Here is a 288,358-nt window from a genome sequence, read left to right on the forward strand (position 1 = left end):
GAAAAGTTTCATGCTCAACCCTTTCGCTTATGTTTTCAGAAATGATTTTATACCTTTGATGAGTAGAATGATGTTTGCACATTTTTCTTCGACTGAACCATGGTGATATTTGTCACATAGGAATGTTCTTTGACCTAGGGATTGCTAGAAATTTATAAGAGGAATCTGGATATGCATTGACATAATTTCTAAATCTCTTAACACATCCACTCTTTTTTTTTCATTTCCTCTAGTTGGTAAATTTTGGAGCAATGAACTCAAATATTCAATGGAATTTTGAAAGTTTTCATTTGAAGCATTAGACATGTCATCTGGATTAGAAATAAATATGAGTAAGTAATTTTTTAAAAAAGAATAAACATTTCATTTTAAAATGGTTATAGTAAAATTTACCTATCATTTGGTCTTCGCTAATGGTAAGTCCAAGAACATGTTGATATTCAACTTGAGCACAACTATCTATATTAGTAAAAAAGAATGAATTTTGAGAAACATAAAATTATTTAATGTTTAATTGTAAAGAGAATGTAGACATTACCAATAGCGATTTTTTCAAGATTACGACTCCCTCTGTCATTGTGGTCACCAACAAACAATAGAGAAACATTTTCTATAACTCAATGGAATTTAGTTAATCACTTTTGAGAATAAATATTATAATCATTAAGAGTTTTTAAGTTTTCAAATAAAACTTACCTATAGTTTGATCTTTTTCATTTATTTTGTTTCTCATTAGAAGATCTAAAATCTTCAATACGTGTTTGCATGTGTTTCCTTTTTCTACCCATTGACAATCACACACATGCAAATCAGGTTCAATTTTTCAGACAACATACCATTTTGATGGAATCATTTGAATTCTTACCTTATACATATTATGGAGGTGATCATACGGATAATAATCTTCATCTGGTATTGTTTTTGACATTTCTAGTGTAGTTGTGTAATATTGTTCCTTTTTAAGTTTGTTAGAACCCAGATAACTACAAAAATATTTTACTTTTATAGAATGACTCTACCCTATGAAGAAGTACATGGATAAGCCAATCCATTGTCCTTGTGCATTTCTTAGAATAGTCACTTAAATAGTGACTCTTGATGTAACAATGGTATGATTCTATTGAAGCATTGGTCTCTTAATTTGAATGAGGAAAGTTTATGAAGTTCTTGGCCCACATTTATATACAAAAAAAATACAATGATGTCACACAAAAATAGCTAAAATTATGTAAACGCATAGAAAGTCTAGTGAATTATAATATTATCTTACCAATACAACACTCATTATGACACAAGGTTTTTTGAAAATATTCAATAAATCTCTTCTCATCTTTGAATTCCTCCATGATTTTTTTAACATTTGAGAAGTCATGTCTTCCTCATCACTCAATGCATATATAATCTGACCCAATCTATTGAAAATATTTGTTCCAATGTCCTTATTGCTCACAAACCTAAATTATAAAGCATAATATCAAGTTATGATGTTCAAATAAGTAATATTGATGTAATGTAATTAAAAGTTTACTTACCTGCAAAAATTCTTCAACCATGCCCTATGCACGTGCCAAATACATAAAATAATTTGGCAATCAAAAGCTAATATACAATTTATATTATAAAATTTCATTAGTGGTTTTCAAAGAAAATTAATTTAGCTAAAACAAAAAAAAGATTGTACATTTATAAACTATATATTAAGAAAGCTACTACCTGATTGCCTTTATTTCAGCACCAACATCATTTCTAATGAATGTGTTGACATGCTAGTCTTGTTTAGACTATTTCCATATTTTATAAACTTCACTTAGCCATTTATTTATATCTTCAACTTTATTTCTTGAGGATATTGTCCGTGCAACAGGTTCACCAACCTCTTGCTCATCAAATACAAGCAAGGTATATAACTCATACTACACATGAATAAACCATATCAATAAATAAAAATAAATTTATGAAGAAGCATATAGATAAGAAGTATAATCATAAATTTATGAGCCATATATATGGGTAGCACTATTTACTTAGAACATATTTTATGTGAATGTTTCACCATCATATCTTGCATCCATGTTGTTTGGATGCCTACAATAAATGAAACATCTTTCATTTTTTTTAGCCTCTTATAGGCAAAAAAAATATCTTTCTCCTCTGAATACCAAAAACTTACACCTTTTGCATTATCTTCATTTTTTGAGATCACAGAGATCACACTCCCTTCCATGCATTCAATACATCTTTTCTCAACAAATATGTGTCCCTTTTATTCATTCACTTAGTTAGACCATGATCTAAATAGTGTTATTCACATATTGTACCAATTTCCACACCCATTAGTAACCAAGATTCAATGTATGATTTGCATTCACTTGATAATCTTGGTGCAAAATTGCTCCTTGGATCACTATAAGGGTCATCTTTTCCATGACAAAACTCACCATTACTATTACAATGGGTAAAATAACTATATATAATTATAGCTACATATGGTCTACCATACATAACCCTAACTAGAAAATGAGCTTGACATCCCCTTTTTTGGAAAAAAAAAAAAAAAAAATCACTTCTTATCCTTGGTCTTGTTCACAGATTTTCCTCTATTGTCCTCAAGGCCAAAAGTACACCAATAACTATGTATACATGCACAATAAAATATATTAATTGACATAATATAAACAATTCTAATATTAATTTAAATAGATAAATCATGAGTATATCTTGGTAGTGTGTCTGTTAGGGTTTTTTGAGTTGGATTCTATATGCTTCTTGTGTACAAAGCCCTCTCCTATAAAAAAGTGACAGAGCCTTTCAAAAGGGAGTGTAACACATAAGTGCATTTCACTACCATCTCCAGCAGGAGTCTATTCAAGATTATCACTTGAAAAATGACCTTCTTGGTTTGAAATGTCTTCTACACCTAGTTCAATGAGTGATTCCATTTATTCTTTTTACCCATTCTGAATAATATTGAAATAGTTAGTGAACCTTAATTTATTCAAATATGTAAGAATAAATTCTTCTATTGACTTCCAAAAGAATATTAGAATATAATTCCAAGACATGTTGCACAAAAGCTATTGAAATGAAGAAAATAAAAACTAATTTAATAATTTAAAATTGTAAAAATATTATGCATCTAGGAACGGAGGAACTATTTTAGTAGAAATAAATCACACCATCCTTACTCTTATCCCCAAGAAAAATAGGACTGAAGGACTTGGAGATTTCATACCTATTACAGTATGCAATACTATCTATAAAATTCTCTCAAATCATTAGCTAACCATCTCAAAATACTTCTCCCTAAATTAATATCAGAAGAACAAATAAGATTTGTACCTAGGAGATCTATTCTAGTTGGCATTTCTACCATTCAAGAAACAGTTCACTCAGCATCCAAAAATAAAGAAGCATGCATGTTATTAAAACTAGATATACAAAAAGCTTATGATAAAGTAGACTAAAGATTCCTATCTAAAACACTCAAAGCTTTCAAATTCTCGAAACAATGAATAAACATCATTTTTCAATGCATCTCTACCCCAAAAATCTCACTTCTTATTAGTGGAACTCTAGAAGGATTTTTTAGTATATCTAGAGGGCTATGACAAGGCGGCCCTATATCCCCCTTTCTTTTCATCATCATGGTAGAATTCTTTGAAAGAGCAATTAAAACAACACAAGTTCAAAATAAAATTAAGGGGATAAAGGTCACCAAAAATGTGGATAATACCACACATCAACAATTTGTTAATGATACAATACTAGCTAGAACAAGCACTAAGAAAGAGACATACTATTTCAAAACAATTCTAAACAACTATATGAAAGCCTTAGGTCAAAAAAATCAATGCAGAAAAATCCAAATTTTTGTCTTAAACACAATAGTAGATAGAGAAGAATATATATGCAATAATCTAGGATTCAAAAAGGGCACCTTTCCATTTAAATATCTGGAATATATCTGGAAAAAGGATATAAAAATAATCAAGGATGGGAACAAAAATTGGAAAAAAATAGACAACCAAACAGAAGCCTAGAAAGGGAAATGATTGACTAAGGCCAGGAGAGCAACAAAAATCAAAGTTGTTCTATTAGCCATACCTACTTATCAACTCTTGTGTTCACAACTACCTAAGAATATAAATCAAAAAATTAAAAAAATAAAATAAAGAGACTTCTTTTGGAATGGCTTAAAAGACAAGAAGGAGGCAACATTAATTAGATGGGAAAATATATGTAGGCCTAAAGAAGCAGAGGGACTAGGAATAAAAAATCTATACTAGCAGAATGAAGCACTAGGAGCAAAACAAGCATGGAGAATGTACCAAGAAAGAGACAAAAAATGGGCTAAAATTTTGTATAATAAATATCTCAATGCATCAAATAGTATATCACTATTTAGAACCAGGAACCCTCCCAAAGGTTCAACAACATGGAATTTCTTAATGAAGTGTCATCCCCTTATAACCAAATATATGACATGGGATGTTGATAAAGGTGATAAGGCTCTATTCTAGGAAGACTCTTGGAATGGGTATCCCCCCCTTGACCACTTTGAGGTAATCTGTGATGCTAAAATTCACTTACAAACAATTTGGGGTACTAAGGTAGAAGATTATATTCAATTGATCTAATCCAACGAAGAAACTAACTTAGAATGGAAATCCTTAGTTAATAGTGGTCTCAATTAGGTAGATCAGGAGACTCTAGAAAATATCCTTTAAAAAGTTTGATTACTATTAATAATAAGGAGGATAGACTTATCTAGGTAGCTTCTAAAGATGGAATCTATAAATTAAAAGAAGGATATAACCAAATTATAAGTTCGCAAAGATGGGATGCAATAAACATCCTGATGAAACTCTGTTGGGATCCAACAGGGCTTCCTAAAGCAGGTATCTTCCTATGGTCAGCCATCCAAAAAAGAATTATGGACAGAATTAAGAAAATGGGATTTGAAGGCCCATTAAGATGTACTTTCTGTAAAGAAGAATAAGAAACAACATAGCATCTTCTTTATCAATGCAAATTTGTGAAGGAATGTTGGATATGGCTCAAAACAAAACTAAATTGGATTGCCCCTCTACCAGAAAAATGGCAAGACCATTTGATAAGGTGGCCAAAAAAAGTAGATAATAAAGTATATGGGAAACTCTAGAGCATTACTCCAACAATTCTAGTTTGGGAGATATGGAAAGAAAGAAACAGAAGAATCTTTCAAAATGAAGAACTCAACACACTATCTCTCTACAAAAAACTTGAGGCTAACATTGTGGAAGTCATAAATTTTGATCTAAGAAAAACTTCAAAAGGAGAAAGATCCTTCTCAGAGTGGGACACTAAAATTAAAAAGAACTGGAAACATCTAATCAATCCACCCCTCACATATAAGAAAGATAACAATGCAGCTAGAAAAGAATACAAATGGGAACCTCCATTGAAAGGCTTGATGAAAGTGAATTTTGATGGAGCTTCTAAAGGCAACCCAGAAAAGTAGGAATAGGGTGTATAATCAGAGAAGAATCTAGAAATTGGCTAGCAAAAAGAGCAAAGCCACTAGGATTAGTCTCTAATAATATGGCAGAACTAGAAGTAGTTAAAGGACTAAAAATTTGTATTAATCTAAAAATCAAAAGAATTATAATCAAAGGAGACTCACAAATAGTTATAAATGCACCGAGGAAAGGAAAAATTGCAAACTAGAAATTAAATTCTAGACTAGAAAAAACCATAAGACTATTGGAAGAATTTGAAGAAATTAGATTTTCACATATATTTAGAGAAGGAAATGCTAAAGTAGATAGTTTAGGAAATAAAGGTACAGATGGAGAAAAAATTTCAACATTTAATCATAGCTAGTAAAGGATAATTATCATAAGTTACTATCCCTCATTGCTATCCCCCTCAACACAGGGTGTTATGATTATCCCTATTGGGGAAAATATTGGCACATGAATCTCTGCATATTTGAATCCTCTCCTCAAAGATATCATGACTACAAGCATCATATCAGTTATGATCTCGAGTGGAGGAAAATCATTCAGTGGAATGGAGATGGCATCACCACCCATCTTTCTAGATGCTTCCCTTCTGCTATTTTATAAATGTAGGCTGGATTTACTAAATCTTCATATTCACTCCAACTCGTCTAAATTAGGTTTTGTGTTGCCCCCAATTAAATGGATACCAACATTTTCTTGTATCATGCTTCTAAAAATAGAACCTTGGCCTTTTGTGGTTAAGTTAAACCCAAAAGATGGAATTGGTTACTTCCACCCATAGATGATATGAGTAGAGCTGCGGTCAATAGGGCTTTGTGGGAAGATGTTTTCAACTATAACTTTTCATGGCGTACGAATAGTGATATCTTGGGATTATGGTTTGGATGCCTAGCTAGGGCTAGAGTAGAAAAATGGGATACTATTAGACTCAGCTACAATTTATTTGACCCTAGATGGTTAGTAGGTATAGAGGAAGTGGTTTTTAACATTGATGCAAATCTCAAAATCTTGCTGCCAAAAGCATACATGGCTCAGCAACCGGGTAGCCTTGAACTCGCTAATGTCCCTAAGTGCCCTTGCTTGGTAGTCAGAGATAATATTCTCTTCTTCCGAGAATGGTCAAGGATGGAGGCCAGTATGCAATTCCTACTGTGATGGAGAGGCATAAAAGAGGACCTTGCAAGGGAGTGGCTCACGACTTATCTGCAGGCCTTCGACACGTATATTCATCCAAATGTGGATTTTTTTGACCTAGAAGTTGTTGAGTTCTGCCTCTCCAACTTTGAGAAATCAAGTAGAATGAGGAATACCTATGAGTTCCCATCTGGTTCTAGGGTTAAAAACCTCTAGGAAGCCTCAAAGATCATTATGGTCTTCAGGAAGTAGACTGAAGAATATTAGCCAGGACTACGGGCATGCCTTATGTTTTCTTCTCTATTGTAGATATTTCTCCATCTCTCTATATAGTATTGGGCTTGAATCCTAGTTTATAAGTTTAGGGTTATATTTGGTTATGTCCTGCTACATTTTTCCTAGGCACCTAGTAGAATATTCATAGTCTAAGCTTATAGTTAGTTGACTTGCTACATTTTACCTAGGGAGCTAGTAGAATATATGTAGTCTAGGGATTTTTTCAGAATGCAACAAAGTATGACTTGCTTAATTATGTAAAATTCTGTTCATATTAATACTAAACCATTATTTTATGTAAACTCGTTTTGAATTTGATGGGACTAGGATCAGTCCTTTATATGGAATCGTCTGTTTTGTCTACATTTGGTCTTCAAATCTATTTAAACTTCCAGATCAAATCATGCTCCTAATTTATTTATATACTTAAAGATTCATTTTGTCACTCACTTGTAATAGATTCATTTATATTCTTAGCACTACATATGAGAGGGATAAATTCGGCTCTGGCATTCTCATCTATCTCCTATTATTGACAATCAATTCGTAAATCTCAAAGGATTGTCGAGCCTATTAAGTATTTTCTATAAAAATCATATTAAAATAGCTATTAACAACAAAATTATTAATAAAATTAAATATCAAAATCAATAAAAAATAAAAATAGGTATAATTACATCAATACAAATCTTAAATAGGACAAAACCTTAATTCATATAGGGGTCACTAATAATTTAATTTAGAACTATACACTAACCCATTGACATTAGGTTCTTCTCATTTTTTAGACTGATATTTTGGATGTCTTTATCTCCTAACAAGATTATCCTAATCAAGTTTATGCTTCTATCCTTTTATTTGATAAGTTTAACCCTTTTGGCTGTTAGTTTTTGTTGTTCTTCTTCTCCTTCTCAGCAGGTCTCTTACTCATCACCAAGGAATGTATATTATCTGGTGATCGTGGATCCCTACTTCTCAAGGATAATCACCACCCTACTCTTCACCTGAATATTATTATGATATTTTGATCTTTTCTCTCACTGGGGTATGACCCTTTTATTATATGTATAATAAAGGACTTCGGTCCTGGGCTAGACTAGAGGTTTTCTTACTTTGTTCTTTCTTACCAGTGCCCATTAGAATAGAGAATCTTGTAATCTTTTTACTTATCTAATATAATACAAGGCTTCGGCCATTTACCAATCAAAAAAAAATTTGTAAAAATATTATCATATATTTGACATTATAAAATGATAGATACAAATGTTCAAAGATTTTTTGATGTATTATTATAAGTGAGTGTACGATATTTTGTTCCATGTTTTTTTATGTGATTTGATAATAGATAACATGAACTATAGTAATGACTTCGAAAAAATAAAATATTTTTCACATTTTCTAATTTTGAGAAAATGACTAAATCATAAATGCATGACATAGCTCTATGATTGAACTAAAGTAGCTATATATGATAGGACCCAAAAAAATTGATAACAAAAGAATATTTATTTATAATATTAATAATATTTAATATTAGATGATTGTAAGCTTCTTTAAAAAAATTAATTCTTCTTAAGCCAAGATTAATATTGAAGTTGGAAAATAAATTATTTTTTTAAATTCTCAGTCAATAATAGTTTCATTGAAGAATACAAATTGATTAAAAAATCTAATTCTACTATAACATTATTTTCACTAATTATTTGTACCAATGCTAAAAGATCGGAACTGGTAAATGATAGGAAAAAAATCATCAATTTTAAAAACTCATTAAATTTTTTAGATGTAAGATATTTTGTTTATGTCTTTTTCTATAGATATGCAAGACTAAAAATATTTCACTATAGTAATGGATTAGGGAAAAATTATACTTTTAAGACTTTCTAAATTTGGGGAAATGACTCAAATTATCAAGTCTTAAAAGAAAATAAATTTTTGGAATGACTTTTTTTCAGCAATGTCAATAACAATTTATTTCAGTGTCCAATTTTAGATATCTTAGATATAAAAATATATATTTGACATTAGAGCATCATATATATTATCAACATCAAAATAATAAAATAGTAATATTCAATTCTATAGGCAATGATCATAATCTAACTAGTGATTAAACTTTAGAATTTTAATCAATCACACTTCACTAATTATTTTTACAATATTATATTTTAGTATCTAATAAAATTAGACCCAAAATATTTAACTTTCCTAATTTACTCTTTAAAAAAATAATTCATACAAAATATATTATATTTCAAAATTTAATATTTGTATTAAATGTGAAAGTTGTCCAAGGGGTTTAGCTTGGTTGAAGCAATGAGTTCTCATTGTGGAGACCCTGGTTCAAATCCCAAGAGGGACATCTTTGTGGAATTCTAAGTTGTGACTCTTGGTCTTCCAAATGTTGGTTGTATTTGTCTCATTATAAAAGGTGGATTCTAAGTTGTGACTCTTGGTCTTCCAAATGTTGTTTCTAGTGTGGTTGCTCGAAAAGAGCTTGAATAAGTTTGTAATTATCATGTTGTTGCTTGAATAAGCACAAGATTTGTAAATGATTTCAATGTAAAATTAAATGTGAAAGTTCATAATTATTTTTTAAATTATATAATTGTGGTACCTCCTTTAAATCAAAATAAATTAAACATTGTTTTCAATACATGGAAAATTGAAATTTCTTTTTCACAAAATATATTCTTGTTAAAATTTAAATAATTTTTATTTTCACGAGAAAATATTTATTTGCACAAGATGAAAAATTATATAAAATTTAATTTAATAATATATTTATATATGATGTAATATTTTTTAGAAGTAAATATAAAATTTCTTTTATAATTTTTTAAATTAATAATCAATTCTAAATTATTCCTTAAATTTCAAAGTCGTATGATATGAACTTCCTTTCTATGCTTGCTTTAATTGAAAATCTAGTTCACCCATTTTTCTGAAGTGCCTAAAACAAAGATAAAAATGATTTAATAACTACGATGTGTGTAGAATGCTTGTTACCAGTTCTCCATTTGTTTTGAAAATAATTTTATTTATAGAGTATGTTTTATCTATTTTTCTGAAGTGCCTAAAACAAAGATAAAAAATGATTAAATTGTTGAAAACAATTGTGTATTGTGTATTGTCATTAATGTTACCCAAAATATCATATATTTGCTAGTCAGTGTAAGTCGAGCTCACTCGGGTGATGAAGACAATTTCCTATATCTATCGAGCAGTCCAGAGTTTGCCAAGTTCAGAAGACAGTGTCTACCGAGTTCACTCTGGTGACAAAAAGAAGTTTGTAGAAGATTGAGTGTTAACTGAGTGCTCACTTAGTTAATGAAGGAAAAATTAGATGAAACCGGTGTTAAGTCAGGTCACTCAGTTACCAAAGGAACTTTGTGAAGATGCAGTGTTAACCTAGTTTACTTGGTTAGCACAAGAAAATCATTTCTGAGTTAGTGTCTATCAAGCAGGGTCGGTTAATGAAGGATTTTCTTGTTTTGATATATTGAGTTAAATAGATTTGTTTGTTGGTCCTAGCCAACTAAGGAGATGAATATTAATTATTCTAAGTTGTATTCAAGCTAACTTGACAATGTGTATGATATAAATATAAGGTCAAGTTGAGGATTGAATGTGTGTAAGTGAATAGAAGAATTGATGATGCTTAGAGGAAGCAAATTAGATGGATAAGAAAAATATCCTTGTGGAGATGCAAAGATACATTCAATCAGGAAGGATCAAGTATATAAGCCAAAATTGAGATCTATAATCTGCAATTCAGTTGCATTAGAAATCAGGTCGTCTCATTGTTACTCTCTAACCATTGTAGCAATGATCTAAGTCCCTTAACAGAGTTGGCTTAACAACTATTTATAAATCCTCTAACAAGGTGGCATTTCTAGATTGAAGTGTCTAAAGACCTCTAACAAGGCCACTCCTAACAGGTTGATTAAATCCTCTAATAGGGTCACACCTAACAATGTGTTTTGTAACCTCTTACAAGGGTGGCTCCTAACAGGGCTCACTTCAGAAAAGTGAAAATTAGTAATTAGTTGCAGTTGGTGGTTTTTTCCAAATTGGATTTCCATGTTAAATCTTGGTGTCACTTGTGTTCATGTTATTTCTTTTATGTGTGAGCAACTAAGTTTGGTCAGGTTAATCATAGTTAATTATCATAAGATTTTCATTTCAATGCTTACCGAATTACAACATTTACTAGTGTAAACCAAGTGCCTGTGTGTTTACCGAGCATCAATATTTTTCAATGAAGTTTGTGTTTTGTGTTGACATCCAAGGGATTTGGGATTTATTTTAGTGGCAATTAATTCACCCCTCCCCTCTTAGTTACTCTTATTTTTCCAACATAAATGACTACAATGTGTCTAGAATTCTTGTTATCGATTCTCTATCTATTTTGAAAGCAATTTTTTTAATAGAATCCGGTTCATCCATTTTTCCAAAGTGCCTAAAACAAAGATACAAAAAGATTAAATGACTACAATTTGTCTACAATGCTTGTTATTAGTTCTCTATTTATTTTGAAAGTAATATTTTTATAGAATCTGATTCATCTTTTTTTCTTAAGTGCTTAAAACAAAAATAAAAGATGACTACAATGTGTCTAGAATGCTTGTTATTAGTTCTCTATTTGATTTGGAAGCAATTTTTGTTATAGTTTGCTGATAACTAGAAAATAATATGAATACATTCTTATAATTTACTAATAACTAGTAAGAGTTTTTGTAGTTTTCTAATTATAGTAAATTTGAATACAATTTTCTTAATGTTGGATATCATTCAAATTATAAAGTATACTCCATGCCTATTTCCATGAAATATCAAACATCCAAAAATCAGAAGAACCTAATTGCAGTATACCAACCTGGTCTGCCTTCTTGGGTTAATAACACCCCTATTTGAATAGTCTTCTCCACATACCAATTATAACTATGAAATTTAATAAATCTTATTAGAATGGTTGCATCCTATAGGTTTTTATTTTACAAAGAGAAAAAGAAGAAATATATTTACCTTTTTCAGATGGCATGGATTATGAACCGCTTGTTTGTAAACAACGACAAAACAATCTAAACAACAACAAAATAAATGATTTTTATGAAAAGAATGTGAGGTTTTTGGTGCTGGATGAACCAATGTAGACATACAATATAATAAATGACTAAATCCAATATATTAGTTAGCTCCGTTTGATTTGGGGAATGAAACATGCACTGAACTTTGTGCAAATGAAATGGCATCAGAAATGAAACCGCGCTAGACTTTGTGCAAATAAAAATGCATAAAATTGTAGTACACCAACATGGATGGTATACCATCGACTCCATGGATGGACGGTGGGAGCTAAAGAAAATAGTTTGTTGTGTAGCTTGTGCTGGAAACATATCCCAAAGTGGGGCTTCAATTTGACCCACAAAAATACCTAAGTTGCCAATGGTGGGAACAAAAAACCACTACTGACACCCTAAGAGCATGATTATGTCACTACTATGTATTTAAGGAAGTTCATAGATAAATATGGAGAGAATATTTAATGTAATTAATTCTTCATGTGATCATTATTCAAGATAAATATATAAGACATTAGCATCAATAAGTATGAAAAGGAATTAATAATAATATTTCATTATAATCTATTTGAAATATTCTTCATCTTATTAGTTCCTGCCATAGGCAGGAATACTTATGCATTCATGTCATCCTAATATCACATTAATACTAACCAATCAAATCAAAGAATTTAAAAGATTATAAGAAACTTCAAATGTTTATATCTTTTTCTAATTTTTCATTATTTTATAAATCACATTTTTCATTCATTCTATTGGTCCATACTATTTTTGGTGGGAAAGAAAATTAATTTTCTTCAACAAAAATACAAATATTTTCTAACAACTTCATCTTGCATTAATGAATGCATTAATTACAACTTTATCTTTGTGACAAGTTGATAAGATTTTATTTTTTATATCATTTTAACTTCCACCTCACATAGCATCTCTAATCATTATTAATTCTCAATAGCAATATAATTTCAATATGTTATATCTTTGTATTTGAATTTATAATTTTTTTTAAACTTCGATTTTTTAATAAAATTAGTTAAATTATTACTATTATTTTATTTTTGTAAAAATAAATTAAACAATATTATTTTTTAATTATATTTTATAATAGTGTTTATAATATGTATAATTGATAAGTGTTACAATTAGTAAATTATATCATTTACTATTATTAATATTTTATATTTAAACAATTTATCATTTAGTTTAAATATATTTAAAACTTAAATATATACTTTAATATTAAATTAATAATTATATTTTACAATAAAATAGCATACTAAAGGAAATAACCACAAAAAAGAAATAATTCAATTCTAAAAGATATGTAAATTATTATTAAGTTTTAATAAACTATGTATTCAAATTAAATAGTTATATTCTATTTCTTATTTATTACATCATATTTATTCATCAACATCAAATTTATATGCATTACATATATTTATTATTTACAAATGTACATATTAAATTATATAGATATTATTTTATAATTAAAAATTACTTAATTTTATGAAAAAATTGGAAATACAAAACATTAAATAGTAAGCCTTCTCTAACAGTGTAAAATTAAACAAATAGTTTTATTTATAAAATATTTTTATATTTCAATACATTTCATTTTTTCTTATACAAGTGTGAGTTTTAATATAAAAATTAAATTCTTAGTTTCATTAATTAAAATATACTATATTTTAATTTTTCAATATAACCATGATTTTATTTTGACTATTTGTCTTATTAAAAAAAAAAATTATACTTAATTATCTCTCTCTCTCTCTCTCTCTCACACACACACACACACAACTTATGTTGGTATCGCTCTATCTTACTATTTTATCTCTCTTCCTCTTCCTCCTATATATCATCTATCATTTTTTCCTCTACATATATGTTTATGTTGTTATTGTTCTATACTGCTATTTATCTCTATATAATGATTAAAAATAGTGTGACTTCCATTTGATAATCAAGATGAGAATAATACATAGTTGGAGACTTTGGCCTCTTATTATTGGGCTTAAATGCCCAAACATATAATAATATAACACGAAAACTTAACAACAAAATATGAGTCATCCTTTCAGATCACAACTACATTTCTAGGACAAAATTTTAACAACAAAATATGAGCCATCCTATCAAATCACAAGTGCATTTCTAGGCAAAAATTAATGCATTCACAATGTTAATTTAGAACTATGTAACCTTATTCTGACTCATCTACACCTCTACAACCATTATGCGTTAGGCAGGAACTATGACGCAGTGCGTCTCTTGTTATGAATAGGATTGATATAATATATTCTTATTATTGAATAGTGACATTATATTAAGACTTAATCTTCAAATTGTCAAAATATGATTATTTTCAATATTATCATTGTTCAATTTGTGATCAAAAGGATAACATGTTATCAAGGAGGAGCTTGTATAAACCCAATCTAAGGTCTACCCACTATAGGGTGGGGGTTGATGATCAATATATCTTCGTGAGATAGGCTTGGACCTATAAACTTTGAGGTAGTCCTTAGATGGTATCTAGGCAACTTGTTCAACATCTATACCCTTCGATTCTAAATACAAATACTAACATCATTTGATAACTAAAATGACTATTATGAATATTAAAATTTATGTAAAGGCAATAATTATGATGGACCCAATAAGGAGACATTACACTTAGTATGTTGATGCTCTACTGGGTTGTGGGAAATGTATATGATACTCTAATTACCATACCAAAGAACATTAGGACTATAAGGAGGAAACGTAAACTATAGCATCAACCATTGAAACCATAGATTCCCCTAACTAGCTAAAACTATTTCTCAGCACTCAACCTCTATAGATGATAATGCAATAGTAGTCCACTTCTTGTAAGACTATGTGATAAGACCAGAAGCAAGACAAAACACGAAACCAAAAGTAGACTGTTGATCACCAATATCACTAGCCCAATCTAAGTCAATTAAGCTAACAATGTGAGGGGATTTTGATGTATAGTGAATTCTAGAATGTGTAGTGCCCTAGATGTACCTCAAAATATGTTTGGCCACTTGCCAATGACTCTCACAAGGATCATTCAAGAATCTAGAGACAAGTCAAACTACAAAGGAAAGAATAGGATGAGTATGTCTCACGTACAACAAACTACCAACCAACTATTTGTATTATGTGGGATCTACTGAAGGGGTAGTGCATGTGGTAGACAAAACAATACATGAATAAAATGGTGCAGGAAAGGCTTGCAATCAAGTATACCAAACACTAGAGCATATCAAGAGCATAATTTTGCTAGAGTATGGGAATCCCATCTAAAGACTAAATAATTTATAGGCCCAAAAAGTAATGTACAAGACAAAGATTTGTCATCTAAAATTATTCCATCAAAGCTCTTTGAACACCCTAAATCTTAGAGGATGAGCTACCTATAATAATGAGATCATCAACAATACAACACTAGTAACAAAAGATCAACCTTGTGATGTTAAATTTATATATTATGATCACAATGACAACAAATGAAATGTAAAAAAAGCATAAAGGAGTTCATCTTCTCATACCAAGCTCGAGGGACCTATTTGAGACTATATAATGACCACTAAAGTTTGAAAACTGTAGATATATCCTACACAAAACTCAGAGGCTACTCCAAATAGATCTCCTCATGTAGTTCTCCATGTAGGAAGGCACTCTTTACCTCCATCTAAAACATTGTCCATCCCTGAGAAGCTACAAGGGAGAGTACAATGCAATTAGAGTTAATCTTGGTGATAGGAGAAAATGTCTCTAAGTAATCAATACCCTCCAATTGCAAGAACCACTTTGTAACAAGATGTTACTTGTAGAATACATGATACAATACATCCACTTGAACCAATCCAACTTTCTTCCTTTGAGAAGAGTAGAAAATCCCATGCATGGTTCTTAATCAAAGAAAAATACTCCACATCTATGGCCCTATCCCACTCGAGGTGTTTAGTTGCCTCTAAAAAAATTCCAAGGATTAGTCAAAATGGATTGAGATAAAAGACCAGTACTAGATGTTTGAGAAGAAGTAAAATGAGTATCTAAAGGATCATCTACCAAAGTACCAAATTCCTCAATAATAACACGGGCCCACATGGGAAAATGTGGAGGATTTGTTGGTGGTGGAAAAGGAGGTCCATTATCTATATCATCCTTAGAATATATGGAATCCTCAATGAAGAAGAAGTAGTAGGAAATGAGGAAGAAGTCAGTTCTGGAGAATCTGTCTGAGGAAAGCACTCATCAAATTGGACATCTTGCTTAAAGAAGGCCTCTTAGGAATCAAGATTAAAGAACTTGTATGCCTTCATATCCTCACGATAGCCAACAAACAATAGTGGTCGACTCTTCCTCTCCATGACGTTCCTTTGAGCATTGTGTCATGCCCAAAATTTACAGAGAAGAACACAACTTTAAAAAATAAATTATAATTGGATATTATTAGTATTTACTTATTTATTTAATTGGGGGAGAATAGTTTATTTCTCGCAAGTCAAGTTGCGGTTAAAATTTAAGGATTAAGAAGATTCATCTACTCAAGGTCTTATTAGTTTAATGTTTTGGTCTATCTCAACCCACTTAATTTCATTATCTAGATTGAAGGTAGTACCTTAAGGTTTAGACCATAATTATTAACATCATATCAAGTGGATAAGCTAACACATGCCTTACTTGTCACAATGTTGCTAAAACTAACATTCTTAGTATTAAATTTTGATTTGACCCTATCTCAGACATAGATGTTACTCCAAGGCTAACCATTCTTTAGCCAAGTTCAATTTAGGGCACACCAAGCTAAGTTGAAAAGATATTGTAAATGTATTTACATTCAATAATGGTGATAATTTCTACGACTTGTAGAATTGTGGAAGTTGTTTCCATTAGTTTTTGAGTTTCTTGTCACATTATTTGTAGGACCTAATTATTGCTATTCCAACCATATAGGTGGGATAATAGATGACCTATTAGAAAAAAAGTGCACATTCGATAGATAACTTTGAGGTGGTCTAAAGACATAGAGACAATACCTGATGGATATTCAATTAAAGAGGGAAAAAATGTTGAATTCCATATTGTTTGGTATCACCATAGGGTTTCTTGCACTCTTTGAAGTGAAAAGTCCTTAATGTGGAAACATATTATGATTTTCATAAATGAATAGTATGTACAACCCACAATAACATTTGAGCATTTGAGCACATTCATGTACGTATATCCTCTTATACATGCCCTATTATATTCTAAGTACATTGGTTATAGATTACCTGATGCATTAGTTATATGATATATCATCAATAATTATTATCTAATATATATGTCATAATTTCAATCCTTTTATGAAATAACTATAATTTATAGAATAGATTTAATTATATAAAAGAAATAAGATATATATATATATATATAATGAACATACAACTCATTTTCCTAATAAAACCAACTTGTATTATTACTAACCACGACATACATTCAACATCATTTATTATGAACACTAACATTTTTTTAATAGACCTTGACCAATCTATATTGTATGTCCCTTTTGAAACCCCAACTTTATAACTCTCTCTCCCCTTTGTTTTATTAATTTATTCCTAACTCCAACCCCCATGCTCCCATCTATCACTTTATTATTTATCTAACTAAAAAAAGATTTTATGTTTTCAACCTTTCTACTAACTTCCCCCCCTTCCCAATGCATAGTCCCTCCTCCAAACTCATGTGGGACATGAGAGGAGGTGCCTTTTGCCATGTGGCCTACCCTAGGCACTTACCCCCATATCTCAAGACAAAGGTGGTCCCTATTTAATTTGGTTAGCCTTTTTCCCCCAAAACACTTTGTACCATGATTACACTCCCTAGGTCATGCACTTAGGAGGAAATGGGAAAATTCCCAAGAGGCAAAAGCCTTGACACTTGTGGGGAAGAGGCTGATAGGTATTGTGGTCTAGGGTGGTCGGCTAGGTAAGTTTTTTTTGTTTAAGTGTTGAATGTATAGTGTTATAGCATAAGGTCTTTTTCCTAGGGTGGGTCATATCCCATCACACTTTATCTTATCTTATATTAATAAATGTATGTATATTTCTTTATTATTATTTTTTATGTGACTCGTGTACCAAACTTGGGTCAGGTTCATTATAGACTATTCTTTTCTTTTATTTATTTATTGTTGCCTTTGACCAATACTTTTTAGCTTATTATTTATCTATATTCACAAAATTCCAAGGGATATTCTTTTGATTTTTTTAATGGTCTATAATAGAAGATAGGATTATTTTTTGTTCTCCATACAAATTCCAAAGAGCAAAAGTGCATATGCAACATACTCTTTCATATGGATTTTTTAACCTATGTCATATGAGGAGTTATTTTCTCCATTTACCAATGTGAAGTTAAGATAATTTGTTGATGGTAAATTGATGTTATTCTTTGTTTATGTAGTCTTAGAGATTTAATGGTACAAGAGAACTCAAATTTTAACACTCCAATGTACAAGGCCCATTTAAAAAGTCTCCAAGGATGAATAAAGTCACATATGAAACCAGTTCTCATTGAAAACAAATGAAATTATTTCCATGCATGTTTATGAACAAATACAATACTGGAACTTTTATTCCTATTTCACAATCACATAACAAGAAAACTTTACAATAAACTCACTCATCCTACTTTGAGAATAAAATGTTAACACTAACTTTCTCACATGAAATTTCCACTAGTTTTAACCATGGATTGAATACATAAATCTACACGCATACAATATATCAATCCCCTATCTGCAACATGAGTTCTAGAACAATGGATATTTCTTCATATAATAAATTCCCCTCTCTTACCTATATTGCAATTAAAGAAAATACCATCTTCTCTTACAATACTAACTATATACATATCATCCAATCTCATTTTGCACATTTACAATAATATATAATAGTAGGTGAATCCCTCTCACATTACAAAGAACAACAATGGAATTTGATATCACAACACATTACGAAATGTGTAACGCTCCGCCAAAGGATACAAAAGAATTAACCTAAAGTTTTACTAAGTTTGCCAAACATTTTTTTTCAACTAGAAAGAATAACATACACATAACATAAGGTAGCAAAAGTAACAACATACAATTCATCTATAAGCATACATAATAGGTTACATTCCTTAAGGATCCCATGATGTTGAATCACATTTAAATTTAATTAATTCTAAGTCCATCAAACACCACATCCCTATGAAAGAATAATTAAAAAATTCAATGTCCATTTAAATAATATACATTTGTTTTGAATACCACTTGGCAATAAAATTTAGAATGCTCAGTCATCCACTGTACGTGTCACAGGTTATGAAAGGCTAAAAGAATAAACATTTATAAGATAAAATTACATTATCCTCCTTGGATCCATGATATAAAGTAAAATACAATAAATGAAACCATCCACCATAAAAGATGTAAACATCCATCGTAAGATATGACCATCCTTCATAATGATACAAAGATAGAATAAAAAGGAAATGCACACAAGGAAGCTCTAGCAACGGTGATCACAGATGGATCTCAATGATAAGAGTAGAAAGCACTACCACCCGACTTTGTGGAACCTAAATGGCCCACTCCTACTGTGCTAAGGAGATAATCTCAAGTCCTAAACATGATATCAATCCCAAAGTTAAAAGTACTCCTTAAGTCCAAGGAATCCTAAAAGTAATCTAACTCAAAGGTTCCAAGATAAAATGACATCTATACCCAGAGGCACACAAAGAAACGTAAGAAATCTACTATGTAAGTGGGCAAGTGCCATCACACGAATCATGCTAGAGTTACCCTGACAGTCTCTCAGGACCCCGACCCCCTAGTGATCACTATGTGGCCACTAGTATCCTCTCGTACTAACAAGGCATACTATGGATGCAAGGTCACAACCAAGCATTCTCTCTACTCCCATCCTAGTCTATACTAGCACTTGATGCATGGGTGAGAACATACAAAGAATCTTATTAAGTTCATATTATTCCCATTTAGTGTAGTGTTTTCACTTATTAGACAACTTATGATGGGTTACCCTGGTAGCCACTTAGGGCCCTTTTCCCCATTGCAAGCCACTTCTTGACATTACATATAGATAACCTACCCTAGGTTCATAAAAGTATAATTCAAAGAATCATATAAAATCACCTCAATCTTATGCAAGTGACTGGAAAGCATCATAAATAATTCACAATAACACATCAGTTCTCTATGAGTAACTAGAAAGCATTCTGATAATACTGATTGAAGACTCTAAAATGGTTAAGTCAAATATGTCATAGCATGACATCACCAAGAAAAAATCATACAAACACCTCAGTGTCACACAAGAACACTGGAAAGCAAAAACAATCAATAGATTAACACACATCATAAAGCATACCAGACACATTACCATGGTTGGGTTTAAAGAATCAAGACCAAGCATCATAACATCATAATCGCATAACCCCCAAGCCTCTAGTAACATCTTAAGACTGGTCAAGGCTAGGTCAAAACCTGAAACCCGAAAGCACAAACAAAACATAGAACACAAAATAGTCTCATAGTTTGGTTTGATTTTGGAACACACATAGTTTCAGCTTACAATAAGGTTTCAATTCTTGTTTCAGTAAAAGTTTTCAAGTAGTTAGGGTTTACAGTTCTACCCTTGCAATTAAACCCATTCTCATTTTCGAAACAAATATAGAATTACCCCCATTATATTTTAAGTCAATTTTAAAAAAATAATCAAAGGATAACTATTTATTTATTCAAGATGTTTAATTCCATTGATTTAGAATAAAACAATTAGCAATTTTATTAAAAATCAAGATTATTAATAATTAAATAAATCTCCATTTCTATTTAAATAACTTCCATTATTAAATAAATTAATTAAATTAAATTAAATTAGATTAATTAATTATATAAGATAATTATATATTTAAATAATTATTAAAACACACAATAATAAATACTATTAATTAATAATAAAATCATATTAAAATTTATTAATAAATAAAATTAATAATAATTAAAAAAATAAAATATCTTGTGTATCTTTTAAAAGCCTGTTGGCTTTAAAGGCAGGTCGTGTGGCCCCTTCCTATTGTCGCAGGGCTTGTGACGACTGTCACAGTACCTAGGGTAGCAGGTACAGCTACCACCGGCCATGGGTAGTGGGAGGTGGGGGTGTGGTGACCCTGCTTCCCCCCATATATATATATATATATATATAATTTTATTTTTTAATTTTTTTTTTTTAATAAAAAGTTCCAATGGTATTTTGATAGAAGAAAATCAGCCATCCCGTTAAATTCATTTGCTAAAATTTTGATTTCATAACAACCCTTCCTTGTTTAATATTCAAATTTTAAAATCTATTGAAAGAATGATTATATTGATAATTTAAACCTTTCCATGTACAGAGGATTTAACAAACATACTAGAAACTCATAATATGAAACATTCGTCACAAGAATTATTCATAAATCATTCAACAGTCGCGATGAAGATAGGAAAGAAAGAGCATATTAAATTGAGCAAATAGTCACAAGTGTCTACCTAGACTCTAATGCTATTCACTATGCCCAAGATGATTGTAGAGAAATTCCTCCTCTCAGAACCTTCTCTCTTCTGAAATTCCTTCCTCTTCCCAAATTTGTGGTCTTCCGAAAATGAACCCTCAATTTGGTGATAAGGAGTTCTCCTAAAATCGGGGCACTAATGTGCGATCACCTAAGAGAACTCTCTACTCACTAGACTTCAACTCTTTATTAACTTTTCTTAATCTTTTTCATGCATGTTAATTGAATTATAAAATAACTTTATTTTATTTTCACTTGACTTCTCTTTTCAATTAATTTATTAAATTTTAATCTCATGCACGCATTATGCAATTTTAAAACTTTTAATAAATTAATATCTTTTCACTTTTTAATTAATTTGTTATATTTTAATCTCATGCATACTTTATGCAATTTTAAAAATCCCAATGAATTAATATCTTTTCATACTTTAATTTAGTTTCGAAATGTTAATTGATAAAATATTTATTAACTTAAATGATAATAATATTTATCATTTATTTAAAAATGGACTCTAAATATATTATTATTAAATTAAATAAATATTATCATGTTCTAAAATTAAACTTATAACTTTTATCTTTTAAATTTAATTCTTTTTATTTAATTAATTCTCCAAATTAATTAAATATAATTAAATATTAAAAAACCATAATAAATTTCTATTAAATTAACTCATTAATTTAATCATTTAATTTGACTTAATTAATAAGAAAAACACCCAAAGACTCATAAAACAAAATACGAAAACCCATCATAGAAAACCACATACAAGATTAAACTAAAGGGTTATAATCATGAATTAACGTCATCTAACGGATTCAAAGGGTAAACAACTCAAATACTTGTCCTAATTTTCTAAGACAAATGGTTTAAAGGCTTAGGATTTGGACTTAAGAATTTATCTCCCCTCTCTTACCATTGAGATAATGTGATAGGGTACGCTCATAATGGCAATTTAGGGAAGTCGATACCTGGTACCTGCAATTTGCATAAAATTTATGCATGTACAAACACAATATTCTAAACTAAATAGACAATGGCAGGAAGTGGTGCATCGTGTAGATCCTGACTAGTGGATGACTACAACTCCCTTCCTTAATCACATTAGAAATGCCATACATAAAGAAAGCATACACAAACACCATACACATGCGGTATGGGATAAGTATCCATAAGAAAACACATGACAATCCATCTAGCTAATCATCATCAATTATTGAAAACATTGTAATAATCATCATGCATATATGAAGTATAGAGTACCAAGTAATCTCACCATAAATCAACTGAATATGAAATAATATCTTATAATCTCAAAACAATGCTACTAATCATCAAGCATAAATCTGGCCTAAAAGAGTTTGGTAATGATAACAAAAATGTAAACTAGGGGCAGGCACTACATCCACCACCCCTAGACTTAGGCTTACTCTTGGAAGCCTACAAGAAAGGTAAAACTAAAGAACTCACTGTGTGTGTCCCATTGGACCCTTTCCCCCTGTAGGAGGATATGACTCCACTGAGAACACTCTCTGAGATCTACCCATGTCTCTAATTGTAGGTTCTGAAATTGCAAGTCTTTGGCCTAAGAATTGTGATTTCCCTTAAGGGCAATGGGATGACTTGTGTCCACATTGTCCGCATGAGAAACACTCTTTGTCAAAATTCATCTGCACCCTAGTGCACTAGACTGTTGAACACTACCCCCACTAGGATAAGATTGAAGACTCTAAGATGGTTGATCATACTGGTTGTGCTTATTACACTGCGCATTGCAGTAGTTCTTAGAGATAGAACCGTCGTCATCACCCTGAGTTGGAGGATAAGATCCTCCTTGTTGCTGATTACTCCTAGAAGGAGGTTTCCTATTACCACTAGCTCCCTAATTACCCTTAGGTCCTGATGCCGAAGGTGCTCCCATAAAACCCCCATGACCTAAGTTAACACTTTTCTCTACAAGAACAGCTCGATGTATCACATCCTTGAGGGTTTTAGGTTCAAAGATCTTAACACCCCCAACTAGATGATTGTTTTAAGCCTCTGATGAAATATTGTGCCAACTGTGTTGGGTTGTCACTAATTCTCAAAAAGGGCATGAGCTCATAGAACTTGCACTCATACTCTACTATGGTCATAGTGAATTGTCTCAGGTTGTGGAACTCATCTGCTCTATGTTGCTTCCATTCCTCTGTTAGGAATCGCTCACGAAAGTTTTCCAGGAATAACTCCCATGTGACACTATTCATGTCTATGCCCAGCTTTTTTTCCTCAATAGTCCACCAATTGGCTCCAAAGTTTTCTAGGTTGGTGATTAAAAACCTTGCTTTGACATATTGTCAAAGTCTTGAATAGAAAAAACCTTGTCAAGAGCAATAAGCCACTACTTGACTACATAACCTAAACCCAACCCACTAAAGGGTTTGACCTTGGACCTCTAAAGGTCCTTCATCTGAGTAGATACAATCGATCTCTATTAATCCCTCTTAGGGCTCCTAGACCTAGGTCTATGCTCATGTCCTGCCAAATAAGCCCCATCTTAACCAACACCCTGAAGAGGAGGTAGATGATCAATCATGGTCTTCATCATTTGCCTCAAGTCAACTTCCTTTGAGTTGGCCTGCTACTCTCTATCGTTCTCTTCCTGATGCAAACTAACATGCTCTTCCCTACCCTCTTCCCAATTAAGGTCTTCGTGGACAGACTCGTGAACACTGATGTTTTTTCCTCATCCACAACCTCTACCATGGCCTAGGCTACGACCTCTAACTGAAGATCTTGTCCTAGATACCATCCTACAATAATATCCAAGGTACAAGATGCTATAATAACCAGAAAACATACTACCGTAAGCATATATAAAAGACACATGGTTTTGAAAATAGAATACGTTTCAATTTTCAATTTGTCTATATTTAGGTTTACATATAATTTCAGTTTCAAAGTCTAAGTGTTCAAGTTTTGAAAGTATATAACTAAAAAGTTTAAGTTTTGTTTCAGTTTGGAAAAAAGATATCCATAACAATTTTTCAGTTTTTTTTTTGTTCTACTAGTTAACAACTACTGGCGTTCCAATATACCCAGAGCTCCCAATGTAGAAACTCGAGCTCTAATACCAAATGTAATGTCCAACCAAGGGATCCAAAAGAATTAACCTAAAGTTTTACTAAGTTTGCCAAACATTTTTTTTTAACAAGAAAGAATAACATACACATCAAACATAAGGTAGCAGAAGCGACAACATACGATTCATCTATAAGCATACATAATAGGTTACATTCCTTAAGGATCCCATGACATTGAATTACATTTTAATTTAATTAATTCTAAGTCCATCAAACACCACATCCCTATGAAAGAATAATTAAAAAGTCCAATGTCCATTTAAATAATATACATTTGTTTCGAATACCACTTGGCAATGAAATTTGAAATGCTCAACCATCCACTGTACATGTCACAGGGTATGAAAGGCTAAAATAATATACATTTATAAGATAAAATTACATTATCCTCCTCGGATCCATGATAAAAAGTATAATACAATAAATGAAAGCATCCACCATAAAAGATATAAACATCCATCATAAGATATGACCATCCATCATAAGATACAAAGATAGAATAAAAAGAAAATGCAGATAAGGAAGCTCCAACCACGGTGACCACAAACAAATCTCGATGATAAGAGTAAAAAGCACTACCACCAAACCATGTGGAACCTAAATGGCCCACTCCCACCGCGCTGAGGAGATAGTTTCAAGTCTCAAACAAGATATCAATCTAAACATGAAAAGTACACTCTAAGTCTAGGGAATCCTAAAAGTAATCTAACTCAAAGGTTCCAAGATAAAATGACATCTGTACCTAGAGGAACACAAAGACACATAAGAAATCTACTCTATAAGCAGGCAAGTGTCATTGCACGAATCACTCTAGAGTTACCCTGGCAGTCTCTCAGGACCTCTCCCCCCTAGTGATCCCTATGCGGCCACTAGTATCCTTTCGTATTTACAAGGCATACTACAGATGCAAGGTCGCAATGAAGTGTTCTCTTGACTCCCATCCTAGTTTGTACTAGCACTCGAGGCATGGGTGAGAACATACAAAGACTCTTATTAGGTTCATTTTATTCTCATTTAGTGTAGCATTTTCACTCATTAAACAACTTACAATGGGTTACCCTGGCAGTCACTTAGGGCCCCGACCCCCATTGCAAGCCACTTCCCGACATTACATATAGATAAGCTACCCTAGGCTCATAAAAGTATAAATCAAAGAATCATATAAAATCACTTTAGTCCTATGCAAGTGATTGGAAAGCATCATAAATAATTCACAATAATACATGAGTTCTCTAAGAGTAACTAGAAAACATCCCAATAATATTGATCAAAGACTCTAAAATGGTTAAGTCAAATATGTCATAGCATGACATCACCAAGAACAAATCATACATATAGCTCAGCATCACACAAGAACATTGGAAAGCAAAAACAATCAATAGATCAACACACATCATAGAGCATACTAGACACATTACCATGGTTGGGTTTAAAGAATCGAGATCAAACATCATAACATCACAATCACATAACCCCCAAGCCTCTGGTAATATCCTAAGACTAGTCAAGGCTAGGTCAAAACCCGAAACCTGAAAGCATAAACAAAACATAGAACACAAAATAGTCTCATAGTTTGATTTAATTTTGGAACATAGTTTCAGCTTACAATAAGATTTCAATTCTTGTTTCAGTATAAGTTTTCAAGTAGTTAGGGATTACAGTTCTACCCTTGCAATTAAAGCCATTCTCGTTTTTGAAGCAAATATAGAATTACCCCCATTATATTTTAAGTCAATTTTTAAAAAAAAATCAAAGGATAACTATTTATTTATTCAAGATGTTAAAATAATTCCATTGATTTAGAATAAAATAATTTGCAATTTTATTAAAAATTAGGATTAATAATAATTAAATAAATCTCCATAACTTCCATTATTAAATAAATAAATTAAATTAAATTAGATTAGATTAATTAATTATATAAGATAATTATATATTTTAAATAATTATTAAATACTAAAACAGTTCATAAAATTTATTTAAATAATAATTAAAAGTAATAACAATTAATAATAAACTTTATTAATAATCATTATTAAATAATAAAAACACAATAATAAATATTATTAATTAATAATAAAATTAATATTAAAATTTATTAATAAATAAAATTAATAAAATTTAAAAAAAAAAAATCCTGCGAATATTTTAAAAACCCATTGGCTTTAAAGGCAGGTTGTGCAGCCCCTCCTTGCTGTCGTAGGGCCTACGATGGCTGTCTTTGTATGGCTGCCACCGACCGTAGGTAGTGGGAGGTGTGGGTGTGGTGGCCCCGCTTCCACCCCCCCCCCCCCCCCCCCCCATAATTTACTTTTTAAAAAGTAATCCCCTCCCTAACATGTTTTCAAATAAAATACATTTATTTTTATTTTTTTATTTTTTATTATTATAAAAAGTTCTAATGGTATTCTAATAGAAGAAAAACGACCATCCTGTCAAATTCATTTGCTAAAGTTTTGATTTCATAACAACCCTTCCTTGTTTAATATTCAAATTTTAAAATCTATTGAAAGAAGGATTATATTGATAATTTAAACCTTTCCATGTACAAAGGATTTAACAAACATACTAGAAACTCATAATATGAAACATTCATCACAAGAATTATTCGAAAATCATTCAATAGATATGATGAAGACAGGAAAGAAAGAATGTATTAAATTGAGCGAATAATCACAAGTGTCTACCTAGACTCTGATGCTATTCACTATGCCCAAGATGATTGTAGAGAAATTCCTCCTCTTAGAACCTTCTCTCTTCCGAAATTCCTTCCTCTTCCCAAATTTGCGGTCCTTTGAAAATGAACCCTCAATTTGGTGATAAGGAGTTTTCTCCTAAAATCGGGGCACTAATTGTGTGATCGCACGAGAGAACTCTCTGTTCACTAGACTTTAACTCTTTATTAACTTTTCTTAATCTTTTTCATGCGCGTTAATTGAATTATAGAATTATTTTATTTTATTTTCACTTGACTTCTCTTTTCAATTAATTTATTAAATTTTAATCTCATGCATGCATTATGCAATTTTAAAACTTTTAATAAATTAATATCTTTTCACTTTTAAATTAATTTCTTATATTTTAATCTCATGCATAATTTATGGAATTTTAAAACTCTTAATAAATTAATATCTTTTCATGCTTTAATTTATTTTCAAAATGTTAATTGATAAAATATTTATTGACTTAAATAATAATAATATTTAACATTTATTTAAAAATGAACTATAAATATATTATTATTAAATTAAATAAATATTATCATCTTCTAAAATTAAACTTATAACTTTTATCTTTTAAATTTTATTTATTTATTTAATTAATTTTCCAAATTAATTAAATATTAAAATACCATAATAAATTTCTATTAAATTAACTCATTAGTTCGAATAATTTAATTTGACTTAATTAATAGAAAAACACCTAAAGACTCATAAAACAAAATACAAAAACCCATCATAGAAAACCACATACAAAATTAAACTAAAGGGTTATAATCATGAATTAGTGTCATCCAACACATTCAGAGGGTAAACAATTTAGATACTTGTCCTAATTTTCTAGGACAAATGGCTTAAAGGTTTAGGATTTGGACTAAGAATTTATCTCCCCTCTCTTACCATTGAGATAATGCGATAGGGTACATTCATCCTAGCAATTCAAGGAAGTTGATACCTGGTACTTGCAATTTGCATAAAATCCACACATGTACAAACACAATATTCTAAACTAAACAAGCAATGGTAGGAAGTGGTGCATCATGTAGATCCCAACTAGCAAGTGACTACAACTCCTTTCCTTAACCACATTAGAAATGCCATACGTAAAGAAAGCATACATGCACACCATACACATGTAGTATGGGGTAAGTATCCATAAGAAAACACACGACAATCCATCTAACTAATCATCATCAATTACTGAAAACACTGTAATAATCATCATGCATATATGAAGTATAGAGTACCATGTAATCTCATCATAAATCAACTGAATATGAAACAATATTTGATAATCTTAAAACAATGCTACTAATCATCAAGCATAAATTTGGCCTAAAAGAGTTTGACAATGATAACAGAAATGTAAACTAGGGGCATGCACTACAAAATGACATGGGAAAATTTGGTCTCTTCACAACCCTTGATTCTTCAACATTGCCAAGGGGAAAACCCTAATCTCCTCATAGGATATTTTCTCACAAAACTTGCAAAACAACACAAAACTAGGAACCATGGAGGCTCACCTCCCATTCTAAGCTTCCAAAGAGGCCACCCACTGAGCTAGGGAAATAAGGTTCAAACAAAGTTTCATTCCAACCTTACAAATGCATATACATCACATTACAACACTTGAACAATCTCATCCCAATGGTATTTTACATTTGTTCACCAATAGAACCTTGAGCGTAGGGTGAAGGTGTGCTTTTCAAATGTTGACTTGCCATATCAAATAATATCTGCAATAAACATATTTCATGCCCTTTCAGGGCTTTCACAAATTGTAATGTCCCCTCTTTAGTTCGACATGGCATTGATCATGGATTTGCATATTCCAGACTCTCGTAGGCAAATGGTGTGGAGAGAGAGTCAATTCTGTGGATCAGATGGTCATATCTTGCTCTTGAAGAAGTGTTAAGAGGTTATATTTTATTATTATGTGTTATTGGGGCCTACATGTTATAATTTTAAGTTGAGTTGCACTTTTTATTTTATAAAATTACTTTATTATAAAAAGTGCATTATAATGAGATTTTATAAAGGATGTTTCTAGAAGTTCTAGCAACTTCTTAGAAAAGTGAATAAATAGAGGGCTGGGCCTCTCATTTGGACATGCTTGGATTTGAGATTTCTTCTACTTCTTCCATTGTGGAGCAAATTTGTAGTCTCTTGGGTCTGCAAATTATTTGATCTTTGGGAACGAATCACTCCCTTGGATTGGCGACTTTGAGGGTGTGAAATATCACCTGAATTGTTGCATTTGAGGAGTTGGTAATTCAGCCATCTCATTTGGACTTCATTGAGATTCAGTTATAAGGGTTTACTTTGGTTGGAATAAGGGTTTCAGTTGTGCCCTAGCATTTGTGGATTGATTAACATGGTTTGTAGACACAGTTGTGCATTATTTTCAGACTGCCAGTCCAAGGTTTGGACCCACGTTTTTGCTCATAACTCCTAATTGGCTTGACAGATGAATTTCATATTTTAGGGGGTTATTTAGCAACCCTAGGCACCCAGATTTATTGCCTTTGGAGTGACAAAAAAAATGCTGCAATATTTTTATCTAGCAGCCGTACCAGGTCGTACCTGTATGGCCCTATCAGTTGGGCAGCAACAACAATTTTGTGAGTCGGTTTGGGGCAGATTGTGAGGTCTTCGTGTGGCATTAATTCAGCATTCATATCCGGAAAAATTGGAGCTATTCCAGCTGCACAAACTGAAGTTTTGATTGCCAAAATATTGCATGTTATGGATTAGAACAGTCAGCACTGTCATTGCATAAATAGTTATTTCCAGTCATTATAACTGTTGTAAAAGTTTCATCATTTGCATTCCAAATCTGAACTAGGTTATTGTTCATGTCATAACATTGCATTGTCAAGAGCTTGATGTATTAGAAGTGCATAGTTGTGACTGTCTCTCATTGTAATCAGTTCTATTTGCTGTCATAAAATCAGAATTGCATTGGACTTCATATTTGAGTTTCATATTGTCATCTATCTCTTAGATTGGTAGTGTTATAATCTGGAATTGTTGTTCATACATTATTGGCATCATATATTAAGGTTTCGTTGTACAACAATTAGTAATATTGCAGCCTTATTTGGTTACATGCCAATTGTTTGACAAAATTCCTAAGTCCAGTTTGAGGCTTTCAGTGGCCTTTATAGTAAAGGTCATTACACAAATTAGCAAGTTACATGCCCTTTCAGGGCTTTCACAATCATCCTCCAAACACACTACCACCAATTGTAGCTTTCTTGGAGCCCATATTCCATAAACTTCCTTTCTACACTAGACTTCCCTTATCACCCCCAACAAGATATGAATGATTGTGGCATGCAATGAAGCCCATACTCCAAGGTTCTCAAATACATTTTCAAGCCCAACTAACCCCTTTACCTTGGACTTCTCTTCCCTTCCCAAAGGGTGAGTGAAGCCCTCACACCCATAACAACACTCATGCACAAAATCATGGAAAATCAAAAGCAAGAAAACAATGAAAATCCAAACTTCATGCTCATCACAACACAACACAACATGATACAAGATGATACCAAACATTTTCCTTACAATGACATTCTCACTACCTACATTCACATGAATACAATGCCAAGATTCAACTTCAAAATGGAAGAAATTAACTACATGGCAAGAACACCAACCTTGAATTCCTTTGCAAAATAGAAATGAAAGGTTGTAGAAGAGCTCCCTCCAAGCTTCCAAACCCTAAGTGTCTCTAAAGTTAGAGAGTGGGTGAACACCTCACTAGTTAGTTCAAGACCACTAGAAAAAACTCTCCCACCACCTCCTTTTGGCAAAAATATCAAGCCACTATCTCTTACAACTTTGTCCCTACCAAATTCGTTACTTTTGACTAAGAGCAAAGATGGGGTTGAATTGATGGGACAACTCAATTTTCGAATTGGTGGAAGAATGCATTGTTTAACGGGTCCCCTAGGCTAGCTAAGCAATAAAATTGTCAAATTTAGGCCCCTAACATGTTATGCTAACATATGTGTAGCTTATTTTCACAAAAATGGCACTTTGGAACCACCTATTGACCCTCTAAAATCCTTGTCAAGTTTGAATTCGAATTTCCCTTGATGGTGACCCATCCTATCCTTTCTCCAAGTGGAATTTACTTAATCGTATGAAAGGTAATTAGTTTAAGATTAAGTATAACTATGACTAGAACCCTAGGTGAGATGTCATCAACACATAAACAACTACAAGTGTCAAGTGACACATTACAACACATTACACATCACAATGACATGTCCCTATTTACTCATGAATTTAAATTCACCACACACATGCAAGCTTACATTTATGAAATAAAACACATCACAACGAGGCTTTAAATCTTCCAAGATTTGCCTTGGCTAAATAGTGTTCACATAAATTTGGACCTTGTTTCCTCCAAATAATTCCATGGTTCAATTGCCTACACACTAATTTGAACATCAGTAGCCCAATGAAAAAAAATCATATAAAATGCATGTATATAAGTGCATGAAAAATTTATTTTAAATAATTCACCTTAACATCATAATCAATTTTCATTTTCTAATCATTTCCATATAAAGCATTTAAAGCATTAAAATATTAGAATCTACATATTGACATTAGTATCTAATCAAATGATCAACTAACATTCCAAACCACATCGTAATCCATTTCCTATCATAATGATGAAATGTTGAATCTATACTGTTAAGTCATTCAACATGAAAATTAGTTCTGAACACATATTTTAGGTCAAAATAGTCAAAATGTAAACATCACAACTAATATCCTTTGTTTCACTTAAATATAGTTTGATTGCTAATAGTATCCCATTATCATTATGAGATAGTACATTATAAGGTGTATCAATTTTGTCAGGTAAACAAGATGTTTGCATAGTAATGTCTCATAGTTTCAAAATCTATCATAGAATAAATCCATTACATTTTATTGGGCCGTAAAATCTATCATTATCAATATCAACATATCCACCTAATACTACTTACATAATAATTGGATTATTGCATTACATCATACTGAGTTCTACCGTGTAGGCCGTTATTAAATTTTAATAACAATTTTCATTTGTGATTATTAGAAATGTTCACAAGAGTGCATGTTGATTTATCTTTCTAGAATTCAATTATCCTAATAGCCCACACTATATCATGAAACCATCAACATAGTTTCCAGGTCATGACATCTTGAGCCTTTATTCCATAGGTCTTAGCTTATCAACCCAATGTAATTCTAAATACGATACTTAACACAAAAAAGACTAAAACGTATATCAATCCTAATAAGATCTTAGGTTCAATATTAATAATTAGAATGCCAATCATGGCATACCAAAATTTTAGAACCTACTTATCATCATTTATCATAAGGCATACAATAACACTGTATAGTTCACATTCTATACGTGAGAGACAAAAACATGACATCTCATCTCCTTACTCTTCCTGTATCTAATCATATTCATAATATTAAGATTTATAATAGGATATTAGGGAAGGGGCCTTACCCATTGAGAATAAATCCCTGAGCCTCACTACCAAAAACTTAGAATGTAGAAACATCAAGCTTGGCATGAGATCGAGCCTCCTCAAAAGTCATATGTCGTAATACCTTATGAGGCATCTGATTCTGAATATAGTTGGCACAATTCACTACCTCATCCCAGAAAGAAGACTACATATCTTGAGATTGTATCATACAATTGGTCATATCCTATAAGGTTATGTTCTTTCTCTGGACAACACTAATATGTTGACCTGAGTGTATGCTATTGTAAATTAATGCAAATAACTATGCTTGGTGAAGAAATATCTAAAAGATTATTTACATACCCCCCATTATCTGTGTGTATCCTCCTAATGGAAAGTCCAGACTACTTCTGAATAGATGACTTAAAGATTCAGATGAATCAAAGACATTAAACTCATACTTAAGAGTACACCCATGTACAATTGGTGAGGTCATCAATGAATGTGAGTACTATCAAGTCCCTGAAAAAAGAAGGATTTAAAAAGGACACGAGTTCATTGCAAACTAACTCCAAGGGCGCCTTGGCACATGTAGCTCTACTTGTAGGAAAGAGATCTCAATGATGCTTGCCAATAACACATCCATGACAAACACCATCTATACAATAAATTTGTGGTGATCTAATCAAAACTGTCTGAGTACTCATCTGATGTAAATATTTGTAGTTGACATGCCCAAAATGCTCATGCTAAAATATGCTCATTAAGTCTGCATGTGCAACAAGAGAAACACTTGAACTGTATAAACTCTCAAAGCCATTGAACCAGTACAAGTGAGACTCAATATCAACACTCCCACTAGCAACAATTAAATCAGGATTATGAAGGTCTCAAATAAACACATCATGTGGGGATAACTAAACTATTTTAATAGAGCCATAATGGAAAATTTGGTAAGCTAAAAGGAGACTCATAGAAATATCAGGAACCAAAAGAACATCCTAAAGAGAATCAACATCCAAAGAAATAAAAATAGAACTCGTAAGTAAAAATAGTGCAAGTGAGGTGACCGATTTTTTTTTGAAAGCACTGGAGTTAGTGATCCAAGAGGCATTAGTAAAAAGAGCTTGTGTAGAAAGAGAATGTCCATTTATTGTGGAAAGTGATAGCTTCAGAGAAGTAATGTGTTGTTGTTGCATGGCCTTGTGTAAAACCTCAAACATTTCCAACACCTAGAAATTGGATGTCCTTTCTTTCCACAAAACCTATATTTATCACCTATATACTTATTAGTCCTGGAGGAAGACTCACTAGACTTATAAGATTTTCCTTTTAGAATGGGTTTTCTCGAATATGATTTTGAAGGTGGCTTGGAGGAACTTTCACTCCTAACTAAGTTTATTACCATGTAGAAGTTGTCAATCCAATTTCATGCTTGCACCACTACAACAACCTTTGATACCATGTAGAAGTTGTCAATCCAACTTCATGAAGCTAAGATCACCTGCATGCAAAGATAACATGTCACTGAGAATAATGAAATAACAAAACAAGGGTTTGAGCTTTGAAAATATTGAAGATTATATGATTAGATCAAAAAATTAAATAAAAGATACAATGATCAATACATACACAGGAGATGAAGAGTCTAAAATAAGAAACTCTAAAAAATGAAGACATTCAATAATTAATATAATTATTAAAATTATTAAATATCAATTATCCACAAGGTAAAGTCTTAAGAGAGAATAAAGGTAACTTAATGATCAAGTTAATATGACTTAATAATTAAGTTATTGCTTTATTCTAACAATACATGCATCAACAATAATTCAGTGCTCAAAATTTTCGTAAAAGAAATGCAAACATAGCAAGGACATGCATTGACAAAATTTCAAGAAGAATTGAAGGATGTAAGATAATTCTTAATTGATGAGATGAGCTTCAAAGGACCAAAGCTACTGTTACAAATAGATAGCAAATTAAGGTAGACATTTCCTTATAGTCAAAACAAGTACTTTAGAGGCATTTGTGTAATCCTTGTTGGCGATCTCACACAATTTCCACTTGTTATAGATAAGCCTATCTACACATCACACTTGATTGCTATAATATTATGAGAACAATTCATGATAGTGGTCACAAGATAATGTATTGACTAAAAGGTGAAAGTGCAAGTCATGTGCAATTTTGTCACATATTATAGAACATACGAGAAGCAAAGCTAGAACAAGATAACTGACAACTCTTGATGACACAAACATATTAACAAATAACACCAGAGAAAAAGGAAGAATTTGACAACTCAATGGACCTATTTGCTATTAATCATACAATCAAACTCCATAATAGATGGATGTTAGAATTGTTGAATTACCTAGTTGCAATAAGCATTGTGATAAGTACAAGGAGCACGATAGAGAACATAGCGAGAAAAGAACAACTTGAAAAACATGTCCTACTTTCTATAGGCCAACACATAATGCTAACGTGACATTTTGATGTATATTGCGTAGGTTATAATGATACAAAAATCCCAAAGTCTGACATTATAGAAAGTAAGAATCAACATTGGTAGGACAATGAGGGAGAGCTTAACATTTACAATCATGTCAAGAATCAAGTCACTAAGCAACCTTCAGATTTAATTGTTGTTTTCCTTTGAGAGACACTAAAAAATGCAAAACAGTTTAACCCATATAGAATTCTATGAAAAAGAAGAAGAAGCCCACTTATGAAAACTTTCCGTACAAATGTTTTAGATATGGAAAATCAAAGCAATTGTCTCCTTCATATACTTTTTAATACACATTTACACAATAGAAAAAAGATAAATAAATAAATACATAACTAAATGCTAACTTGCTTTAGTATTTCATATTAATAAAATGAAATGTCAATTGTATATATCTCTATAAACATAACTATTGCACCTTCTTTAACTAAATCATAATAATCAAATGGAATGACAATTGCGTATATCTCTATAAACATTACTATTGCACCTCTTTGACGCAAATGCTAATGTGTAGTGTGAAAACAACTTGACAGTGGTTGAAAAACAAAGACCTAGTGAAAATGTTTCTTCAATTATTTCCGTTTTAAACCAAAGGTTTAGGCTTCTCAATTTTAAAATTTGTCTATTCAATAGTCATACAAAACAAACAAAAACGAACCCAAACTACTTTTCATCCAAATGAATTGACAAAAATCCCTTAAATCTCTGAAAAACAAGCAACAATGGAGGTGCAAGTTAACCAGACAGATGAGGAAGAAGAGGGGGTTTTATTGTACTATCAGTACGTGGATATACCAGATACAGAGTCTCTCCTCCACTGGTTTCGTGACAACTGTAGTGCTTTGGGCCTTGTTGGTAGAGTTCGCATCGCCCCAGACGGCGTCAATGTTACTGTAAGTGGAGTCTTCCAGAGCTTCTTTAAAAGAACTTTATCAAAGCTCCAATGTCTTACAACTACTGCGTTGTAGCCCTAATTATGCCTAGCTCTAAACACGGCCTAGTTAGGTTAAATGATAATAAGTCTAGCAATGACGGGACTACGAAATGCGCTGCAGCTGATTAATACCACGCATTGGAGCTACTACTTGATTTTAGATATGCTTAAAGTTGTTGATGGATTGGCAAGGCCTGGCTTACTCCCAAGCTTTTCCTAAATGCATGGATATCGGCACAACATTACTTGCTGTCAAAATTATCTCAATTTTTAACCAATTTGAATTTTAGTGTCGTGGTTAACATTCGAGTTCTTTTCGTTGATAACGATTTTATGTTTTGTTAGTATGTAATTGAATACGTGCTAATTACTTAACCAATTGCATAGTTGCTAGTTATTAGTTTGAGTGGCTACCAGTGGTTGCATTCGAATTGACAACTGGTAGTAAATACACTTCTCGTAGTTAGGGAAGGCGGCCGATTTTATCCACGTTCCTGTCTGGTCCATATTTTCATTGTACAAGCACTGCCCTGGAATAAGCAATAACTGTTCTTCATCTCAAATTACCTAGTATGTTATTAATATTGCAATTGGCAGTGTAAGAGTTTAGCAGTGAACACTGACCTAAAGCCAACAGTCTTTAGCCTGAACGAATGCAATGAAGGGTGCCTATTATAACTGAATTCACAATATCAGTTTGTATCAACACAATAGTCAACAATCAACAAAATACTTATCAAAGCATTAATCATGACCCGGTTTACTATAACCAGCCTAGTCTGCAGCATTAGCAGGAGAAAAAGGATTTAAGACACATTCTGCTCTCTTCATTACAACATAGTAGGATGGTAATAAATCTGTCCCCCACTCTGTAAATCTCAGTTTTAAAAGACACGCTTGAGGGCAGACCTAGCAGGCTGATGCATTCATACATGGCGTATACATGACAAATTTTAAAAGCCATGAAATAATATAAAGGTTTGATAATGATTTAAATCTTATACCTTCATTAAATAAATTTTCATCTATCACATAGACATAGATTTTAGTTGAAGGAAACAATGCTTTTAAATATATAAATATCATGATATTGCTATCAGGATTTAAGTGTGTAGTTTTTGAGTCAAACTCATTGACTCATGTTTCATAAGTAGTGATTTACACGAATCCATCTCTCATGACAATAAATGGAATACTTAGCACTTATTGGATCTAGGTGATGCTCACAGAAGTGAAGCACCAGGACTTCCCGGGAGGTCACCCATCCCAGTACTACTCCGGTTCGAGTGCACTTAACTACAGAGTTTTCTCCATGGTTAAATCCAGTTTGCTTGCAACCCCATTTGCAAAACCTTCACCAAGTGTTGTGCCTTATGAACCATTCATCGGAAAGCCCCTTAAGCTTATCAATTAAGTAAGAGATATTTTTTCACAGCAAGTCAAATTATGATATTGCTATCAGGATTTAACTGTTTAGTTTTTGACTCAAACTCCTTGACTCATGTTTCATGAGTAGTGATTTACACGAATCCATCTCTGATGACAATAAATGGAACACTTAGCACTCGTCGGATCTAGGTGATGCTCATAGAGGTGAAGCACCGAGTCAATGAGTTTGACTCAAAAACTACACAGTAAATCCTCATAGCAATATCATAATTTGACTTGCTGTGGAAAAATTCTCATACTTATCTATATAAATCTTGTCAAGATTTCTAGGTGTACAAATCATAGATACAAGACTCTGCAAGTCCTGAGCCAAGCCAGGCCTTCAGAGTCTTTTTGCCTTTGGACACAGATTCGTTGGGGTAAGGCCAAGTCTGGGCTGACTCGTGAAGTCCAGAAGCCTGGACTCTGCAATGGCACTCAGGTGGTCAAAAGCAAAATTTAAAAAAAAAAAAAAAGTTTTCTTCATTATCAATTTTAAGTGTCTGAGATGGACAAAATGTCTAAAACAAAAGGAAAAAAATGGAACAGTAAATTGCTCTTCTTTTGCAGGTTTGAGAGGCAAGAAGAAGAGCTTCTTAGCAATTGAGCAATTTTCTTAGGAATTAATACATTTGCTCATTGATTCCTATGTTATTTTTTTCTCAAAAGCAAATTGGTAGTATTACCATAACACAGACCAATTTAGAACCTATATTTGGACATTTTATTAAATACATGTCTTCCAAATTGGCTTTCCTTATTGCAATATGGAGATTTGAAATTGAGTCACATTATTTGCAAATATACCGGGTGATGAGGATGCCACTAAGGTTAAGCCTCAGACACAGAGAGAAGATGGCTGCAGAATCTTCCGTGACCTATCTTAGACATACATGTAGCAAGGTTACAGGGTCAACTGGTCACTGATATAGGCTACTTTGAGCCTTAGTCTTCTACACTTCAGATTTTATTTTGATACATGTTTTGAACTTTTGATTGCATGGAGAATATTGTAGACATTTGATAGTGACACTATTTATATTTTTAATGTGTTATTTAGTTAACTTATTTCCTTCAGAATTCACATTTATAGAATGTACTTATGTGATCATTGTAAACTTGTGTATGTGTGCAAAGGAGCTTCTATTTATCTCAATTATTGTGTCTTTGATGTTAATTGATTAAATGATGCATGAAGAAAGTTTTAAAACCTTAAATCTTTGAATTTCTTGGGTTTTTGCTGAGTTTTAGCAATGTTTGGACGCTGAGTTTGAGTCCAAGTAAAAAATCAGCTTTTCGAGTCTGAGTAAAAAATCAGCTCTACTCATTGCCAATTTTATTTGGTGTCATGCGTTTGCTTCATTAACAAATCTACAAATGCTGCCACAGTCATATGAGCATTTCATAGGATATGGATTGATTTGACAAAACATAAAGTATAAATATAATTCAATTACTTTAAGTTTTTTAACTGTGAAGAAGTTGAACGAATTAAACATTGTTAATTTTCCATCCAGCATGGCCCATAATGGTTTTTAATATATGCTTTTAAAACTATACTGTGGGTTTGGGGGCAGAAGCCTTAGTAAGGTCAAGGGGTTTTGGAGCAGCAGCCTTAATAAAGTCAAGGGGTTTGAGGGCAGCATTGTTGGTGCATTCCTTGTTGCAATGTAGGGTAGGGTCAAGGGATAAATACCCTGCTACCAAGCCCAAATTATAGCCTTTGACACCACACACCCCCCCATGGGACATGGCAGTTTTCATAATTTTATTGCTTTTAAACAACATTCAAGACTTCCAAATCCTTCAAAAAAACATTTGACTTGTTATATTTGAGTGTTTTAATTGTTTATTCTTTTCTTTTTCTAGTGAATTGGCAGTCTTCTTGGTGGGACTTGCCATGTACTATTAGTTTGTCAAAATCGGCAAGTCTAACTAGACCTGCTAGGTACTTGAGGGATGAGTCCACAAGCAATTGTTTATTTAGATTTCCTCAGGACTCATCGAGTCTAGGTGAGTCTGATAAATTGTAATGTCCCCATTTTCACAATATTGTTCAATGAGCTTTTCAATAGTTTTGAAGTTTTCTTGTAAGCTTCCAGGTGGGTTGAAGAGAACTCCAAATTTCTTCAAGTGTATTGTTGAATTTTAGGAGGATCCTTGCAAATGTACTAAGCACTGCCTTTGTATTTGTTATGTGTTTTCCAAATGGCAGCGACCTCTTATTCAAATTGAGAATAAGCCATGAAGAGACATGTCTATTCGTTAATTAGATAATTAATATAATAAAAATTTAATCATTATTATACATATACATACATACATACATACATACATATATTATTATATTAATTTCTCTCATACAATAACCTTATATCTCATATATAATCATATGTAGCCATAGTTTTATCTGATTGAAGCTAGCAAACATCAACACTCCCTCTTACCTAGGGAGGATAAACATACGACAGAGATTACACCACTAGCAATCTTTAGGAATGACACATTAAGGAAATCTTTGTCAGAAGATTTCCACTATTTTGATGTCACATTTGAGATTGGCCTTCTGAATATTAACATATGATATTCACCGAATACTCTAAGTAATAGTCTCCAGAATATCAACACTTGATATTCACCATGTATTCAATAAGGTAATGGTGTGCAGAATATAAACATAGGATATTCCTATTTTGATATCACATTTGAGTATTGGTCTATAGAAGATTAACATATGATATTTACTCTTTGAGTAATGACCTCCTGAATTAGATGCAAGATATTCACCAAGTACTATGAGTAATGGCCTCTAGAACATCAAGTCGTATGATATCACCATGTACTCTGTGAAATGGCCTCCAAACATTCACTATGTACTCAAAAAATGTTTGTAAGGTATGTGCATGCACATTCTCATAATGCTTTGCATATAAACATCCTCCATGCAAAGTATAATCTATCATGATCTGCAAAGATATCAAAAGATATTCATTGTAATAGAAAATTTTGTTATTGTAAGATTGTCACCTTTCAATAACTTCTGTAGATACAAGTAACATCATTTGGAAGTCATCACTTCCTCATGATGTATATAGGGGGTAGGCCCATTAAAATCACATAGTCACGAGGTATATTCATGAATCATAGTCCTCTTGACTGCTACAATTTAATGATCACTGGAGAATCCATCTCAACATGGTTTACTCACTCTGAGTCAATGTGTTTGAGATCACCAAACGCTGACTGAATCATATCCTCTATCTGCTCCCTCTCTTTCAAGGTTGCTAGAAATGTCAGCCTCCCTCTAAATCTCAATCTCCCTCATTTTCCTTAGCTCACAAGAACTATGTATTTGGTTTACATCCCTTGCCATCGGTCAAATCCATCCTGTTACTCCTGACCCCCTTAATATTATGGTTTGAACTATATTTAATAACCCCTTGGGCCTACCAAGCTATGTGACCTCTAAGATGGCTTGCAAGAAAAAGATGTAAAAAATAAGTCCTCTATCCAAGTACTCTTTATGTGCCTGCTTAACTTGCAACTCTTTCCACGTTTGTGATCTTTATTCTCTGACTAACTTCTAATTCAAACTTGTTCACTATTTTACTTATCGATCTTAACTATGGTCTCAACAGCTCCAACCCAACATTCTACCATGTCGCCATCTGCAATGTCCTCCATCTTCGTTGACAGTCATGAACATTCCTACAACAACCCATGGTCTATTTCAATCTTTGAACCACGACTTCCACTTAATTGCCGAACTTTTTACTAATATCAGGTTCTCTAATCTTGCGCACTAGCTATCGGCATTCATAGTTTGATCGCCTCGGCAAATTTTTGGCTTGTCCAAAATTTTTGAGTTTTGAAAATTTCACGCCTTGGACACCTTCAGGCCAGTGGGAGAGACTTAGCTTATTTTCACCTGGCTTTGCTTGATTTTCCAGAGCCACCAATTTCATCCTTAGGCCGGACAAAATTTTAAGGAGCAATATTTGGCAAGATAAAATTGTAAATTTGTACTTAGACGTTTTCTTTTGAAAATCTGGAGATAAATGTGTAAATTTGAATAATCTTTCAAAAGGAAAATTTTGTTAGACTTAAGTTTTGGAAAATCTCAAATTTTTCTTTGGTGAAAATTTTAATTTTGTTGAAATGAGGCTAAATTGCAAAAATCGATTTTTGGCTCTAAAAGAAAATTTTATTTTATTCAAAATTTTTTTTGGCATAGCAAAATCGATTTGGGTAAAAATTGCAAAAAATTGGCTTTAATAGATTAAAATTGTCTTAAAAACTTTTTGCCTTTAATGAAATTGGTAATTTAATATTGAAAAATGGCTCTTGGTTAGCCAAAATCCAATTTTAATGACGTATTTATTACTAAATCCTCATTAAATGGAAATATTTAACATCTCCAAGGCACCATTTAATTTCCTTTTGCAATTTAGAACTAATTGGCAATTTTAAAAGGCAATTTTCAATTTAGCAAAATTAATATTTAGCAATTATTTAATTGTGGGTCATAGTTTTTGCATTAATTATTGTTTTTCTTGCTCCTAGGGTCCAAGTCGGCTAGCTTGGGGGGAGTAAGAAAGTTGGGTATAAGAGGAGGCCTCTCTCCCATTTCTTCCTCACTTCTCACTTCTCCTTCTCAAGGTGTTGCCGATTTTGCAAGAGTAGATCTGCACTCTTCTTGCTTAGCGAATTTTGTGGAGGGCGAAATTTTTGGGAGCCAAAATTTGTGGAAGATAAAATTCTGTATTCTGATTTTTGCAAGAGGCTGCAATTTTTGCCCTAGGTAATTTTATTTGGAGGTGAATTGCATGATAAATTTCTGATTTGCAAGGGATTTGAAGTTTTTAAGGTCAAGTCCTAATTCTGAAAAATTGTTGTAAGATTATTGGTTAAGGTGAATATTCATCATCTAGAGTTGCAAGGGGTCCTTAAGCTGACATCCTTCTTTCGTTCTAGTCTTAGGATTGCTTCCCTTGGTTCTACTTGCCTTCTGGTCCACCACTCTACCATCTCGTAATAGGGCGATGAGCATGGAGGATGTTAGTGCAAGTAAGAATCTCAAGCGGACAAGACTAAGAAAGACAAAGAGGATATGATGCCCAAAATGCCCTTCTTCTCGAAAATGAAGAGAATAACCGACACCAATATCGGTACAATGGACATGATATGGATGAAGGAAAAATTGAAGGAAGGACAATCCCCCTTGGCAAAGAGGATGTCAAAGAGACAGATTTTGGATTGAAGTTTGATGAGTTAGGAAAGGTTGCTATCAAGAAAAAGCATTTGGGTACCCTTTTCTCTCTCAATGCTTTTATTGGATTTGTGAAGGAATATGAGAAGGATCACGAAAAGATACTACAAGCAGCAAGCAGCGTGGCGAAGTCAGTGGAACTCAGGTCGAAGCACACACCTTGTCCTCTTATGGAAGAAGTTAATGAAAGGCTAGCTAAGTTCATTGCCTTAGCTAAGAAAATGAAAGAAAAGGGAAGATTTATATTAGAAGATCATTTGATGTAAGCCCAAGTGGCAATTTCCCTTTCTTCTAGAATAGGACAAGTGTCTATTTTTGATTGGCCACCATTTTGGTGCCTTCTCATTGGTTGCTACTTTTTGCACTTTTTTCATTGGTCAATTGATGAGGTGGCAGCTTCTCATTGGCCGATGGGGTGGCAACCCTAATTAGGGTTTTTGGGATCCAATCTGGATTGTTGATCTTGTTTTGATCTCCACCGTCCATTTTATTTTTGGCCCCTATAAAAGGCCATTTGCTCTCATTTGTAAAGTGGTTGGAGAAATTGTTGCGAAAATAATACGAAAATTGCTCTCTTTTTCATTGTTATGATTTGCACGTTGATTAAGAACATTAGGTATTATTGCATGTTTTCTACTTCCACTTAGTTAGATTTCCTTTCAAGTTGTTGAAGTAAATTGCATTTGAAGTAGTTTTAAAGTAGATGAATAGTTGTATGGTTGCATTGGTAAATGTTTGATAGGGATCAATACTAGACCACTAGCATTCTAGCGGCTGGTTGGGAAGCCTTGTGTGGTAAACTAGTTTATTATTCCTTTGAATCATTGCACCTGTGGAAGTGAGGCCGTTGGTCAGCTCTCATTAGGTTCGATTCCCGTCCATTTGCTAACCTTCCATTCATAGGAGTAGGAGTAGAATAGTGAGTAGCTGGGTAGTCGAAGTTTAGGGAAAGAAGTTAGAGGAGTAGGTCTAGTACTAGAACACATCCATTCACCTTCAACCACCATCGCTTTCCCATCAACATCACCATTGGCAGACACATCCTCCATCATCGCCACCATCAACATTATCTGCCTTGGCACATTTCACAAATCGAGCCACCATTGCCTTCATCCCACCAAAGTCCAAGTCATCCTCAACAATTTGTGTAAGGCCGCCTACGTGATTACCAGTGAATCACATCGATAAAATTGAGCGAGCATCCAACGGTGTAAGGAACATTGGAGTTATACTCATGTCTCATGAGCATTAACTTTTCAAGAGAGGAGCTGCATGTTTGATATCCCATATTGAATATTCAAATCGTAATATGTTATTTAAGTGATACAAAACTCGCATCAACACACCTTCCTATAATAGTAACTCTAATTCCCCAAGCTTCGCACCCGACCGATCTTCATCTCTGGCGAATTTAAACACTCGATCCTCTAACATTGCTGGCCACTCAACTCTTTGCAACCGCTGCCTCTTGTTATTGCTTGATGCCCCACTTTGCTATCCCATACTTGGCATAGCGTCTTGCAGATTCATTGACTCATCATGTATATCAAGCCTCATTATCTTAGCAAATTCAGGCATTGATAGATATAAAACTCCCTTGTGACTTGTAATGACAACCGCTCGAACCAAAAGAGGAGAACATGTGATGCACACAGTTATTTCTGCAATTATAGAATTGAGTTGCTCAAATTTACATAACAATTGATTATCCCTCAACTTCATACATTGATTACAATTAATCTTAGAATTAGAACATAGTTTCAAATGCAAAAATATAAGCTTTTATCATTCTCCCTAATATCCTCATACATGATCAGGGGAATATAAAAGAAATCGCAGAAACTTACTAATTTCAGCTGTAAACTTTGCTATGGTAACAGACATGAATTGGACACGAGAATCCATCCATTAATTTACTGTTCCATGAACATAAACTGAATATTGCAACAGGACCATTAATCTACATTGGTTGTGATTGCAGTCACATACCTGACTGTCCAATTCTCAACCACAGTACTATCATACCTGATTAATGACTTTCGGGCTCCTACATTCCATTCCTCCCTAATCAAATGTTTTTGAAGACTCCACTTGGGTGTGTGCAAAGTCAGATTGAAATTTCATGTATAGAAATATTATCTCCCATGTTAATGTTGGCACTCAATCGTAGCAGTCAATAACACTTCGTAGGTAATGGAAAATAATCGGCTTGTAGGATCTTCCTTTAAGCAACAAGGCTTTCTTCAAAGGAAACTTGGCTCTGATACCATGCTGAAGTTTTAGGAGGATCGTTGCAGATGTACTAAGCACTGCCTTTGTATTTGGTATGTGTTTTCCAAATGACAGTGGCCTCTTATTTAAATTGAGAATAAGCCATGAAGAGACATGCACATGTCCCATGAATGGGACATGTCTATTCGTTAATAAGATAATTAATATAATAAAATTTTAATTATTGTTATATATAATATTATATTAATTTCTCTCATATAATAACCTTATATCCCATATATAATTATATATAGCCATAGTTTTATCCGACTGAAGCTACCAAACATCAACACTCCCATGTTGAATTTTAGGAGGATCGTTGCAGATGTACTAAACATTGCCTTATTTAAATTGAGAATAAGCCATGAAAAGACATGTCCATGGGACATGTATTTTTGTTAATTAGATAATTAATATAATAAAAATTTAATCATTGTTATACACACACACACACACACACACACACACATAGTATTATATATATTATTATATTAATTTCTCTCATACAATAACCTTATATCTTACATGTAATTATATCTCATATATAATTATATATAGCCATAGTTTTATCCGACTGAGGCTCCCAAACATCAACACTCCCTCTTAGCTAGGGAGGATAAGCATATGAAAAAGATTACACCATTGGCAATCTATAGGAATGACACATTAAGAAAATCTTTGATCAGAAGATTTTCACTATTTTGATATCACATTTGATATCATGAGTATTGGCCTTCAGAATATTAACATATGACATTCACTGAATACTCTAAGTAATAATCTCCAAAATATCAACACTTGATATTTACCATGTATTCAATAAGGTAATGGTCTGCAAAATATCAACATATGATATTCACCATTTTGATATCACATTTGAGTAGTGGTCTACAGAAGATCAACATATGATATTCACCCAATACTCTTTGAGTAATGGCCTCCAGAATGAGGTGCAAGATTACCAATTACTGTGAGTAATGGCCTCCAGAATATCAACTCGTATGATATTCACCACGTACTCTGTGTAATGGCCTCTAAAACATCAATTTGCATAACATTCACCATGTCCTCAAAAAATGTTTATAAGGTATGTGCACACACATCTTCATAATGCTTACCATATAAACATCTACAATGCAAAGTGTAATCTATCATTACAAGTCACAAGGGAGTTTTATATCTATCAATGCCTGAATTCGCGAAGATGATGGGGCTTAGTATACATGATGAGTCTATTGATCTGCAGGACGCTATGCCAAGTATGGGATAGCGAAGTGGGGCATTGAGCAATAACAAGAGGCGGTGTTTGCAAAGAGTTGAGTGGCCGGCAATGTTGAGGATCGGGTGTTTGAATTCGCAGGAGATGAAGATTGGTCGGGTGCGAAGCTTGGGGAATTAGAGTTACTATTATAGGAAGGTGGAAGACACTATGAATGCCTATAGCTAGTGTGAAAGATTAGAGAGCCCGATATTGGCAATAAGTTAGGCAATTAAGTGGAAGCCACAGAGGTTCCTGAATAAACAATGATGATTCCTGAATAAACAATGACAATTCCTGAATAAAACCACTCCAGCCACCTAGAAATTGTCTTTTGATACAGCAATCAGTTGCATCTAATGAGGGCTTTCATCCTCACAAGATCCAAGGAAGAATGTGTGGGTTGACTTCTGACAATATTTTGTTATATTTACCCTTCTGCATATGGAATAAGAGCCAAAATCCTCCTTTTATAGCTTTTTGAAGAAGAGAGCAAATATATATATATTTTAAATAATTTACTTCCCCCTCGAACATCATAACAACTCAAGGAACTTTAGGTGCAAATACCCTACACAATTCCCTAGGCATCCACTTTTGCGAGGGACATTAAATTAATTTTATATCATTACAAGTTTCAATAGTTTCAAAGTTTTCTTGTAAGCTTCTAGGTGTGTTGAAGAAAACTCCAAATTTCTTCAAGTGTATTGCCTTGTTTTTTTGATTTTTTGATTTTCATTGCTGGACCTAACCTCAGTTGGCAATATGAATCAGTATGATGATTCAGAAGTGTTTTTGGCCGCTTTGTGTGTTCTCCAAACTTCTTGGACAATGTCTATTTTTAGTAAGTTCCTGAGTGGATACCTGTCATCATCCCTCAACTTTAATTACTAAATGACATGATCAAAATTTTGCTTTCCATTGCCTTAAAGGTGTTTTCTGCAACTGAGATGGAGCAATCGAATTATACACTCAAGTCACTAAATTTCAAATTATTCACAAAAGTATTAAGTTCTATAAATTAATTTAATGTCCCTCGCAAAAGTGGATGCCTAGGGAATTTTGTAGGGTATTTGCACCTAAAGTTGTCAGAAATGATGTTCGAGGGGAAAATAAATTATTTAAAAAATATAAAATTGCTCTCTTCTTTCAAAAAGCTGTAAAAGTAGGATTTTGGCTCTCATTCCATATGCAGAAGGGTACATATAACAAAATATTGTCGGAATTGAACCCACACATTCTTCCTTGGATCTTGTGAGGATGAACGCCCTCATTAGATGCAACTGATTGCTGTATCAAAAGACAATTTCTAGGTGGTTGGAGAGGTTTTATTTAGCAATCATCATTGTTTATTCTGAGATTTGCTGATTTTGGGTTACAGAAAGGTGAGATTTTCAAAGTATTTTCATTGCAGATTTTTGGTTTTGTATTTGGTGATTATTTCTGATATTTTTGGTGTGTTTAAATGTGTTTCTAGATAGGGTTATCTGGCTGCTCAGTTTTGTGGGTATTGATGATCCTCTTGTTGGTTGTACCATCTATATGTTTCATTGGAGAGTGAATCAAAGGATAAGAAACATTTGAAATCATGAGCAAAGTTATCTCCCTAGCTGGATGACTCCATTGAATGGGATTTTGAGGCTTTTAACAGTTTTTTTTGATTGGTTCACAGGTTGTTTGTTATTTTTATGAAGGGTATACATATTTGCAGGTATTTTGGATGCATGGCGCTAGAAGTCTAGGGTAAGGTGCTACACTCTTGAGTGATTTCTGATGCTGGATGAAGGTGCCTAGGGTATATACTCCATTTTCAGGTCCTTAGGTGATGAACAAACTGAGATATAATAAGTTTGAATTTACTATTTTCTGGTTGCCCCTATTCCAGTGCCATATTCATATTGGATATGACTGAAATACATAGCAGGCCTGAAACTTTCCATTTTTTCATCATTTTGGGGTTGAATAAAAGCGCTGAGTTTGATTTTAGTGTTCGGTGACCTTTTGGAGGTGTTATTGGCGAGGTTAGAGGGCATCATTGAAGGTTTCTTCTTATGGTTTGAACTTGCTGCCTCTCAAATAATCATTTTAGAGTTAGACCTGTTTGCCACCTTTTTGGGGAGTTTGGAGTGTGTCTGGGATGTAGTGTTTGGTGTTAATTCATCACAGGCACTTCAGAATCTATTGCATTCAAGTTTCAAGGCTTGCAGGTCAATATATGTTGCTGCCTGCTTGCCGATAAGAGGGAGACATTTGTCAACATTCAGACCTGCAACAGTCATCTCCAACTCTGTTTTGGATGTATTTGGTGTGGGGTTTCCTACTTGTGTCCATTTCTTGTTTTGGTGTCTCGTCATGAGTGATTACTCACTCAAAACTTTGTAGCAGCAGTATTAAGAACAATGAAAAAGTATATCATAATTTATGACAGTAAACTACCATCATTTAAATGTTCATGTTGTGATTTCCACTGGCAAAAAAGTAAATCTTTTTAGGTGTTGCTATTACAAAAACCATTAAGATCTCTCATATAAGGTTTTATTCCATTTTTGGATTATTGGAAGCACTTGTGGTAACCGAAGATGGCAATTTGCATGGGCCCTTTTAGGTTGTTTTTTAGGTCCATGGTTTTATCTTTATGCTTGTATTGTAATATTGCCTTGCGATTTCCCTTATTTGATCTAGGTTGTAAAACTAAATGTCAATACTTCTGCCTAGGTCAAGGCTAGGAAAAGTGAAAAACATTGTACAATGAGTGGGTTGCTTTTGCTAGATTTTTCCCAAATGAGATTCTTAGAATAAACTGGCTTTTTTATTGCGAGTGTGCCATTATCTGATACTTATCTCATTTAATATGTTGTCGATCTTGCTTCTATATTATGGGTTTATTTGTATTTTTCTCTTATATTATTTTTACAGCGGTGAAATGATCGAGGGATGCAAAATGGAACTTCCCTCTTGTCTACCTTAATATTGGACCATGCTTTTTAGTCATGTTAAGAGCTTTGGTTGTTTAATGGCCTTTGTTATTGGGCCTAACTATGGACTCTTTAACTAGATTTGTCTATTAACCAAATAGAAATAAAAAAATGTGTTCTTTTAAAAACTCAAGGCAAAAGCACCTGCATTTGGGGACTTGGGGACATTGTCCCCATGTTTTTGGGATGTCCTTGTTCGGGAAGGCTTAGGTTTAGGGGAATGCATCCTTTTTATTAAAATTCGCAAAAAGAAAAGGGTCTAAACTTTTTTTTTAAGTGCCTAGGTGCGGGTACCTTGTGGATTCACCTTAGGTACATTAGGTGTGCTCAAGATATACCCTAGATATATTGTGGATACATGGGCATGGCCCATAATGTCATTGGTGTGCTTGGGTATCCCCTAGGTGCACTTGGTATCCATAATAGGGCAAACCTAGTGTGCATGTGGCAAAAACCTTGCAACTAAGATTTTGTTTTATTGAAAAAGGTGATCATTAAATGAATAAAAATGAACCCTTTTAATGAAAAATACTTTTAAAGTTTTTGTGAGTTCACATGAGCATTATAAAGGGGAATTTTGTATGGGAAACTGGGTATCTTTGGTAATTTTTTGTTTCACATTGTTAATGTGTCTAGCTACATCTTTGTTTGCACTGCTCTAGGTGTTGGAGTTATTACGTCAATAACTTAGTAAATAAGATAGTTTAGATAATAAATAAATAAATGTTAGTTTGGGTTGAAGGGGGGGTGTGATAAGCTAAATTTTCTAACTAATATAATGAATTAAAAATAACAAAATAAAACTTTTTTTCAAAGTCACATGAAAGATAATTATAACGACCATAGTATCATCTATGCATGATTATTGTTTTATTTCAATTTATATACATTCAAGTAAAGGAATAACTAATCTAATTGCTTCTTAATCCAATGCAAGAGAAAGAAATCTTAACTATAATATCTATTTACAATACATTATTTAAAAAACGGAAAAATAAATATAAAAGTAGAATACCTGAATTTTGGTTGTCTTGCATATAGACCTTATCCTTGAGTTGTGCAAACCTTGGCTTCCAAAGGAGAGGAAAAGCATTGCGAAGGGCTTAACCTCCCAATCGTGCACCCTTCAATATCCTCACACAATCTCTACTGGGAAAGGTTCTCTCTAGCTTCTATTAGGCTTGGGACACCATTGTCCAACCTCTAAACATCTTGGTGTTAGAGTGTCGACCAAACAACGAACAAGGCTTAGGATACCTTCCATACACCTATCTGCCAAATGCTAGCAACCCTGACCTCTAGTGATCACAACATCAAACTTACCACTAACCTATCTTGGCCAAGGATTTGTGTGGGCACTATGTACCCGATCACCCACTGCTCAACTTGATAACAAGACTTATACAATGGACTAGCATGAGTTGACATGGATTTTAAACATCTTTTATTACTTGCTTATGTTACTGATTGTTCTTTTCTTTATCATACAGGAATAAACCATAGTTCCATGATTGGCATTTCACACCCTTCATCTCGACCATGCTGGTCTTCCTTGATGAATCAGTGGGTGGATGTATAAGCATTTATGATCACAGCCATTGCATCTGCCTGACCTCGGCCATGACATTACAAAAGATAAATAATTCTTGAAATTAATTCTTAATTCATAATGGTGCAATCTCTTATCTTAGAGAATATATGCATATATCTTTGTATAAGCTTGCACTTTGGACATTACTTCAGTTATATATGTTTTTGAAAAGAAATTGCTTACATGTAAAATGCCACAATCTTTCTCGATCTGGAGCAATGTTACTATTCTCATATAATGAAAGAAAACATTAGATCATATGCGATTAAGCTCAAACAATATTAATATTTCTTTCCAATCCAGGCTACAACTACGACCTCATTATATCAAATTAAAAGAATAATATTTTGTAGAAGTATTTTCATCACCTGATTGTAGGTCGCCCCTTGATGTGCTCGATTTGTTCTTGAGCAATGCTGGTAATCACGATCACTGGTTGCTATGTGTAATGCAAAGAAAGTAGCACTCGAATTACTAACACTTGATGCAGGAAGCTCGGCACCGAAATAATAAGTATGAACAAAAACAACGCTTGATTAAGGTTGAAGGACTAGCTACTGCAATGTGGAGATAGCAGTTAGTATGCGTTTGTTGAGAGATATGTGAGACTCGTAGAGTAAAAGAATGTGAAGCAAAATGGAAAGGAAGTATTGCAAGTCGTAAGAGATGGTATTCGCTTTGCCGATGATAAGAATGCTGTTCCAAATGAGCTATGGCACCATAAATCTATGCCTTCTTAGCTGCATGCTCAGTTACGAGCAAGAAAATGTCAAGGTGGTGAGGAGTTACAATACAAGAGGCTATCGACACAAGTATGTGGTAATATTATTAAATTGGCCATCGATTATCATAAGGTCCGATGAAAAATATAATAGAGATATGACCACATAAAGAGATATGACCACATAAAATAAAATAATGAAACTATAGCCAAGGAATAAAAAAACTCAATTAATGTCTCAATATAATATTATCATGCTATACCCACCTATACTTGTGTAATTACGTACACACGCATATACATATGCATGATATTCCAACAACGTATCCAGGTATATGCCATATATATTAAGTGGGAGTATATGTACGTCTTGTTCGAATTTACACATATACATATGCAAGTATATGTAGGTATTATGGCATTATTATTTTAAGACATAACATCATAGGAAGCTCTGGGATCATCCAATTATTAAAGGTAACACATTTTGATTTAATGCTTGGTATTCTTTTTAATAATGCATATTTATTGACCGGGTAGCTCATGGTAATCCATAGTATACTCTTGCTTGCCTAGCCATTTACCCCTTAGCCTTGGTGGTTAGAATTCATACTTGTCAATCCATAGGCTTATTGGTGTCCCTCGCCCAATTCCTCTTTGACAATGCTTCCCCTCCTTTGACGCGCTCCTGCAAAAAAAGAATTCTCCAAGATAATAACATATTCCTCAAAACAAATCTAAATTTCTATTGCAAGTTATCATATTTTTTGAAAAAATGTCATGACTGCTAACCACCATTTCACTTCCCATGATTTTAAGATAACAATATCATAATAACATCACAAGGATTAACTAACGTGTCATCTTCATATGAAATTATAACAAATAACCATTTCACATGATCATATTGATTAACTAATTTTACTAGTCAACAGACTTCACATGAAACCTGAATGACTATATAATTTTTTTAAAATTAGACAAAATTTGGGATGTAACATACCCTCCCCCTTGTGTTTCATTGCCCTTGGTGAATTTCCAAATACACTAGAAAAATAAATAAAATGATCCCATTTATCATTGTATCAGTTTTGAATCAAAATTTGTTCATAGTTCAAGTTTTGTGAAAAAGATGTGGAAGATTTTATTATAATCTTCCCAAGTAGCCTCCTCTTCAGTATACTAGTCCCATTGGACCCTTGAACTGGGTATTATCTCGATTTCGCTAGCGAAGCTTACTCCCCTAGAGTATTTTGAGTGGCTCTATTTTCACCACCCCTGGCTCTCGCACCTATAAGAGATTCTAGTGAATAACATGTTCATGGCTGGTTATATATTTCTTAAGATAAGAAACGTTGAATATATTATGCATTCTGGCAAGGGTTGGAGGTAGGGCGATCCTGTAGGCCACAAGTTTCACAACTTCCAACACCTCAGAGGGTTCTACATATCTTGGGGCTAATTTGGCATTCCTGCCAAACTTGATAGTACTTTTCTGTGGTTTAACTTTTAGGAGAACCTTTTCTCCCATCGAGAATTCCCTAGGAATCCTTTTTGCTCTGCATAAATTTTCTGTCGGTCATTCGCCTCCTTCAGCCTTTGATGGATCTGAACTACTTGTTCCTCCATCTCTACAAGTAGCTCAGTTTGGACAATGATTTTGTCCTCAATTTTGTTCCAACTTATAGAGGTTCTACATTTACGCTCAAAAGGTGCCTTCTTAAGTGCAGACTGATATGAGTTGTTGTAGGCAAAACCAACCAAGGGGAGATAAATCTCCCATTGATATCGTTGATTCATGAAATACACCCTTAAGAGGTCATCTAACACTTGGTTTACCTTTTCTGTCTGTCCATCGGTCTTTGGATGGTAAGCTGAGCTGATGTTTAGCTTTATTCCTAAGGCTGAAAATAAAGTTTGCCAAAATGTGGATGTTATCCTAGCATCTCTGTTAGATATGATCTTTTCTGGGACTTCATGAAGTTGGAAAAGCTCTCACAAACTTGTGAGCTATTTTTGGCACCCCATGTGTTAAATTTGCAGGGATGAAATGTGCTACTTGGTTAGTCGGTCCACAACTACTAGAATGGCATTATGCTTGTTTTGTGTCATGGGTAACCCTTGGATAAAATCCATAATGTTTATTTGCCACTTCCATTTGGGAACTTTGTTCGGTTGTACAATTCGACCGGGTATTGGTGCTCTTCTGTAACCCGTTGGCATTCGAGGCATCCTACCATATATTAACCTGTTTCCTTCTTTATGCCTCTCCAAAAGTACAAAGGTTTTGTCAGCTAGCATCTTGGTACTCCTGGGTGTCCTGAGTAAGGTGCGGCATGCGTTTCCCCCAAAATCATCTTCCGAGTCTCTAGATCCTTAGGTATATACATCCTACCTTTATATCTTAGAGTCCATCTCTTTCTAGTTGGTATCCTTCATACCGGGGATCTTGAGGATAGCTAAGGAGTGCTAGACGAACCTCATTGTAAAAGTAATCTCTTAGCAGACAGTGTAATACTTGTTCCTTGAGCCCAATATTTATTGCTATCATGGCTGGAATATGTCTTCACCGACTTAAGGCATCAACTACTTTATTCTTTTTACCCTTGATATAACTAATCTCATAATTGTAATCTACTAAGAATTCTACCCAACTCCTTTGACGAGCATTAAGGTTGGGCTGGGTGAATAGGTACTTCAATCCATGATGGTCTGCTTTGAGTTCAAATAGTTTCCCAATTAGATAATGTCTCCACATTTGTAGAGCATAGACAATGATTGCTAGCTTCAAGCCATGTGGTCCATAATTTTGTTCATAGTTTTTCAGCTTTCTAGATTCATAAGCAATGAATGACCTAGTCTTCTTGCATTATGACGCCCCTTAGTCCTTCTCCCAATGCATCTGTAATAACCACAAAATGACCCTCAGGATCTGGTACCCTAAATGTCGGTGTAGAAATCAATTTATTCTTTAAGTATTCAAACGTTGCATGACATTTTTCAGATTAGATAAACTTATTCCCTTTCCTTTGTATTGTGGTGACAGGATATGCTATCCTAGAGAAATACCTAACAAATTTCTTGCAAAAGCCTGCCAAACCCATGAAGTTTTTGACTTCTAACACATTCTTAAGCACTGACCATTCTTTGATTGCCTTGATCTTGGCGAGGTGTACTACTATACCCTTGTCTGATATAATATGCCCTCAATACTGGATTTCCTTTTGGTAAAAGGAACACTTAGATAGCTTTTCGTACAAATTATGTTTACATAATCTTTGCAATACTATCTCAAGATATTTTTGGTGCTCTTTTCATTTCAGGAATAGATGAGAATATCATCAATACAAACTAATACAAACTTGTCTAAACAGTCCTAGAATATGCTATTCACGAGATTCATAAAAGCGACTAGGGTGGTAGTTAATCTGAAGAGTAAAATTGTGAACACATAGTGCCCATAAAGGGTTTTGAAAGCGGTTTTATGAATATCCTCTTCCTTAATTTGAGGTTGGTGATAACTTGATCTTTGGTCAATTTTGGAAAATACCGCTGCTCCCCTCATTGGTTGAATTAATCATCTATTCTGGGAAGTGGATATCTGTTCTTGATGGGGACTTTGTTAAGCATTCTATAATCTATGCACATCCTCATGGTTTCATCCTTTTTCTTGACAAATAGCACTGGGGGTCCCCAAGGCGAAACACTTGGTCGGATGAGTTTCTTGTCTAACAAATCCTATAACTAAACTTGTAATTCCATTAGTTCGGTAGTGGTCATTTGTTATGGTGCTCTTGATGTGGGCTATGCCCTAGATACTAGGTCTATGGTGAAATCAAATACCCTAGAAGGGGGTAGGCTAGGAAGTTCCTTTGGAAATACGTCCTGGAAATTCTTAAGATATGGATATTTTCCTTCAAAGTATTCTTTCAGCCTTTCTCTAATCTCCCCATCTTCGAAAATGTAGTCATCGTGATAAGTCATTTCTAAGGGTTCCCTTAGGCCTTCTATCTTTACTGCAAAGATTTCACACCCCTTTCTTCTGCATCTCTTAAGTTGCATGGTTGAGATTTGACGAGGTTTCACTTCATGCATTATTCCTCGAATACTCATAGGGTTTCCTTGGTTGCCTAGACATTCTACTGTCTTTGCAAGACAATCCACCTTTGCTTTGTGCTCATTGAGCCAAGTTATCCCTATGATGATATTATAGGCCCCTAGAGGTGCTATGTACAAATTAACCTCGGTGGAGAAATTTGGGAGTCTACCTGTGCCTCAAACAAACATTGATCTACTCGAGCATTTGACTGGTTTGCATATTCAACAGTCCAGGGTTTGGCCATAAATCCTGTCCTTCTGGGAAATCTACGTGATAATTTTGGGGAGATGAAACATTCAGTGGCTCCATTATCAATTAAAATAGAGATAGGGTTTCCATAAATCTTACCAGGGGTTTCTATAGGGCCCAACTGTTGCTTTGTCTGCCAGTTATTCAAGGCTGCATGTATCTTCTGCTGAAAGACACCCTGTTGAGGAGGTAAAGGAGGTTGAGGTTGCTGGTTAGAGATGCCCTTATTAGGACATTGGTTGGCATGGTGGTCTCCACCACATGCAAAACAACCCTTAGGTGGTCCTTTCCTCTCACTTCCCTTGTTACCACTGCCACTGTTGGAGTTACTTTTAAACTCTTTATTATTGTTCCCCTTGTATTCAATTTTGTTGGGCTTAAAGTTTTTGAAACTCTTTTTATGTGTGTCAGAGTCCGAAGTTTTGGTACTCCAATTTGCCTTCCTTTTGTTATCACAGATAGAATCATCCCTTTTAACTTTGTGTTCTTGTTGGATGACACTCTCAAAAGCTTCCTCCATGGTTCGTTGGGTGAGAACATCAACTACTCCCTCGATCCTATTGTTTAACCTCATGACAATTTTTCTAACCTTCAGGTTCCTATCTTGCTGATATGGGGGAACATACTTTAGGAGATGAGTTAACTTCTCCCAGTACCGGTGTATTGCCAAATCTCCCTATTTAAGATTCCAGAAGTCCAACAACTTGTGGTCATAAAAGGTTTGGGGTAGCCATTTGTTCTTAAAAGTAGAGACAAACTTGTCCTAGGGGACATCAGTATTCTTAAAATTTAGTTCTATCTTGGTGTTTCCCCACCATGTGACCGTTTTTTCTGAGTGGGGATAAATTCCCCAAATTGATTTGGAGGTTTTAGAGAAACTTTTGATCTCGAAGTAATGTTCCATCTAAGTTAACCAAGCCTCAGTGGCTTTGCTAGATTCAGATCCGGAAAATCTAGGGGGTTTTATCTTTTTAATGTCAGTGGACAAACCAATAACTATTTCCTGTTTCTTTTGTTTTTTAGACTTTGTTTTAGGAGGTCTGGTTTCATGTGCACTATGAGCAAGTAACTCTTGCTTAGTTCTAGGAGGGGGAAAGGAGTGGGTATCCTCTTGACCTTGCCCAAGTTAAACTTCTATGGCATTCATACTTTTCTCGATGTTTTCCATCCTAGTTTGAGTTTCCCACAACACTTGGACCAACAAGTCTATGGGGTTTGGAGTAGAATTTTGGGAAACAAAAGTTTGTGGAATGAAATTATGAGGAATGGTCTGTTAGAATGATTTAGAATAACTAAGAGGGGGAGGGGTGAATCAATTATCCTCAGGTCCAGATTTACCAATTAAACTTTTTAACTTATTATACAACTTAGATCTAATATCTAATCAATTTGATCTCTATAACAACTTATCAGTAACATAAACTTGTAGTCCACTGTCCCAATAATAACTAACTTGTAGAATGTAAAACATTATTAGTAAAATATCTCAAATAACATCCACACGAGTAAGACAACATGATTCAACGTGGAAACCCAATTTGAGAAAAACCACTAGTAACATTTCAACAATTTTTCACTCTTCTAAAGTGAGCTTTGTTAGGAGCCAACTTTGTTAAGGTTTCAAAACACATTGTTAGGTGTGACCCTATTAAATGATTTAATCACCCTGTTAGGAGTGGCCTTGTTAGGGACTTAAGAACACTCCATTAGAATGTCATCTTAATTAAAGGATTTACAAATGACTGTTAGTTCAACCTTGATTAAAGGATTTCAATTGATACAATGGTTAGAAAGTAACAACAGGTTGATCTGATAAATACAACTCACTTCGCAAATACAGATCACAATTTGGTTCAACAACTGATTCATTAACTGACCTACATTGTCATCTCCATCATTGATTCACTTGGCAACCCTTCAAGCAATCACTCTTCACCTCAACTCTTCATTGTTCAACTTTCTGCTCAATTTCGTCAATCAATAGAGTCAACAATTGCTCCAACTTATTCTAGGTTAGCCCTTATGCCTCTTTAAATAAATAGCTTTGATCTTTTGCCGCTTAAACACCACCGTTGATCTTAGGTTTAGGTCAGATTCATCGAATCCTTCCATCTTTTCGGTTCCTCCTCCTAGAAACTTCTCAATGTTAAGATTTGAACCCAAGAATCAAAGAAGATAAACAACAATATAAAAGAGATAAAACTAAACCTATAAACACCAGAAATATCTTGGGAAAACCCTTTGAGGAAGGGAAAAACCCAGCCACACAATGAAAATATATCTTTATTGATAATGAAATGTTCAAGTGTACAATATCCTTTGCTTGATGTAAATATATAACAATAGGAGAGACTCTTTACATTATAATTGAAGGTCTCTTGAGATTCCCATAACTCCTATAATTAATAATAACTCTTCAATTATTCATGCTTCAACGCATGTGAATGACACATGTCATTACATTTAATATTACAATTTAAACATTAGTGTCCTTTTCAGCTGAACGTAACAATGACGGTAATAACATTCATGTTTCCAGAGATAAAGATCTCTATTGCAGTTACCATTTTCAACACTCCCTCTTAGCCAAAGAGAGATCTTTAGCTGAACAATCACACAAGACTGCAACCAAAATGTTAATGATGAAATCTCATCCCATATATCCTATAAGATTCATGAAAACCTACAACAATCAATCACATTCATGGAATCGCTCAACATAAAACACTGTAACAATTAATCACATTCATGGAATCACTCAACGTGAAATCCTATAACAATTACTCATATTCATGGGATCACTCAACATGAAACCCTATAACAATTAATCACATTTCACGGAATCACTCAACATGAAACCCTGTAACAGTGAATCAAATTCATGGAATCACTCAACATTAAACCCTGTAACAAATAATCACATTCATGGTATCACTCAACATGAAATCCAACTCCCATCACGGAATCTCTCAATATGATGACATCATGGACTCTCTCAACGTGATGACATCATGGACTCTCTCAACATGATGTTCACTATCGCATAGTGAAAGAGTTATCATAGCTGATTTTATGATCTTGTTTATTCATACAAATAGACATAACAAATAAGACTTAGTTCCATTTAAGTCTTAAAGTTTACAAATACCACAAGCATCACAAGAATATAGGAGAATGTAAGGGGATTCCACAAGTACTCCTTCTTAATTATGAAGCCTCCCTCTGAAGCTAAAATCTCCCTCTAAATATCAACATCTCCCGCTTACTTAAGTCAACCTATGGCCTTTCTTGTTAATCCTGCAATGATGAGAGATAAGAAGAAAATAATTTGTCATAGATACTAATACAGTAGCATACTCCCTATGAGACTGAACTTCTCCCTCTGGTAAATATCTACTCATGATTGTAATCAATATTATCATGTTCATTAATATCTAATCATTAAAAACACCCTGCAATCATGGCGGATAAAATAAAAATAAACATCACAATTTCCATCATATGGAATGCTTATGTCTTTGTGTCTAACAACAAGCAAGTTGATACATACACAAGAGTGCTTTTGTAACCAATGAACTACTTAGGGCATCAATGCTAAGTAAAATAAAGCGTAGCACGATAATACTTATCTCTGGATACACACAAACTTGGTTTGTGAGACCTCCTTGATCTTTTCTTAGTCTTCTTATTTACATGCCCATGCTGCCTACGAGAATGTGACACTCTGCATGTTAGTAAAGAAGCAAGGCATGCTCACATGCGGATATTATCCAGACTGCTATGAGATCCCCTTCTCCATAATCCACTATTAACTTAAATCGATTGATCATCCACAAGAGTCGCGAGACAATCTTAGATATAGATTTGCATGGATTCAATATTGTCTCCCACGATATCCCCATAAATCACTCGGAGACCTCCAAGAGTCTTAACATGGGAAAAAATAAAGGGGCGTTAGTTATAAAGGAGAAGCCGTTATGAAGTAACAAAACAAATTGACTAGAAATGATGCTGACACAAACTTGATAAGTAGAGTGGCCTTCTGACTCACCTCTGTTTTCGAAAAGATAGAAATATATTGACGTGAAATTTCATTCTATAAAAAAAATTTACTTTGGAGATGTTACCAGCATACTCTTCAATAATCAAGGATGAGAAAAATGCTTCCAACAAACAATAGTGCAAACTCGATGCTCAATAATCATGATACAAAGAAACGCTACAGATATAAAAACCAATTGGAGAGAAAATAATGCTCAACCTCACATGCAAAGAAAACCATGAGACACTATGGGTGATAAAAAGCGAGCAAAACAGAGTGATCATAAATGAAAGAGAAATGACACGACAAATATAAAGTTTGACGTTAAAACAAAAGTGACACAACAGGTGAAGCAATGACATTCCTTACTGGATCGACTTGCCCACCTTATCAAAGTCACTTGATAGGGCTCAAAATGATGGGAAACTCTACAATGATCTTAAAAAGAAGATTTCGTGCTGAAGAAGATAAAACTAATATAATTAACAAAAGATTTGATGCCCCTAATATAAGGTGCAAGCGACCCAAGCATAATATTAAAAAAATAAAAATTATATAATTCAGGTACGAAGGCTAATAGCAGAAAATTGTGAAACAAAGTCAAGTACATGCAAGCATCAAATTGACTTAGACTTCAAAAATGAAAACTTCCAAGAACTTGACAAGAGGGGCAATAAGAGAATTGAAAAAAAAAACTGAACAAAAGCAACAAACAACTTCTCATGCACAAATCATGTGAAACAGTTGTGAGACATTCCAAAGGGAAATCATGGCAAACATAAAACTTTACACATAAGTTAGAACAAATAGCCATAATAGAAAGACTCAAAATAGATATGATCATAACCATAGCTCGAACGACAATCATTAGAAGAAGACTCCCTCATGCTGATATCAAACCATGCTCTAATACCATGTTAAGATTTGAACCTAGGAATTATAGAAGATAAACAACATAATGAAATAGATAAAACTAAACCTATAAACACTAGAAATATCCTGATAAAACTAAACCTATAAACACTAGAAATATCCTGGGAAATATTATGTTTTCATACATATGCTTAGGAAGAGAGAAGATTCAGTTATTTGCTCAAAACAATTTAAATGCAAAATGCCATTTATTTTATTACAAAATAGAATATATTTTCTTGTTGCAAATGCAAGCAATCTTATTTACAAAATTTCCTCTTTTGAGGATATAATAAAATAGCTTAACATAGATCTTTTTAAGGAAATTGGACACCCTATTTCTGGGTATTATGTCTGTTTCCTTCCTTAGGCATATCCTACCCTTACAAGGTTTATGGTAAATCATGAGTGGATTTGTTTTCTTGGCATTCCATGCCTCATTGAGTTTGGCTATTTAAATTGCCTTCTTGGCAAGAGTCCATTTGACTCTCTCCTTAATTCGGAGCAAAGCATGGGCTAATGTTTTGTCATGCTTGGGTATGAAGCAGAGGGAGTAGTTGTACTTTGGCTTGTTCTTAATTAGATAGCAGAAGACAAGGTCGCGTGGTTTCTTTTGAGGAGTAATCCGAGTGTACATCCTATTTTTTCATTTAACACTGCATTTTTAGTCTTTTAGCTGGGATAGTGATAAGCCCAAGGTTCATTGCCAAACCCAGTGTTCTGATACTATATGTAACAAGCTAAATTTTCTAACTAATTTAATGAATTAAAAATAACAAAATAAGACTTTTTCAAAGTCACATGAAAGATAGTTATAATGACCATAGTATCATCTACGCATGATTATTGTTTCATTTCAATTTATATACATTCAAGTAAATGAATAACTGATCTAATTGCTTCTTAATCCAATGAAAGAGAAACAAATCTTAATTATAATATCTATCTACAATACATAATTTAAAAATGCGAAAAAATAAATATAAAAGTAAAATACCCGAATTTCAGTTGTCTTGCATATAGACCTTATCCTTGAGTTGTGCAAGCCTTGGCTTTTGGAGGAGAGGAGAAGCATTTTAAAGGGTTTAACCTCCCAACCGCAGACCCTTAATTATCCCCACACAATCTCTACAGAGAAGGATCCTCCCTACCCTAGGATTAGGCTTGGGCCACCACCATTTAGCCTTGAGCATCCTGTTGTTAGAGTGTCAGCTAATCAACCAACTAAGCTTAGCATACCTTCCATACACCTATCTGCCAACTGCTAGCAACCCTAACCTCTAGTGATCACAACAAGAAGCATGCCACTAACTTACCTTGGCCAAGTATTTGTGTGTGCACTATGTACCCATGACCTATTGCTTGACTTGACAACAAGACTTATACAATGGACTACTATGAGCTGACACTAATTTTAAACATCTTTTTTTACTTGTTTATGTTATTGATTGTTCTTTTCTTTATCGTGCAGGAATAAACCATAGTTATATGATTGCCATTTCACACCCTTCATCTTGACCATGCTGGTCTTCCTTGATGAATCACTTGGTAGATGTATAAGCATTTATGATCACAACCATTGCATCTACTCGACTTGGGCCATGGCATTACAAAAGATAAATAATTTTTGAAATTTATTCTTGATTCATAATGATGCGGTCTCTTATCTCAAAGAATATATTGCAGATACCTCTCTATAAGCTCACACGTTGGACATTACTTCAATTAACTATGATTCTAAAAAGAAATTGCTTACATGAAAAATGCCACAATCTTGCTCCATCTGGAGCAATCCTACTATTGTCATATAATGAAAGAAAATATTAGATCATATTGGATCAAGTTGTAACAATTTTAATATTTCTTTCCAATCCAGGATACAACTACGACCTCACTATATTGATTTAAAAGAATAAAATTCACCAGAGGTATTTTCTTGACTTGACTGTAGCCTGTCTCTTGATGTGCTTGATTTGTTCTTGAGCAATGTTGGTAATCACAGTCATTGGTTGCTATGTGTAATGCAAAGAAAGTAGCAATCGATTTATTGACGCCTGATGTAGGAAGATTGGTACCAAAATAATAAATATGAACTAAAACAATGCCTGATTAAGGTGGAAGCACTATCTACAACAATGTGGAGATAGCAACTAGTATGCGTTTGTTGAGAGATGTGTGGGACTCGCAAAAGAAAAAAATGTGAAGCCAAATGGTAAGAAAGTATTGTAGGTCGTAAGAGATGGTATTCGCTTTGTCGATGATAAGAATGTTGTTCCAAATGAGCTCGCACCATAAATCTTTGCCTTGCATGCTTAGTCACAAGCAAGAAAATGTGAATGTGGCGAGGAGTACAGTGCAAGTGGCCATCAGCACAAGTATTCAGTAATATTATAAAATTAGCCACCAATTATCATAAGGCTCGATGAAAAATATAATAGAGATAATGGCCGCCCAAAATTAAATAATGAAACTATGGCCAAGGAGTAAAAATAACTCAATTTGTGTTTGAATATAATATTATCATGCTATACCCACCTATACTTGTGTATGTACATACACATCTATATACATATGCGTGATAATCCAACGTATCAAGGTATATGTCATATATATTAAGTGGGCATCTAAGTACGTCTCATATCATATTTATTTATACATATATATATATATATGTGTGTGTGTGTGTGTGTGTGTGTGTGTGTGTGTGTCTATACATATGCAAGCATATGTAAATATTATGGTATTATTATATTAAGACATAACAACATCACATGAAGCTTTGAGATCATCCAATTATGTAAGTTAACACATTTTAATTTAATGTTTAGTGATCTTTTTAATAATGCATATTTATTGACCGGGTAGCTCATGGTAATCTACAGTATACTCTTGCTTGCCTAGCCGTTTACCCCTTAGCCTTGGTGGTTAGAATTCATACCCGTTGACCCGTAGGCGGATTGGTGTTCCTTGCCCAATTTCTCGCTGGCAATGCCCCCCCCTCGATGTGCTCCTACAAAAAGGGAATTCTCGACAATAGTACCATATTCGTCAAAATAAATCAAAATTACTATAATAAGTTATCATTTTTTTATTATAAAACATCATAACAGCTAACTACCATTTCACTTAACATGAATTTATAACGAATAACCAACATTGCCATGATTCCAAGATACTAATAATCATAATAACATCATAATAATTAACTAAAATGTCATTTTCACATGAAATTATAATGAATAAACTTTTCACATGATCAACTAATTTTACTAGTGATTTGACTTCACATGAAACCTCAATGACTATATGAACATTTTTAAATTAGGCAAAATTTGGGATGTAACAAGGGGGGTTGGGAGGGTGAAGGGGCAACACCCCTGTTGCTGAGATCAAATTAGAACCTTCAAATTTTCTCGATATTTTCCATTTCTCCTTTGCAAACTTTCATTCAATTATCAATTACTATCTCCCTTCTACGTCCTGCCATCTTTTTACTTCATACAATTCCCATTTGTATTACCTTGTCTTGCTTCACAATGCTATGGTTTCTATTGCGATTGCCTTCTCTAATAGTGCTTCTCATGGGGCCTGTTTTAGGGTTTCGTAGCTAGTTCTCACCATCTTCTTTTAAGCCCTTAGCTCCCTTCTACACGTGCTAACCTTTTATCTCGATTGCCAAACTCCCCTCCCAAGTGTACAAACTTCCTTTTTCACTATATGAGTGACTTCAGGTGTATTGGCCCCACATGTATCAACCTTTTTTTTGTTGGTATCGTTGTTGTTACATCAAAAACTTGAGCTATCAATGAATGTCACAATAGCGAGAGACAAGGATCAACAGGAGGTAGTTAAGCACATGTCACATCTCCATTGGTCTATGCTGAATGGTACCTTCACCTAGATGGAATGAAGGCACCAACCTCGCAACAGTTTCCACCGTATGGTCTGTGTGAAATGTATGAATGATATGGAGATTTCTGTCGTAGAGGCTGGATTATGGGTTACTATCTTAGGTTTTGTTGTATAGGTTTGGAGCCCTCTACCTTAATGGTGAACGGTTAGACGAGCTTCTGCTGCTCTTCCTTGTTGTGTATGGGTTTGAGCTTCTATATGCAGTACGAGTGTACTAGCTATTGTATGGATTGTTGTTCTTCTTTGTGCCGTACGAGAAATACCCATGCTTTGCATTACTTTTGCTCCTTTGTTTGTCTTTGTATAAAATCTCGTGTCGGCTGTACAGAGTATACGAGTTGGGTAGGAGTTGTACGACTTGGTGATAACTTTCTCTGGTATTTGGTACGAGTTGTGTAGTTTTCTATCTTGTTACTAGGATTCCATCTTTATGCTTAGTATAGACCCTTATGCGATGGTTATGTTTTTTTTCGGCCTCTAGTGTGGACCCTTTATACGCTTTTGGTGGGGTTATCTTGCTCCACATTTTAATGAGGATTGGTTCTCCTTTGGTCCTTTTTCTATTTACAAGTTTCTTTTTACATACTTTTCCCCAATTTCTCCTTTTCAATTTTAGTATTCCTAAAAAAACATTTAAATTTTTTTCCATACCTTGATTGAATACTTCGGTTTTGAGTTTCTTCGTGTGCTCGTGTTTCCTTTTTGAATCTCTCTTCTTTATCCTGAACATTTACCTTCGGGTCTTCCTTTTTTCCTAATTTCATTTGTTTTTACTTGGTTCCTTGTATTTCACTTCCTCGTCCTTCTTGAACTGATGGGCAAGAGTGTCATTCATGCTGGCTACCCCTCCTTGTACTTATAATTTGTCAAGTATATATCCCCATCTCCATATATTTCTGTAATTCCAACATGTGGCAATTAGGTTGGAATAACTCATAATCCTCCATCATGCAGTGGAATAATCCATTAAGGGAGTTGGTTTCATCTTCCGAGCAACTTCCTAATCTTAGGACACACTCGTCATTTGGCTCTATCCCTCCATTCTCGTCGTACTCCCCCTCCTCTGATTCAAAGTCAGATGCCAACTCTTGACTTATTGTTTGATTTTTGAGGTTAATGATGTATTTCTTCCCTTCGCTCTCAATGGATAGTATGTTTTCCTAGTTTCGGTTGGCTTTTGTTGATGAACCAACCTCTATCAAGGAGGGCGTTGAAGTCCTTCCTCTCGAGAGTAATGACCTTGAAGTCAAGAAAAAATTGTTGTGTTGCCATGATCACTTTCTGAGCCATGAGTGTCCTAGTGGCTTTATGCCATCTTGGTTTGCTCCTACTAAATGGAATATTGGCGACCAAAGTATTGGTTTACCAATGCCTTCCCTTGTCTCTTTCAAGAGTGCATTTACTCTCGATCCTCCATCCACAATGGTATTGGTGAGTGTGTGTCCAATGATCTCCATTTTGACTACAACAGGGGTCCTTCCTACCCCAATTGTGAGCAACATTTGTTCGGTTGGCACAAGGTCCTCTTGGGTGTTCCTCCTCTCTCCATCATTCGTGTTCTTGCCCTTCCCTTGGCTGCCATTGGTGTCTTCCACGTTGGAAACTACCACTTCCAATTATGACAATGTTTCTAGTAGGTTTGCTATCCGTACTAGTACAATGGCTTGCAACATTTGTTTTATGTTGTTAGCCTCAGATGTTGACCTAGTTGGGGTACTTGTGACCTCATGGATTTGTTTGTGTTCTTTTTCCATTACCATCTACATTTCCCTTCTAGCTTCCTTCAACCTTTCCTTCTTAGTGTGTGGATTTGCGTATGTGGCTTTCTTGGTTTGGGACTTGGTGATTGCCAAAACTTCCTCTGTTAGATTTTTTATTGCTATCAAGTTCACGACTTTGCGCTTAGGGCAATCAACATCTTCATGGTTCCCCGACCCACACCATTTGCATAACATGCTTTTCTCACTTTGATTGCTTTGCCATTCTCATGCGAAGTGTCCCCATTCATTGGATCTCCTGCATTGAAGCGTCAATCACTCCCTTGCATCGTATTTGACGTGGTTGTGTAGTGTATTGTTGTTGCTATTATTGCCTCCATGCCTATTGTTTTGATAGCCTCCCGAGGAGGCATTTGAGGTGGTGGCTCTTGGCAGTGTGATAGGCGAGGTGACTTGTTTGGCTATTAGGAGTACTTGGCTACTCCTTACTTTTAAATTGTACAGACACTCTTTCAATGGGTGTCCTAGTACTTGACAAATGTCATAGAATGATTTTTTGGGATAGTTGACTCTTGAATGCCCTTCATTCTTGCACTTAATAGACCATATTTTCTTGTTTTCTTTTATCTCTTTTTCCATCCTCATTTCCTTCATCATCCTTAACATGTCCTTATGGAGTGCCTAGATCGTTCGTGACTCACCATTATTGTCACCATCCAAGGTGTCACCATCACTTACCCTCTTTTTGCCTCGTGATGTCTTGTTCTCACTTTCAATATCCATCTTTCTATTGCATGCCTTTGTGTACGAGGATGGCGGTACTACCTTCATCTCCTTTCGGATAAATGGTGTTAAACCCTCTATAATTCATCTCTACTTTAGATCATCTGCCGATTGGCTTTCCAATTTGCTGATTAGTTCCTTCAACCTATTAGGCCTAAATTGTCTCATTCTTCCCTTGCTACATATTGCATATCTCGAGTACTATTTCGTTGTCATTGTGGAGGAGCTTGAACTTTTCTTGGAAGGCTTATTTCAAATCCTTCCACATTGTTGTATCCCTTGCTAGAAGGTCTATATACCAATCGATTGCTGTGCCCCTCAAGGTGGTGGGAAATGCTTTACAACAATAGTCCTTGTCCTCTTGTCGTCCTGCTTTCTAGATGGTCACATACGTTTTATAGTGGCATAGAGGATCTTCTGATCTATTGCCACTAAATTTAGACAACTTTTGCTTGTTCGAGGTGTTTTCCATTTGCCACATATCATAGGTATCATTATTAGACTTTAGTGAGTTGGTTCCTCCTCTGCACCCCTATGCGTCTTCGACACCTTTGACTACCGTATCTTCGAAAACGCATGGGTCTTCTACCCCTCCACCTTTGTCATTTATGTCTTGGTTGCCTTCTTCGTAGTGGTGTCTATACTCTCTTTTCCTTGGAGTCTCTGGTTTTGTTCTCCCTATCCTTATGTTCGATATAGCAAGGCTCCCTATTTTCCGTAAGGTGTTGTCGAAGAGGTCCGCCACATCCCCTTTGAATTCTTTTCGCTCTTCTCCTTCCTTTGAGTACTCAGATGGTTCTGATGGTGAGAGGTTTCTTTCCTTGCTATCTCTCCCTCCTGTCTCCATGATATACTTTGGAAGGATAATTCTTGTGTACTATCCTTCCACTTCTGATGGGTCAATGTTTGGATGTTTTGACTCTGGGTGGAAGGGCTAAAATAGTTTTCTTCCTCTTGTAGCAATTGTTGTTATCTTCGTCTCTAGTCTTGGATTCTAAGTGATCTTTGTAGGGTAATTTCTACTTCCTTCTCAATTTGCGCTTCATCTCTGGTCTTGGATTCTAAGTGATCTCTGTAGGGTAATTTCTACTTCCTTCTCCATTTGCGCTTCATCTTTAGTATGCCTTTTGTCTTTGTTTGGTAGGAGGGAGGGGCATTAGTTTTTGGAATTGCCAGGTGCACCACGCTTACTGGTGTCTTGGGGTTCCTCCTCCCTAGATTCCTCTCTTCGTATTATTTTGGTATATGCTGTCTCTATTGTTCTCCTTCTACTTCTTCTCGTTGCCTTTCGACTTCCACCAGTGTGCTTGCCAGTAGCCATAGAATGCTTCCTAGGAGATCATACATTGCGTCATTTGCCATGAGTTTGACACATAACATTTTAGTGGGAAGAGCCCTCTGCTTTTCCTCCCACTATACCTACTCATCCACTGCTATGTTCCACTCTTGAACAAGGTAATCTATCAATTGATCCTACCTGGTAACTTCCTCTTCCTCGATGTCACTATCAATTATCAGTACTTGCTTGTCGAAAGTACGACCCATTATGCTTCCATCCTTCCACTCGTCACCGTCCCAACCTCCAAGCTCGAACTTTAGGCAACGGTGCCAAAAATGTTATATGCCAAATGTGAATGAGATATTACCACAATAATCATTTACCAATATTATATAACAAGTACCTTAATAACAAAGGGACAATAGAATAGTACCACACAACACATTCAAATGGCAGAATATTATTCTCATTGATTATACAAGAGTATTATATAAAAACATAATAATTCCCTACCCTCACTTGTTCTGGATTCCATACAAATAGAATCGATAGTGTTGGTTAAGTTTCCAACTGTCTCCAACTGACAACACAACTGACACCCCTTCGGAACAATATTTTAGTAACTAACAAAAGTCTTGTTTAACTATTCATGGTATAATTGCCACCTATAAAGATGAAGAACATATAAAGTGATGTGGTAGGAGAGAATCGCTACTCTGCCTGCAACTGGGAATAGGGGAAGTTTCCTTTACAATTTTACTTGAAAGAAACTAGAGAAGATGCCTATGATACTCATCTTTACCATCTTCAGCAGCCTCTGCTTCCTTGTCTTCCATTCCCTGAACCCTTGAAATCGTAACAGCAGCTTGCAAAAATCCATCCCATACTTGTCTTGTGATTCTCTTCTTTTAGGAGTTGGATTGTTACTGGTGTGTTTCAACAGTGGATGGGATGTTCAACGCAAAAGACATCCTATTTCTCTAAAAGTTTATTCAATTAATGATTAGATCTTTTATTTATATTAGTATTTTTCTTTCATGGAGTCTCAAATATACTTTATTTTATATATTTTTGCCATTTTAGATTCCTGAACTTCAATAGTATATGCAACTTGATATGTTTCCAGTGAGGCTATGATTTAGGCATTTTGGGATGTATATTTCAGGCCATTTACTTGCAAATAATATACCTATTAATATTTGCATGATTTTGTTAAATCCTTCATTGTTTGCTCCATTACTAATTTTCTAATTTACACCTTGTTTTGTTTAGGTGGGAGGAAAAATGACATCATTGGAGAAACATATTGTGGCTGTTAGTTTGAATGCATTATTTAAAGGCTGTGACTTCAAACTTGCCTCCTGCCAAGGTCAATTAGACGAACGGATTGCGAAGGAATGTGGTTTCACCTCTCTTTCAGTACGAGCTGTAAAGGTAATAAGCAGAAGTGCATCTATTGTAGATCTACAAAGACTTTTTAAGTTGAGCAACTTTTGTATTTTGATAGGTGGGCTATGGTCACGGAGCTTTTGCTTAGCATATTAAGTATTGGCATAAGTATTCATTAAAAAGGTACTGCTATGGTTGAATACCACTGTAAATATGTATGAAATATAATACTTTTTGTTCAAATTCTGGAATTACATCTAAAAAAGGATATGGTTGGTGTTAACATTCATTAAAAAAGTACTACTATGGATGAATGCTACTATACATTTATAAGATATATATATATATATATATTTGAACACTGGAATTACAATTAAAAAAGGACAAGAAAGCTTACAAGACAATTCATCAGTCAGGCAGTATAGCAATGGTACTACTATGGATGAATGCTACTATACATTTGTAAGATATATATATATATATATATATATATATATTTGAACACTGGAATTACAATTAAAAAAGGACAAGAAAGCTTACAAGACAATTCATCAGTCAGGCGGTATAGCAATGCAGAAGAGGGAAGCTCTAATTGACAGTAGGGAAATTTTTGTAGAGCAAGGTAAAGAGAATCTGAAACAAAAATGAGGGAACATTCCAAAACCTTTTCAGTTGGAATACATAGTTTTCTGAAGACCAAAAAGAGCATACATGTTTATTCAGTTATTTTACTTGAGATGTGGGAAGAGGCAAGGGTCAATTCTTCCCAAGTAGCTCCACAAAATTCCTACAATCAGCCAGAAACCAAAGGATAGTGGGGAATGGTATAGGGGTTCGTTACTTCCACAAACAATTCTAATTTCTGGTAAAGAAGTTTCTAGAGGAAACACCTGTATAGGATCAATTGAAAGACAGAATACTAGAAATGAAAACCCCCCTAGGCGGCTCCTTAAAAGTGGAGGGTGCTATTGTATTCTGCGTAATCTTTTGGGAGACTTTTGAAAAATCTCGTATTGAAAATGATATTTGTGATAGTATTCAGAAGAAAGCACTTTACATCTTTTTAAGAAAAATACATAGCTTTGGACAGAAAGCCAACTCTAGAAGAGATAAAGAAGTTCTTTGATGTGTAGACATGGAATAAAAAATGACTCAAAATAAAAATGCAGAGAAAACCTGATTATTTTCCTAAATAGTAATAAACCATGGATTCATCCACAGATTGCAAAGCTTCATTTGTGGCTAAGTGCTAAGAAGTTGCTTGAATGACACCAACTTTTGGTTATTAAAATGATAGACGTCAATGCTAGTTGAGGACATCCTTGTAAACAGTTGAAAATTGCTGTAAAGGTGAAAAAGCAGCCATAATATCCTGACTGGGGAGTAGAGGAACCTTGTAGGATGTTGAAGACTATAGCTGGAATAGAGATCTTTACCTTTGATATTGCTATATGTTGAAATTGAGAAAATGTCTCTGTATTGAGTCAGCCGCTACAAAAGAGATTTATGATGATATTTCCAAGAGAGCACAACATGGCATCCAAGGTGTGCTAGGTGTCTGTGCTAGGTGTCTCCGTCTAAATATTTGACATTATATTATATAAAGAGACTTGCATCATTCAAAGAGACAAGCGTTTAGAAATATGAAGGAACTCCCATTTGAATTGAAGAGACTTTTAGTAATGATATAAGAGTCTATCTATCTATCTATCTATCTATCTATATATATATGATTTCTTTGTGTGATATGGTATTCAATTGAAAGCATTATACTGACATTTTATTATTTAATAATAAAGGAATTTTCTTGGTGTGGCTGGGTTTTTCCCCTCAAGTTGGAGGGTTTCCTTAGGGTAAATTGTTGTGTCTTTTTGTGCCCTTGTTCTTAATTTTGGTTATTGCTGTTTATCTTTATTTTTGAGCAAAACATTAACATGGTATCAAAGCTAGGTTAAATGACAACAAATAAGGAAATTCTCTTGTTCTCTAGTTCGTATTTGTTGCAGATTGAATAAGTATTTTGTAGGTAACATGTAAGTGTTGAATGAAATATATAGCTGTGAAAGAGATCTTGCATACTTGAGACTATGACATTTAAGCTCTCAGAAATTTCTCTGCAACTATGGTCTTTCTGCCTTAGATTTTTATCTGCACTCTTTGTGATGTTCTTTATGGCTCTGCTCATGTCTCTATTGGAGTTTTTATTGTTACGATTATCTTCATATTTTCTAGCGTTTTTCTTGGTCTTCTATGTTCATTTTATAGCTAGTATCTTCGTCAAATGCATACCTCTTCTTTGTCATGGTCTCTTCTGTCAACTCTTCTTTCGGTTCCAAGTATGACACTGACTTGGCATAAGTTATGCATGTGTTACTACACTCTAATTTTATATAACTTGAACTTGTGTCAATATTTTCCGACGACTCATGGTCGTTAGTTTTTAGCATTGCTAGCATCTTTTCATTAATCATCGTCGATTCTCTTTTTCAGCGGTTGTCTTCATCACCGAGTGTATTGTCTTCTTTGTTGCCATTAATGTTTTTATTATTCCTTCATAGTAATCATACATGATCAGAGGTGCTATGCTCGAATCTTCGAGTGTCTCCGAGTGTTACAATTCTCTGATACTGAATTGAGGAAGGTGGATTGTATATGTAGAGGGGCTTTCTCGCTGGCCCACAAGTATCCTGCCGCTCTCCACAGTCTTATACTACTTTTTTCAGGTGTGGTTATCCTATTTTGGAATGCTTTGCTTAGCTGGTGTTGAAGTGGCTTGGCTATTTTTGAAGTCACTGGATGATCTGGCCAAGTTAGGGTTTGGTTTGAGTTTTGGGCTGTGTTCAATGAGAGGCTGAAATGAGGGTTTTGGTCTTTTGAAGGAGTTGTTTGCCTTCTTGTCTAGCGTGTGGCTCTATTGATTATGTAAAAGGAAAAGAGCCGCTGGTTTAGAGTCCATTTAGAAAACATTCATTGTGCCATGGTCTTGAAATTACTGATACTTTTGAGTGCAAGGTTTTTTGGACGAGTTAACCTACAAATATTGTGTCTTGATTAGACTTTGTTTTAAACTTGTTGCAATTTCAGGGTTGTGGCCATTTTCTTGCAGGATTCTCAGTTATTAATGGAAATTTGTACATATTGGATCTTACAAAATACTTTGTCGGAGAAGAAGTCTCCTTCTCGCTAGGGAATTGACACAGGTGCTGGAGTTGAAAGCGATTGCAGCATTACAGGCTTGTTTGCGGATAGATATTCTTGGAAGGTAAACCATCTAAAGGCTAGTATTTTGTACAAATGATACACCTTAAAACAACTTTGGCGGTGTCTCTCTCTTTGTTGAGGTAGAGTTTAAGAGATAGAAACATGGGGATAGCTAAGGACAATTTGCACGAGTGATCATGAAGGCTGGGCACAACCAAATATCTTCTTGCTTGATGAAGCAACAGTTGTCACACGACACTTGGACCCAAAAAGATGGACCAAAGCTGAGAGAGAACCACAGCTGATTGCGTGAATTTAGCTGAATTAACCCTCAGAGGAGCTAAGGACAACCATTGCAGATTATGTGGAACACCTTATCCATAAGTGCTTTGAGTTCCAGGTTTTTACCTTTGGTTTAGTACCACTTAAAAACCTTTTTACCTGATGGAAACATTAATCTCACTGCATGAGCTACCATCAAGCTTTGAAGGACACATGGGCGAGTGAAGTATTTGATGTGCTTGAAAGTGAAGGAAAACAAAGTGAGCATGCAAAATTTTGTGTCAAAGAAGTGCAATGTATATTGAACGAAGTAGATATGGGATGATGAGAGATTATATGCAAAGTAATGCAAACTATAGAAATGAACATGGGGACACTGCTTGCAGTCATGAGACTGATTTGATGATACGTACCTTCTTTAAAGAGGAAGAAATGATATTCAGAGGGAGACCATTCAACTTCAGAGGGAGTTTGTGTGACAGAGGGAGAATCTCTAATTGTTTGCAAGCTTGTGTGGCAATATGACTACTAAAGCTCTATGCTTGATCAATTTGGAATTAACTCTCTTATTTTGGTAATCAAAGCAGTGAGAATGTTGCTTTTGCTGAGAGGGAGTCTTTGTTGAGAGAGAATCTCAACCATTCTTATATATGTTGCTAATGAGTTCTTCTTTATCAGAAAAGTTCAAGGGGGAACAACTTGTTCCACCCTCTACGACTAGGCATGGTGGAAATGCATTCTTCTTTGGGAGAGGTTTGAGGTGAATGCCCTCGTTCTGCCCTCTGTGAGTAGGTATGGTGGATCCACCCTCTACGAATAGGCATGGTGGAAGTCATGGGTGTGACTTTATGCCTTTTAATCTTATGCTTTTATAAAGTAGCTATGGTGAATAATGTTATGTAATGTCCCCACTATTAGGGTTATCTTGGGACAAGTAATACTTGCAAAATGATTGTTAGAATCATAACAATAACAAATCTAACTATATTATACTACCCTCTAATTTTACCCCAAGCTTAATGACGTCTCGAGATCGGGCTTCCTAACCCTTAGCTATTCTGCCGTCTTCTCAAGCAGTGCTCCCATGAAGGTTCTTGGATGGGACATTCTCTATCCAAGGCCAATCACATGCATATGTTGACATCATCAGAATATTCTGGCACATGGAGATTGACTATTAATCCTAGTCATGGTGGTCAGATGGAGATCTTAACGCTTTGCATACCCTATGCTAGAGATTCCCTTAATCTCCACGGTGTTAGTCTAATGGACTGGCACAATATTATCCATTTCTCATCTAGCCATTCATATAGTGTTACAAATCTCTGGCACTGGCATGATAACCATTTATACGAGGGTTTCACTTCCTGCACTGGCACTATGAGGTTCTATTTATTACTCATCTAGGCGTTTATACAAAGATACCCTCGATCCCTATACTAGTACTTAACCATTTATATAGAGTTGAGTATCATCCCTATACTGACACTATAGGAACTCAAGTAAGAAACATATTAATCTCTTCAATATAGATTTCTAAGTACTATTCTTAAATTAGTATAAATGTCCTCAATGCATTATTTTGAATTATATATATATTCATCTACTTTAGTAATGTAAGGAAGTAAACTTTACCTTAATTTTGTGATGCAGGAGCACCACCTCCATTCTCGAATTTAATATTTCAAGCCACTTTAGAATCTCGTTAAAATCATTGTCTAGTGTCGGGAAGTTTATTGTAATGGTTAAGTTATTCAACAATCATGTATTCTTGGGAAAACCCCAAAACATTATATTACATGTTAAATGTAATAGTCAACTGTATTACATATTAAATGTAATTAGTTGGATGGAAGTTTGATAACTACCCAAGAAACTTGTGCTTTAAATAGGCACCATTGTAATCAATAGAGAGTCAATAGGGAGAGAATAGTTGGGAAGAAAGAGGGAATAGAAAGAAATTCCAAACCATACCTTTGTAATCTGCAGATGATTTAGTAAAAGAAATATGTATTTCTATTTAATGACGTTCAATTTTCCTATTGTCTTATTCTGGAAGATCTTAATGGTTATTATTAGTGGTTATTACTATGTAGTCAATTAAGATTTTGCAGTGAAAGAACATAATAGTTATTGTTTCGGGATTCAAGCTATGGGAGAAGTCGATGCAATGATTTTGTGGGATAGAACAGGCATTACATAGTGTGTGAGTCAAGACTTGAGACGGTTTCAAAAAAAACGGTTATCATCCCTTGGCATGGCTTGAGTTTGAGAGGAAGGAACCGGATATTGCTTGGTTGGTTGTGAATGTATTTTTCACAAGTTGAAAGGTGGCAAACTGTTTGAGCATGCTGTGTGGACGTCAAGACCCGAGGAGACCTTTCTGGGATGGAGAGAGGCTCGTGGTATTCGTATGTATGCATGCCAAGCATATAGCCAGACGGTAATACATAAAGTCCTGCACTCTTGTTAATAGCAAGGTAACTAATGTAGCCCGAGTATGGATATAGGAGAAACCATGCTTTGTTAGTACTTGATAAATGACAAGTAGCATGAATATGGTAAAGATGAACTCGAGACCTGAAAGGCAGAAATTGTTACCACAAAGTGCTCATACTTGGTTGAGTTTGATATTGAAGTTGGTGTTGATATGTTTGGTGTAAAGAAGGAGCCCGATAGCTGACTACATTGTGTTTTCCATGGTTTTCGTGTAACCATCACTCGAACCTTGTTCACCCTCGAATGGTAAGGAAGATAGGGTATACAAATTTGTGATAAGTTTGATCCGGCATGTAAGACAGAGAGTGTTGGTGAGTTGTTTATCAAACATGATATCATTATATCCAGTAAACAATGTTATTGTTCAGAATGCCTCTTAATTTAAATGTCTTTTCAAGATGATATTGAAGCTATTTTGCAGATTATAAAGGATGGACCTTCTCTGTATTGCATCACTTTGGGATCGCTGCCCAATACTTCTACCACCTTGTACTTAACCAAATGGGTCCCTCTTTATTCTTCTAAATTTATTGACTAGCGCTGCAGGGTCAATCCCTACCCCTCACATTGGCATTCCCTCTTTGATAGGGCACATGTTCCATTGAAGGGAGGTGGGACATACTTCTGTGTTTTGACTTTATCTCCTACTAGTGTAATCCACGTGGGATTGTTAAGATTGTTTGCCACCTTTTATTTATTCACTTCATTTATGGGTCACTCCAATAAGGTTTTTCTTTCTCATGTGCTTGTATGGTAAACAATGCGCGGTTTGCCACATTGGATGGGTGCTGACTGGAATGTGGGCGTGTCTCCTGTTTCCTTCTTGGTTCCCTTTTTTAATTAGTGATGGGTCTTTGCTTGCATTGTGTTCTTCTTTGTCTTGTTATATTTCTTCGGTGGTGATGTTACTTGTATTTTTTGGTTCCTTCCTTTACTTATTACTTTCTTTGTGATTGGTAACCTTCTCCTTGTTGTTTGATTGGCACTGAGACTTATGTTTAATATCACCCCCTTTAAATATGATTTTTGCCTTAATATATTTTTCGATGTCCCCTTTGTGCCATAGGCAATGTAGTATATATATTACTTATATATCATTTGGTTCGTGTCTTTTTACACAACACGTGACATGGGACCCATTAGTGTATACAAAGTATGTTTTTTAACCTGGTGAACTTGTTTTAGAATTTAATTTATTTGTTTAGGTATTAGGTTATTTAGTTTTATTTTCATTTTTTGTAATTATTTATTTAATAATTAATTTGATTGTTAATTAATAGTTAATATATTTGAAATTTCATAATGAAGTAACTAATCTTATTTACCAATAATTTATAAATTAGTCAATATATAGATGGGCAATATCAATATTAATCTATAATCGATATTTTATTCTTTAATCAATTATTTAGGGATATCGACTATTGTAATTTAATATCAATTTTCATTATTGGAGGGGGATATTACAGTGCTACCCTCATGAAATTGCTTGTCCTCAAGTAATTATGATTCTCATTTGATTTGTTGGATCTTAATGAACCTTTAGATCTTGTTACATCGGTTTGTTCCATCTCCAAATTGAGTTTAAACAACCAAAGTTGAATATCCTATGAATGGTTCTACTTGATGGGTCATATTCTAATTGGGTTAGTACATACAAGATTGATCCCTTTTTTATACGGGGTGAATGATTGAACATAATTCAAGGTGATTAACTTATTAGTTTATTCACATTTGATGAAAAATAGATCTCTTAATGTCTAGGTTGGAGTAATTTCTAGGTTGGAGTAATTTGTTATTTTAAATCCAATTTAAATTATTTCATTGATGGCTTCATAATTGAAGGGTCAATGTATGATTAACCTTTAGAAGATGATTTTGTTTGAAGGCATTGTTGTTGCAATTGACAATTTTATTCAATGGAATATATTTAATGAATGACTTCTATATGTTGGCAAATGATCATTTTGAATTAATGTTCCTCCTTTTTGAATATTATTAAACTTATTTATGTATTCCCTTCCTTCGATTAGGCAGATTGATCAATTCATCTTCATTGCTTTGATACCATTGTAATGTCCCCACTATTAGGGTTATCTTGGGACAAGTAGTACCTACAAAGCAATTGTTAGAATCATAACAATAACAAATCTAAGTATACTATTCTACCCTCTAGTAAAATCCCAACCTTAATGACATCTCCAAATCAGGCTTCCTAACCTTTAGCTATTTTGCCGTCTTCTCATGTTTTGCTCCCACTAAGGTTCTTCTTGGACGAGACATCCTCTATCCAAGACCAATCACATATGCAAATGTTAACATTATCAGAATATTTCGGCATATGGAGATTGTCTATTAATCCTAGTCATGGTGGTTAGATGGAGACCTTAATGCCTCACATACCCCATGATAGAGATTCCCTTAATCTCCATGGTGTCAATCCAATTTATTGACACAATATTATCCATTTCTCATATAGCCATTCATTCAGGGTTACTCATCTCTTCGTTGACACAATAGCCATTTATACAAGGATGTTACTTCCTGCACTGGCACTATGAGGTTATATTTATTACTCATCTAGCCATTTATACAAACATACCCTCGATCCCTATACTAGTACTTAGCCATTATTATACAGTTGAGTATCATCCCTATATTGACACTATGGGAACTAAGTAAGAAAGATATTAATCTCTTTAATATAGATTTCTAAGTACCACTCTTGAATTACTATAAATGGCCTCAATGCATTATTCTGAATTATATATATAGACCACATTATAAAAGGAACTAAATATATATATATATATACTTTAATAATGTAAGGAAGTAAACTCTACCTTAACTTACCTTTGGGATCACTGCCCAATACTTTTACCGCCTTGTACTTGATCAAATGGGTCCCTCGCTATTCTTCTAATTTTACCGACTATCGCTGCACAATCAATTATGTCCCTCACATTGGCATTCCCTCTTTGATAGGGCACATGTTCTGTTGAAGGGAGGTGGGACATACTTTTGCGTGTTTGGCTTTATCTCTTGCTAGTGGAATCCATGTGGGAGTGTTAAGACTATTTGCCACCTTTTATTTATTCGCTTCATTTATGGGTCACACCAATAAGGTTCGCCTTTCTAATATGCTCATATGCTAAACAATGCGATGTTTGCCACATCGGATGGGTGCTGATTGAAATGTGGGCTCGCCTCCTGTTTCCTTCTCCATCGTGTTTCTTGGCTCCCTTTATTATTAGTGGTGGGTCCCTTGCTTGCATCATGTTCTTTCGTGTCTTGTAATATTTCTTCGCTGGTGATGTTACGTGTATTTTTTGGTTCCTTTCTTTACCTTGTTACTTTCTTTGTGACTGGTAACTTTCTACTTGTCATTCAATAGGCATTGACACTAATGTTTGATATCGTCCTCTTTAAACATGATTTTTGCCTTCATATATTTTTTGATATTCCCTTCGTGCTATCGGCGACGTAGTATATATACTCCTTATATATCGTTTGGTTCGTGTCTTTTGACACATGTGACATGAGACCCATTAGTGTTTACAAAATTTGTTTTTTAATTTGGTGAATTTGTTTTAGTTGTTAATTTATTTGTTTAGATATTAGGTTATTTAGTTATTTGTTTATTAATTGTAATTATTTATTAAATAATTAATCTGATTGTTATTAAATAGTTAATATATCTCATATTGAAGTAACTAATATTATTTAGTTAATATATTTTATAATGAAGTAACTAATGTTATTCACCAATTATTTATAAATTGGTCAATATATAGATGGGCAATATCATCATTAATCTATAATTGATATTTTATTCTTTACTTAATTATCTAGGGATATTGACTATTGTAATTTAATATCATTTTCATTATTGGAGGGGGATATTACATGTTATGCTGAGATAACAATGTTTTAATGAGAAAATCTGTGATGAGAATTTGTTTTTGACATCTTTGGTTGTAGCTATGTGCGCCTGCCATAATAAAGATCTCTCTCTTGCTAAGGGGGAGTGTTGAAGCTTATAGATGTGATAGATATTTTTACCTTTGATATTGCTATATGTTAAAACTATGAACTCTCTATTGCATCAACAACTATAGAAGAGATTTATGATGATATTTCCAAGAGAACATGACAAGGCATCCAAGGTGTGCTAGGTGTTTCGTTCTAAATACCTAACATTTTATTATATAAAGAGACTTGCATCATGCGTTTGGAAATCAGAAATCTGAAGATACTCGCATTTAAAATTGAAGAGACTTTTAATTATAATACAAAGAGTCTCTCAATATATATAAAATTGCTTTTTGTGATATCTATGGTATTTTTCATAGTTTGTGGACTCGGACTCTGAGAGTACTTGGCAAGCCCAAAATTTTTAACTTGGCAAAAACTCGCCATATACTTGACAAAAAATCGGGAAAAACTCAGCAACTCAAGAAATACTAATATTAAAAATCTCTTAAAGAAACATATATTTTTTGTAGAAGTCAATTACAAAATGTATCAAATTAGAAATTGACATCTCAACAGAGAAAATGAGATAGCATTATCATTATATGAAAAATGCATCTAATCTAATGTTTTCTCTGCATTGATGCTTTTTACCCACTTTTTTACATCTATAAATATGCGAGAGCTAAACTTGATAGTACTCGGCCAGCAAAAATAATTGAGAGTACTCGGTAACTCTGAGATTACTTGGAAAGTTTGCAAACTATGGTATTTTGGGTCCTATTAGGCCTCATATAGGCAAAAAAAGTGATTTTTGAGGAATTTTGCTTAGTTTTAGTTAAATAATCTTTTGTAAGGTCAATTTGCATCATTTAAAATCATTTTAGACCATTTCCAATCATTTTCCAAATTTACAAGTCTTTAGGCTTTAAAATGCAAAAGTTGCTCGAATTAGCATAGTGGTAAATATCGATATCTTTACAAAAAGAGGGAGAGAAACATGAAAAAGAAGTGGAAAAGTCACCTCATGAATGTGGATCAGTTTGTAATATCCCCCTCGGATGATAAAATTCAAAATTAAATAATAACTTTCATTCATATTTGTAACAAATATTTTAATGAAATAATTAAAATAATAACTGATTATTAGATAAATAATTATTAAATAAATCAATCAATATATGAAATTAATAATTAAAATAGAAGGTATCATATTTAATAAAAACATAGAAACAATGTAAGTATAAAACTAATAATTATTTCTAGACTATAAACTAATCTCCAAAATATTAAATGTAAACTCCATAGCGTCATTGGACGCGCCTAAAGTACACATCCCATAAAGGTGGGAGTATAGGGATATAAACTGCATATGGACTGAGGGATGAAAGAATAGAATAGGAAAAAAACATATTCGAACAAAGTAAGCAAAGCAATAAATAAAGGGAACCAAGTAATATGACAGGGAGATAACATGTAGTGTTAAAGACATGGTACTTACAATAAATAAAGTGGCATCCATGTAAAATATGTGAAGCAACGGAGAATAAAAAAAAGGTAAGGGAAGATCACGGGCATTACAATCAAACAAAATATTATGTATTTTCCAAGTCAGCCCGAAATTGTAGGAGGCACCACTATGTAAGGTAAAAATGACAAATTTTAATATTTTCTTCCAACATTATTTATGGGTATGATTTTATATATATAAGTTAATATTTATTTATTCAACTTATTTATGGATAAAAGGATAAATGTGTGAATATATAGAACATTAGGAAATTTTTGAAGAGTAATATGTAAATGATCATTTGTACTTAATGTGAATTATAATTTATATTTTTTATATATTTAGATATATATTATAATATGATTTTTATTTGTTGAATAATGTGAATATACTTTATTATGATAATATAGTTTCTAATGTGAGGAATATTGGATCTTGGATAATATTGTGTCAAGGTCATTGAACTGGCACCATGGAGATTAAGAGAATCTCTAGCATGGGGTATGTGAGGCATTAAGGTCTCCATCTGACCACCATGACTAGGACTAATAGAAAATCTCCATGTGCCACAATATTACGATGATGTCAACATATGCATATGTGATTGGCCTTGGATAGAGGATGTCTTGTCCAAGAAGAATCTTAAGGGTTGCCCTTCAGGGAAGACAATGGAGTCACTAAGGGTTAGGAAACCCGATCTGAAGACATCTTTAAGGTTGGGGTTTAAGAGAGAGTGTAGAATAGTGTAGTCAGATTTATTATTGTTTAAGTTCTAACATTTGTTTTACAAGTATTACTTCTCCCAAACTAACCCTAATAGTGGGGACATTACAGTGGTATCAGAGCTGTGATCTTGCCATCTTGTAGGGTAAGTGAAGTTATAAACATTTCAATCAATAAAAGATTAAACTCTTGAATATAAGTGATAAGGAAGCCTATAAACATGATTTCTCAAATGATGGATATATTTTCATAAATACAAGTTATTCTTGTCGATATGGGAGAGGAAGTGTAAATGCTCCTTAGGTAGATTTCAAGATGGGTAAGGACATGGTTTCTAATGCCTTGAAGAGTCTTCTCGTAGATGAGCATTTGGCACCTTGCGACATTCAAATTTTTATCCTCTTAAGGATGTCATGTATGAAGCAAAAGAGGTACTGAGATCAATACAACTATTAAATATAGTTCAATTCAAAATGTATATTGATGATCACCATAGAGACCATAAAACATATCATCAACTACAACAAAATGATGATCAATCAAACTATATCTTTTGATTACGGAGATGTCAATCAAATATACTTGTAATTCATTTGAGGCAACTCACCATTATCAAATCAATCAATCAATCTATGACTTGTTATTGTATGTCATTTAATCATCAAATACAATAAATCGATCACCAATTATGTTCAATCAATCACCCAATATTAAATGAGGATCGATCTTTTGTTCACTAGTCTAATTAGCACAGTAACACTCAAAGTGACTTCATTTATAACATTCAATACACTTAGATCTTTTATGTCTTGGCTATATTGTCGAATTCAAATCAAAGAGACTAAACATAGTTGTGTAACAAGAGATAAAATTTGTTATCAAACCAATCAAATAGAGTTCATAATTGCTTGAGGACAAACAATTTTGAGAGGGTAGAACTATAATATCCCCCTCTGATGATAAAATTCAAAATTAAATAATAACTTTCATTCATATTTGTAATAAATATTCTAATTAAATAATTAACATAATAACTGATTATTAGATAATTAATTATTAAATAAATCAAGGCAAGAACCTACAACACATCGGTAAATTGCGAACTTCTCATTGGGGAGGTCTTGGGTTCAAATCTATTAACACATAATAATAATTAATCTTAACAATAATAATAAATAATTTAGGCTTCGACCGATTACCTATCAATTTTTTTAAAAAAATTATTTATTAATTAAATCAATTGATATATGAAATTCATAATTAACATAAAAGGTATCATATTTAATAATAATATAAAGGCATCATATTTAACAATAACATAGAAACAATGTAAATATAAAACTAATAATTATTTATAGACTAAAACTAATCTCCAAAATATTGAGTGTATACTCCGCAGTGTCATTGGATGCACTTAAAGTACACATCCCATAAAGGTGGAAGTACGGGGATATAAATTGCATATGGTCCAAGGGATGAAAGAATAGAATAGGGAAAAAACATATTCAAAAGAAGTAATAAAGACAATAAATAAAGGGAACCAAGTAATATGATAGAGAGATAGCATTAGTGTTAAAGACATGGTACTTACAATAAATAAAGTGACATCCATGTAAAATATGTGAAGCAACGGAGAATAAAAAAAAGATTAAGTGAAGATCATGGGCATTACAATAAAACAAAATATTATATGTTTTCCAGGCCAGCCCGAAATTGTAGGAGGCACCACTGTGTAAGGTAAAAATGGTGAAAAATTCACCATTTTTACCTTACACAGTGGTGCCTCCTACAATTTCGGGCTGGCCTGGAAAACATATAATATTTTGTTTTATTGTAATGCCCATGATCTTCCCTATATATATATAAGTTTATATTTATTTATTTAAATTTTTTATGGATATAGGAATAAATGTGTGTGTATGTAGAACATACCGAAGAGTAATATGTAAATGATCATTTTATATTTTATCTATTTAGATATAATGTGATTTATATTTATTGAATATACTTTATTATGATAATCAATATAGTTCCTTATGTGAGGAATATTGGATCTTGGATAATATATTGTCGAGTCCATTGGACTAACACCATGGAGATTAAGCGAATCTCTAGCATGGGGTATGTGAGGCGTTAAGGTCTCCATTTGATTACCATGACTAGGATTAATAGAAAATCTCCATATGCCAAAATATTCTAATTATGTCAACATATGCATATGTGATTGGCCTTGGATAGAGGATGTCCTGTCGAATAAGAATCTTAAGGGTTGCGCTTCAGGGAAGATGATGAAATAACTAAGGGTTGGGAAACCCGATCTGGAGATGTCTTTAAGGTTGAGGTTTAAGATAGAGGGTAGAATAGTGTAGTTAGATTCTAAGTCACAAGGTTCGAGTTCGAGTTACAGTTCGACAACTATGAAGTTCAAAAAAAGTTCGACAAGGCAAAAAAATTGAAAAAAATTCGACATTAAATTTGCCTTATATAAATTTTTAAAAAATAATATATATATATATATATATATATATATATATATATATATATATGACCCTGATTCCTAGCTATGGGAAGGTTTGTAACTTTGTGGAGACAATTAAAGAGTATAATATTGTTTTTTACTTTTCTTTGCTAATAAAGAGATATAAAATAAAAAAATAACAATCTTTCTATTTAATCTTTTCTAATAAAATAAAACTTTAAAATTACAGAATTAAAAATAAATAAAAAACCACTGTAATAATAAGTAAATTTATAATCATTAAAAAAATAACATAAAATATACACATTATTAATGTTTTCCTAAAATAAATACATACAGATATTGATAAAGAAATAATAAACGTAAAATTATATCATAAGCTTACAAAACAGTAAAACATAATAATAAAAATAACATTTAATATTATTATCTAATTAAACTTTAAAACCTCAACAAATAAATAAAAATGTTATCAAACTGTCTATCAACAAATAAATAATAAAATTGTCATCAAATCATCAGCTAGAAATAGAAAAGCGAATGGAGCGGACGAACATATAAAGCAAACGCAAGGAACAAAGCTAAGCAAATGAAAATGGAGACGAACGGCAGGAGGCTAGAGCCAACGGGAGTCTGCAGCAGGGTATACGATTTGCCATGAGCTTCACACAAGACCCTCCAACGGCGTCATGATATTTAGATGCGATTTTTTTCCAAGGATTTTTTTGCCCTAACCGAGTTTCAAATGCACAGAAATATTTTTGCAATTTTTTTCCTTAATCGACCTTTAGAGGCGTAGACGAAGGGCATTGTTTTAGGAAAAAAGTTTGCCCAAAAATCCAAAAAACGATTTTTTACGAATTTTATGACAAACTTGGCGAATGTTTTTCATTTTTTAGAAGTTCGCTGAATTTCGAATCTGAAGCCGAAAATTCGGCGAACCCTGTGACATAGGTTAGATTTATTATTGTTTAAGTTCTAACATTTATTTTGTAGGTATTAGTTGTCCCAAACTAACCCTAGTAGTGGAGACATTACATAGTTAAAGAAATCATTCTGAACTTAAATAAGCCTTTTGGACTTCATTTGGGTGGACTGATGAAGATTTGAACTGAGTTTTTCAATGAAATTTCTTTACTTCCCTACTTTTTCTGAGTGTAAACAGTCTGAAAATGGTTCATTTTAATTTGTTTTTCTTCATCCCCATGACTTCTCAATGATTGGGGTTGATGGTACTCAAAATCTACTTTATTTTGGCATTGGTTTCAAGTTATATCATTTAGTGTTGATTGAGATATCATAAATTTGGTGTTGAAGGGTTAAAAACCCCACATGGGGTAACTTTTGAGCTTGTAAACTGTAAAACTTTCACTTGGCTTGGGAAAAATGCCCAAATCTTGTATACTGGTCTGTTTTTATATGTTTTTAATTGTTCCACAGGTGGAGGGCATGAGGACATCTACAATGGTTTTTGACTAAGTCACAAGGTTCGAACTCGAATTTGAGTTTGGCAACTATAAAATTTGAATGAAGTTCAGGAAGAGTAAAAATTCAGAAAAAAAATTCGAAATAAATCCGTCTTATGCAATTTTAATAATTTTTTGATATATATAACCTATAAATTATCAAATTAATTAAAATTGCTAAATAAATTTGAAAACTTTATAAGCATGATGACACGTTTATAAAGTATAAAACATAAGAAACATGAGAAATCACAATTGCAAAGATGTGCTTTTGTCGCAAAGGTACAATCAAAAGTCAAGACTTCATAACTTCAAAAAATCTCTAAATCGTCAAGAGCACTTGGCTTAGATGGTGTAGCATCATCATCAGTATCACTACCCAATTCCTCATCAAAAAAGCCGGGCTCATTTGGGTCTAGTACTGCTATGTCTCCTAAAGTTCGTTGTTGTGAAGAAGATGAGTCATTTGCTGATTTGTTCATGAGCAACTTAAATCTGCCGCTAACATAGACAAGATCTCCCAATATTTCAGACAATAACTTTTTCCTCCTTTTGGAATGGATGTAGTCAAAGCAACTCCAATTTCTCTCACAAGCTGATGAACTTGCTCCTTGGCTCACTATTCGAATGACAAAGCGTTGAAGTTCAAGAGTCTCTACCCATAGCTCATCCACCATCTATAACCAAGTGCCTCATTTCATGCCATATCATATTTGGTTGCTCCTATGCCAAACATCCCTTGTGCTTTCCTGTATTTCCAACACTGTTATCTAATTAGAGATGCAATTTTTGGATCTAGTTCAAATCTACTAATGGCTTCATAAAACCCGGCCATAATTTCAGCATTACCATGTCTATCAATGTGAAATAGTTTAGGCTCCAAACAACAAGTTGCTGCATGTTAAGGAATGTGCATTATTTACCATATTGAATGAACAGTCTCCCATAGCTCTATGTACTCTGCTTCCACATTGTTTAGTACCTTGTGAATAACTTCTTTGCAATGGTCCATGCTTTCATAAAGCATTCCCAGGCAAGGAGTGTTACCATCAACCATACATAGCACATCAACAATGGCTCGAATATACTTAAGACCTTTGCTCCACTTTCCCAAAAGCTACTATTTAAAACAATTTTCTTTATGATCTTCCCCTTGGCACTCTTAGAGAGTGTTGAATTTTCCCACTCATTGGAACAAATTACATATCTCAAAGCTGCTTTCTCTTCAACCACTCTTTTCAAAGTGATATAAAATGAAGCAAATCTTGTATCACAAGGCCCCAACAACTCCTTAGATGCATGTTGCATGTAAAGGCTCAATGTGAGACGATGATTTCAAGTTGCTCTTCCTCTATTAATTCCTTCATATATCCAAGGGAATTTAGCCAAGTCATGAGGCAACAAATTCAAATAATGAGTTGCACACGGACTTCAATAAATTTGTGAGTACTTCTCTACAATTAACTTTCCAGTTCTCAAACAATTTGTTGCACTATCAGTAAGCACTTGAATCACATTTGTCACCCCTACTTCAAGAATAAAAAAAATAAAGAATATGGTTGAAATCAATACCTTAAGCACTTTCGTCTGCTCTTTGGAAGGTATTTGCAATTCCACAATCAATCTCCTTAGAATACAATCACTTCACTTCAATCTTGCAAGATGGAGAGAGTAAAATGAGAGAGCAAATGTGAAATGAAATGTGTTTGGAAGCTCTTTATTAGGGTCGTTTTAAGGTTAGGAGGAAAAACTATAATAAAAAAAGTCATTTTAATGTTTTTTGGGCACACTTTGTAGCTTAATAGTCTTGGGTTCCTGTCAGTCTGTATAGGGTTCTCCCTAGTCTGCACTGGGTACCCCTGCGTATGTGGTGGGTCCGGGCAGGGTCTACATTCGGACCTGTGGGTTCGCCCAGGTCCATGGTGGTTCGAGCTGGAGGGAACCACAGGTCCAAACATGGCCCCCGCCTGGGCTTGCCATGTACCATTCTGCAAACCTGAATGTGGCTTGCTCCCGAACCTGACTCGAGGGTCCAGGGCGCAAACCTGGTAACATAGAGAATTACGCTTCAGCAAAAGAAAAACAAAGAGACGAGTATGGAGGTAGAGTCTGAGGCAGTAAGTGAAGAAATAACAATACATTCAGAATAAATTGTCTTGATAAACATAACGTTACCCAAGTTTCTGAAATAACTACTGGGATAATTGTTTTTTGAAAAAATAGTTTATTGGCCTAAATGGCTTCAATCTTAAATAATATTAGATGTGGAAAAAAGTATCAATGATAGTCAATCTGCAAACATAGCTACTATATGCATACATTTTTGATTTTTTTCATTCTTACTTATTAAATATACTTCTGTTGTTTGTGCAGGAGGTGGTATCTCTTGTTGCTTGTCCATTGGTCAGATCACCATCAATTTCAAATGCTGGAAAACATCTGTCTGCTATTGAATTTCATTCAATTCTTCAAATGGCTGGTAAGATCTGGTATCTGTAAACTAAATTATCTGGCATTCATATGGTATTTGTATGTACTATGTAGGATAACTAAAGGCCTCAAGAATTTGCAGGTGGAGTGCTTCAGGAAGATTGTGATCTCAACCGATATCATATAAATAATTCTCTTGATTTTTTGGCTTCACAATTAGAATGTGAAACTGGTGATCATCAACATCATGGGGGAATCGTTCTTTTGGATGCTAGGAATATGTATGAAACAAGAATTGGCAAGTTTTTACCTCCAGGACAGATTCAGACTTTAGATCCAAAGATTAGACAGTACAGTGATTTGCCTGCTTGGATAGATAGCCATGCAGAGCAGCTACGTGGCAACAACATTCTTATGTAATTATGGACCTTCGCACTTAATTTTGGCATTCTTTTATTTTTAGAAAACTTTGCATTTTACAAAATATTTTCTGATCTTGTTGCGTCACTTTCAAGGAGTAGTTTCTTGTCAAACATCTTTTAGCTTATGTTTTGAATATTGTTCATTGCTCTTTATAACCAGGTTCTGTAACTGTAACTATGTTGTCTTTGACCTCCAGGTCATAAGACCAGAATTAAATTAGGTTCCTTCTGTATTTCACATTTGCATTTTAACTGAAATTGATAACACGTACTTACAAGAACTGCAGTTGGCTTGCTGACCTCAACACTTTTACAATAATACGCATGATTTTCAGTTCAACAGTTCACTAATGTTGTTTACAAGTTACAGTTTTCTTTTACTTCTCGTGTTATTTCAGTTCTCTTGTATACAATGAATCGTTCTTGATATATGGGGCTTGAGCAGTGCCAATTATTATGGAGAATTGACAGTTGCATCAGTGGGTGTTGAATAACTTGGATCTTTTCTGCAAATGTACTAACATGGCCATTATAATTGATGATTTCCAAATTCAGATTTGGATCTCATATAAATATGAGAGGAGGAGACATGTCTCATGAAGAGACATGTCTCTACGATTAATCATCACTAGTTAACATATTTAATAGTAAACATATATGTAATATTAATTATATTATTATATAATAATATATAATATATAATATCTATAATATATATTATATTACATATATAATATATATTCTATATATAAGATAATTATCTCAAAGATGATTTACCATCAACAAAGTATCTCATGATAAAATCAATCTGACAGAAGCTACAACCTTAACACTCCTCTTAGCTAGGGAGGATTGATAGAACACATTATGCTCTCAAGAATAAGAAGAGATATCATCTCAGTATGAGACTAAATTTCTCACCTTTCATAACACAATATTGAAATAGTTTCCATTACTTTTAAAAAACACCACGTTAAGTGTGGTCTATAGTAGCAACTATGGTGTCTGGCAAGATCCGGCCCAAAGAACCATAACAAGTTTGCTATCATGGTGTTCGGAAAAATCTGGGCCAAAGAACCATGATAACAGGTCTACCATTTGTAAGATTGCTTCCTTACAATGGTTACCTTCTGACTGTTTGTTATCATGGTGTCTAGCAAAATCTGGCCCAAAGAACCATGATAATAGGTCTATCATTTATAAGATCGTCATCTTATAATGGTTACCTTCTGAATTTTCGTTATCATGGTGTCCTTCAAAATCCGGCCCAAAGAACCATGATAATAGGTCTACCATTTATAAGATCGTCATCTTATAATGGTTACCTTCTGACTTTTTGTTATCATGGTGTCTGGCAAAATCTGGCTCAAAGAACCATGATAACAGGTCTACCATTTATAAGATCATCATCTTATAATGGTTACCTTCTGTTTATATATGTTAATGAAAGATTGTCACCTTTCATTACATATCATACGTGAAATAGTAACCACCATGAACCAAGTCAGAGGGTGGTACAAAAGCTTTCACCTCATTTCACTCTCACATAGAAGAATGCATTACAAGGAATTTCACTTCGAACTTCTCCTCATAGAGAAGATATCATTCATAAAGGATTGCACCTCAAAATTATCCCTCTGAACAATGATCTTGGGTAGTCAAGTCCTATAGTTATTTCATTAGAAACTCTCTTCCCCCTAGGATTCTTGTTAGGCTCACCCTGAATTTGCTTTCAATCTTCCGATTTTCTAGTGATAAGTCAATACTTCCTCATGATGCACTCAAGAGTAGGCCCATCAAAATCATGTAGTCACAGACATGTATTTCTAGACTCCCTTTGAGTATTAATCTCCTAAGCTCCTGCGTTGCCTTCAAAGAAGTGTTATACTCCCTCTTAAGGTAGAAGGATACTCATAATCTCAATCATCAAAGATACTTGCTTCAAGAGCCTCACTTTATCCATCTTGATCATCAGGGTCTTTGGAACTACTATTATTAGATTGAGTCTGCACAATATTTGGTAGCACATGTAAAGTACCAACTTTCTTTCCCTGTAAGAACATTTTCAAAACATAAAGGAAAAGATCAAGACAAATAACCCTTATAGTATGTATAGAATTACATATAAGAGAGAGACTACAAAGAGTAGATAAATGTAAAAGACACAAATACTTATTTGCACATGAAGATTCAGAAATTATCCATTTAGATTATTTGAGAATGAAACATCTCCCCTCTAAATAAGGTTCAAGTGGGAATGGAACATTGACTATTATTCCCCCCCGCAATGTAAAATTTCCACTCATTTGTTTGAATTTTTTTGGTATCAAATATGACAACTCCTTTCTAAGTTCCAACTTGCTCTTTTCATCCATTTAAGCTCCAAACATTCGTTAAGCTTAATAGCAGAAGTGAAGACAAACTTGTCCACAATATGCCAATATCTTGATTGAGTATGATTGTGCCACTTGAATGATTCTACAACTCATACGTCAAGTTTCATTTATCTCATAGATAGTTTAATTAAAGTCACAACTTTTTTATGATGTACACAAGGGGTAGGCCCATTCACATAGTTGCATGAATTATAGTCCTCTTGACTCTTACAATTTATCGATCACTGAAGATTCCATCACAACATTGGTTTACTCCCTCTGAATCAATATGATCGACATCATTGACAGTTGACAAAACCATATCCACATTCTACTCCCTCTGAACATAAATCTTCTAAGCTTCTAAAATAAACTTTCCCTTAACAAAGTGTTAGACTCTCTCTAAATTTGATATTAATCCTCCTTTTTCTACAAGAACATTCTTGGAGGAAAAGATCAAGGCAAATAGCTCATACAAAATAAAATAAGAGAGAGACCATAACAATAATCAAGGATAATAAATAGTCTACTTAATGATATAAGATCATTTCACACACACACACACACACACACACACATATATATTCAATATTTTAATTTGTCTCCTATTTATTATTTTCCTATTAATAAATATATATCCTTGATGCTTTCTCAATATACCAATATTCATTAAAAGTATAATATAGTTTATATAATTTTTGTTACCACCTATAGTTTCAGTTATACTATCTCATATAATATAACTACAAAATAACTATTAATAATGTCACATATTTGCTTGGTATCCCTTTCTCCCCTTACATATTAATAATATAAATAATTTAAACAATAAAAAGAAAATCATACTACACCATATATACTTACCTTAATTTACTTTCTTATGAGTGGACCCCAATACCTGGTACCTTGCTGGCAGCCTCCACTATATGTGGTTGTGGGTCTCATTCCTACTTAATGGGGTGAGGTGGCATCTTGTGGTGGAGTAATTACAATCCTTGCTTAGTAGATGGTGAATATTTCTGCTATTCCTTATAGCAGTTTAGTTGGCCTTATCCATATTTTCGCATGGATTGACTGTCCAAAGTAATAGTCAGAGGCAATGTAATGCTTGATTTCATTAATATGATTTTTATATACAATTATAATCTTTGCTCTATATGATTACATGACCTTTCACTATCTCTCGGGAGCCAACATACAATTAGCATGATAGTTTATCCACTTCGGTGTTGATTGTGCTTACCTCAATAGAGTAAGGTAAATGATGTTGAATCCTCCAATCGTTTTAATGGTATAGCAATGTTATATTTTGTCATAGTGTATTTGACTCGACATGTATAGTGTTCCTTAATCCTTGATTGGTCTCTACTACGTGATCTATCATTGGGTCCCAAGTGAATCTACCAATGACATTGATCACTCCTTTTGCCACGTAACCTGATGTGCTAGATTTTCTTTTAAATTTTTTTTTTTTGGCAATGATATTTTTGTTAAGACGACAAACATATGATGTAATTTCCCCATTGGTTGCTAGCATCAGTATTTCAGGGATTAGCCTAATATTGGATCCTTGTAGGCTAATGAGGATGCTTAGAGGGTCTTTCGAGGATTGGTTCATCTCCAACATTCAACGATTCATGGATTTGGCCTTCGTTCGATGTCATTTAGACTCCATTTGCCATACTATGTATAGTAAGTCAAGCGTAATAGAGATGGACCCTTTCTATTTTTATAAAGTGTATTTGGTCACATGGGGAATTATGAGGATAGATTCCTATTTTAGACGGCATGGCAATCAAACAAGTATTTCAAGAGATATTAAAGTTTGAGTGACTTAAGTGATTTATTTAAATATTTAATGTTATAAAGTTATAAAGTCACTTAAGTGACTAAAAGACGAAATTGGCTTTTAATCCCACATTGCCTAGTTGTTTGTGTCTTCCCTCATATTGAGGTTATAAAACTGTGGAGCTACATTGGGATTCACACAACAAATACTTGTTATTATTCAAATCCTAATCTCATTCAGGACCCTCGTGCTATTCGTTGTTTGGTGAGGAAGATTGTAGAGACCTTAGCTACAATACTTCCCAATAGGGATTTTGTGGTTGGACTTGCTAAGATCCTGCCCAACCAATAGCTTAGAGTCAGAGATTGGAGTCATCTTCCGATTTCCAATTTGATGACAATGGGCCCTTGATAGAGATTATCGGCATTACACTGTGAGGAGCGCTTATCACTTTTATTTTGACCCACAGGTCAAGGACTTGGTTTTCTGCATTAGGGATGGTGACAGAAGGTTTGGTATTCATTACACCCAAGGAGGGCGTACTTCTTTGCCAATGGAGGGAGATTCTGAGATATAGGGTTTTGTGAAACAGTTGGATGTGCTAGTGAATGAGATGAATCAAAATCACAAACGGATGACCCGACTGATTTCGAATCCGAGATTTGAGTAGAGAATGATATCACCTTTTCTAGGATCAGAAGGTGATGATACAGTTGTGGCTTCAGATTTGTGGGACACTTCTTATGGGACACTACATGAGTTGGGCACACTTAAGGTGGAATGTGATGAGGATTTATGTCAGGTTAAGTCAAGTGATGCAGTTTTCGGCATGAGTTCCCCAGATCATGTTTCCGATGGCGATGTAGCAATAGTGGGAGTAGGAGCATGCGGGGATACTATCATATCGGTTGCCACTTTTGTGTCAGTTCAACCATGCATTGACGATTTTAGCAGTATGCATGTGGTTGTATGTGTGCTTCAATGATAGTACACTTGTTATTATTGATGAGGTGAGCGATGCAGTGATAGAGTCATGTTACACTATCGATCAATAAAGTGTTGATGTTCACTTCATGGATAATTCTACGTTTGACATGGATGCAACATTGTCTTATGACAATCCGTTGTTTGAGTTTGAGGTTGATCACTCACCTGAGTGGAGTTAGGCTCAGTTTTCACCATCTTTAAAGATTCAATTTTGTGTTGCGGAAAATAGTAATGTTCCTATGTCCACAGATTTTGACGTGGCTACACCTATGGTTGATATAGTGGGCCTGAGTACAGATGGTTCTCTTGTAGCAATGTCTCTCCAAGGGATTGTTGATCTGAATTGCAGTCTAGTTTATATTATATGGGTGAGAACTAGGATGGAGATATTTCTTGTGGCGGATTCTTATGGTGATATTCTAACCCCTACATCATTAGCACAAGTTTTGAGTGCTATACTACAAGTTATGTTGTTGGTCCTGTTGATGTTAGTAGTATGCAGTTGGTTCAGTGTTAATAGGGGTGTCACCTACTACTTCATTTGGGATCTAGGGGGAGGTTGGAGTTCACTGTTATTGTTGGATTGCTTGAGGGCAAGCAATCTCGGGAAGGGAGGACTGTAATGTTCCCATTGGTTGCCAGCATCAGTATTTTAGGGATAAGCCTAATATTGGATCCTCGTAGGCTAATGAGGATGGTTAGAGGGTCTTCCGAGGATTGGTTCATCTCCAACATTCAACGATTCATGGATTTGGCCTTCGTTCGATGTCATTTAGACTCCATTTGCCATACTTACTATGTATAGTAAGTCAAGGGTAATAGAGATGGACCCTTTCTATTTTTAGAAAGTGTATTTCGTCACATGGGGAATTATGAGGAGAGATTCTTATTTTAGACGGCATGGCAATCAGACAAGTTTTTCAAGAGATATTAAAGTTTGAGTGACTTAAGTGATTTATTTAAATATTTAATGTTATAAAGTCACTTAAGTGAATAAAAGACGAAATTGATTTTTAATCCCATATTGTCTAGTTGTTTGTGTCTTCCCTCATATTGAGGTTATATTGTGGAGCTACATTGGGATTCACACAACGAATATTTGTTATTATTCAAATCCTAATCGGTTGCTTGAATGTGACTGGGTATTTCCTAAGGACGAAACCCCTTAAGGAAAGAGTGAGACTAGATTCAAACCTAGCCTCTCACCATTTGCACTTCAGAGTTATGATTCTAGATTGATTCATTGAAGATCTTTGAGAAAGTGGGAGTTCAGCGGCAGAGAGGATACAAGTGTTTGAAGACCTCCAAGGAATTAATACATACAGGTTAGTGCTTGTGTTTTATGTTGGACAATAGGCAAGGTAGGCAAACTTTACCATAGCCAAGTAAGGAGGGTTTTTGAAGATTACAGTCTGAGCATAGTTTGAGAATCGGGCTACTCACAACAGGTCATCACACAACAGGGTTGGCAGTCGCTTATACATAAGAGGTTGGGTGTGGAAGGCAGACCACATATAGTCGGTATATCTCAGTCTGCGATCAGTTAGCAGCACCACGTAGGAGTATACAGACCGACAGAGTTAGCAAATAGGGTGGTGGTCACGACAGTTGCCAGCTTGATTGAAAACCCAAGCATTGTGGGGACTCCATTCTGAGTGTCACCTACAGGCGGAGCAGGGATATAATCCCGAGTGAAGAAAGGTACCAGTAATGTTGCTTTGGCATACGGATAACTATCTACAACACCATCATATATAGCAGGGACTCTGAAGAATCCACGAGCATTGTCACTTCAGGTGCTGCGTAACCCTTCTTGCACTTTATATATTTATTAGAACCAAATCTTTACATCAGGTGAGTGTAATATTGCTGTATGCACATTGTAATATTGATTTGTGAGTGAAATATCCATTTCTGAGGTTCAGCATTTATACTGCTGTATGAACATTGTTATGAGATAGCCTTCTATCATTTCATAATAGGTGAATTGGAATTCTCAAGCTTACTAGAATAGCTTTTTTATTTATATTGTCTACTTGACTAATATTTGTTCGAAAGAAATTGGTATTCAAGCATTTAGCTCAATTGCTTGCAAACTGTTCGTAAAATGTCCATGAAGAAACTCTGAAATTTTTTGTAAGCTAGGGAAGGGTTATTACCAAGGTTAGATTCCAACTATTGACATAATGTCAATCTACAAAATCATGATTAAAGGATAATGTGTGCTTTTTGAGGTCTAGTTAAGATTATTACATGTATCTTTCAAGAATCAAGTATTCAGTCAGTCTGAAAAGGTTACCAGTAAATTGTGAGAAGTACACCAATTGTTTGATATATTGTCTAGTGTTTGGAACTCTCAGTTTGAGAGATATTGCTCAGAATAAATAAATCAGATTGCTCACCAATTATTTGTTCAAATTCCTATGCTCTGAAATATGGGTTTCTTCGAATATAATCAGTGCTGACACATAATAATCTAGTATGGATTATTACATACGATCGGCCAATAACCTGCAACTTCTCATTCCAAAATTTTCCAAAACTTTGACAAATATCATTGTCACCTTCACGACTTGTGCTTTTCCCTCCATTGACCCCCGAACTTGGCAGAATGATGTGTCTGTACTTCAAACCTCAAATGACCTCTTAATTTTGCAAGGTCATTGGGAAACGGGGAGACTTGGAGGTCTCCGATACTAGAACTGGTATTGGTACGAGAATTTTTCAAAACTAGGAGATGGGGGTACTTGGAGAAGGCAATTTTTTTTAATAATTTAAAGAGTCTAATACTAAATACAAAATTTGAAAATAATAATATTGTAAAACTAAAAGACCAAAGTAAATAATAATAATGTCACATTAATATAGAGTCAAATATTTCAAAACTCACGTAATCATAATATTGTATCTCATTGGTCTTAATTTTTGCAATAAAAACATTAAAATGAGGGCTAAAATATATAAAATTATTTAATATTATTTTTTATCAGGAGACTTCGGGGGGACTTCACTATTTGGATTAGGAGACTGGGAGACTTTAGGAAACTTCATCATGAAGTCTCCAACCTTTTTTGAGGTCTCTGGAGATTGAGACACGACTTTTAGGGGGGAGATGGGTCTCCCCATAACCATATAATTTTCTTATGCTTTAATTGTTTAATGTTGTTTGCTTACTCGCATTCACTTTCAATCTTAGTGTGTATATTTTATTTGATTCCCAAGTTTTCTAAACATAAGTTACATAATGAATCACCTGTAGATGCTAACCAGCTATAGCTTATTCACATACTTGCCATTTTGTGTTAAAACATTGTCAATTGCATGTCCTCGTATAGAGAGTCCCTATTTTGGAATGAACAATGGTTCATTGTTGATGTTGTGACATTTTCCATTTGGTTTTCATGATTTATAAGACCCTTCCACCTCGATCCATTTGTTATTACTGTGGTAATGTATATTTTCCCGTCCATATCAGATGTTAAGAACATGCGGAATCGCTGACTCTGTTGTCTCATTTAGCGCTGAGTGTTTACTTGTTTTCATCCTTTCCCAGATTACATATAAGTTGTATTGCCGCTGGCTGTAATCTTTCTTTGTTTCTTAATGGTCTTTTATATGTGCAGAAACATTATGAGCTCACTCTGTGTTTGACTGTTCGTCGTTTACTTCTTTTTGATTAACATATTCTTCACATTTTATTTTAATTGCTCGCATACATACAAATCATTACTCAGGTCATCAACAATGAAGACTGAGTATATGTATAATTTTATTGACTATCCACGGATCCCTGTGTCATTTTTCAGACTGCGATCACTAAAGGATATGTCTTTCCCTCTTTGTGATGCTATCATACTTGGACTATGTGATTTATCAACCCGAGTATAGTTCCCATACTGAATCCGAATCTAAAGGTGGTATGGGAAGCAGTGGCAACTTCCAGTCTCTAAAAGTTTCGTACTCATCCTTCAGGTTATATGATGAATTAAGAAGTTGCTCTTCCTGTGTTGTACGCTTCCTTCAGCGGCAACAGTAATCAATAATGCATTCAATGCTATGTCAATCTAGCCCATCTACAGTGAACCACTGAGGACCATCCATTTGAATGCAAATGTTTTTCCATTATCGAGTAGTCTTTCTTTTCTACATTTGCAGCATGGCTTTGATACCATGTTGAATAACTTGGATCTTTTCTGCAAATGTACTAACATGGTCATTATAATTGATGATTTCCAAATGCAGATTTTGGATCTCATATAAATATGAGGAGACATGTCTAATGAAGAGACATGTCTCTATGATTAATTATCACTAGTTAACATATTTAATAGTAATCATATATGTAATATAAATATTGCATATATAATATATATTCTATAGATAAGATAATTATCTCAAAGATGATTTACCATCAACAAGGTATCTCATGATAAAATCAATCCGACAGAAGCTACAAACAGTGTGGTGTTTGAATATGCCATTTTTCTTTTCTTGATTGTTTCAGGGGTACAGTGTTAAAAAAAGAGGAAAGCTACATGTTGTGGAAATATCATTTGCTTCAACACCTTGGCTAATGTGATAGTAGCTTAGCCATTTATGTTTTACTTTAAACTTGACTGCAGGTACTGCACCGGAGGAGTTCGGTGTGAAATGGCATCTGCATATATCAGAACGAAAGGTTCAGGCTATGAAAATATTTACCAGGTAATTGTGAAGTTTTTCAAGTGACTTCAATTTTACACTTTTATATGAAAGTAAACTCTAAGAAATTCGTGATGTAGCATCATAATTAGCATTTATCTTTCATATATGGTATGTTAAGATAATTATTTATATCTTGCACACTAGCTGTCAGATATTTCATATTTCTAATTATAATGCTTAGGCATACTTCATGAGGAAAACAAACATACAATTTCGCTTATTATCATTGCTATTAGATGTTTACCACATAGTTTCTCAAGCTGTACTAAGTTTAAAACTTCTAATAGTATCTCTCTAAATATGACATCATGGCTTGGACATGCTTTCTAGATCTACATTCTTTCATGATTAGAAATTCATATTTATAAAAACATTAAATGAATATCTATTACTTGTATGAAGGTTTGATTTTCAGACAATAGTTTTTCCACTTCTGCTCAAGCTTTTAATACTACTTCCAGAGAATCAAAATTTTAATTGATCCAAGCACTAATTGTATTTCTTGTAGTGAATGCTTAGCTCAAACTGCTATCTAGTACTTAATTTCACATCTGTTTGCATGTTTACTCTTAAATCATTTTTTTCCTTGCAGTTATCTGGTGGTATTCAGTGTTACTTAGAGGCATATCCCAATGGGGGGTTCTTCAAAGGAAAAAACTTTGTTTTTGACCCCAGGTGTGCACATCTTTTCTTGTTCAGTGATGGTTTTAGTTTGGTGGTTTTGAGTGTATATATTTTGGGGATATTCTCCTTAGGACACTTTCCTGCAGGATTTCAGTTGGAAGCACTGATACAGGAGTTATTGGCTCATGCTTACTTTGTGGTGAATCTTTTGATGATTACTCTTCACGCAGTCGATGTTCTTATTGCCGTATGTTAGTCTTAGTCTGCAATACATGCCAGGTTTGGAATGTATTCAATGCTGTAATGCTTACATTTCTTTAGTGCATCATATGTAGCTGAGGTTTTTTACTACCCAACACTTGTTTAAGGTAGCTGAATGTCTTTTCTGAGTCAAATTAAGCTACTTTGTTTATTTTTGGACATGAATACATCACCTTTCTTTTTCTCTTTCTTGGACATTGAAGGCTGCAAAGCTAGTTTTAGTTATTTACACCATTTTCAACACTCAATTGAGAAATTATGTGCATTCTAGTTTTCATTATATGTGCATGAAATACAAACTGTTTGTGTATGCCTTTAAAGGAGCCTTTTGGCTCTAGATGTTCACAGTGTTCTGATGGAACACCCACCTGTTAATTGGTACAGCATATGAGCTGGAGATGATGTAGTCAGAAACCACAACTGAGCATGTGATTTCCTTGACAAACACAAATGGAAAGAAAATATTATGCAATGCTGAATAGAAGTATGACACGACCTACAATGCAAGATGCAGGGACCTACTCTGGTGCAATTAGGTCCTAGGTAGTGAAGGTTGTCACTTCATACCAGGAAACTTCTTGGGCTGTGGGGAGCAATTACCCACCCAACTGCACTTTAGAATATCTGTCACAAGCTGGGACCATGGTTGGTTTCACCAAGTTGAACTAACCATGAGGTTTAAACTTCTGATTAAAGGTCTTGGAGTTGCTTTCTCTGCTTCCTTGATATGTATGGGACAAGTCAACATATTGATAAATGTTGATAATTAACCATCCAAATGATGAGTAGGGCTCTATGGTGTATAAACTATATACTTAAGTTGTTCAAAAGTGAAATAAAGCACAAAGTGTGATACTTGCATGTGCTTTTTCGTGTCAAAGTAGACTCTCTCTTGAAACTTGAGTACTTGCACCACACAATTAATTCTGAACTCATGCAACAGATTGCATTAATCTAAACTGAGTAGAGCAATGTGAATATGTATTGTAATAAAAAAAAAAAGCTCCATGCCTAAGAAATTCAGGAACGACATGACATAATAGAAATGCGATTAGTGTTGATGCTCCTAAAATCTGTAGGTATTATCCAACATAAGACAAGCCCAAGAAAGAAAATTCTCATTCTAAGTCAATGTAAATGTTCGAGCAATGTCTAAAATTCCAGGAAATACTAGTGGGTTCTGGGACCATAAAAAGTTTCCAAAATTTGTAGAGAATGGCTATGTGTAGATTAAAATATATTTTATATAAACCATTACTTACACACAATCTACAAAATTAAGTAACAAATGCAGAATTCAGAACACATTATAGAACTAGTATTTGATAACAATGTCAATTGTCAAATTATAGGTTTTGTCATTTGAATTGCATAATTTTGATAAATGAAACATGGTAGCTGCTAGTGTTATTAAGTTTTAATGTTCAGTGTGTTAGTATTTTTCATTTCATTCTTCTTGGCTGAGTGTTACTTGTTCCCATAGAGTCCTCTTGTCTGCCCATGGGGAGTGGCTTGTCTTCATGGGAAAATGGTTGTCCACGGGGAAAATGGTAGTCCGCTAGTGAATGTTAGTCCACGGGGGAAATGAACTAGTTCGTGGGAGATGAGTTTGTTTGCGGATGAATGGGCTTATCCGTAGGAAATTATTCGTCCACTTAGTCCATGGGAAATGGTCCCGTGGAAGCTCGGGCTTTTGCTTCGAGTTTCCAAGTATTCCTCCTCGGCAGCCTGTTTCTTTGAGTTTGCACATTTGCCAGGTGTTTGTATCAGGTGTATTACCATTAGTGTTAATGCAACGTCAGGCGCCGAACATGATGATTATCTAGATATGCAACATTACATTCTCAGTTGCCCTGAATAGGTAGAGTCTGCACGTTAGGTGAAGCTATTCGAAGAAGTATCAATTGTTCTGGAAAATGAATGCTAGCGATTGGACATTGGTCAGATGATGAGTTCTTCTGTCCTAAATTCGTTACTGATAATCAATGATAATAATGACTTAAAAATGTAACTGTTTGAAGAAAAAATGGGATGAAGGCACCTAGAAGAGGAGTCTCAGGTGATTTGAAGTACAAATCATTATTTTTTAAATCTGTGACATGAGAATGTGGACGTAGGGAGTAGTACGAGTGCAAGTTTTGTGGACCAAAGACTTTTTTTCTTTTGAGATTTTCTTTTGAAGTGGTTCTTGCTGCTTAGGGGAGTTGAATATAGTGTGTGCTTCTGAAAACAAGGGATGACACACTTAGTGAGTTAGGTATATTTTCCATGCGGAAGGAGGTCTACTGCAACGGTGTAAAGAACACATCATTTTGTGTGGTGAGGTCTAATACAGGAAGTACATTTGCTGCACTTGTGTACTTTCATGAGAGAACTGTTGTGTTGCTGCATTTGTATTCTTGTCTACAATGTTTTATCACTTTATGATAAAACAAGATTTAAACTGGTTGTGATACTGTTGCGCTGTTCTGAACTCTCGCACTGTTTTGTACTCTCGCGCTGTTTTGTATAACAGTCTTGTTTCCAACAACCGTGTTGTCTGGTGAAAGGTCTTCAAGTGATGTTGTTCTATTCTTCGCTTGTATTCGTTCGTCCAGTGTATCAGGAATGAAGAGATCACTCCACGCTCGTGCTCCCTCCGCACTTCGAGCCGTGCGAGTTGCTTCCCTTCTGTTCGAAAATTTAGACACTCTCCCCTCAGTGTATACAGGTTAAGGAACTCTTCCCTTGTTTCCTCCACCAAATTTAAGCATTGTTGAGTCTCCTCCAGCAATTCCTTGGCACTCCTCTGTCTACTAGGTGAGTGCACTCCCTTCGTCTGTGCCCCTTCACCCCTTCGGTGCCCCACGACAATCTGCTGAAGCCTCTATTTGCGCTCTGCCTGCTATGCTAGAATTAAAACTTCTTGTGCTGTACGTAGTTCATCCTTATCTTTCACCTTGTTCCTATCCTTGTTAAGCAAATTCAACATTAATCTTCATATCATTCCTTCATTCCAGGTCCGTCTGGCAACGGTGCCAAATGTTTACCATATAGGGTAAGAAGTTCAACACATGTATAACACGATTCAACGTAGAACAAATACTTTATTCAAATATGCACTTAATGATTATAATCGAATACAATGACTACAATAATCACAACGCTTACAATGATTACAATGATGATTCCAAAGTCCCTCTCGGACGTGTACATATACCTTTCCGAAGGGGTGACTCAAGCATCACGTGCCCGTTCGGATACTATTCTACCCGTCAGCTACACCATACATTTTACTAACAACACAGTTAGCTGGAGGTTGTGGCCTTTAGAGGTAGTTGCCTTAGTCAGATCAGGTTGAGGCCTGTTTTTTGTCGAGAAGGTTGGAACCTTGGATGTATTGGGTTGGAGCCCACCTTTGTAGTGATTAGTGATATTGTGATTTTTACCCAAAAGGGTTTCCACGAGATAAATCCCTGTGTCTTTGTTTTCTTTGTGTTCATATAGTTGCGTTTACTTTTAAATTTTTGAAATACTGATTCACCCCCTCCCTCTCTCAGCATTTCTTAAGTTTTTCACAATGTACAAATAAGCTGAACATTCAAAATGCAGGTAACAAGTCACAAACATCAAAATGGTATGAGAAGGCCAAGAAAACATATTCATAGCTACTTATTGTCCGAGCAACAAGCAAAAAAATCAGACATCATCATTAATTAGATATCTTGGAAACTCCTCATCACTAGAACTATCGTAATGAACTGTATCCCCATCCAGCAAGGTGAGCCCATCTCCAATGTGCACCTCATGCTCATCATTAATGTGTTTTGGGTCGTTGGGCTAGACATTTCATTTCTGTCACTTGGCTTGGCTTGTACTAAAGTTTTGAATGGCCAAGGAGATGCAAGACACTATGTGCAATACCAAGCTTTTCCACTTTTACGGAAGTAAGTCTTTTTTTAGAGAGTTGGTAAAGCTATGTGTGGACCCGCTGCTTTAAGCAGTAGAGGAACTAAAAAACTAAAAGGGAAGATGAATAGAAAGTGTGCACAGCAATTCTGGAGTTCCATATATTTGCCTTTAAATAACCAAATTATCTCAGCTAATGTGTTTGTGTCAATCCTTTGTATGTCTTGTAGCCATCTAGTTCAGTAAACTTGAATCACTCATTTGACCAATGAAGTTTTTTCTGAACTATACAATTTATAAGGCCTTCATGAGTCCATTACTTACCTTGTTGTCATCAATGGAAAGAAATCTGCTAGGTCTAGCCAAATGTCACTTTAAATTAAGGTGGTGTACATCTGGCCAAGTACGTTATCAATGCAGTTGTAGATTTTCCCATGGCTAGAGCTTTTAGAATACCCAATCCAGTGACAGTGAAAGGCAAGTGTTTGACCAAAAACTATAACTAACTATAGTCTTCTTCCTTTTCCTCTACATTGTTTGCCTCCTTCCACCTTTTCCATTACCAATGTCCTAATCATAAGTTGCATGGTCTCTTGCAACTCATATGCGCTCTCTAGTAAAATAAAGAAGGAAGTAGTTAGGGCCACAATTAGTTTTAGGAAATCCTTCCATACAAATGTCCAAAACAATGACAATGAGGTGTGGTGTTTGTGAATGAACATTTGCAGCTCCCTTGCATTTTTAGTATCACTTTTTTAGACCCACTATTTTTCCATTCAAGTTAGAAATGTTCATAGCTGAAAAGTACGATATGGCAAATTGTTACTTAATGCAATTAGGAATATGATGCAAATGAACTAATCTGCAATAATTCAAGTAGAGTAATAACACATGAACAAAAGGCATAAGCATGATTAAAAAAATAGACAGAGTACACAATAGATTTTGGGAAAATCCTTGCAAGAGAAATGCAGATTCCAAAGCACACCAAATTGTATTAGTTTTTAAAAAATGGTTACAATAAACACGAGTTGCAATGCTTTACGAGAGATCTACACTCTGAATTTACTTTTAGAGAAAAATCAACAGCATAAACCATAGTTACAAGACTTGAACTCACTTTGGACTCGGCAAGATGATTTTTGACCCAGACTTGGACTCAGCATCCGTACTTGGCAAAAACTTGGGAAATTGAAAAACCAAGAAATTCAAAGAATTTTTAGGATTTAATTTTTTTTTCATGCATCATTTAATCAATTAACATCACAAACATGATAATTGAGATAAATCAAAGCTACTTTGCACGCATACAAAACTCTACATTGATCACATAAGAATACATTATAATGCGAATTTCTGAAGGAAATAAGTTAATAACAAATAAACTTATAAATAGTGTCACTGTCAAATGTCTGGAATAAAAGTTTAAACCATATATTAAAATAAAAGCTAGAGCCTAGAAGACTAAGGCTCAAAGTAGCCTATATCAGTGACCAGTCAAACAACCTTCCTACATGTATGCGTAAGATGGGTCATGGAGGATTCTGCAGCCATCTTCCTCTGTGTCTGAGCTCAGTGGCATCTTCATCCTCATCATCTAGTAGATTTGCAAATAATGTGACTCTTAAGTTCAAATCTACATATTGCAATAAGGAAAGCCACAATTTGGCAGACATGTATTTAATAACATGTCCAGAGGTAGGGTCTGAATTGGTCTGTGTTATGGTGATACTGCCAATTTGCTTTTAAGAAAAAAATGCTCTACTAATCAATGAGCAAATTAGAATACTTTTCATTCCTAGGAAAATTGCTCAATTGCTAAGAAGCTCTTATTGTCTTTCAAATCTATAAGAAGAGCAGTTTATGGTTCCATTTCTTGTTTTGTTTTAGACATTTTGTCCATCTTCGACACTTAGAACTAATTTATTAATGTTACCGGGTTTGGACCCTGGAGCTAGGGTCCGTTATGAGTCCGGGTAGGGTCCTTGACCCAGGCGGACCCACAGTCCTAATCAGGGACCTTGCTCGGACTCGCCGCAGACCCGAGTGAATCCGGGTGGCCCTAGGGTTCGTGAGGCCATAAAGTGGTCCAAAAAACAATAAAAAATGAGTTTTTTAAATTATTTTTCTGTTTCTAACTCTAAAGGAAGGCAAATAAGATACTTTTCATTCATCTAATCTCTCATTTGCTTTCTCATTTTGCTCTCATTTTTGGTGTGACCATTTTGCGAGTTTGAAAAGAAGGTTGTAGGGTTTGTTTGTGGAGTCTCAAATCCTTCCAATAATTAGTGCTGAGTGTTCCAGGTATGCATTTGATCCTTCCTTTTGATTCTTTCATAGTTTGTTTTTAGATTTTTTATTGTTCTAATTTTTATCAACTTTTGTATAAGTTTTGAAATTTATTTTATTTTATTTTTATTATAGATTACAAGAATCATAGAATGAGTAGTTAGAGTTCAGTGGGTGAGGAGGGATCCCAAAGATTTAAAATTGATAAAAATTCTCCTTTGTGGAAGCATACAATAAGAATTGAGCAATGTTTTGAAGGGGGAGAGTATATATGGAAATGCAATTTTTGCCAAACCCAATATAGAAGTTCATATTATAGGGTTAAACATCATTTCATAGGCTCAACAGGTCAAGGGATTAGCATGTGTGAGGGTCCCCCAGAGGGAGGTAAAAAGGGGTTGTTGACTTCTCAAATAGTAGGCATGTTAAAGGAACAACAAGAGGCTGATAGGTTAGTGTCAAAGGGGAAAAAAGATAGATCAAAGTAAAAACCACCAACACCACCCTCTCAAACAACAACTAGACAACATTCCTTCCTACCTACCCCATCTACGAATGAAGATGAAATAGAAACACCCCCATCCGGCAAGAGAGACCCATTAGGTAAGACATTTCAAAATGAATTGAGAGAAATTGCTGACATAAAGGTTGGGCGTTGCCTCATTATGAATGGTGTTCCATTCAATGTAGTGAGATCACCTTATTGGAGAGAGATGGTGCAAGCAATAAATGAAGCACCTTGTGGTTACCAAGCCCCTGGATATGAAAAATTGAGAATCACCATATTGCATGATGAAAGAAAGAATGTAGAAAATCTCCTCAAACCAATAAGAGATTCTTGGATCCAAACGGGGTTGAGCATTGTCTCTGATGGATGGATAGATTGCAAAAACCGTCCATTATTAAATGTGATTGCTGTTTGCCCTAAGGGAACAATGTTTTGGAGGGCGGTTGATTATGAAGGGGAGGCAAAGGGTGAAAATTTTATTGCCCAACTTCTCATTGAATCCATAGAGTCCATGGGAGTTAACAATATTGTCCAAGTAATAACAGACAATGCTAAGGTTTGTAAGGCTGCAGGTGCTTTGGTCAAAGCATAATATGATCATATCTTTTGGACACCATGCACCATCCACTCCTTGAACTTGGCGATGAAAGCAATTGGCACCCAAATTGAATGGGTGAAAAAAGTGTATGAGGAGGGTGAGGAAATCCAACTGTTTATGACAAACCACCATATGTCACAAGAAATTTTTAAAACTTTCTCCCGCTTGGAATTAATGAAGGTAAATTTTAAACTTTATTTAGTTTCATTTATCATTTTGTGTCATACTTTACATAATTCAATAAAATGATTTTAACTTTTTAACTTTTTTGTGTTGTTTACATATTTGATATTTGAAATGTGTTATTAACTTACAATTTGAATTAACATGGTAATAGGTTGCTGAAACAAGGTTTGCTTCACACACAATCGTCCTTAGACGACTTGTGAGGGTGAAAGAAGTATTGTTCCAAATGGTTTTTAGCAACAAATGGGGTGGATGGAAGCAAATTGATACAAAAATGGGTAAAACTGTAAAGCATATGATCTTGACTAATGATTTTTTGAATAGGGTGGAATATGTATTAGAACTCACCGAGTCCATCATGTTTATGCTTCAGTTTGCCGACATTGATGAGCCTTGTTTCGGGGACATATATGATGCCATGTGTAAGTTTTCTGCAAATTCTGAAGATATATTATTACCTTGCTACAAATCGATCTACTATAATTTTGGGCTGAATGTTATTGTTCTGGAAGTTTGCAATAAATTCTGGAGATTATATTTTATTTCTACACTAACTAGCCAAGGAGTAGATTGCTAGAAAAACAGACTTAAGATTGTATTGTGTGTCTTCTATCCACAATATTGCTCCTACTTATGTATTACCCAAGAGTCTTGCCATTTCAAATAAACACAACCCCTTCTAGGTCGGCCCTCCATGAAACAAACTACTCCTCAAAAAATCAATGCCCTTGCTCATTAACTAATAGTTAATACTTAGTTAACTACAATAGTCAATAGAAGGCATATAAATATGCCTAGCAAATCGCCGATCTATTCTAAGGGAGATGTAATTATCATGAGACCATATATAAAGGAAATGACATTCATTTAGATCAGTCTGATCTGAAAAATCAGAACATTAATATGATCAAGTTATCAAAATTTAACACTCCCTCTTAACTTGATAATATAAATGAGAGAAACATATCTAGCACCATCAGTTATGATGATTACGCATAGATTGATACTCTATATCTATCTGAATCTTTCAAGCATGCAATATCATTGTGCACATGATTCTTTGTCATATTACTAAACCTGTAACATGAATTATCACCTAGTCTTGTGATAACAGTATTGCATGGAATGCAATACATAGGATAAAATCCGAAGAGTGATTAAATTCTTCCTTTATCCAAGTTGTGACTCATAGGTACTGACAAGCCTACATCACAATATGATGGAACTTTGATTATCATATGAATGATAGTGGGATTCATGGGTTGATCAAATAATCCCACAAGTAACTTTCTAGGCCAAACTGCTTTTCGAGAAGCCGTCGCAGCTACAATGTATTGAGCTTCTTTGGAACTCTGTGCTACTGATGACTGTTTTCTGCATATCCATAATATCATTGCTGAGCCTAAACTGAAACATCCTAAAGTGCTTTTTTTATCATTAACACTTCCACCCCAATTTGAGTCTGTGAATCCATGTAAGTTTAAGTCAACTTTCTTATACTTAAGCCCAAAGTTAAGAGTGCCTTGTAAGTATCTCATAATGTGTTTGATTGCAACCAGGTGAATCTCCTTTGGCTCACACATAAACTAACTTAAGGCATTAACAACATAGCAAATATTAGGTCTTGTATTTACCAAGTACATAAGAGACCCAATCATTTGTCTATAAAGAGTAGAATCTATGGAGGGTGATTCTGTTGCTGCTTCCTTAAGTTTGTGTAGATTAGTCTCCATTGGAGAAGACACAGGTTTGCAGTTCCACATTCCAAATCTCTTCAAGATGTCTAATGTATACTTTCCTTCATTAAGTATGATGCTGTCAGAGTTTTGCCATACTTTCAGTCTTAGGAAGTAATGAAGGAGTCCTAAATCTTTCATATCAAATTCTCTGATTAGATCTTTCTTGCATTGATCTATAAGATGATTATTACTTGTTATTAGTAAATCATCAACATACAGTATCAAAATTATCATATCATCTTTATCCCTTTTATAGTAGAGATTTGGATTAGCTTCATTCTTAGAGAATCCTAAATTGGTGAGATATGTATCGATTCTTTCGTACCATGCCCTGGGAGCTTGTTTAAGCCCATAAAGAGCTTTTTTGAGTTTGCAAACAAAGATTTTAGGAATATGAGTTTCAAATCCTTTAGGTTGTTCCACATATAGCTCTTCTATAATCTTTCCATTCAGAAATGTTGTTTTCACATCCATCTGATGTACTTTCCATCACTTCGATGTTGCAATAGCTAGGGCTGCTCTTACAGAGGTGTATCTAGCAACTGGAGCAAAGGTTTCTTCATGATCAATTCCCTCCTAAGACGATCCACTGGTTACGAATTTGGCTTTGTATTTTTCAATGCTACCATCAGCAACATGCTTGATCTTAAATATCCACTTAGAAGAGACAACAAATTTCCCCTTAGGCCTTGGAACAATTTCCCAAACATCATTCTTAATCATGAATTGGTATTCTTCTGTCATGGCATCCTTCCAAGCTGTATGTTTGATAGCATTTGAAACATTTGTTAGTTTTGATTTAGATAAGTCACTCATGTTTGCTGCATAGCTAGAAAATCTTTTGGGTCTTTTGCTCTCTCTAAAGGTTCTGGATGGTGCAGCGAAGTCTTGTGCTTCCTCTATAGTCTTAATAGCCCAAAGTGGACTTTTCTTAGGATTTTGAATTTCCTCAAGATTAAGGTTTTGAATCTCACCTTCGATTTCTTCAATGTTCTCCTTTTGAAACTTAGGATCATGATTTTCTTTAGAATTAAGTATATGAGAGGGGTCTTCAAAATTTAGGCCTCTATTGAATGCACACTCTTCTTCAAAGATAACATCTCTACTAAGTTCAATGTTTCTCTAACCAAGTATGTCTATTCTATATGCTTTTGAGGTTTCACTATACCCAACAAGAATGTCTTTCCTTCCAGAAGGTTCTTACTTAGTTCTTTTTTCTTTTGGAACATGTATGTATATAGGGCACCCAAATATCCTAAGACGACTTATATTTGGTCTAACCTTAGAAAAGACTTCTTTAGGAGTTTTATCTCTAAGGTGGGAGTGAGGACTTATGTTGTGAACATAGACAATAGGACATGAGGCTTCTGCCTAAAGATAAAATTCTAAGTTTTGATCAAGTGTCATAGCTCTTGCTATTTCTATAATTGTCCTATTCTTCCTTTCTACTACCCCATTTTGTTGAGGATTATAAGGAACAATATATTCTCTCTTAATTCTTGCTTCTTTACAAAAATCTTTAAACAAATCTGAAGTATATTCTTCTCCATTATCAAACCTAAGAATTTTAATTTTATGTCCTGATAGGTTTTCAGTTAAGGTTTTGAATTCTTTAAATCTCTTAAAGATTTCTTCTGATTCTCTACATTTTAAGAAGCAAATCCATGTTTTCCTAGAGAAATCATCTATAAAAAATATATAGAACAAAAATCCTCCAAGAGAAGGAACAAACATAGGTCAGGAACAAACATAGGTCCACATAAATCTGAGTGGACTAATTCTAAAACATTGTTAGATTTTCTAGTGCTCATTTGAAATCTACTTTTGGTGTTTTTACCTAGTGCACATCCTTTGCATAAGCTAGAATGATCTTTATTCAATTTAGGTAAACTAGTAACCATCTTTTCCATAGTTGATAAAGCTTTTAAGTTTAGGTGCCCTAACCTTCTATGCCACATTTTGTTTATATCAACAACTTCATGGATTAAGGCTTGACGAGGTTCTATATTTAATTGTAGTAACCCCAATAGGTTATAACTTCTTCAAACACCAAAAATCTTTATACTTCAGTTGTTTGACATTTCGTCAAACACTTTGCAAGCAAGCTCTGATACTACTGTAATAACCCCAATAGGTTATAACTTTTTCAAACACCAAAAATCTTTATACTTCAGTTGTTTGACATTTCGTCAAACACTTTGCAAGCAAGCTCTGATACCACTGTAATGACCCTCCTCAAATCTGCTCTCAAAAAATGCTGATGAAAGCTCAAGGAATTTCATCAAACAATTCACATGCAAGGGACGTATGACTGATATAGTATTTTAGCTGGTTTTAAATGACTTTTTTTCAATTTGCATCAATGAGAATCTTGTGTTAGAAGACTCCAAATGAACTACACAATGACCTAACATGAGTGTGCTACTAATTTTGACAACATTCAGTGCATATATATGATCTAAGCATGAGAAATGAATACCTACAGCCAACTGGCATTTTTACAAACAGTTGGTATGCAAACTAACTAGCTGATAAATAATGATATCGAATTGCTTAAATGACACCAACCACTATTATCTTCTTAATTTGCAATGAAATTTCTAATACAATGCTCATGAAATATGGCCAAGACTTTTGGCATTTACATGGATTACAAAATGATAATGCTGGTATAATGCACACTTACAGCTGAAACTTATAACACCCCAAAAAAACAATACTAATAAAGGAACCTGGTTGTAGATGGTTGAAATAATTTCTTTCTATGCTGCCCCTTCTGCTTTGCTTTTTTCGAACTACTTTTTCGGCCTTCTTTTTTCGGTTGTGCTTTTTCGGACTGCTTTTTCGTATCCGCTTTTTTTAGCCTACTTTTTCGGTTCCGCTTTTTTTGGACTGCTTTTTCGTACCCGCTTTTTTCCACCTGCTTTTTCGGTTCTGCTTTTTTCGGACTGCTTTTTCGTACCCGCTTTTTTAGCCTGCTTTTTCGGTTCCGCTTTTTCGGACTGCTACTATGTTGAATCTCAAGACCATATCTTTCAATGGCATCGAGATTTTCAGCTTGAAGGGATTTCATCCTCCAAACTATTGAGACATAATCTCCAAAATTTTTTCCAATTTCTTTGATATTTCGAAGTATGCATAAAAGAAGCTCCTCCATTTCTTTTATAGTGTTCTCACAAGAGCTCCATCCTTCGTTTTCTCAATGTGGGATAAAACATAACTCTCTTTATGTAACTTATGTCTCCAATGTGTTATAAAATAAAGGGGACTCTTTTAATTTAAATATTTCCCACAAACTATAGTCTATGTATTAATAAAGTTAAATATTTAAATTTAACTTTATAAAATAGCTTTATCAATGCATAAAAAATCTTATCAATGATAAACAAGTCTTCTTGTCGATTTTAAACAATTACCATCGACATACCGTTGCCATTGGATGTTCGCCCATGTCCACGATGACTTACTATAAATAGTAAGTATGCCCAAAGTTGCCTCAAAACCCCTCAGAAAGACCTGCAACTGAAACTATCTAGGCCAAATGGCCTCTAAGCCCCTTCAATGTCCTGGTTAGCCTACGGGACCGTGGGAAAATAGGCTAACGACAACATCATGCTATGAATGCTAAAAAGGGGACATTACAGTCCGCCTTTCCCAAAATTGCTTGTCCCCAAGCAATGTTCGAACAAAAACTCAATCAATCCACTTGGATCCCAAATGTAGTCATGAACTATACTGCTGTCAGTCAACATAGGCTCCTGCAACAACCTCTGAAAATTAACCAAGAGGAATCCATAATCAAATTGGCGAATACAACTCACCCAAACTCCAAAGTTAGGAACCCATGAGAAACAAGCTCTCGAAATATCAGAACCCAAGTAGAGTAGATAACCCAAACTGCCAACATAGTAAATACCATCAACACACCCCACTAGCGTATGTGGAATGTACAATACAATTTTGCAACAACGATGAATACTCCCGCATGAAACTGCACCAAATATAGAGAATCCACACACTGCACACCTACTGCAAATAACACAACTCTGCAGATCACCGGTCACTGTCTCATAACCATAACACCCATGCACTGCTGATGGTGAATAGTCATTACACGGTAGATAGCAAAAACAAGAGCCCAGACCAAACCTTTCTACCATCAACTCCTCAACACATGGATCAAAAGAAAACCGATGAACATATCCTACAGTATAATGCCGGTAAAAAGAACCAATCCCAGTCAAAGACTCATCCTGCAGACGTGATACAACCAACTGTGACTGATCATCAGCTAAGTCAGAGGATGATATAGCCAAGAGTGCAGAATCAACAACAACATCACTAGTCTTTGTGCCCTCCAAGTCAAACATACCACAATGCTCAACTGCAGCGCCCAACTCAGCTGAACCTGCCTCCAGTGGAAACGAACCAAATATGCCAATACTAGTGTCATGTACAGATATATCCTCATCTCCACTACCTCTATCAACCTCGATCATGAACATCCTCAGATCACCAGACACCACGGTCTGTGATTGTACAAAATCTGGTAAAGATTGAAGTCGTTCCAACTCCACGGTCACCTCAACTAAATGAAACTGTGACTCTTCGAAAGCCAACTGTGTACTCTCAAGAAACTCAGAAGTCACCTCAAGCTGTTGAGTAAGCTTACTCACCTCATCTTCCTTGACCAATAATGCGTCATATGCTATACTGCCCCACTCCATAAGATAATCTCTATCGGCTACCAACTGCATATAATTCTGTCTTAGAATCCGGATAGCCTCCCATAAAGAGTGGATCTCTTTCAAGGAAAGATAACTGCCTCCCTGCTCATCACTAGCAGGAGAACCCCATCCATAAACTGCTAACAACTGACGAGCGGCATCGAAATGCTGGCAAGTGATAGCAATGTCTCGCTCACTAACTCTCAACTGATCAGACACATGATGGCACTGGCTAGACTGTCTCCTACAAACCTCCTTTGACCCACTGTCTAAAGAAATATCCTCAAAGTTATTGGTCTCTAGAGTATTACCATCCATATCTTGTGAATCAACTCCAAAGCTCATATCAACATACGGAGTATCAAAGTCTGTAGCACTGCTGTCCAACTCCTCTGTACCAAAAGAAACTACCAAGGAAACTAAGTCTTCAAAACTATCCACAACATCCCCGTGGGTGTCATCTGTAATAATCAGATCTTGGGACTCTTCTGTAAACTTTGTCATATCTGAGAGATCATCAACCCATTCCAACAAGAATGGTCGACTGGATACATGAACAATGCCCAACAAAAGTGTGTAAAAACTAATTCCAGCATCAAACAAGCTGCTGGCATGGATGAGAACTACACCTGGCAAGCTACTAATCAAGTCCATGATGGTGCAACAGATACTACTACCAAAGAATGATAAATATCTCCGGTCAAAATGATCCCAAGTACTAAGATAAGGATCCCAACATCTAATCCATGAACGGAAACCAACTGGCAATTCAAGTAAACTTCTCACCTCAGTAATGTGAACAATACCAATTGACTTCACGCACCTGTCTACAGTCTCTGAATCCGGAGTGTGAATGCTAGACGTACTCATATCATCATCAATATGTGACCTGACTGTAAAAGGAAACTGTGTCCCTGCTATATGCGCTAACTCCCGAACTGAACTCACCTCAAGACAATGCTCGTCCACATGTCTCTCAGAATCCTGGAGAGCCAACTTCATTGCCTCCATGCCTTCCTTGATCTGCTATAAGTCGTCATAAGAAGAACCTGTTGTGACTCCTTTCTGTCTCTCCTGCAGTTGAATCATCCAAATGTGATTCTCAATCAATCCATGTATCCTATCATGATGAGATAAAGCCGCGACAATATTCTTGTCCCTTGTCTTCAGCTGGCGTGCCAAACCAAGTAAAGAGCTACTAGCCTCTATCTCATGTGAAGAAGCATCCAACTGTGCCTAATACTCACTTTCTGCAAAGTCCTGAATGCTCACTTTCTGATCAACTATACTATCCTCAAACATGATAGTATCTTCAACTGCTGTAACTTCATCCAACCCAACTGTACTGGAATCACTATCTGTGTCAATCGCACAATCCGGTGTGCTTGGGATATCACCTTCTGGCTCAACCTGCACAATGTCTGTAACCCCTTCTACCTGTGAAGATGATGCAGATAAACCATTACCTGAAGATATACTAATGTCTCCCTGTATCAAATTAGCATGTCTGTTAAACTCCTCATACAAGTTTTTGCCTGTCATAGGGAAGGTACGATCCTTAGGCCTATCAAAACGTTCAATCAGTCTCTCCTTAAACTCCACATATGAGGTAATGTGTGCATGACCCATAGTGACCATACCATGATGCCACCACGCATGTGCTAACCCATCCAGGTGAATTGCTGCATACTTAATAGCTTCTTCCTCAGGCATAGGGTTCATTTGAAAGTATGTGTCAAGCCTTTGAACCCAAGCTCTTGCTGTAGACTTCCCCGAGCCATCATAATATGGTAATTGAAGTTTCCCTACTTTCTTCCGTAGCTCATAGCTTTGGTTTTTGTCACTTCCACGAGGCATATGCTTCATCCGCACATCTATATACTCCCTAAAGGTAATTGCAGCTGTAAAATCTGGACCTCCGGCTTCCCAATCTCTCCTCAGCTGGTCTTGTATATCAGTGATCTGGGGCTCTGGTACGGGCTGCTCTGGAGCTCTAGGAGAAAATGTGGGAATCATGGGCCTCGAACTCACTGTCCTAGCTTGCTGGGGTGCATGACCGAAATTGTTCCCAACTTGTTCACCTCCATTATGTGTCCCATCCTGATTATTCCCATTCTGATTGTTACCATTCTGATTATTACCATTCTGATTATTTCCTCCACCTACGTTAGCATTCAACCCCATTTGACGAGCCATCATCTGCATCATAAGCTCCAATCTCTGATTCTGTTCCTGTGCTCTCTGCTCTGCTGATCGCTATCCCTGTGCTAAGGTGTCTAATAACTGTAAAAATCTTTCCTTTCCCTGATCTGGACTGGCATTCATTTTATCAAACATTTTTCTCTCTATCTGGCTAATCCAAATTTCCAATAAGACCTCCGCAGGATGGCAGGAAACCGCTCTGATACTACTGTAGTAACCCCAATAGGTTATAACTTCTTCAAACACCAAAAATCTTTATACTTTAGTTGTTTGACATTTCGTCAAACACTTTGCAAGCAAGCTCTGATACCATTGTAATAACCCCAATAGGTTATAACTTTTTCAAACACCAAAAATCTTTATACTTCAGTTGTTTGACATTTCGTCAAACACTTTGCAAGCAAGCTCTGATACCACTGTAATGACCCTCCTCAAATCTGCTCTCAAAAAATGCTGATGAAAGCTCAAGGAATTTCATCAAACAATTCACATGCAAGGGACGTATGACTGATATAGTATTTTAGCTGGCTTTAAATGACTCTTTTTCAATTTGCATCAATGAGAATCTTGTGCTAGAAGACTTCAAATGAACTACACAATGACCTAACATGAGTGTGCTGCTAATTTTGACAATATTCAGTGCATATATATGATCTAAGCATGAGAAATGAATACCTACAGCCAACTGGCATTTTTACAAACAGTTGGTATGCAAACTAACTAGCTGATAAATAATGATATTGAATTGCTTAAATGACACCAGCAACTATTATCTTCTTAATTTGCAATGAAATTTCTAATACAATGCTCATGAAATATGGCCAAGACTTTTGGCATTTACATGGATTACAAAATGATAATGCTGGTATAATGCACACTTACAGCTGAAACTTATAACACCCCAAAAAAACAATACTAATAAAGGAACCTGGTTGTAGATGGGTGAAATAATTTCCTTCTATGCTGCCCATTCTGCTTTGCTTTTTTCGAACTACTTTTTCGGCCTGCTTTTTTCGGTTGTGCTTTTTCGGACTGCTTTTTCGTACCCGCTTTTTTCAGCCTGCTTTTTTGGTTCCGCTTTTTTCGGACTGCTTTTTCGTACCTGCTTTTTTGGTTCCACTTTTTTCGGACTGCTTTTTCGTACCCGCTTTTTTAGAATGCTTTTTCGGTTCCGCTTTTTCGGACTGCTACTATTTTGAATCTCAAGACCATATCTTTCAATGGCGTCAAGATTTTCAGCTTGAAGGGATTTCATCCTCCAGACTATTGAGACATAATCTCCAGAAAATTTTCCAATTTCTTTGATATTTCCAAGCATGCATAAAAGAAGCCCCTCCATTTCTTTTATAATGTTCTCACAAGAGCTCCATCCTTCGTTTTCTCAATGTGGGATAAAACATAACTCCCTTTATGTAACTTATGTCTCCAATGTGTTATAAAATAAAGGGGACTCTTTTAATTTAAATATTTTTCACAAACTATAGTCTATGCATCAATGATAAACAAGTCTTCTTGTTGATTTTAAACAATTACCATCGACATACCGTTGCCATTGGATGTCCACCCATGTCCACGATGACTTACTATAAATAGTAAGCATGCCTAAAGTTGCCTTAAAACTCCTCAGAAAGACTTGCAACTGAAACTATCTAGGCCAAATGGCCTCTAAGCCCCTTCAATGTCCTGGTTAGCCTACGGGACCGTTGGAAAATAGGCTAACGACAACATCATGCTATGAATGCTAAAAAGGGGACATTACAGTCTAGTACATCTTTGTATCATGTAATGTGTTGAGATGATCCACTATCAATTATCCATGCTTTGCTTGATACTTCATTTGATAGCGCTGAATACAATACACGTTTCTCAGGATCATAATTTTCTTCTTTTTTAGTAACATTTGTACAATTCACTTGCTACTTTGTATTCTCTAGGCAATTTTCTTTATAGTGTTCAAATTTCTTACATTTAAAGCATTTTACTTTGGATAAATCTCTCTTAGGTTTGTCATTTCTTTAATGAGCCTTTTTCTTTTTGAAGTGCTTCTTCTTACCTTTATAGGAATTTGTGTTGAGAACATGAAGTTCTTCATCTTCAGTTTTCAATTTCCCTCCTTTTTTGAGTTGCCTAGATTCTTCTTGAAGGCAATATCCTTTAAGTCTATTGAAGTCTGGAAGTTTGTCTCTAGCACCTACTCCTTGTGAGAATATTTCCCATGAATCTAGTAATACATCTATTGCCATTAATGTTCGTTCATTATCATCAATTATGTACCCAATGCTTGTAAGTTCATCTCTTAGACTAGCCACCCTTAGGAAGTATGAATTCATAGATTCTCCCTTTCTTATTTTATACGATTTAGTTACCTTTTTAGTGAAAGGGTTTTAGTTGCATTATTAACCTCATATGCATTTATTAATGCACTCATTATATTGAATGCTGTCTGATGTTTCATTAGCATAGGTACTGTTTCATTTTTAACTCCATCTAATATGATTTTTATGCTTTTTAGTTTCCTTTGATCCAGTTAGTTTTATAAGGATCAGCATTAAGTTGCTTGGATTCCTTATCAACAAATTGTGTTACATCATTTTCTTCAAGTGCCATCATAATTCTGAATTTCCATACAATGAAGTGGTCTTTTCCATCAAACTTGTCTTCGGGTTTGATTGCATTGGCCATTGTAGGTAGAAGGATGTTGTTTAGATATGTTTTAAATTTGTTTATCAATTTGTAGAGCCAAGGTTTGACTACCAGAGCTCTGGTACCATGAAAGTTTTCTGCAAATTTTGAAGATATAATACTGATGTAGTATTCTTACCTTGATACAAATCAATCGATCTACTTTAATTCTGGGCTGAATGTTATTGTTCGGAAAGTTTGCAATAAATTCTGGAGATTATATTTTATTTCCACACTAAATAGCCAAGGAGTAGATTGCTAAAAAAAAAGACTTAAGATTGTATTGTGTGTCTTCTATCCAGAATCTTGCTCCTGCTTATATATTACTCAAGAGTCTTGCCTTCTCAAATAGACACAACCCCTTCTAGGTTGGTCCTCCATGAAACAAACTACTCAAAAAATCGGCGCCCTTGCTCATTAACTAATAGTTAATACTTAGTTAACTACAATAGTCAATAGACCATCTGTTCTAAGGGAGATGTAATTATCATGAGACCATATATAAAGGAAATGACATGCATTTAAATTTGTCTGATCTGAAAAATCATAACATTAATATGATCAAGTTATTAGGATTTAACACCATGGACTCCATGCTAGAAAGAATGAAATCGGTAAGTTTAAATTTTTATACAATACTTTATCCTTGTTTATTGAGAGATCTTGATTTTTAATTTTAATAAACACTACATCAAGATAACTTACATGTACATAATCGGGATCTTGAGGAAACCTTGTACAATAAGGTGAAGAAAATTGTTTTTCATCGCTGGAACAAGATGACTACACCTTTACACCTCTTGACATACGCACTTACTCCCAGGTATTATAGCGGTGAGGTACTTTCTATTCCTAGTAGAGTGACACCATACAAAGATCTTGAGGTTGCTAAAGGGTATAAGAGGGCATTTAGCAAGCTCTTTAGCGATTTTGATGTGGCATAGAATGATAGGAGAGAGTTTGAAGATTTTGTCTTAGGCAAAAAATGTAGACTCTGATGCAATCAATGACCAAAGTAGAATGGATACCATTGGATGGTGGTACTTACATGGGCAAAGTTACATGTGCCTCCAACCTCTTGCTATCAAGATCTTGTCGCAAGTAAGTATTTAGGTTTTTTTTCCTTTTCTTATGGCTAGTTAGCTTGTAGAATTAGCACTCTTAAATTCCTATTATATTGTAAAATTACAATTTTTAATTTTTTAAAATTGTGTTAGTTGTCTCTCTAGATTGCGAGCTCCTCTGCTGCTGAGCGGAATTGGAGTACATACTCCTTTATCCACTCAGTGAAGTGTAATCGCTTGGGTTTGAAGAAAGTAGAGGACTTGGTATTTATTCACAGCAATTGGTGCCTTTTGTTACGCAAGGATCCAAGATTTAAGAAGGGGCTAGAGAAGTTGTAGGATGTATTACCTGAGACTTGTGACTTGGATATGACCATCCAAGATATATCTAGAATTGCCTTGCTAGATGTTGAGGAGGATGTGGTTGCATCTGGGGCTAATAGAACCGGTTTGGGTTCCAATGATGAGGAAAATAATATAGATGATGATGACGCCATTGATCCCTCATATTTTGATGACCCATTTGACCCTTGAAGGGCATTTGTGTCTTTGATACTATGAGTCTATGATCATTGATAAACTATTAAACATATGTCATTGATTCATTTATCACCATGTTGCAAACTTTATTAAATTATTATCTGTCAATTTGATGAAGTAGTCTATGTTTTGAAATTTCATTTTGCATTTTAGTAATTCAATGTATGATTTTATTGACAACATGAACATATATTAATGAGTGAGTATTTAATGTTTATCTTTGACATTTGGCATTAATCAAGTAACATTGATATATTCATAACATGAAATGACTTAGTAAGCTAGGTTTACAACTATGCAAGTTGTTTTTTTTTTTGAACACACACACACACACACACACACCCACGAACTCAAATAGGAAATTTTTTTTTCCTGAACCCACAAACCCGAACCCCAAACCTGAATCGACAACCTAGACTAATTTTGAACGCAACTTTAAAAGAATGTTATTTTTTTGCCTTTGATCGGTTGACCACCATAGTAGATGCTAGGCCATCGGACTTGGTGAGTGAGCCCAAACTTCGCTTGACTCGGTTGGGTCTAATTCCATAGGCAAAAAAACTTTGGAGGCTTGGCTTGTGTTGATGTTTGATAGCTTCTATCAGATAAACATATATACAATTATATGATATATATATATATATATATATATATATATATATATATATATATATATATATATATATATATATATATATATATGATTAAATATATTATTATATTAATTATCTGATTAACAAATAGACATGTCCTATGAAGGGACATGTCTATTCATGGCTTCTACTCAATATACATGTAAGTGATTGTTGCATTTGGAAAACACATACCAAAGATAATGGCAGTGCTTAGTACATTTGCAACAATCCTCAGAATTCCAACATGGTATCTGTTAGCCCTCATTTTCACATAGGCCTTTTATCCAAATTATGTTGTTAAATTGTTCTAAACCATTGAGTAGTTTGAATTAGTTTCAATATGTTTTAATCCCCTGGCAAAACCCTTATTTTGGAATTTATTATCTATGCTAGGCAACTAGGGTTTCTCTGAGATTTTCATGAAAATACTTTACCCTAGGAAAACCCTTGTTTTTAGGCTTGAGCCCTTCAAATTTTAAAATTTCAAATACCTTTAAGGGTGGCGTTTATGTTAAATCTTTTTATTTTTAATGAAGGCTCATATGTTCTAAATATGCGATCATGCGACTACGGTTAGTCACACGGTCGAGTCTCCTTATCAAACTGTGGCAAGAAAAGGTGTGATCTGGCAAAGCAAGTTTTTCCCTTTGATCGTTGAGTCGTATCGGGTTGGCAATTAAGTTTTTCCTTGACCGTGACCAAGCGAAGCAGTTAAGATGGCTTCAATCTCACAATCGCCTTAGTAATATGTTATGTTAAATTTTTGCAGTGACTGGGAGATTGCTTTGGTTGCAAGGTCGGGCGCTTGGATAACAAAAGTTTATAGTTGATTGTGATTATGCGATAAGGCTTAAGAGCTTGTGAACGGTCTTTAATCGTTGGTTTGCACGAGGTTTAGTCTAACCTTGGTTTTGAATTGCGAAATGACAAATTGCTTTGGATTGTAGGATTACCAGAGTTAGATCAAAACCATGGGTTAAGGTTGCGGAGCTGAGACATGTTGCCATGTGGATTGAGCCTAGTGATGTGGCAGTTCGGTTTCAAATTGATGTGGCATAAAGATAGTTTCTTATTGGTCATTAGTACTGTACTGACATGGACAACAAAATTAAGTTCTCTAGGACTGTCAGATAAAAGATAATCAAGGGTTGTCTCTTTGTCGTTATAAAATTCTGGAGGTGTTTTAATCTTGGTGAGATAGTGACAAGATGACACATGGTGATGGCCCACTTTCAGAAGGATTGTTGTTGTTCGCATGATCGCAAGGTAAGGTAAAGAATTAAAGTTTTTAACTACGACTACGCGAAAGGGTTAAAGAGATGCTGAATTGCGTAGATAGTAAACATAAAAGGAATTTTGACTGCGACCATGTAATGTAGTTTAATTCAAAGCTATATATGTTGATTGCCCGATTGCAAGAGTGAACGCTTAAAACAGATAACCGTGTGTGAGGCCACGACTTCATGAAGTTGTCGTGATTGCAGGGTCATTGTCATTAAGTTTAGATGTTAATATGAGGCGGCGACCGTGCGATCAAAGTTAAAAGAATGATCAAAACCTGTGATCGCTTGGTTGCCCGAGCAGTCGCCAACGATAGAGGATAGACCGCGAAGCGGCAAAAAGAAGTAATATGTTGTGGTCGCCGGGTCGTGAACAAGAAATGTTAAGTGAGAAATGACTGTTAGAAGCCTCATTATGACTTTAAAGGTTATGTCATGTCAAAAATGCATAAAAGAATTAAAAGATTGGCTATACATGTCGTTTCTTGGCACTTTTGCAGATTTTGAGATTTCTTACACACGATGACATTAAGAGACATAAATGCATCTCTGTTGCATTCCCTCCATTAATAAGCCGGTATAACATATTCTTGAGTTACAGTATTTTGCATAAGTTTAGAAACAAGATTTTGAGCGCCAAGAATTTGCAGAGATTTTCAGTGTTATCAGAGCCGGTACTGACAGAGATTGTTCTAAAAATTTTCAGTTGTAGTCAACATGGCACAGGAAGATGGAAAGATGATAGCTCAGGTTGATGTGGAAGAATCCTCATAGGCCACAAAATAGGCAAAGCCAAAGTTGGCAACTTTGTATGTAGAGGAGTGGGTGTATTTTCTCCCAGGGTCCTCTCATGCTCAAACTTTAAATGCCCATGTTTTCAGAGATGTATACTCCTTCTGTATGAACACCATTGTACCTGAGACTAGCGGGAATGAATTATTTCACCAATTTGTAACCCATGGATTAGAAATATGGCAAAATTGATAGTGTCAGAGGTGATAATTGATACTGATTTGGTTCAGGCATTAATCAAGTCTTATAATCCGACAACCAAGGCCTTCCACAAAAAGGATATGAGTGTCTTGTGCAGATTGGATAGGGAGACCTTTGGTGAAGTCTTTGACCTAGGAGGACCCTTCACAAAGAAAATTGAGAAAGAAAAGATAATCGAATCCTTCAAAAGTTCCAAGAGTTTCTACACTGGAACTGTCATGAGAAGGCACATTTGCAAATCAAAGAAGGGAAAGGGGGAGTTACCTAAGAAGGTAGGGGAACTAATGCCATTAGAATTCTTCTACAAATATTTCAGATATACCATTTTCGGGATTGGAAAGGTACTAGGAGTTGATGGCACCATGAATGCCCTAGGCTGTGAATTAATCATGGCATTGGATATCTAGGATCCAAATCATAATGTCTGTTATGACTTTGTGGAATACATCATTGATAGGATGCATGAAAAAATTGAGGCAACTTAGAAGGGAGACATGGGAAACTTCAGGTTTTTCCATTATTCACTGTTGAAGCACATTATCCTTTTTCAAGAATATTGGGCACATCAATCCATATTTTATTGAGGCCCCTAAAGAGAATGGAGAAACCCTAGCTGTGCAATTGTGGACTCGCTTCTGGCAAAGGTTTTATCCCTATGCTAATACTATTGCTTTCTATAATTGTTTTGTATTTCCAATCATGAATATGTTGATGAATATAAATGAGAGAATACCTAGGGGAGTAAGAATGTTAATTAGACCATTTGCTTGCCCAAATGAGGATAAGGTACTTAGCCATGATTGGGCTAGTTTGTTTTTATTTGAAAACTTTTCAATTATAAGAGTATTTGGATGTCCTCAGCCTCCCCATGTGTTACCTAGACATGTCCTTGAAAGGTCAGGCCAGTTAGAATTCTTTTGGCAATTACTAATGATGAATAGAGAGTATCTAGACCCTGCTATTAGGAAAGGCTCTTTTGTAGCCAGAAACACAAAGATAGGTGATTTTTTGATAGGGAAGGATGCCATAGAAGAAATAGATCAGTATATAGCTGAATTTAAACTTCCCTCTACCCTAGCTAGAACCTATGATCCAAATGACTTGGTGAGGAATGCTCTTAAATGAGGAAGTACACTCTTCCTAGCAGCAAGCCAATCTGGGAAGAAGATTGCATCATCAACTGTTTGCAAACAAATCTATGTAGGGGAAGGACTCAAAATTGGAGAAAGATAATGAAGATAGAAGAAGCCATGAGGGCAACAAACCCATCTTTCAAGGGTTTTCACCATGATGTACCATATCTTGATAGGTACAATAAGTGTCTTGACAATTTTGATGAATTGATGACACAAGTGCCTAGAAGAGTTTACAGATAGAGCAGAAACCCATCTCCTCAGTAGGAGGATGTTATAACGGTGGAGGTTGAGAATGATCAACTAGAGAGCTCTTCATGGGCTAAAGGAAAAAAGAAGCAAAAGATGATTCAAAACCCTGACAAAGTCAGAGGAAAGGCATTGCAAATTATGCCTCAGGGATCAACATTCTTTGATACAATTCAACACAATTTTCTAATCAAACAAGCAGGTGAGCATGAAAAGATCCTCAACAGGACTGAATTGCAGATTCAGATGTTGGATGAAAGAATAATTTAGGCTGAGAATTTCATAAAGGATGACCAATTTGTAAATTTTGATGAATTTAAGTCATTTCTTTACAAGGTAAATAGAATGAACTCACCTTACAATTGCAACCTGGGGATTCACCTGAGAGAATTGCAGAATTAGTGCAAAGGTTGTAGGATTATGATCCAAATAGTGAGAATCTCACAGTTGAGGAAGCAAGAGCATTAGTAATGAGAAGCGGAATGCTGCTTTTTCGTGGTTGGGAACTTAGTTCCTCTTTCATGTTAGACCAGATCAGAAAACAAGAAAAGTCAAGTCTCTTTTGAAGATACTAACATCTTTGGTGAGTTGCAGGGGGCTGGTTTTACCATACACAGTAAGACAATGGCAATATGGAGCATGGCTCCAGATGATAATAAACCAACTCTCATGGAGATAAAGGAGTCCCCCCAAGGAAATGTAATGTTTTGGAATGTTTCCATTGTATCTAGTGACCAAATCCACAATCCGGTGAATACAACATCATTGATGGGAAAGAGCAAAATGGATACATTGAAAGAGAAACTATATACAACTTATAGCATAACCATTGATGCTAGGCAAAAATATGAAGAAGAGTTGAAGAAGACTTATGTCTTGAAGAAGAAGATAACTGACATGGAAGATGAGATAAGGAAACTAAGGGTTGTGGCAAGACCTGTTACTGAGATGGAGGATAATGAAGCTCAAACTGAAGGTGACATTGTAGTTGTGGGAGAAGCCCAACATATGGATATTGATGAGTGGGATGGTGCTAAGGAAGTGGAAATTAAAACAATACCAAATTTCCTTATGCACAAAATTGGTGCCTTACAGGTTGTTTCATAGATTGTGCACAATAATTACATTAGCTTGCAAGGAGTTGAATACAAGTGCTCCGAGGCATTAGACCTTCTATCTCCTCTTTTCACAGCATAGGGGCCTTATGCCCAATTTTTTGATATTCTGGTCCCTTTGCTACCATAGAAAAAGGAATTACCCAAGGTGGTAATTAGTAATACTAGAAAAATGTTAAACAGGGTAAGGGAGTTACATTGATTATTCACAGGAAAGATGCAATTAATCCAAGGGAAAATGAAGATAATTGCTGTGGGGATCCCAAATTTAATTCCTGGCATTTTAGATACTAATGGAGCTTTCAAGGAATGACAAGAATGGTCTTCATCTTTTGAAGATATTTTGAGACATTCGAGGTTTGTAGCCTACTGCAACAATGAGACAGATGCAAATGCTATCTATGATTTGATTGATTTTCTTTTTAGAATAGAATCAAATATGGGAAAAGTCTGTGGAGAAGTAAAGGCTATTACCGATTCTAAGTGGAATAAATGCATAGAAGAATCCAATACAATTAAGAATGCTGTTTGGCCTGAGATTGACACAGATGTGGCCATATGGGAAGTAATAGCGGACATTAAGACTCTACCATCCCAAGAAGATGATTAGACAGAGACATCAAAGGGGTGCTAAGAGAAGACAGAAGGAGATGGAAGAGGACAAAAGAATTAAAGTAAAGACTTCTGTCATAATGTCATCTACTTTTTTCACCCACTGAAGAGGACAATAGAATTAAAGTAAAGACTTCTGTCATAATGTCATCTACTTTTTGCACCCACGTTCCTACCTACTTTCCAACTGCAAAGGAATGAATTAAATGTAATCTTTCAGAGGTTTTGCCTCCTATTTTTGACTGATTAAGTTTTGACACCTGCCCTCCCATCTGAAGCTTGTTGCAATCCTCTATATAAAGATTCCCAAGATGTGGAGTGGTGGTTGGTAGTCTATAGAATTTTTCATAGTTAATGCCTTTTTACAGTTCGTCCAAGTTTTTGGTAAATATATGAATGTAATCAGTTTTGTATAGTTGAGAATACAGTAAATACCAAGTAGCAGTTGTCAAGTTCTCAGTTGTGCTTTGAGTTTTTATCAGTATTGTATTCATTTTTCAAAGGGAAATCAATACAAAAAAGGAAATCTTGTATATCTGTGTCTTTGAGTTTTGTCTCCTTCCTTATATATTTGTGATCTTGAGACTGAAATGAACAAGTTTCTTTCAGTTTAATTCTATTTGAATGAATTGTGTATCTCTTATTGATTGCTGTTAATTCAAAGAATTAAGTAATTTCTTTTTGTAAGTGATAGGGTTTAGGGTTTATAAGAAAGATAAGGTAAGAATGAAATTTAGAGCTCGCTGTTGACAGATTTAATTACAAATTGGATAAAATAGGTCTGAGTTGCTGATTTTGACTCTATATAACAATTGATAAGGCACCGGTCACTAATTTTTAGTTGCAAGTTAATGATTCATATAGTTGCTGAACACAAAAAATTTAAACAATCAATTTACCATTTTATGTAATAAAGAACTAAATCTGCTGGTCGTTACTTGTTTGCAATATCTTCTTAGTTATTGTTAGCTACTGTGATAAGGAAGTTATTTGTAAATTATAGAAGAACATTGACCACTTTCTGCTATAAGGAATAGTTTTGAAGAGAAGAATATCATAGAAGTAGTCATATTAATCCCTGAGGTTTGCCCACCTTGGCCCTGCAAAGCCTAAAGAGAAGGGAATCATAGTGATTCTGTTGAAGTTGGTCCAGAGCTAAGATAAACCCATCTGAATATAGGTTTTGGCTATTCCTTAGGCTTGGTCTCTGTCTTGTGCACCCTAGTATTAGGTTCAAAGCAACGTAGTATTTTCCTTACCAGTAAGAACTCCAACAGTATTAGAGCCAGGTTGTTTGTTGGGAATAATTGAATACAAAAGTTGAGGGATATTTTGAAGGGGACTCATGGCTATTCTTCAAACCATTGAGCATTTTTAGTTGGTATACTACATGAGATATTTGTTCGGCAAATTAAGCCCTGCTGTGCACATGGTAATGTGAAAGTGAAAAATTTCTCTACTTTTAAGGTGAATTATCGCCTTGCATACAATGTTGTCGTCTCTTCCATTACCCTTCTCAACTAGAGCATTGTAAGTTCGCCAAAACTTGACACCATTGAAGTTGTCCTCCACTACATGAAATGCTGGGAAAACTTACAAAGTAGAGAATACGAAAATAAGAGCAGATTGTACTTGAGATACTAGGCAGCGGGATGAAAGACCTTTCAAGGCAGTGAAAGTTGTGGGTTCTGACTAAAGAATATATTGTAGAGGACGTTATATGATTGGAGAGAGATTCAATGGTAACAATTGATTGCTCACCTACTCATGTTGGTAAACGATCCTACTTTTACCAACAGTGTGATGGAGCCTTAATTTTATTATCTTCAAAGTATTCAACTGTAGATTTGATTGTTATCTTGTTTATCTTTTGAATGAGCTATGTAGAAGTATTAGAATGGTTTTCATTCATACATATGAATCTACAACAGGCCTTTCCTTGATCCTTTGTAATCTTTGACTTGATGCCAATCCTATGAGTGGTCAAATAAGTCAGCCAAAAAGAATTGGAGCTCTAAACAAGTTCAAGGCTGGGGCAACACAGAGTGATGTGTAATGACATCATCAGGTGAAGTCAGTCAGCAAATATCTGCAACAATGGTTGAAGTCTAGCTAAAATATATATTAAATATCAAGAGGATATTGATGCATGGTAGCATGAGAGGCAGGGTGCGAAGAGTCACAGAGAGTTTTAGAGCGGGTTTTACATGAGATAGAAGAGAAGGCTGAATTTATCAAGGAACTGAAAGAATTAAATTGCACTCGGAGAGAATCCTCGTTCCTGCACAAACATTCATGGTATCAACGACTTCAAGTCATTGCCAAATACATGCATTGACATCCAAACTTCATATGCAGTGACAACCTGAAGATTAAATATGCTGGATTTCTTGAAGGGTAAATTTTGAAGGACAATTTCATATGCCTTTTTACCAAGTTTTTAGAATTTCATATTTAACAAGGCAGCTGAAGATTATATAGATTGATACCAATTTGGCATAACGGGTTCTGATTATCTCTGATTGCTAGTGAGAAGGAAATCTAGAATCTGAAGTTGAACAATTGATTTGTTAGAATTCATGTGTTAGGCACTTTTTTGGATTTGACCAGTCTCATCAACATCTTGATGACTGAAAATGAAAATCAAATCTGTTATAACCATAGATGGTATTATTACCAAAGTTGCGTTACATCACTGGGACATTGATAGCTTATAAAGGTGAAAACAAATTTCTCGAAGATTAGAAGTAAATTGTGCCTGCAATTTCATCGTTTACATGTAAAATGAGTGAACAGAAAATTAGTGAAAAAGACAAGTTAGAAATTTCTGTAGAATCATGGTGCTGCCATGAACTGGACATGTCCAAGAAGAGTTCTGCTTGCTTTTTATTGAAGAAGACGATGACAGATGCAGGTCTGTGTGTTGAGCAGAGAAAAAGGAACAAAAATATGGCATACAGCAGTCATCAGATATTCAAGGATTAGTGCCAAACTATCTTTGCTAGAAGTTATAGTGCTGAAATTGATGAAGCTCTTCAGAATCATTTCCTGTATTGACAAACTCTGGAATCATGGAAGCTTCATCTAATCAATTCCACACATGCACTTTGCATATTGCATATAATGACATGGCTAGAAGGAATGTTTGCTTCAATTTTATTCACTGCACAATTAAGCATGTCTATCCTCAGTTAGGTATTCATTAACGACAGGCTTTGATATTGTGAATGGTTATTGCGGGATGATGAAGATAAACAAATAAACATGTTTTTGATGGACATCATATTTGTCGGGAGTCGATGTGATTGGGAGAACATATAACAAAGTGATGTTCAAAGCAACAAAAAGAGCCATCGGAAATTTTGGAATGCTGAAGGTCTGCGGTGGTAATGAAATGAGCATCACCGACACACACAAGAATAATAACAAAGGTTCAATTTACTATGATGTGGCTATAATATGGAGGAGATTCCAGCGATCATAGGCAGGCATTGACGGGCATCTATATAATTATAATTGAAAATTAAAGGCTCTAGTCTTATGTTAAAGAAAAATTATTTTGAAAAGATGCGATTTATTTTTAAGAAAGGAAATGACTCTTGAGTTTGAAGTCACATCTTGAAAATAATAAGATATAAGTAGTGAAAGATTATTTAAAAAAAAAACAACACATTTGAAAAAGACATTCCAAATAACAGATGTAATATATTTATTTGCAAGGAGGAATAAGGAGTTCTAAATATGACTTTGTAATATGAATTCAAATATTTTATTCTAATAATAAAACAAAAAGACTTTCGTTTGTATTTGAGGCATGGAGATTTAAACTGCTAAGTGGACGAGGTCATCTATGACATTTTAAACTTGATCATCGCAGATATTGTGAAATATTTAGTTGTTTCCGAATCTGTCCAGTTTGTCTCCTTGACCATAGGAGTTAAAGCGCAATCTGCACTAATTTAGAATTGTGTATATATATTTGACCCGTTGCATCTTGATTATTAAACTGTATATAGTTTATGTGCATAGAACATTATAAAGTTGTATGTTATAATCTTCATTGTAGTTGACTCTGTTGCCCGAATAAGCTAAAGCACTAGTCTTTTTATCATTGAACTGTTGGATTTATATTTGAGGTCAGAAAATATATAACTTCCTTTTTACAAAACTCAAATCCATTGTTAAAACCTTATACAATTCATTCAATTCAAATATTCAGCATTCAGTTTCATTTTGATTGAGTTTGAGGACCTTGCCAGCTGGAAAACTCACAAAGTTAAATTCGCTATAGAATAGCTTTGAACCAAGCAGTTAGCATTTGAGGTGAAGGTCTACCCGCTTGGGTGCAGCGAAGCCTACAGTGCAGGGGAATCAAGGTGATTCTCGTTTGTTGGCCAAAATTGACTGTGGAATCTTATTGGAAAAGTGGCAGGCTCTTGGATTTCCAATCTACGGTTTTGGGAACCAACACAATGAACGATCCTAACTCTGAATTTTATGTTATAGTCATATGGGGCTTCAAAGACTACCAAGGAAAGTGTTGAGAATGTAACTTCATTCAGATTGAAGCATGTAATATATTAATAAATTGTCATATATATATATATATATATATATATATATATATATATATATATATATATATATATGTTGAGTGAAAGCTTTAATAATATAATATATACTCAAATGCTCCAAGAGAATACCCATTATTAGGTTTCATAAGTAAGTCAGTGATGATATTGTTCCTCATTCTTTGCACAATATTAAACAATGTTAAAGACCGAATGAATTGGTGTCCTGTTAAGGGATTAGCTATGGCCACGTAGGGCCATGACTCCCCCGTGACATAAGTCACAAAGGAGTCAGGTCCCTACATGGACATAACTTGTCCACAATATATAAAAACATACAATCGATGCTTGCTGGGAATGAATCAATCACCGTGGCATTACATTTCCTTCAGCAAAGCATTTGATACAACCATTTACCTGGTATCATTCAAAACAGCACATTATCAAGTTCATCATCGGCATATATAAGGATTGTGTTATTTTCAGCAGCATATAAACTCTGATTCAGTATAAAGTTGAAATATATACTTAGTATATTACTGCATTCACAGTCAAGACTAAAATAAGGTTATCAATATATCAATATATATATATATATATATATATATATATATATATATATATATATATATATATATATATATATATATATCAGTAATATTCTGATAAAAAATTGAATTAAAAGATTGAAAATTTTCCCTATCATTGATCCATATTCTCTAACAGAAAGAACAATTTGAAATACTTTTGGGCATGTTTTCAACTGATAATTGGAATACAGAGCCGCAATTTGTATGTGCCAAATTGGGTACGGGGTCTTGAGCAAGTCCACTGGTGAATGACCAGTTAAAGCCGTGTGGGTTGTATAGCTGATTCACCACAGAAAACAAAGAAAGACTGAAAATCCATCTCGATTCTATCAACTCCACCCCAATTAACTAAGAGAGAATTTTGATTGTAGAACATGCTCTCATTGACCTAAATAGAGGCAGCATGCGTATTCTATCCATACAATGTTGTAATACATGCAATGATTTGTCACCAATTCTTTTTAAAAAAAATTTCAACCTACGTCAAGGAATATGACTGCAAGTATAGAAAATCCTAACAATTCTTTTGTTTGTCCAAAGCTGGTGATTTATATGCTTACTATTATTCAATGCGGTTGTCGGACGTGAGAAGAATTATGACACATTTAAAAAAATATACTTGACATATTATTGGACCAGCTTGATTTGAGTATTCCTAAAGATGACATCTCTATAATAGAACTCAGATCTAATAAGCAAAGAATGAGGTTGTGTGGGTTTGAATGGAGGTCAAAAATCCACTTGTTATCGTCGAATGATGTTGATCCGGATGTTGATCGCAGATTGGATAGAGGAGCCTGCTATCAACTTTACCAATGTTAATAGTGATAAGGATCAAAGGTTGGTGTCTACTGCAAGTGATTTGGTTATGACATCACGTTGAGACTAATTGTACCATCAGTTGTGGTGATCCTAAGCTGCAATAGATTGGGCAAATAGGGTCGCTCAATGTGCCTGATGTGTGCGAAAGTCCTTATATCAATCATTATTGGATGATGTGGGAGATGTGATTGTGTAACATAAGGGCATACATTCAGTAAAGTACAAAGGTAATAGAAGTATTGGGTGGTGATTCCAAAGGTAAGTATAAAACATTATTGTTTTGTATGCAAATGGAAATATTACAAATATATGAAATATATTGTGTAACATCTTTTAATCTAGTAATTTGACATTATTAAATGTAAAAAGATTAGTTGATGAGCAACAAGATCTTAGAAATATAAGTGAATACAAATTAAAGTATATCTTTAAATTAGATATTTATCTATATTGTATTGGAATGATCTCATATTATTATGCAGAATTATTAGTCTCTCTCTTATTTGTTATTTTTCAATATATGCTATAAGACCTATTTCTCTTGATCTTTTCTAAGGATGCTATTGTAGGAAGAGGGAGACTGGGATTTAGAGGGAGCCTAGCATTTCATTAGAGGCAACCTTGAAAGAGAGGGAGAAGATAGAGGATATGATTTAGTCAACCTTCAACGATCTCTATCATATTGATTCAAAGGGAGTGAACCACATTGAGATGGATTCTCCAATGATCAATAAATTATAGCAGTCAAGAGGACTGTGATTCTTGAATATACCTCATGACTATGTGATTTTGATGGGCCTACTCCCTGTGTATATATCATGAGGAAGTGACTACTTCCAAATAATGTCACTTGTATTTGTAGAAGTTACTGTAAGGTAACGATCCTACAATAACTTGTATTATTAGTTAAAATAGATTGAGTACATTTTGGGATGCCATTACTCAAAGTAATTGGTGAAGATCATTGATATTTTGGGAGGCCAATACTCTTGATATCAAATGTGATATCAAACCTTATTTTGATGGTACGTGGTGAATATCATTGATATTTTAGGAGGCCAATACTTTTGATATCAAATGTGATATCAAAATGATGGATATCTTCTGATCAAAGATATCCTTAGTCTTGCTAACTTGATATTACTTTTAGGTAATATGTGTTTATCCTTCCTAGCTAAGAGGGAGTGTTGATGTTTGATAGCTTCTATCGGATAAACATATATAGAATTATATGAGATATAAATATATGAGAGAAATTAATGTATACATACATACATACACACACATACATACATACATACATATATATATATATATATATATATATGTATATGTATATGATTGAACATATTATTATATTAATTATTTGATTAACGAATAGACATGTCCCATGAATTGACATGTCATGGGACATGTCTATTCATGGCTTCTACTCAGTATAAATGTAAGTGATTGTTGCATTTGGAAAATATATACCAAAGATAATGGCAATGCTTAGTACATTTGCAGCGATCCTCAAAATTCCAACGGCTTCACTTAGGACTCATGAAGTCTTGTATCTATGGTGTAAACCTCCATAAATTTGACCACAATCTCCATCTCAAGCCCTTAATATATAAGCCACGAAGACCCAGTAAGCCATAAATGATTTACCAAAACCATGGGGCAATATGTAGACCAATAGGTTCAAGTCCATTGTATGTATGATCCCAAGACCAAGAGGGGTTTGATTCCCAAGCACTCGATATTGGTGGGATAACTGCTATTAGCTGGACAAAGATGCTAATCCTAGTCAACTTGGTAACTTCATATTCTTTGACCTCTTACAATCCTCCAATGACCAATTGCACAATGCAAAGAGTGTCAATGATTGAGTCCCAAGATCCTATGCAAGTGGAATGTCCTTTTCCTTGTGAGTGTGCTATCTATATTATTATATAAATATTAATGATTCATCTAGATCTAGGTCTTGCAAGGTGTTCCAAAAAATCTCCCACTCGTATACTTTACAAGAATCATAAGGTATTTTATTGAGGTGATATGAATGTTAGGAGTTGATATTTCTAATAATTTCACAATATCTAAACATCTCTATGCTGGTGTGCTTTGTTAGTACCTTTGTGACATTCATAGAACCATAACCTCTTGGTGAAGTTTTAGATTTGGGCACCATATTTGGATGTATAATTTATGATGGGAGTTACGATTTGACCAAGAGAGAAGCCCTCTTTATGTTGTGCCACACTGGGAGGGAGGTGCATAAAAAGTCAAGTTTGGATTGAATAGGAATGGCTTTGCTGGCATTGTTTTGTAGGTTGAAGGTGCGGTGCAAATCTTTCATTTTGCAAGTTTTGGCAGCGGAGAGTTAGTCTATAATGTGTTGGTTATTGGTTGTGTTTTGCAAGTAATGATAGTTCTTGTAATTTGAAAAGTGAATTTTGTAAAGGGAAGCTCTGTTGAAATCTCACCAGATCTGCATATTTTTTCTCATGTTATAGAATAATAAAATCAGTAGTGTTTCATAGAGCAAATCAGGTTTGATTGCAATGTCTCTTTTCTGAAATTGGATTTACTAATAAATAACTATATCAAAATATCAAAAAGAACATCAATAAAATTTAAAGTAAAACTATAAAAAGAATTAAATGAAAATTTAAATAAAATGTAATTAAGTTAATGAGTGATCAAAAGGCATGAAATGGAAAGGCAGGGCTTCCTTAAACGTGAGATATAAAAAGGAGAGGTTGAAATGAAGAAGATTAAGGGGAAGATGATTATAAAGATGAAGGGTTTGACTCTTTCAAAGGGTGGTGATTAAGAAAGCTTGTGACTCTTTTAAAAGATGGTAGTTAAGAAAGGTTGTGATTATTTTGAAAGGTGGTAGTTATGAAAGGTTATGATTCTTTCGAAGGGAATAAAGGATGAAGGGCTGTGACTCTCTTGAAAGGTTATGACTCTCCCATTATGAAGATATAAATAGGAGGGAAGTCATTTTTTGAAGCCATTGAAGTAGGGATCATCATAAGAAAGGTAATCATAGTAAGCTTTGTTATGTGATATAAGACAATTCTGATCTGCATAGAGGGACCATTGGAATAAAGGAAGGATTTGTGGAAGAAGAATAAGGGGAAGAGAATAAGGAAGCAACTTCCTAAGGGCAGCAATTGATGAAGGGTTGTGAGCCTTTCAAAGGGTGCCAATTATGAATGGGTGTGACTATTGCAAGGGATAGATATGGTGAGGAGATGTGACTCTTCCTCACTTCAAAAGATATAAAGAGGAGAAGATTTTATTTTAGGATGACATTGAAGGGAGATAAAGTTGGGAAATAATATATTATTCTCAAATTCCACAATGGAAAGTTGTGACTCAATCCTTATGAAAGGTGGTGGCACTTCCACTCACCAATGTGTCAAATCAACACTCAATTATTACTCAATTTTTGAATACCACAGTCGTTGAATCACCATTCACAACATATGAAATCATCAAATGAAAAGGATTTGAAGTATTATTTTTTGATCAGTGATAATATCTTTTTTAGTAATATCAGATAAATTTACATAGCCACATTAAACTTGCAGATTGTTCGTCCAAGTTCCCTAAATATCATCTTCCATGTCTACTCCATATAGTATTACAATTGGCCTCTCACAAACTGTTTACTTGTCTCAGTCCTGTTCTGCTACATAGGCTGACTATACCCATTCCTAGTATCATCCTATGACACTTTTTTCCTTCATTGTTTACGATATTGTTTACAAACACAATCCCACGCCTATCAAAATTATTAGGCTAGAGATGTCTCAACCTTTTGAGTCCAAACATGCTATTTTATTTATTTATTTCAAGGTCACCGGGAGACGGGGAGACTTTGAGGTCTCTAGTACTGGTACTGGTACCGGTACGGCAATTTTTCAAATAGGAGACGGGGGTACTTGGAGACGGCAATTTTTTTTTATTTTTTATTTTTAAAATAATTTTTTAATAGTTTAAACTTAAAGAGTCTAATACTAAAAGTAAATACAAAATTTCAAAATTTCAAAATAGTAATACTGTAAGACTAAAAGACTAAAGTAAATAATAAATTAATAATACTAGTGTTGTCACATTAAAAATTAAAATAGATTCATAGAGTCAAACTGTCAAAGATTATAATAATAATAAGCGGTCAGATACAGAAGTATATTACTGAAATAGATTTTAAAACTTGACAAATTGGCATTGCTACAAAAAAATTGTGAAAATTATTGAATTATTCAACATTGATGCATGCATAGAGACACACTTAGGATTTCTATTTTCTAACTAAGAGTTAGGATTGCTTAGTTTAAAAGGGAGTAAATCATTTTGTAATAGTGTTTTTTTTCCAGTTACACAGATTCAACTAACAAAGATTCCTATATTGGTACTAGGATAATGCCAACAGTAGATAAACAGGTACGAATAACAAATACGACTTATACATCAAACTGAAACATGATATCCTCTTGAAAAAACAGAAATATGGGACCAAATACATTCATGTTAACATACATAAAACCTCTAGTCTATCACTGTTATCGCTGAGTCTTTATCAGCAAATAGATGCTTGGTTTTCATGAGGAATAATACTATTATCAAGCATTTGCATATCAGATTTCTGTAACATACGTAATACTATCTTCTAATGCACTAACAACAGTTTTTGCACCCTAATTCCTCAGCCGCATAAATTTATGTGATTTGGGATCTTTACTGCAATCCTGTACAGCTTCCAATATGTTGTCTTAGACTTGTATCGTGTTCCTGTAGGTGACGTACATCACCAAGCAGTTATTACGGAATTCATATAGTACCTTAGATTTTTGCATTAAAAACATTTAAATGAGGGCTAAAATATATAAAATTATTTAATATTATATTTTACATTTATATTTTATCAGGAGACTTCGGGGAGACTTCACTTTTTGGATTAGGAGACGGGGAGACTTCAAGAGACTTCGTCATGAAGTCTCCAATCTTTTTTGAGGTCTCCGGAGACGCGAAAAGTCTTCGAGACGCGTCTCGGTCTCCGAGACGCCACTTTTAGGGGGGAGACGGGTCTCCTGGTAATCATGATTTATTTCTTTTAACCCACAATAGAGATGCTAAAATTAAGGAGCTAGTGTTTTGCTACATTGAATCTATGTAATGATAATTGCAGTTACTAGTTCAGTGGAAGAGTCATGGAGAGTTAATGTTTGACAATTTATATTTATGGTGGAGTTCACTGTTGACAAGTGGTGTGAGGTAGGTGTTGCATATGAAATGATGAGTGTTATGGTTGAGTTATGCTTTGTTGTAGTGGAATTTTTTTATATGCAATATGTCATTGGTTTAGCATTTTGACACCACATACCTGTTTGTTATTAGAGATGGTTTTGGAAACCATGGGCTCTTTCCACTTGTGTTGAACTCTATAAATATGTGCGATGGGTCTCAAAAGATAATATTCGAAATGAAAATGATAAAGTTAAAACCTAAACCCTAAAGCCCACTAAACGTTAAAAAAAGTCAATTTAAAAATTTTGGTTTGACCGATTTCCAGCGATTTTCTATAAATTTCGGTGGTTCGTTTAAATTATCTTACTGAGGTTTTCCAAAAATTTCAGCCCCAATATATGTCGTGTTAATATCAGGGGTAGTAAGGGTCTGCGAAATATCGTGGTATTAGCGATATACTGCTGAAATTTTAAACTATGGGTTGGATATCATCGAAGGAGCATTTATATGTCGGATATTCTCTAGAATTTTTTGCTGTTGTAATTTCTCTTAATAAACATTGCTCAAGGATTATATTGTACCTATTGTTGTTGTTGATAATACAATTTAGTCTGACTTTTGGAGGTTGGGCTTTTTCTGGAAAGGGTTTTCCCATGTATATTTGGTGTTGTGAGTTTATTTACTTAAAATCATCTGATTTTGTATGTGTTTATCTAGTTAGGAATAACTTATGGGTTTGTAAGAATATTCAACATCATCTCTCCTATTAGATTTAGCATTTGGAAGCATTGTGATACACTTGGCTTCCTTTCAATTGGTATCAAAGCTTGACCAACTTTGTTATTTTAGTTTGGTAGATGGGGTTTTTATGTTGATCTAGTTTCAGTGGGAGTTTTACTGAGGAATTTTTCATAATCTTATTGTAGGTTAAATATGGAAAGCACATCCCCAACATAATAGAGATGGATAAATTAAACGACAACAATTTTGAGTTGTGAAAACTCAAAATGGAGGACATGCTTGTAGATAGAGATATATGGGTTGGGGTATCTTCAATGAAACCCCAAGCTACATTGCAGGATGATTGTGATAAGATGGATCGAAAGCCAAGGGTTTGATAACTATTTGGCTGATTTATTGCTCTTGAATGTCCATGAAGTGAAGACTGTAGATTGCTGGAAGAAGCTTGCTGATATTTATTAGGGGAAACCCTTGGTAAATAAGTTATTCTCGAGAAAGAAGTTGTATTCTCCAAGGATGGAGGATGGAGGTTCGTTGATCACTCGAATGCATCCAATATGCTAGTTGCGTAGTTAAATTTTGTTGGTGATAAGATTGATGATACAGATAAATGTATGCTTTTGTTATGTTTTCTGCTAGACTCATGGGATCACCTTGTTATGGCTATTGGAAGCACAACGACCACTTTCAAATTGGAGGATGTGGTTGGTATGTTGTTATTTGAACAAACACGAAGACAATCTTTTGAGATGGCTAAGGAGGCCCTAGTTGCTCGTGGTAGAATAATAGAGAAAAGTAAAAAGGACAAAAAGGGTAAATCCAAGTCGTTTGGGAAATCCAAATCTTCTAGCAAAAGGTCCAAGGAAAAATTATAGAATTGCGAAAAACGTGGTCATCTTCGAAAGGAGTGCAAGGAGAAGAAAAAGAAAGGTAAAAAGGATTTCTTTGATTTTGACTCTGAAAAGTCCTCTCAAGATGATGTAGATGCTTTTGTTGCAGTCTTGGCAACACATGCGTTAGATGTGTGGTTTATAGATTCAGGTGCTACTTTCCACATGACATCTCACAAAGATTGGTTTTCAAAGTTTGAAGAGTTTAATGGTGGGAAGGTGCATTTGGGTGATAATTCTCACTTGAATATTGTTGGCTGTGGTAGAGTCAAGATCAGATTTCCAAATGGTAGAGTGAAAGGGATTGGTGGTTGTTGCATATTCTTGATTTGGCACGTAACCTACTTTCAATTAGCAAGCTTGGAGATGTGGGTGTGCAGGTCGTTTTTTCGATTGGTAGATGCAAGATGACAAGAGGCTCTATGGTGCTTGCTAAGGGCATTAGAATTAGCACCTTGTATAGGCTGGATGCATGCATGATTTAGTGCAATAGTGCTTCTGTGAAGTCCAAGAAAAGGGCTTTGGATTCTTCATCCTCACCATGAGATCAAGCAAAGAATAAGACTATTGTTTCTATATCTAATGGTTGTGCTTTCTGGGTGCCTAAGGGTGTAAATGCTTTAGAGATGAAGCTCTCAGCTGAAAAGACAATGTTATGGCACCTGGTCACATTGGTGAGAAGGGTTTTAGAGCCCTGAAAAATAGAGCCTTGTTTAAGGCCTTGACATTTGTAATCAGGAGTTTGACTTTTGTGAACATTGTGTTTATGGTAAACAACACCATATTTCATTTTATTCCAGTTCAAACAAGTCTTTTGGGGTTTTGGATTATATTCATTTAGATGTGTTTGGTCCAGTCAATGTTCCTTCGATATCTATATTTGTGTACTTTTCTCATTCAGATGACTATAGTAGAAGCGCATTTGTGTATTTCCTCATAAGTAAATTTTAAGTTTTTAGTTAGTTTAAGGAATTTAAATCCTTGGTTGAAAATCAGATTACTAGAAAAAATAATTGTTTGAGGATTGATAATGGCAGTGCATTTTGTTGAATATAATTTGATAGGCTTTGTAAGGATCATGGAATTGAGAGACATAAGACAACTCCATACACCCACAACAAAATGGAGTTGTAAAGAGGATTATTAATAGAACATTGATGGAGAGGGGTAGGAGTATGTTGAGTCATGTTGGGGCTGAACAAAAGTTTTGGGCTGAAGTTGTAGCCACTGCATGTTATTTAATTAACATATCTCCTACTTCAACACTTATTGAGAAGATACCCATGGAGGCATGGTTAGGAAAGAAGCCCTCATTGGGACATGTTGATATTTGGTAGCTTCAGTCAGATAAAACTATGGTTATATATAATTATATATGAGATATAAGTTTATGATGTGAGAAATTAATATAATAATTATATATATAATCTATTAATTATCAAATTATTGAACAAAGGTGTCTCATGAAGAGACACATCTTATCTTTTTCTCATTATAAATAAGAGGTCTCCATTTGGAACACACATACCAGATACATGGCAGTGCTTAGTACATTTGCAGCGATCCTCAAAAAATCTAACATGGTATCAGAGTAGGCTGCAAATGTGAAAAATTTGACTTGGATTATTCAGTTGGAAGAATGAATCTATCTCCAGTAGCAGAATCATACATGGAGTGACCCCCTATTACTGAAAACGTGGGATTCACAAATGAGTAAAGAAAGATGTGATCTAGAACCAGATTGAATAAGGATGAGTGTAAGAAGTCAAATCACTCCAAGGGCGAAGGCAAAGTAGAGTTTGGGCGAGCAGAAATCAGTCACAATACATGTATGGCTTGTATGCGACGACAAAATTAAGATCTCGGCTGAAAGTTTATAATTGGCTGCAAGTAAGTGTTATGGCCTTTGGAGAGAAACTTCCAAATTTCTGAGATCGTGGTGGTTGTTGGTTAGTGAGATGGAAAGAGATCCTTTCTGAAAGCACTTCTAGGGTCCAAGTTTAATGTACTAAGGTCAATATGGGAACCCGCAAGCCTCTTATACTGTAAATGGTGCACGATCTTTCTGCTCTTAAGCCCCTTTGCCGCTTTCAGGATGAAGATTCTAATGGCTATGGGCCACTTTTTATGATGGCTTCTGTTACTAAGAGCGATGAATATATGGGAACTATATTGAGGAAGCAGCAAAAATAGGTCGAGTAATGGACCCGAAATGGCGAAAGGTATGGATCATCAAAAAACTTTCGAGAAAACCCTGAAGATGCAATAGTTCATTCTTGAGAGATATTATATTACATGGACATTGTGTTTGGCTTTGAATTTATAAAAGGCAATGTGACGTGGAGTACAATATAGAATAGGGGTTGTGTATTGAAGAGGTAATCGAATAAGGTACACCTCATGAAAAATAAGGTTGAGGACCAAACAGATGAAGAGACTAGGAGACTAGAAAGGAAGATATGATGTGGAAGGACTTGCAAATTACAAATATTATAAATGATTGAGAAATATAGACAACAAACCCAAAACTATAGAAAGGGTGACTAATTTTTTTGATAGGTAAAAGGGTGACTAATTAACAAGGACATATAAGGAATGAAAAATAGATGGTCCAAAAACATATTTGATTGCCCAAATTGCTAAGGGTGTGTTCAGTCCACGCAAGCACATGAGGTACAACCTCTTATCATGACTACTCTATTTAGTTAAAATATGTTAAAGGAGATTGAGAATTAGTTAAGTTTAGATTAATTAACTAATGAAATTGTTAGATGATAAACTTATAGTGATTAGTAAATATGAGTAATTAAAATATGGTGATAAATATAAGGCATGATTTTTGAAAAGTCATCACCATAATATGAAAAGTTAAAATAAAGATATTAAAAATATAAGTGAATCAAGAGGAAGTGAGAAAATGAGAGTATGTGAAGTAGAGTCCCAATGATGAGGAACTCTCTTACACTAAAACTAATCTCATATCCTAAGGGGATTCATCATTCTAGTGTCCTTCTTTGTCTACATGTGATAAGTAATTATTATTATTGAGTATTACACTTGTCTACTCATTATTTGTGTTTCTATATATGAGATCTTCTTTGAGAATGTTATTGAAGAAAAAAAAAAGGAGATTAAAAGGAAGACTGACATTACATTAGAGGCAACCTTGAAAGAGAGGGAGTGTGATAGAGAATATGATTTAGTCAACCTTCGGTGATCATGATAATATTGATTCAAGGGGAGTAAACCATGTTGAGATGGATTCTCAAATGATTAATAAATTGTAGTAGTCAAGAGTACTGTGATTCATGAACATACCTCATGACTATAATTTTTAATGGGCCTACCCCCTGTGTACGTCATGAGGAAATGACGACTTTCAAATGATGTCACTTGTAATTGCAGAAGTTATTGAAAGGTGACGATCTTACAATTACTTTATTTTCTATTATGATGGATATCTTATGATGTCTATGCAGATCATGATAGATTATAGCTTGCATGGTGGATGTTCATATGGTAAGCATTGTGAGAATGTGTGTACATATACCTTATAAACATTTTTTTGAGTATATGGTGAATATTATGCAAATTGATGCTCTGGAGGCCATTACATAGAGTACTTGGTGAATATCACACGACTTGATGTTCTTGAGGCCATCACTCACAATACTTAGTGAATATCTTACATCTCCTTCTGTAGGCCATTATTCAAAGAGTATCTGGTGAATATCATATGTTGACATTCTAAAGACCAATACTCAATTGCGATATCAAAATGGTGAATATCATATGTTGATGTTGTGCAAACCATTATCTTATTGAGTACATGGTGAATATCAAGTGTTGATATTCTGGAGACCATTACTAAAGTATTTGGTGAATATCATATATTGATATTCTGAAGGCCAGTACTCATGATATCAAATGTGATATCAAAATAGTAGAATTCTTCTGATCAAAGATTTCCTTAATGTGTCATTTGTAAAGATTGTCAGTGGTGTAATATCTGTCTTGTTTTTATCCTCCCTAGCTAAGAGGGAGTGTTGATGTTTGGTACCTTTAGGCGGATAAAACTATGGCTATAGATAATTATATATGAGATATAAGTTTATTATGTGAGAGAAATTAATATAATAATTATCTATATATGATTATATTTGTTATTGTATTAATTATCAAATTAATGAACATACACATCTTTTCTTATCTTTTTCTCATTATAAATAAGAGGGTGCTGCCATTTGGAACACATACCACATACATGGTAGTGCTTACTACATTTGCAGCGATCCTCAAAAAATTCAATAGGACATCTTAGAGTCTTTAGTTGTGAGGCATATGCTCTTTGTCGAGTGAGAAAAGATCAAAATTGGAGAACAAGGCAGTTAAGTATATGGTAATTGGCTATGATGTCGGTGTGAAAGGTTACAAGCTCTAGGATCTAGTTGCAGAGAAGGTGCTTTACAATAGAAGTGTGATAATTCAAAGCTGAAACATTCCATGGTTGATTTGCAGTCATAGAAGGAAGAGAAACTAAAAAAGGAAGTGGTTCATATTCCTTGTACTCCGAAGGAAGAAGAACTACGAGCTCTTGATGGACCTGATAATGAGGAGAGCTCAAGCAGCTTTAAAAGTTCTGAAGAAGAGCAAGAACCTCAGGCTCAAACTTTGAGGAGGTCTACTAATGATATTAAGTGATCTGATAGATATGGTTATTCACCTAAAGGATTTAGATATTCTTTGTTGGATTCTAATTATATATTTTCTTTGATTGCCAACACTAATGAGCCTAGGACTGTTAGAGAGGCTATGGGTATGAGTGATGTAGATTCCTAGATGGACGCCATGAATGAAGAGATGACAACATTGAATAAGAATGCTACACGAGACTTGGTACCTTTGGTTGAAGGACAAAAATCTGTTGGATATAAATTCCTTTTAAGAAGAATTTGGGTTGAAAAGGTATTGTTGAGAAGTATAAGGCACAATTGGTCATGAAGGGATATTCATAGGTGGAGGGAATTGATTATGGTGAAATGTTCTCTCTTGTAGTGAAGCTGACATCCATTCGATTCTTGTTATCACTTGCAACAACTTATGATTTTGAAGTTGAGCAAATAGATGTGAAGATAACATTCCTTCATGGTGATTTGGAGGAGGAAATTTTTATTGTCACAACCAAAGCATTTCGTTGAGAAAGGTAAATTAAACCTTGTTTGTAAGTTGAAGAAATTTCTACATGGTTTGAAATAGTCTTCTAGAATGTGGTATCAAAAGTTTGTCACCTATATGGTGTCCTTGGGATTTTTGAGATCTAAATTTGACCATTGTGTATAATATAAATTTGAAAATGGTCACATTCTTATCATTGTCCTCTATGTGAATGATATGTTTATTGGGAATGGTAAAGGAATGATTTCAGATTTCTAAAGTCTCAATTAGCAACACAATTTGAAATGAAAGATCTATGTGCAGCTAGATATATTCTTGGGATTGAGATCATTAGAGATAGAGCTAGCAAAAAGCTTTGGATAAGTTAGAGGAAGTATGTTAACTCTGTGTCGGAGAAATTCAACACAAGAGCTTGCAGGCAATTAGTTGTTCGAATGTTATAGGAAACGAAACTTTCTAAAGAGGATTATCCAAAATCTCCTACAAAGATAGAGGACATGTCTGGAGTACCTTATGCGAGTGTTGTTGGTAACTTGATGTATGCTATGGTCTTTACGAGGCCATACATTTCCCAACTAGTGGGAGTCCTTAGTTTGTACATGGCTAATCCTAGAAGGGTACATTGGGAAGCAGTTAAGAGATTGTTTAGATATCTAAGGATTCCTTGTGTTTTCATGGTAATCCTACTCGATCTCAACATTCAGTTTGTGTTTGTGGATATGTGGATTTAGATTGGGCAAGTGACATTGACAGAAGAAGATCCACCAGTGGATATGTTTTCACAATTTTGGTGGTGCAATTAGCTGGATGAGTAAGTGACAGTCTGTAGTTGCTTTGTCCACTATGGAAGTAGAGTATATGACAACTGCACATGCTTCTAAAGAGGCCATTTGGCTTAAGAGATTGTGTTATGATATTTTTTTTGATGCATTAAAATTACTATCTGTTGTGACAAGTAGAGTGCTATTTGTTTAGCAAAGAATGCTACTTTCCATGTAAGAACAAAGCATATTGATATACAATATCATTTTGTTTGTGTTATGGTGTAAGATGGAAAGGTGGAATTAGTTGTAGATGCATTGATGAAGCTAGCGAGCACTGAGAAGTTCAGATGGTATATTAGTTCTATGGGCCTTGGGGCCTTGAGCAGGTGACAAAGTTTGATTCTTGACAGGACTTCTACAAGTGAGAGAATGTTAGGATAAAGGTGTTGACTTGGTGGTCAGCACCTCCTTCGGGGTTTGCAATATGGCTTAACTGCCTCTTGTGGATTTGGATAAATCTGGTGTTTGTGACGTTCGTTGATAGCTCGAGATTTTGACGCAACAAAAAACATACCAACAATTGGTATTAGAGCCTTGGGTCATGAGTTTGAATCTTGGGAGGTCTCCTTCATTCTGTCGGTGCAAAACCCTTGGTGCTAAGGGGGAGATTGTTGACTTGGTGGTCAACATCTCCTTTGGGGTTCACGACATGGCTTAATGGATCTGGGTAAGTTTGGTGTTTGTGATGTTTGTTGATAGCTCGAGCTTTTGGTACAACGACAAACATACCAACAAAAGGTGTCTCAACCTTAGTCCAAGCATGATATTTTAATTATTTATTTCTTGTATCCCACTTTAGAAGTCCTAAAGTGAAGGAGCTAGTGTCATATGTTGAATTTGTGTAATGGTTATGGTAGTTACTAGTTCGGTGGAAGAGTCATGGAGATTTAGTGTTGGAAATTTATATTTATGGGAGAGTTCATTCTTGACAAGTGGTGTGAGATAGGTGTTGCATATGGAATGGTGATCATCATGGTTGAGTTATGCTTTATTGCAGTGAACATTTCAATGTGCAACGTGTCATTTGTTTAGCATGTTGACACCATATACCTCTTTGATATTAGAGACGGTTTTAGAGACCATGGGCTATTTTTACTTGTGAACTTTATATATAGTAGCTACTTAGTTCATTTTGTGTGGTTAATTTGGACATCTTCTAAGTAGCATTTATGTGCTGGATATTCTCTAGAATTCTTTACTATAATTTCTCTTGATGAGCATTGGTTGAAGGATTGTATTGTAATTGTTGTTGTTGCTGATAATACAATTGAGTCTGGCTTTTGGAGGGTGAATTCTATCCCAAAAGGGTTTTTCCACATATATTTGACGTTGTGAGTTTATTTCCATAGATCTGTTTTTGTATGTGTTATCTAGTTTGCAATAGCTTATGGGTTTGTAACAAATTTCATCATCATCTCTCCTATTTGATTTAGCATTTGGAAGCGTTATTCTATGTTTGGCTTCCTTTAAAAATTTGGGCAAGAACAAAGTATATACTTCAGATGACAAAACCAAAATTCGATAGAACCAAAACATAACTCACTTCCTCCACTTTTTCAACATTTCATCTCATGATTCATTCGGTATAAAACTACCCCTTTGGGTGTCCACTTTGCTCTTTTTAGTCTATATTTTCTACTTCATGCTAGTAACTGCTCCCTCCTTTGGCCTCAACTTTACCACTGTCTTCCTCGGTGTGGATTACATTTTCCTTTTTTGTTTTGTCTCCGACTGCTCCATTTCCTGTTCGTCTTGCATATGCACTAGCTATTCTTCCATCCCTCTCTAGCATCCTCAATTTGTTTCTCCTTTGGCTTGGATGAACACCATAGGACCCTTCCTTGACAGAATACAGACTCTTGACTCAAATCTACCTTGAAGAAGAATCACACCCCCACACACTTCAGCCTAAGACATAAGTGCATTGCCCCTAAAGCATCCTCTTGACTCCCCTACTTTAGAGCCCATGCAAAGAAGATGGACAAAATGTCCAAATTAGTCTGTGGGTAAAGATCAAGTTTTAGATTTTCTTCCCCCAACATTTTGATAATACAAGTCCAAAATTTCTCGTCGTTGCACCTAAACACGCCACACATCCTTCTTTTTGTGATTTGACCTCTAAAAGCTAGTAGTTGATTTGGTGAATTAAGCAAAAGGTTGGCCTCCATCACTATTGTTCACTCACTCAGCATAACTAACGAAAGTCGCTTTCCCTGTGACTTTCTCAAATGCAAACGAAATAGCCTTCTCGACATCTAGAATGTTTTGGGTTTTCTTGCTATCTTCCGCCACTTGCATCGCCAAGTTACCTATGCAGGATATGGTCATTATAGTTTTGACACCCTTAAGGCTTAATCAACTTGCCACCATATCATGCATTCCGCTTTACCTTATGTTCAAACAAGGTTTTACACCTGCTTTGTTCACTAACTTGAGACCCATATAATACCTTCGGTTCTATCATTCTTTTATGATTCACTATAGTTACTATCAATACACCCTTAGAATATCCAAGTCACCAACCTGAAGCCTTTATTCCTCCTCACTCTGATGTGATAAAGCCACCCCCAATTTTTAAAGCTTGTCTGCAACCTTTGTTTCCTCTTGCAATACATATGATACTTTGAATTCCTCAAAAGTTTCAAGCAATTCCTTTATTCTATGAATGTGTTTATTCAGATGCCAAGCTTCCACTTCCCTTTGATTATTCCAATGACTATAATCTGAAGGTCTCCTTCGAGATGTTGTTTCTTAACCTCTAATTTCTTTGCCATTTTGATTGCTAGCAATGCAACCTTACATTTCACTTCATTGTTTGTTCCCACTAGTACTCACTTAGCTGGGATCATCTAAATATTTCTTGCATCATCTCTTGTGATTTAACCAGCTCCTGAGCAACTTAGGTTACCCTTAGAGGCTCCGTCAAAGTTGATTTTGATCCATCCATTATTTGAAGGCATCCAAGACTCTATCTTCAATTTGTCATGAAGAGGTTGAACCATCACAGGCCCATCAACAAGCCAAATGGATGTGAATTATTAATTATGATTGATACTCATTGAAGGGATTAGAAACCCAAATACATGCAAGTCCGGAATTCTCAATTGGCATGTAAATTTCTTAGGTTACAGATTATTGCAGACATTGTTGAACTATAATGTCCCCACTTTAGCAGTCGACCAAGTGTGTGTGCATTAGCCTAGTTCTTCATGGTCTCGAGGGCTAACAAAGGGTTTAAAGGGATCTTAAGAGTGTTTTGGCCTAGTCATGTCCAGTTTGGGCCAAAATGAAGTTGATTTACTTAGTCTCAAGCATACTTACTATTTTTAGTAAGTTAGTAGGACACAGGGGAGGCTAGCTTTGGTGATTGAATTTGATACTACTCGGCGAGAGCTTTCCGACGAGCTATCACTTGTGCTGTTTGGAGTTTGATAGCTAATATATTTTTATGCCTAAAGTATTATTAAAGTAACATTTAATTTAGTTGTAAAATATTTAAGTGTTACTTTAATATTAAATTTTATGGGAATGTGTGCAAATCAAAAAGGGGCACCAAAGGGAGACATAAGTGATTATTTTAATAAGTTTTATATTGCACATCTCTTATCCCACATTGCTCATGTGAGTTGAATCGACTCTTGGAGAAAGAATAAAAGGGAACATTATTGGCTTCATTTGTTAGGTTGAATATGAGAAGAAAATTGATGTCTGAGTTGCAAATCCGTTCTTGGCATTAGAGGATGTCTATCCTCTCTTGTGACATTCTAGACGTCATTCCCTTGGGGTTTGGCCTTTGGAATTCATTGCTATTAGCTTCATTAATAGGCAGATTGGGTGCATTTCCAGCTACAGATGGATTGGGTGTTTGCTCATATCATTCCCGCTTCTTGTTCGATGCTTATGCCATTCTGAAGGGATGATTTTATTAGGGTCTTGGACTGATTGAAGGCAGAGTTTACTGTAGCAGCATTGTAGCGCAACACTATTCACATTATTGTAGCGTGACACTATTCACGTCATTGTAGCACGATACTATTCATGTTACTGTAGCAGCAAGATGGGAAGTCGTTATTGGAACATTGTGTTATAATGCTGGAGTAATTTGTGAGTTGCAAAGTCTGCTATGTATCTGATTTTATTAGTTTGAAAATCAATATTATTTCAGTAGTAGTTCAGTCTTTAGTTTGCATATTATTATAAATTCCTTCTTGTTCATCTTATGTGGTTTCAAATTTATGCAAAGACATTAAAACAAACAAACATTTTATTTTTGGAGCCATAAAGAGGGTTTAACATTTAACTGAGAAATTAAGAGTTGGATGCAAATTATTTGACTAAGTTCCTATCGGTAGTTGGTTCAATTTTTGGGCATTTCTAGGGTGCCCATTACATTGGTATCAGAGCTTTAAGTCCTGCCATCCTGTGGAGGCCTTAAAGGAATTTGGAACAGCCGGATAGAGGGAAAAGTTTTTGACGAAATGTCAAAACACTAAAATCAGAAATAAAACAGGTTGATAATGTATGTTTGAGCATGCGACAGAGGCCATTTACTTTTGGCATACCAAAGCATGACAACAAAGATTCAAACTCACAAAGCGAGTAGTCTAGTTCATCTGTGCAGGTGGACATAGAATCCAATCATATAGACATAGAGGAGATATTCTTTGAACAAGACAGTGGTATGGGTGACTGAGTTGACAGGAATACAGGACTAGGCGAAGACAGGAATTTCGGTCCAGATTAGGAGGTAATGTTTAGACAGTTACTGGGTACACTAGAGGAGGGGCAATGTATGCAACAAGAGTAGAATAGGATAATGGATATGATGTTGCAGTTTATGGCTAGAGAGATGGGCATCAATATTAATCTAGGTGATGCAAACAATGGAAATGGGGGCAATGATATAATGGAGGCCGAGGCAACAACAATGGTCCTGAAAATAACATCAATGGTAATAATAATGGACATGGCAACAATGGGAATGAGGCTGATAACTTTAGATAGGTTGCACACCCAGCTCGAACAACGAGCTCAAGACCTCTTCTACCCACCTTTCCACCCAAAGATCCGGTTCAACCAGTAAATAAACTGCAGATTACCGAGTTGCAAGATCAGTTCAGGAGGGACTAGGAGGCTAGTAGACCAGAGTTTCAGGCGTATACTTCCCTTAGAGATTATATGGACGCGAGGATGAGAGACATGCCTAGAGTAGGAGGGAGGAATCAAAACTTTGAGTTGAGAAAAAAAGTTGGAAAACTTTCTTTAGCTTATTATGATGCTTCAGAGAAGATGACTGCACAAGCTTGGGTGCAAAAGGTAGATACATCTAGCTGAATCCTATGCCTGAGGAGGAGGCTATCAAGTATGCGGCTATTCATTTGGATGGTCCAGCACATGAGTGGTGGCACCATGGCATGGTAACCTTGGGCATGATTAGATCACATCTTACAAGGAGTTCACTGAGAGACTCATAGAGAGATTTGATACCAAAGATCCCGAGTTACAGTTTATAGAGTTGGCATAGCTCAAGTAGTGGGGATCAGTTGAGACATACATTAGTGAATTTTGGAGATTAGTTGTGTTGGTTACAGATATTTCATAGAGGAGATTAGTAGTGCTATTTATGGATAGACTTTTTAGATCCCTTAAGGGGTTGGGTCAAGGGCATGACTCGACTACATTACAAGAGGCCACTAAGAAGGCTTGTGACTTAGCACCTTCTTTTAAGAGCAGATTTCAGCCTAGGGATTCACTTATGAAGAAGGATAAGGATAAGGACAAAAAGCTTTTTTACTAGGATGCACAGCCAAAAGGGGATAATAGGAAGTTGGATAATGACACCTTAAATGAGTTGAGGAGGAAGAAGTTGTGTTTTCATCGTAGAGAGCATTGGGACTTATCTCATAAGTGCCCTCTCAAGGCTAAGGCAAATCAAATGGAGTATTTTTCAGCAGAGGAGTCACAGTTAGACAGGGAGGATCAACTCTCTGATTCAGATGAGAGTAGCACTCTAGAGGAGAATATCATTCTTAAGGATGATAGGGCGTTGGCACGATTGATAGGGGCTCAAAAGGCGATCACATTTAGGGTTAGGGGTACTATCCAAGGGCAGAAAGTGATCTCTCTCATTAACACTGGGGCTACACATAACTTCATAGATGCACGACTCGTAGCCATGAGAGATTTACATACTGAGGAACATGCTGGGTTTAGAGTCATGGTAACTAATGGTGACAAATTATTATGCACTCGGAAGATATCTAAACTTCACATCAGGTTTGGAGATGGCTATGAGTTGGAGGATGAGTTCTATGTAGTGGACATGGGAGACTATGATGTCATCCTCGGCATGATGGCCTCGCTAGTTGAGTTCACACTCAACCTAGCAAAATTGGAGATGAGATTCCAGCATGAGGGAAGAACTGTTGTACTTAGAGGACTTTCGGATGGGAGTTGCAAAGTAGTTTCCCTAAGGTGAATGTGAAGACTTTTTCAGCATAACAACATAGAGTGGGCAGAAAAATGTTTCATTATGCTAGCTCCATAGGAGCCACAGGTAAAGAGTCATCCACCAAATTCAGGAGATACTTGACAAGCATTCCAAAGTATTTGGCGATATCCCACACGGGGTTCCTCCTGACAGGGGAATAGAGCATGTTATTAAGCTTGAGGAGGGAGCCAAACCAATCATGATTACCCGTTATCGTCATCCTAAGAAACACAAGGATGAGATAGAGAAGGCAATTAAGGAGCTATTGGAGATGAGGCATATTAGGTCTAGCAAAAGCCCTTTTGAATCAACAGTAGTTCTAGTGAAGAAGGATGGGACGATGCGCATGTGCATTGATTACAGGGCATTGAATAAGAAAACAATGAAAAATAGGTTATCCCATTCCTAGGATTGATGAGCTGATTGATGAGTTGCATGGTGCACACTTCTTCACCAAAATCGATTTATGATCCGGATACCACCAAATCAGGATGAGAGCAGAGGACATCAAGAAGATAGCCTTCCGATGTCACTATGGCCACTCTTAGTTTATGGTTATGCCATTTAGGCTAACCAATGCCCCTGCTACATTTTAGAGTTGTATGAACCAGGCGTTCAGGGGGCAATTGAGGAGATTTGGCTTGGTCTTCTTTGATGACGTCTTGGTCTTCAGTAAGACTTGGGAGGAGCACTTGCAGCATTTGGAGGTGTTATCTATTCTAGATAGAGAGTCATTCTATGCCAAGGAATCAAAATGCGAGTTTGGCATGATCGAGCTCCTTTACCTTGGGCATATCATTAGTGCCAATGGTGTTCGAGTTGATCTTGAAAAGATTAGAGCTATTGTGGATTGGTCTACTCCCACAAACCTCACACAACTTAAGGGGTTCTTTAGTTTATGTGGTTTTTATAGGAGGTTTGTTAGGGGATTCTCATAGTTTGCCACACCTTTGACATCGTACCAAGAAAGGAGCCTTCACATGGACAGAAGCAGCGCAAAGATGTTTTGATCACTTCAAACAGGTGATGTCATCTTGTCCGGTTCTAGCTCTACTTGATTTCACGAAGCCATTTGAGCTTCAATGTGATGCTTCAGGAGATGGGATAGGAGCAGTATAGATATAGGAGAGGCACCCCATTGCATTTGAGAGTAGGAAGTTTTGAGGAGTTGAGAGGAGTTATTCTATCTACGATAGGGAAATGTTGGCCATAATGCATGCATTGGCCAAATTCCGATCATATTTGGTAGGTGGGTGTTTTGTGATCAAAATTGATCACAATAGTATTAAATTCTTAATGAGCTAGCGTGATCTTAATGATTGGCAACAAAAATGGGTTACTAAATTGCAGGCTTATGACTTTGATATAGAGTTTGTCAAAGGTAAGAAAAATGTGTTGGTTGATGCTTTATCTTGGAGACCTCACTTATGTGCTCTGGCAGAAGTTTCAGGAGATTGGAGAGATCGAATTGCAGCAGAGTATGCAGGAGATGATTGGGCTTCTGGGATAGTGGCAGGCACCATTTAGGATGACAGGTATGTGTTGTTGGATGGGTTGATCAGATTTCAAGACAAGGTTTATTTAATCCCTATATCATAGTTTAGGGAGGAGATTTTGAGGGCATTTCATGATGCATCTACAGCTGGGCATCCAGGGGTCTTCAAGACCTATAGGCAGATCAAAGAGCGGTTCTCATGTAGAGGGCTCAAGGATGATGTTTAGAGGTGTGTAAGGGAGTGTGCAGTTTGTCAGCAGAATAAGGGAGAGCACACGTTTCCTGTAGGTTTACTATAGCCCTTGCCCATTTCGGACAGAAAATAGGAAATTATTTGTATGGACTTCATCACTAGTTTACCACAAGTGCAGGGAAGAGATTGCATTTATGCGGTGGTAGATAGATTTACAAAGTTTGTTCACTTCTTTGCTATTCCTTCTACTTATACAACAACTCAGGTGGCAGATTTATTCTTCAAAGAGGTTTTCAGATTGCATGGGGTACCGAGATTTATTGTTAGTGACAGGGATAGCAAGTTCATGAGCGCCTTTTGGCAGGGTTGTTTAGGCTGTGTGGTATAGATCTTACACCTAGTACGAGTTACCACCACCAGACAGATGAGCAGACAAAGATAGAAAATAAACGGGTGGAAGGCTATTTGCGGAACTATGTGACTGCGCAATAGAGAGCGTGGGTCAAGTGGTTATACATGTGGGAGTATTGTTATAATACCACGTATCACATGACCATCAGGATGACTCCATTTATGGCATTATATGGATATGAAGCACCCAACTTCATGGATTTAGTTTTGGGGAATAGCCAAGTGCCCAAAGCCAAAGACCTATTGCAGGATAGTTAGGATATCCTGAGAGTGCTTAAGGAGAACATATAACAGGCTCAAAATCAGCAGAAGTTGTATGCTGATCAGCATAGGGTAGAGCGTAGTTTTGAGGTAGGGGATGTGTATTTGAGGCTACAACCATATAGGTAGTCATCGCTCAAGAGGAGTGGAGCAGAGAAGCTGAAACCTAGATTTTATGGTCCCTATAGGGTGATTCGCAGAGTGGGCGAAGTCGCCTATGAGCTTGAGCTTCCAGAGGGCAATTGAATGCACAATGTATTTCATGTGTCAAGGCTTAAGAAAATCATTGGTCAAGGTGTAGTTCCTTCTACAAATTTACCCCCTTTGGATGAGGGGAAGCTCGTGTTAGTACCTGAGGCGATTCTGGACACCCGAGAGAGGAAACTTAGAACTAGGATAGTGAAGGAGTATTTGGTCAGATGGAAAGACCTGCTGGAGGAGGATGCTGCATGGGAGAGTGAGCAGGTTATTCAGCAGGCTGGATTGAGATTGCTTGAGGACAAGCAATTTCAAGGGGGGCGGACTATAATGTCCCCACTTTAGCAGTCAACCAAGTGTGTGCGTGTTAGCCTAGTCATCTCTAGTTTGGGCCAAAACGGAGTTGATTTACTTAGTCTTAGGCATACTTACTATTTTTAGTAAGTTATCAGGACACAGAGGAGGCTAGTTTTGGTGATTGAATTTGATACTACTCGGTGAGAGCTTTTTGACAAGCTACCACTATGCTATTCAATGTCCAATAGCTAATATATTTTTATGCTTGAAGTATTATTAAAGTAACGTTTAATTTAGTTGTAAAATATTAAAGTGTTACTTTAATATTAAATTTTATGGGAATGTGTGCAATTCAAAAAAGGGGCGCCTAAGGGAGACAAGTGATTATTTTGATATGTTTTATATTGCACATCTTTTATCCCACATTGCTCATGTGAGTTGAATCAACTCTTGGAGCAGGTTGAATATGAGAAGAAAATTGATGTGTGAGTTGCAGATCCGTTCTTGGCATTAGAGGACGTTTATCCTCTCTTGTGGCATTCTAGACGTCATTCCCTTGGGGTTTGGCCTTTGGAGTTCATTGCTATTAGCTTCATTAATAGGCAGATTGGGTGTTTGCTCATATCATTCCCGCTTCTTGTCCGATGCTTATGCCTGTTTACCGTATAGGGCAAGAAACTTAACACGTAGTATAACACGATTCAACGCAGAACAGATACTTTATTCATATATGCACTCAATGATGACAATCCAAATACAATGACTACAATGCTCACAATGGTGATTCCAATGTCCATCTTAGACATGTACATATACCTTTCCGAAGGGGTGATTCAAGCGTCATGCGCACGTTCGGATACTATTCTACCCATCGGCTACACTATACATTTTACCAACAACATCATCCTCCCCCCCCCCCCAAAAAAAAAAGTCATCTCCGAATGACGATACAACAAAACTCAAAATAAACAAAATACATCAATGCATAAATAGTATATAGAGGGATGTGTCCCTAGCGTAGTGGCCATCCGTATCCTCAACTTGTTCAACTCCGTCCGTAGCTTGTAGACCTGTTCTTTCCTAATCTTCAACTCTACTTTTGCTTCCATCTGAAGTTCTAGGGCTGACTGCATCATCTCTCCGACTTCTCCCAACTCCTCTGTTGCCAACTGTTCTTTTTCTGCTAACAAGGCTGCCCTCTCGGATTGCCAGGCTGCCCTCTCAGATTCCCAAGCTACCCTCTTTGACGCTAACCTAGCAGCTGACTCCTCTCGAGCTCTCTCAACTGCTACCTAATCCACTTGACTCCTCCGAAGAGTGTAGTACACCTCCCTGTATAACTTTTCTATCTCATGAATCAGAGCCTCTACCCGGTTCTCCATCTTAGGGTCTCTCATCGTGGCCCAATCCTTCCGCATCTCCACAGTCACCACATTCGGCCATCCCCTCGCCTCAAAACAAACTGTAAAGGCAGCTAGACATCCCAACCTCATAAAGGATATGATTCCCTCTAGCTCTTTCACCACTGACTCCAACACTTGAGTTTTTGTCGAATCTAACACCTGGCAAGCCCAAGTTGCTAGGACTACTACATTCGCCAGAAATATCTCTCTCATCCCTCTCTCCTGTGCTACTAGGTGTTCCTACTGTGCACCCATAGCCCTCTTCACTGCCTCCGCCATATGCTCAACAGCGCTATGCAGTACTCCCTCACTCTGTGTCTGCTCAACCTCCTGTAATGGGTTCTCCAAAACTGCTTCCCATGTGGGTGTTGGCAAGTATGTCACTCGAGGTGCCGGGGTTCGGTGGAACTTTGTACTCAGGAAAGCACTCACCTTCTAGGTTCAACTCTCTCTATCCCGCTCAGGTGATGCCAGCAGTGCCATATCTACTGTAACCATTGCATCAGAACCCACTACGTCCAATTGGACACTTGATGTCCCCAACTCCTCGCCTGCCGATACCTCCATCACCCCTATTTCTGTATTCATCTCCATATCAGGTACCAAAGTCTCTCCTGTATCTGGTAGAGTCTCATGAGCCGGCTCCCTCGGTACCTCCAGAGCTGCTATCTCCGTTGGTGACTCCTCTACAGCTCGTGTCTCTACGGTAGGCTACATCGTAGCTGAAACTGGTGTCATCACCACTGGCTACCTGAACTGTCCAAACCCTGGGATACCATGTATGCCTACAAGAACCAAGTGTGTCGTAGCCGAAAGTATAGGCCACAGAAATCTCAACGGTGTAGCAATGATCACCTCTACCTCCTCGTCTTCTTCCTCTTCTCCCTCGGTCCCACTCTCCTCTAAAAATGTTTCCTCTCAACCACTATCTGTGTTTCCATCATCTGGCCTTGGTCGCTTTTGTCCGATGGTTTTATTGCTGAGTGTATCCAAATGCCTCAACTGCATAATAGGTGGTTCGCCAGGCGCGAGTGGTCCCGGTTTTTCCTCCAATGCATCATTCGGGATCATTCGTGTCGTTGCTTCCAGGAACAGACCAATAGCATAATGTGGCATATAAAATGTTTTGTGCTGCAGTATCATAAACTCCGACATTTGTTCGGCCAATAATGCTGCCCAATCATATACCCTGCCGTGCAAGATTCCGTTCATCATGGCTACATGGGGGAAAGAGATATCCGAAGTGCGACTTGAACCTGTGAGGCGACTTTTCACTGTCCATCAAACAACACCAATGACCCTCCTGAATATTAGATTTCTTTAACCCTTTGCCCTTGGATGTGTCTAAAAGAGCCTCCTGTTCTGCTTGCGAGAGGTCTCCGCACACAAGGTGTCAACTTCAGCTTAACTTCATGGCTCAACTTTTTTGGCTTGCTTCCTATTTTTCTCCCACCTTGAGCATAACCAGGTAAGCCAAACACCCGTGTAAAATCAGCTAGTTTGAATGATACTACTAAATTGCGATCAAGATATTCAAACGTACTGGTTCAAGAGAACCTGTCATACATTTCAATCATAATGTGCAGAAACCCTTCATAGTCTCTCATGCAAATTATTGGCATTTGCACTACCCATTCTATCTGAGCTTTCTAGATACTAGCCTTCACCAAGTGGTTGTTTGGAGTTTCCTACCACCACTTTTGGCATTTTGCACCATTTAACCTTTCGAATGTAATACTTTGTATTGTAGGAATGTCTCTCGGCTACTTTGGTTGCTTTACTTTCTTCTTACTTGTGCCTGCGCTGGTCCTTGCATAGGTCCCTCTTGCTACACGAATTCTGGATGGTAGTGTCTTCGCGTTCCTGTTCACGGTAGTTTCTTTGTCTAGTTTCCTCTTCCAAGCCCTCTTTCCAGCTGACTACATATTGTCACTCTTTGTTGTTTTGTGAATAGATCTCAAACCATTAGGGCAGTTACTTCTTGTACAAAACTTGCTACAATTTCCGTACTGTACGGCTTCCTCAATCTTTGTAAGTACAGCTACCCAATTCTTCTTAGATTGGTTGTACGACTCAATGACAATCATTGTACGGTTTCTCAAACAATATCAACTCCTAAAACTTCTTACACCGTATGCCTTTTATACCTTCTCTTTCCTGTTCTGACTTACTAATGACCCGTATGAATACCTAGTATTAATAACCCCCACATACTGTACGGACACCTGCCTTGTTCTATCGTACGGCCCTCTTGTCTCTAGTATCCATTGCAACTTGCTTTAATTCCTTTCTGTTCAGTGTACGGTCTTTACTATTTGTGCTGATTCTATGAAGGTCTTTGTCTTCCTTTATAATGTGTTTTAATTTGGTCGTACAGTCTTAAATCCTCTCCGTGCTATTGACCGTATTTTTTATAAGTTCCTCCCTTCCACTTTTCTTGCTGTACGGTCTAAAACGATGATGACAAGATGCAACAATTCCCTCTACCTCCTTACATGCTTTCTATTGGCCGTTTGGTATCACCGTACAGTCTTCTAGTGTCTGTTGCTCTTGGTCGTACGGTATTCGTGTAGGGCTTTACTATCTTTGGGAATATCTCAGCTCCTCAAGTCTGTACGGCATTTGCATCTTTATTTCAACAATGTCACATGTCCGTATGGTCTTCTAGTCCCCATTCACCAAAAGGCCGTATAGTCTTCTAGTTCCCACTCGCCAAAAAGGCCGTATGGTCTTTAACTTCTATCAATAGTGAATGCTGCTTTATGAATATTGGTTGCATACTTTATCCCTTCAAGGCTGTACGGTAGGCCGTATGACATCTTTTTTAATGCTTTTTCACACTTATTACTTTATTTAGGCTGTTTTTTCTTTATGTTTGCATATACTTCTCAATTTGCATCAACATAGTTTTTTAGTCTTTTTCGATTCATGTTTTCAAAACTGTCTTTTCTTAATACTTCTCCTTTATGCCTTATTACTTTATTACTTCATACTTTTAAAACTTATAGCTTATTATTTGGCATTTTAAAACTATGTTTAACTTTAATATTTTATTCCTTACTATACATATATGCCTTATGTACAGACATTTCTTTTCTTTCCTCAGTTGTTTGCCGGCGGGGTGCCATTTCTTTCATGGTATATTTTCAACTTCGATCCATTTACTGCATCTAGTATTTCTTTTCCGTCCAGTGTCCATAATTTAATTGCGCCGTTATATCCAATTTCTCGTATCTTGTACGGTTCGACCCATTTAACTTTGAACTTTCCAGGTCTGATTTCATTTCGTCCATTATACTTTAGTACTAACTGGCCCAATTGAAACTTGTTCAATTTTAAGTGCTTGTCGTGCCATGCCTTCCTCTTGTTTTGTGTAACTTCGATGGCCCAGTGCGCCTGCAGCCGTTGCTCATCAAGTTTGTTCAGATTGTACAGTCTCTCCCTTAAGCTCTCCATGTCGCCTAATTTGTTCTCGAGTGCTATCTTTGAACTCGGTACCATGAACTCTGTCGGTACCACTACCTCCTGTCCGTACATCAGCTGGAACGGGGTATGTCCTCTAGTTACTTTATATGAAGTACAGTACACTCATAGAGCAGATGGTAACTTTTTTCCCAGTCCTCTCCCTCCACTGCACAGGATTTATAAATTACTCCAACTAGGATTTTGTTCATTGCTTCAGCCTGTCCGTTAGCTTTTGGATAGTACGGGCTTGACAATGAATGGTAAATCTTGAACTCAGTAGTGAGCACTCTGATAACATGGTTAATAAAGTGTCCTCTCCGATCACTTGTCAATTGGAGTGGGATCCTGTACCTTGTAATAATTTTCTCATATATAACTCTTGCTGTGCTTGCTGCCGAATTGTCTGGTAATGCACATGCCTCCACCCATTTAGTCAGGTACTTCGTCGCTACCACAATATATCGGCACCACCTTGTTTTACTCACCTTCAGTGGTCCAATGAAATCCAATCCCCATCTCTCAAAAAGTTCTTGCACGTGCAAGGGATTCAAGGGCATAAAATCTCTCTTCAATGGTTTCCTGCCCCGCTGGCATGTATTGCATGCGACGACCCACTCCCTGGCATCTTTGTATACGGTCGGCCACCATAGTCCTGTCAGAAGTATCTTTCGTGCAGTAGTATCCGGCCCCATGTGTCCTCCCGCTGGTCCTTCGTGTGCTTCCTTTAATACTTTTGAAATCTCCTCTTCTAGGACGCACCGCCTTAGAATCTGATCCGGTCCCATTTTGTATAATAGCCCATTGATTAACTGAAACGTTCGGCTCCTTAGTACCAGTTTTCGTCTTTCATTTGGTGGCATGTCACTTGGAAACTGCCTTGTCGATAGGTATTCTCCGATCCGTGTGTACCAAGCTGGTAGTACTATAACATGAAATAGCTGTACATTCGAAAAATCATCATTAACTCCCTCAAGTGGCTCCCTGAAACGTTCGGCTCCTTAGTACCAGTTTTCATCTTTCATTTGGTGGCATGTCACTTGGAAACTGCCTTGTCGATAGGTATTCTCCGATTCGTGTGTACCAAGCTGGTAGTACTGTAACATGAAATAGCTGTGCATCCGGAAAATCATCAGTAACTCCCTCAAGTGGCTCCCCCGATTTTATTCTCGACAGGTGATCTGCACTCACATGACTTTTTCCTGGACATACCACAATCTTAAATATGAACTCCTATAATAATAACAACCATCGACTTATTCTTCCTTGAATAATTGGCTTATTCACCAATTATAGCAGCACCTCATGATCTACGTAGAATACAAATGGAGTGGCCAACAAGTAATGTCTAAACTTTTGTACTGCATATACCATCCCCAACGCCTCTCACTCCGTGGTACTATAATTTTTCTCTGCCTTCGACAACAATCTACTTGCAAAGTACACTGGATGGTCCAACCTGCGGTCACCAGTTTGCGCTAGTGTTGCTCTGACGACATAATTTGATGCATCTACATGGACATGAAAGTCTTTATCCCAATTCGGATAGGTCGAAATCAGAGTCGTAGCCAACCTTGTCTTCAGTCCCTCAAACGCTTCATTCTGTTCAGCCTCCCATTTGTAAGGTTCACCCTTGCAGGTGAGTTTGTCCAATGGATAAGCAAATTTTGCATAGTTTTTAATAAACCTCCGATAATAACCGATGTGCCCTAAAAATGACTTCACTTCCGACACATCTGTCGACGGTGGCATCTCTAAGATCATGTAGACCTTGTTTGGATCCGTCATCAATCCTTCTTTACAAACTGTGTCCGAGCAGCTTTCCCTGTGGCACCATGAACCTACACTTCTTCGGGTTCAATGCCAATCTTGCTCGTCTGCACCTCTCCATACATTCTCCTAACGCCGTTATGTGTTTGTCCTCTATGCTAAAAATTGACCAATCATCTAGAAACACTTATAATTTCCAACAAACATTTTATCAAATATGTATAAGATAATCCTTTGGAAAGTTGCCGGGGCATTGCATAATCCGAACAACATCTTGTTGTACGCATATACCCCATCTTCTACAATGAATGTTGTTTTTAATTTATCCTCCTGAGTGATGGATATTTGATTATACCTTGAGAATCCATCCATGAATGAATAAATTTCATGCCCCGCTACTTCCTCCAAAATGCTATCTGTAAATGGTATTGGAAACGGATCTTTAATTGTTACGGCATTTAGACATCAGAAATCCGCGCATATTCTTATCTGTGCTATGTCCTTTTTCAGGGATATCACAATCGATGATACCCACTCACTTGTTTGCACTTTAAAAATGATTCCTGCCTCCAGCATCCTGTCAATTTCTTCCGTGACCCGTGCTGCATAGTTCTTATTCATTCGGTATGACTGCTTCCGCATCAGTACTGCATCTTCAATTAATGGTATCCGATGGACACATAGCTCTGGTGGTACTCCTTTTAAGTCCTTATACATCCAAGCAAAAACATCGTTGTACTCCATGAATATTCTGAATGCTGCCGCCTTCAACACTGGGTTCCAATCATCTCCTACAAGAATGTTCTTTGGATTTTCTTCATCACCCAAGTTCATTGTTTTCACCGTTGGCTCTTCATACTTTATTGGTTTATCTTTACTGAATGTATGGGTCGGTGTTTCATCCACTTGCGCTTCTCCCTCCTTCAGTTCACTGTACTCCTTCGAGAACTTATTGCCTGCTTTTTCTTCCTTGACACTCAAAATGTTGCAGCTCAGAAAAACCTCGTAATCTTCCATTTGCTAGTGTAGTAGTCCATTCAGCGAATCTAGGTCGTCATCAGTTGACCCTCCTAATCTCAGCACCCCTTCTTCATCTGGTTCCATCCTTTTTTTCCCTTCGTCATCATTCTCTCCTTTGCCTTCTAAGTCTAACAACATTGCTTCTTCTCCTACCATTTGTGTATGCAAATCGATTATGAATCTCCTACCTCCTTTCTCCATTGATAAGGTGTTCCATTTCCAATCATGTTTTACCTTAGCTTGCACCAGCCACCCCCATCCCAGGATGGTGTCGTACCCTCTTCTCTTCAGTGGGATGACCACAAAATCCAATAAAAAGGGCTGTGTCTCAATTGTTACCGCTTGTGCCATTAGAGTTCCCAACGGTTTTATCCCATGTTGATCTGCTGTAACTAGAAAGTAGGTGGCCATAGTGTTGGTTGTCCAAGTTTTTTCCAAATATCTTCTGGCAGTACATTCTCCCTCGATCCTTCGTCTACAATTGTATTCATTAGCATAGTACCCAAAATGCCCATCTCCACCACTATTGGGTGTCTACCTGTGGTAAGTGCCAGTAACATCGGTTTGTTGCTGCTGCCATTGTTTCCTTACTATCCTTTGTTTCCTCTGTCACTCTCGAGGACGGCGTCATATTTATAATAGGCGTATGCAACTGTGGCATTGTGAGAAGGTGGTCATTTAGTTTAATCGGCACTTCCGTTTGCATTATTTGTTTCACCATGTTTTGTTCCACCAAGTTTCTTTTTGATGGTTTGGCAGTGTCCTTTACTTGTGACTTCTCTGCTTTTATTTGCTTTTCTACCTCTGTTTGGGCTTTTTGTAACCTCTCCTCTTCTTCCGCATTTGGATATTTTGCTTTTCTCGCTTGTTCTCGTGTGATCACCAGTACCTTCTCATCATACGTTTCAATACTTAATAGATTTACGCCTTGCTTTGGACATTTTGAATCTTCATGGTCCCTTGGACCACACCATCTGCACAATAGCTATGACATCTCCTTCATAGTATGGTCCCTCACGAAGTGACCCCAAAGATTGCATGCCCGACACTGTATCATCGGCCACCCGCTCGCATCGTACTGTATTCTACTCCAACCTCCGTCATTGTTATTGTTTCCACCCCTTCCGCGTCTATTATTATTACGATATCCACTCGAAGTTGCATCATTGCTCATGTTATTGCTGTTGTTGGGCGCTTCCTGCGTTAGTAACACCTATTGGTGTCCTTTTGCTTTCATGTTAAATAGGCACTCTTTCAGGGAATGTCCCACTACCTGGCATATGTCACAAAACTGCTTCTTCGGGCATGAACCCTTTGTATGGCCATCCTCTTTGCAATCTGTGCACCACAGTTCTCCTTTCACTGTGTTCAGATTCTTTTTCAAATTCTTGAATTCTTTCATCATCCGAAGTATGTCTTTTTGTAAAGCTTTCACCTTCTTGTTTGCTTCCTCATCACTATTGCTGCTTTTAGAGGATGAATCATCTGAATCAGAGGATTTATGCTTTTTCTTCCTACTCGTCTTTTGTTCACTTTCTAAATCCATTGCACGAGTATGCACATCGGTGTACAACGCCGGTGGTACAATCTTCATCTTCTTTTTCAGAACCGTTTTTTCAAACCATCCGCTGGTTGACTTTCCATCTTTCCAACCAGTTCTTTCAGTCATCTGGCATAGGCCCGAACTGTTTCATTATTTCCTTGTTTAGTACTATATATCTTTGCCACTATTTCATTATCATCCCGAAGCAATCTGAATTTTGCTATAAATTCTTTTTAAACATTTTCCCATGTATTGAGTTTCTGAGGACTGGTGTCAGAAAACCAATCTAGTGCCACAACTCGTAGGGTCGCTGGGAATTGTCTGACCTAGTCGTCCTCTTCACATGTTTTACAATGTCTGATAGGGTCGGCTAAACCATCACCGTGAAACTTGGGTAATTTTTCTTTAGGAATTGCCATCGTTACTTTCTTTTGATTTTGAGGTACTTGTGTACCCATGCTGTTCTGAGCACCCGCGCTGTTCTGTACACCTGCGCTGTTCTAAATAGCAGCCTTGTTTCCGACAACCGTGTTGCTTGGTGAAAGGTCTTCTTCAAGTGAGGCTATTTTATTCTCCACCTGTATCCGTTTGTCCAGTGTATCGGGAACGAAGAGATCACTCGATGCTTGTGTGCCCTCGGCACTCCAAGCCGTGTGAGTTGCTTCCCTGCCGTTCGAACACTCTCCCCTCGGCGTATATAGGTTAAGGAACTCTTCCCTTGTTTCCTCCACCAAATTTAAATGTTGTCAAGTCTTCTCGAGCAATTCCTCGGTACTCCTCAGCCTACTAGGTGAGTGCACTCCCTCTGTCTGTGCCTCTTCACCCCTTCGGTGCCCCTCGGCAATCTACTGAAGTCTCTGCCTATGTTTTATTTGCTGCGCTAAAATTAAAATTTCTTGTGTTGTACGTAGTTCATCCTTTTCTTTTACCTTGTTCCTATCCTTGTTAAGAAAATTCGGCATTAATCTTCATATCATTCCCTCGTTCCAAGTCCGTCTGGCAATGGCACCAAATGTTTACCGTACAGTGTAAGAAACTTAACACATGTAGTATAACATGATTCAATGCAGAACAAATACTTTATTCATATATGCATTCAATGATTACAATGACTACAATGCTCACAATGATGATTCCAAAGTCCATCTTAGATGTGTACATATACCTTTCTGAAGGGGTGACTCAAGCGTCATGCATCTGTTTGGATACTATTCTACCCATCGGCTACACTATACAATTTACCGACAAGAATGCCATTTTGAAGGGATGATTTTATGAGGGTCTTGGACTGATTGAAGGCAGATTTTACTATGGCAGAACTGTAGTACAGCACTGCTCACGTTACTGTAGTGTGACACTATTCACGTCACTGTAGCATGATACTATTCATGTTACTATAGTAGCAAGACGGGAAGTCATTACTAGAACATTGTGTTATAATGCTGTAGTAATTAGCGAGTTGAAAAGTCTGCTATGTATCTGATTTTATTAGTTTGAAAATCAATATTATTACAGCAGTAGTTCAATCTGCAGTTTGCATATTATTATAAATTCCTTCTTGTTCATGTTATGTGGTTTCAAATCTATGCAATGACATTAAAACAAACAAACATTTTATTTCCGGAGCCATAAAGAGGGTTTTACATTTAACAGAGAAATTAAGAGTTGGATGCAAATTATTTGACTAAATTCCTATCAGCAGTTGGTTCAGTTTTTGGGCATTTCTAGGGTGCCCATTTAATGAACATCAGTTTGAAATAACAAGATTTACATTGGTATTTCACTTTTATATAATAATTGGCTTAATCTTATTGATTACATAATTACTCATAATCCATTTGAAGTTTGTAAAACTCCTATTGCACCTTAAGAGGATAGGTTGGTGTTGTGTATGGAGAAGTAGAGTAAATCCTGACAAGTTAGGTAAATTTCAAGATGGGATATAGACGGGGTCCTGTAGCCTTGAGGGAGTCTAATCATAGATTGGTGTCCAAATGCTCTATGACAAGAAAGTTCCCACCCTCAGGTTTGATGATTAGGAGAAGTACAGAGTTAGGAGAAGTACGAAGTCGCGGCCTAAGTTTGTTAACTATCGAATGTATGACGAATCCTTAACTGTTTCTTAGTTAATCGGATTTAAATGTATAGTGATGTATGTAAATCATTGGAAATTGGCAACCTCCTAGCAGGGGACATTATGTTGAAGCTTGAATTTATGTTTATCTCATATTGCATTGAATTTGCTTAATCTTTGGGTTCAGTTGGGGTGGGCTCCAAGGAATTTCATTCACGTGACTTCATATCATTGACTGGGAAGTCAAACAAAGAATGTAAGCAAAAAAAATATTGACAAGAAGAAGCTGATGAGAGATGAAAAATATGAACTGGGAAAATCACCCTTCCCAATATGTCTCACAATCCTATTTACCATTTTCTCTTGGCGTTTTCCCGATGAACTGTTCACAATAATGACTGTAAATCTATGTTCCCCTCTCTTCCATGCATAGAGATTATTTCTATCCTTAAATGCAATAAACATTTGAGTTTGGCATTGATGAGGCTTGAGCTCCTTAATGCTTTCAATTGCCATAAATATTTGAGTTCTTCTCTGGAGGTAGATACCTATTTAAGTCATTGACCCCCATGCTTGAGTTTTCTATGTTAGTTTTCTCTATGAAATTATGGACAGCCCATAATTGGTCACTTCCCATCCCCCCTTGTGTCTTCAATTTTCAACAGGTCCTACCAGTGATACCATAGAATGTGAGAGAAATTTTAGCTTGAATTCCTTAGATACAGCATGAGTTCACTTGCCTAACCTATGCAGACCAAATTTATTGAGGTTGTTTTCTCCACCTTTCCTCTCCTAGTTAGAAAGTTAAAAACACAACGGGATATAGATCTAGAGGAGAGAAGTAGACAGATGAGGGTGAGGTGCAGCCAGGATTAGTTGGAATTTCACCAGATGAACAGAAGATTCATACTCAAGAGCTAGTAATGATGATTAGGTATTGGCATTTAGCACATGAAATAAAATGAGTTTGAAGGACTCGAGGAGAATTGACGCTTCATGTATACTTTTTCACATTATGACATCTTGTCATCTTGTTGCATACAAACATTAATCTCATTGACTATATGATAGTATATCACTCTTTTATTATTCTTATTGATGTTTCAACTTTCATGAATAATTATAAAGGCCGCAGAATCTGGATGAAAATGATTTACAAATTTATAACCAAATGATTTTTATGACATCGTATCATTCCGAATCTTTTTTTTTCGCTGTTTTATGTGTAATGGGCTTCTACAAATTGTTGTCGTGGAAAAGTTTGTGATTTGTTCCAGGGGTAAATTTAATTAAAAAAATGTTTAAATGTGATACTTGTGTCATCAGTAAAATAAGCTTCCATCCTAGAGATTACCCTGCTGTTTCCCGGAGTCTTCCCCTTACAATGCATTCTGTCCTATGTTGTAGTTATACATACTAATTATTAAGATAACTGAAAGTAAATGAATAAACTAATTACTCAATTTTCTGATAATTTTTACATGTCAATGCTTGTATTTCAATAATTAATTTGGATTGATTTGAAGGTAACACCACTATAGTTGCAATTTGGATTGATCTGAAATTAACATAAATGGCTGCTGAGGGATGAGATATTAATTGGAGTCGTGATTGATGCAGGAACTGAGTACTCTGAATAAGGAGAACCCAACTTACCTTTGTGAGCTTTGTTGCAAAAATCATCCTTATTTGTCAAAGCGTTGTGGAGAAAGTAACATAAACTTTTTAAAGGGCAGTTACAGAACTGAAGAAGTTGAATTTGTTGCAATGAGGAAACATGTGTCCGTTGAATTAACTGATGGATTAGAGCAGAGTGTTGAACCATGTAGACCAGATGAATTTATTGGAGGCAGGATGGTAAGGTATCCTTTCTAGTTCTCCATCTTATTAAAATTCGAGATATAGGACTGATTCTGACATTTTTTTCGGTATATTGTGGCACTCTTCCATGAAAGTCTATATAATTTCTACTGTAATTCAGGATGCAGCAGTCATAAAGGGCCCATCCACAAGAAAATTGAAGATTCTTTGCTTGCACGGATTTCGCCAGAATGCGTCCAGTCTGAAGGGAAGATTGGCATCATTTGTAAAGAAATTGAAGCACCTTGCTGAATTTGTATTTGTTGATGCACCTCATGAGGTGCCTTTTATTTATCAGACTTTCAGAAATCAAACAAGAAATGGTAGAGATAATGATGAAACAATCAAGGGCAATACTGATTCAGTTAATTATTCACAAACTAAACTTTCATTGCCACACAACTGTAAGAAAAAGTATGCGTGGCTGGTGGCACCAAATTGCTATAATACCAACTTACCTTCTTGTCCTGCTAGTACTACATTTGAATCAAGAATGACTGCACAGGAAATTCTAGAACAGGATAATAGTATATCTGAAGAGACGAAGTGGATTGAAGCTACCTCACCGTTTGATCCTTTGCAGTACCAACAACAGACAGCAGGATGGCCAGAAACAGTATTGCATCTTCAAAACATATTTTCTGATATGGGTCCTTTTGATGGGGTTTTAGGATTTTCTCAAGGAGCTTCAATCGCAGCTACTCTTTGCACCCAATTGCAGGATAATGCAGGCATCTATGGTAAAATAGACTTTAAATTTGTGATTTTATGTTCCGGATTTCCTTCACCTGCTGAAGAATTTCAGCAGTTTATTTCAAACCCAGGCTTTTCATCCATAGATTGTCCTTCCCTTCATATTTTTGGTGGTAATGCTGGGCTTGACAGACAGATAATGTCTGACACAAGCATGCAACTAGCCTCTCTTTTCAGGTCTGACCATCATGTTGTTGTAAAACATCCTTCAGGACACATTGTCCCTGCGCAGTCCCCTTATATTGACAAAATCAAAGAATTTCTCATTAGATTTGTTTGATAGGTTGGCATAGGGACTCATAACACATTGACATAATCTGGCCGAAAATCATATAAAATGTTTTTGCCTGTTATAAGGAAGGCTTTTTAAGATTCTTGGATAACAGCCTGTTAGTTCCTGTTTGAATGTGGTTAATTTTGTTGATTGAAGTAAATTATTGTCAAAATCAATGATGCGATTCCCTCAAAAATGTATTTATAGCTGGAAGGTTGAAGATGCACAATGGAGTTGAGTAGATTAGAAATTGAATCGTCACTAGCAAATAATGTATATTTAGCTATTTTAGCATGCTACTAAGGATCCTTAGTGTATTCTCTTAGGTCTCTGTACATCGGCAGGTTATTGATGTCTCTACCTCTCTCTTGCCCATCTCTACCGTTGCCATTTGTTGTGGATCTCTATCCTTAACAATGCCATGTTCAAATCTCTATTAGCATGGCTTCCTTATGGAAGGTCATTAGTTCAAACCTCGCATTCACAATAAATAAAAAAACAATGCCATGTTACATAGTTGCCATCAGGAATTGGAAAAAAATGTAATTACTGATATTTACTCTTTTACTGAAACGGTTAGTTTTCCTTAGAAATGGGATTCCCGAAAAATAAATTGTCATCTTCTTTACTTTGATTTATGCGCTGATTACATAGTTGCCATCAGGAATTGGAAAAAAATGTAATTACTGATATTTACTCTTTTACTGAAACGGTTAGTTTTCCTTAGAAATGGGATTCCCGAAAAAAAAATTGTCATCTTCTTTACTTTGATTTATGCGCTGATGGAAATTGTTGTCCTCGTCATTCAGTATCATTAATACTATGTCTTAACATCTTTTAGGTTGTCTTCCAAGCCACTTCTTTCTATATTTCTCAAATTGGCTTGATAAATGACCTGTTTAATTGTTCTTCAATTTCAATACACAACAACTTTTTGTCTTTATCTTAATAATAGTCTGTTTATTCAGTTTTTGATAGTATGTTAAAAATGAAAAAAACAAATCTTAGGTGTGTTGTTCTTGATATTAAAGCAGCCAAAACAAGGAGGCTGATTATTAAAACTAAACAGTTGTTAAATTATTCACAACAGATAACCAGTAACTAAACTACCGGCATATTTACAACCCCATCCCTTAATATCAAAATCACGGTTCTCCCATAATTTGCACAACCAAAACAAGTTCTTATCTAAATATAATAGTAGAATTACTAGCAACTAGAGTATTGTTCTTCTAATTAACAGAAATATACGCATACAGTTTGTGTTATTGCTACCATTAATTACATAATCTATTTTATACAGATAAGTGAAAGAGAATTTTTTATTCGGAGGTTAGGGGTGTTGTATACACATTCTATTAAACATTTGCATGGACAAAATATTTTTATAGAATTAATGTTTTCTAGCGTGTCCTAATTGTAAAATAAATATTTATACATTCTAATTATAAAATAGTTGTTTCATTTTGTTAAATATTTTTATTTTGTATTTATGAATCTATTGATGATGACATATCTTTGTTTTTATTTATTTAATTTAGTAATATTATGTTTATAATAAAGATCAATATTTGAGGTTTAAATGATTGCTAAGTTTAATGTAATAGTTTGTGTTAGCATTAACATGTTCATGTCATTATATTCTATCCTTTGATGCCATTGTTTAATGTATATCAACATTAATAATTAATGTTATTTTTTGTTGTATATTAGTGGCATTGAATTTTTGTATTATTTTATTTTTTTGATAGATAAACAGTCTAAGTTTTATTATAGCATAAAGTGCATAGAATTATCTAGTTAATCAACCTTTAGTCCCAAATTTCATTTCTCCACCTTCCTTCTAGGACATTCCTTACTTCTTTTGCCTCCTAGCAGAAATTGTAAATAATCTAAGCACTATATTTTGCAATTATGATGAGGGTAAAGTTCTAAAAGTTCACGAAACATGAATATAGAAGGGCATGGAAACAAAATATTAAGCGATAAAAATATTTTCTTAAACAAAAATAATATATACATCTAAATCATCTGAAATAAATACTTAAAATTAGAAGTAGAAAGATTGTAAAATTGATTTTGTGAATTCTAATGTTTTTTTCTAGATGGTATGTAGGGTTTATTTATTCTTGGTATGAAAATAATGTTTATGGTTTGTAAAATGTCTTCAGATCAATTATTATTATTATTTTTGATATTTTAGCTGATTGAATCTATATGTTGTGTAAACTCATTCCTATAGCTTGTAATACCATTTTAATGAGTGAAAATAAATTGAAGTTTGTGGGATTGTCTTTGATATTGTTGGTATGTAAGGATTAGCATGATTAAAAAAGTCTTGGGAAGATTGTTGGATTGCAAAGACTATGTTCTCCTAAGTTATTTCCTTTTTGTTGGAGTTACTTTACAATCATCTAAGAATGAAAGATAAAAACCTCAAGCATGTTAAGTGTTCTAGAATGGATTTGATGTGAGCCTAGGTTTCTTTTAGTAATTCAAAATAAGTGTATCTAGATATATTCTCCTTCCCATGTATAAGATTCTTAAACATGAAATACATTCATTCTGAATTGATGCACATTGAGTACTCTCAAATGTGAAGACAACTAATAATTGCAGAAATATGTACCTAGTTGGATCATGATGGTGAGTGAAACAGAGTTCACAAAATTAATTTGATTTGCTGAAATTTGGAGGTTAATTTTACATGGTGTAGAAGCAAACTCATGCCTATAGCTAATAGGTTGTGTGATATGTATTGATGTATGTAAATGTGTGCAAAATAGATGTAATGAAAACCTAATAACAAAGAGAGTGTAGATAGATGTGTGAATAGGGACATGATAAGGCCAAATGTGTAGTGTTGAAATAAGAATGCCAAGTGATTAGGGAATAAACTTGACTTCGCAAAAGAGTGCATCAATTTGTTAATATATATTTGTATTAGTACGTTATACGATTGGAAATCAATGTATATGTCAATTTACTATTGCAATTTCCCCCCACTCTCATGGGCATGAAAATCCTAAATGAATATCTATTTTGAACTATATTAGCACTCACAAACTCACGAGTGCAAAGTAAATATTTAAGTAGGACAATAAGAGGCCCATTTGAAGTAATGGATCCATGAAAGTTTCTTCATGTGCCCTTGTTCACTAACATGCATACTTTGCAAGATCCTTCAAAAACATATTTACAATGAGTAGTTCCTTTTACCCAAGTAAAAATAAACATGGCTACATGATAAGATTATTATTTATGTAGATGTGTGAGAGATTGCAGGGTTTGAAAATTCCCCTTGGTTTAAAGTGTGTTGTGGTAAGATTCTACTTATTATAGTGGTGGTAAGATGGTGCCACATATCAAGCATTGCCATATTATAAATGTCATAAATTGATCATCTTATAAAGAGGAAAAAATCTTAAATAACTAGTAAAAAACATACCGACTATAGATAACTGCAAAGGAATATAAATTTTGCCCCAAAATAGGAAAATTCATTAGATCAGGTGTCATTGAATGATGACATAAAATTGTGTAGGTACTTTTATCAAAAGGAAAGAATAAAACCTCAATGCGACTCTAAGCATACAAGTGAATAATGGTATAGGTAAGGTATGAGGTCACCAATGGTTAGGAAAATGAGTAACGATGCCTTATAAAAGGTTAGGAAAATATAATGCGATAGTTAGAAACGAGTAATAATATAGATAGATTATAGTGAACACACAAATAAATAACTTGTGATAATGAAAAGCAAATGTAAAGCCATTATGCTCTTGAAAGAAAATGAATGAATGAATGAAAGAAGTAATTTTAATAATGTCTATTGGATCAATAGTCTAAGGAACAAAGAATCCTATCTTAAGTCATCTTTAAGTTTTTCTTGATGCCATCTTTGTAGTTATGAATCCTTATTTGGATACCAACACTTTTGTGAGCCCTTGTTTCCTCAATTTTTTTGTTCACCTAGCCCTCCAAATTGCTCTCATATTGACCACATATATCTTAGATTGTGTTATTTCATTTTAACTACCCTTGTACAGAAAGTACGTGCTCTTTCTTCCAAAACTTCTTTGGAAACCATCTATCTAGTAGTTGAGACCTTAGATGATGAGACATGATGCTTAGTTGTGCTACAAGCAATCCAACCTTACCAATAATTGTCACCTTCAAGCAATAATTTTCATCATAATCTAAAATGTTATTGAACTCTTTTTAATAATGAATTATTTTTCGCTTCATTTATTTTTTCTACATAGAAATCTTGAGTTTTTCTAATACAAGTCTTTTTATCTCATTATTAGTGTTGGGACAAATTTTATAGTTCAATCTACCATTTCCTCAACCACTTCTTATTTTATTTGATCTCTATCTTCTTTCTATGGACGAGCTTATCTTTAACAAATTGCTTAGACTAGTGATGAATATCCATATTTTAAACTTTATATAGATAACTCAATAAATGTTTTACAATCAATGCCTCCATTAGACACATATCCACTTCAACCAGTAGAATCTCATATAGGACCATTGAATTTTGGAAAAAGAGGGATAAAAATTTATTAAGACAGAAAGGAATACAACAAGGAGAGCTCAACAAGGAGCTCGATCCTGAGCAACAAGATCATCAAATTCTTGCACCATCTCAAAGGACAGTTGCCTCCTATCCCTAATATTCCAACCTGGATCATGACTAGATGCCCATTTGGCTAAACAATCAGCAGTTCTATTCCATTCACGAGGAATATATGTGAACCTAATGAACTAAAAAGAGGAAGAGAAGAAAAGAATCTGCTAAACAATAGTGGCCAGCTGCCAACTAACATCCTCAAGCTCTTGCGAAGAAAGCATGTTCACCACCACTTGGGAATTAGACTCATAAATAATCTTACTCCATCCCCGCAAGCAACACTGCTCCACAGCATATAAAATAGCCTGAGCTTCCATGAGATTGTTAGTATAATCACCCTTATGAACTGAGAAGAAAAATTTAACATCCCCATAACTACAACGAGCCACTCTGCCAATACCAGCCGGACTAGGATTCCCACGGGAAGAACCATCAGCGTTAATTTTCAGAACTCCATAGGGAGGAGGAGTCTAGTGGCCATCCCGGTTAACCCGACCCTTCCTCTGATGGTGAAGCTGCCTGGACATAGAAGGAAACCTATGAGCTGCAGCCCCATCCTGCAGATGAAAATTGACGCGATTACAGATAGCAAGAGCAACCGGATCCATACCCCCATCAAGCTCACACTTAACAAGAATAGTTTCCTGAAGAGAATGTGATATTTTCCACCAAAGATGCAAAACACCAAGCCGAACATCTTGGAATATGCGACGATTCCTCTCCAACCAGATATGCCAAAGCATGAAAGATGGCCCAGCAATCCAAGCAGCATGGAGAAAAGAAGACTTGGAGGGAGCAGTACCCAAGCAGGCCCAGAACTCAGGCAAAGAGGAAGCATGCCGACAAGAGCAACCCCAAGCGCTCCACCAAAGGTGCCATATCTAAGTAGAATAGGAGCAATGGAAGAACAGATGGGAGACAGACTCCTCTCCATTACCACACAAAACACAATAAGAGGGGCCATGAAATCCACGTTTACAAAGATTATCCCAGGTAAGAAAATTGTGAGCCACTAGCCACATGAAAAAATTGCACTTGGACCAAGAAACTTTATTCCAAACTTGCTTCCACCAAGGGACCTCAACATCCCCAAATAATTGTCTAGTTATCTCCTGATACCCAGCAGAGACATGACATTTACCAGACAAGGTACTGCCCCAAGCCAAAACATCTGGACCAAGCAAAGAAGAACACTCTCTAGAGGCCAGAATTTGAGAAAGCTCCTGACGATCCATGTCTGTACCTCCAGGAGGCCAATCAGAAGAATGCTTCCATCTGTAACCAACAACAGGTCCCAATTGATAAGGAGTCTTGTAATGAGCCACTTTATCCCATCTAGCGGCAAGAAAAGAGTCACAAAGAGGCTGAAGATGAGGGTATATGGATAAAATGGAAGGGAATCCATCCCAAGCATCAGACCAAAAAAAAGCCTGAGAACCCCCTTTACATATCCAAAATAGATCCCTCTTTACCAACATCGCACCTGTCTTCAAAGTATGCCAAACCATTGAGCCATGACCTTCAAGAGGAAGTGCAGAAACAGAGCAAGGATCAGCACCATGAAAATATTTATGAGTGATAATACGAGCCCAAAGTTGATGTTGTCCAGAGCATCATCGCCAATAAAGTTTAGCAGCCAAAGCTTGACTACTCAATAGAGCAGATCGAAGACCAAGACCACCCTCCTTTTTAGGCCTACAAATAGTTGCCCAATTAACCAAGCTCCATTTAGTACTACGCAAATTACCACTCCAAAGGAATTGTCGAGAAAGAGCATCAAACTCCTTGAGAAAGTAAATAGGTGCAGCGTGAACCATGCTTCGATAAGTAGGAAGAGCTTGGATAACAGCTTGAAGAAGAGTAACCCGGGCAGCAGTAGAAAGCCATCTATGAGTCCAATGATTTACCTTATCCTGAAGCTTGGTAATCAAAATTTTCCAGAAGAGATGTGGTTTCCTGAAAACAACAATAGGGATGCCAAGATAAGTCAAAGGAAGTGATCCTATCTGAAACCGTAGGATACCAACAATCCTGTGCTGAATAGAATCAGGAGTGTTAAAAAAGTAAATGGAAGATTTGTGCTCATTAACTTTCTGGCCTGAAGCTGCCAAATAAATGTCCAAAGCATGTCAAAAGGCTTCAGCTTCCTTGATCCTAGCAAGACCAACAAGAGCAGAATCATCAACAAATTGAAGATGGGAAAGAGAAGGTAAGCCATTACCCTACCGCCAGCCTTGAATAGAATTCTGGGACACCTGATGCTTAATGAATCTGCCCAAGCCTTCAGCCATGATGAGGAATAGATATGGGGAGAGAGGGTCACCCTGGCGGAGGCCTCTAGAAGCACCAAATAGTTGAGAAGGTTGACCATTAATAAGAACAGAAAAAGAGGCAGAAGTAACACAACTCATAATCCAACTCACCCAGTCAGAGCTAAATCCAAAAGAAAGAAGAATACTCCTTAGGAAGCTCCATTTAACTCTATCATAGGCCTTAGCCATATCCAGCTTAACAAACATGGCTCTCTCCCTTGAAGTAGCCATAGAGTGAATAGCCTTAGTAGCAATAACCACCCCATCCAAAATTTGTCTGCCAGCAACAAAACCACCTTGTTCTTCTGAGATAATAATGGGAAGCCACCTTTTCAATCTCTCAGCAATCAACTTAGTAATAACTTTGTAAACCACATTACATAAGGCAATTGGTCTAAAAAACTCCAATTGATTAGCACCCTCTCTCTTAGGAATAAGAGTCAAGAATGTAGAGTTCAAAGCTCGAAGCATCTGCTTGCTAGCATAGGATTCTTTAACCACCGCCAACAAATCATGATTAATGATGTCCCAAAATTCCTAAAAGAATTCAACTGGAAAGCCATCAGGACTAGGAGCCTTCCCCTTAGGCATCCCAAAGACCACCTCCTCCATCTCTTCCAAAGAAATAGGATGCATGAAATAATCATTCATTTCCTGAGTGATAAGAGAAGGAATACAGGACAAAATAAGATTTTCTTCATTATCAGCAGGAGGAGAGTCCTCAGAGAAGAGGGTAGAGAAGTACCAAATAGCCTCCTGGAACAAAGTTGGCAAGGAATTCAGTTGGATATCTTGAGAGTTAACCAAAGAAGAGATAGTGCTCTAATTCCGACGAGATTGCACTATTTTATGGAAAAAGGCAGTGTTACGATCACCTTCCTAGAGCCAATCAACTCTAGCCTTTTACTTCCAAAAAATTTCCTCTCGAAGTTCCCATTCTTCTAGAGCTCTAGAAGCAAGGGATTCAACCTTGCCAAGATCCTCTGAGAAACCTCGATCTCTAATCTCCCTTGTGATGACGTCAAGATCTTCTTGAGCAAGCCTCTTCATAAAGTGAAGGTTCCCAAAGCATTCCCTGTTCCATATCTTGAGCTGCCTTTTAACATATTGAAGCCTTTTAGAAAATGAGAACATTGCAGTACCATATGCAGGAGCACCATCTTTCCACCAACAGAAAACAAAATCATGAAGAGAGGAGTCCCGAAGCCACATCAACTAGAACTTAAAAGGAGGATGCTTCGGAACATAAGCCCCTATAGCAGAAAATTTGATTGGCCAATGATCTGAACCCCTCCAATCAAGGATTTCTGAAGAGATAGTAAGGGTGCCACTAACCCAGAAGCAAGAAACAAGAAATCTATCCAGATGTTCTGAGGTAGCAGCAACACCAGTCCTGCGATTATTCCAGGTATAGAGACCATTAGAAGGCTTAACATCAGAGAGATGCAAAAGAGATATATGTTTCCGAAGAAGAGCAGAAGAAGGCCCCAATCTAGCCAAACCACCATGCTTCTCGTCCAGACTTAAAACTGAATTGAAGTCCCCTGCTAACACCCAAGGATGATAAGGATGATAATTTCTAACATATTGAATATGTTCCCAAAGTTTCTCCTTTCCCACAAGATCAACAGGTGCATACACATTAGTAACCATGATTACCTCTCTTGAGTCTACAGCAGAAGCTACCATAGAGAGAGCTGAGCGAGAAGACATCCAGCCAAGAGGAGAAATTTTTTGAGGATCCCAAAATATAGCTAAACCACTCGCATTGCCTGTTGCCCCAACACACTGGCATTGGCCACGAGACCAAATGCTAGAAGCATGTTGGACCATAGACTCCACAGAGAGCTTAGTCTCTTGGATACAAAAACCATCAGGGCTATGATCAACCACCAAGTTATGAATAGCCTTTTGTCTAGGGATGCTATTCAACCCTCTTACATTCCATGAGAGAATAATCATCATTGGGTAGAATTGGGAAAATGAGAATCCAAAAGTTTCACTGAACCAGACTCAATCAATATATCTCCTGTGAGTTTAATCTTCTCTTGGTTTGTTTTGTGCCCACTCCTTAGAGGGGGAGTAGAAGAAGCCCGCTTAAAGGGTTGAGGCATCAACCCCAAGGGGAGAGGAGAACCCTTGCCCTTACCTGATGGTAGCACATCCTTAACCAAGTCAGCTTCAACAACATCATTATCCTCCAACACTACAGGAGTCACCAGAGCCTCTGTCACAGGAGCTACAGGGACCTCACAGTTCTGATATACTACAACTTGGGATGCCCCACAAGCATCATTAGGAATAGATCTCTCATCTGGGCAAACTGGATCAGAAGAGATAGGAGGAGGAATACCCTCCTCTAGAACCATACTATCCAGCACCTCAAAGCGGTTAAAACCTGAATCAGAGAGGGCGAACAGGGGTAAATCCATCCTTATCCTGCATTTGAGCCTTACCCTTACCTGTAGCATCTTGCGGATTCATCCCCTTGGTAGTATTAGCCATTTGAGATTGTCCTTTCCCTGTAGTATCTGCCAAACCACCAGTATTGCCAACTGTAGAACCATCCACTCCTTTGAAACTTGAGTTACGGGGGCACTGACACTATAAATGACCATACTCATGACAAATCCGGCAATGAAAAGGGAGAGATTCATAATCTAACTGCTGCACCCAAGAAAAATCCCCCATACAAATTTCCAAAGAATCTGGTAATGGGTTATTCAAATTAATTTCAACACAAATTCTAGCATAAGAAATAACCTTTTTATCGAGGGATTAATGTGCGATTGTAGCTAGCTTTCCCAACAAAGCAACAATTTGTCGAAGGATGTCTTCACGCCAAAATTCCAAGGGAAGACGAGGCAAGCGAACCCAAACTGGCACTGTTGAAGGGAGATCCTCAGCAGAATTAAAACCTGAATGCCAAGGTTTGACAAATAACCCCACATGGTTGTAGAAATAAGGGCTTCCTTCAAAAACATGATCCCGATCAGACATGCAAGAGAATACAACCAAAAAATAACTATTCCCCACCAACATAATCTCCATATCGCCTTCCACCTGCCATGAGCGGCGGATCCATGCCTCAAGAGCGGATAGGGAAATCCAAATTCCAAGAAATTTGCATATCAAAGCATGCTTGGTCCAATAATCAATGTCCTCCATTATAGCCGTTGGAGGAATAACCAGAATAGGGCGATCATGGCTACGTGGAAAACAACCATTAACTTTTTTCAGCTTGGAGCTCTCCCCTGAATAAAACGATTCAGATCGCAGAAGAAATCCCAGGCCTTGCCATGCAAACAATAAAACCCCAATCCAAAATTGATTGTAGAAGATTTCCAAAAACACCGACGCAAATTATGTCCAGTAGCTAGCAATCCAAACAGAACAGAAAAATAGTAAATATCAAACACCAAGAACAAGCTAGGGGAAAAACCCTAGCCCAGTCGGCAGCCAATGCTTCTCCATAGAAATCATCACCATTGAATTGATTGTTACTAATATTATGTTATTTTTGTATTCTTTCTATTATGTTCCATTTGTGTTTCAAAAGGCTTCTCGCCCAATCCTTACAACCATAAAACACAACTAATATGACTAGGAGGACAAGAAGAGTTTTCTTGGTTCTCCAATCCCATAACTTTGCAATAAGAAATAAGTTCTCCAACTCCCTTGTATCTGTTTAGTTCTACATGTTTTCCAGTTGAGCTTATGAGGAAATCAATTCACAATTATTTGTATTCCCCCACAATCTCTAACAAACTTTCTTCAAAGATGATATTAATTTTTTGTTTCTTCCTCTTTAAAAAGAAAATCACGAGCTTACTTTTGCTTGTGTTCACTTGTATCCCAACCTTCTCACAAAAATCTCTCTAGAGATTTCAAGTTGTCTTTTTGATCTTAGGAACTTTATGCAGTTAGGATGAGATCACCCACATAATGCAGTAGCTTCACCACATAACCAAAAAGTTTGACACCATCTCCAATAGTGTGGACATCCTTGTTTTACGCTGATATCACTACTAAAGCATTCCAACATACCTTATTTAGTTTTGATTTTATACTTTATGCACTGTTTCTCTAAGCTATTATGGAATCTTGAGTTCCTCTAGCCTTTATCATGCTTGTATCTAGACAAAATGTCTAAGAATTTTTTGGAATATATGAAATAAATTTATCATCTTATCTTATCCTTGGAGGTTCCAAACTATTTTAATAAGGTGCTTAAGAGTGATACACTAGTCAATGGTTGAGTGTCTCAATCTAAACCCAACCTACCCTTTCACTCTTTTTTCTTCCATACACACGCACATGCACACACGCACACACAGTCAAAATATTAAATAAAATAAATCTTTATATTAATTTTTACAATTATTCATAAATATATTTTTAAGAAAAGAAATTTACCATTACAAATTTAGATGTATATCTCATTCTCACTGTTTCGCATAACAAGTCTATTTATCATTAATTCAACTATCCTCTTTGTAATTCATGTTCAAGATGAATCCTATGTCTAGTTTAACTTCAAGTAGAACTTTTTGTTCTTAATTCATATTATTATTAAGTTTTCTTTCATTGATAAATTTTATATTTTCTTATATTCTAAGATTATAATTTTTACATTAGCACCTATTTGTTTTTAATTTCATATTATTGAAATCTTCCTTTTATAAAGCATGCAATGAAGTTTTATTTCACAGTGCAGAAATAGACTATAGAACCTAATTTAAAGGATATTACATCTATAACTGGCTTTTCTTGTACATATTGAAGGCTTTCAATTTCACCTTTTTTTCTTCAATTGTAATTAATTCTATTTCTTAATTAGATACTCATTTGTTTACCGGTATCTATTTTTTCTTTGTTCTCATCCAGTATCTAAATTTTGAATGTACATACATGGTATATATTGTTAGTTTCCGTCAAAGACAGGCAACTTATTCCTTTCACTCTAATAAAAACCAATAAAATTTCTAGATTGACCAAAAGGAGTTTAAGATTTTTTTGGAGCTCAGATCCATTTTTAATAAAGTTTGAGTATTTTATATATATATTAAAATAAAAGAAAGCTACTTATCTAAAACTTTATTGACTGTGATGAAAAATAAGAATGAGAAAAGTATTTTTTTACAATCAAAATTGATGAAGCCTAATTTTTTTTACAATCAAAACAGCAGGATTCTCTTGAATCTTGGAGAAGCCTAAATTTTTGATATTCCGAACAGAGTGGATAGACAAAAAGGAATAAGCAAAAATTCAAGTTTCCAGATTACAGACGACAACCTGCTTACAAGGGCACTGCCAAAAATTCTGCCAGAGAGCTACTCGCCCGAAACGATCAGGATCATTCTGAAATGTTTATGTTTGATTTCCACAACTGAAGATTTTTTTGTTTTCACTCATAAATTGAAGAGAGATGTGAGGTTTTCAGCCATTCTTCATCCTTGTCAGATTTAAAGCAAGTTTTTTTTGGGCACTCTTTTTAACTTCTTCGATGGAAGCAAATTTTGTTGAGTTTGGTTCAAGGATTTCCACTAGGATCTGCTCGTAACTCTATATTGTGCACACCCAGCTATGATTGTAGTCGATGATCATAGTTTTCATCGTCTCATTTTGTTAAACAATCTTTATGCTTTATGTATTCTTTCACATTCTATCATGTGCCTATCACATGGATCACAACAACATGCTCTGACTCAAATCCGCTTTCATTTATTTTTAATAGATTTTTATATACTGTTTCAAAGCTACCATTTTGGTAAAGTTGGAAGTACAATGTTGGGAAAGGTTCCTTAGTTAAATTCTTTATGACTAACAAATTAGTTAACATCAACACAATTTTACTCTTATATGAATTTATCTAGTAATTTAGTTTTAGTCTAATAATTTGTCTGACCTCTACATGGGTAAGCAAGTGCTCTCGTGGCTTCAAATCACTATAATTGTGTGCGATGCTCTAAGGTCTCTGAGGCAATAGTCTTCCCATGGCATTGAACTGAGCGTCTAGAATTGCAACCATAATACAGGCAACAAGGTACATCATGCCCAAAAATTAGGGCAAAAAAACACACCAACATTTAAAAAAAAAATACAAATGTTTATTAAATTAACTACATCTAAACTGTGTTTTCTACTAGTTTACAAAATGGAACATATATCTTAGAGTTTATTTTGGAGGGACATTATGGTTAATCATCAATTATGTCATTGTTCCACCATTGTATTTGAGTTAGTCAACCTCCCTCTAGGGTATGATTTGATCCATAAGGTATAATTCTACTAAGTTTCAAGTTAAAACAATAACCTTATTATTAGGTAAACTTAATATCCTAAATGCATTAAACATTTAATAATCATTTATCCAATAATTGACATCTAATTACATGAACTAGGTTGATATGATAAATCTAGGTTTATTAGTTGCAATAATAGTATCAATTCAAATAAATACTATAGCCAAAATTCTACTTACAATTACTAAGGTTAAATGTTTCGAAATGAAGATTTTGGGGTCACTAATAGAAACCTTAAAAGGCTAGAGATCTTGGAGCAGAGTTTTGATGAGGTCACTAGGTTTGTTGTGAGGGTGATGCATTCAATGACCTCCATCCACCCTTCACCTTCTGCATGCAGAGAAAGAGGGCTTGACTTCTACAGCGGGAATGGACACTTATACAGGTTCTTGGCGGATGACTCCAACTGCTACTAGATAAACTTGAGGGGAGGGAGAAGAACAAGGGGAATCAATTCCCCTTTTAGATTAGGTTTTTGTTATACATACTGTTACAACACCTGACCCATGAGGGTTCTATTAATAGTGCTTTTATGGACTCACGTTTACTTAATGTTTGCATTTTGATGATGTATACTGTCTTTAGTTTGCTTTATCATAGTTGGAACACTTGAGTGGGGGTTTTTGAAATTGAAAAGGGGGATTGGTTGATTCTGGACTTTTAGCTGCTTATTTAGACACCTGTTTTTGGCTGCTTTCAATTTCAGACACTTAATAAGAAATAATTTTCCCTTAAGTACAACCCCCTTATAATAATTAAATATCAAACTTCCTACTAAGGTTACATCATTAATTAATAATACTTAGTGAAATCTAATTAATTAGATTGAAACAATAAGCTACTTCTAGCACTCTTTTTAGCCTTCATATTAATATTGTCCAAGATATAACTAGGGAAATACTTGCATTTTTTATCTTGTATGTAAATGTGTAGATTAACACTTACCATGACTGACAAATAAAGAGCTTAGGTTATTTCCTATGAACCCTCTTTAGTAACTCAATCTTAAGAGTGAGGAATAATATTTAAGACCCTTAATTTCAAATAAAAATAATTGACTTATAACTTGGAAGATTATTAAATACAGTAAATAAATATATATATATAATAATTTGATTTGAAATTATCATAAATAAACACCATTTACTTAACATCCTAACTCTTAATATACTGGTTGTGACTCTTATATAAAAATATCTATTATAAAAATATTATAAACTACTTGAAATCAACTCAAGGATAACATATGCATTATTTACATACAAAGACAACATACTAGATTAGAGTTAAAGTTATACTCGATGTAATGGGAATAACTAGTCCAACCCAAATTTAGAAAACTATATGCTCATTACAAGAAAGTGCCTTATTGAAGAAGGGGTGTATTTAAAGGTTGTTCCATCAACATCATTCTGCAAGCCTAATGAAGATGTTATGAACTTAATAAATCTATTCTAGTACAAGTATTGAACGTGAATGCAACACATGCAGAGCCAACTATACATGACGCAACTACAAAATATTGATCTATACCTGACACTTGATTCTAGAAAATGTGAGTAGAATGAGATTCCTTTCTTCCATCTCTATGGCTGAAATAGACACCAAAATTAATCTCTTCTTTTAGATGAATCATTTGATTAAATTAATGAGGTATTAGGGTACTATTAACTTTTAGATACTCTAATTGTGTTAAGTACAACATGAAGAGATTTTCTAGTCAATAGTATAGAAGTAGATCCAAGTGGCCTAAATTTGGGGGAATGCATTGAAACAAAGAATGAGTGAAATATCATTACTGACAAAGTGTACCATAGAACTAGGCTTGTCTTATCGCACAACTTTTCTATAATGATAGTTCAATGCATAAGTGTACGCCTATGTAGATGAGCAATTCTAAATGCTAGGTTGTCATTGTAGCCACTTTATGAAAACAAGTGTGCAATAGTAGAGCTCGATACATACAAAGGTACATAATTGTCTTATCAATTAAAACAAAGAGACATGCCTCAAAATACATTGTAGATTAACTTAGAGCTGCAAACAACTAGAATGATGACATAATGCTGAATTCTATACATTCAAATTTAAGATGTATTTTGATCCTAGATATCTTAGCGTGCTTGGAAACCTATTAGAGAGATCTCACTTTTCTATTGCAATTGGTGTGGAAGTCATGCAATAAAAATAGAGACAGAAAAATAATTCATATAAGTTGTTTGATGACATGCCAAAATGACTGCAACCACCTTGCTCAAGGAGTTCATTATAGAGGTATCAATATTGCTATGTGCAAAGAAATGACAAAAAATAAATACCTTGGAAAAACTATTGGGTGGGATCAGATGTGTCTCTTTGTCTACAATTCCTCTCTCTTAGATAGATTATGGGCTCTTCGATCAAAAAGGAAGTTTTTCCTTTCCCTTCAAAGATATTTTTGGATGACGATCTTACTAGAGCACAGATAGCAGAGTTGAGACATTTTAGGGGGTTAGTTGCAAAGGCTAGACAAGATGGGAAGTGGGCGGTGATCGAGAACCTTAGGGCTATCATTTGGGATTCTCCCCCCACTCCCCAGCGAATGGGAATAGAGAAAAGCTCCTCTAGATGGTCACATGAGCAGTCACATGGGAGAGAACCTTCCCTCGCTTCTCTCCATGTCAATTGCTAGAATGGTAATGGTACTCTTTGGTCATTCCCTAGCCTACTCTTAGATGCAGTTGGCTCAACAGATATTTTGGTGGTTATGGAGACTCATGAGAGTATGGTCCCGCTCTCTCCTCAGGTTCTTGGGCTATTAGTGGCTATCTACTTATAGAGAGGAGGTTTAGATGTTCGGGGCTTTGGGGGTGTTACATGTCTAACTAGAGATGACCTTACTAGCATCAAGATAGTGGTCCATTTTGACACTACAACTAGGTTTATGTGGATCCACAACAACCATAGTATTGGCCACCTCTCCTTATGCCATATACAACCCGATCGATGGAGACCCCTTCTCTGATCAGCATGAGTATATCACCAAGTTTTTAGGCCTCGGTGACATCATCATCTTGGGAGACTTCAAAGCATGTGCTAGAGACCTTCAGACCCTTCTCCATGTCTATTCCTCATACTTGACTTGTACTCGAGAAATTGATCCAGCCACCATTGGTCTTTAGAGACACTCTCAAGACCCACTTGGGCTCTCTCATGCTATGGTCACCATATCCTCCAACTTTGTGAGTCAACCGATTTGCTGATCCTAAATGGCCTCTCCTACTTCCTAAACTCTAGCCTCATTGTGGGGGTGCAAGTGCGGTTGACTACGCTCTCACACTAGTTTCCCTAGTCCCCTTAATCAACAAATTTATTGTCACCTGCCTCCCTTTGGCCGACCACTCTATCCTCAGTCTCTTGGTCCACTTTGCCCCCCTACCCCACTCCCCACTTGACCCTAATCCTTATCTTTAGGCCCTCGTACCACTTTTCGCTTCTCGAATTGTGACTGTTACCTCTTCATCTTTCACCTTAGATGACTTCTCCCCTTTGACCAATTGTCAGTTATCTCCCATGCTCCTCTTTCCAACCTTATTGCCTCTTCTTTATGGAAGTCTACCTTCCTCTCCATCCCCCATCACACTTTCGCCCATCGTAGCCACTCCAAATATAAATCTTGCCCCTTGAATCAGTGGTTCGACGAGGAATGAAATTTTTCCACTACTCCCTGTGTGCTTCCTTCGTGACACACTCCCCCTCTTACACTCAATTGTGTTCTTACCACCTTCTTCTCTTCAAGAAGTGTATTTTTGTGGCCTCACAATGCAAATCTCTTTGTGACACTCTCGCCCGTGACCCAAAAACCTTCTAGTGTACCATGTTCCCCCACCACCCTCCCCTACCTTCTGCCCTCGAATGACACTCATTGATTTCCCTTACCTCCACCCTTTATGATATCCTTGGCCATCTATCCACTTACCCTCTCGTCCCCCCACACTACCATTTTTTCACCTCCTACATAGTTGGTGAGGCCATTAGACTCATGAGATGCAACAGAACTATTGATGAGGAAGGTTTTTAGGTAGAGCTCTTTAAGCTCGATACTCTAATCCTTTGTTATTATCTTCTGACACTCTTCAACATAGTGGTTTGTACTGGGTTTCGTGAATTCTGGTTGAGACACGTTATTTATCCCATCTACAAGTCTGGGATGGTTTTGAACCCTGATAACTATAGGACCATCATGATTGGGCATACCTTTGCCAAGCTCTATGCCATAGTCTTGAATACAATCTTGTCTAGATATCTTGACAAGGGGTGACACCATGCTAGAGGATAGATTGAGTTTCATACCGATTATCAAACTATGGACCATATCTTGATGTTGCGGGTTGTCATTAAGGAGGCTCGACATCGTGTTGCGAAAGTCTGTTGCTATTTCATAGACTTCCATAACGCTTTCAACTATGTTCCCGTGGAGCTCTTTTCCAAAGCCTCAGAGACATTGGTATTTCATACATTCTTTTGACAATGATCATGAGAATATTTGAGACACTGGTGGCAATATTTCAGACTCTAAGGGTTTCTCCAATTTGATTCACAATACCATTGGGTGAAGTAGGGCTGCCCTCTCTCCCCCACTTTATTTAGGATATACATTAATGAGCTTGAGACCTTCCTTAAGGAGACCTCGCTCCTTAGAGACAATTTCCACTTATACCAGGTTCTTATCTCCATTCTCCTTTTTTTTGATGATGTGGTTCTCTTTGCCTCCTCTCTTGAGGTGCTCTAGAGACTTATTGATGTATTAGCCTCTTTCTGTGTTCGTCGCTAGCTTGTTGTGAATGCAGGAAAGACTTGGGTGATGGTCTTCAATTTCTTGAAGACCTATCATCTTCACTTTACCCATCAAGATCAAGAGATAGAGATTGTCTTGTCATACACCTACCTTGGGGTTAAGTTCTCTAACCCCAGGTTTAGCATGAGGCGAACTCACCTTCCCACACTACAACATTTGGGGTCAAATTGCGATGGCGGTGTAATTTGTGGTGATTTTCATTTTTTTTTCAATTATCCCCTAGTCCATCGCAATATTGATGTTGGTGTCGTAATTGTGATTCCTACGTGAGTATAAGCAAAAAAGAAAAGAAAATATGACATAAATTATTCCCCATTTGTTTTGATCAATTGTGGAGAGCTACGCGTGAAAGATTGTGGAGAGCTCCGAACAAGGGTATAGAGAAGTTCTGAAAGAGTGTGGAGTGTGGAGATCTACAATTGCCTAGTTGTGCCCTTGCTTTGCATTTTGTTTCCCTTTCTCTACATTTTGTTGTCATGGTATTTTTCTTATAATGCATTCTCCTCATTATTTAGTCGTTCTATTGTTTCACACTAACTTTGAATATCTTCCTCCATATATGAGATTTTAAACTTAATTAAATGTTTTTTTGTTGTCCATGGCATTGAATGAGCTTGATTGTATTGTAATAATCTCTAGTCAATCTATGGTCACACACTAGCCTTGCAATTAAGTTGTTGTGCCATGCCCTTGTGATATTCATGCCCTTTCCCTTGCTTTGCCCTTGCTACATACATATTCCAGAATGGTTGGATACAAAGGGTCCATATGCTAGCCCAATAATGAAAGCAAAGGATGTAACCATGCATGTATTGGCACAATCTCCCTATGAGGATCCCAAGTATCTATACTGTTGTTAATTTGGGCATCACTATATGATCCAAAATGTTATGAAGTACTAAAGTTGGTAGTAACTTATCCCATGTCTCTAGAAAATGTAGCATAGGTTTAGGGTGTTGAAGTTGATGAAAGATCAACCCCACAATGCCACAACTCTCAAGAATCACCTGCATGCAAACACCTATCACCAAAAGAGAGAAGCAAAAGCTATGGAGGTTGGAATTCATGGATCCAAAAATGAGACATTATTGATGAGAAAAAAGATAAATTTCTATTAATAAAAAATGAATTAATAAATTACAAAGATATCGATCCTTATAAAAGGATATAAAAATCCTAACAAGTAACTAACCTAAGTTGCACGATAATAATTAATAAAAGAATTAATTATTATATGGCCAAAGTTTAGCTTAAGTTAAATTAGAGATAATAAATAACTTAATAATTAAACCAATATGATTTAATTGATAAGAAAACACTTTATTACTCTAACACCCTCCCTTAAGATAAACTCAAGGAGTAGCCAAAAACCTAGAAACTACTAATGAAAGAAGAATGGGGGCTCAATAACAAAGCCTATTGAGGTACCCAAGCACAACCAAATCTCTGAAAAGAGGAGAAATATTGAAAACCACATGGGAAAAACCCTACTCCAAAAAGATATGGAAAGAATGTTCTAGAATATAGGAACAAAAGGATGATCATGAAGAACACCATTGAAGCATGAAGCTACAAACATTGCCAACCTATTGATATGAAGAACCTCCACTATATAGAACACGACCAGGTAGAGAAGAATAATCCTGAAGAGCTGATCGATTGAAGATGGAAGGTATCTTCATGGCCTCCAAAAATAGGAATGAAAGAATGCTTATATGGTAGATGATTCATCTCAACGAAATGCATAGGTATCTAGCCACTACAATCACCTAGTACATAGGATCAAATACTGAATACATAGCTCACTCCATTGAACCAAGAAAGAAATAGAACCAACATAACCCACTTATAATGCTAAGAGGTAAGACATGAACACTGAAATTGAATGCAATATCTCCTGCAATAAGGACTAGGAACATTGAGAGTGTAAAAGAAGTACAAATATCTATAATGACAAGTGTCATCGACACATCATGAGGCTAATGTTGTGGAAGGAACACTCACTTGACAAATGAAGGTGGTGAATATGGCCAACACAAAATCCCCCAAGGAAATTTATAATGTAGTGTGAGTACAATAAAGCACGAAGATGTGCAAGATCTCGAAATGTAATAGAGTGGCACTTTATCTCACCGCATTTTAAAAAAATGCATAGAAATGATGTATAAATAGATAAGAAGAGACATAAGGCTATTACAAAAAATAGTACAATCCATGATGAATCATCTTAAGAAACAAAATCAATCCCTAGACCTGAAACAACCAAGATATACACTAGAATGAAAAAAATGCAAAAGACTGAATAGAATGTTCCTAGAGCAGAATTTGGAAAAATAATTGGCATCACTAGTAAGAGCTCAAAAAGATCTTTTCAACAATATAAAGAATTCCCAAATCGAAGATCAAATGGTCAAGGTATGTCTCCTAGAGTGAAAAATAGAACTCCTAGCTTTGACTACATAAGCTAAAAACCAAATAGCATCAAAAGTCCAAAAAACCTACACCCTCATGACGGGATCGAAAGAGATTTACATTGATATATCATCTGCATAAAATAGAGTCTAGATGAGAAAGTTATGGCCAAAAAACCACATGTATGCCAAATGCACAGAAAGTGTGCCCACTAGTAATATAAATTAACTTGGGAAGTGTACTAGTTTCATACCAAAATGGTCTCAATTTACGTGCCAAAAATTTGAATTCAAGTACAAAAAATCTCGATTTGTGTACCAAAAAAATCTCAATTTGCGTAACAAAAGCTTGATTTTTGTGTCAAAAAACATAAAATTGCCACCTCAGGAAATGTGTCCAATTTGGGAGCAATACTTTTTTGCCTCAAATTCTAACTATGTCCAAATTGGACAAATTTTATATAAAAATAAGGTTTTTTGGGCACTCTGAGCTCAATGGTGAGGTCTGTTTGTGCTCAAAGTGCACGAAAAATCAATAACCCCCAAATCTAGTACAAAAAACTTCTGAAAAATGAAACCTTAAAAAAAAATGCATAGATCTAAAAGCCAAGCCAAAACCTCTCATTAACAGAACATGGGCATGAAGATCTGGAGCTCTGATACCATGTTGAAGTTGTTGAAAGATCAACCCCACAACTCCCACAAATCACTTGCATGCAAGCACCCATCACAAAAAGAGAGAAGCAAAAACTATGGAGGCTAGAATTCATAGATCCACAAATGAGACATTCTTTATGAACAAAAAGAGAAATTACTATTAATAAAAAATGAATTAATAAATTACAAAGAGAATAATCCTTATAAAAGGATATCAAAACCCAAACAAGTAACTGACCTAGGTTACATGATAATAATTGATAAAAGAGTTAATTATTATACGCCCAAAGTCTAGGTTAAGTAAACTAGAGATAATAAGTAACTTAATAATTAAACCAACATGATTTAATTAATAATAAAATACTTTATTACTCTACATAGGATCCCTTGGCTCCCTGGAATTTGTAACAACTATTCTCACTACTAGAAGAATAACTTCAGTGAAGAGTTGAGTGTAAGAAGTTGAAGAAGCAAGTTTGCTTCTATGTAAATGCTACAATCACGAGGCTCAATCCCTTGCAGAAGCCTCTGCCATAATGACATTACCTTTAAACCGTGAAAAGGATGTTGAAGTGGTTCCCAACCTTGAAACACTCTTATAAGTAATGGATACTTGGGTTCATCGCAAGGAGACTATGCCAATACTTCAAACACTATTATAAGAAAATGCAGATGTAATACATGACAAATTTCACAACTTGTAGTCCTCCCGATATTTGGACTATAAATTCTCAAAGACACTTGCAAGTGATTCCAATGTCATAGTACCTACTGCAACACTTTCTTGGATTCTATCAAGTGTCGCTTCCATAATATCCTTTATGTTGTCTAGCTATTGTTTATGCTGTGCAGTCTCTTCCATATACATTCTTATAGAGGTGTATTTGGTGACACTTCTAAAACATGCATGATTTCTCCATTTAGAGTTGTGAATGTCTGTTGCTCATCAACCTTTAGCCCCAAAATGGATGTAGCATTTCTTTAGTAGTGGTATAAAGTGGAATCATAGGCATTCATTTTATTGTCAATCACCATTATTGTGCAGATTATATAGACCATATTTCACACGTCATTCTTGTGTAGAAGAGAGTGTTACCACAAGAATTCCAGTAGAGAAGGATGAAACAACCATCTTACCTCACTTCTTGTCTTTCATGGCCTTATTTTTATAGTACAACTCAAATTGATCCCTTTGCTAATTTTGTTTTATGTGTTTTTAGTTGTGAGTGAGATTATTGTGAGAGGTGATCTGTTATTTTGCATTTTCATTTTATAGGTAAGTTTTTCATTCATCATTTTTGGAAAAATGAGGTTTTAGGCTTGTGTTAGTTGGTGTTCCATAAAGTATGGTTGCATCTATTTATTGTGTTAATATTCTAATGATATAGAAATTTATCTAGGCTAGTTTAGTTTTCATGTGGTGTTACTATATAATTCTTTTTCTCTTCATCAATTTAGATATAAATCCTCACTCAATTAGGGGATTTCAAATCTTCCTTCATTGACAACCATTTCATTCTTATTTTAACCATGCTATGTTTCAGATCAATACTTATGACAACATTTCATTTATATTCCTTTCGTATGATCATCTTGACTATGAATTATATGATTTAATCTCAATAGGTGTTTGAAGAAAAAATAACTTACATAATTTAGTTTAAAAAATTGTTCAATAAAATATGTGTTCACCTGCCACTCATAGATTTTATGTTAGGGAAGCTAATAATTGCCAATGGAGATATTTATGAACCTCATTGCAAAATACTTAACCTATCCACAATTATCTTATTCAATCAAGCCCTAGTTAAATTTTAAAACATTCACATTATGGTTGAAAGAGAAGGTAATGTATTCATTAATGCAAATTAGCAACAAATGTCAAAGACCTTAAAATTAACAATTTCAATATATATCCAATTTTTTTATAGAGCGATAATTTTCCCTTGGGTTCATAATCATCTCACTGGCATGGCATCAATAATACATATGAATATTTGTTAAATAAATACAGTTCTTGATTTAGCTTTCTTTCTTCTAAAAAGTTATGTATAGGTTGGAATAAAAAATGGTTTAATTGAAACAAGATAAGATTCATAATAATAGTTTTGTATGCTTTTCCAAACTGTATTATTTTAAATTGGTGATTAACAATTTTTTTAAAAAAATTTACATTGAGAGTGTAGGGATTATTGCAATGTATTTCAATTTTATTTGTTAGTCCCTAGACTATAGTTTTTAGGTCAATCTAGTCTATTACTTTTTTTGGGAAAATTTCATAAGATCACCCTATTAGGAGTGACCTTGTTATCTTTAACCCATGTGATCCCACGGCTACAAATTTTCATGGGAAACTATACCTTGACAAATGATTTCTTTGTCATAGATTTGGTTGATATTGATATCATATTGGGCATCCAGTAGATGGAAACCCTTGACCAATACACCCAAAGTTTCAAGGGGATGGACTTTTCATTTGAGACAGATGGCAAGAAGGTGTTATTAGTGTTAGAATTCTTTAGAATAATTGAGAGGGGGGGGGGGGGGGGGGGGGTGAATTAGTTATTTAAGGTCCAAATGCCCTATTAATACCCTTTTCAAATGATCAAACTTAAATCAGTCATATAAGAAAATTACTGTAAATCAACATGCAAAGATAAAACATTCAAGATCAACACATGAAACAATGATTTACGTGGAAACCCAATTTGGGAAAAACCACCAGTAACATGCTACTTAATTCTCACTCTTCTGAAGTGATGCCCTGTTAAAGGCTTACAACACACTGTTAAATGTGACCTTGTTAGAGGATTTCACCAAATTGTTAGGAATGGGCCTGGTTAAAGGTCTTTAGAACATCCACTTGGAATGTCACCCTATTAAAGGATTTATCTAATGGTTGTTAAACCAACCTAAGTCCATAGGATTTATCTTACTATTACAATTGCTAGAAAGTAACTATAATGGTCTTTTGATCTGACATAACTTACAACATACTTTGCAGATTTTAGATCACTCTTTTCTATTCAATCCTTATGCTTGGCTTTAATCACTTCAGCTCTGACTGCTTGTCTCCCTCTCAAGCTTCATCTCTTTGAGTCTTCCTACTCATTCTGCCAATGCATTCATCCTTGTGGTCGTCTATCTAAACAGAGTTCTTGTGTTATCTTCTCCTTAGCTCATTCTTCAGCATTTCATGCTTTTATGCTTGACCACGGCTCTCTCTCTCTCTCACTATCCCCTCTATTCCACTCTATTTTTTTTATTAACTTATATCTTCTTATATAGAAGTTTGATTTTCCTTTTCCGCTCAAATCTTCCTCTCCAATTTTAGGGTTTCAAAATGGATTAGGTAGGATACAATGTATCTACCCCATATCTTGTTTTCTTCTTGAAACTTCGCCAGTTGTATCTTAAAAACGTTCTACATGGTGTTCTGTGCCACCAGTTCATCATTCTTATCTTCTTTTTAATTCATAGATTTCTAGATAACAACTTTGTCGGCTTAGATCTGACGAATCTTTGATTTTCTAAATCATGCAGCAACTCGGCATTATTGAGTTACTGGTGCTCGGCACCTCTGTGTTACTCGGCACCTATACCTGCTCGGCACTTGGTTCTACTCGGCACTTGATTCTGCTCGACACTTGGTTTTGCTCGGCACTTGAACTTACTCGGCACTTGGTTTTGCTCAGCACTTGAACTTGCTCGGCACTTGAACTTGCTCGGCACTTAATCTAGGAATTTGCTCGGCTCTTACTAGCCTGCTTGACACCTTCTCTCTAATAAACTTAGTTTGAGCTTTACAAAAGACTTAGCTAAAACCTTAGATCTTTGATATGTTTCAGTGTGCTCATTCTTTGTATCTTTTAGTATGTCATCCAATACATTGTTTCATTAATGGCTTGACTGATCCTTGTACTTCATTACAACATCATAACTTCAACCTTTCTCTAGGTGTTCTAGTTACATCTTATTGATTGCCTCCACCTTGACAATCAACTAATTGATAGTATTTGGATCACTAAAGCAATTGTCATCCCTGCAAGTAGCAGGTTTGACATCAATGACAAAACAATGATTGAGGACATTCTTTACCAGTTCCATATATTATTCCAACAATTGTTCCTATGATCATTTCAATCATTTCCAACAATCTCCCTCTTTGGCATTGATGGCAAACCAAACTGATCAAGTAATCAATTCAGTTACCACCAAGATTGTATTCATTTGCTGCATTTTCACTACTGATCACATATATCTCCCTCTTTCTTTTCATTCATCAGTTTTCTGCATATTTCTCCCTCTTTGACATAAATGCCAAAGATATAGCATCTTTATCATGCAAAATATAAGCTCTGGCTTCTTGTTGTCTTTCTCCCTCTGTCACCATGCTTGTGACTGATTTGGAGTTTCTGTTCCTACTGTCATCCTTTGCATCAACCTGTTAATATTTCAATGATTTATTCCTGTTGATGCAAGGCAGCTTCCTTGTTGCCTTAAACTACTTGAGTTAGGGGTATAACCCCCAACTTGCCTCTAAGATATTCATAGGCATCCTTGGGAAATGGTTTGGTGAAGATATCTGATGTCTGTTCCTTTGTGTGAATGTATTCCAACTTCACTTGTTTGTCTTCTACCAATTCTCTGACATAATGATACTTGATTGCAATATGCTTGGTTTTTTCATGCATCACTGGATTTTTGGATATGTTTATAGCACTTGTATTATCACAATACAATATCACTGGTTTTGTTACTTCTTCTTTCATTCCATTCAATAGATGTGTGAGCCATACAATGTTTTTACAATTGACTGTAGCTGCCACATATTCTGATTTTGCAGTGGACTGGGATATACATGTTTGTTTCTTGCTAGTCCAGGTAACCAGCTTTTTGCCTAAAAATAATGCACCTCCACTTGTGCTTTTTCTGTCATCAATGTTTCCTCCCCAGTCTGCATCTGTATATGCATTGAGTTCAAATTTTCCATTCTTTTTTTAGTATAGACCAAAATCATCAGTCCCTTTGAGATATCTCATTATTCTTTTTACTGCTATGAGATGATTTTCTTTAGGATTAGCAGAGAATCTAGCCACTATTCCAACTGCTAATGCTATGTTTGGTCTACTATGTACAACATATTCTAGTTTTCCAATCATGGATCTGTACATTGTTTGATTGACTTCAGCTGACTCATCATTTTTGGATAGCTTATTTCCTATGGCCATTGGTGTGCTGACTGGTTTGGATTCCTCCAATCCAAATGTTTTAAGAATTTCTTTGATGTATTTTGATTGTGTAATAAATATTCCATGTTTGAGTTGATGAACTTGCAACCCAACAAAAATTTTGATTTCTCCAAACATAGACATTTCAAATTCATGTTTCATTTTCTCAGCAAAGCCTTTGCAAAGTACTTCCTTACCACCAAATACTATGTCATCCACAAAAATTTCAGATACAATAATGTCTTTACCTTCTTAAGCTTTGATGTACATGTTGCTGTTATCATCAGTTCTTTCAAATCCAATTTGCACTAGATACTTGTGAAGTCTCTCATACCATGCTCTAGGTGCTTGTTTCAAACCATAGAGTGCTTTATGTAACTTACACACCATATCCCTATTGTTTTCATCAACAAATCCTTCTGGTTGTTCAATGTAGACTTCTTCTTCTAGTATACCATTTAAGAAGGTGGATTTTACATCCATCTAATAGACTTTGAAATCTTTGTAGGAAGCATATGCAAGTAAAGTTCTTACTCCTTCCATTCTTGCAACAGGAGTGAATGTTTCTCCATAATCTATTCCTTCTTCTTGAGCATAACCCTTGCATACTAATCTGGCTTTATTTCTGGTAATCTCACCATTCTCATCTAGTTTATTTTTGAATACCCATTTGGTTCCAATCACATTCTTGTCAGTTGGTCTGGGAACCAAACTCCAGGTTTTATTTTTTCTTATTTGATCAATTTCTTCTTCCATAGCTTTATACCAGTTGCCATCTTGTAATGCACTGTATACTGTCTCGGGTTCAAATTTGCTGATCAGACATTATTCATGTCTTAGTCTGTTCCTTGTCATTGGTCTTGCATCTTTGTCACCAATTATTTGTTCAGCAGGGTGATGTCTTTTTACATATTTGGATAATCTTGGCTCTGTCCTTGTTTCCCTGTTTGATCTTTCGGATTCAGGCTCACTATGCTCTTCATTGTCAGGTTGTTCTTCATCATGTATGCTGTCTTTAGAATTGGATTGTGCATTTTCTTCATTCTATAACTCGGCTTCTAAATGCAACTCAACATTCACTGGTTGTGAATTGGCTGAAACTGACACTTGTTTTTGACTTTCAATTTGATTGACATCATCCTCATCAGCAATTATTCCTTCATAAGAGTATACAAAGGTTCTGTATTCTTCTATTTTCTTTGGTTCTTCAACTTGAACTTCTATGTTCTCATCAAAATTTACATTTGCACTTTCCACAATTTTGTTAGTGTTAACATTCAAACACTTATATGCCTTACTTCTTGTGGAGTAACCAAGAAATATACCTTCATCACTTTTTGCATCAAATTTTCCATTTCTAACATCTTTAAGGATAAAACATTTGCAACCAAATACTTTGAAATGTTTTACATTTGGTGAGTAACCATACCATAATTCAAAAGGTGTTGTATTTGTACCTTTCTTGACTTGTACTCAATTCAATGTATGAACAACTACACTTACAACTTCTTTCCAGTATTTTAGAGCAACATTCTTTTCCATCATTAATGTTCTGGCACAGTCAATTACATATCTATTTCTTCTTTTAGCAATTCCATTCTGTGGGGGAGTTCTAGGAGCTGATGTCTGTCTTTTGATTCCATTGTCATTACAGAATATCTCGAATTCATTTGATGTAAATTCACCACCTCTATCTGATCTTAGACATTTCAAGCTTTTTCCAGTTTCCTTTTCAACTCTGGCCACATACCACTTAAACATTTGAAAAGCATCAGGTTTTTGTTTTAAGAACATAACAGTCATCATCCTGGAATAGTCATCAACAAATAACATTATGCATTTATCTCCTCTATAGCTTTGTATTTCCATTGGACCACATAAGTCAGTGTGAACTAACTCAAGTATCTCTTTAGATGTATAGTTTTTGCTTTTGAAACTTGACTTTGTCATCTTTCCTAGCTGACATTGTTTACACATGACATTATCAGGCTTCTTCAATTTTGGTAGCCCTCTGACTTTCTTCATTTTACTGATTTTGACTAGATTGTCAAAGTTGACATGACATAATCTTCTATGCCATAACCATTCATCATCAAATTTTGCAAATAAACAAGAAGCATCATCCATATCAAGGTAAAACAAATTACTCTTTGTTTGATCTTCTTTTCCTATTAGTTTACCATCATTGTCATAGATTTTTGTAGTTTTGTTTTCAAATTCCACTTTGCAACCTATATTGCCTAATTGTGAGACACTCAGTAAATTGTAGTTTAATCCTTCAACATAGTATGCATTGTCACATGAAATTTGGTCTGTGAGCTTAATGGAACCTTTTCCTCTGATTTGACATGGAACATCATTACCAAAGCTAACACTATTTCCATCATACTGAGTAAAGTTAATAAACTTACTTTTGTCTCCTGTCATGTGATGTGAGCATCCACTGTCTATGATCCATCTGTCATTCTTGTTTATACATGTCACCAATGTTGTGGCTTCTTCTTCATCAGATTGGTCCTTCATGGCTACATAAACAACTTCATCATCATTGTCATCATAATTTTCTTCAACAATATAACACTTCTTACCTTTTTCTTTGTAGTCTCTCTTGTCATCATCTCTTCTGTTCTTGTATTTGTTGCCTTCCTTGGAATCTTTTTTCTGTGGACATCTTGCAGCAATATGACCTACTTCATTGCAATTGAAACAAATGATAGGCATCTTACCTTTGAATTTTCCTTTGCCCCTATGAAATCTTCTAGCGAGCAATGCTTCCAATTGTTCCACATCTTCCTCATTAGTGCTACTGACACTAGATACATACTTCATTTTTCTTCCTTTCCTTGATTTCACCTGTTCGACATCTTTTAGTGATAACTTGGCCTTAAAAGCAGATTCAACATTTTTAGGTTTGTAGTTGTCAAAGTTAGATAACTCAAATGCAGTGAGTCTACCTATTATACCTTCAAAGCTTAGATTATTTTCTGGTATACATCTTAGCTCTTGTATTGCTGATACTCTAATAACATAGATAGGAAGCAAGGTTCTTAAGAACTTACTATTAACAATATCTTCATCCAGTTGACCATTCAAGCATCTTATTGGACTTACCACTTCCTTTATTCTTGCACCATACTGAGTAACATTCTCATTTTCTTCCATTTTCATGTCATCAAATTTTCCTCTGAGACTTTCTCTTTTTGCTCTTTGTACATTCTGATCTCCTCCATAGATGTCTAATAGGGCTTTCCACATTTTGAATGCAGTGTCACATCCTTTGATATCATCAAATTCAGCATAGCTGAGTGCAGAGGCAATTTCCAGCATTGGCTGGTTGTGTTCTTGTTTGTTTTTCATGTCTTTGGTAGTAGGAGCACCTGTTGGATCTACATGTTCAGTGACAATTGAATTTTGAGCATAATCTCCTATGGATCCAAGATGTAGCTTCATCAAACTTTTTCATGCAACAAAGTTGTCTTTGTTGAGCTTGGGAACTTCTCTCTTTGACATTTTGATCTTTTCTACTAGTAGTCCCTTTAAACTGAATTAGTAGTCAGGCTCTGATACCAATTGTTAGAATTCTTTAGAATAACTGAGAGGGGGGGGGGGGGGGTGAATCAGTTATTCAAGGTCCAAATGCCCTATTAATACCCTTTCCAAATGATCAAACTTAAATTAGTCATATAAGCAAATTACTGTAAATCAACATGCAAAGATAAAACATTCAAGATCAACACATGACACAATGATTTACGTGAAAACCCAATTTGGGAAAAACCACCAGTAAAATGCTACTTAATTCTCACTCTTCTGAAGTGATGCCCTGTTAAAAGCTTGCCCTGTTAAAGGCTTACAACACACTGTTAAATGTGACCTTGTTAGAGGATTTCACCAAACTGTTAGGAATGGGCCTGGTTAAAGGTCTTTAGAACATCCACTTGTAATGTCACCCTGTTAAAGGATTTATCTAATGGTTGTTAAACCAACCTAAGTCCATAGGATTTATCTTACTGTTACAATTGCTAGAAAGTAACTATAATGGTCTTTTGATCTGACATAACTTACAACATACTTTGCAGATTTTAGATCACTCTTTTCTGTTCAATCCTTATGCTTGGCTTTAATCACTTCAGCTCTGACTGCTTGTCTCCCTCTCAAGCTTCATCTCTTTGAGTCTTCCTACTCATTCTGCCAATGCATTCATGCTTGTGGTCGTCTATCTAAACAGAGTTCCTGTGTTATCTTCTCCTTAGCTCATTCTTCAACATTTCATGCTTTTATGCTTGACCACAGCTCTCTCTCTCACTATCCCCTCTATTCCACTCTATTTTTTTAATTAACTTATATCTTCTTATATACAAGTCCGATTTTCCTTTTTCGTTCAAATCTCCCTCTCCAATTTTAGGGTTTCAAAATGGATTAGGTAGGATACAATATATCTACCCCATATCTTGTTTTCTTCTTGAAACTTTGCCAGTTGTATCTTAAAAATGTTCTACATGGTGTTTTGTGCCACCAATTCATCATTCTTATCTTCCTTTTAATTCAAGGATTTCTAGATAACAACTTTGTTGGCTTAGATCTGACGAATCTTCGATTTTCTAAATAATGCAGCAACTCAGCATTATTGAGTTACTGGTGCTCGGCACCTCTGTGTTACTCGGCACCTATACCTGCTCGGCACTTGGTTCTGCTCGGCACTTGATTCTGCTCGGTACTTGGTTTTGCTCGGCACTTGAACTTACTTAGCACTTGATTCTGCTCGGCACTTGGTTTTGCTCGGCACTTGAACTTGCTCGGCACTTAATCTAGGAATTTGCTCAGCTCTTACTAGCTTGCTCGGCACCTTCTCTCTAATAAACTTAGTTTGAGCTTTACAAAAGACTTAGCTAAAACCTTAGATCTTTGATATGTTTCAGTGTGCTCATTCTTTGTATCTTTTAGTATGTCATCCAATACACTGTTTCATTAATGGCTTGACTGATCCTTGTACTTCATTACAACATCATAACTTTAACCTTTCTCTAGGTGTTCTAGTTACATCTTATTGATTGCCTCCACCTTGACAATCAACTAATTGATAGTATTTGGATCACTAAAGCAATTGTCATCCCTACAAGTAGCAAGTTTGACATCAATGACAAAACAATGATTGAGGACATTCTTTACCAGTTCCATATATTATTCCAACAATTGTTCTTATGATCATTTCAATCGTTTCCAACGATTAGAGGAATGTCAAATAAAGGATTGAAGGAAGTCACAATCAAGAAGATGGAGGCCATTTTTAAACATTATACGATCCCAAATGTTGTAACTAAAACATGAAAATCAACACTTTACCCCATTCCTTTTATAATTGGTGGACCCATCTATTGGCCGAGTACTCCAAGAACCATAGTTGCATGTCAATTGATGGATGACTATATAGATGATAAAAGTTACAAAATTATTGATAATATCATTTACTACGACAATAAGATCTACTTGGTACCTAACTCAAAATTGAAGAAGATGATTACAGATGGATTCCAAGAATCGAATGTGCATTTTTTTGAGGACAAGCAAATTTTGGGGTAGAAGGACTGTAATGTTCCCATCATTAAATAAATATGTAATAAAACCTTTGTTTGTTAATGGGCTAATTAATTTAATATATCTCAGATCCATTTTTATTTTTTGTTTCTGCAAGTAGTTATAGCCACCAGCTATCTTTGTACACCCTCAAAAAGGTTTTCCCGATGGACATTTAAGCACAGCTTGTAGGTAGTTGTTGATATATGATTTGGATTATTTATTTGTACTACAAATTCTCGTTGGGATTCTCTATTGTTCGTCATTTTGGAAGAGAAAGACCTTCCCTACTTGGCTATCCTAGTTTCAATAGGATTCACCCTCACCCTATTCCATTGTTGTTTACTTTGCTTCGGATCTAGCAAATCTAAAACATCATTTTTGTCTGGGATATATTTATATGTTACTATGTCAATATATTTTTGTGTCTTCTATACATTTACTTCAAATCTTAGCATTAGTGGAGAAGAAACACCATACTGCATCACATTTGTCATCGTACACCACATCCTACATCTCTAACATAGCACAACACCTTCTTTTCACCATTGTCCAGTCTCCCAAGCATTACCATATAGACTACATATTGACTATATGACCCTATAATACTCCTACCATACAACCTCTTGAGACTACCATACGAACATCATATTGTTCCCCATACCACACCGTATGATTTTCATCTTTGACCATACATCATCCTTCCTGCTCACTGTATGGTTCATGTTTGCACCATTATCTTATGGCCATTTCAACTATTGTATGGCCATTCAATAGCCACCATATTGCTTTCCCATTCCACCATACCACCCTCATTACCTAATCTCATCAGAATTTGTAAGACCCTTCTATAGTTCCTTCCATATGACCATTTAGTGCTTTGTGGCTAGCTATCAGGGACCCACGATGAACAAAACATTATAGAATGGATATTGTAATCCATAGTTATGTTTTTATTTCTTAAAATATGTTGTTGTATTGGATTTGCAAAGATATAAGAGTGCCCTATATTTTTAATCTCCAATGCCCTGTCATATTTGGGCTACACTTTGAAAGCATCATCAAGGAGATTTATTAAAATAGTGGATGGAATATTGTCAAGGGTTATATTGTGGATATCATACTTGATTCTCTTCCGTTGGTAAGACTATGTTGAAGCTAATATACAATTTTTATTGAAGACATGAATATTCTTTATTTACTGTTCAATATTTTGCATGGTTTCTACCTCTCTAGGATTAGTATTTAGAAAAATTACATATGTCTAAATATTCCAATGAAGTACAAAATAACAATGCTACGTATTTAATAAAAGATGCATTGAATTGTGTCTATATTTAGTGCTAAATGTGTGATGGGGTCAAGTAAGATGAGAAGGTTCCTAGGTGGAGTTAGAAAGTTGTGATGCAGTCAGAGGTTAATATTGACCTTCCCTTTGTTTCAAGAATAGTTTAATATTGTCTACTAAATAGGGCCAACCACATGAAGGTGAAGCTCATTTTCTCCCTCCCTCACATGACTCTAAATTCCCCCATTAACATCTAACATTGATTCATTCTTTCAACCATTAATAAAATGTAACATTCATTCATGATCACATGATAACATTCACAAATATGTTTGATTCAACATGACCATTCATCAATATCCATTACCACATATATAATTCATGAATATTAATCAATTGTAAATTAATTAAATTCATTAGAAAATAAAATTCAGTAGCCATCAAATAAGGTACATAGGTTACAATCCTTTTTTTTCTCTCTTCGTCATATAATCCCTAAGAGGAGTATCAATGCCAACACCATTTCTCCCCTAATTAGTTCTTCTAACTTCTCTTTGTGATCTCTTTGCATATCTATTGTTATGACATTGCACAAGGGAGGAACTTGCAATAAAAAATAAAAGGGTTAAATTATACACATTTTATTATAATTGTTATAATTATTTCATTCACTTAAAGAACATAACTTTAACGCTATTTACCTATTCTAGATACATCATTTCATATGGCCTCAACCTAAACATGCTCATGAACACCAACTTCTCAATCTAATGGAGTATTACAATACAAAATATCACATTAATACAAACACCAATTGCAATTGAATTTGTGTTACTACACTACAAAAAATTTAAGATTTTTACTTGTACTAATTATTACATAGAAAAATTTCAATAATAAATGTATACCTCCACCACTAGGATGCACATCTAAAACTTCATCATCAATAGATTATGTAGTAGGATTTCTTAGATTGCATTCTAATGTCATGAAAAATAAGATGACACTTTAGATGGGACAAGTAAAGGAAATGACTACTTGAGATAATAGACAAATTGGTAAAGTATTAAATTTAAAACAATAAATTTTCATTTGGCTTTCTTACCTAGACAGACACAAATCCATCATTAGAACCTTGGACAATTATCTCAATTCATATCCATCCAGCTATGACTTTAAAGCCATGTTGGAATCCAATCCTCTTGTCTTCTTCTATGAGAGCTCTATGGAAATGCATTACCTACATTTTTTATTTGTATCGTCAATTTTACTTACATTGTTTCATGAAAACAAAATTTATTGCAATTTATAAATATTTACATATGTTTTTTTCATTTTCTAATACTTACAACTCATGTGAAAAGTTTGGAATAACCACCTGAGACAAGCTTGTGTTGCCCATGTTCATCTATTCATGTCTCTGTTTCCTTTGACATGTTAAACAATCTATGAAAAGTTGGAAATATGTTAGATCATATAAATATAAATACTAATTAATACATAATTACATTCTAAATGTTATTGCATACCTTCTTTTACCCTCTATTGGTGTACTTCTAGGTTTATTCTTGCCACATTCTCCTTCCTCAGTATTAGGAATGTAGGGTGGATGATCAAACTTGGGGTTAAGCTTTAGAATTTTCATGTATTAGTCCCTAATATATTTCAAACATTGTCCAACTTTCTCTAGGAGTTTTTTTTCTTCAATGTGACAAGTGCAAAAACTTGGATCATACTCTCTATGAGATCATCCTTTAACTTTCTATCTTGGAGATTCCACCTTTTAAGTATAACACTATAAACTTGTTAGATTAATTAATTAAGTGAAGCTACCTTTAATATATTTTGAGAAATAGATCAAAGGGAAACTATTACAATAGTGAAATGAAATGAAAATAGTGGATTGTGGTTTTAGTTAGTTTGTATATGATGTTACACCATGTACAAAGTATGGGCCCAGATATCTACAAAGACTTATCACCAAGTTTTCGATAAAAAAATGTCATTTCTTGCAAAAAATCATGGCATCATTAGTCAAAGAAGATTGATCACTAAGTAAATTACTATTTTCTAATAATAAGTATTTAATAGTACCTAGATGCTTGGATATGTTTATGGGAATTTTCTCTTCCTCACTCACGAAGAATTTGTAATTCTTTACTGTTCTTGTACTAGGAATAATGGTACATCCAAGAAATGAGTCTGCATCATCATTTGTTGCATTATATACTACATGAAATGAATCAATTATCAAATGCCTCCAAAAAAGAATACTTCAAGGGAAATAAAATGGTGTAAGGGAAAGAACACATTATAAACACTTAACACTTTAACACATAACAAAATAGAGGTAAAAAGGTGGCTTTGCATACCATTAGCTAGTGCAACATCAGATGTTTTTATGTTGCATGTTGCTAACATTGTAGTCGACAATACATTTCTAGGTGTCCTTGATGGAGGAAGCATCATCATAGGATCACAAATAGGAGTTTAAGAATTAGGTTGTTAGAGCATGGAAAAGGATTTTAAAGTATTAAAAAAAAAGATTGTTCAAGTATATATTGTCAATTATTATCGTCATTCTTTTATATATTTAATAGAATACACAAGCGGGGGATAGAAGATGTGATCAACCTAAACCACCTCTAATACCCTCATCATGGCAAGATGGATCATAATTACGTAAACATCATTGTAAAAACAACACATGTGTATTTTAGTTAATAAAATAAAAGAGCATAACATTAAAACCATTAGCACTTATGTTATAAATAAGCCTTTCATTAATAATTATTCTATTTTTTAAATAATGATGCAACAATTCATCCACCCTCATTATTATCTCCAAGGTTTGAGATTGTATGTTTGATAGATGAAAACTTTCTCATCCAATTTTCTTGAAAGACCTTCTAATGGACCTAATTGGGTCATCGATCTCCACTACATCATCAAATAGTGGGTCCTAGAAAGGGGGGAGGGGGGCATGCTCAAAAGGTTCCTTTACCACTCTCCAAGAATGTGTTTGTGACAACAATATTATAATTACTCCAAAACAATGAAGAGCATAACATAAAAAAATTACATTTTGCTTCTATCAAGTTTGTAGAATTACAATGCAGTGTACCTGCTCATGGGTAGAAGAGGTTTTGATATATCACCATGCCTTCTATGTGGTTCATCAATGTAGTCCTATGACAAAGATCAAGTATAAAAAAAATAGCCAAATGTTTAAACACTTAATAACTAAGTAGTGTGTTTAAGCTACTAATTGGAGGTTGGTTTAAATGGTGCATAATATGTACCTACACCTCCATTATGGTAGCTTTTTTTGTATCTAGGTGATTAAAATTGTAATTAATACACAACTCTTCCCATGCATGTATGGATTGGCACAAATGAATACTCAATTTACCTCATGTGCCTCAGATTTGCAATTGGGTCACTTAATAGTTGACATAAGTCATGTATTATTTCTAAAACTTATGATATTCCCTGTTTCTTTTGGTCTTCCATCAATGTATATATGCATAGTTTTAGATTGATTATTGTCTCTTTGTTGTATATAATTTTCCAATATTGCATGCCTATGCATACTTTTTTTATATCCAACAATATGCATCCAACTTTGGTAATCACTATAAGCTCCAAAATACTCCATCAATTCAACAACTTTGTTGTAAGATACTTTTATGCTGTCCATGGGAAATAGGCTCAAACCATGCAATGACAATGGAGATATGTAATATATCCTCTCTCTAACCAAAATGTGAGTGTTTATTGGAGCAAGTTCCTTGGGGACCCATTATATCTCTAGATGTCGATACCTAAAAGGCACCTCCATGTCATCTTTTCTCTCATCATCATAAGACTATGACCCCCCTTGAGAAAGGAAAAATTTCATGTGTTTATTGAATTTCCTTCTTGTATTCTTACCTCTATTTGATCTCCCTATTTTAGATGTATTACATGCCTCATTTTCCTCTTCTTTTTTTGTATTTCCCTCACTTGAGAAAGACACATATGACAAATACCTATTTTCTAGTACCTAAACTCCATGAAATTGGAGCGATAGATGGTCATGAGATATCTATTTTGTAGTCAGGAGAGATATATTAGATGTCATGAATCTTATTATTGATAACTGTATTAATTCTACTATTTATACAAGGTGTATTGACTTATACCTGTCAATCCATGAGAGTGTGTGGGATGCTCCTAAAAGGGGTTCGGTCTTCTGCATATGTAATTCAATTATATTATGTTAGCTAAAATAACTCTTGAAAGTTATCCTCAAATTAACATAGTAAACAACATAAATCATATGCAATTATCATAATCAAATACATCGTAAGTTCTCATATGAATTAACAATATTAAAAGGTACATTACAAATTATTAATACAATGGCATTGGTATTCTATAAACAATGAGAAAAATTCAATGTAACCATATAAAATATATAAATTTCTATCTAGAAATCAATGTTAAATAGATTAGGAATTGATCACATACCTCTAGATTTTATCATTATCATCATCCACATCATCATCATTGTCTTCATCATCCTCATCATCATTGTCTATATCATCATCATCATCATCAATAATAACATCACCACCATCATATTATTCTCCATCATCATCTATATTATCTTCTACTTATTTAATATCTTCTTCCATTTCATTATACTTTATCAGCCTTCCTCTTTGATCATGTCTAGCGAAAATTGACCAACTCGGTTTATGTAAAACATTTGACTAAAATAGCTTCTCACATTTGTTTGGAAGAACATATGGTTCATCCCCAACTTTCTCAAATGACATTGTATTAATTATTGGAGATCCATTGTCATGTTCAATAATAGTTCTATCAGGATCATTTTGATTAAGTCATAACTAGTACCGTTTGATGATGAAGATAACTATTTTGAAGGAATTGAAGTCACGTTCAATTATATCTTCCAAAATTCCATAGTATCAATTTTGAGACTCTTGAGGATGTAATTAATTTCTAAATGAAATATTAGTCACCTAAAAAATTAAACTTATCCTAGAATCACAAGTTTTCTTCTTGTCATCCAACTTTTTAAAATACAAAGTTTAAGATCATTGTAAAATGCAACCTTGTGGTGTTTTACCTGCAATAACATGTCAAACATGTAAAAAATATTTCATCTTGCATTGATAAAGATACGTGTGATTAATAAATTGTGGGGGAGGGTGCTCAATAGGTTCCTTTCCCACTCTCCAAGCATGTGTTTGTGACAAAACTATTATTAATTTAATATCATAATTACTCCAAAACAATGAAAAAGGTAACATAAAACAATTACATTTTGCTTCTATCAAGTTTGTAAATTTACAACACAGTGTACCTTTTCATGGGTAGAAAAGTTGCTGATATCATCACCATGCCTTCTATGCGGTTCATCTAGGTGGTCCTGTGAAAAAGATCAAGTATAAAAACATTTAGCCAAAAATACATAATAACTAAGTAGTGTGTTTGATTCATTAATTGGAGGTTGGTTTATATGGTGCATAGTATGTACCAGCCCTCCATGATAGTAGCTTCATTTGTATCTAGGTGATTCAAATTGTAATCAATACACAACTCTTCCCCAACATGTATAGATTTAATGGAACATACAAATACTCAATTTCCCCTCATGTGCCTCAAATATGCAATTGGGTCACTTAATAGTTGACACAAGTTGTGTACTATTCATAAAACTTGTAATATTCCCTTTTGATTTTGGGCTTCGATCAATGTATACATCCATACTTTTAGATTCATTATTGTCTTTTTGTTGTATATAACTCTCCAATATTACATGCCTTTGCATACTTTTTTTATATCCAACGATATGCATCCAACTTTTGTAATCATTACAAGGTCCAACATACTCCATCAATTCAACAACTTTTTTGTAAGAGACCTTTATGCCATCCATGGAAAATAGGCCCAAACCATGCAATGACGATGGTGATATGCAATACATCCTCTCTCTTGAAAAACCATGAGTGTTTATTGGAGCAAATTCCTTGGGGAACCATTGTTTTTGTAGATGTCGGTACCTAAAAGGCACCTCTGTGTCTTCTTTTCTATCATCATCATAATAAGATGGCTCCCATTGAGAAAGGAAAAATTTTGTGTTTATTGAATTTCCAAGTCTTTTCTTTTGACCTCTACTTGATCTCCCTATTTTAGATGTACTATGTCTCATTTTCCTCTTCTTTTTTTGTATTTCCCTCACTTGAGGAAGAAACATATGACAAATACCTATTTTCTAGTACTTGCACTCCATGAAATAAGAGTGATAGATGGTAACGAGAGATATATTTTGTAGTCAGGAGAGATATATTAGATGATGTAAATATTACTATTAATAATTGTACTAATTAGACTATCTATACAAGGTGTATTGACTTATATGTGTCAATCCATGAGAGTGTGTGAGATGCTCCTAAAATGCGTTCAATCTTTTGCATATAAAATTTAATTATATTAATCATGATAATTCTCCTCACCTTGACATAGTAGAAATTATAATTCATATGAAATCATCATAGTCACATACATCATAAGTATCCCAAGTGAATTAAAAACATTAAAAGATACATTATGAATTATTAATGCAATGGCATTGCAATTCTATAAATAATGAGTAAACTTCAATGTAACCATATAATAAAAATATATTTCTATCTACAAATCAATGTTAAATAGATTAAGAATTAATTGTATACATCTAAATGTTATCATCATTATCGTCATCATCATCCTCATCATCATCATCATCAATAGCAGCATCATCACCGTCATCTTCTTCTCCATCATCATCTACATAATCTTCTACTTCTTCGATATCTTCTTCTTCCATTGCATTTTACTATATTAGCCTTCCTCTTGGATCATATCTAACAAAAAATGGCCAACTTGATTTATGTGGAACCTCTGACTAAAATACCTTATCACATTGGTTAAGAAGAACATACGATTCATCCTCTACTAGCTCAAATGACCTCATATTAATCATTGGAAATCCATTGTCATGTTCAATAATAGTTCTATCAGGATTATTTTGATTAAGTCCTAGATAGTACTATTTGATGATGAAGAGAACTATATTGAAGGAATTGAAGTCATATTCAATTATATCATCCAAAATGCCATAGTATCAATTTTGAGACTTTTGAGAATTGAAGTCATTTCTAGATTAAATATTAGTTACCTGAAAATTTGAACTTATCTCAGAATCACAAGTTTTCTTTTTGTCATCCAACTTTTTGATATAAAATTTATGAACATTGTAGAATACAACCTTGTGGTGTCTGACCTACAATAACATGTCAAACATGTAAGAATTATTGCATCTTGTATTGATAAACATACGTGTGATTAACAAATTGGGGGGGGGGGGAGGGAGCACTCAAAAGGTCCCTTTCCCACTCTCCAAGAATGTTTTTGTGAGAAAAATATTACTAGTAATATCACAATTACTCCAAAACAATGAAGAAAATAACATAAAACAATTACATTTTACTTCTATTAAGTTTGTAGAATTACAACACAGTGTACCTTCTCATGGGTAGAAGAGGTGTCAATATCATCACCATGCCTTCTATGTGGTTCATCCATGTGGTCCTATGAGAAAGTTCAAGTATAAAAACATAGGCCAAAATTCTAAGCACTTAATAACTAAGTAGTGTGTTTGAGTCATTAATTGGAAGTTAGTTTAAATGGTGCATAGTATGTACCTGCACCTCCATTATAGTAGCTTCATTTGTATCTAGGCTATTCAAATTATAGTTAATAGATAATTCTTACCCTACATGTATGGATTTTATGTCAAATACGAATACTCAATTTCCCTTATGTTCCTCAAATGTGCAATTGGGTCACTTAATAGTTGACACATGTCATGTACTATTATAAAAATTGCAATATTTATTGTTTCTTTTGGCCTTTCATCAATGCATATATGCATAGTTTTAGATTGATTATTGTCTTTTCAGTGTATATAATTTTCTAATATTGCATTTCTATACATACTTTTTTTATATCCAACAATATGCATCCAACTTTGGTACTCATTACAAGTTCCAACATACTCCACCAATTCAACAACTTTGTTGGAAGATAGCTTTATTTCATCCATGTAAAATAGGCCCAAACCATGCAATGACGATGATGATAAGTAATATATCCTCTCTCTAACAAAAATATGAGTGTTTATTGGAGTGAGTTCCTTGGGGACCCATTGTTTATGTAGATGTTGGTACCTAAAAGGCACCTTCATTTCATCTTTTCTTTCATCATCATAAAACACGACCCCCCTTGAGCAAGGAAAAAATTTCATGTGTTTATTGAATTTCCTTCTTGTCTTTTGACCTCTAGTTGATCTCCCTATTTTAGATGTACTACATGTCTCATTTTCCTCTTCTTTTTTTGTATTTCCCTCACTTGAGGAAGACACATATGACAAATACCTATTTTCTAGTACCCACACTCCATGAAATAGGAGCGATAGATGGTAATGAGAGATATATTAGATGATATAAATCTTACTATTGATAACTATATTAATTAGACTATCTATACAGGGTGTATTAACTTATACCTATCAATCCATGAGAGTGTGTGTGATGCTCCTGAAAGGGGTTCAGTCTTCCGCATAAGTAATTCAATTATATTATGTTAGCTAAAAAAAATCATGATAATTATCCTCAAATTGAATTAGTAGACAACATAAATTATATGAAATAATCATAACACATACATCATAAGTATCACATATGAAATAAAAACATTAAAAGCTATATTAAAAATTATTAATGAAATGACATTATAATTCTATAAATAATGAGTAAACTTTAATATAACCATATAATAAAAATATCTCCCTATCTAGAAATCACTGTTAAATAGATTAAGAATTGATCGCATACCTCTAAATATTATCATCGTTATCCACATAATCGTCATCCATCATCATTGTCTACATCATCATCATCAACAAAAACAACAATAGCATCATCATCATCATCATCATTATCATCATCATCATCATCATCATCATCTCATCATTATCATCGTCATCATCGTTGTCATCATCATCACCATCATCTTATTCTCATCATCTACATCGTCATCATCATTGTCACTATCATCATCATCATCAATAGCAACATCATCACTATCATCTTCTTGTCCATCATCATCTGCATCATCTTCTACTTCTTTGATATCTTCCTCTTCCATTGCATCATACTTTATTGACCTTCCTCTTGGATCATGTCTAACAAAAATGACCAACCCAATTTATGTTGAGCCTCTAACTAAAATACTTTCTCACATTGGTTTGGAAGAACATATGGTTCATCCCTAACTAGCTCAAATGACCTTGTATTAGTTATTGGAAATCCATTGTCATGTTTAATAATAGTTCTATTAGGATCATTTTGATTAAGTCATAGCTAGTACCATTTCACAATAAAGAGAACTATTTTGAAGGAATTGAAGTCACATTCAATTATATCATCCAAAATTCCATAGTATCAATTTTGAGACTCTTGAGGATGTGAGTCATTTCTAGATGAAATATTAGTCACCTGAAAAACTACACTTATCATAGAATCACAAGTTTTCTTCTTATTATCCAACTTTTTGATACAAAATTTATGAGTATTGTAGAATACAGCTTTGTAGTTTTTGACCTACAATAACATGTCAAACATGTAAAAATTATTGCATATTACACTAATAAACATATGTGTCATTAACAAATGGTGGGGAAGGCACTCAACAAATTCCTTTCCCACTCTCCAAGCATGTGTTTGTGACAACAGTATTATTAGTAATATCACAATTACTCCAAAAAATGAAGAACATAACATAAAACAATTACATTTTGCTTCAGACAAGTTTTTAGAATTACAACACGGTGTACCTACTCATGGGTAGAAGAGGCGTCAATATCAACACCATGCCTTTTATGTGGTTCATCCATGTGGTCCTGTGATAAAGATAAAGTATTTAAAAAATTATCCAAAAATTTAAACACTTAACTGAGTAGTGTGTTTGAGTCATTAATTGGAGGTTGGCTTAAATGGTGCATAGTATGTACTTGCACCTCCATTATAGTATCTTTTTTTGTATCTAGGCAATTCAAATTGTAATCAATGCACAAATCACTAGTAAATTTTGACCATTTTTCGATGAAACATGATCAAAATTTGAACCCATGTTGGTCAAATTTGCGACCAAGTGGTGCATCACAAATTTTCTCATCAAAATTTTGACAAAACCTCGAATTCGTCAAAATGGACCACATTTGGTATGATCATTATCGGTTGCCATTGGTCAAAATTTCAACCAATCTTGGTTGAAATGCCAACCAAGATTGGTCAAATTTTTGACCAATCTTTGGTTGAAATGGACACCATACTGACAAGGATGTCATACTCATGACCAAAGAATTGGTCAAAATTTTGACCAATCTTGGTCGAAATGCCAACCAAGATTGGTCAAAATTTCAACCAATCTTTGGTTGAAATGTACACCACAACAACAAGGATGCCATACTCATGACCAAAGAATTGGTCAAAAGTTCAACCAATCTTGGTCGAAATGCCAATTGAGATTGGTTTAAATTTTGACCAGTCTTTGGTTAAAATGGACACCACAACAACAAAGATGCCATACTCACGACCAAAGAATTGCTCGAAATGCTAGCCAAGATTGGTCAAAATTTTGACCAATCTAATTTTTTTTTTTTTTTAATATAGCAAATGATATATGGCAATGTATGTAGATGGATGGAAATAAATTGGTCCACCTTTATTTAGAATAGTAGGGGCTTTCGCCCTACCATTTTGTAGGCAGATGCACCGCTTACCTATACAATGGTTAGCTCCCCCCTACCATATCATAGATCTATCCTTTGCATGCATGCACCACTACATGGTAGGGCCCCCTCACCCTATTAGATCCTTTCACACTCCTTCCCAAGTTCTCCAGTTGGGCTTTGGGTAATTTATGCCCATGTTTGTAGCATTATTATTACATATAAATGTTTATAGGACCCCATCAATTACCCCTAGTTTCATTTTTCTACATTTTACATGCATGCAAGATAGGTGGAGAAACCTGTGTTTAGCATAGAGAAGATTTTGAGTGTATTCTTTGATGAGGCTGAAGCTCAGACAGGTAATGGAGCCGGACCATTTTTTTGTAGTCCCACTCTACATGCAGAGGAACAACTAATTTTGCATCTAGCAACAACTCACTCAAATCTCATGTTGATCTACCCTTAATGTCATGCCCAAAATATAGAGGCAAAACAGACACAATTTTTTTTATTTTAAAATAATTAGGCTAAGTTCAGATAAAAACAAAGGTACTCGAAAGATGGATACCCGACCTCCTATCGATACTTTAATATTACAATACAATTTGAAGCCCACCAAATAAGAATAGATTGTTCACTATTAAATCAATTAATCAAAATAAACAATTAATTTCATTAAATTAAAAGATCTAACAATTTATTAGTTTAATTAACTCTCTGTTAAAATATTACTTCCTTAGAACAATGATAACATAATTTGAAATCATGCTAGGACCTAGTAACTTCAATCAATAAAAATTTATTAGACGAAGAATCAAATAACAATCTAACTCGTTGGTTTGGATGTCCAACTATTATCAACTAAAAACTCAGATCATTTTAAATAACACATTATTGTAATAATATCCTTCAAATAATTACATACACTTTGTTTTGATAACAAAATTATTTGAATATATAATCTACCAATTGACTTGAATTTATACTAAATTTCAACTTAACTAACACTACATTTCTATCATCAAGATATTTAAAACTATCTCCTTAACGTATTAAATAAAATAACCAACCTTAAATCAAATATTATTCTAGCTAACCACTTAAAATAATTTCCAACATTTAACTATACTAATTATCACTAAGATTAATTTAGCTGAAATTACAAATGTTATTATAACCAAATAACTATATAACCATTACTAAAACCTTTAAAATATAAAACTTGATTACTTAACAACATATCTATGAAACCATCTAACTCAAAACATTAATTGCAAAATAAATAATTTAAACAAATTGGCATTATTAATACCTAAATTTACTAATGTTAAAATCTAAACAAACAAATTAATATATATATTTCAAAGAAAAAAACTAAAAAAAATCATAAACTACTATAACTAAAACTAACCAATATATATTTAACTGAAAGGAAAAACTGCAAACCTATAGTTTCAAATTTAATATAATAGAAGGCTAAACTAAATAATATATCCAACCCACTAAACAACTAATCTAAACCTACTCTATGCTTGCCTAGGCTAACCCCCTTACCATGTGACACATGTCAAAATTCCCCTTCCCAACACATGGGCGCCTTCCAAGGCAACTCCCACACAACCCAAGACAAAGGAGCGCAGGTTTAAAGGATTTGGGGAGGATGGTACGCCATGTCTGAAAGGAGTACATAAAGGTAAAAAGGGATGTTTAAGCCAAACATCCATAACTTGTTTCAACCCAAAGTTGCACCAATCCCAATCACTGACATGATCTTATGACAGTCTGTCCATGGGCACAAGATCCTAGGGTTACTTGGTGGAGGAAATTCACTTGGCAAGGACAAGAGGCTTCAAAAGCAAAGACAAGCTGTTGTTTCCATTAATTGGTAAGTTGACTTGATAGCCCAATTCATTAAGTTGCAAAATAAACAAGTATATTTCAACCTACCCCCACACTTGGCATTCGCAGGTACCTTAGACACAAGGGATTTGGGTATGTGGGAGGCTTGATCTACTTGAGTAAAAGCCCTAACCAAGCCTGGGTAGGATAAGTGGGATGGAGTTAAGAGCAAGGGAAAGGGTAGTGTAATAATGATTTAAAGTTTATTAGGTGAGTCTATAGCATAGGGATATTTCTAACATATAAATATTACTTCCAACCAAATTTATTTATTATTATATATGAGGAGTTTGAATAGAGATTTTTAAAAGGAGAATCAGGAGGGGAATATGCTCTATTGTCAATGGGACTTTATTTTGTCTCCCCATACAAACTCTAGAGAGAAAATTTGCTCCTGGGGGTGAACATTTTTTTTTTTTGTCATGTTTTTCTTTCTATAAGTAATCTAGTGTTTGATTGATTACCTTTAAACTTACATAAACTCTATTTGTTTTAAGGCTTGTTTTCCTAAGTCATACATTATAATGCAAGGATATATATATGTAAAAAAAAAAATCCATCATTCTTTTGAATACAATAAGATGTATACTTCTTTTATGTCTAATTCGATTAGCCTCAACATAGTTTAACAAGGGAGGTGATAACTTTGTTATCCTCAATGTAGGATTATTTACTTTCTCCTAATACATATGACATTGAATTGATAAAAAGAAACTTCAACATATCCAATTACTTTCCTTAACATATTTGCAAAATAAAGATTGTATAATTCAAAAAACATCATCATTTAAATCTAGTTTTCCACACTCATATGCATAAATTGAACAACATAAGATGCAATGCAAAGAGGTTTTCTCAATCTTTTCTCTCTATTAATTAACCTGGTTCAAGGCTCCATCGGGAAAGAACCAGTAAGAAAACCCAAAATCCTTTCCAATACATCAAAATTTAAATACATTTTGCATAATGTTACAATTCAAATGAAATCTCTTCTAGGTCCTTCACAAGAGGTTCTTGCCAATATCTTCAATGCAACTAGGGAATCATGGGAAATATGAGAATTGACCCAGAGCTAAAACAACATAATATGATGAACAATTCAAGCATGCATCCCCAACTCAATTTTGCACAATAGGTTCAACATTGAACCCGACTAGGGGGGGAGGTGGATTTTTTTAATAGGAGATGTCAATCATCATACCATAACATAGCCCTTTTGGAGCTTAAACTCAAAAACTTTCATTCTTCTACAAATGCCCTTTCGAGGCCAATACAACAAGGATTTTCATTCCTTCCCTTCTTCAAGAATTCAAATTTTCAATCATGGTATGTGATAACAAGTAGGGGCCCATACACCCTACCCTATTTCCCTCTTCTCACCATGAGAGGAGACTCTACACTATTGAGGTCTAACTAAGGCCCTTCCCTTGTACATGACCACTTCTTCCCTATCCAAAGGTGAGTAATGTAAAAAAAATCCCCATGAAATACCCTCAACATTTCAAAGCAAAGCATAAGAATGACATCCAAGAACAAGTTAAGATCCCTCCCAAACAACCTCAACACACATACAAGCAATACAAAGAACATCACAATGCCTTATGCATGAATCCAGCATGAACAATAAGAAGAAACATGATGAAAAGAGTGAAGAACCCTACCTTCACAAAAAGTTATGGTAAAATGACAAGTTGAGAAGAGCTTATCCTTCCTTTCCTTCAATCTTCAAACTTCTCTCTAAAAATAGAGATTGGGTAACAACTCCAAAACTTCTCCAAAATGCCTCTGCTACTGTCCCCTCTATGGAATCGATAAAGAGTTGTGGTCCGAGTCATATCAACTCTTTGATATCATCTCCTATATGCCTATGAGGTCTGTCAAGTGGTGGTCCTCTCTGGTGTATCAAATCACCCTCATGCTCACCCTGCCCCTCAACTTGCCTCAGTGGGGGACTCCTACTCCTCTCTTTGTCTTCAACCTTGCCTCCTCCAGGATCTTGTGCTTCCCCTTTGAGAATCTGCTGCCCTAGCTGTACTATAGGTGCTATCCTCTATTGGACTATGCCAATCAATGTCTGGAGGGCATCCAAAATGTCCTAATTTGGGTTTAGTGGTGGAGGTGGTAGTCCATCCTCCTGTCTCGCTCTACCACCTCTCACCCTACGAACTCTGCCTCGATGGTTGCATTGTGTAACAAGAGGCATCCTACACAATTAAAGTTTTAGTTAAGTTTAGAAGCATAATGCTTTTAGGTTCCTAGTGTTGAAACACGCACTCTGATACCAAAATGGCATGCCCCTATATTTTGGGCATGACACTTAACTTGACATTTCACCATTTACAACCCATAGTTATGGCTCATTTATCTTAGTTGCAACAAAAAGTTATCAAGGGAGATACCTATTAGTTTGGAGACATTTCAGAAATCGAAGCTCCTTGACTTATCTCACAATAATCCAGAGGGGATGATACATCCTAAAGTCATTGTTAGCCTTGGAAACTTGCAAATCTACCTCAATATTTCTTGGAATTCTCTGCAAGGCCCATTGCCATGGGAGGCAAGTAAAATTGTAATGTCTCAAGCCATTGATAAATCAAATGTGTTTCTTTCTATCTTAATGCATACATATGTAACAAGATCATAGAGAGGAAGAGTTAATAGCTACAAAGTATTTGAACTGCAACCGTAATGAAAAAAAAATGCATTTTGACTTAGCAATGTTGTGGATAAGGATATAAAAGTAATATTGAAAGGAAAATCTTTATAAAGAGTGACTAGAATTTTGTAATGTTGTGTGTGTTCCATGATCATGTTTGGTCATTTCTTCTAATGCCAAATATTTCAATTTTTTCCACATTAATGCACTACCAAACCATCATATTGACTATATGGGGAAATTTAACACATCAAGTAAACTTACCCACAAGTTATTTTGATTACAATGCCCACCGTCTGATCATGGAAGTAGGATTTTATACCATATTCATACTGCATCAATCATAACAAATAAATGTAAGTTTTTTGATCATATAGGAAAAATTATACAAATCCAAGCTTTAGAATCAACTGAAAGTAGATATACGAGGATATTTAGATCATGATTTTTATTTCATACCCATGCCCAAAAGAAGAAAGCTAACTAAAATGCACTCTGCAAAATGAATATTCAATGATTACAATGTGTCAAGAAGTGAAAGATAGTAATACTAAAGTCGATATCAATGAACCTAGGAAAACTCAAACCCTACACAACAAAGAGAATGTTTCACTGCATATATCAAATTACATTATTGTAAAGAAGAGAAAAAAGTAACTTGACTAGTTAGTAATTTACTGTTCATAGTTGATGGTAACTTTGGTAGCTTCAGGACAAGAAATATTAATGAAGGCATCTTCAAATAAATTGATGATGTAACAACATCTGATAGAGTAATGATCAATGGATAGATTAAAAGATCCACACCTTTTACTATAGAAATGAAACATACATAGTCCTATAGTTGCAACAGATTTCACCAAATCATGTTATTATCTTTCTTCAAAGATAGTAAAAAATAGATACAAGGATAAAATTTGTTGGTGCATGATGATAAATATAAAACACAAAATCTCACACTTCATTTCCTATTATCCTTCTATTTAACTATATTTTGTGGATTAGATAGCCACGCGTCAAAAATAAACAAAAAAATCTGATCAAGTGTTCTTCAATTTCAAATCAATGTCTCTCTCCATTTTATTTGGTTCCATTCTTTTACAGTGTGCTTTGATCAAATATAAAATACATATAATTCTTTAAAAAATCTTTACTTTTCAATTTTTACAGAGTATGATTTGAAAGGAGAAAAAATGAAATATTTTTTATGGGGACTATTTGATTGAAAATAATTGTTTATCCCAGTTCAATTCATAAAGTTGATTAATAAAAATTTGACACGATTTTTCTAGAAACATCCTACCTTTGTCTCAAAGTAGTCACCAAGATTAAATCTAGATTACCAGCAAAATCGGGAGAAGAAGGGACATAGTAGTGACCATAGATTGGCACAAGAAGAGGCACATTTTGAGATTGGCCATAGAAAGTGCAAGGGCATTCTCCATATCAAGGGACCTCTACCCCCATTGCTTGCACCAGAAGCTTTCCTTGGCCACCTCATATAATAAGCCTACAATGGGCAAGTTAAGAAGGGACTAAAAGTTTAATTAGCTATTGAAGTTTCTAATATATTTAGAAGTATATAATTTCTATTATTATAATGTCTATCATGATGTTTTTCCTATATAGAAACTCTCATTTTTAGGTTTGATGCATACATATCATTATACCAAGAAATGCCCAACACTAGATTAGACATGCTGATACAATTAACATTGTAAAGTTTCTTTTCCAACCAAATCAATACATGAGCTCTTTATGTAGAACACAATAACACCAAATGCCTTGACATGACAATTTTATTTTTTTGGGAAAGATGAAGTTCAAGGTGAAGGTTTTCATATAGAATCTAGACGCGTGGAAAGTATAATATAGTAGTGATGGCTATTAAAACTAACCAAAGGAGTTTGGAAAGTCTTCTAAAACAATGATTCACTTGTCTTTTATTGCATTTAGCTTACAACCTTAATACTTATCCCAACTTGTGAGTCATGACTATCGTTATTAATGCCTAGAGAATAATGTTACACTCAACTACTAAATCAAAAGGTCAACATGCTCCAAGATGCTTACAAGTAGCCTTGAGATATTTGTGCTTTGGATAATGGACAATATGAAACAACAATAGGAGTAGAGCATGCGACTTTCTTGGTGAGAATTATTATGAAAGGAGTTTTTTTTATGTATGGAATACTCATCACGAGGTTTAGCTAAATATGGAATTATGCTACTTAAAAGTATTTGATATAATTATGAATATGGTATGTATATTATGCAAGGTAGACTAATAGACTATACTATGATCATAAATAATAACTAGGCCTAGGCTTGTTCATGCCCATCAAATGATCAAGCAATAGGATATCCATATAATCCTTAATAGATCTTAGCTACAACCCTAAAAACTCAATTTTGTTCCCTTACCTTAATTAGGTTTGAAGACGTGTAAATGAAGGTCTAATACACACACCAAATCAACAATAGTCCTCTATTAATATTTTATTAATATTGGATGAGAATTGAGTGCCTGAAAGGTTCAAAGATTACAATTTTCTCATTAAAATTGTACAATTTATGACATGTCATACAATTATACTTATATACCTTATGGTGGTGACCACTAACAATTTTTTTTCCATCTAATTGAACCTCTTTTGCAAGGTATTAAAAAGTTGGATTAGCCCATTTTGGAATGATGGGATGGTATTAAAATTTTTTTTCCAGCTTTTGATAAATTACCTATTGCAGATTTTTGCCTAGAATGAAAAACCACATTCAAATATTCCAAGATCAATCAATTCTTTAATAAGTGTAGACCAAGATGATGTAGACCAAATGTATCAGTGCATCAGCACCAATTTCATTTGATTCAATACTGAATAATGTAGTGTAGCTATATAACCAATTTTTCAAAACCAAACCAAATGCATCAGTTAGAGATTCTTTCATTCAACAACATGCAAAAGATGGATGGTAGTGTAGCTAAATCCCCAATTTTTAGAATCATCAGCACTGAGTTTTGATTGATTCAACATTGTTAGCACCAAGTATCATCCCAAATGGTGAAAGAGACCAATTTAACATCTTCACATCTAGAATACATAAATAGATACAATCTTACAACATGAATGAATTTTTTTTTGGCATACTTGTAAAAAAAGCATGTGGTTTAAATTTGTTGTAGGAATAAATACCTTGTATGTTGCTTTTCGTGTGCTCACTACATGATTTTCATTGAAAATTGGAACCATGCACAGCTGTAGAAAAGAACCTATAGTTTCACTCAATTGTTTTTTGAACTCTGAATCCTTGAATTCATTATTAGTTACAAGAAGTTCAGCCAATGCAACATCCAATTGCATGATAGCAAGACATACTTTAATTTGTGTAATGTATTGAAATAAATTCTCTTTCCTATTTATCTCCTTAGAAAATATATTGAGCATTAGAAATATGGAAAACATAAATAAGATTAAGGCTATTGTAAACTTGACTAAACATACTATCATACAAAGCCATGAGACCACTTTTCCCAATAGTAGTACATGGTTTTCCATCAAGTTCCACCTGTGGTTTCTAGAGATTTACAAAATTGTTCAAATTTATAGACATCAATATCAATATAATAGAGTATTATCAAGTCATGGATAATAGGGATGCCAACATAACCACATTAATATGAATATGAGCATTATACAAGAAAGCAAAACATGCTGAACAAGGTCAACCATGCATTTCAACATGCGTCTAATCTTATTTGAATAAAAGAACCAAGATTTGGTTTTAAATTCTATTCAGTATGTTTTTGAGGTGATTTTAGAGCATTATAAAGGAAAATTACATTCGTACAATAAATATTTCATCTCCATAATTATCTATAGATATTAACCTTTCACATGATGAAATGATGGTAAAAGCCAAGGCTAATATGGATAACCAAAAATGAAGAGAAAAAGGTTTTAGATTGAATATTTCAAGTAGAAATGAAACATTTGGAAGGTTACTTAATAAGTCAAGATAGTGCCTACTAGGTCAGTCATATTTAAAGTGATTGGAACCTTTTGAGTTAAATACCACAGCAACACCATAAGATCTACAAGTTTCTACAATAACATGATAAGTGAAAGAATGGTCAAACCTTAACTATCAATACCTATTACCAAAGAATACTCATTGCTATAAATTATAATCATTCTTGAGAACAAGAAGGTACATTTTTTTTTCTTTTTTTAGGATGTTTTTGTATACTAATTACTGATACACAAACATCACACAACTACACATATAGAGAAACCACTATTAAGTGATACACATGCATGGCACAATTGAAAAAATAGCAAAACCAAATCAATAGGTTTGATGCATTGGAATGCCAATTCTTGTTGTGTAGGTTGTTGCTGGTAATACTGAGCACTTTGAGAATACTACAAAACAACAAAGATAGATCCATGCATGATTCTTGTCCCTAGATTAGATGCTACTCAATAGAGTTGACAACTTCTTATCTCTTAATAATGGTCAAACATAAACCTTCCCTTGCTATTGTTGTCGTGTTTGTTGTGATGGAATATAATCTTGTGTTGGTTGTGAATAATATTTTGTATATGAGTATTGAGTGTTTTGTCCAAGCTGTTGCTGAAAAAATAATTAATATATGAGAAAAAATCAAGAATAAATCACCAACAGATTACAACATTCATGAGATAATTATCCGATGCAATACATAACATAGTTTATGCCTAAAAAATATTTCTAAAAAAAAGGCTATTTGAGACTAAAAGAAAACTATATGTGGCCATAAAAGTATAAAAAGAGGGACAAATATACTCCAGAATCTTTGTATGCATGTGATGGTAGATCATAGAATATGATTGTTACAGGAGCAGTTGGAGTAACTAGATAGGCTAGTTTGGGTCTGGAGTTTCTTTATTGAATTTTTGGCTTGTCATGATGATATCCACATCTCTAGATGAATAAAAGGACCTATTAGGTCCTTGGGTGAGGATAGATAGTTTGTCAAGTTAAGTCTTGCTCCTAAGTTGCTATTATGGCTCTAAGTTGCAAAATAAGTGTTTGGTTGACCAAAATGGGTAGAAGGGTTGACCAAGGGTCAAAAAATTTTTTTTAATGTCTTATTAAACCTATTCATGCCCCTAACCAAGTTTGGTGATCCCAACTTATAAGAATTGCAAGATTTTGCAAAAATTGCTTAAAAGTTGAAAAAGTTGCAAAGTTGCAATTTTGGCAATTTTGCAATTTTTCTTGCTCAATGAGAAAATTTTCTATGGGAGTTAGTTAATAGGTTTTGAATGATAAAAAATTTTTTTTAACACCTATATAAGTCCATTCTTTATCAGTTTCAAGGGTTGGAAGAGTTTTGGTCGTATAGTGTACATATTTGGCATTGAAATGTAATTGCAGCCAGTTAGAAATAGAGCAATTTCACTATTTAAATGGATTGAGATGGAAATTTTCTTGATAAGAATAGTTATTTACATTTATTTAATTTCTTCCTAGGTGTTCAATTCATCAAGTTTGAGTTTTATTATTGTTGTACATTGATTTTTGGTTCTTTACTAGTTTTCTTGTTCATAACAGTCGGTTTTGTAAAATGAACTGAAAGTCTCTTTCCCATAGTTGAAAATACATGAAACTAAGAGGAAATATAGTTCATTAAATTTAATATAACATGCCAAAAGAATTTTTGTTGATAATAGTGCCAAAAAATTGTTTGTGCAAGTCCTAGTCAAGAAATCTAACCTTGACTTGTGGTTTTTAATAGGTAAACAACAGAAAGAAGGGGTTTGAGTGATTAGTTTCCCCAAAAAAATTATGTAAAGTGTTAGGTCATGGTATAATATTTATCCTTTTGAAATATTAAGTGTTGGAGTGACCTTGGAAACAAGTTATGCTTGTTTTATTCCAAACTGGGTTAAATTACTTGGAAACCCTCATGAAATTGGGCCTGATTGATTTGGGTTTTATGAAGGATTTGAAATATTTATACCACTTAAATAATTATTTTATTGGTAAAGAGTATCCATATCTCATTTGGTTTTATGGGATTATTAAGATTTTTAGTGTGAAAATGCTCAAAATTCTCTTTTGTAACCCTCATTTTTTATGGTATGACAACAACATTATTCATCTTGGTTGATTTTTCTTACAAGATCTCTTCATGGTGCTTGGTATTTGGGTTGGACCTATCAAATTACATCTTATAAATCTGGGAAAATTCTTCAAAGACCAAGGAATATCTTGGAAAGCAAGATGACCTTGTTCTAGCCCTGTTTGAGAAGGAATAGTAGCAACAATATGTAAGATTGGCCATAAAGTTGGAAGAAACTTTGTGAAATTTTTTATCTGATGGTAAAAAAATGTTTATGTGGTCCTAATTATGCATTTTGAAGCCTCAAAACCCTCAATAAAATCCTAGGCTTCATTAGTGCCTGGTGAACCAAGTTCTAGTGAACAACTCTATAGTGGGAAGTGTGTATATGAGCAGCAATTTTTTGTGTTTTTCTTGATCCTATTGGTGTAGAAAGGTGAAAGAAAAGAATCTTGGATTTATCCTAAGTTGGTGAGGAAGAATCACCATCAAGGTCGTAGAAGAGATCTATTAAGCACCTAGAAAGAACTAGGAAGGAAGGAAGCACACCTTGTTTTTACATCAATGATGCAAAAATTTTATACTTAAATTGTTTAGAAAGTTAAATCCAAAAATTTATTGACATATATTATCATACCTCAAGGATGTTAGTATGTGTAGTCTAAGTAATTTGAATTTGATGAGGACATTTTTATAGTAGTTAGCCTTTCTTAATGTACACTTGCTATAAGTTTTGGGCATGACCACTTATTCTGAACTAGCTAATGTTTATAGCATGTGAATGGAGTGTGACATTTTGAATCAAGTTATAGAAACATTACATTATTTTCCCTAATAGTGACTTAGAACCATCAATTGTGTTGCACTTTATATATGATGAGTATATTTGTATTATAGGTGGTGAATTCAATGCTATAATATATCCTAGAGAAAAATAGTGGAGAATCACCAAAGCATATCAATAAAAATTGATTTCAATATACTGTCTTGGCCCATATCCTCCCTCATTCTAGTTCAAACCAATTTGAAATTTAGCTAAATATCATTGAGGATTCACTCCCAAAACAATGTCCTTTCAAGTTTGAAAAAATGTGGGTGAGGGATGAAAACCTAATGAATACAATAGAACAATAATTGAAGGAAGAAAATGTATCGTGATTAAAGTATATTATATTGCTTGGTAACTAAGCTAAAGATGATCAAGAATAAATTGCTACTTTGGTAGTAGTTTTGAAGAAAAATAAACAATAGATTAGGAAATTGAGGAGCCTAAAAGGGTAGTGACTGATAAAGGAATGGACTCTAAACTCTATCTCAAAGAAAAGAAACTATTAGCTAGTTAGGAAGATATCCTTGGTATGTTAGTTTGAGCTTCACTTGGTTTCAAGAATACTTTAATATTCTCTACTTAACAAGGACAACCACATAAAGGTGGAAGTTCATCTGGCCTCACCCCCCCCGCCCTCTCACATTCCCCCTAACATTAATCTAAATTACCCATTACCATCTAACTACATATTTCATTCATTCATTCATCTATTTATGAGCTATAACATTCAATCAATGCAATCACATAACATTCAATATTATGATATAAAATTCATTAATACACAATACTAATCAAGACTTCATCAACACATAACAATATTCATTAACATGAAATTAAAATAAATATTAATACACAAAATTCATAGATAATTACTTAAAACAATGTCCTTTCATTACCCAACAAAGTTTATCAAACAAGGTTTATCAAAGAGCATTTAAAAAAAAAAATCTTCTTTTTGTTTTTCTTAGTTCTCTTGAGAAAAAGGTTGATAGGAGCATCAATATCTTCCTCATTCACCGCCTCTTATGGCACATGCAATGTCAAATTATGATGCCTCCTCCTATTTTGAGGAGTAGGAGGCTACTACACTAAAGGGGGCTCTGTTGCAAGAACAAGTAAATGGGTTAAATTGGCATACTCTTTTTCTTTTTTTAACTATTACAAGTATTTAATTAAGCAGTACAACATAACATGCATTTTTCTTACCTAACAATACCACATCATGTACATTAACATTTTGATTCACCACCATGTCAACATGTTGAACACCTGAAACATGCTCCACTCCTTCACCATGATGTTCAACATGCTCTAAAATATTCAAAAAAAGGTTACATGTCAAATTGCAATTGAAGATTTTAAATTGTATTCATAATTGCATAATTAATTTCTAATAGAAAATTAATACCTCCACCACTATGATTCACATCATGGCCTTCATCACGTGCAGGTTTTGTGATAGGATATGAAGGTTGTAGTGAAATGTTATGTAGTCAATTTATGTTCAAAACTAACACCAAAAAAGAAATTTCTCAACTATTTAATTTGATTTACTTTTCATGTGACCAACTTACATGTGTCTCATTTGGTGCACTAGATTCTTGGGTATGGCTTTCAAATTCTTGGCATAGGTGTGTAGCCATGACTTTATAGCCTTCCTTCGAGACAATTTTTTTATCTTTATCTGTGAGCTCTACATTGAATTTTGTGCCCTATACTTTTTTATTAATATCGTCAGTTTTGCATGTATGGTTTGATTAAAAAAAATTGTTTGTAATATTATATTAAAAAATTTATATGAAATTCCATTGCTACTACTTATAAGTCGAGACTCAAGATTCATAGAGCCACTAGAGCCAAGTTTGTGTTTTCCAACCTTTTCTAGTCTCCCTTTTGTAGCCACTGATGTGTCTTGAAGTCTATGAATAGTTTGAAACATGTTAGATTATATATTTACAAATATCACTAATTAGTGCATGATTAAATTATACTTAATACTATCATGACATACCTTCTTTTTCCATGTTCTGGTTCATTCCCTTTATTATCATGTAGCCTTTTCTCTTTTGCATCTTCTATTATTTCTTTCCACCCCATTGGTGGAATCATAGGAGGACACCGTACTTTGTGTTCTCCTTTAGACTCCTTCTATATTGGTCCCTCATAGTCTTTATATGTCTTCATACTCTTTTAAGCAGTAGGGTAGTGTCAAAAATGTTTTTTCCAAAAAGGTCCTCAAAAGATGTAATGAGCTAACTTTTTAATTGAGGACCCTGGTCATTCCACCTTTTTTCAAAACTAAAATTGTTAGATCAATAACTTTATTGTAATATAATAAATGGAAGAAAAGAAAAATATTTTAGCAATGATATGAAACTACATACCTTTTATGTATGGTGGGTCCAAATAGCCTCAATGTCATATCAAAAAGATGATCAAAGAAAACATTATTTTCTACAAAAACATCATGGGATTATTAGTCCAAAATGATTTATGTATAAGTAAACTATAATTAATCTACAAATAATAACAATTTTAAAGCACTTGGAAGCTTTCATAAATTTAATGGAAACATAGTTTTCTTGTTCAACAACGAAGTCCCCTTAAATGAACCAATACTAGTCACACAGACTACTCTAGGAAATGGATCACCTTCAGTAGTACTGGTCTCTATTGCTCTATCAACTAAAGGTTTATCTATTAGTGCACAAAATAGGTACATCAATATAAAATCCACCCAAAAAAAAAAACAATGCATGATTAGCACATTACAAAATATAGAAAAACAAGATTTTACCAATTGTACTTGGCATAGATGAGGATGTTTGCATGCTCCTTGTTGTTGACAATGCACTCGACAATATCAGATTGATGACCAAAGGAAGTGTCCACACTTCATCATAACATGAAAAACACAATGTTGTTAGCAAAGACATTTGCAATGGATAAAGATCAAATGGGATACTAGCTAGAAGCATCCAAAAATAAAATTTAAGTGTTATAATGTTGGTGAAAACAAACAATGTTGCACTAGTTTCACTTTCAACATTAGATGTCCTATTTCAACACTAATTAATTGCCTTAAATAAACTCAATGGTATAATAATACTATAATTTTTAGTAATTTTGTAAAGAGAAAGTGTTACTTACACGAAGGTTATGCACTATAACCCTCACCATGTTCACCACACAGTGTCACATATTGCTGTAGAAGAACACATAATATTCTAGATCATGATCCATAAGATACTATAAAGTATAAACATATATTAAACTTATATTATTTCTTGAGATTAATTACTGCTTACCTTCAAATATTTGATTCTATGGGTCAATTCTTCTTTTAGTGCCTCTTTCTCCTTGCTTGTGTCACCCTTGATTATAATGTTAACAATTTCATCACTGTATCTTTATATGAGTTTTTGGGCCATGAAAATAGGGTCCACACTAAGGGAGATGTAATCTAGAAATGACACCTATATTTTAGATTGCATTTGATCTGCTGTCATTTTAGCTTTTCCCTATCGCTTGTGACATTAATATTGGTAAAATTCTATCAAAATAACTCCAAAGCCATAAAGAAAAGAATATAATAATATGAATTTTTTTTCTATATAATTTGAAAAATTACAATAATTAAGGTTTACCTTCACTGAAGAAGCTGTGTGAGATGGTGCATCCTTGCTTGTGGGTGGTGGTCTATCCATGTCATCCTATGAAAAAGATTAGTAATTCCTAGCAATCAACAGCGAAATGAAAGTAATAGACTTCCCAAAAAAATTAATAATAATAAAGTAGATTGTATATTGGAGTCAATATTAATTAGAGGCAATTAGTTTAAATGTTATACTTGCTAGTCCCATGATAGGGAATTTTTTTGTATTTACATGATTTGAATTGTAATCTATCAGAAGCTCTTCCCTTGCACTTATTGGTTTTATCACACATACAAAAACATAATTTCCCTTGCGTGCCTAAAATATACAATTCACCAACTTATTAGTTGACATAGGTCGAGAACTATTTATAAACCCTATATTATTCCATGTTACTTTTGGCCTTCCATCAATATACATAGTGAATGTTTTACTTTGATCATTTTATTTGCATCGTATATAATTTGGTGACAATGCATACCTATGCATACTTTATTTATATTTCACAATCTACATCCAATTGTTGTAATTGTAACAAGGTCCTACATACTCCATCAATTCAAAAAATTTATTGTAATAGACCTTTATTCCATCCATAAAAAATAGGCCCAAACCATGTAATGAAGATGGAGCTATGCAATATATCCTTTTAGCAATAGAAAAATCAGTGTTAACTAGAGGTAGTTCCTTGGGTACCCATTCAATCTAAAGATGTGTGTACCTAAAGGTAACCTTCTTATTGCCTTTGCTCTCAATATCATAAGAACATGACCCTAGCCCCCCAACAAAAAAAAATTGCATTTGTGTGTTGAATTTTCTTCTAGTCTTTTGACCTCTAGTTCATCTCCCTATTTTAGACCTACTAGATGTCTCACTTTTTTCTTCTGTTCTTGCATTTTCCTCACTCAAGGAAGATAGATTAGATAAATACCTATTTGGTGATACTTGAAATCCATAAAATGAGATACATACTAGGACAAAATTTAATGTTGACAATGAAGAGAAGATATGCAAATAAAAAATTGTATCTATAGGATCTATTGACATATACCTATCAATCCATGTGACTGTGCAAGATCCTAGTCAAAGGCATTGAATAGCCTACCTATGTAAATCATGTAACTTAAGTTAGCCAAAAATTTGGTCTAATTAATGTGTATATCTAAGAAAATATTGGACATGTTGTACTTAATGTTTATATCTACATAGATAGTTTTGAAAGAAAAAGTTGGGCACCTCACTCATCAAATTCACCCATATTATAGTGAATGAAAAGTTGTCCACTTTCAATGCTATGTAAACTAAAAATTACATAGAAGACAAAAATTACATAATGAATTCATCAAAATCAAACAAATTTCTATAAATAAAAATCATGACCCATCATACTTGACATTGATCATACCTCGACAGACATTTCATTGATCATCATCTTCATCCATGTTTTCATCATCATCATCATCATCATCACACTTGTCACTTTGATCATCATCATCACCACCACCATCTTCATCACCATCATCACCATGACCATCATTATCTTCATCAACATGATCATGATTATCATCATCATCATCATCACCATTATCATTAGCATGACCAAAATCATCTTCTTGTTCTTCATCATCATCATTGTGTAATAGTCATTTATGATCATCATTTACTTTGTCTTCTGATTCTTTAGTATCTTCTTCTTCCATCATATTATACTTTACCAGCCTTCCTCTTGGATCATGTCTAACAAAAAATAACCAACCCAATTTGTGTAGAATGCCAAAGTAAAACATTTGCTTGCATTGGCTTGGAAGAACATAGGGCTCATCTCCAACTGGCTTAAATGATCGTATATTAATCATTGTAAATCCACTATCATGTTCAATAAAAATCCTATCAAGATCATTTCAATTTAGTCGTAGCATGTATCATTTGATGAAAATAGAACTAATTTGAATGAATTAAAGCCACACTCAAGTATATCATCCAAAATTCCATAGTATCAATTTTTAGATTGTTGAGGATGTATGCCATTTCTAGACAAAATACTGGTAACTACGAAGATTGCACTTATTCCATAATCACAACTTTTCTTCATTTCGTCCAACTTTTTAAGGTGAAATTTATGGCCATGGTAGTATATAGCTTTGTGGTGTTTGATTTGCAATTATTCAAACATGTCAAGATTATTTACATCAATCTGTGAGTTGATATTAAACTTATGGCTCATGATTATTAATCTTATGTGTACCTTTCTATCTCTTAAGTCATAAGCTAGATCAAGTACCATTGGCGTAACATTGGGATCTCTATTACGATGAGCTTCTTTAACCAACAATGCAACACCATCCCATGTTAATGAGCGACCATTTTCTTGAGACTATTGAATCCATACCATCATCCAATCAAAATTTTTTACAATATAAAAATGTAGTGCACCCTACTCATGACCATCTATAAAGAAAATAACTGTACCAATTAGAAACAACTTGTATTGATGATGGATAAGAATTAATTAAATACAACTTATAATTACCTCTCACCATCCTCAATCTACCTTTCCCCATTATGTACTGCCCTTTAATAGAGTTGGGATCCCAAATACGATCTACATAGATATTTGTTGCAAACTTTGAAAGATATTCACTAATGTACACCATGGTTTGGTATACCATATATCCCTCTACCATAGAACCCTTAGGATGTGCTCTTTGTTGAACCAAGCCTTTCATAAATTTCAAGTGCCTCTCAACCATCCACATTGACCTAGTTTGTATAGGTCCATACAATTCAATCTCCTCAACTTGATCTATGAGGTAGTGTTCTTGAGCATTGAAAAAAGTTGAATGTAGACACTTTTGCATTTCACACATAAGCTATGAAATTTATCTCTTTCAATATTTTATATCTTTTTTTATCAATTTCTTTATATGATAACCATCTAAAAAATATTCAACACACAAGAACATATAAACAAGATTTTAGATAAAATTGTGTTACATAAAAATGTAACTAAAGAAATAACACTAAGCAACTAATGCATATTCCTACATTATCATGCAAAACCTCAAAATATGTAAGAAGACATGTAAATGAACAACATGAAACAAACAAGAGTACTAATGACATCAAAATAGCACTATGCAAACCTCATGAAACCATCAAGTGATTGATGATTTCACATTATTGTGAGATGTGGTTGCTCACAAATCCAACAACATAAAAATGAGGTAGAAGGTGCTTCCTTGGAAATGAGGAGAGGGATATCCTTTTATAGAAAAATTGATGGCTAAGATTGAATGCAAGATGGATGGCTAGGATCTCTCAGGATCAATGAGGTGTCCATGAGGTGGAGGCCAAGTAGACTCCATGTGGATTAGGGTTTTGACCATTCAAAAGGGGGCAAGATGCTCACACATGTGTGAGCAACCTTTGATGGTGACATGTTAATGACAGGTGTAAGAGGTGTGTAAGATCATGTTTCCTCACACATGTGTGAGACACCTTTGAAAGTGATGGGTCAATGACATGTGTAAGAGGGTTGGAGGCTCAAGGTTTCTCACACATGTGTGAGACACCTTGGTTCACATGTGAAGGGGGACAAGGTTGTAAGAGACATGCAAGACATGAGGGATAAGGAAAGTGTGAACATCTCTCACACATGTGTGAGGATACACTTAGTATTAAGAGGTGATTAGCTAGGATGATTAGGAAAAGAAAGCATGATTAGGAAGTGGGTAGGTTTAGCGAGATGGGTTAGGTAGGCTAGTGAGGTTAGGTGAGGGTTAAAAGTAGGAGCCATGTGCTCAAATAGGATTAAATGCAATATTTAGTTTCTAGTGGGATTAGGAGGGAGTTAATTAAGTAAATGACATAATTAAAGTGAAAGGGGTTAAATGCAAGTGGGAATTGGTTAGGATTTAAATAAACTTTAGTTTATTTAAATCAAGGTAAGGCAAATGATTTAAATAAACCTTAGTTTATTTAAATCAAGGTAAGGCAAATGATTTAAATAAACCTTAGTTTATTTAAATCAAAGTAATGCAAATTTATTTAATTAAGGCAGGGGAATTAAATAAATAATGAATATTTATTTAATTGGCTAGGAACGAGTTTTGGACAAATTTAAGTGTCTACAAAAATTATACAATAGATTACATAAAAAGTAAAGCAAGTCATAAATATAATATATGTGCAACAAATCTAATAAATAACACTTCTAACCTCATGTACTTTACAAGATCACATATAACTTGTTTAATACTGTTGTCAAACTGGTATGGGAGGGATAGAGGTAGAACATACTGCAATCATTAAAAAATGATCATTTCAATATATTATTAAATAATACAATAGGTATTACATTCAATTTTACAAATATATTGTAAATAGAGAACATGACTTACTTTGACGAAGGTATGCCAATCATGTTTTTTCAACTCTGGCCCAAAATCACCTTTGTTTGATACAAGAGTGCTTATTTGCAGTAAATCTTGTGAGAATTTTTTTTATGACTTCTTTTAATACATCACTTTGTTGCTCTATTAATAACACTAGTACATTTGAGACCATTTGAGACCATTATTGGTCAAAATTTTGACCCAATTTTTGACCAAACTTCGACCAAATTCAACCAACCCATTGGTCAAAAAAATTTTGATCAAAAAACCTCCATAGCCATGGTGCAAGTTCTGCCAGGAATTGGTCAAAATTTTGACCAATGAAGGTAGAAAATTTCGACCAATAAAGGTAGAAATTTCAACCAATGAAGGAAAAAAAAATTTGACCAATAAAGGTAGAAATTTTGACCAATAAAGGTCAAAAATTTTGACCAATAAAGGTAGAAATTTTGACCAATGAAGGTAGAAATTTTGACCAATGAAGGTAGAAATTTCTACCAATAGGTAGGTGTAAATTGTTTTCAGGCATTCTATAAAACACTCACATGCCTTACGTATGATATGACATTTTGCATGCATCCTGCACTCTCATCCGGCTGATGATGGATTACGAAGAGTGGTCTAAAACCATGATGCTAAAAAACACACACAATCAAATCCAAAATGAACTTGCATTACAAATGGATTGTGGAAATTTGATATTGTTAATTTTGCATGCATGTCTACCAAGACAAATATATGTTTAAGTTGTGATTGTCTTGGTAGACATGCATGCAATTTTACGAATATCAAATTTCCACAATCCATTTTGTAGTGCAAGTTCATTTTGGATTTGATTGTGTGTTTTTTAGCATCATGGTTTCAGATCACTCTACGTAATCTATCATTAGCCGGATGAGAGAGAGTGCACGATGCATGCAAAATGTCATATCATACGCAAGGCATGCAAATTATTTTATAGAATGCCTAAAAAACACTGATAGTAACTAATATGAAAAATATATAATTAGTTATATGATTGAGACAAATCATGTACTAGTGAGTTGGTCAAAATTTTGACCAAAAAAAATTTGACCAATGGGTTGGTCAAATTTGGTCGAAAATTGGGTTGAAAATTTGATCGATGAAGGTCAAAAAATGAACCTAAATGCACTAGTGCAAGTATGCTTGCCAAGTTGACTCTTTGAGTTTGGTCATCAAGTCACCCCACCAAAGTGCCTCATCAAGGTTAGTCTTTAGGTCTGCTCATCGAGCTTGCTCACCAAGTCAGCTCCCCATGTCACATCTCTAAGTGGCCTCACTAAGTCAGCTCGCCAACTTGCCCCACCAAGTTGCCACTTTAAGCCCACTCACCATGTTAGATTGCTAGGATGACTCCCCAAGTTAGCTTGCCAAGCTGACAATTGAAGTATGCTCACCAAGTTGACTCTCTAAGTTCGCTCACCAAGTCCACCCCCTAGGCCAACTCTCCAGGTCAGCTCACCAAGTCACCCCCACCTAGTCACCTAAACGAGTTGACTCATTAATTCAGCTCACGAAGTCAACTCACCCAGTAGTTTTACCACCTTGCCCCAGGAAGTGGGCTCACTCAGTGTGCTTATGAAGTTGCCCCATAGAGTTGCTTCTCTAAGCTCGCTCACCATGTAAACTCACTTGGTCGGCATGCCAAGTTGACACTTTAAGTTTTCTCATCAAGTCACCAAACCAAAGTGCCTCATCAAGGTCAGTCTTTAAGTACACTTAGTAGGTTGGCTCACCAAGTCGCTTCACAAAGTCACCTCACCAAGTGGCTTCAATAAGTCAACTCACCAACTTGCACCACCAAGTTGCCACTTAAAGTCGACTCGCCATATCAGCTTGTCAGGCCGATTCCCATAGTCAGCTCACCAAGCTGACAATTCAAGTACGCTCACCAAGTCAACTCTTTAAGTTTTCTCACCAAGTCTGCCCCCTAGGTCAACTCTCCAGGTCAACCCACCAAGTCACCCCCATCGAGTCACTTCAACAAGTTGACTCTTTAAGTCAACTCACCAAGTCTACTATTCAAGTACACATTCCAAGTCATCTTGTGAAGCCCACCAAGTCATGTCACCAAGTCAATTATTTGAGTACACTCACAAAGTTGACTCTTTAAGGTTGACTCACCAAACCAGCCCACCAATTCATGTCACCAAGTCACCTCACCAAGTCAGCTTGCCCACATGTCCCACCAAGTCCCCAAGTCTACTCACCAAGCCAACAATTCAAGTGCGCTCACCAAGTCAACTCTTTAAGTTTTCTCACCAAGCCCATCCCCTAGGTCAACTCTCCAGGTCAGCTCGCCAAGTCACTCCCACCCAGTCACCTCAATGAGTTGACTCTTTTAGTCAACTCACCAAGTCTATTGTTCAAGTATGCATGCCAGGTTGGCTTGCCAAGCCAGCCCACCAAGTCATGTCACCAAGTCGATTGTTTGAGTACACTCACAAAGTTGACTCTTTAAGTTCGTTCATCAAGTCACCCCACCAAAGCACCTCATCAAGGTCAGTCTTTAAGTTTTCTCACCAAGTCAGCTCACCAAGTCATCGATGCACCAAGTTGACTCACCTCTCGCCTCACCAAGTGGACTCGCTAAGTCAGCTCACCAACTTGCCCCACCAAGTCGACTATTCAAGTATGCTCTCTAAGTTGACTCTTTGAGTTCAATCATCAAGTCACCCCACCAAAGTGCCTCATCAAGGTTAGTCTTTAGGTCCACTCATCGATCTTGCTCACCAAGTCAACTCGCCATGTCATGTCTCTAAGTGGCCTTGCTAAGTTCGCTCGCCAACTTGCCCCACCAAGTTGCCACTTTAAGCCCACTCACCATGTTAGATTGCCAGGATGGCTCCCCAAGTCAACTCGCCAAGCTGACAATTGAAGTACGCTCACCAAGTTGACTCTCTAAGTTTACTCACCAAGTCTGCCCCCTAGGCCAACTCTCCAGGTCAGCTCACCAAGTCACCCCCACTTGTCCCACCAACTCACCACTTTAAGTTGACTCGCCATGTCAGCTCGCCAGGCCGACTCCCCTAGTTAGCTCGCCATGCCGACAATTCAAGTATGCTCACCAAGTGGACTCTTTATGTTCGCTCACCAAGTCCACCCCCTAGGTTAGCTCAGCAAGTCACCCCCACCCAGTGCTTATTGTGAACAAACCAATCTAGATCATAAGAGAAGTGATTAGAGATTATTATGAAAGGGTGCAACTGAAAAGAGAGATAACTCATGTCATTTACAACATGACTAGTCATTTCTAATGAAAGCTATAAAAAGGTAGTTCTATCATTCAACTCAAGATAATTGGAAGAACTTATTATATTTTGTATCTCACAATGATCACTCTGTAAGAGAGCATATTGCCTTTGGCACCCATTTAGTGTAGGCATATAAAGTCTACCATCAGAAACGACATCATCTTTGAGTATATTTATATTGTCATATTAGACAACTTATCACAATATTTAGAGCATAAATATAAAGTTATATCAGAGATGGCCTGCATATTTGCAAATTCTTACTTGTATATCAGACACAATGAACAGTACAAGGTACTGAGAATTTCCTCAGTCATTGCATGTAATTTCCTATATATCAGAAATAGCAAATATATATCATTTTGATTGTTATGCAATCACAATTATTTTGATCTGAAGCATACTGTATATGCATTTGGAATTAAGAATCATTCAAATATTACTTTAATACAAGAAACTATTTCTATATTCATTGAATTGTGAAGAATTCAAGTAGTATCTCGTAATCAAAAACATAAGGAAATTACAACCACCAAATTATGTGACTGAGAAGTGAGTCTGCAGAGTCTGCAGTTGCTCATTTTACTATAGACAACATTTTCCTAAGAAGTTTTACCCCAGTCAAGAATTGATACTCCAATGACACATACTCACAACCACTAGTTTTCTGTCCACTAGGGTCCCTACCAATATTTGAAGGTTGCATATGATGCATGACTACTACTAGGATTTTCTCCACAAAAAGAAATTCATGTTTTCATAAAAGCTATTGTCTAGTAACATCCTAGCAAATCTCGTGCCTCTAAATTTTTAATGATGTCTGTATATGTCGGATCCCAATTGTGACAGTCACAAATAACACATTACATATCTTCCTCGAATGTTCTTGACAGGAAGAGATCCCCTGTATTAAAATAAGACAAATTAGAGTCAGTCCATTTAAAAGTCAGATATACAAATATAGGTGGCACACAGTCTATTAGAAACTTAACCTTCCACTCTACTTACCAAACATGACAGTCACAGTAGTTGTTATGGTTATCGCCCATCACAAAAACATAGCCATGAGGCACATGCTGCAAATGGATACAACATGAAATGTAGAGATTTTAGTTAACTTTATTGATCGTGTAATCAATGAATAACAAAAGGATATGTGATGTGTGAAACCTCTATCTTTATGGATATTGTAACTTTAATTCCCATATGAGTATTGTTTCCAGTGTATCAAATTATGTTAATTTATCAGGATTCAATTGCGTGGAGGGTTTGAGTCAAAACTTATACATTTAGCATATTTTGCAGTGGGACCATTGTCTTCTACACCCAATATGTTCCCAGCATTCAATGGCACAATTTCCTAAAATCTATAAAGAAAAGAAAGAAAATCAGATGTTTAATGTTTACAACTATGAACACTTCAAAGAAATATAATAACATGTCAATGCCCCTTATTTGTGAGAATTCATCTGGTAGATTAATTACCATTCTGAGCATGGATGAAAATTCTGATTTGAATGTTTATGTACACTTATTAAGTCTTAATGTAAAGACCTTATTTTAATGCTGATTTTAATGAGTTCTAGACTAAGGAAAAAGGCACTGGTACAGGGAGAGACATCTTGCACCTTCTAAGACATGTTTTGAAGATGGACACATGTCTGGTATGAGATATGTCTCCATTAATTTTTAGAAATTGAAGAATTTTGTAATACAAGTTAAAAGCAAAAAAGAGAAAATAAATAAAACAAGAATATATAATGTTTCAAGCTGATAATTTCAATGATACAGAAATCCATGTAAAGTTATAGTGATCAGGTATACACCTTTTAAGAGGGACATAAAAAATTGTATGACTGATCCTTTGTTAGAGAGAACCTTCACTATTAGCATTCTTGTATGACTAATATACTATTCTTATTTTCAAAGTTCTATACCATGGAATTTTCAAAAATTGCTTTTTTTTTTTTTAAATACCTCCAAGTCTATGGAAAAGAAATTTAAAAACAAATAAACCCTCCAAACAATATTTTTCTTTAAATTGCTTCCACCTCTAAGATTTGAATATTGATCATTAGATAAGTTCAAGAGATACTAACTAGTGTCAGATGCCAAATAGATGATCACCATAGTAACATCCCATTTTTCTCCTTCTTTATAAAGAGGTTGGTTTTTTCGAAGATCACCTAGGAATTCCTTGGGTGAAAGTATGTCCATTCTAGGAATACCTTCAATTGGATTAAAATCTTATAAAATAGTTAATTCAAATCTTAATCCAAGAAGAATATAATGATTAAAAATGAACCTTTGCAGCAGAGACATGAATTTGATACCAAAAAGTTGAGGTACTATATTGTAGCACTTAAGTTTAAAATAACACCAGCCTTTGAAGGAGGCTTTCCAATTCCACCTTCCCTCAAATACTTCAATGCTGCTTGACTCATTGTAAGTGTGCCAACAACATCAATATCTAGTACTACAACCACATGTAATTTATCTAACTTCATGCCACAGTTAGGGAGAAAAGCTAAAACATCTAAAAATAGTTGAAAAAAATTAGCACTTCCTCCATTGACATACGTCATAATGAACTAAAAAGTATGACTCATCTACACCCTTGAAAAACAAGTCCCTATGAAATTATTCTTCAACAAAGAGATCAATTTGAACATCCAAGTGACTTGGCACTATTCCGTACAACATCAAAGCAACTTCAATAAATCACTCAACCTTGTTAGGAAACCAATTTGAATTTCTTTCCCCATCATTTTCCATAGCATAGCTAATCAACAACATGTGTGCTTAGACAATGGCAAATACTCAAGTTGTAGTCTCCCTATGTGTGCTCCCACGAAGCACTCAATCATTTCTCATCCACAGGTTTCAATACCCTCATTAGATCATCCATGTTCGAGATAATAATTGTGAAAGACTATAATGCACAATAATTAATAAATATTGTATAGATTATGGAAAAACTTAATAAATTTCTTGTGCTACTCTTTATTTGAAGGAATTACATTGAGGGAGTGCTCACAAAGATGAAGCACCATGACTTGCTCAAAGGCTCAACCATTCCAGTACTACTCCAGCTCAAGAAGGCATAACTATGGAGTTTACTCCATGGTTTAAACCACTCTACTTGGAATCCCATTTGCAAAACCTACAACAAGTGTTGTGCCTTATGAACCATTCATTAGAAAGTCCCTTGAGCTCATCAATAGATAAGCCTAAGAAAGAGATTTGGATAGCCAACTCAGTTTCATAAATGCTCTTGGAGACTGCGTGTTGATGACAAATCATACACAAAAGCATTATAGTACAGACTATTGTAATATGCAGCCAACCAAAGGGCCCTATACTATGCCCCATATCCTTCAAAATGTTAAAAAAAAACTGGGTTTCATGATCATGTCAAACATACAATATCGAAGGAATGTTCTGTAAATAATCTATAAATAGTATCCTTCCAAAACCAAAGGGAGGCACATGCCTTGGAAACTGTTTGAACTTTAATTGCATATGCAAACTTGCAATTTTGCATCCAACAGCTTCCAAAAAAAACCGGTAGGCTTCAGAACTTTGGAGATTCCAATAAACTCTATCCTTAAACAAAAACTTTGAGTAATAAATGGCATATTTCTATTTGAATGTATTAAATAGGACTCTATTAATATGATCAAGGAGAAGATACACACACTAATACATTATAGTTTATGCTCTCGACATTTTCCTGATCAGAAGGCCTAGAGTTGGGACCCCAACACCTCTAATCCATTAAAAATATTGGATTTAGTTATTGTGCCAAAAAAGTAACTTTCAAGGGATATTCCAAATATATATATATATATATAGAATGAAAACACTCCAAAAGTGTAGAATTATATCCTTTATAAATCCAGTATACTTCTATTGTATAAGAAAAGTTATAGCTTGATGTCTAAAACCTACTCATAATGACCTATACTGCCATTGGAGGGTCCCATATTTCTATCCCTTTACAATACCTTAGGCTAGTAAATAGGAGTTCTTCTCAAGTGTGCAACCAATAGAGCCCAATATCTTTAGCACGTATTTAGTCTAGAGTTCATCATGAGACCTGTTGTACCTATCGATTTATCTATATAACATATATATATCTAGTGATAAGTAGATTAAATCTTGGATTTCTATATCACTAAATCAAAATGGTATCATAGAAGATGATGTCCAACAAGGATAACTACAAAATTCCAAGGTGATCTATAGAGGTCTGGTCATCAAACAGTAATAAGCCATCACAGTTGTAGATTGCACCAACTTGACCAACTTCTTGCACTAATATCAGCATAAATGAAGAAAACCCAATCTAAGGAAGAAATGTTTGCTTCTAAGAAATCCAAGATTAACTAGCTGATTGTTATGTAGATAATATTAAAAAAAAAGCATATCGATGCTCTGAACATGATAAGGGAAACAATGCCCAAGAAAAAGGACTAAAATGATGACAAAATTGAAATTTACCTATTCCAGAGAAAAATTGAATCTCCTCTTTCAATCTTAAAGTTTAGTTACATAGCTCAAAAGTTAGGAATAATTAGCAGTGCAAGTATAGGAAGCTGCCCCATGTGGGAGTACAAGTTTGAACTTCAATGAACCCTTATTAGTTTTAAGAGCCTATTGTTCTCTGAGAAATGCATGCCAAGCATTAGCAATAATCCATTATCTGTGCAAATACTTGCTTCCTTTCTTCGAACCAGAAGCCCCATCTTTGGATGACATGCCTATTATTATGAAATAAATAGAAAAACCCCTTTGTTAACAAGGTGGAAATAGACCAATTGGGCAACAAAAGACCTGAGTACATATTCACACAAACCTTCAGTTCTAGCCTTTGATTGATCATCAGGATTGATAGTTCCTCCCCATACAAATGCTTTGCCACTAGGTACATCATCTGCCTTGAAAGATTCCATAAACTCTTCATACAAGCAAGCTGCTTCTTCATCTGCTCTCTACACCACAAGAACAAATCATACAAGATAGCTTAACAAGAAGATTATATAATCAAGAAAAAAAATTTGTTCATGACTAAACCTCAAAGTCGATGATATGTACATTTTTCTTATCCTCCTCTTCTTCTCTATGCTTTTGAAATGGGGTCTTCTTTCGAATCACAGAGAATGAAGTCATCTTCTCATCAAATGGTTCCTGTTGAAAACATGGCTATTTAAGAACAAGTAGATTTCCACAATCCATGAGATATTTGCAACTTTTCGGTTGTGTAAATATTTCTGCATCAACCTTTCAGATAGCAATGACTGAAGTCTCTTCACCTCATTTTTGAGCTCCAAATCTGGCAACAAAAACATAACGGAAGGTTTTGTCACATAAGTAAATATCTACCTTACGTACAGCAATTAGATGCATCTACAATATATCATAATACCAAGACTAAGCTTAACAGTTACAAAAATAAATTAAAAGACCAAAAAATTACTCTTTGTATGTTGTGCAAGCAGATTATTTTTCCATTCTATCTTTTCCAGTTCTAATGACCTCAACCTACACAAACATGAAAATCACAAGTACACGATATTCATTTTCCAGCATCAAGAAAAAATGTAGTATTAAAAATCTTTTTAAAAGTAGTGTATACCAAGCCAACCCAAATTAAAATTATTCAAATGAACAAACCAGTCATTAGTAAGGAATATACCTGTTTAAAAAAATTGTGATTTTTTCATCATCAGCATTTAACTTCAACCAATTGTTTGCCCTTTTTGTTTGTTCAAGAAACTCCTACTGAGTTGTAGAACAATAGTGAATAAATTTGAATAACAACAAATTCAATAACAGGCATCACAAAATTGAATAAATTTGGTAGCAACATGATTCAAGTTTTCCATAAGGGGAGAACCCTTGACAATTCAATCTCCAGGAACTAGCAGTCCCATCCAAAGCACCATCAGCATTGGTACTTATGAATACCACAATCTTTGATAAAATAATTCTTCAATCATCCCAAATTTTCATTATGCATTTTTGTTTCTTGATTCATTTTTATCTAGTTTAGAATCTCCAATGAGATTTGATAAGAGATCATGATTGTTAATGATGGTCACTCAACCCTCGTATTTTCCCCTTTTGCAACCATTTGAAATAAAAGTTGAAGTGAATCATCTTCAATCAGACTTTGTGCTCCTCTGGGGCGACTAGCCAATGCCTTCATTATATGCACTATATTTCCTTCTACCTAAAAATGTTTAACCAATAACCACTATCATGCAAATCCACTTACAATTTTACATTAAAAAAACATCTACATATAGTGGATGCATGCATTTTCATAAGCAAAGGACCTCCCATATACATTGTGGTATCTATACATTTGTCCAAAAATAAATGTGGATTCTACAAGTCTAGTGGTTGTATCAAGCATTGACCGAATGATCTTTTGGTATAATGGCAACCCTATCTTGTAAGAAAGCCTTAATTCACATGAGCCCGCATGATTTCACATTCTGTAACTCGCTGGTAATGATAAGTTATAATCAATGATAACAAACCAGTATTAACATAGTCCTCCCATGGATTTGAATTACAAAATTTGATAATCCTGAGTCATAGCCAGTCAAAACCTAAACAATGTGTATAAAAATTTGGCATCTTCACACATTTACAAAACTTAACCCAACATGCCACCTCATGCATAACTTCCTGGGAGTAGTAGAAAAATCACTTTTTCCACATGTACATATCAAAACAAATTCATGTGGAATATAGCAATCACAACAATTATAATAAGATGTTCAAATATTTGAGTTTTTATAGCCATAATTTAAATTGATATTAATGATGCTACATTAAAAAGCTCTTTCATCAATGAAAAAGATGATTCAAGAGCTATATTGAAAGGTAAAATGACATATAAATACATTTGAGAAATATAAATATGTTAGATGAGGCCACCTAAGTTATAATGGTTTCTTGGTGGTCAATTTTATTAACTAGATTCCATCAAGCAATATAATGTAATTGTTGGCTGCTTGTGTAATCTCACTACTCGAGTTTGAGTGTGGTTTGGCAACCTCAATTTGTGATGGCTTAAGGTGATGTCTAAAAATTTTCATTCAACAAACAAAGCTAGGTGTGACTTGTTGTATTCAATACATTTTGTTGCTTCAGATAGACTAAAAAATTCAATTAATTCCCACCAAAAAAGTTTGGGTGTCTTGGCATTTTCAAACCTAGTTGCAGTCTCAGAGGGAGACTTGAATGGTGAATCCACACTCAAGGGTCAAGCTAAAAGTTGGTTTGAGACCATATTTAGAATTTTTTGCTTTAGGGAGGCTTTTTAGAAATCATCACATGCTTGATTAATCCTTGGAGTGCTTAAAACTTGTTATGATTCAAGGTAGATTGTTGAAAGTTTGACTGTTATTCACTATTTATGCCTACTTATGGCTTCTTGTGCTCAAGCTCTATGGCTTGAAGATGTTACAAGGTTGACTTTCAATCAAACCTAAGGTGCACTTAAGCTTTGTGGCTTGAGGTTACAATCACCTCTTTTGATATGACTTACCAAAGCCAGAGAAAATAGTTTTGCAGAAATCAATAATAACCACAACCACAATTGGGAGAAGTAAGAACTTGTACTTCCACATTACTGAAAATATCTAGAGATAATAGGACTTCTATAGAAATAGGTAAAGGTTTATCAAGAATACAAGTAGTATCAAGAAGGATATCAAAATACATAGAGTCCAGAAAATAGAAACCCCAACAAGAGTTACTATATTCAAAAATAATCTGCTTGATACATTAATTTAGGAGCAGAACCACTACTAGGAAATTCATTTCGTGACCTTGAGAGCTCGCTTATGCTACAAGCTAGTAAGGATATTGATGTAAGGTCCAGATGTCTACTTTTCCCACACGTATGTGGGCAGAAATTTTTCTTAGTAGTCATATTGTTGATCCTATTTTCCATAGTCAAATTGTGATATTGCTATCAGACTTCAATTGTGTAGCTTTTTGCGTCAAATTCATTGACCCATGTTTCAATGAACATTTATTTACATCTTTAAGTAACTGTTCAAGAAAACAACCACCTGTGGACACTCAATTTTGAGTTACAGGAGGTTTGATAATCTGAAACACACTAAAACAAAGTCATTAGATTATGAATTACATTTTAAGAACGTGTGTCTACAACACTTACCAATTGCCTTCTTGTTGTAAGAAAAATAACTGCTAGAAGAAAAATTATAGCAGGGCAAAAAGAAAAGTTACATTGCATGAACAAATTGGAGTAGCTAGAGTGAACTGTTGAGGGAAAGACGAGCAACCATAAATGTGTCAGCCAATAACCATTACAAATCCAATGTAATCCTTGTAATGTTGGAAATAATAACAGCTTTGGGAGAGATTCATGGAAGAACCACTGCCAATAGCTGGACTTGATCAATTGTAAACAAGAAGCTGAACCAACATTAATTTTAAGCACAACTGCAAAAGATTTAAGACAACAATGTAGCTCTAGAACATTGGCTTTCCACATTAACTCCAACATTGCGCCCATGCCTATCTTGGGAAAAAGTGAATCATTCAATTACATGAGAAGATTCTATAAATAAAAATTGTTGAGTAAACAATCATAACCAAGACATCTTACCAAAACAAAAAAATCATTGAAAATTCAATCTAAAACATTCAAATTTTCCATGTTAAAGTAAGTCTAAGTCTAATGACTTGAAGCTGACAGTCTTTTAACAATTCAAAACAATGTCCTAAGAAGAACACCCATCCCTTTGCAGCAAAGCAATTATCACATCCTTTCAAAAGCAAACTGATACAATTTTCACCATTTCTTAAGTCTCCATGAAATTTGTAGTCACAACTGATCTTCTCAATGTACTCATTTTTCCTTTCTAAATATTAATCTACATCTTACCTTTCCATTTCAAATGTTGCACCATTAATTCTTCACACGTCTAAATTATTTTATACCCATCAACGACTATTAATTGCATTTGAGCTTCAGATCACTATCATCTATTAAACATTTATCTAACATCACAGAAGTGTAAAGATAATTTAAAGTTGTTACTTCTTGATCCTTGACTCTTTTCATTCAGTCAATGCTGTTAGTAGTTGAATTGTACTTACATTATGTTTTATCCAATCTACAGCAAAAAATAGACATCAATCTATTTTCTCCCTTTAGTGAATCCTCCATCCCGATGCTTGAGATAGCATACTAAATTTTCATTGTCAAACAAAGTCCAAAATAAGCATGTTTTACCCCAGGGAAGAAAGGACAAAAGATATACTGAAACCCTTAATTCATTGAAAAAAGTAGAGGAACATGAAACTTACAATATCATTAATCCAAAAACTTGAAATATCCCATTTCAAAATAGGTGAATATTTCGATGTTGACAGTAGCAAAAATTTGATTAAAGTTGTGATATCCATGGAAGTCAGTTCAAACCGCTTGCATGCTCTTTCCAATTGTATGAAAAGGCAATGGCCTACATTATTTAATCAACTGAATGGAATTTTTATTTTGAAGGTTCAGAGGGTGCGTTTGGATATCACTCTCTATTCAGATTCCCCAAAAATTGGACTTCATACTGAATCACTTCTGTTTTTCACCTACATAAGAACAATGTTGACAATTAATTATATATTTTCTGAGAAAAGATTGCAAACATGTGTTTTTAAAGTACTACAACTTTAGACTTTCAAATGAATGAACAAATGAATTTGTGAGACTAAAGTAGCTTATGGGACTCACAAGTTAGCACACACTATAGAAGGGAGGAAGAGAACTTAAGCTGGTTGTGACCTCTGTAACCTCTTGATTGATGTCTCTTCACTAGTGGATTTAAATAATCAAAAATTAAAAATCACAAACTATCTATAAATTTGGATGTCTTTCCAAATAGAATATCATGTCAACTAATATTTGCATATTAAGTGGCCTCATCACCCAAATGAAAAGTAGAATCTGAAACCTCATTCAAACTACAATAGATCACTGAAACAGTATGATTGAAAAATTTCTTATAGAATCTTTGAAGAACTTACATCAATGCAATGGAGAGCTAAACCTACAGTTGCACTATTTCTTACATGGTGGTCATCATCAGACTTCTATTCATGGTGGTCATCATTAGACTTCTATATCGTCAAGCCCACAAAGAGTTGCAAATGGTTACAGAATCATTGATGCTTGCATTGTCATCATCATTAGAACTCTATTATAGTCAAAATTCACAAAGGGTTAGCAAATGATGAGATTAAGTTATTTTTAAGAAAATTATAATCTTTGAAGAACTTACATCAAGACTTCCAGTAGTATTGTTGCTTACACTGCCATTACCATGAGACTTTTCTTAAGTCAAGTCCACAAAGGGTTAGCAAATGTCAGATTAAGTTACTCTTAAGAAAATTAGAATATTTGAAAAACTTACATGAAGACCTCTATTAACATCATGGTTGACATGGTCATCATCATTAAGCTCATGTTTTAATCAAATCCACAAAGGATTAGAAAATGGTCAAATTAAGTTATTCCTAAGAAAATTAGAATCTTTGAAGAACTTACATCAAGACAATGGAAAGTTGAACTTCCAATAGTATTGTTTCCTATATGGTCATCATCATGAGGTTCCTATTAAAAGTCCTCAAAGGTTAGCAGATAATCAAAAAGGAGAAAAACAAACATATTAGTTGTAACAATAGCATAACCTTTAAATCTTACTTTCTATTTGAACAAGACATTACAGACCTTTCAAGATTCTTACTTTTCTAATAAATAATATTAGCATAGTTTGTTATCAACCCAAAATATCTCTGATAAACTCATTCAAAAATGGAAATTAGCAAATGTCTAGATTAAGTTATTCTTAATAAAATTAGAATCTTTGAACTTACAACAAGACGATAGAGAGCTAAACTTGTAGTAGCATTTTTCTTACATGGACATCATCATCATGCTCCTATTATAGTCAAGTCTACAAGGGTTTAGTAAATGCTCAGAATAAAATATTCCTATGAAAATTTGAATCTTCACAAAACTTAAATCAAGACAATGGAGAGCTAAACCTTTACTAGCATAGTTGCTTACATGGTCTTCATCATCAGACTCATGTTATAGTCAAGTCGACAAAGGAATAGAAAATGGTTAGATTAAGTTATTCCTAAGAAACTAAAATGTTTGAAGAACTTACATCAAGAAAATAGAGGGTTGAACCTCTAGTGGCATTATTGCTTACTTGGTCCTCATCATCAGAATCCTATCTAAAGTCCACAAAGGTTAACAAAGAGACAAACAAAGTTAGTCTAAATTGTAACAAAACATGTTAGTTGTAATATTAGCATAAATGATTTTAGAATTCTTTCAAAATTCTTTCTTATCTAATAAAAAATATTAACATAGTCCAATATCAATCTGACATACCTTTATAACTTTTATATTTTTCTTCTTGAATTGATTCACTTGGCTGTTAGATTGCTTCTTGACCATATGGCTAGCATGTTGTGATGCCCACACACATTGAAAATCTCAAGCTCTACTTGTGAAATGTGCAAATCTATGTGCACACTCCCTATTTTCTTCGGCTTTCTTAAGTCTACGTTCATAATCATTGCCTTTATGCTTTCTTGAAACCCTTTTAGCTTGTGGCAATTTTAAAGAATGTTGATCATCATACAAGGTAAACATCTGATGATATAACTATCCTATCTAGCCTGCATTTCTCCCTTTCCCACCATTAGTAGCCATGACATCATTTTGAGAAGAAGCTCCTGCATCAGACTCATTTTTCTACATATCAGCATCTTTGTCCTCATTGGACATAGAATTGAAGATATCCCCTGAGTCATCATATACATAAAATTCCATATCCCTATATACTTTTCTAATCACCATGTCCAGTCGGTTAATATACCTACAAAGAAGGGCATGGCTTATATGACCGTATGATAAATTTAAGTGTTATCAGATATTAAATTTATTAGACACAATCTATTAATAAGTTAGACAGTTACTTGGATGCAATAACTCTATTTGCAAACTCATTTAGGTTTTCCCCACCAAATATTCCTCCTGGAAAATTAAATTGGATGTTTTCCAGAAGTTTGCAAATTTCTTTTATTAATTTATTCTTTGTTTGCTCTTCAATGCTCCCAGCAATCTTTAAGGCAAGTATTTCCATGCGAAATAAAACTTGTAATTCATGTCTATTCTTGAGTGAAGAATTTCAATAATTTTTTTAATGAGCTTTCAAAGAAATGTCTATGTAAAAGTCTAAATGACAAAGACAAAAAAAAAGGATACTCTCTAACCTTGTCCTCAGAAGTGTATAGAGAAGCAAAATTAGAATTGCCAAGGTGGGTAGATAATGGAAGGGGGGCAATCTTTGTACTTGACTGCCAATTCCTTAGGTTTTTTGAAAATCAACTTCATCACTTCATGGAAAGTGGATCTCTTAGTTGAATTGCTTGCTTTTGCAATGTTTGTAGATGAGCAATGCTCAGCTTCCAACTGGACCTCTACAGGTTGGAATGACAACATTTGTCAGGCATTGTACTAGATCTCTCAAATCAACGTCTTTGCTAGAAAGGTCATGCTGCATTTTTTCATCCAGTGATTCAGTGAATGCTTTTTCATTATCTAACTCAACAGTTTCTGAATCACAATCTCCAACCTCAGGAGATGAAGAAGCATTTGAAATAGACGGTAAAACAGTGGATATAGGTAAAAATTGTTCACAATTTTCCAAAGGTTGTTGTGCTTTCTTGAAAACTAGATCTATAGTTGCATTATTTTTCTTCATACAAAAGGAATTCAAAGCCTCTATTTTAGTCTCCTCGCATTATTTACTTGAATAATGTTACTAAAGTAAGTCTATGTTAAGCAAGTTACACCTAATATTAATACTAAGGTTTATAATTTATTTACCTTGTAAACTAAAAACCTTGAAGATTAATTGTATCTGCTGATCCAACAAAGTCAACTATACTCATTACAGCCTTCCTCTAACTATAGTTCATGTTATTAGAAAAAACAATTTCTAGATTTTTATAAAAATCCCTCTTAATTTGTAAGATCAACCATAAAGTCTCATTCTCAATGACCATCAGAGTAAACCCATAATCTCAGATTGTAATAGATTTATCATGGATACTAAAATCAAGGCATAGATATAGATTAAAATAGTGAAATGAGATGTTTTAACTGTAAAGATAATAGAAGAAGAAAATAAATGAAAATGTCTGACAGTAAAGATCAGTACACTGTAAATGTTGTTCAATTTTGAATACAAGATGGATAAAGTTGAATATGAACAAATTGCTTTGAGCTTTGATATGCTCTCTATATTTTAGAGACACACCCAATCAAGCATAAAATACCTTCTCAGGAGATTGGTTAGTGGTAATTTCAATGCCACTTCCTACCCTTAATGCATTGTTTTCCCAACCACTATGAAACTAGAATAAAATTAACTGATGATATTAATGAGAACCTCGGCAACCTAAATTGCTTGAACATAGTGAGAAGGAAAGAAACTAAATAAATCCATCCAGACCAAGGAAACCCAATTATCTCTGGTATACGAGGGTTGGTAAGGAGTAAAATAGGAGATAAGATCCAAGGTTTTTATGAAGATATAGGTATCTATTCTAATAGTTATGTGGAAGGGATGGCTATGTGACATGGTATCAGATCTTTTTGGGAACTAACAGTTGAAAAAATCATTTTGAAAGAGGAATCCAAACTCATCACAGATATTCCTTTAAATTAAGATAATAGTTCCTAGAGAAATATCATCCTTATGAATGATTGTAAATGAAGGATAGCCATGTTTAGATAAGTCAAGATCACACATACTCTAAGAGAAGGAAATGGGGTAGCAGACATCCTAATTGGATTTTGGGCTGCCAGGAAGTGAAAGTGATTTTTTATGTATTCAACTAAAATGAATTTAATTAATGATAAAATATTAAATATTTGGAAAAAGGTGGGAGGTTTTTTCAAATTATTTTATTATAAATGACATTAATGGGGTCTTGATTTTATGATGGCACCTCATACCAGAATGTCATCCCTGCTCTCCCTAATGATGCCACTGAAGAAATTAGATAGGATTGTGCAGTTGCTTCGAGGCATGCCAAACCTCCTAGGTGCAACATCTCCAAAGCGGAGTTCATTTTTTTCAAAATTTTGTTGCATCACAATGACTTTGTAATCACCAAAGCGAACAAGGGTAATTCCACTATCATCATGAACAAGCAAGATTATGTTGCAAAGATGCTTGACCTTCTAGTTGATTCTTATAGCTACAAAACCTTGCCTTGTATCCCTTGTGCCAAAATTTTAAAAAAATTCAAAGCCAGTGCCTTGGCCTCCTCCTTTGGTGTTAACATCAAAAAGAGGTTAGCCCCTTCTAGGGAAGTTTCTCCCTACATCTTTGGTCTCCAAAAAATTCACGAGGAGGGTATTCCCCTAAGACCAATTATTGACACCATAGGCTCCCTCACGTACCCTCTAACTGCCCATCTTGCCAAACTAATCTTGCCCTTGGTTGGCGAATCTAATTCCTTTGTCAAAGACTCGACCCACTTTATCAAATTCATCAAGGATGTTCATCTTGATAGTAATGATGTCTTGGTGAGTTTCAATGCTATCTCTCTCTTCACAAAGGTCCCAATTCTCAATTCAATTGAAATTGTGAAGCATAAGACCAATATAGAGATCACAAGTTTGGTTGAGTTGTGCCTTAAATCCACTTTCTTCTCCTTCCAAGGGGTCATATACGAGAAAGTTGACGGTGTGGCCATGGGTTCCCCTCTCTCCCCGATCATTGCCAACCTTTATATGGAACAATTTGAAGAGTTGGACCTTTGATCATGAACTGATTATGAAGCAAAGATAAAAGAGAAGAGTTCTTGTAGCAGAAAGAAACCATGCACAAGATCTACAAGAATATTGGATAGTGCTCAATGATCATGACTATAAGGATAGCAAAATGAAAGGGCAATCAGACAAAATAGTGAGGTCGGATATCCTGAAAAGATGAAAGTGTGAAGATGAGAGAAATACCAAACACAATTCATGAAAGGAATGACAATATGTCAGTCAAGAATGTGAGAATAAGGGAGAAGGAATACCTTTTTTTTCCTCAAAGGACAGATACCCCTGTATGACTGTCTTGGTTCATAGTGGTGAAACTGCTTATTGCATTTTCTTAATCTCACAATAATGTATGAACATGATATCATCAAGAGATAAGTGGCAAGCTCCAAAAGCAGAAGGAACTTATAAATGGTCTCAATGCACAAGATCTGATTAGAATGTTCAAAGGCTTTGTGAGGACATTGTGATTTGCAAGTGTATTAGTAAGGCAAAGAACCCATCAAAAGACTATTTAATAGAACACAATCAAGAAAAGACAATCATTAATAGAGAAAACCATAGTCACGAATGGAAGCATAAAACAACTCACAAGTTTTAGAAGTCTTATGACTGTTGATTATTGGGAGCCCATAGAGAAAAGGGAAATTTCACGAAGGGATAGCTAAATATTAATAAGGAAGAGAAATAAGAAAGTGAAGTCTATTATGGAAGCCATGATAGCACCTTGTCCATGAAAAGCAAAAGGAAGCATCAAATATGGCATGGTTGTCTACAGTGTTATTATTCGTTAATATGTCTGAATATAATGACTTTCAACATCACATCAGAATGAAAATGGATCCAAGGAGATAGTAGAATGCATGATGGCAGCCCTCTAAATCCACTATTCACTAAGAGGTGACAAAAAAAATGGGCAAATCTGATGTCCCAAACACAATACCAGCACACAAGTTAAACAGGTTTTGAAGATTATTAACATGCATGACAGAACATGTAATGATAGAGAAAGAGGATAAAATGCTAAATAATTTTTCATCAAGATACAGGCATGAATAACCCATAGTTATTATATCAAATTTCCTAAAGATTTCAACTTCAAACTCAAATAAACTAGCGAACTACAACTTGTGCAAAAGATTTAGGTGACCATTACAGCACTGTAATCTTATGGCCATGTTGACCATTACTTTAATGGTCACCTAAATCTTATGGAGATATAGTTGTTGTGAATAAGTATATTCATGGATAATTATTGGACCATGCCTACATGCTAGCAACTCTGAACTAGGCATTGGGACTAGGGGTTCAGCAGTTGGCAGGATCTAAGCCAATGTTAACAGGTGGGTAACCGGTTGCCATAGAATTTTAGGCCAATCAAAGGGAGTAGGCTCTATGTTGGCAATCCCACTGTATGAAACATATTCTCAGAGTAAAGCATAATCATGTTGTACCATGGAAAAAATTAAGGTCAGTGATTTAGTTATTAGTGCAATTTACTTCAGAAAAAATAATTCATCTCTTTCAGAAAAAAATTGTAAGGAAAACCTAAATAAGATATGTTTCTTCACCTAAAAAGAAAAGACCTTTAAAATTGGCATAACATGTAGGTTTCTCTATAAAAATCAATGTAACATGGGGATGCATCCCCCCCAAAACTGGGCCATCTCAAAGACAAGGACATCCTCGGGACAAGGGAACAGCATCTCGACCTTTCAGGAAGCACCCCTTAGAGTGCCACCTCTACTAGAGATGGCAAGATGTCTCCAAGATGGAAAAATGTCTCCTTTATTGTGGGTGTGGGGGGACACAACAGAGTCTCCTTTATTGCATGGGGACGCAATGGAGTCTCCTTTATTGTAGGTGCAGGGAGACTTGTAGTTTTTGTTTACATTATAATATTATCTACTTATTTTGATATCATGATTCATGGCACATTATACTTATTGCAATCAACACACATGCTTTCTAGGCATGACATGATGCCAATAGCACAAAAAATAAAATGCTAACCATCAATTTTTGGTTGTAAAAATCAACAATAGGACAAGTCTAAATCAAAAATTTCATAAAATAGTCTGACAGACATTTTAAGGACTAAACTAAAGGCTTGCTAGGCATGGCTTGATGCTCATAGCACTCCCTAAAAAACAATAAGGAGGTCATCAACTTGTGGGCCTTAAGGCCACAGAAAAAATCCTACAGCACAAAAAAATGGCTATAAACCATCAATTCCTGAGCCCAAAATGAGAACAAATAATGTAATGATTTCTGGTGGCTTGATTGGATGCTCATACTATATAGTACACATGACGTAATATTCAAGCTCTCTACTTTGGAGATATTTTATAGAAAAAAAAATTCAATTATTTTATGAAAAGAAAAATAAACATCTAGCTGAAGTTCAAAAAATAAAAAAATTCAGTCATTTTATTAAAGGAAAAACAAACATTTAGGTGACATTCAAAATTAACATATGGGTCTTTAAGTTTCAAGAGAATCAAAAGATGTGTCTTTACTCATCAGGAAACCCATACTACAAGTGTTTTCCTTTAGAGTACTTTCAAAATCCAATTTGAGCCTTTAGGACATATTTTGCAAAGGCTCAATTGGTAGCTCTCGATGTGTATTCTTGCAGCTCAACTAGCACTAACAGTAATGATCCCACTTTCAGTTGGCATGGATAATCTCACAATTTGAATGTCTATTCTATATTTGGATGGGGTTGAGGATTTTTATTATTGAATGCTTGCCAAGAAGTTATAGCACTTTAGTAACTTAGTGTTTCTTACCCTTCTCTGGAGTTTCAACACACACAGGACAACTGTGAAATGCCATTTGAGCCCCACCAAGGTTTTGCAAATATTTTCTGGCATGCTTTCATGGATATTTGGGCCCTGTCCATGTTTTGCATACATGTTTATTAGGCCACTAGGAACAATAACATCTGGTAAAAAATCTAATCCACTCTTTGGCAGGAACATCACTATACAGCAACCCCTACTATGTAAGCATATGTTATAGTTTAATTCACTTTAAGCCAACAATAATCTACATAGGAACATTTTCCATGCTTGAAATGTGGAAATGGTCTGTGCACATACCAATGATTTCTTTCTCAACAACTTTCGAAATATACCTAGTTGCAGTGTGGCAATCACCACATACTTGGAGGTTTTTGATAATTCTAACCATTGTTCCATCATCCATGTAACGGCCCATGGCCAACTCTTCTGTATGATGGGAAAGAAGAAATTTCTTCTCCTGCTTCACATCCATTCATTACAAATAAATTCTCCCAGCTGTATGTTCACATTTGATTTATAAGAGCCAAGCAAACTCATCCACACAATTGAATAGGGCTTCACTTGCATTTCATGAAGTTTAATATACCTAATATACCTGTAGTTCAGGGTAGGTAGGGCAGGTGACTCATAAGTAGCTATAGGCAGAAAGAATGCCTCTGGCAACCATGGCTGAGGAATGATTTACTACAACTGTTCTCAGTAGGCCTGCACTCCATTTCTTGTTGCATGTCTAGTCCTGGTATCACAAATTAAAACTTAAACCCATAACCATTCTCCCACTCCTTCGCGTGCTCAGCTAAATGATTTTTCATTTTGAGTGAAAGCCTGTGTTGGTGGAAAATTCCACCAACATGGGTTAGATTTTTAAAAAAGAGAAAAATTTCCTTCTACAATCTGACCAAACTAAACCTTTTTAATTGATGGTCAAAAATTAGGGTCAAATGTAGTAGTGTAACCAAGGAAGGGCACTTGTATTTATGTGGTCTGAGACATTGCTATTTGATTCAATGAAATATTTTAGTGCATGATTGGATTCATGAATGTCAGTACAAATTTTGGCAATTTTTTCTCTATCATGTCTTCCATCCAATATTTTCCATAGTGTCTCTATTACATTCTTTCCAATATGCATAGTATCAAACAAATGCACAATTGAGAGATCCTTGTAATATGATAACCTACTAAATTGAGTAGGATAACTTTTTATTCCTCTAGGAAGTTGGTCATTGATGCCTTAATGACCTTCATGAGCATCAATTACATCATTACTAAATAAAATACAATATCAAAATACAAATTTTAAACTTTGGACCACAAATTAGACGTTACCTCAACAATTTAGTCGATCATATTCCAACTTCATAGATGATGTGTCATTCTTTGTGGCCTTGATGTTGTCTCTTCTTTCCCATTAAAACCAATTTTTTCAGTAATTTGATACTTATGATTATTGTAGAGAAAGTGCCTAAACTCATCGAACACCTACTTTCCTAAATTTATTAAATGACAAGATTTCATCTTTGAACTACAAAATGGACATGTGAATTTTCCCTTTGTCTAAAGACCTAAAAGATCATGTACAATTGGATCATGTATAATTATCATGTGCAACTTAAGCATACAAAAATATGTGTAAGCATTATAAAAGACCAAAAATATGTGACCTTAACTATATAACATATCACAAAAATGAGTTAGCCTAGGAGCATCATGTATTGTCCATACAAGCAGTGCATGGAATTGAAATTATCTTTGTCGTATTAGTCTAGAGATGTCATAGATAATGACCCCATTCCATAACTTCAACAACTTGTCAATAAGGGGCTCAATATACACGTTCATATTTTTAACTTGGTACTTACCTAAGAATTGAATAAATAAAAACATTACATAATTATTATAAGCATTTTCATGCATTGTTTATAAATTATTTTAGATAACTATTAAATGAAAAAAAAACTTGGTACAATCATTGACAACATTATGTGTTCCCTCTTTATGAGCATCCAAAGAGGAATGTTATTGTTAATAAAAAAAAATAGGCCACACTGAGTAAACAGATCTCATATCTCCAAATGGATTTAAACAATCTGCTACTAATAAAATCTTGATATTATGAGGTTGTTCTTTAAAGTGGGACCATGTTTATTCTATCTCTTTAAATGTAGAACCATATGTAGGCATTCACATAATATCATCTTGACTTCAATTGCATGCATGGTAATCCATAAATTGTGCCAAGCTAGTGCACCTAAATAATCATTGAATAATGAGAATGTACTGAAGAACCTTGTGAGGCAACTTTTTTGTTATTTGATTTGATTTGGCTGATATCTAATAATATGACAATCAGGTCATTCTGTTGTAAATTCATGTTGTTTATGATAAAAAATATGATCATTAGAACATGCATGTATTCTCTAATACTTCATTCCAATTTGATTCATAATAGTAGATAATTCTCAATAAGAATAAGGTAGAATGTTTGATGGTGGTAACAATAACTCACCTATCAACCTACAACAACAAATATGAATTTTTAATATAAGTAATAGTAATGGTATCCTAACATTGAAGATGACAAAAATGGCATACCTTAGCATACATGAATTTTTACATTGGATAAACCATTCATAACCTTCAAGTTCACCAATAACACTATAACAAAGAGAAGAGTTGTTTGGGAGCCTTCATATAGGAGCTCGTGTGCCTACTCAAATATAGGTATATCAAGACCATCTTCATCATCATTACTATATGTGCTAGTACCATCATTGTGAGCATCTCATCACTTGCACCAATAATATCTTCTTCAATCATGTCCTCTAGCACATTATCATCTTCTTCCATGGGAGTGTTATCCTTATCTTGAATATTCACACCTCCGTGTTCCTCCAGTAGGAAATCCACATTTAGCAATCGACAAAAATCATGGCCGCTTTCAACATGACCATGTTTCCTACAATGAGTCTAGGCCATTGTGATTAGAATTCTTTGATTCTTTAAGCCCTTACACTTTTTATAAGGACAATTACATTTATTAGCTTTTCTTTGAAACTGAGACCCTAATGTATCCATTGTCTTGTTATTTTGTTCTGGGTTCATATTGTCAGTCATGGTCTTTCTTCATAGGAAAATATATCTATAAAAATATTGGACATCTTATACTCAATGTTTACATCTGCACATATGGTTTTGAAAGAAAAATTTGGTGTAACTAATGTGTATATCTGCAAAAATAATGAACATGTTGTACTTAATATTTATATCTACACATATGGTTTTTAAAGAAAAATTTGGTGTAACTAATGTGTGTATCTACAAAAATATTAAACATGTTGTACTTAATGTTTATATCTGCACATATGGTTTTGTAATAAAAATTTGGTCACCTCACTCAAATTCACCCGTATTATAATATCAACAACTTTCATCGACATAAATTCAATAGCTTTCATTGAGCCTTTCCATTGCTCTTTGTTTGTCATGAGTTGGATTCTGGTTTGGGGAATTGTGTGATGGCAAGAGAGTGGCTTACATGAATGCATTCAATAACTAATAAATATGCATCTTGACATTTTCATTTTTAGCCAGTCATGACATAAATGTATGAATTTGATGAAGAAATTTGCAGAATGTCTTCTCCATAAAAGGTTTGGTATAATGGATGTCAGAAGAGTCAAAAATAAAAGAAGAGGTGAATCATTGTAGTGCAATTTGAAAAAAAAAATCCTGCATGATTCATGTTATCTTTTTATAACAGTTATGCTCATTGGTATCACTAGATTAGAAAGAATAAAGTAGAATGGAGAAAAGGGATGTTGCTCAGCAAATGAACCTCTGAATGATAAAAAATCTATCAAAGAAGAATAAAACATGGAAGAATGCAACACAATATATCTTTTAGAGAATGGAAATCTACTCATCCCTAACCCTATTTTTATTTACCCTTATTGCTATCGCTATAGTATGTCTTTCAAAGTATTTTTCTCTATCTTAAACTTATAAGGAATCTTAAATAGAATATTTCATTTTCAGAACAAGGAAAAGATTCAAGAACTTGGAATATAGTGACTACAGGTTGATGAAGAAGTGGTTAACAAATAAGTCTAGAGTTAGTACACCCCCACCTTGTCCAACTTCCTACAAACATAAGGTTACATATATTAGCCATTATTCCTATAAGATGTTTCATCAAAAAAATAAAACTAGTTTGAAAAGATTGTAAGTGCAATTTTTATAGAACAAACATAGCATGACCTCCTAAGGTCTAAAATAAACACACAAAGACTAAAAAATTAGTATGGATAGCAAGATGCAAGCATGGTTAAGCATAAAAAACTAAAAGGTTCAATCACAAGGCATTCCAGAAGATAAGCAAGCATGGAGTATGCAGCAAAAAAGTAAAAATGTGTAAGGGACATGAGAAGATATGAAGATTTAGTTGGCAAAGTTCTTTTTTAGAGCATTACAAGAGGACTTGGAACAATTTCATAGTTGGGGAGTATGGTGTAGGAGCACCAAGGTCATCCATAGAGAGAACTAGAATCATTGATGGATCCCTAGGAGGAGTGGAAGCCAAATGGCCTTCAAAGGTCATTAAAACATGTGAAGATAATGTTCATGGTCATATAATAATATTTTGATCATAAGTTGATCTTATTGTAATCGAACTTTTATTATAAGCCTTAATGGCATTATTAAGTCTATAAGGAACTTAGGGGTCACTAGGTAGAGTTATGCATTAATCCTAGGTTAGGGGTTGAGGGAAATGAATAGTAATGGTTTTAAATGATGTCAAAAACAATTGAAGTGTATAGTATTGTAAATTTCCTATATTGGCAATATAACCCAAGCAAGGGCTTAATTAGCATTAATAGGGGTTAGTATGAATTATAAGTTAAGTTTGGCTTTAAAGGTTGTCATTAGAACCTTTTTAGAAGTCTTTGGTATAGGTATTGGATGTTGAGTTTTCAAGTTGAAAACTTTAGTTGTCAACTTGACAACACATTCTAACATTATTTGGTAAGTACAGTCAGTTTGGTGATTGTTATCAAATAGTTGAAAGGTAATTAGTAGTTTCAGTTTGTATTTTGGGAGAGTCAAGGTCTATTTTGGAGAGATTCATGTGAGTGAAAGGAGAGGGAGGTGTTGTTGTGTATTGAGTCAAGTTTTTAATACAAACAATCAATAGAAATAAAATTCTCTACATACTTATAGCTCATTGTCTTGTGGAACAATCTTGGTAACAGTGACTTGGTAATAGGATATTGAACTTCAAGGAGTGACTAGTGTGGTGTAGATAGTGACTAATTAAGGGTACAGTCAGCAAACTAAGCTTTGAAACCTTAATAAAATGTAAGGAACTCCCACCACTATGCTAACTATGCTAACTATGTTTTGGTGGGAGATTCCAATTATGTATTTTATATATTATATGTGATATTGACTATAGGGAAAGATGCCAATTGATGGAGAACAAGGAAAAACCTCATAAAAACTAGTGAAGAGTGCATTTGAAGAGCACTAGTCATGGTTAGGAGTGATTAGATGAATGAAGAGTGTAAATGATGATTGTAATGGTCTATTAAGATGCATTGTAAGGTGTTAGAACCCTTAGTGTGGTTGTGACTTGCTAGGAAGATCGATTTCTCTAAAACCCTTGATTTCTAGCCCAAGAAGTGAGGGTTTGGTGAATGGGAAAGTATATGAGTAGTTGGGATAATTCTAAGTTGAAATGAGTGATCTTGAATCATGTTATAATATTTTTTTGGGTTTTGAAGTCTTGGAAGTCAATGGATATAGGAATTCCTTCTTTGAGCAAGGTTAACTAGGCCTAATTGAAGAGGTAGTGGGTGAAAGAAGTGTTCACCAATTAAATGGTGACAGCCTAAGATTGTTAGTAATTTAATAATTATGAAAATTGTATTTGAAAGTGTAAAAACATTGCTGGGTTGTTTGGGAATTTTGGGAGAAAACTGTTGATTTCAGTTTTGGAAGAGCTACTAGGCAGGCCTAGAAATGCTATAGAAGAGAAAGGGTTGAAGATAGTTGATTGGAGTGAATAGGGAATTAGATCATAGTTAATATATCATTGAAGATGATCCATAGCATTGGGATCAAGGTAAGAAGTTTGGTTTGGGTTTTGGTGTGTTGGAGGTACTAGGTGCACTAAGTTCCAAAGAGGGTATTGATACTTGGGGAGATTGGAACAAAGCAACATTTAGCCTTAGGCTCGGAAGATAGAAGAAGGGATTTGAGTTGTAAATGTCTCCTGAGCACATAGAACATGTGGAAAATATGCTTTAAGTTCATTTATGATGTTTATACATCTATCTAGAGGGGTCAGAGGTCCTAGAAACAAGGATCATGGCATACGTACAAAGATTCCAAATGTTGTCAAAAATTTGTCATGACAACATTTGCAATTTATTGCAAATGTTGCATGCAACTCGATTACCTTGGATCCCCTAAACATGAGGAGTGGAAAATCCACTAAGATGGCCTAGAATCTTGGGAAAAGGCATCTGTTACATATTGGAGACTCAATCTTGAAGAGGAGAGTTAGATTGTAACAAGTTTTATGCAATTAATAGTGACTGTGATTGTGATTTAGTGTGCAGGCTGAGCATTTTGAGCACTTGTGTTGTTGTATGGATTGAAAGAGAAAAGCTTGTATTGGATTCACATTCCTCACTAAATGAATGGTGATCCCTCCTATAAATGCACATCCCAATCAAATAATGATACCAAATTTTGCAATAGTTGTATGGGCTTGGCTTTTGACAATTTGGAATATAAGATGGTGAAAGAACCATTTGTTTTCTAATGTTCTTGTGAGTATATTTGAATAAGAATTTGGTCATGGAAGTTTTAAACTTTATCCCATTCTTGATAAAAGTAGTACATTGTCATCTCATGAGAAAAAGATAGTGATGACCTCTCTATTTGTGCTGATCTTTGTTCAAGAACCCTATCACTATCCTTGTAATTTCTTAAAAATGTGTTTTCCCTGTGTTTGGAAAGACATATCTAGTACTAGCCATAATGATGTGCTCTTCATTCACATGCCCATCATATTGGTAATGGGAATCATCCACAGTCATCTTCAATTTGTACTTCTTTAACATCCCACTTTTTATAAGAAGTCAGTAGAACATCTCTGTACAAATTACATCTCAGATTTTACATTTGGCTAAGAATAGGACAATTTGAAATGATCCATCTGTTTCAATGTGTCTTTAGTGAAAAATATGATGAAGAGGATTCAATGATGAAGGCTCTTATATTTGATTAAAATCATGGAATGAGTGATGTTATATTGTCTACTTGGTTCATGTTCCATCCCACTATGAAGAGCTTGTATCATAGTAAAGCATATGAAAGTTATAGACAACAATTCCACATGAAGGGCCATCACTATTTGTGGATCTCCATGGTGCATTCAATTCCCTCTTTTATTAGTCACCACATGCATATCACATACACCCATTCAATCAATCAATATAATATTTCACAAATAATTTTAAAAAACACCCTCATCTTAGAAAAATGCCCATTAATCTCACAGTTGATTTGCAATAGAATTCATCTGTATTCATCTATATATACCTATGTATGGATGCCTTGAGAGTCTAAAAGGAAAAAAATACCTCATAAAATCCAAAATGGTATTTGGATGTGGTGGTAGTTTTTCAACTTATTTGGAAAGTTTTCACAAAAAGAGCAAAAAGGTCTCTAATTAGGCCTAATTGCTAGTAGGTCATTCTAGGCCTTTACAAGGCAAGAAATTGAACCTAGTTGGAAAGGGCTTGGAGATCCCTCAAAATTGATTCAAATGTAATAAACATCAATGTTTTTGGAGAAATAACAACCCCTATAATGAAGTTCATGAGTTGATTGAGGTTGGCACTTGGAATCTTCTAAGTGTAGAAGGAAGAGTTGAAGAAATTTAAAGGTGTTTTTCCTTCAAGGTGAAGCACAAGGAGCAAGACTCTTGTAGAAGAGTAAAAGTGGGACTTAGTTAACAATCTAATCCTAACTAGATCCTAAAGGAGATTAAGTATCATTGGGGAAAGATAGAAGGCTTTCCTAAGTACTTGTGCAAGCACACCCTAGAGCACTTACACCAGATTTCAACAAGAAATATACATTTACTATTACATCCTATTACACACTTAAAAGATTTTATACCAAAATTCAATCAACCCTTTGTCAAATGCACATATCATTTTGTAAAGGTATAAGCAAGTGTTATTTTTGTAATCATCGAGGACAATCAAGTGTTATGATTTTTTATGATTTCCTCCCATATTTAATCATCGAGGATAACATATTTCTTGGAAACACATCAACACCACATTTTAATACCTTCAATCTACACTTTCATATTTTCCTACTATATATATATATATATATATATATATATATATATATATATATATATATATATATATGAAATGTTAGTATTGTTTGTCTAAAGACTATTATTCAAGTAAAAAATTAGAATTTATATAAGTCATTGAATTAACAATTTTGTAGTTGCTAGACAATATCATTGAAGGGTTTGCAAAGTATTCCATCTCATTGTTATCCTAAAAGTGAATTCAAACATATACTCTACCTAGATCTATTTCCTTAATAGGGTTGAGGAGAAATACTCTCCATGGATTTATTAAAGTCTAGTCGAATGTGTGTGGGGACAATCAATGTTTGATATAACACACAGTGTCATGACCAACATTAGAACAAACCAATTCAACAACATGATCACTAATGTTATCCATGTTGATACTCTCAATAGTGTGCCTAGTTCAGGTATGATTCTATAAAATTAAGGCAAAGTTTGAGCCACTTGAGTTGTATTAGGATGCTAATATGACAAGACTAATAATTATTCTCTTTTGGGATTATCGCGAAAGGATGAAGAAAGAGCCTTGGTACCTCAAATAATAAAATAGAGACCAACTATATTAATGAATTTGAAACATCTCAAATGAAATCATCTCATACAAATAGAACATTTTAAGGTGCCAAGATGTCCAAGTAACTAACTAGGATCTGAAATAGTAATGAATTGAATAAAAAATCATTTCCTGATGCACAGATAGATTTGGAGAGCTTTGAAAAAAATTCCAATGTTGCAATGATCATGGCAATTGGAAACAATAGTAGATAATTTTTTGAAAACAAAAAAGACTTCAGCCAAAGTTCGAAAAACCAGTGTGGAAATCCAGATTGGAGTTCAGGAACATGTGTGTGGTCTATCATCTATTGAAGATAGCAAAGATGGCTTCTCTAAAATGTGTGGAAATATTTAGAAAGATGAGAGTGTTGAGCTTAAAATTAGCACCATGATTGAGAATATTGTCGGTTTAGAATTTTCAAAATTGTGTAAGAGTGATATATTTTCCAATGATACATTATCTACTCTTGGGATGTTGGATGGTGAGGAAAATAGATTGTTCACTAGGACTCCTGATATAATTGGGATTTTAGACCCCAAAAATGGAAATCTTAACCAGAGAATGCATGAGTTGGAGGACCTTGAAATGGATAAAAATAACATTTAGAGGATTGTAATAGTAATGCAATTATGTTAGTATCTCCTCAGATGGACTCAAATGGGAATGATGAGAAAATTAGGACTCCTAGGTAGGAGAATGGATAAATGGAACCATTTAGTAAAGGAATTTTAAAGTTTTCCACCACTTTCAGATTGTGGAGATATAATGGGTCCTCTGGTAAATAAATTATAACTATTATAATGGTTTACTATATTATGATAATTTTATTTCTATAAATCTGATGGAAAAATATGCAAAAAAGAAAAATCATATCTATATAGTCATTAACAACTTATAAATATTACTCCTCAATTGATCTATTAAAATAATTCTAAATAATTAAGTAACCTAAATCTAATTTGACATTTAAACAAAAAAATTGATTTAATCATTATAGGTTTGTCACTCCACAGGCACATTTTTCACTTAAGAAGATTGCAGGGGGTATGGATGTTGTAGATTAGATGCTTTCATTAGGATCAATGCAATCACACATTCATGTTCCACTACATGCATCATTAATGATAGAGCTATTGAAGAATAAGGTGACTCCAGATGAGATAATGCATGACATCATGGTAGAGCCAGAGGGTGGTACTCAGTGTCTAATTATAATGACACAAGTATGTAATTTTTAACCTGAATTTATACTATAAAATTCAAAACAAACTCTTATAGACCTTTGATAGTTTCTACATAAATAAAACCAATATTTTGTTTTTACATGAATTTTGTAGGTTAAGTTAGGATATTGCTAGCTCAAAAGTAGAGTAGGTACACACATGCATTTCAGTTGAAAATAGTGAAATGGTGTAATATTTATCATTGATAATATATGGTTGTGATCCAATGCAATATATTTTAATTTGAATCAATATTTCATATTTACTTGGATTTGTAGGTTAAGCCAGTCAATGATACTCATGATAGTTTTAGGTTAGAGCATGGCCACATAGGCATTTCACTTGACAACAAAAGATAAGTAAGATATTTATCACTTAAAATGTATATGATTCTACAAGTAGGTTGAATAAATTATATGTAACATTAAGATATACCAAGAACACATCTTATATACACTATATTATATCTAAAACCAAAATTTCATATTTATGCATTTTTAGGTTAAACCAATAGATGATACTCAGGATAGTATTGGGCTAGAGCATGTATATATGCGCACTTCACTTGAGAGCAGTATCACAATCTTAGGCTTTTGGGGTTTCTAGAGGCAATCATGATGTCTGTTTTGATCCATGATGCTCCATTTTCCCCCCTCAAATAAAAATCTCTATCAACAAAGGAAAAGTCACATGTTGGTGCTTTGATATCATATTGGTGTTAATTGTTGAATCCCATAGTTCCTAGAAGAAAACTTGCAGCCAAAATTCTCATCATATGAAGAGAGAAAGGAAGCAAATAATGCATGTTCAACTTTGAGAATTGATTTGATGCAACCAAGTATCTGATTATGTATTGAATGGGATTGGATTGGATGATTATAGTGATGAACACTGAATCCTTATAAGAGCAAAAAAGAAACCCTTGATGAAATCCTTGGCAAGGATTAAATTTCTCCATAATAATTGTCCTTATTTTATGCTCTATGACAAAAAATCACATCACATTAAATAGAGAATCAATTCCAAATTTAACTCAAGTATAATAAAATAGAAGGAGGTCCAATGAATAAATCAATTATGTGATTTTTTAATTTTACAATTGTTGATTTTATAACAGAATTTAAGACAAATAGCAATTATGTTGATTCATTAACTTTGAATTTTATAAAATTTAAAATTTAATTTAATTTTTTTCAATATCAATGGTACCTAACATCTAAAGTCCACCCATTGCATAAGTATTGTTAGTGATAAAGACATCTAAAGAAGATTAGTGGTAGAAAGAGGGTTGCAAAAGTGAAGGCAAAGAACTCAAAAGTTCTTGAGGAAGAAAATCTATAGACTTAACAAGTAACATGATCTTTATTGTTTATAGTTAACCATTGAATAAATGATTCACTAAATGTAGGTAATGATAGATAGAGGGAAAAAAATATGGTAAGCCTTATAGTAGATGTTGCATTATTGAGAGAAGAACAACTTCCATCTAAGGTTGGAGGTTAGGTCGCAGTTGTTAAGGTAAATCCATAGTTGCAAATATGAGTAAAGTGTAGAAGCCTAATAGAGTAGAGAAATCTTAATGGTTCCACAAGAGAAAGACAATGTTATCAAAAGTTCAAGTTGAGAGGAAAGAATATTGGTTAGGTACTTATAAGACAATGAAACAAAATTGTTGTTGCAAAGGCTTATTGCAACTCACAAGTTGAAAAGGAAAGTTTACAAAGTAAGAGTGAAGATAACAATTAATGTTTATGAAAAGGGTTCATATGTAAGCTACAATATAATGTAGGAGAATTCCAAGGAACAATGAGTTGAAAGAAAATTGAAAGAAAATTTGCTAAGATGAATGAACAACTCAATAAACTGACATTGTCGCTATAGGAAAATGAAAGAGATGAGATACAGATGGAGGATGAGAAAGTATATCACATAACCTGTTAAGGGATTTTATGCAAGAAAGTTGAGGAAAAAGATAAGACACATGTTTACTGCTAATGAATAAATTCAAAGTTAAGGAGATCTAATAAATAATTTAAAATTAATGAATCAACATAATGGTACAAATACTCCAAGTTGATCCCTGTTCAGAATTTTCTACTTGAAGACAAATTCTACTATTAAAACTATCATTTGTTATGAACTCACGATATCGATAATTATAAGTTCCTATCTTAGATGGACTAGAAAATATTCCTAATACTTGTTTCTCCCAAGTACTATCAAGGTTACATGCTTCAAATATGGATCTTACACAGATATAGTTGTTTGATCAACCAAATTCCTAGATAGAATGCCACATAATACAAGAATCACTACAAAATATTCATTTGGGTAAATTATATTGAATTTTAAGTGTTCAAAAATTTTGCTACTTGTACATTAAAAACAAAAAAAATACTTCAGAAAATATAATTCAGATGCAAATCAAAGCATGATATCTACAAACTGGAAATCAATTCTCTATTATTTAGACTACTGTTAAGGAAAAATGCACAAAAAATATTCTTTTTCTTATTTGTATCTTTATATTTGCAATTCATTCCACGAATTTTGCATGATTTAGAAACATCAATTTCAAAGCTAAACAATAATTTGAAATATAATACTCTTCAAAAAATTCATCAAAATTTTTCAAAGAGCACCTATCCATTAACCCCAACCTTTCCCTCTACATCCATGGATTATGCATTCACTCACTCAAAACTTTGATAATTCTTCTCATGTATTACACATTGAAAAGATAAATTAAATCTACTCATGTAAGTCTCTAAATTTCTGAGCAATGCAAACATTCTAACTTTGAAAGAACTCGTGTTAAATAGGTTTTAGGAGAATAAAACCCTAAATTTGACAAATAATTTTTTTTTTAATTATTAAATTAGTATAACTCCACGTCTGATGATTTTTTGTGAATGAATTTGATTGCGATTTTGTGTCACTGATCCAGATTCTTTTGAAGAATAAAGCAAGTTCTTCAATTTGGGTAAATTATATTGTATTTAATAGCCTTGTTTGATCTCAGCCACTACAATAACTTAAATATATTATGTGGCATTCTATCGATCAATTTGGGTAAATTATATTGAATTTCAAGTGTTCAAACATTTTACTACAAATCAACTCCCAAGCATCACTACAAAAACCACAAAAAGACTTACCTCAAAAAGCTCCCATGACGATGCAGACTAAACCTCCTCTAGCCAGTGTGAAATATAATAACATAATTTTTTTTTCTTTTTTTTGCTATGAACTCGAGTTGGTCAAAATTTCAACCAACTTGGGAAACCCTAATTTGGTCAAAATTTTGACCAATGCGAGGATTAAAAAAAAGATGATTCATAGGCCAATATGGCCTTTGGTCGAAAATTTTGGTAGAAAAACAAGGTGAAATATAATAGTGACTCTTCCCATATATGTATGGATTTTATGGTACATATAAATACTCAATTTCCCTCATGTGCCTCGAATAAGCAATTGGGTCACTTAATAGTTGACATAGGTTATGTACTATTTATAAAATTTGCAATATTCCTTGTTTCTTTTGGTCTTCCATCAATGTATATATCTATAGTTTTAGATTGATTATTGTCTTTTTGTTGTATATAATTTTCCAATTACATGCCTATGCATACTTTTTTTATATCCAACAATATGCATCCGACTTTGGTAATCATTTACTTTTTTGTAAGAGACCTTTATGTCATCCACGAAAAATAGGCCCGAACCATGTAATGACAAAGGTGATATGTGATATATCCTCTCTCTAACAAAAAAATATGAGTGTTTATTGGAGCAAGTTCCTTGGGGACCCATTGTTTCTGTAGATGTTGGTACCTAAAATGCACCTCCATGTTGTCTTTTCTCTCATTGTCATAAGAACATGACCCCCCTTGAGCAAGGACAAATTTCATGTGTTTATTGAATTTCCTTCTAGTCTTTTGACCTCTAGTAGATCTCCCTATTTTAGACATACTACATGTCTCATTTTCCTCTTCTTTTTTGGTATTTCCCTCACTTGAGCAAGACACATATGGAAAATAACTATTTTCTAGTACCTGTACTTCATGAAATAGGAGGATAGATGGTAATGAGGGATATATTTTGCAATCACTGGAGATATATTAGATGACATAAATGTTTCTATTGATAACTGTTATAATTATACTATCTATGTAGGGTATATTGACTTATACCTGTCGATCCATGAGAGTGTGTGGGATGCTCCTAAAAGGGGTTCAGTCTTCTATATATGTAATTCAACTATATTATGTTAGTTTTAAAAAATTGTGATAATTATCCTCAAATTCACATAGTAGACAAAATAAATCATATGCAATTATCATAATCACATATGAATTAAAAACATTAAAAGATACATTATGAATTATTAATGCAATGGCATTGGAATTCTATAAATAATGAGTAAACTTCAATGTAAACATATAATAAAAATATATTTCCATCTAGAAATCAATGTTAAATAGATTAAGAATTGATCACATACCTTTAAATTTCATCAGCATCAGCATTATCATCCACATTTTTTCCGTGATCATCATTGTCATCATCATCATCATCATCATCATCATCATCAGATTATCCTCATCATCATCATCATCATCAAATCATCATCATTAATAGAAGCATCACCACCATCTTCTTCTTCTCCATCATCTTCTACTTCTTTGATATCTTCTTCTTCCATCGCATTATACTTTATCATCCTTCCTCTTAGATCATGTCTAAAAACATATGACCAACGTGGTTTATGTGGAACCCTCTGACTAAACTACCTTTTCACATTGGTTGAGAAGAACATATGGTTCATCCCCAACTGACTCAAATGACCTTGTATTAATCATTGAAAAACCATTGTCGTGTTCAATAATAGTTCTATGAGGACCATTTTGATTAAGTGATGACTAGTACCATTTGAAGATGAAGAGAACTATTTTGAAGGAATTGAAGTCACCAATTATATTATCAAAAATTCCATGGTATCTATTTTGAGACCCTTGAGGATGTAAGTCATTTCTAGATGAAATAATAGTCACCTAAAAAAATGCACTTATCCCAAAATCACAAGTTTTCTTCTTGTCATTCAACTTTTTTATACAAAATTTATGAACATTGTAGAATACAACCTTGTGGTGTTTGACCTACAATAACATGTCAAACATGTAAAATTTATTGCATCTTGCACTGATAAACATATGTGTGATTAACAAATTGGGGGTGGAGGGGGCACTCAACAAGTTCCTTTCCCACTCTCCAAGAATGTGTTTGTGACAACAATATTACTAGTAATATCATAATTACTCCAAAAAAATGAAGAATAGAACATAAAATAATTATATTTTTCTTCTATCCAGTTTGTAGAATTACAACGTGGTGTACCTGCTCATGGGTAGAAAAGGTGCCAATATCATCACCATGCCTTCTATGTGGTTCATCCATGTGGTCTCATGACAAAGATCAAGTATTAAAAAATTAGCCAAAAGTTTAAACACTTAATAACTAAGTAGGGTGTTTAAGCCACTAATTGGAGGTTGGCTTAAATGGTGCATAGTATGTACCTACACCTCCATTATTGTATCTTTGTTTGTATCTAGGTGATTCGAATTGTAATTAATACACAACTCTTCCCCTACATGTAAGGATTTTATGGCACATATAAATACTCAATTTCCCTCATGTGCCTCAAATATGCAATTGGGTCACTTTATAGTTGACACAGGTCATGTACTATTTATAAAACTTGCAATATATCATATTGCTTTTGGCCTTCCATTAATGCATATATCCATAGTTTTAGATTGATTATTATCTTTTTGTTGTATATAGTTTTCAAATATTGCATGCCTATGGATACTTTTTTTGTATCCAACAATATGCATCCAACTTTGGTAATCATTACAAAGTCCAACATAATCTATCAATTCAATGACTTTTTTGTAAGATGTCCCTTTATGTCGTCCATGGAAAATAGGCCCAAATAATGCAATGATGATGTTGATATGTGATATATCCTCTCTCTAACAAAAACATGAGTGTTAATTGGAGCAAGTTCTTTGGGGACCCATTGTTTCTATAGATTTTGGTACCTAAAAGGAACCTCCATTTCATCTTTTCTCTCATCATCATAAGAACACGACGCCCCTTTGTGAGGAAAATCTCTTGTGTTAATTGAATTTCCTTCTAGTCTTTGGACCTCTAGTTGACCTACTATTTTAAATGTACTACATGTCTCATTTTCCTTTTCTTTTATTTTTTTGTATTTCCCTCACTTGAAGAAGACACATGAAAAATACCTATTTCTAGTACCTGCACTCCATGAAATAGGATCAATAGATGGTAATGAGAGATATATTTTGTAGTCAAGAGAGATATATTAGATGACATGAATCTTACTATTGATAACTATATTAATTAGACTATCTATATAGGGTGTATTGACTTATACATGTTGATCCATGAGAGTGTGTGGGATGCTCTTGAAAGGGGTTCAGTCTTCTACATATGTAATTCAATTATATTATGTTAGTGTAGTGCCCACCCATAGTTTGTTTTTCCATTATATTTACCAAACTCTTTTATGCCTATTTTAGGGATGTGTTAGTTTCAAGGGTATTGGATTTATAATTATGAAATAATTTCATGAATTAGATTGCATGTATATCAATAGATAATTATTTAGTTGACTACATTTCATGTGTTGTTTAATGATTGTGGTTACTAGTGTATTAATGATGCTTTAATGATTCGTAAATATAAATATGATTTTTTTCATAGCAATGTGAGATGATGTTTTTAATGATGACTATTTCATATTCATAGTGATGCATTTTTATACCTGAGCATTTGATGTTTGACTTATGATTATTATGATACTTACCCCATACTTGCATGTGTATGGTGCACATGTTTATTTAATCTTTCTATCTAATGTGTTTGATGTGGTTAAGGGAGGAAGTTGTAATCACCTGCTAGTCGAGATCTACATGATGTACCACTCCCTACCTGTTTAGTTTAGATATATTTATAGACATGTACATGCTCGTCTTTAATGCAGGATGTAGGTATCGTGCATCGACTTCCTTGAATTCCCAAGATGAGCATGCCCAATTAAAAATACTCAAATGGTGAGAATGGGAAGATAATGATCAGGTCTAATCCCAACCATAGCCTAAATACTTTCCTTGCAAGGAGGATTTGTAACTGACTTTCCACTTTTAAAACCCGTGAGTTTATCTTTGTCTAGGTTGTTTAATTTTGAGCTTTGGTATGCTTTGTTAGCGTTGCTTTTATGTGGATTCTGCTATGTGATTTACTTGGTAAATGATTTAATTATAATATTTTGGTTAATCATATAATATTGAGAATTATTAAATATTATTTGATTAAAAAGAAAATATTAAAGTATGAGAATATTTAATTTATTAAAAAACTAATTAAATATGTGCTTTAATTTAATAGTATTAATCTAAATTTAGAAGTCTAAATTTAGAAAATTGATTAAATAGAAATTAGAATACGATGATATTTAATTAATTATTAATTATTAATTAATTAAATATATACTTCAATTTAAAAAATTAATTTAAAAGGCTAATTTGAGAAGTTGGACAAAAAGAGAATTAAAATATTAAAATATTAAAGATTTAATATTATTTTATAATAATTATTTATTTAATAATAATTAAATTAGAGTTGCATTTAAACAATGAGCTTTGATTATTATTATTAATTTAAATAATAAACTATGCTTTAATTAGTGCTTGCACTAATTAATAAAATGGAGGAAAATAAAATATAAAAGAATGAAATTTAAAGATAGAGTTTTAGTTTTAATTGAAGGATAGTTATTTTTATTTAATTTAATGATAATTATTTAGGAGTTTAATGTTAATAATAAAATTTAAATAATGTTATTAATTAAATTAATAAATATATTATTAAAAATGCTTCAAAAATTAATTAAAGAGATAAAGCTAATTATTTAAATTAAGATATTTTATAATTAAATATCTAAAAGAGTTGTGCATGAAAAGGTAAAATCATGATTACACAATCAAAACCCCAATTTAGGGGAGAACTCTTTATCAAATATCTATAGCTCATTTTACAATTACACAGGTTTTGGGGATCAAAATTTGGAATTGGATCAAAAGAATTGTTGAAAGTTTCAAAGGGTTTGGATTTGCATGCATTCATAGATTGTCTCAAATTTTAGTTGTGGTTTTAAGGTAGAGTTTGAAAACCCATTGTAGAATTTTATTGAAAGATTTGTCTACTTCATGTCTTCATGGGTGCTTGTATTATGCTTATTAATTTATTGTATTAATTATGGATGAAGAATTATGTTGTGGATTTTAAAAAAGAAAACTTATTAATCAAGATAACTTGACTACAGAAAAATTGTAGAAAATTATTGCAGCTATATTCTTTTAAAAACCCATTTAGATAATACAAGGAATAGTTGATTATGGAAATTTAGAAGAAAATCATAAATTGAACAGTTGGGATTTTAACTTTAAATTTGTCATTAGAGCCATTAGATTATCATGAATTTTCTAAATATAGATGAATATTCTTCTTACATCTAAAATAATTTAATTGCAAAATTTATTGGAAAAAAAAAAGATTAATTGAGAGGAAAGCATGTTGTAGCTAAACTTATACATACATGTGAAAATAAATTTACTAAAAATAGAAAACTAAGTATAGTATAGTTGCATGCATGTAAGGTCCCTCCTCGCATGTACTTATTAAATATATTTTTCTCTGTTAAATCTATTGTAGGAGATTTGAACGAATATGAAGAAATGTGTTATGTTGAGAATGTCCTAATGAAATTGAGAGTAGTTGATGCATCCATATTTTAACACTCAATGATTTGAGAACTACTACATTATCTCAACTGTTAAACATTAAAATTTCACTAACAATGATACGAGGCATTTTCACCTGATGATAAGGGTGTTGATTTTGGTACCTCGATGATTAAAGTTTATGCTTTAGATAGTTCAGTATTCTTTAATTGGTGATGTTATGATGTTTAGGTATATGCATGCCTAACGATGATTATACTAGTACTTAATTTGAATTAATGAATAAGTTATATGTTATATTTATTATGTGATTTCTAAAAATTAAATGTGAGTAGAATGTGAATGCAGAATTAACACTTTGATTATGCAAATTTAGTGGTTAAGTATATGAACAGATTTGAGATAAATAGTTAATTGGTTGAAAGATTATGCTCTGAGTTATGTGATTTCCCTGATAAGTTTTATATATATATATATATATATATATATATATATATATATATATATATATATATATATATATATATATATATATATATATATATATATATATATATATATATATATATATATATATATATGAGATTTACTTGAGCTATTGATGTGTGCAATGAGTGTGCAAGGTATTTTAGCCGAAAGACCTAATAGAGAAACAAAACTTAACCCTATGTACCGATTGTGAAAACTAGGGTCGAATCTAACAAAAGATGTAAACACCATTGTTAGTGTTTTATTTGTATCGTGACATGAATGAATGTACCATTTTGTAATCATTAAGTGTTAATGTTTCATAACAATGATTTCTCAGTGTCACTTGACACTCGTGAATTGTATAACCAAGTTATCTAAAGATCTAAGTTGAACTAGGTTAGTGGCCTTTTTGCTAATTAGTTAGTAATCAGGGTTATTTATCCTAATCAAGATTAGTGAGTAATCTTCTTTTTGAAGGTTGTTAGAAAGTCCTAAATTTTCTTAGCTTTTGACAGGTCCCTAATTAATCTTAAAGGCCTAAAACCATGAAATCTAAGTACCCAAGGAGTATGGGTATGGGTTGGGGGCATTTTCCACCGTCCTAGCCCCTTTTGTTGACTTTTATGGTCACTCAAAAACCCCATTTTTTCTTTATTGCGAAAATTGATTGTTTCCATCATGGGTTGGATAACTTTAACTCCACCTTGAGGTAAGCCTTAGGTCTAGTTGAGTTAGAAGCCTCTAGAACTTTAGGCAAGTGGGGGAGTTATTGCTTGTTGGGGTGGTTGAGTTTAGGATCTTATTTAGAGGCAATTTTGAGAGGGTTTGAGTGTTCACCCAACCTCTAGTTTTAGAGTGGAATTTAGGATTGAAGGAGAAATAGAAGGAAGAGAATGCTCATCTTAAATCTGTTCATTTGTCATAACCCAATTTCTAAGGTAGGAATCCCTCAGCTCATGTTGTTCATGTTTTGTTCATGCTTAAGTTATTGTGTTTGCATTTGTATGTTTGTATGTGTGTTGAGTATGTTTGGGAGGGATTGAAATAGGTTTTCTTAAATGTATTTCCTTTGTATTTTGTTTTGGATGTTGAATAGATTGTATGGGTTGTATTGGCATTACTCACCCTCGGATAGGGTAGAAGTGGCCATGTACGGGGGAAGGTCTTCAGTTGGACTCCAATAGTGTAGAGTCTCTTCTTAGGACAAGAAAAGGGAAAGAGAGTAGGGTGTTATGGGCCCCTACTCATTAGCACAAACCATGTTTTGATCTTTGAAATTTGAGAAGTGAAAGAATGAAAATCCATGTGATATCAACCTCGAAAGGGCATTTGTGGAAGAACAAAAGTTCTTGAGATTTTAGCCCCAAAAGGGAACCTATTATGGTGTTGTGTCTGATGTCTCCTATTGGAAAAATTCACCTTCTCCCTAGTTTGGTTCAATGATGAACCATTGTGCAAACCCGAGATGGGAATGAATGTCTGATTTTGTCTTCATGTTATGATTTGTTGTCTCCCGGTCAATTTTTGTTCTCCATGATCACCATGATGTATTGTGGAATTCAAAATGGATCCCTTGTTAAGGGCCAAGAAGGAAATTCAGAATGGTCTTTGAAATTTAGTTATGTTGGGAGATTTCTCCTTGGGATTGAAATCCTGTGTAAAAATGTTATTGTTAACTTATTGTGGAAATGGCAACGAAGTCGAGTTTTTTTCCTAGTTCTTCCAAGCAGAGCCTTTGAATCGGGGGGTTCAATAAAAAAAAAAGTTTGAGTAATATCCTAGCTTATGGTATTTCTAGTTTGTTTCAGTTTTTGCATATGTACTTATAAATCAGTTGTGATTATATTTACCTTACTTCGGCATTATTATATTATGCTATCATATTCATTGATTTAGTTTAATTTGATAAAATGATGATGATATACCATTATGCAATCTAAGTTTCAAAGTATGTTAAAGAAGAATTCAATGTTTGAATTGGACTTCATTTTATTTCGTATTCTTGGAAAGAAAAGTAATCTTATGACTTTGTTTAAAACGCAGTAATTGAACTCGATGAATATAATCGATGTTAGAAAGAAAATAATTAATATTGCCTTGAATAATTTGTTATGGTTAGCTTAAACCCAATTAGAAAAATGAAATGCATCCCCTTGTTATAAATAAGTTGCTTAGAAAATCCACACTTTTTAAAAAAAAAGGACTTGAAAGAAAGAAAAAAATATATAACTTCCTTAGAGAAAATTAGTCCTCTATTTTTTGTATGGGGAATGGATTAATCCCCCTTTTTTGAACAGAGAATCTTAAAGATTCTCCTAATTATCCTCTTTGAATTCTTTAAATAATTTTAAAATTTGAATAAATAAACAAAAAAAATTACTAGAACATATTTCTTAAATATCTTATGTCTCAACAACTAAACTTTACAATAACTTTCCCTCTATCCCCTAGGTGCAAACATCTTGGCTTGGGTTGCAATTAATGTTTGATTTGAAATAAAGGGGAGGCAATTTTGAAAGGAGTAGTGTTGCAATTAAAAAATTTATTTCTTACCTCCACTCATTAGTTTTTCCAAGCATTAGTTTGTAGCTATAGGGAGTATGGAAGTAAAGTCAATGTTTTAAAAAAAAACTAAAACTTGCCTCTCTCTGATTTGACAAGGGCCTTAAGCATTTAAACCCTCTCTATTGTGAATTCTGCCACCTTTGAATGGAAAGCCTTGGGACCATGTGACATGCATATTGAAGAAAGGAACAAGTTTTAATGTGGTGCAGACTTGTTTAGGTTTTAAATTCCTCTTTCCACCATTTTGTTTTGCTTGGCTAGGCATACTTGGTTGCTGCATTTCTGCCTTGGTCAGTGTGGGTTGTCCTTGGGAGACATGGGTACTCTTGGAGAGTGTGGGAAGAAGGGGTTAGGTAAAAGGGTTAAGCATTAAGAGAGTTTGTGGTGTTTGGGTTAGTATTAAGGTAGAAAGTTAGTGAGGTGTTAAAGTATTTTATTTTTATTATTGTTAAGTTTAGTGGTTAGTTGGGGGAATGGGTTAGGATGAGGAGTGGTTAGGTTACTAATGATAAAGCTTATTATTGTATAGTTAGTAATTGTTAATTCTAAATTAGTAGTAAAATAGTTGTAGTTAGTTTTGTTGGTTTAGTTTTTTTTTTATATATAGTGAAGTGTTAGAATTTATTTAAAAGTAGTGTTAGTTATAAAGTTTATTTTTAAGTATAATTTTAGTTTTAGTTTAGGTGTTAGTATTTGTTAATGTGAAATTTAGCTTATAAAATTTTGTTAGTTTTAGTTTATTAGTATTTTAATGAATAGATTCTTATTAATTTGTAATTATAATTGTATGTTTGAAGTATTGTTTAGTTATTTAAATTTTCAAATTAATTTATTTTCATGAAAATTTGTAAGAATCGGAAGCAAAACGTGTTGAGGGTAGCGATGATATATAAATGTTAGTGAATCATAATTAATCATTATTATTTTTAAATAATAGATAGTATTATTTGGGTGTAGGATATCGAAGTTGTTTTCAAGGTTAGATGTTTTGTTTTTGTTAGATTTAATAAAGTTTGGTTATTTGAATGTTAGATGATTATATTATTTAGTTAGTCCTTTGGGTTTTCAATTTTTTGAAGGAGTTCGATTTATCTTTATTTTTAAATCATTATTTGAATAATTTTTATTGTTTTTAAAAAAAAATTATGTAATAATGAAACAAATGTCGAAATCAATTTAATAATGAATGTTCAGATTTAACAATCTATTCATACTCATTGCTTATAAACTTAAATAGAAATGTTAGGACACTGATAGGGGAAATGTGTTGTTATCTTGCAGTGTACCTATGTCGTAACTAAATTAAACATATCAAAAAACTTAGTGGTGTTCTTAATCCTTTTATTTAAAAAAATTACGTGTGTTTATGTCCTTTGTATTTTGGGCATGACAATGCATGTGAAAAAAAATATGCTAAAAATAGAAAGCTAAGTATAGTATGGTTACATGAATGTGAAAACAAATATGCTAAAAATAGAAAACTAAGTATAGTATGCTTGCATGATTTGATAGATCATAGACATGCAAAAATACTAATTGCATGTTTATTTTTATTTTATAAAAATATAATTTAATTTTCAGATTTATTTATTTTTAAAAAATAATAATAATTTATTAATTTCTAAAATTAAATAAATATTATTCGTTTAGTTAAAGTGAATGTTAGTATTAGTGATTCTTTAAGTTTAGTTAAACTCTTAGTTGCATATAATTAATTTTATATTTATTAATGCAAGAGGGAGGTTAATAAATAAATATTTAGAATTTTATTATATTTTAAGAGAAGTGTGGTAGTGTGAGGCCTCACCCCGACCCTTCGTAACATAGTTGATACATTATTATTTTGATACTCATGACTCGATATGTCGAGACACTATTAGATGCTTTGAACATATTATATTATTTCATGTTGTGTGATGTTTACTTTCAGATATTTGAGTTCGTCATTTAATGCTTTATGAACATGTATGTTGATGAAGTAAGTAAATGCAGGATTAACACTTTGATTATGAAATTGTAATGATTAAGAATATGAGTAGGACAAGAGAAACTCTGATTGATTGAAAGACGTATGTTTTAATTTATGTGATTCCTTGATACGTATATACATATGTGCATGTGATTTTATGGGGCTACTAATGTGTGCAATGAGTGTGCAGGAATATTTTAGTCGAGAAACCCGACACAGGAACCGAATTGATCCATATGTGCGATTTGTGGAAACCTTATTGTTTGTAACTTAATTGTATTGTGAGATGTATGAATGTATCTTTTCATGATCAGTAAATGTTACTGTTTCGTAACTATGTTCTTATAGTGTCACTTGACACTCGTGAATTGCATATGCATTCTAGCATGCTAGTTAGGGTTATCTGTGTAACCTTTGGACCTAAGTTGGACTAAGTTAGTGTCATTTTCACTAATTTTTTTTTAATCAAGTTTAGTTACCCCTAATCTAGATTAGTGCTTAATCTACATTTTGGAGTTGTTAGATGGTCCTAAATTATTCCTAGCATTTGTTTGGTCCCAAATCAATTCCTAAGGCCTTAAAACATGAAATCTTTATACCCAAGGGGTATAGGTGTGGGTTGGGGGCATTTTCCACCCCCTAAGCCCCTTTTGTTGACTTTTGAGGTCACTCAAAAAGTATATTTTTGCCTTAGTGCGAAAATTGAAAGTTGTTACCATGAGTTAAATAACTTCAACTCCACTTAGAGGTTAACCTTAGGTTTGGTTGAGTTAGAAACTTCTAAATTTTTAGGTGAGTGGGGGAAGTTACTGCCCTTTTTGGTGGTTGAGTTTGGATATTATTTAGAGGCCCTTTTTGGAGTAGTTTTAGGTTGTTACCCAATCTCTACTTTTAGAGAGGAGTCTTGGAAGATTGAAGGCAAGGAAGGAAAAGCTCTTCTCAAATTGTTCATTTTACCATAACCTGTTTGTGAAGGTAGGAGTTCTTCATCTCCTTTTTTTATGTTGTTTATGTTGTTCATGTTACTCATGTTGTTTCATTGCTAGGTTCATGCTTATGTTATTGTGTTGTTCATTGGTATGCTTGTATGTATGTTGGGTATGCTTGGGAAGGATTGAAACCATGTTTTCTTGAATGCTTTTCTTTCATGTTTTGCTTAAATTTCAAAGTTTTCTTGTATGGGATTTTTGGCATTACTCACCCTTGGATAGGGAAGAAGTGGCCAATTTGGGAAAAGGTATTCAGTTGGACTCCAACAGTGTAGAGTCTCTTCTCAAGATGAGAAGAGGGAGAGTGGGTAGGGTGTTATGGGCCCCTACCTGTCAGCACAAACCATGTATGAATTTTGGCATGTAAGAATTGAAGAACGAAAGTTCTTGATTTATAGCCCCAATAGGGCACCTATTTTGGTGTTGTGTCTGACCTCTCCTATTGGAAAAATCCACCTTTCTCTAGTTTGATTCAATGTTGAATCTTGTTGTGAAAACCTAGTGTGGATATGAATGTCTAATTTAGTTCTTGTTATGTTGTTTTGTCACCTGGTCAGTTTTTGTTCCCTCCACGACCTGAGCAATGTATTGCAGAAAATGAAATGGTCTCTTGTTAAGGGCCATGAAAGAAATTTAATTTGATTGTTGTAATTTTGGGATTGGAATCCTATGTAAATTATATTAAAAACTTTGTTGTAATGCCAACGACGCTGGGTTTTCTTCCTGGTTCTTTCCCGACGAAGCCTTTGAATCAAGTTGTCAATAAAATAGTGATTGAGTAATATCGCTTCTCATGAGATTTTTGCATTTTTTGGTTACATGGATGTATATCAAAAATAAGATGAAATGATGATGTTCATTTAGAAAAAATTCAATTTTCATATATGTTGAGAAAAAAATTATGTTATGATTGTAGATTCATTTTTATGATTATTGAAAACAAACACCAATCTTGCATTGTGGTTAAAATGGATCATTCAAATTCTTGGTTTATTTAGATTGTAACAAGTCCTATTAGATTAACTTTTTTTTAAAATATAATCCCCTTGGCTAATAAATCAACTTGAAAATCTATACTTAGAAAAATAAAGACTTAAAAAAATTTGCCCCAAGAGAGCAAAAACTCTCTGTTTTTTGTATGGGCTTGGTGTTTTATTTCTCTTTGCAACAGAGAATATTCTTGGGAATATTTTTTTAAAGTTTAAAATTAAAAAATTATAACAAGGAAAATGCATAAAGTTTGTTGAGCTAAAAATCTAAATATCCTAAATATCCTCTAGTTCACCTATAAAACTTTATGTCTTAACTTCTTTTCTCTCCACTACAAAACTACCTAACTAACTTTTGGCATTTATTTTTTTATTCTCCCTCCTATGTTGGGCGCAATCTATGCTTGAAATGTCTGCACACATTTTTAAATGGGTTTGTGGCAGGGGACAGGCTATGTTAAACTGAAGACTTTGCATTGGTGGGAATTACCTTGTAACCCCCACCTTGATTTCGCAACCCTCCCTTGTTGACTATGTGGCCTAGATGGGAGAGGAGCATGTTTTATCTTAGCATTTTTACCATGCCAAGAAAAGACTTTTAAAACTATTGCGTCTTACCTCCATTGCCCTGGCAGTACCTTCTTTTCCTTGTACCCTGCAGATGGCAGTTGGTGATAGCGCTTGAAAAGCGCATTGACTTAGGGAATTGCACATGGGGGATCGGAGGGTGATGTGACGTGGGTGTAGGGTGTAGGGTGTAGGGGTAGGATAGATTTTAGGTTAGTTTTAAAATCATTTAGTTTAGAATGTTAATTACATTTTTATGTTAGTTGTTTGTATTTAAAAAATTTTGTTTTAAAAGTTAGTTATAAATTATGTTAGTCTTTTTTTTTAAGATTGATTAGTGATAGTTTTAGGTAAGATAATTTTAGTGTATGTTAGGATAGTTAGGTGTTTAAAAACTTAGTTTATAGTTGTTAGAATTTTAATATGAATTTGTTTTTAATCATGAATTAATATTAATTAGTTTTTGTGGTTTATTAATTTAATTAAAGTTTTAAATTTAATTAAGTTCTATCTTGATAGTGATCTTAATGTTTTTTTTTTTTTTTTTTATTAGTATTATGATTAGATTAGTAAAGTGTAGTTGTGATATTCTCTTTTGGCAAATTGATAAATGCTACATTCTTAATTAATGTTTAGTAAAAATTTGATTTAATGTAAACCTAGTTTACTTGTTAAGAAAGTTAATCATTATGTTGTAAACATAACAAGTTATGTTAGACTAATAGGATAATGTAATTTGTTTGCATAGTTAAATTTAAGATCAATTTATATATATAATGTAATAACGAGAGTATAAATTTAACGATTTATTCCTCCTCAAGACTATAAACTTAAGATGTTATGTAGAGAACCTATACTTTAACTATGAACACAAATATATCGAACTTAGAGTAGTTTAACTATTATTATCTTTATAATAAAAATTGTGTGTGTTTTTGCCCTCATATTTTGGGCATGATAGGTAGAGTTCACTTTGTAATCATTTAGTTAATAACTATTTGACTTTATCAAAGAAATTATAAATAATTAAATTAAATTTATAATTTTATCCTAGTTGCATTATGAATTAAAGGAAAATTAAATACTAATATTAGACTTAAATAGAAGTAATATTAAAATTTTAGAAATTGAAATTAATAGTAATAGTTAAATATAATAATATTCATTTATGTTATTAATTAAATCATTTATGATTTAAGATTATTTAAATTAATAATATGATAATATTGCATGATATTTTATATGCACAAAAAGATTGGATATTTAGATACTTATTGTTTTAAATAAGTATATTACCATAACAATATATATTAACATGTATATTCTTACTTTATTTCTAAACATGTCCTTATAACCCAAACTAAACAAGAAAAATTGGTGGAATTAAATCATGTGACTAAAAACTATGCATTTTCTAATATTCTATTTTTAGTCTTGTGATGTTTATTTTCATGATGATTTCTCTTTGTGGGTTGTTTAGTTGGCCAAGTTAGCATGTGAACTAGAGGCTTTTTGAGATTTTTTTAATGGTTATTTGACAGGATGTCATGATGAACCTTATGATTTGAATTGAGATTTATATTTTATGAGCTTTATGCTATTGAGCATTTATGAGAACTTGGGTTGTGAGAACCAATGTTATTTTTGGGTTTCCTGTTAAGGCACTGAATTCGATCAATATTACTCTTCTGGTATGGGACACTATTGTGGTTTGTGATTTTTGGGGAGTTGTCTATGTACATATCCTTGGGAGTGGCTTGTAGTAGGGGTCCAGATCTGAAGTGGTCAATGTCAAGGTAACCTATTGTAAGTTATGTAATAAGTGATAATCTAATAATTAATATTTTAGGGAAACACACTAAAAAGATAAGTTAGAGATATTCGCCCCGCTCATGCCTTGAGTGCTTGTATAGACTAAGGATGGGAATGGGATGATAGTATGACTAGTTTGCCTCATCTTCTTGAGAGGGTTTTTTGGTTCCGCATGTGTCACGTTGAGGGTTCGAGGTTTAGAGCAACCAGTCCAAGGTAACTCAATGCTTAAGGGTCCAGGTATATTAAGAGACCAATCTAGGGTAACTCAAGTAGTTTGACCATGTGATGACACTCCCTAGAATGTAGCCCGAGTCTCCTCTATAGTCTTTTTTTGTATTTGCCTCCGATGGTGTTGTTATTGGTGGTGTACTTATTATTGGATGTATTTAATGTGGTTATTTACTTTCATTGATGGTGAATGGTGATTTATGGTTGATGTACTTTTGACATGTGACTTTTGTCTTGAGGTGGATATCTTTCGTTGACTTTATCTTATGATCCTTGCATTCAATTTATACTTGGTTCATGTACAATGTTTGGTTATGTGGTGTTGCTATTGGATTGAGTGTTATTTCTTTTTAGATTATCTTATCTTCTTGAGTAGTATGTGTTACCTTTGAGGTAGTTTTGGCTATTAGGAATTCCTTGCCTAAGAATTTTTTATGATTTATTAGATGTATGTGGATCATTCATTATCTTCCCTACATGATGCAAATGGAAGCTTGATTAGGTAACTACATGGCTGGGAGGTAGTGTCTTCTTACCATTTGGGTCCCCCTCACATTGCGAGCTATTGGATGTTCACTACAGGAGATGTACCTTTATCATTCTTATTTCTTATCTTAGAGACTTCTTTTCAGTTGATGTAATAATGCTATCATGTATTCTGATGTATTGTATCTATTCTCACATACCCTGCGACATGTATAATGGATGTTATTTATTGGATGTACTTTCATTATATTAGTTATACTTATGTGATTATGTATCTATTATTTTTTTATGATCATGAGACATTGTACTTGAGACTTAAACTAATTAATATAAACTTCTTAACATAACTCAATGTGAAGGAACCATTGAGGAATTGAAAGTATATCTGTAATTGATCATGTGTTCTTGATGTGTATGTATATATTGCTACCACCTTATTGTTATTTTGATGTTATTTAAACTTTTAAAAAGTTGTTCAGTAAACATTGTAACATGTTAGGTTTATTTCTCTTGGGGTTCTGAGCAAGGCATTACAGTTATCTAAAAAAATCATGAAACTTATCCTCAATTTGGCATAGTCAACAACATAAATCATATGCAATCATCATAGTCACATGCATAATAAGTATCACATATGAATTTAAAAAATTAAAAGGTACATTACAAATTATTAATGCAATGGCATTGGAATTCTATAAATAATGAGTAAACTTTAATGTAATCATATAATAAAAATATGTTTCTATCTAGAAATCAATGTTAAATAGATTAAGAATTGATTGCATACCTCTAAATTTTATCATCATTATCCACATCATCATAATTGTCATCGGCATCCTAATCATCATTGTCTTCATCATCATTAGCAGCAGTAACAATAACAATAGTAGCATCATTGTTATCATCGTCACCATTGTCGTCGTCTTCGTCATCATCATCATCATCTTATTCTCCATCATCATCTACATCATCTTCCACTTCTTCAATATTTCTTCTTGCATCACATTATACTTTATTGGCATTCCTCTTGGATCATGTCTAAAAAAATGACCAACCTGGTTTACGTGGAATGTCTGACTAAAATACCTTCTCACATTATCTTGGAAGAACATATAGTTCATCCCCAACTAGCTCAAATGACCTTGTATTAATCAGTGGAAAGCCATTGTCATGTTCAATAGCAGTTCTATCAAGATCATTTTGATTAAGTCATAGCTAGTACCATTTGACGATGAAAAGAACCATTTTGAAGGAATTGAAGTCACATTAAATTATATCATCCAAAATGCCAGAGTGTCTATTTTGAGACTCTTGGGGATATAAGTCATTTCTAGATGAAATATTAGTCACTTGAAAAACTTCACTTATCTCAAAATCACAAGTTTTCTTCTTGTCATTGAGATTTTTGGTACAAGATTTATAACCATTGTAGAATACAACCTTGTGGTGTTTAACCTGCAATAACATATCAAACATGTAAAAATAGTTTTATCTAACGCTAATAAACATACATGTGATTAACAAATATATATGTACCTAGAGATCTCTTAAACCATATGCTATATCTATTTCTCTTTGCATAACATTGGAATCTCCATTATAATGAGCTTCTTTAATTAATGAAAATACACCTTCCTATGATAATGTATGACAATAATTTGACATCATTCAATCCATAGTGCCATCCAATTTTGATTGTTTGAAATATACAAATGTAGTGCATTCCCTTCTTGACCAATTATTCAAAAAAAGGACTTACATTTGATTTATTTTGAAAATTAATAATTTATTAATTACAATAACATATCTTATAATTTATTACCTCTCACTTTTCTCAATCTACCTTTCCCCATCAAGTACTCCCCTTCAAATGTATTAATGGAGTTGGGATCCCAAATGAAATCTATATGGATCTTTGTTGCAAGCTTAGGAATATATTCAATTATGTACACCATTGTCTAGTATGCTATATTTCCCTCCACCATAGAACTGTCAAGATGTCCTCTCTATCAAAAAAATTCCTTCAAATATTTCAAGTGCCTCTCAACCACCCACATTGAACTAGTGTGTACAAGTCTACATAATTCAATCTCCTCAATTTGGTGAATGAGGTAGTGTTCTTGTACATTGAAAAAAGATGAAGGTAAACACTTTTGTATTTCACATATTAGATGATGAATTATTCTTTTCCAATATTTTATATCTTCTTTATGAATTTATTTAGAACAAAAAATTAAACAGATATATCATTTCTTACCTCATGTACTTTCCAAGATCATATATCACTTGTTTAATGTTATTGTCAAAGTTATGCGAGAGAGATAGGGGTAGCATGTACTGCAACAATTATAAAGTGATTGTTAGTTTCTTGTCTTAAATAATGCAATGAAATGTACATGCAATTAAAAAAAAATTATAAATAAAGATGAACATGACTTACCTTGGTCAAGGTATGCCAATCATGCATTTTTAACCCTAGCCCAAACTCACCTTTCATTGTTATGAGATTGCTTATGTTTGCAACAAATCTTGAGGGAAATTAAATTTTGTGAATGACATCCTTTAAGGGATCACTTTGTTGCTTTATTAATAACCAAGGAAGAACACTTATATTAAATCTAATTTCTATTGCTATTTGAGTGAATAAAATTCTTCAGTGCATGATTGGATTCATGAATGTTACTACAAATTTTGACTATTTTTACTTTTTCATGTGTTCCATCTATTTTTTTCCATGATGCTTCTGTTATATTCTTTCCAATATGCATTGTATAAAAAAAAATGAACAATTTATAGTTGCTCATAGTAGGGAAACCTATTAAATTGTTTGGGATAAATTCTTAGTCCCTTTGGAAGGTGTTTAGTAATGGGTTGACAACCTTCATGATCATCAAGTACATAATCAATAAACAAAACACAATAAAAATATACAAATTGTAAACATAAACCATTTGGTGGAACAAGATTACCTTGAAGATTAATTCTATTATATTCCAACATCCATAGGTGATGTGTCATACTTTGTGGCTTTGATGTAGTCTCTTCTTTCTCATTGAAAATATATTTTATGATTCCTGTGAAGGAAGTGTCTATACTCATCAAACATTTACTTTCCATTACTTTTTAAATGAAAAGATTCCATCTTTGGTCCACAAATTGAACATGCAAATTTTCCCTTTGTTTGAAGACCTACAAGATAACAATATGATTGAATTATTAAATATGTTAATATCATCATGCACAAATTGAATTCACTATAATATACCACAAAAATATGTTAGCCCTAGACCACCATGTATTATACTTATAAGCATTGCATGTAATTGAAATTATCTTTTTCCTCTTTGTCTAGATATGGTATACATTGTACAACTCATTGATAAGAGGCTCAATATATACATTCATATCTTTAACTGGGTACTTCTTTAGTTCAATTAACAACAATATTAGTTAACTTTATTATTGCAACTATTTTACAACAAGATTTATAAGTACATGTAGATAAATTTAAATGATAAAATACATGGAACAATCATTGTCAACATAATTTTCTCACTCTTTATTGTCATCCATGGAGGAATTTCATTGTTGATAACAAAAAAAGGTCACACTGAGTAAATGGATCTCATTTCTCCGAATGGATTGACACTATTTGCTGCTAATGAAAGCTTAAAGCTTGTAGATTCTTCTTTGAAGTGTGACAACTTTTCTTCCATTTGCATAAATTTTGATACATATATGGGAATTTGAATAATTCCATCTTGACTCCTATTGCATGCATGTTAATCCATAAGTTACACCAAACTACTACATGACCTGAATAACGATTGCATACATGGAATAATGGGGATGTAATGAAGAACCTTGTGAGGTACCTTTTTTGTTATCCAATATGTTTGATATTTACTTTTTGGACATACAAGGCATTCTATGGAAAATTCATGTTCTTTATAATATATAATATGATCATTGGGACAAGAATCTATTGCTTAATACTCCAATCCAATATCTTTCATAGCGGAAAATAATTCTCAATATGAGCAAGCTAGAATATTCAATTGTGGTAATAGAAACTCGCCAATCAATCTACTCCAAAAAGTATAAGTTGTTAATATAAACTATATCAGTGGTACATGATTCACACTTTGTTAACTATAATCACATGTAATATGGCATACCTTAACATATGTGGCATTGTTATATTGGACAAACCATTCATAACTTTCAAATTCACCAAAAAAAAACAATAGAGAGAGGAGTTTTTTGGGAGCCTTTAAAAGGGGCTCATATGCCTTCTCAAGTTCCATTGTGAAAAACATCAAGGTCATCATCATCAACATGATCATCTATACTTGGACTAAATGTCATGGATCAATGTATTTATATCATCATTTTCATTTGTTTTTTTCTAGTGCATGTTCATCATCTTCCATTGGATCACTATCTTCACCTTGGATATTAACACCTCTATGTTCCTCAAATTCAAAAACCATATCCTCCTAATTTTGGTGGTCCATATCATTTGCTTCCCTAGGGAGATCAACCTATATAAAATTGATGAACATAAATAAACCACGATCATGATCTCATAATATGGTCCCTGTAAAACTTTGTTTTTTTGATGCTTTGTCGTGAACTTTAGGTTTTAGGTCCTTGGTGATCCTTCTTGTATATCGAATGTTATTATAAGGGGTTTTAGGTCCCCTCAAAACCATTTTTTGCATTAATCTAAAAAATATATGGGGATTTCATATGTATATCAATTGTTAAAATGATATAATAAACAACTTACCACTAGATGATAGTCATTCCCCTCTTCAATGTGATCATTCTTCCAAAAATGAAACTTAGCTCTCTGACATGATCCTAGTCCTAGTTATATATAGATAATGAAAAGTTAGTTATGGAGGAAAAATTATATTTTGGCATACAAATTTTGAACTACTTGGAGATATTGTTTACAAAAAAAGATACATAAATAACTAAATGAAGGTTTAGATTTTTTGAAATAAAAAACTTGAGAGGGAATACTACTATTTGTACAATACACAAACTAGAAATTCTTCATATTTGCTTGAAAAATAAATATAGAGTTAGTTAAAAGATCTAGATTCAATTAAGGTCCATATAAAGCAATGCGTCTAGATTCAGAATTAAAGTCCTTGCACATCACAACACAATGCATCAACAATATGCGTTCACATATACATACAAATATAAAAATATAAAGATATTGTTAAAACCATGAACTCTAAATATGCTTCCTAATGATTGAAAAACAAATATAGAGTCAATTAAAAGATCTAAATTCAATTAAAGTCCATATGAAGCAATGACCCTAGATTCCCAATAAAAGTCCTTGCAAAACACAACACAATACATCAACAATATGCATACACATATACATACACATATAACAATATATAAAGATATTTTTAAAACCATGAAGTCTAAAAATTCTTCCTATCTGCTTGAAAAAGAAATACAAAGTCAATTAAAATATGTAGATTCAATTAAATTCCATATGAAGCAATAAGTCTAGATTCACAATTAAATTCCATCATCATCAATTGAATTCCCTGCACAACACTCATCAAAGTCTCCAACAAATATAAAAGAATTAGCGAGATTCACATTTAGGATATATTTTCCTTCCTCTATATTGTATGAGCTCTCTCATTCTTGAATATACAATTCATGCAATAAATCATCAAGTGACAGTTTAGGTGTGTCTTCAAGTGTGTCTTCTTTCCAATAGATAACTTGTCAAACACGTAGCATTGGTCAAGGACAT

The 288,358-nt window shown here is 34.4% G+C and overlaps 1 protein-coding gene across 1 annotated transcript; it reads left to right on the forward strand.

Moving 5' to 3' along the window:
• The first annotated feature begins 35,982 nt into the window (after positions 1-35,982).
• On the forward strand, positions 35,983-168,944 carry LOC149579654 (rhodanese-like domain protein). The gene is made up of 9 exons (XM_089786385.1): positions 35,983-36,373; positions 70,194-70,355; positions 88,816-88,921; positions 89,015-89,288; positions 99,068-99,149; positions 99,742-99,824; positions 99,920-100,052; positions 167,569-167,805; positions 167,930-168,944. The coding sequence occupies exons 1-9, from the start codon at positions 36,203-36,205 to the stop codon at positions 168,839-168,841; spliced, it is 2,160 nt and encodes a 719-aa protein (XP_089642511.1). The 5' UTR covers positions 35,983-36,202; the 3' UTR covers positions 168,842-168,944.
• Positions 168,945-288,358: the final 119,414 nt, after the last annotated feature.

This window comes from Cupressus sempervirens, chromosome 1 (assembly GCF_028749045.1).
Source record: "Cupressus sempervirens isolate cs-2001-9-10 chromosome 1, ASM2874904v1, whole genome shotgun sequence".
Lineage (NCBI taxonomy): Eukaryota > Viridiplantae > Streptophyta > Pinopsida > Cupressales > Cupressaceae > Cupressus > Cupressus sempervirens.

Bases quoted from the DNA above. Each gene is read 5' to 3' on its own strand.
- LOC149579654 (XM_089786385.1), top strand. From the start codon at position 36,203: ATGGAGGTGCAAGTTAACCAGACAGATGAGGAAGAAGAGGGGGTTTTA. The intron at 88,922-89,014 runs GTAAGATCTGGT...AAGAATTTGCAG, and splicing joins TTCAATTCTTCAAATGGCTG to GTGGAGTGCTTCAGGAAGAT. The intron at 100,053-167,568 runs GTTTGGAATGTA...TGATTGATGCAG, and splicing joins TAGTCTGCAATACATGCCAG to GAACTGAGTACTCTGAATAA.